This window comes from Epinephelus lanceolatus, chromosome 7 (genome assembly GCF_041903045.1).
Source record: "Epinephelus lanceolatus isolate andai-2023 chromosome 7, ASM4190304v1, whole genome shotgun sequence".
Classification (NCBI taxonomy): Eukaryota; Metazoa; Chordata; class Actinopteri; order Perciformes; family Serranidae; genus Epinephelus; species Epinephelus lanceolatus.
In genome coordinates this window covers 19,260,895-19,470,255 of record NC_135740.1, presented here as the reverse complement: position 1 = coordinate 19,470,255, position 209,361 = coordinate 19,260,895, and the positions used below count along the sequence as shown (strand labels likewise).

Sequence of the window (209,361 nt, the reverse complement as noted above, 5' to 3'; positions counted from 1 at the left end):
CATGTGAAGACAGCTTAAAGAGGAAGTGCGTCAGTTGCACTATGAGAAACAATGCTCATTTAGACTTTGTGCTGGAATTCGTTTTTGCGTGGGCTTTGACTCTGCTATAACTTATTACCACAAATCCGTGCTTTGAACTGAAGGAAGGAAATTGTCCTGCTTTGTTTGAGTCTCCTGTAAAAGAGCGTCTTAGCTGTTTCCTCACTGGGACTTTTCCAGCACGGCTGTGTTCATATTCTGCTGTCATTTCACTGTACTGAGTCTCATCCATTTACAGGTGTCTCTTCCCTGTTGTCAAAGCAACAGCGCTTAGAGAAGCAGACAAGGTCGAGGTGAATGTTGTGGTTGTAAGGCGTGATTTTTCATGTGTCTTGTGATTTTACATTGAGTGACATCAGCTGTATAATCCAGCTGAAGTATGCAAAATTATTTTTAGTCTGCTGAGTGGCTGCCAGATTTGAGGTGAGGAGTCGGCTGAATGAGGAACTACAACCAGCAGTCAGCAAACAAGAAGTATTTAGCTGCACGGCTTATTGTAATCACACATGAGACTCTGGTTTGAGGGTGATGAAAGCCAAGGAAAAGTTTTGCCCTCTCAGAAACAGAGATGTCATGGACCAGCAGTTTATTGAACTGTCATTGTTTTCTCCTTAAAAATCCCCAGGCAGCCGGTTGATACGGCCCGTCGTCTATGCCACCAGCCCTGGTGATGTATTATAGTTAGACTGCTTGGGTGGACCAGCTTTTTGACATCATGTCAGTGGCAGTGGCCGCAGGAAGGAAGGCTGGACATTTAAGATACTGTCCCTTGTCTGTTTATGTCTCATTAAGAGACACTTTGTTCAGAAAGTTCACAGCTCTGAACTCCAGCCAACTATTTAACCCTGCTGACTGGAACAAGGGTTGGCCCTGGTTTGGGGAGAGACGTATCGTAGAGAGAGCAAATGAGCCTAAGATTTGACATTACTGTAAAGCAAAGATAAATAATGGGAACAGAGAGGGACCGAAAGGGAAAATGAGATTGTTCAAACAATGGGGAAATACACAGGGGTGGTATAAAGTAACCTGCTCCTCCTGTGTTGTCTGTTCCACTTAGAGAAAGGCGAGGATGACTGATTGAGGCCACAGCTGTTCAGCACGGTAACAAACAAAGTTTGCTTTGACATGATGGAACTTCCCTCACAAACTAAGGGCACATCCTGTTTTCAGAGGCCGGGGGGCAAGTAACTGCAAGAATGCAGGAAAACGTGATGGTGTCGTACAGATGAAACTAAAAAGGCATTTGATTTGAATTCTCACTTTGTGTGTCCCACGGTGGTTTTGTAACAGCATGTCTCAGATCTGCAGCTCTGCATCTGGTCTGGTACTTGACATTGCTGGCACACTTACCTGCTCTAATCCACACTGTCATTTCATTGTACACGAAAAGTCGCCGGCAACTAATTATGTTGTATGATTTTCATTAGATTGCTTTTCAGTGTGATCTGATGTAATACCTCAGTTTGTCTTATGGGAACAACTCCCTATTGTTTAGCTAATTACTATGGGACCAGTATTTGATTGGCAGCGCACCAAAGTGAGAGGCCAATGTGTCAGCCAGTCGCCTTGTTTAGATAACAGAGTAAATGATGAATGAACTGAGTTCATTAGCCGATAAATTAAAATGAATTGATGCTATGATGAGACAGTGAATGGTCTTGAGAGATGAAGACATAATAAATATCATGTTGCGCCTCTTTTCGGCCCCTCACCTATAGACTCAGGCATCTTGGTAATAAATGTCACATAGACTTAAAATCTCTACACACAATGCTGATTTGTTTTAAGCTAGTTAGCAAGCTAATGAAGATGTAATTGAGTATAGCAGAAAGGAGACACTTGTTATTATCAGACAATGAGTAAATGAAGCAGAGATACGGCTTGTGCAGTGAAGCTATCATGGCCGAGATGAGTGCAGCATGCAGAGCACGCAGTCTTCTGTCATCTGCCTGATGAGAGACCGGAGCAACGCCTCTCCCCAGAGAGCTCCCCAAATGGTCCAGGCTAACAACGCTCTCCCAAGGAATTAGCTGGCTCAACCGCCCAACACACACACCCGACTAAACCTCCAACACACACACACACGCACACCGAATTGTCAGATTCTGACTGGGTCTTACGTAACTGAGGCCAGTCCCTGAGCCTGGATCAAGGACTCGGATCACTGCTTTGTTATTCTGCACAAACTCACAAAAGGCAAAACGGGGAGCTTGAACCATAAAAGGACTTGATGATGTGAAATAATATCTCTCATGTGACACCACTTCAAAGTCATGTGAGATATTCATGTAAGCCATGAATACAGTAAAACCACATTCAGTTATTTTTATATCATGACAGCAACAGGACTGTAACAGTCTATTGCTTATTTTTTAGCCAATCTAGCAGCATGTCTCTAGGATGCAAATGTCAGTCTGTTGGACGGTTGTTTAGTAGGTCGGTCCACTTCTTATGTTTGTTGCACTGAAATAACCTGAAACCATTTTACTTTCTTTACAACTATGAGATGGTTTGCCTGGAAATCCATGTACAGACATTCATAGTATCCTTGTGACTTTGGTGATCTCATGATATTTCCTCTAGCGCCACCATGAGGTTTACATTTTGTGGTTTTGAGTGAAATGTCTCAAGAACTGTTGAATGGATTGTCAAGAAATTTTCTACAGAAATTCATGTTCATAACATATGAATTGTAATGGCCTTAGATATGTCCAGAGCAAGCGACAACCTATGGGGCTGAAAAAAAAGCCAACATAAAGTGCCAGAAACTGCAGTTCCTCTAATGGCCACTTGAGGCCCACTCTAAGAGTGACTCAATCGCCACAGACCCTCACGTTTAAATTTACAGGAGAAGTAATGGGTGTATGGTAGCTAGATACTGGATCCTAAGATGGCACCTATTCAGTCCAGTGGAACTGCCCGTCTGCGTTTATGTCCAAAAAAATTTCTAGCTTCCAGGTTTACTTCTGTTGTATGTGGCCCACTGAATATGCATAGCAGTGCTTCCCTCGCTGTCCCTGCCTGTGAGTTCCCACTCATAGACTTTACATTATAATGAAGTCATGAGTTTTAAAAACACTTTTCTTGGCTCGAGGACAGTTTTACAAATAGGAAGCCTCCATTGGATCAAAAATTCATAATAAAAAGTCATAATTGACTTTATTTGCAATTCGAAGTGTCAGTGGTTGTGTCTTTTCTAGTGGTGGCCCTACAGGGAAAATGCTTTATGTACCACAATGGATTTTTTCGCAGCAATACCATGAGTGGCCATGGGGAAAAATTGGAAGCAAGGCTAAGCTGCTTTCCTGGGACCCTGATTTGTATATAGCTCACCTGCTTAAATGTTATTAAGGGCTCAAAGTTAAGCATAATTAAGGGCACGGCCGCTTTGAGTAACAGGTTGGGGCTGTCTATTGACTAGTTGCTACCATGACAAGAACATTGGTTAGGTAATGTAATCGCGCAACCCCAGATTTTTCCAGAGTAGGTGTAGCCGTTATTTCAGTGCATGAGTGTTAATTGTAACATTTTGATCACAATTTGGTCATACTAAAAGACCCTCTAAGGAGTCATATATTCTTTCTTTTGCAGTGAGTAGCAGGAATAGGCATGACATTTATTTTTCTGCTATATGAAATGGATAAAATCACATTTCACTGTAGGGCTGCGTGAGTGTATTGCTTTACTCAGTGTCTAGTTGCCCTGCTGTTGCGCTGGCTTTTTATCTTGAGCCTACTGCTCTGGGAGTGTCAGCTGACACACAGTGACACAGTTACTATTAGCAACACATGGCTAACATTTCCCACTGGTTATTACTGGGATAGAGTCAAGCTCTTTCAGTATCAGTGTGAGTTTGTAAGGGCCGTTAAACGACTCTGTGTCAGATGTTAGCTACTGCTGCGTTAGCTTGTGCTTACTGGGCTGACGTTGAACAGACTAGGAGGAAAGCAGCTCCGAGACAGTCCTTCAGAGCTGCGACTTGTGTAACGCTGGCAGCAACAGAAAATTTTCTAAATTTGTGATTTAATAGGCTAACTGAAGCCTGATTGTTAACTGAATCAATTTCATATTGCACTTGTTTTCCATTGTTGGCCAATTTACATCCTATTCTTAAGCATATTTTACTACTTTTTGTACTTGAACACTATAAAAATCTAATGCGAGTACTTGAATATGGAAATTACTTAAAATGCCCATCCCTAAGTAAATACATTTTGTTTTAATGGTTAAACCTGTGTCTTGCTAGTGAAAATTAGCATTGCCATTAGCATTATCACAGTTAACCATTGCTGTAAATGCAATGTGCTAGCTAAGTTAGCAGCGAGGGTTAAGGTTATCTCCACCATCTTGTCCAAATATGGTCACTTCTGGCAACAAAAACCATTGGGTGACGTCACCATGGTTACATCCATTGTTTCATAAAGTCTATGCCCATGACAGTACCATCCTCAGGTCAAAATTTCAGTTTGCCCAATAACATTACTTCCCTTTTGACTCATAAGTAATGACATTATTTCCCATCAGCCTTAGCTTTACTTTTTCTGTAGTGCTAATTAGCATACGTTAGCAAGCTTATGTGCACAATTAAGATGTAATCATGGTAAAAATTATAGGCCTAACTGCTAATATTTTCATTGTGAGTGTATTAACATGTTCAAGTTAGCATTTAGCTCAAAGATTCACTGTAACTAAGTACAGCCTCACAGAGCTGCTATAGCATGGCAGAAGACATAGCACTTTTGGACATGCTAAATTTTTGTAATATTTGTATACTAATTGAAGCATTTATTTTAATGATGCAAGATTAGCATTGTGTGTGCTTTTTAATTTATCATACTTAGCACATTGGCCTGTTTTTCTGCTGTGTTAACAACAATTACTGATGTAAACAAACCTTTCACAGCATCAGAAAACATGAATACCTTCACGTCTTCTGTGGATCTTAAAGTGAAATAGACTGACTATGCAATACTCGAGTCATTCAGGAGAAAAAAATCACTACTCCCTCTTTTTACAGTCGTCAGTGCCATGGAAACATTGTCTTATTTGGAATTTGTGGTTGCTGCCACATAAATATAAGTCTCTACCTATACCCCATGTCATTTCCTGTTTTGGTCTCTGACTCTCCAGACTTCATTGTATGGACAGGATACCGGTATAATTACTTTCAGAGGAATTCACTTCCAAAGAATGTGACTCATCCCGCCTTCCCTGGACTTCAAATGAGCTATTACATCACTGCTGACTGGGAATTTCTTGACGCCACTTCACCCTTCCTCTTTCAACTCAGACAGGCAATTTACTTGAAATCATTACTGAAACCCAAGCAAACAACCTACAGTGAATCAAAGAGCTCAAATATAGTCATGACTTCGCTCCTGGATTATGGAGAGCCTCTGTATTTTAAATAATGTCCAATTTAAGTGCTAGTTATATATTGAACACTGGTGAGAATAGGGAGCAAAAACAAGCTGCGAGAGGATGCGGATGTGTGAATGGAAGTGACAGTGAACATAGTTTTAGCAAATGCCATGGGGTACCTAGTGGGCAGGAAAACTATTCTTTATTGTAATGTACCAAGCTGGTAAGCTGTCAGTCACACAAGGAGATCTCAGTGCATCTTTACAGCTGTGAAAATGTTTCCAGTGTGTTAGGAGTTTCAGGAGAGCGAACAGAAACAAACATGTACAATTTTTAAGATCCAAGAGTTGACTTGAGAGTTGCCTGTGGTACCCAGACTGCCTTGCTGCTGAATTTTCGATGTTCTTCAGTGGTGTGAAACATTCTTTTGTGGCTGAGATGATACTTCTTTCTAATCGATTAGCTGACATCTTTCTGCCACAACTAGTAATAACACAACAAGAATTTTAAATCTCTTTTAAAGCAGGACGTGTGACAATGCATTTCTTTCCAGTTTGTATTATGTGTGTGAGCACTGAATGCCAATGGACCTGCATTTTGAGATACGGTGGGATTTAAGTTAGATACCCATCAGCCAAACTATTGCATCTTTAAAAAGAAATTTGTTAAAGTTTTATAAGGTCAGGCGTTTATTAAACTTTCTGATTAAGTATTAACAATATCTGGGTCTATTTGGGTTAAAAAAAAAACTACCATGCAAACATCTATTCAATTTGTCAGAGAAATTGGAGAATTCACTTCACAGGACTAACATTTAGGCATCACTGCCGAATGAATGTCTCTGCCTCTCGGGGCAAAAATAGGCTTAACTTCAAAGGATGTTTCCAGTAGTTTTCACAGAAAAAAAATGGTGCAGATTTTTTTAGGGAGTAAGCTCAGATATTGAAGTCAAACTCACTGTGTATTTGATCTGAGAGATCTGTGAAAAGCCTGGTAGCCTGGATTAGCACTTAAGATCAAATTGGTGCCACTGAAAGTCATTGTAATGTGATCTAAGTGATAAGATACTTTCGGGAAGTCATCTGGGACTCCTCTGTACTCTGTGCTGGAGCACACAGGCCAGTGAGTTCAGACACGTAAGGTCCACTGACGCAACCTTCCCCTGCCACCAGTAACCCACATCTAAGAAAGGCATTAGTGGACTGCCATCTGATGGTGAACTCCAGCTGATGCAACTGAGAGATAGCGGGGCCCGGGCCTGGCCTCAGCTGGCGAGGAACGACTTTGCAAAATAGCTCTGAATCTGCGAGATAATGCTGTGAATAATGAGGGCAGTTAGGAAAGGAATGAAACATCCTAGAAGTTGTGAATCATGCCATGAAACTTCTTCTCCGATCCCACCATCAGAGCTGGACCAACAGGAGTGGAAAAAATTAGCCGTCAAGGAGCATCTCGTGGTAACAGGGTTTTCTGGACAGGAAACTAGAATAGATACCGTGCAGAGGCTTAAAATGTGCTTGTTGCCTGCTGTTGTTACTTCCCTCACACACACTGGGAGGGTGCAGGCTTTACTCCCAGCAGCCTCAGTGGTATCTCTAGGCCATCCATCTTACAGAGGGCAGATCATTATGTAGTCGACAGGCAGCTTTAGGCCGGGGGCAGGTGGGACTGCTTGTACTAGATGAACTATAGGCTGCTACTGTTCTTCACTGGACCTCCATAAAAACCAACCCAGCCCCTTTTGCTATTGAATAGTACATTACACTTGAGCTTGTTCTTTTCTTGTGATGTGGCAATAGTTTGTTGCACCCAAAGCTACATTTAAAGGCTCCTGTTGGTGTTACATCATCTTTTTTTATTTTAACAACAAATCCCATTAAAAAAAGACAGAAAAACCGCAATGAATTTATCCTGCTAACAAGTGCTGTCTGTGCAGCCACAGCTCGTAGCTTATGCCTCTGTGCCGCAGAACTCCATCGCCATCCAAGAACCATTAAAAACACATAAAACAGCCACACCGTAGGGCGATACTCTAGTTTGTTTTGACACGAATCTGCAGCAGCATTTTCTCTGGACAGTAGCTCCATGTTGGGCAGGCGTCACAGAGCATGCTGGGGCCGTGCTGTGGCTCCTTGCTTTGCTGGTTTGACGAGCCGTGAGGAAAGCGCTACTGTCTGTGCTCGTTGTAATTAAAGAATATGTCACCCAGTGCACCAGTCTGGCTCTTGTTTTGCTCTTTTCTCTGTCTTTTTTAATAGTTTTTGGACAGCAATGAGTTCAATGGCGCAGAGGCATACGCTACATCTGGCTGTGAAGTCAGTAGTTGTTAGCAGGATAAATTCATTGTTGGTTTAGGCCTGTTGGTGGGATTTGTTGATAATACAATAAAAGATTAAATATGCCGGCCTTATCCTTTAATGCAAAAACTGTGTGATGCTTTTTTTTTTTTTTGGGAGGAACAGAGCACTCAAATACAGCATTTACAGAGATGCTCTCTTGGATTGTGGTGCTCTCTCATTAATCATTTTGTGGAATGAAAAATATACAAAACACTACTATCAGCACCAAGTCCCTGGTCTCACGCCCACTGAAAATGAATGTTATGTTCTATATTCATGAGAACCACAATAAGATACAGAAAGAATAGATATTTTATTTTTGATTACTCCAGTTTGCGAGATTATAAATACATTCTATGGACATAAACATAGAAGTAACAGGGCATCTTTAGTAATCTGTACAATGACACTGAGATAACAGAGATTTTTCATGATGTATTTGGGCTCAAACACCGTTGGTTTTTGTTGATTTCAGTCCTAGTTTCTAGTGAAAAATGTGTTACAATATCTGGGTTGGATGCCACCCCAAAAAAAAAAGAAAAAACTCCAGTGCATGGTGGTCCTTGTTGGGGAAAACCTGAAAATATGCCAGTGATTTCTCTATGCTCTGTGGGTACAAAAGAAAATTGTCAAGAGTGTGTTTTTCACATGGAAATAATAGATTATTGATGTTTTGACAGAATGCAGAATGATTTCCCCTTGGAGAAAAACAGGCCATTTCAATTTAAGCTACAAGAGTTTTGGTTCAGTGACTGGTTTCTACTCTGCTTCCCAATAAGTAATGTCAATTAGCGTCTTAGTCAGCAGAGAAACATAGTAACTCAAGAAAATTACAGCTTAAATGATGGGAAATGAAGAGAGAGAAAATGGGCAAGTCGTGTCCGTGTGAGACAGAGGTAGAGCCGCTCAGATTGCATTTTGTGTGAGGCAGCATGAAAAAAAAAAAGCCCTGCATGAAAGAGGAAGGAGAGAGCAAAGACGAATGAGACACAGGAAGAGAGAGATGAGGGTGAGGGAGAGGGTGAGAGGAAATATAGGTAACAACACGTTCACTGCGGTAGAAATAAAATCCTCAATTTCTGCACACACACACACACACACACACACACACACACTCACACCTGCAGCTCTCTCCCAGCGGGTGGCACTGTGTAATTTGGCACATCCATTTCCTAGGCTGGGTTTGTCTTCTGTGCTGTCGAGGCAGTCACAAACCCCATCGGGGTATTCCAGCCAATCCTTGAATGATGTCACTTTGGAAACACACTCGCTGAACTGCAAACAAATCTCGACTGTGGAAAAGTGTCTCGCTCGTAACTGTCCCATTTCTCTACCGGTGGTGATTCTCGTCATAGGAAGTTTGGACTAATTTTCATCCAGCCTTCAGGTGTCTCATTGCTGAAGGAGTCTGACCCCGTTTTCTCTCACTGCACCACACCACCGCACTTTCCATGGTCTTCCCCTTTGGTCCGCCACTTAATTATGTGGCTCTTCACAGGGCCATGTATCCCAAACCATGTCCCCAAGGCTGCCAGGTCTACCCCTGCCAATACTCAGTGACATCTGCTCTGCTTTAACAGCATATGGGAAAATTACATGGCAAAAAACAAGTTGCCCTCCCATGACATTTCTTCCCTTTGATACTTCACTCAGCTCCTCCACTCAATTTTAGCCCTGTGCCACTGCGTGTGTGTGTGTGTTGGAGCCAATGGAAACTGACCTCCCAACACTGCAGACAGATCAGACCAGGGGACTACTTTCATTTGATTCATATCCTCTCTTAAAGGTACGTGTCACCCAAATAGCAAAAGACAAAAAAACACAATAAATAAAAGGCAAAACATATTATGAAGAAAAAAAAAAAAAGCAGCTGCAGCTGAAGGCCTTGCTTCTACTAAATAATGAATAGATAATAAATGGAATGATGCATGAGATATTTGTGGTGCTAACAGCATTAAAAATACATTTAAACCTGACTGATTTTGGCCACACAACACTGACATCAACTTAACTTGATAAGGTGAACTTGTTGGTGAACAGTTGCTTATTTACACCCCCACAAGCACCTTTCATTTACAGTCGTGTTTCTGGCCACCTGATGAATATAAGTCCAATTTTCCCTCTCATTTTAGCTTTACTTTGCTCTGCCCTAACTCCTGAGGGAAATATCTGTCTCTTAGCTGCTAAATGCTGCACTATGCTCACCAGCTGCTTGCTAATTCTATCTGTCTGCTGTTTGCTGTTGGACAGGTAGCGCATAGTGAATTGGTGGCGTTTTTTTTGCTTAAACCAACTGTCTGCTGCATCTCAAAATGACACTGAGAGCAGTGAAAGGAACCAAAAAGGTTGAAGTTGGAGGCCGTACACCAAAACAAAGAGCTAAAAGATGCTAAAATGCTCTTTAGAACTGAGAGGGATTGCAGAATTGGAGGTGGGTTTGCCCCTATGACACACATGATGAGTCATTTCAACCATTGTTAGTATACTTATATTACTTAATAACAGCTTTAAAGGTATGCTATGCAGAATTGTTGGTTACTGTGTGAAAACAGTGAAAGTAAGAGTCTCAGATTCACTTTTATTTAGCGTATCGCCTTGCTATATTTGCATTTTTCCAGCGCTGTGTCCCTAAGATGCCTGCTGCTTACGGTACCTAGGTACCTTGACCTCACCTGAGCGCTGTGGGGGTACACGCCCACAAATGTCCCAAACACAGAAAACAACACAAGACGAAAATACAGGCAGATGGCAGACACTGCAGATAAATACAACACAAATAAAACACCAAACACTTCGGGTCATAAGTGATGATTGAGAGGCATTATTTCTGAGTCTATACATTGCTTTTAGAAAAATCCTGCATAGTGTATCTTTAAAGAATTCAACAACCTGTCTTTTCTGAATCTGTTCCTGTGACTCTGAATAATCCACAGACCTCGCTGTGAATAGTTTTTATCGAAACTTTCTACCAAAGAAAAAGTCCCTAAAACCAGTTGAACTTGCTCATAAAGGAATGTGTTTTAGAGAGGACCTTTTTTTTCCAGGAAATAGATGTAACATTTTTTTCTAAATGTCATATTTCAATGCTGTGAGCACCACAAATGAAACTCCATCTCCTTTCACTGTGTTGAGGTGGCTGCAGAAAGTGCCTAGTTTCTCAAAATCTTCCAAAATAAAAACCAAACCTTTCTGCATTGCTCGATTCCACATAAAAAAACATGTTTTAGAGTAATTTGGGTGACTCAAATCTTTAAGGACACACTCTAATAAGACAGGTTCGCATCCATTTCGCAGTCAGGAGCATTTTAAACATTTTCTGGCTCATCATAATGCCATAATGTTTGTTCATCTCATGCCAGACAACAAGCTGCCTCTGATATTATTGCTACTGAAACTGTTTGACTATTTGCATAGCCTGCTCCTTACATAAGCACAGAGACATTATTAAATGTTTCTGTATGTGTGAGACAGCTCCACATTTCTCTCTTAGTGGCAGCGGCTCGGATGAAGACGGTGGCTGATTAGGAGGTGAGCCCCATATAAGGCAGGATGAGCAAAAACAAGATGACTCATATAGATCAGACTCGGAGCAATTTCCCTCAAATAACCCCTTCTCTCTTTCTGCTACTGGCAGGATCGGTGATGAGCTGACCAGACTGTGCTTCTCGCTCTGCTGCGTCTCCAATCATTAAATACCAGGGGAAGTTGTAATGGAATACTTCATAAAAATATGTGCATGAACTATCTAAGAATTGCGACACTGATCCAGGATCACTGGTCAGGTCGCATCACGGCGCTTGGCTGTATAGTACAGGAGAAAATGTGTGCGACGCCAAGATACTTAATGAAAATTGTCAGTTTTACTCGCAGAATCAATAACTCCAGTTTTCTCCCCGAGAATAACATATAATAGGATGCAATGTGAGTACATCAAGGCAATCTTTTCACAATCTCCCATTGCTGCAGCACTACTTTGCATGAATTACAGTAAAATCTGGAGTTATGCACGCAGATAGGCCCCAAGCTGTTAGCCTGTTTTTCTCAAAGGTTTCAGCGAGAGAAAAGAGAGAGGGAGGAGGAGGAGGAGGAGGAGGAGAGAGGAAGAGGGAGGTAGAGAGGAAGTCCTGGGGGGGAGACTTGCACTTGCTGCAAGAATGTTTCTTTTTTAACTCATTCAAAATGGAAATAATAAAAAGTCATAAAAGGGAGGAAAAGAACTTTGATCAAGAGAGAAAAAAAGTTTTGTGAAACTTTATATTCTTCATTTTTTTACAGTTTTAATTTGGCACATGGCACAATCAGCATGTATGCATCTGGTATACATAAATAAATATTAAATATTTTATACATAAATATACATATAGAGCTCTTACAAAGACACCTAGAGAAATCTTGGCTTAGGATATTTCAAATGACAACAACAATACATGGAAATTATTCGTGTTGGTGCTTTTGCAGTCTGAACATTGTTTTAAATTGTTTTGTAAGTGGGAGCGATATCTCCATAGAAGCCCTATACATATATGTATGTATGCCCATATTTATATATATATTCAAAGAAATACAAGTGTGCACTGATGTAGGTTTATTCAGTGCAAACAGGCCACTGTCTGCTTTTGAAGAGGAACTCTTACAAAGTCAATGGAATCATGTCAGTTAGTTCAGTTGAATCTTTAGCTATTTTTTTTTCTCTTACACGTAAAATAATAGATTTATTTTGTAATCTTTAAGCAAAATTAGACATATATAACTTTGAAAATAACAAAAGTGCTATTTCGCAAAGACAGACACCCAGAGACGCAGCAGAAACACTACTGGTGGTGAACCAAAATCAACAACATGAGAAAATACTCAGCCCCCACCCCCCCCAAAAAAAAACACATTATACAACCTACAAACAAAAAAACAGGTGCACGGACACACACACACACACACACACACACACACACTTGCACACACACATCCTCTCACACACTCTCAATCACACATACAGACCCACTCGCTCGCCACTCTTGCTTTTGCAAGTTGCGACAATGTGTCTCTTCCTTTATCTCAGCCTCTTAACCACGCTTGCGCGCAGGGAACGAGAAATCGTTTTCACATGCACACAAACACACAGGTGCTCTAAGCAGCATGTGTACGTGCACACTTTGTGGAGATAATATCAGATAGCTTAACAGATAAATTGGCTGTAAAAGATGCACTTTTTTTCTTAACAAAACAATCACAGTAACATAGTATTTATCTCTGCCTTTCTTGTCTCCCGGCAAGAGCTGTCCCAGACAAATCATTTCTATATGATAAAAAAAATAATAATAATAATAAAAAAAAAAGATAACACCATTTGTGTGGCTGTTGTGTTGGGACGCAACAGAAAGAAAAAAAATGAGTTGCCCAAAATGGGTTTTTAAAAATCTCTACATCTGCATATCCTCTAGGTTCCCATCCTGGATTCAGTCTCTCATCTTTGAGTCTCATTGCCTTGTAACACACTCCACGTGGAATAGTCTCAGGGAATAAAAATAATGACAAAAAAAGAACAAGCTTTGTAAGGCATTGAAACGTAAAACAAAACAAAGAAGCAATTAAAAACATTTCGCGAATACTGACGTAGAGGCCATTGTTCGAGATGTGTCTCCCGCAGGAGGAAGGGATGGGAAATAAAAAGCACTTCTCTTTGTTTTTGTTATGAATTCAAGATAAGTGTTGATATCTCCTCAGTCTGCTTAAAAAGGCTTTTAAAATGATTATTTTAGAAAAAAACACTGCAGAAAGACCCCCTCCCCCAATCGGGAGAAGGGAAGCAGTTTGATTTTGGCAGCTCTGCACAACTTGACATCCACAGAGAGCTCTCAGCAACTCTCCTCGTAGTAAAAGTCTAGTTAAATCTCTTCACGTTTTAATCCGACTCATGCCCTTCCCCTCCCCTCCCCCTCACAGCCCTCCCCCTCCCTGTGATATTTATAAAACACAATCCTCTCCTCCGTTCGTTCATCCTCCTGCTCCTCCTCCACCAACGCCACCGCCGCCTCCTCCTCCCCCGCCTGCGCCGGCTGCCCCTGGCCTCCTTAAAGCTATACGCGGGTGGTTGAGTGGGAGTGCGGCAGGCCGGTGGAGTTGAAGCCAGTTGTGAAGGTGTTGTAGGGGTGCAGGTTGGGCATGCCCACCAGGGAATTGGGGATCATGGTGATGGTGTTGGGGGTCATGAGGGGAATGTCGTCTGGAGAGCGCCGCAGAGTGAGTGTGTAATCGGGCAACGAGGCCAAGCGTAGTGCCCCCTCGTTGCTGTTCCCCGCCTCGCACTCATGGTGCGTCTGGTTCATCTGCAGCGACATGATCTCCTCCTCGGGCGCATGGTGGCCAATGTCGTTGGAGGTGGTCTGGCGTTGCGGGCTGGGCTGCCCATGGCCAGAGTCCTGCCTCCGCTTGTCCTTGCGGTAGTAGAGGGCTGCAAAAGCTAGCACGTTGAGGAACAGCAGCGAGGCCCCCACAGCGATAGTGACACTGAGCTCTGTGGAGTAATCCCGCGGGTTCTCCACCACCAGCGGCCCCGGCTCCTCATCATCGCTCCAAGAGTCTTTGTCCTCGCTGTTGTACGCCGGGGACATGGGAGGCCGCTTGGTGTTGAACGGCCAGGAGGTCTTCCCGTTGGGCCTCTTGGTGGACAAGGTGTTCTGGGTGGTCTCCGGCGGGGGCACTTTGGTGGTGGTGGAGGTGTAGTGAAACATGTCGTGGAGGTTGTACAGGTGGGGCACTAGGTGTTTCCAGAAGGCCACTTTGGTGGCGCGGTAGTGGTCGCGCACTCGTGGCTTCAGGCCGATATGCAGGTACAGCTGGTCCTGGGGGTTGTACTTGGACCAGGCCACCTCTTCGAAGCGGTTGGCCTTGGTGTGGATGAACTTGGTGTCTTGGGGAACCGGTTTGTTGGGATCCCTGCGGAAAGAGAAGAGACAGACGTGACAGAGTGTTAAATGAGATTCTGACAGTGCATTTAATTATTCATGCACTCACATTCATGTGGGAATATGAAGCACATAAAAATACTAAAAAGAAAACACAACAGTCACAGCTTATATTTTGGTGTGAAAGGGGTTCAGCCACCACTGGAGAATTTATTGATCTTGCTTTGGTGAAACCCACAACAGCGAAAGCACAAACTAACAACAACGACTAACAGGCTGCAGTTAATAATTGATCAAGGTGTGTGTGGTGTGGTATGTATTACTCTTTTTGCAGCTGCATCAATTGACACTGCTATCTCCTTTTCAATTTATTTTCCCAGTCCACTCACACCTTTACTTGCACAAAAAGATCTACATGCAGCGCGGCTCTGTCCCTCTGTCCCTGTCCTCTTTCAGCCACCTCTCTGTGGGCATAATGTGTCTGTCCCCCCCCCTCCCCACCACCATCCTCTCACCCCAGATGTTGTTCTTAATTCAGTTCTGATGCAGCCCACCACACAAAAACCAGGGCAGAGGCTTTTAAAGTAAACACATATGAATAAGTCAGCAGGCTTTAGGGCTCGCGTCAGGAGGCATCTTGTTGTTGATAATCCAACGCTGGTGGAGCCCCTCCGCTAATTGCTCAGGGAAGGCAGCACAGTGTGCATTGGCATCCAGTGTACTGATGTAAAGTGGACCATATTAATCAAGACACTAAGAGGGAACTGCAGAGGCGCGTGTGTGCGCTTGGATATAAGGATGTTTGTGTGTGTGTGTGTGTGTGTGTGTATGTGTGTGTGTGAAACTGAAAGCGAGAGACAAAAAATATGTGAGAGAGTGTGTGAGACTGGGTGAGACAAAGACAGAGAGAAAGATATGGAGAGGGAGAGGGAGAAGGGGAGTGCAGTACCTCTGTCGATCTACAGAGTTCACTGTTCCACTTTTCAGGTTTTTGACACGTTCCCTCAACACCGGATGGCCAACCATTTCAATTACAGTGAAGCTATTGATTTATTGAATGAATTAACATATAGCAATCTCCCACAATCACACAACTCCATATTGCCTCGTTGCCACACAATGTCAGGAGTGGGAGTTCTGCAGCCCATTGCTATTGCTTTTGGTACTGATGAAATGACTTTCCGTGAAAGAACCTGAAGAATAGCACCATGGCCTTGTAAAAAAAACACACTGTAATTGATGTCGGAGCCGTGAAGTTAAAACTGTGTTGTTGTTGTGAGGAGGAAAGGATCTGCGCGACATTTCTCTAAATGTCATGAAATATCCCTTCGTGGTCCGCTCGCGATGTCAGTGGCAAGCAAAGTTCAAATTTAGTTCGGGATTTAGGGATATGGCGCCTACAGTGTTTTTCTGGCACGGGCTGAAAAACCTCCAAACACGGCCAAGAGAATTAAAAGCCATGCCAGAAGAATTCACCCTCCATCCTCTCTCCTGTTCGTTTCTCTGCTGTCAATTTTTCTTTTTCAGGTCAGTGCTTCTGGGAGAGGTGAGGGAGAGGGAGAGGGAGAGAGAGGTAAAGCAAATTGAGATGGCTGGAGCTGAATCCCTGGACCTGGGCCGGTGTCAGCAGAGCAGCCCGTAAATAACCTCTTTTATTAGGCCCGTAATGATCCCCAATGAATATTGACAGCCAGACTATGATGACTTTGTAGCTGAATATCAGTAATTAAGTTTCAAAGGAGTGGGTGGTGGAGGTAAGGTCATATTGATCTCCCTGTGTGCAACATGCCAGAGAACAGGACGTCAATGGAGCAGCCTGAGACGTGGTTGTCTGCAGCCTGCGTGCTTCATGAATTCTCACAGCGCTCTTGTGTATGCTGTCATACACACACACACACACACACACACACACACACACACACAATCGTGCAAGCAAATTTTCTCCCCCCATCTCTTTCTCACACACATATACAAGCACGCACATGACAACAATGATGGCGGTCAGAGCAATCTCCGTTAATGGGAATTCCGGGCATTTCCATAACACTGCAAATGCTCTCTTTTCAGGAGGGTCAATTTGCTGAATTGTTACGGCAAAAAAAAATATTGAAAAGGTACTTGCATAGATCTCACAAAGCAATCGGCGTGTGCAGGGAGCAAGGGAGCGGGTGGTGTGGAGGAGTTAGAAAAGCTCTTTGGTGGCTGGCTGGCTGGTTCAGTGCAAGTGAAGATGAATAATTTAGGGAACACAAAGAAATCAATGTGGCATCTTTAGTTAATTTGATTTGCTGCATTAGAGAACAACTGGCTGCCTTATCTAATTACACACACATATGCTTGGGTAATTGTTGCAAAGTCAATAGTAAACAGGCTACATTCCTTTGAACAATTTCTACCACTGCTGCTCAACTTTGGGCTGCATGCTGGCTTTGAAGTCTTGCCCTGAGCTGTGGAGTCGGAGGGAGTGATCTGAGCTTCGTTTCTGCTGCTCAATGTGGTGAGGGCTACAAGGTTACCCTGCTCTGTTTGTACTGAGGCTTACTGGGCACTGTGTGATGCAATGTAGTCAGATCCAGTTTATAACGTTTCCTGAGTGCTGTGCTGCTATGTTTTCAATCTGGAGTAGCGCTGTAATCATTACAGATGTTTTCTGTGGGTGGCAACCTGCCTGAATTCTGTTTGAAAATTGTAGGTGGTTCACCTATTAACACCTGTACAATACAATAGCTCTATAATGAATAGTGTTGTGCAAGACATGTAACTAAAATTTGTAATTAGATACGGTTACCAATTAGTTCTCCCAAAAGTAACTGAATTACTTTAACAATTACTGCATATTTAAAGTAATTAGTAGGTGCGGAAAGAAACTTCAGCATTACTTTTAAATATCTGCTTCAGTTCTCTTATTATGCACACATAGCTATTTTAGTGTTGCTGTGGCACAGCGTGAGGCAAGGCAACTGAATAAAAAGTAAGACGTGAAACAATGAAACACAATAGATATGTATTTTTATTTTCACTTTATTTCAGTCTCGACTTGTGACCGACCGACATGGGATCTTTGAAACTCACACTGATTTTAGAGGGGAAGATTCACAGATTAACGATACTGTTTAATGAATTTTTGAGCTGGAATGAAAATAGACCTTTTCTATGTGAATTGGGCACCAGTTTTGCACCAATATGTCCTTGCAAAGGTGCTCAGAAGGTTGCTCTCTTAAACAAATAACTTTATTGAAGAATATTAAAAATGATTATACACTGTCAACAAATTCTACAAATAAATAAATGACTGGATTTACTACAATTGGGGCTTATCTTTGCTTTGGAGAAGTAATCCCATACTGCCTGATCATATAGCTTTTCAGCCCTCTGTAGGTGACAGAGGAAAAAACATTTTATTTAAGCAGGGCATTTTTAAGATGTAGAGATATCTATTGATTTTAACTGAAAGTACACGTATCTTTTAATTGTACAACAGTATTTGAGTGAATGTATCTTCCTAAACCATTATGATGCTACAGCTCTGGTCCTAGTTTAAACATTTTTTTTCTTCAATGAACTGAACTCTAATCAGAAACATGTTTTATTCTTGCTTATCAATCAAGTCCTCTTCAGAATATTTCACTGTTTAAAGTAAAACATTAATGGCCACACACAGTAACTCGTGTTTTGCTGTTGCCCAGTCAGGAGTTGAACATGGTAGCAATGTTTTAATACAGTGACCATGTTCTGCTTTAAACATTCAGGGGCATCTTTCAGCAGTGAAAAGCAGACTTTAAATTTAAACTTTTGTAAATGCAACACCTGGGATTGTTTGTTTGTTCTGCGAGCCCTGTACAAAACAAAAGTGTTGTGTGAATACATGCTCACACATTAGCATCCACTCTGCTGACAAAGGAGCTACATGGCTAGCTAGTTAGCTTAAATAACAAACAAGTTATGTTATGCTAACCTTGATGTCACGTTGAGAAAAAGATGAGGAAGTTTATGTCCTTTCCAGTACTGCATCTCAACTTGATAACAACGCAGCATGAAGTCAACACTCAGCAGACTCAAACCACCACTCTGCACCACTCTGCATCAATCTGCTACAGGCTGTACAGCAAACTACAGCTGGCTAACATTAGCTACCTCGCTAACATATCATATGATAGCTGGTAAGTATGAGTGACATGGCGGTTGTCAGTGACAGAGTTAACGTTGTCTTAGTTATATTGAAAGGGGAAAATGATGGGGTCGTTCTGTCATGGGGAGACCGCTAGACTCAGCTGTGAGCGTGCTGCACTAAGGTTACATGAGCTGGCTGCACAGCTCTGAGTGTAAAGAATGGAGTCAGAGCGCACTCTGCTTGACAAACAACTTAATTACCCCATTATTAAATCACCCAAAGCTTAGTTTCCTAAGTATATGTTCTGTAAAAAATGCTCTCATATTGGCGCATACAGTACAGGCCAAAAGTTTGGACACACCTTCTCATTCAATGCGTTTTCTTTATTTTCATGACTATTTACATTGTAGATTCTCACTGAAGGCATCAAAACTATGAATGAACACATGTGGAGTTATGTACTTAACAAAAAAAGGTGAAATAACTGAAAACATGTTTTATATTCTAGTTTCTAGCCACCCTTTGCTCTGATTACTGCTTTGCACACTCTTGGCATTCTCTCGATGAGCTTCAAGAGGTAGTCACCTGAAATGGTTTTCCAACAGTCTTGAAGGAGTTCCCAGAGGTGTTTAGCACTTGTTGGCCCCTTTGCCTTCACTCTGCGGTCCAGCTCACCCCAAACCATCTGGATTGGGTTCAGGTCCGGTGACTGTGGAGGCCAGGTCATCTGCCGCAGCACTCCATCACTCTCCTTCTTGGTCAAATAGCCCTTACACAGCCTGGAGGTGTGTTTGGGGTCATTGTCCTGTTGAAAAATAAATGATCGTCCAACTAAACGCAAACCGGATGGGATGGCATGTCGCTGCAGGATGCTGTGGTAGCCATGCTGGTTCAGTGTGCCTTCAATTTTGAATAAATCCCCAACCTCCTCCTCCATGCTTCACAGTGGGAACCAGGCATGTGGAATCCATCCGTTCACCTTTTCTGCGTCTCACAAAGACACGGCGGTTGGAACCAAAGATCTCAAATTTGGACTCATCAGACCAAAGCACAGATTTCCACTGGTCTAATGTCCATTCCTTGTGTTTCTTGGCCCAAACAAATCTCTTCTGCTTGTTGCCTCTCCTTAGCAGTGGATTCCTAGCAGCTATTTGACCATGAAGGCCTGATTCGCGCAGTCTCCTCTTAACAGTTGTTCTAGAGATGGGTCTGCTGCTAGAACTCTGTGTGGCATTCATCTGGTCTCTGATCTGAGCTGCTGTTAACTTGCGATTTCTGAGGCTGGTGACTCGGATGAACTTATCCTCAGAAGCAGAGGTGACTCTTGGTCTTCCTTTCCTGGGTCGGTCCTCATGTGTGCCAGTTTCGTTGTAGCGCTTGATGGTTTTTGCGACTCCACTTGGGGACACATTTAAAGTTTTTGCAATTTTCCGGACTGACTGACCTTCATTTCTTAAAGTAATGATGGCCACTCGTTTTTCTTTAGTTAGCTGATTGGTTCTTGCCATAATATGAATTTTAACAGTTGTCCAATAGGGCTGTCGGCTGTGTATTAACCTGACTTCTGCACAACACAACTGATGGTCCCAACCCCATTGATAAAGCAAGAAATTCCTCTAATTAACCCTGATAAGGCACACCTGTGAAGTGGAAACCATTTCAGGTGACTACCTCTTGAAGCTCATGGAGAGAATGCCAAGAGTGTGCAAAGCAGTAATCAGAGCAAAGGGTGGCTATTTTGAAGAAACTAGAATATAAAACATGTTTTCAGTTATTTCACCTTTTTTTGTTAAGTACATAACTCCACATGTGTTCATTCATAGTTTTGATGCCTTCAGTGAGAATCTACAATGTAAATAGTCATGAAAATAAAGAAAACGCATTGAATGAGAAGGTGTGTCCAAACTTTTGGCCTGTACTGTACGTCATTCATTGTGCTGCAGTGAAGTCGACATTAGATCATAACCAAGACAAAATTTGGAGAAAGGCTATGTTTGTCTGCCATGTTCAAGATTAAAGCAAAGATTCCATTTAAATATCAGTAATAAGATTATTCAATTCAGAAAAGTTAGTTTCATTTTAGTTACTGCTAAAAGTAGTACAATTATAAAGTCATTACTTTTTAACGCGTTACTCCCAAAACTCACAATTAATAAAACCAGAAGCTATCGATATACATCTTTTTGTTGAAAATCTGACCACAGACAACTCTTTAACTCACTCCCTAGCTAGCTATTATTGTCGGCGCCTCTGTTGCAAAGACAGTCAGATTACTTTGCATTTTCCTCAGAGCCTAGCAACGGAGCTCTGTTTTTTTTTGTTCCTTGTTGTTCAGCTAGCTCCACTACTGGGAATAGTAACTGCAAAGATTGTACTACACTGATACTCTGTGGTAACTGGGGATAGTTATTGATAGCTACTGGGGAAAAATAGCGCTACCCTCTTCCTGTTTTGGTTGCACAATGTTTGGCGCTTCTTTTGTGCTGTAAATCAAACCGCTGTTGTCCTAGGGTATCGTACCTGGTGGCAGACAGAATTGCACAGTGAAAGTGAGGCTTGTAGGGAACCAATCTAAACATTGATGTTGTCATTATTCGATAGCCACTACATTGTGCAATCAACTTCATAATGATAAAGGGACGGTTCACCCAGAATCAAAAAGACATATTTTTCCTCTAACCTGTAATGCTATTTTTTTCTATTCTATTTTTTTTCTGTTGTGAGTTGCAGAGTGTTGGAGATATCGGCCATGGGGACATCTGCCTTCTCTAGATTATAATGGAACTAGATGGCACTCAGCTTGTGGTGCCCAAAGTGCCAAAAATAATTTTGAAAAACTCAACAGCAATGTCTCTTTCCAGAAATCATGACCTGGTTAATCAAGATAATTCACAGACCTTGTAGGAACTATTTTCTTTCTACTGAACTACACCCACCAACCGTATCACCGCACAAAAGGAAGTGTGCATCTACTGCTAGCTCACGTAGCACCACTGAACTAGCTAATGTTACAGCTCAGCTGAGGAGGACGCCATTATTGTTTACATCTTGTGCCATCATGAGCATGAGCACGGTGATACAGTTGGTGGGTGTAGTTTGGTAGAAAGAAAATAGTTCCTACATGCTCACATCAAGGTCTGTGGATTATCTTGAGTAACCAGGTCAAGATTTCTGGAAAGAGACATTGCTGTTGAGTTTTGCAAATGTGTTTTTGATGCTTTGAGCACACAAGTTGAATGCCATCTAGTTCCATTATATTGGAGAGAAGGCTGATATCTCCAACACTCTGCAACTCACACCAAAACAATCTCGATTGATAAACAGCACTACAGGTAAGAGGAAGAAACATGTGTTTTAGATTTTGGGGTAAGCTGTCCCTATAAAGCAAAAAACTTGTCTTTTCCACTTTAATATATAACTCTGCACAAACAACAGCAAAGCAAAGTCTTTATTTGCAGTCAAAATATGACACAAAAAAATAAAAGCTTCACAGGATATTACTGTGTTCACCCTTTGTAGATAATAAATAAATAAAGGCGGTTTGAAGTTCTACCTAAACCGAGCGGTGTCTTAATCTCCACAGTGAGCTCCATGAGTCTGTGAAAAGAGACATTTAGTTTGGACTCTGTGCTCTGATTACTTTAAAACAATGTAATGACTATGACGTCAATCAAGACTTGTCACAGCTGAATACTCAGAGATAGAGACAGAACAAAATAGAATTTAATAGCCCGGAAAGAGAAGCTTGACGATAACATATCAACAGTCTGCTGATCTTGATGGGCCGAAGACTTTTAGAAGTCACCGTGCTGTAAAGAATTTTCATTTGAGATAAAAAATGAAAACACTTATTGAACATTATCTTAAGCTGTCAAAAAACTTCTGGCAAGCTGAAATGAGGAGGTGAGTCGGGGGGGTACAAGTGGAAAAAAAAAAAAGAGGCTGTATGCCTTGCCTGTTCATTTGATGTGCCTGAATAGCCTCAAATTACAGCTGACACTCGAACCTCTTGGTCATCGTATAATTTCACATTCACATATTCTAACAGTCGGGTGATAAAACGCTGCGTCGTTGTCAAAACACTACCCGAGCTCGCTGCATGTGTTCAGCTCCGTAGCAAACGCCTCCGTGTGACTTGTATGAACAGTCCTGGCATGATGTGAGGTTTGTGGTCCTGTTGGGCTCTCAGAGCTCCCCTGCATTAGCTGATAGCCTGCCTCCTGTCAGACCTCCCACTTAATCCGGATGGTCATTGGAGCTGTGGCTGGACTCCCAGGCAGAGGAGAGGGATTATTACACCCATAAAAGCGGGCGTTTTAATGGCCTTTCAGATTTCCTGTGATGTGTTCATATGGCTGCGGTACTATAAACCATTGCCTTCATCTCCTCCTCAGCCCCCCCCCCCCCCATGATGACCTGCTGACCCCTGCTAACCTTGGCCTGCCATGCGTGTTTAAGTGCTCCCACGTGTTTGTATCTGTGATTGACTGGGAGTTTGTGTGTGTGTAAGCTTCATCTGCGCTCCGTCAGCTTGTGTACCTGCGTGTGTGTGTTTGTATTCGTGACACATCATGGTGAGACGACCTCTGGGGCCACACAAGCGTGGCACTAGAACACAAGACATGTCACATTTCACAAAGCAGTACATGTTGTGAAGTGATGATGAGGAGCCTCTCCAGACTGATATGAGAGAAAACATAAAGGCTTCTCTAAATGTTAAACTGCTCTTCTATAAGATGCTGCAGCACCTGGATGACAGACACGACTCCCAGCTCCACCTACACATGTGGCAGAACGGGGGCCTGAGCTCATTACCTATTCCAAGCCTGATCTGCACGCACTGATGTAAAAGGTAGATAAGGGGGAAGAATGAATATCATTTTCTTTCTTTTTTTCATTTCCCATGTACCTCCTTCCCCTTTTCATCCTGATGTAATTTGAAGCGCTTGAATGATCATAGACCTAGCCATCACCAAATCTGAAAAGACACGTTTAGGTGCCCTAAGGCAGAAGACAAGAATCTATTTTCACTACACTCAGGGTCTCTGGATCTGGAGCTGAGTATAGCTTCTCAATATAAAACAAGGAACACGCATTAATTCAGTGGCACTGATGCTCATTTTGCTAAGCTGCTAAAATATGCAAAGTTGAAGCCCCCCCCCCCCATCCTTTAGTTATTGTTACTGTTGTGTAACAAATTCATCCCCTGCAGTTGTTTATCTCCTTACCAGGTAACACAAAGTAAGCAGCTAATTGTAATTTTTGAACTCCAGCAGAAGGTTCCCAACACCTCTCGCCGCATTCTGTGTAAATTTTTAATAAATACGCTCAATCTAAGTCTCTTTGTAGACTTTGTCTCGGCTCGGCGTAGGGGGCAACTTCAGCACTGAGCGGGCAAATTATCAGGCTGTGCTCTTTTACCCTTCACGTGGTTGCACGCTGGGGCAGAGGGCTGAGTGATGCGTGGTTCATATTTAATGGCAGCCTCCGGTTCAGCAGGCTAAGTGATGCAGGGCGAGGCGCTGTGACTTTGGGGCGTGCAGAAGTGTTGGAGGACACAGCTCTCAGGCCACTCCTTATTATGGATGCTATTGATTTGTTTGATTAGATGAGTGGCAGCAAACAAAACACCTCCCCCAGCACCTTCCCTTCACTCTCTCTCCCTCTTTTAACCAATTAGCACCTTTCTACCTCTCTCTTCTAAAGTGCAATATATCTTAACACAATTTTAGTACGTCTTACCACTTAAATTTGACAACCACTTACATATGAATGTACACATGCAGATCTGCTTCCTTTTCTCCTCCTACCCCGCTGCTCTGCTCTCATTACATTCAGCACACAGCATGGACACCGATCAATGGCATCCAGGCTCCTTAACAAGCCACACCACTTCCTTACCTTCTCTAATGCAAATCAGGATATTGGCTACAAATCTCCTATCAAGTGAGTGCCTATTTAATGGAGTAGCTAGGTGGCTGTGCTGTTCCACAATGCCGAGCATTCACAGGCTCCTGGTACAGGTTGAGCTGGCCTTAACGAAGGAAGCTGAAGGGAACGGGGGGGGGATAATCCAGAGAAAGGACAAGGAAGGGGGATCAGGGATGAGTGATGTAACTACTAGACAGCTGGGGTAAAAAAAAATACAGAAGAGGCTGAAGGAGTGTGTGAATGAGGTCAGACAGGAGAAACAGTTCATGAATACATGTTGTTAACCCTACAGAGAAGGGTTGTTCGATTGACAAGCAGGAGGGAAACAAAAAAAATCAACCAGCAGGAATGTAAATCAAAGCGCTGGCTGTTTAACTGCACTACAGACACACTGTAGTTACTTCTATCTACATTTGTTTGGTCGGCAGCCGATGTCACTAAAGACAAAGCAATCAATACTGCATATTTTAGCTCCTGTTGTGAACGTAAAACACGAGTAGACTTTCTTTTTTTGTATAGATTAATGAGAGAGAGTGGGATGGAGGAGAATGAGGAAAGATATTCAACACATGACAGCGCTCTGCTCTTTAACTGCCTAGCAAGGCCCGGCGCAGCATGTGGCACAGCTCACACACAGAACAGGGGAAATGAGCACCAGCCAGCAGGAAAAAAACACAAGTGGTGGGAAGATGGACCAATGTATTTATAGCACTAATGATATGTAATGATTGATCTTTTCTCAGGCTTTTCATCATCCTGTCTTTTCTGAAGTGTTCCGCCAGTGTTTTTTTCGTGCATGGCCGCGTTGCTGTGCTTGCATTTGTGCTCAAGAAGGTGTGGATGTCGCAGTTTGTGGACTTGTTGCAAAAGTTTTGGGACAAACTGTTCAGACGGAGAAGTTTTTTCGTGGCAATAAAGCGCAGGCCATTTTTGCCTGTCAATAGTAAAACAAATGTTGCAGCCAGAAAAATAACTCTGAGCTGAGTAAATCCCTGGCTTCTGAAACGTCCCTAACTCTCAGGAAAGAACAGCCTCATAGTGTAAACACACACACTCTCACAATCGCACTCACACACATGCGCACAACCACACTAAGAAGATTTGACAGCGTGCACTCTCTGTATGCTTTTATGCTTCACTGACACTGATGGAGGGGAAAAAAAAAAAGCGCATGGGCAGGGATTTGCCCTGTAAAGATGACACATGAGAGCCAGGGACAGGAAGAGCTTTGGGGGGAATGCTGCTATGATACACACTGTTGACATGCAGCACAAGTGTCTCAACATCGTGTCACACATGTTTCTACAGCCGATTTAGAGAGAGGGCAGGAAGTGCAATCTGGGTCAGTTCATTAGGAACATCTGGAAGGGGAGCGGGAGCTGCTTTGCAGATATAGGGAAGATGGTTGTTGGACGAGCTGCGAAGGCAAAGGGAATTCAACTGTGTCTTAATTAAAAGGATGCCCTCTGGAGCCAGATTGAGTTGGGTGGTGTTGGAGGAGAGATCTATATCCCCTAGTGTGGTCTAAATGAGGAGGATGAACTTCAGAATCTATGAGAAATATCTCACATCCTCGACCCCCCCTCTGAGGTGTTGATGGTAGAGTCCTTCACTTGGGCTGGGGTAAAATTACCCTTTGGATCAGCATGCTGAGTTTTCTATTATCCTGGCATCTAATCCTAGGCTCTTTACCATCTGAGTGCCTAATTGTGGTCTGCATGTAATCCCCCAGTCTGGAGTTACGCCAAGGCGACACACTATACTACCCGTAACATGGCGAGCACGGATCCAGAACCAGTTTATCCTCCCACCGCTCTGCTCCTCAATCAATCAGTGGCACGGAAATCTACAAAACTGACATGGGGTCAGGAGTAAAAGTGCAATTTGTTTTTCGGCTTCTGCTGCTTGCCAGGGTGAAGGCCAGGTCAGGGTTAGGGCAGACTTCCTGCCCATGGCATTGTGTTGAATCTGAGTGGATGTGGGTAAGATGGGCATGCTGTCATCATCCATTACAATTAATTTCACTGACATCGCAGGATCCGGGCTCAGAGTGATTCAGTACATAAGCACCGTGCATTGTTACCTGGAGGCCTCAAACTTTTCTAATTAAAATTAAACACGCTCACTCTTCTTTTAACAGCAGATAATATTCTTGAAAGGACAAGTAAGTAAAATTCCATCTGTATCTACAAATTGCAGCCTTGTATGTGTTGACGCAAGATGGCTGCCAGGCAGGGAAGACAGCTGTTTAGTCCGAGCATCACTGATGGACCTCAGCGCTTTCCTTGAGGAGCTGACATCAGTCCATCTGCACTAGTCTGCCATTAGCAGCTCAAGGATCTAGCAGAGCCGGCGGCACGGGGCGCAGCCTATCAGCCAGATGACTGGATGTAAATGCCACCTGATTGGACAGCAGATGATATAGAGACAGATAAAAAACAGAACAAGATTTCAGACTGTGTCCCATTCAGGATGGGATCAATACCTCTCTGCTAGCAGGACTGTCAAATTAAATTTCAGTTGTTAGAAATGATTACTAGTAGTCATACAAAATGGCCAGGCTCTCTGATGGGCGGGGGTGAAATTGAGCATTGCGGGGAGCGGGACTCACCCGGGGCACGAGTGATCGACTGGGTCCACGCTGAGGGAATCGATACCACCGAGGGCAAGAGTTTGATATGTCTCCCTGATAAGTCTCTGTGTCTTTTGGGCCTCGGTGTAATAGAGCATAGATAGTATTTCCAGCCAAACACACACACAAGCACACAGAAAGTATACAGAAAGGCAGGCAGCCATGCACACACTCTCAACCCAAACAGGCAGCCAAGCACAAATAGCACAGCACACATTCTGGAGGAACATTTAATCTTCCTCAGATTCAATATGTCTCAGGTTTTCAGACTAGGACCCAAGAAGTCCGGGCAAAAAACACCTCGGAAAAAAATGTCTGTGTTGAAAAATGCCTTTTCTGTCCTATACTATCCATTGTCGAGCTTCCTTTTTCCCTGCAGCTTCTTTTCTGTAGCTCTGAAGTCCTTTTAATAGGGGCTGAGATAGAATTTCTTACTGTGACTTTCTATTTTTAACGAGTGTGTGATTGTGTGATCACTGGTTTTACTAATTTGCAAGTACTGTTGTTAAAACTCATTTAAAAGACAAACAAGTAATATGGGTGTTTTGTTGCTGTTATTTTTAGACTCACAATAAAAACCAAACAGCTGTGTAATCTAAACTGGGATAAGAGATGGATACTAGTTTAATTGGTACTGATGGGTTCCCGATTGGTCGGAATCATGATACTGAAACGATCCTGCAGAAGTCAGCACTCCTATTAACAGCTCAGTCATTCATTAATTTGTTCAACATTCAATATATTCAGATACTTGTTCCTGGCATGTCTGCTAATGATGAAGTGTTGTGCGTCTACATAGTAGTTGTGCTCACAGCCTGATGACTGTGAAACACACAGGTGAAAATGCTCAAACTGGGCATTTTAAGAGTAGGCTAACTGTAGCAAAGAGACAGAAAACACAGCTAACACCACCTGTATAACAGCTGTTGTGTAACAAGGTCAACATCGCTGACCCCATGGGATGAACGCCATATATTTACAGCGCAAGACCTTCTGACCAAAGCGCATGCTGCTCCGCCATCACTGCAGCCAGTTCACTCCTCCCGGCCTGAATTAGCAACCGGCTTCAATGCCCAGACAAACACAGCCAGTCAACCTCAGGTCAGGTGAAACAACTACACAATTATTAACTTTAGAAAGTGCTACTGCCAGTTTAAGGCGACAGTTGGTAACTTCTGTGAGAGTAACTTTTTGTCATAGTTGCTGAAACTGTCACTGCATCCACACAGTAGTACATGAGACAGATATTGTGTGTTCTCCTCCTTGTAGTGCCTCTAATGGCATTCGCTAAAATCAGTCGTGGCTGAAAGGAAACTACCAATCAGAGCTGTCAATTACGTAATGACAGCTCTTGAACTGCAGCCAGGCTGTCAAACAAGGCAGCGCTAATCAAATATGAATTCAGATTTTGTCCCTGCGTTGCTTATGTCTCGCCTCAAATATTTTCAGAAACATATTTTAGTGTGCCGTTTAGCTGTTAAATGAGAAAACTGTTCCGGCCAGGGGGCAATGCTGAGTTTTCAGCTCGACTGTATCCAACATGGCGGCTGGGTCACAAACATTCTCATTTTACAGCTAAACAGGACACTCAAATATGGTTCTGAGACATTTGAGGTGAGAAAAAAACAATGCATGTCACAGAATCTTGATTCATATTTGATCAGTATAACCTAGTTTGACAGTTTGTCCACAATTCACCAGCAGTGACTGAAAGCTGTGTTAGAGACTCCTCACTGACTGGACATCACTGATCTGATTGGTTGTTTTTTAACACGCGATGGATTCTTGGAAATGCCATAGAAGCACAACCAGGAGGAACATCATGTTTTTTTCATAGATTATCCATGTTATGTACTTAGTGACAGTTTCGGCAAATATGACAAAATTATAAAAGTTTCCAACTACAGCTTTAAACAGGTTTTCAACTCAATATCAGTACCAATAAAATCCAACAATACCCATTCCTGATCAAGAGAAGTGATGAAAAGTTGGATACAGTCATTCTACTCACCCAGTCTTGGCAAAGTTGGTCCAGTAGGTCATGACCACAGCGCTGAGCATGACATCGTTCTTTGAGAAGTTACAGGGGAAAAGGTCAGTGGGACCAATCATAGGAATTCCAAAAACATAGGGCACCTCGTCCCCGTGGGCGGCGTCTGACCAGGCTGGCTTCATCAGGCTCTGGCAGTGGTGGTAGAAGGCGTAGAAGTAGGTGGGTGAGCCGTAGCGAGCGTGGAGATCAGCCGTCACCACCGATGGTTCCACCCACTGGTGGTCTGTGAACAGAGCCACCAGTGTCTTGCGCCTGGTCTCTGGATTGTCCCTGTCTGCCCAGTCTGTGTACATGAACTTAATGGTCTCCCTCAACGTGTCCTTGCCCTCCGGGTACCCATACAGACTGTCCACAAAGTCTGACACAGAGAAGTCAAAGTCGTTTCCGGACACGCCGTCCTCCGAATCCACCACGTTCTCCACGAACCGCAGCCCCTCGCCCTGGTTGACCCCCAGCATGATGTCGTAGTTGAGAAACTCGCCCTGCTCCATGAGGATCTCGGGGTCATCGGGGATAACATCCCCATCGATTACAGGTCCAAAGGCCACGTGGTACCTCGCTGGTTGTATGTCCTGCTCCACCAGCTCCCTGGAGCTCTTCTTCCTCAGACAGTCCACCATGTCTAAAGTGTCCAGGACGTTACAGCCCACCTTCTCCGCCAGGAGACGTGTATACTTGACCGGCTGGTAGTTCACCGCCCAGCTGGAGAGAGCTGACCCGCTCTGAATGATGGCTCTGTGGAACAGACCTGGACAAGGACACAGGAAGAAGAGACAGGATGATGTTTAGCGGGTCACTGTTAGTGAGGATAACTCAGTTATGTGCCATACCACATGATAGTTGTTAATTTTGCTGCTGCCATGATCAAAAGGAGGCTGTCAGCTACACAGTTTTTAAGAATAACAAAGGCCAGACAGAACGAGTCCTTGTTGCCACACTGAACAATAATGGAATCATGGCTGTGATAATGAATGTGCAGATGGCCCGGTCTCAGACAGCTCGCAGACAGAGGAGGGAATCAGCCCTCTGTCTGTCATCCTTTCTTCCTCCATCCATCTCTATATGCTCTCGATAATAATCTCTGTACGTTGGTCAGGAGCAGATGCTGCCAATATGGCTCGATAGGTTTTGCTGCAAATAGAGAACTGACTATATCATAGTCATAAAATTAATTCCTTTACTTGTATGAAATGCAGTCAGATTTAAGTGTTCTTGAATATATGAACCGTGCACACACGCTATTCCCCCGTTAATGTACTTTTCAAGGTAGCTTGAATTGGATGAACCTCAAACACTGCAATTATAGACACTGATGCTCCTCTTTGCAGTCATTACACACACACAGTACCTCTGCATCAGTTATGCCTTGCGCAAGTTAAAAGTCATCTTTTTACCTGAAAGATCACTAAATTCTACAGTTTGTGGGCGGACTGCTATAAATAAAACCAGACTCCTACTCCCTACGTTTGCACAAGGAATGGAGCAGCACACATTCACCCGGCAATACAATGCAACACGGTGGCACACAATGAAAGAAGCTGAACAGAACACCGCGGTCTTCTGCCTCTAATGCACAGAAATAGACACATGTTGCACCAAGAGTCAACAGACCATCTATTATGTGAATCCACTTAGAAGTTTGGTGTCTGTGCGTGGGTGGGCTTTAAAGGGGGTGGAGGGGGTTCAGAGACGAAGGCGAATAAATCTACAGTCTCGTGGGGAGCTCTCACAAATTAAATTACATTTTAGTTGCAGTGTGGTATGAAAGAAAATCTACAATGACTTTTCACCACAAGGAACAGATCCCAAATAACAAACATCATTTCCTCGAGAATAATTGAATTGCGTCCCCTTTGAAAAAAGTCTCCTTACAGACAGGAGAGTGAAGGTGACATGACATCCTCTCTGTCTCGGGTAGGCCTCCCTCACATCGTCGCTGATACCTCGCAGGCTCCGTCTTGACAGCACCACTCATCTGTCCTCCTGATACGATTTTCGAAATCACTAGAGCTGTTTTACCAATCTCAGAGAAAATCAGAGACGTGGCTCCCACCACTTCACCACACTGCTTTATTGTCCATGGCAGTTTCACTGCCGGAGTCATGGAATACCGCTGAACTCATAATATTGAAAGCCACAGCGGATGAAACCCTCCAGAAATGGCACGCATAAAAAAAAGCCATTATATGATTCCACATTGAAGCCACAAAGACGAGTAGAGAGATATATACAGGCACGCAGACTCAGTTTCAGCGTCAGTGTGGGTGGCTGTGTTGAAGTCTTTGTGTTTATGAGGTAAACAGCAGACTTAAGTGCCAGATATATCACTTTGGTAGTCTTAATCAGAGGCGGCGGGGGGCTTATTTCTTCTTGGCGAAGATGAAGTGTTTATTTACAGAGCTATTTACATTTATTTGTTCGCAAGTAGTAAGTAGAATTAATGTGTCTGGGTGAGTGAACTGTGAAATGTTTCTGTGGTGAGTGTGTTTACTAGTATAAGCCACAATTTGTATATTTGAACAGTGATTTTGGGTCTGAATGTGGCTGCTGGCAGCAAAGATTTCACCACGTCTGAATATACGTTTTTTTGATTTAACCTCAGTGTTTGTTTCTCTGCTTCTGCTTCATTCTACGAGGATGAGTCTATCAGCTTTCTGCGGTCTCGCCAGGACGTTGCCCTTGGAGCTGTCCTGTGGTTGTGCATCTCTGCAGGACAGCGGCCCGCGCCGTGTCCCAGGGAGCGGAAGCAGATGTCGAGGGTTTCACCCACTTGAAAGCATTAAGAGGGGCAGCCGCAAGATGAAAGATGGCCGCTTGGAGGCAGAGAGGGGGGCTGGGGCTTAATCCTGCCATCCCTCCCCTCTCCTCCTCTCCTCCCCTCCCTTCCCCTCCCCTTGCTCTTTAGTGGTATTGCCTCTCTTCACATCTCAACTCAGATTGCGCTGTGCAAACAGAGCCAGTCATGGTGCAGGGAGTCTGTCCTGAATCCCAATGCCGACAGCCATGCCACAGCCACTTTCTGAACGTCTTTGATCAGAAAGTTGCTGTAGGAAAACGTTTGCCAGCAGAGCAGCTCCTGTGATTGCCAAGGCGATTTTGACAGACATACGTATATCAAATCCGTTTGCCGTAATTGAGGAGAGCGGCTTGAATGCAACGAGGTCCTGTGTGTGTCTGAAGCTACAGATGGCCAACCACTGAGGAGGCTGCAGCCAGGTTGACACTACTAGATTTATCTCCAGCTTTGGTTGATGAAAGGGAGGAAGAGTGACTGAGGCTTTACTATTGTTTGTCGAGAAACGTATAAATCCAGCGCACATGAGCTGTCACCGGACCGATAAATATGCATTAGAGCCGTGTGTGATGAGCCCCACTGTGGTAGGAAGCCCACATGGGGAAGGTCAGAGAGAGAGGAGAGAAGAGCACAGTCTCTATCACCCACTGAGGGAATCCACTAATTATCCACACTGGGAGGTGTACGTGTGTGCGTGCACGTGTATTTATGCTGACTTTGATTGATAAGACAGAGATGATGAATAGGCCGACAGACGACAGGCATCATCGTGACAGGGGTTAAGCATTTGTGACATTGTTTTGTCTCCAGTATCTACTTTGACATCTGCGCAGAAAACGACTCCTCACTCGACATCTCGAAAAATTAAGCGGGAAGCATGATGCAACACCATCAACATGGGTGTCACATTCATATCTTGCATGTTTTACTCTGTAAAAGCAACAGATAGCCCTATCATTATCTGCCTGTGTTTGACATGCGAGGACCCGACACCCAAACTGTGAGCAGATCCATCAAACCACAGTGTTGCTGGCAGATTGAGGTCACGCTGAATTATGACTGGAGCTCCGAGGTAATCACTCATTGGGTCCCTGCTAAAATGCTGTCGCGTCGCTCTGCAGCCGCCTCTGTGCTGCGGTTTGCCGACCTCGACCGCGCTGCCCCCTCGCTAGACACCCGTTAAATGGGCATGTGGTTCAGGCCCAGGATTGGCTGGGTTGCTTGTGGAGATAATTCACCGCTGATGGGGGGAAAAAAAAAAGCTTGACCTTGGGGGTGACGACCACTGCATAGGTTCAAGAGCCACAATCCACACAAACACACCCACGGGCTCAAACAAACACACACAAGTTTCAGGCCATGTTTTGACAACATCAATATGGATGGCATGCTCATATTAATGAGCCGATGCCACATCGCTGGAGAGAGGGAGAGTAACGTGACGTGGCTGTGCCTTGGATCACTGCTAATGTATTACGTGGCAGCTATGGGCATGTGTGAGTGTTCAGTCCGTGTTAATGGACAAGGATGTTCTGTTGGTGATGATGCCAGTAAGCGCCATAAATGACTGTACTTTGTAATCTGGAACAGCTGGCAAAAATCACTGGAGCATCAGCGGTGAGTTTTATCAATCTGGCCCTGAGATGAATGCGACTGTAAAATGCATTCTGCCAAACCACTACAACCTCAACGATGTCCTCCACATTTAAACAAACAAACAAAAAAAAACTTCACAAAGACGTCTATCAGATGACCTTGAAAGTTTGGATTGCCAAGTCTCATTTTATAGGTCAGTGATTCATTTTCTTAACAACATTCCTCATGACTTTAAGAGCTAATACGGGAGAAAATATGTAAAGCAGCAAAAATCTTATCAAAATTCTTCTCAGACACATAAAAGCCATCGCGAGAGAGGAATAACGTGGCCACAGGGATGTGTCTTTCTCTCACTCCGTTTTACCCTTCTCCCACAGCTCCTTCACTAGATCTTGCACATGCCTTTTCCTCGCCTTTCAATCTCTCCTCCGCTCTGTTTTTCCATCTCTCCCCATCTTCCTGTCTCTTTTTCTGAGGGACCATGCTGAGTCCCTCCCTGCTGATTATTAGACATAAGCCCGCGTTCAGCAGAGCCTGAATCCTCTGAGCCATCTTACCTCCACCATCACTTCACTGTAAGCAAATCTCCACAGACCCGTGGACTATGCAGAGCTCCCTCTGTTGCAAACAATTCTCTCCGTCTACAGTCAAACTAGGCTACCACTCAGTTGGACACACTCAATAAACGTTGCTCTGCCTCTGTTGCTGCATTTCTACTCGGGCTCTTCTTTTCTTTCTCTTTCTCCGTGCTGTATTTCCCCTCCTACCCTTTCTTAACTCCTTTCAGGAACTCACAGCATTATTGTTTTTTAAATTTATAAAGATATATGAAGCGCTTTAATCTCACCTGAAATATTTACAGCCAGCTGGGAGAGGACTACTTATAAAATTTGCCTAATTGTACATCCTTGGCCACTTGCAGTCTCATAACACAGGGTTAAAGCTGCTGTCTCCATGGCTACAGCCTACAGTACCACAGGCTGCATCCACTTAAACACAAGTGCCTCTGGTCTGATCATGCATTAGTCCATGGATAATTTCACATTGGTCTGGCAGCCTTGAAACAACACCTACATTGTTTTTCTGTTCCATTAAAATTTCCGCCCATCATCGGGAACTTGTCGCCTTCAAAACGAACAGCTGAGCTGATGGAATCAGGAAAAGGGCAACACGCTGCTTTCTGAGACAGTAGTGTCATTGAATAGACTTCCTGGATTCCCTCAGGCTACAAGGATATACTGTAAACTAAAGCACAGAAGCATCCAGGCAGTGTGTGTGTGTATGTGTGCGTGAGCGTTAATCCAAGCAAGCCTGCTATTTGCCGCACTTGTTTGCTTAAACATTAAAAATGAAACATGACACAAAACGGCCCAAATAGGACTTACTACTTATGAATCACTGCATGCGTGATTTATTTCCTTGCTCTTTTGTGGCTGCAACTATTCTTGTTACCTGGCTTCACATGTTTCCTCTAAACCAGATTATTCTGGACTGATTTCATAACAGATGATCCAGCAGGATAGCTGCCAAAGAAGACGCTTCCTCCTCCCAGAAAATGTTTTGTTTTGCACGGATCAGAACACAAAAGTGAACCGTTGCCGAATTCCTACAAAACTTAAGTCTGTCTAACATCCCGGGAGGTGTTGTAGCAACATTCAAGTGAAGAGCGTGGGGCTTTGAAACAGAAGGAGGACTGCCCTGCTTGTGTTTCATCATGTCCATATAGAGACAGTGTCTAAGGGGCCAGTGTTTTCATCCATCAGTGTGAGACATGCTTCATGCCAGCCCTATATAATGTTGTTTGAAGCTGTTGGTCTTCTGCTCCAGCCTCTGTAGAGACTGCCTGCTTGCCTGCAGGCTGTGGCTTAGGCCAGATAAAGAGTTTGATCCATGGGGGTGGATGGAGGGAGGAGGGTGGGAATGGGAAAGCAGAACAGAGGAGAGACAGAAGAGAGGGGAAACAAGACAAAAAAAGGATGGGATGTGAGAAGAGAGAAAAAGGAAAGGAGAGATGACAGTACGAGTGTAGGGGAGGAGAGGAAATAGCAGGAGGCAAAAACAGAGGAGAGGAGGATAAAAATGACCCCATTGACAGGCTGTACCCAGGTTCCAGGATCGATGTGCATCTGAGCCCGGCGAGTGTGATATCTCCTACTAATCACGACGTGACATCCACTGGTCAATACCACACACTCCAGGCCTCATCATCACGCGCACGCTGGCCTCCCTCCGTCTGCACGCACCAGCACAACAGGGCTACCGCTCCCCCTCCAACTCATCAATCTGGCTGCTAATCACAGGCACGCACAGCGCACCTGAGTCGAACAGTATCTGTCGACTAATTCTCAGAATTTAATTCAGCCTAGAAACTTGCGTGGGCGCGGGGGGTTTACCACGTCGGGACATTTCAGATTAGCGCATGTTGTCGTTGGCTGTAAAGCAGATTAAATTGAAATTTCAAATACTTCTCTGTGATTGTCTGAACTTTTTGGTGCCTCTGTGTTGTATTGTCCAAAAGTGCAAATTGGATCTGGCACTCTTAGTAAGATAATGCTGCTATTTATTTGAAAATCCTATGTGATCCAGTTACGGTGCCCACAGACAGAAGCAGAAGCATAAATAGGCATAAGCCCACTCACTTACTCCTGGCTAAAAAACCTGTTATGACACTTAATTGAACGTCAGGGCAGCTTTTAAGTACTTTGCTGTAGTTGCCGTTGAAATGAGTTTGATGGACAATCACAGGGCGCAAGTAGGCTCTCTTTTCTTTAGCTGACATCTAATGACTGACAAAGCCATACAGTATGTTCAGTTTATTACAAAAGACACACAATTCATGCAAAATCTGTGAAAAGAGACATTGTTATCAAGGAAAACTTGTCCAAGATAAGAAAGTTTATACAAAGGAAGGAGATCACTTAACAATAATCTGTCATTACTGATCATATAATGCGTTTAAACCACGGCAAGAAATGGCCTTTAACACATTTATTTTTCAGCTGTTTCCTGTATTTTTGGGGGATGTTATCTGTGCATTCTCATGACTAAACATGCATGCACGCATACACAATGAAATGATTTCTGTCCTCCTCTCGCAGCCTTCCTGCCAAAGCAAGAGACACAGAGAGCCTGCACGGTGAATTTCTCCATTTGCACTCATGCATGTGTCACCAATGCTGCAGCCTCTGAAAGGCAGAGAATGCTATCTCCGTGTCCTTCTACTGCTAGCTCTCTTTCTGCTGTGGCATTTGAAGCGGTATTCACCGAGCTCACTCCACACTGCTGCAGTGCCTAGATTGGCCTGATAGCTGTGTGCGCACAACAACAACACGCACCGTCAGCGAGCCTTGACTAGGCGTCGATGTGGAAATGGGAAGAATAATGAGTTATTACAGGGTTATCTGTGTGTATCTCCATGTCATGACTGTGTAAGCGGCTCTGCTAATCTCATTAGATGGGACAAGTTGTTAAAGATGTTTTCTGATTTCCTCTCTCTTCTCCTACTGCGTCCACAAATAGATTTCAGATCAGTGTGCTGAGAGGAAATGATAAGTGCCTTTAGCTCCCAGAGAAACTGGTTTTCATAGGAGAATTGTGCAAGTGGCTGCCGTGTAGTAACAGTGCAAACATCTGACTCCTGTTGTTTCTAAATATATGCACCATGTTTTACACCCCATCTGCATTGTATAGCAGCCCCAAAGCTTGGTTCATTTTTATATATGCAGCAAGCAGTGACAGCCAGAGACAAAGAGCGCGCTTGCTCCAAGGAAGCAAAGCTCCATAAGTACAAATCAGATGTAAAATATGTCTAGCATGGGAGGGTCAAAGTTATAAGTCATACACAAATATGACAATTCAACCATGAAATGTGGAAGGATGGGAAGCTTCTATTCTTGGCGACATCTTGCCTGTGACAGCCAGATGGGGATGGCTGAAACTCATTTTTGGGCCAAGCAAAGCCACGGAGAGGGCGCAGTTGCATTTGTGACAGACAAATTATCGCAAGGGGTGTACACCCCCCTGGGGGGAATCAGAGGGATTCAGAGCAAAGAAGGAAAGAAAGAGTGACAGAGGGAGAGGGAGAGAGAGAGAGCGAGAGAGAGAGAGAGAGACCTCGGTCTAAGTGCCTAAGTCTTGCAGAAACAAATTAGCTGCGAGCTGTAGGGGTACGGGAGGTGAAACTGAGATGGATACGCACATCCCGGCCAAAAGCAGGAGGTGGGTGGAAGCTTACTGCTTACTCTGGCCCTTTTCACAGTCTTCCAATACAGCAGATCACTAGCTTACAAGCCTTTGAGCGTGGTTCAGAAAAGGATATGTCCCTGATTACATCTGATTGTAGCTCACATACAAAGGCAAACAGTGTGCATGCTTTTCCTCCTCTAAATAAAATGTGCATCCTCTAAATATCAACTGTGTCTCCAGGGAAGTCCAATCCTTCTCCAGCTATGCAGAAAATACCTACAGGCAACATGTAGTATATGTATACCACCCACATTAATGCTGCCAATGTGTACACATGCACGCAGAAACACACCTGCACAAACACACATGCACACGCTTATATAATTCAGGAAGCTCATTAGGCGCCACACACAGAGCACCTAGTAGGCAGCAACCTTTTTTCTCTGACCAAGAACATCAGCAACTCTTTTAATCTAAACCCCCATTAATGAAGCAGAACCAGAGGAGACATTAGAAAAAAAATACTCCCCTGGATGCGCTGTAATTCCTGCGCCCTACTCCAAATTATAGTGCTCTTCCTATTAGAGAGAGTCCCCCTGTTACCGATGCCTTTTAGGGTCAGTGGTCACACCAGCAGCGGCGTCCGAGCTGATTAACTATTGTGCGAGGCATGAACGTGCCAAGGCTGGGCGCGGGCTCCAGCAGTGTAAACATATTCTTCTAGCTGTGCCTATGTCACTCTGTGTGTTCCTCTCTCACAGCATCTGACACCACTGTTCCCCGCTCTGCCCATTGTGCCAGTAGCCCTGCAGCCAGAAGCCACACAAGCTCGGTCTAATTCAAGGCGGCACACCATGCAAACAGCGGACAAAAATAGGATGGATATGCGTCGCCCTCGCCTCGCCCTCATTCTTGGTGCGCACATTAAAGATTGAGAGCGAAACCCTGGGCCCGGGCTGGGAACGCTCTGAATGTGATCCCAGCACCTGACTGTGGAATTACCTGCTCAGAGGAGGGCTGCTGTGTTTGTGCATTTATTGAGTGTGTATGTGTGTGTGTGTGCTTCTGCTTGTGTGTGTGGCCTGTATACTGTGTGCTGAGAGAAACGCAGTGGAGAGATAGCAGCACTGTCACAACAGCCCATCCCTGGAGAGCACTATGTCTGCCTTTCCTGCCTTATACTGTAAATTCCCATTGAGTCAATTACAGTGGCAGACTCTTTAGCCACCGTAGCCACTTACTGTAAGTGGACGGTGAGACAATTGGGTTATGACATGTCCTACTGTATGTCCATTGGCAGCAGCGGCTCCCTGAAAATCTCCCCCAACAAATCAAGTCAACTGGAAATCCCAACAATTAAGAGCTATTTGTGCAGCCTATCTGAACTCAGCATTTGGCCTCTGAGCATCGATCTGCCGTGAAACTAATCCAGATCAATCCATTCAAATGTTTTTATTTTGATTAGGAAATACACTGAGTTGCTGAGATGTTGACTTTAGTAATAGAGATTAAAAATGTGTTGACCGGAGTGTTCATCAGCTTTCGGATCTTTCATTTCTGCCTCCTCGGAACAAAAGCATGCTGACTACACATTTATCTGTGCTACAAACTAGAAAATACATCTTAGCAAGACAAACAGACAGACATATGGATGAACTAAGCTGTCGACATCTATTCTCATTGTGCCACAGACGGGGAGGGGAGGGAGGAAAAAAGGGGAGGTCATGGAAGGATAAGAGAGGAGGGGAAAGAAGAGGATGAAAAAAAGAAAAAAGCGAGAAGACTCTCAAAATTCCTCAGTGGGTGCTATTGTCCCTGGAGAGTATTCAAGGCAGGCAAAGGCTCTCTGCATAAGAAAATGGCACTCCGCATGCTAACTGTGACTTTGCATTTATTGTGAGGAAGACACAGGCATCTCAATGCATTGGGTGACTCATGCAACCATTTCATCTCCGATATACGCCGTTCTGCAGCTCAACACAAAGGCTCTGAAATGATTTCAGAGTGTGATTTGGTTGAATTAAATCTCTTAACACCACAATGCTTCTATATATGGCTCTGAAATATATACCACACATATATCACCGCGGTTGAAGACAACTATTTTCCTCCTGGAGTAGATTTGTCAGACCTATTCTACAACAACTTCATTTCTATTGGATCTAAGACAATGAGAGAATCTAAAATGTTATTCTATTTGTCAAAGGGCTTTTGGCAGTTTTATTCCTTATAACCGTTTAAGCCCATGCGGTGGAGAAACAGCTATTCTGAGCTGGTCCATTGCTAAGAAGCTCCGATAGCTTTCGGAACAGTTTGCTCAAAGCATTTTCATTTAAGTGTATTTTGAGCAGCTCTGCCGCCCCTCTATAGGGTCATATTGGCTTATGATGCTCTGCAACTGTGAGTAAATATAAGCCTGTGTATTAGATTTGGGGTCTGAGATGAAATCTAATTTCTGCGAGCTCAGTGAGAGAGATTGCTTGCTGATACACATCCACATATCCAAGGCCACATCTGGCAGGCCCTATCAAATATACATGGACCCCAGGAGCTCATGATATGGCGGCCTTCCCATTATTTCCACAAGTCCACAGCACATTCTTGTTTCCATGTAAGGCGTTTGATACCCACATTGACATTTACTTTGATATTTACCAACTATGTGCAGATAAACATGCCGTGACATCTATATTTTGCATTAACGTTTGGCACCGTCTTGGTTACTGCCCGATCTCATGAGGATACCATTTAAGAAATGAATATTGTAATGAAGGCAATAAAGCACGGTGATGACTTGGCTGATATTGAGAAGTGACAGTTAATTTCAGTCATTGGGGTAGCCAGCTGATAACAGATTGATAGTGTCACAAACCGTAATGGACAAGTAATTAATATCTATTGCACAGACTCCATTTGGGACCCTAATGCATCATATTGAATTTCAGATGAAACAAAAAAACGGAGTGACAGAAAACATCTCAATGTCTGGCGCCGTGTCAAGCTCATTTCGGCCCAGCCGGCCTAATAACAAGGACTATATACATTCCCCTTTCACAGCAGCACTCCAGCCGGTTTCAATTTTGGCAGGACAGAATGCAGTGTATTTTTACCTCCGGTCCTTTCTGTCAAGCTCTGAAAAGGCCAAATGGGTAGTGGTGGACAGTTTCTTCACCACCTCAATACCCAAAATTGTGTTGGGTGCTTATAGAGGAGTGCTGGTGCAGGGAGTAAAACGCAGAGTGACAGGACGAGGTCCCGGCACAAGGGCAGAGAGCTGAGCGTGGTGAGGAGCAGTGCGTCCCCGCCCCGGCAGCCTCATTCACTATTTATTTGTGTATCTGTATGTGAGCATACAGCCCATGCTAGCTAGCATCACTCCGTTTGCTTACGTTTTTGGTGTAGCGTTCACACACGCACACACATGTCCACATTCTGGTGAACTTTCCGTGCTGCGTGTGGAGCTGTGCGACTGCCTCACTGAGGTAAGAAAGGCATTCAATAGTTGCCTTTCTGCCTCAGCGGTCACACTTCAGATTATCAGTCTTTTACATTCAGACCAGGCTGTAGGCAGCAGAGGAGAGAAAAGAGAGAAGAAGAAGAAAAAAATATAACTGTAGTGTGAGAGAGTGCACAAGTTCCTTTCTCATGTTTTTGTCCTCTTTTCCATGGTAACATGCCTTTCACTGCAATCTGTCCGTTTCCATATCTCCCCCTATATTCTCTCCTCTCTGTTGTGTCTCTTGCTGCCAGTGCCAGTAGGCACACAGCTGTAGCCACATGAAATCCCCTGGAGTGGGAGAGTATGTGGACTTACATGTACACATGGACTCTGTGTGTCTGTGTGTGTGTATATGTTTGCCTGTGTGCGGTGCTGAGCCGAAGTGAGCAGAGCATGTGGGGGGAATATTTACACGGGCCAACCTTTAACGACAGTCAATCCCACGGGCCTGGACCTGCCATAGCCAGAGCCCTGTGTGTGTGTGTGTGTGTGAGTGTGTGTGTGTGTGTGTGTGTGTGTGTGTGTGTGTTCAGAGTGTGTGTAGCAGTGTTTGTGCAAGAACGTACATGTTTGTGCAGTATTGATATGTGAGGCTGTGGAGATGAGTTATGTGCACGTACAGGGGCGCGCGCGCGTGTGTGCGCGCTCGTCTATCAGTTAGGCTGCATGCTGGCACGCTCCACTTTCTCAATGTCAAGCTAACACATATTCAACAGCAACTAACGTCACAACCTTGACACATATCTCACCCACAGACATTCTTTTCCAGCACACATTCAGAGTGGCATCGGTAAGCCTATTGCCATTACTATAGAATGTGTCATTGTCAGCCTGCATCACCGCACCGAGAAATGACACATAGGTCTGGTCTGTAACACACAGATTAGCTCCTCAGTGTGTGGGAAATATGTATCTATACATCAAACAGCAGCAACTCACTTTAGGCGTTAAAGGTCAAACATTGCTTCTTTTTTTTTCTTTTCCTTTTTTTACATGAATTTTATTAATTTACATAACTTTTACATTTTCTACATCGTCTGATTGCTATGATTATATTCTTTCTTTTCAGTTATATGCAGCACATAGAACAGAAATAGTCTGTACTTGTTTTGACATTTTTTTGCAACAGGCTTTTTTTAATAGAGGAGACTCTGACATAAACAGGAGGAAAAACAAGTGTAAATACAAAAATAAATGGTGACTGAATTCCATTTAGCTGCTTCAGTTTCAGGGCCCTTGCATTGTGCATGTTGACTCGATGTCATGACTTAATGGGACTCTTAAATAGAACAGAGTCATCGTTAATGTTATTTAGCAACACCTGTGCTTTTGTTAGGATGACTGCTGTGGAAAAAAGCCTGTTGTGACTTGATAATTTTTCATATAACAAAGATCTGCGCACATTTTGTTCCAGCTTTAAATGTACAAGGCTGTTTAATGAGTGGCAAATCTTTGTTTTAAATCTATCCTAAATGAATTTTAAAAATGGATAAAAGCAAACTAAGTAATGTACAGTCAGCTGTGGTGGTATAATGTTGATTTGCTGGCCTTAATGTAAGACTCCCCCCGCCTCCCCCCTTCGATGTCTTTAAATCTCTCTGACTGTGCTACCTGCGTCTCTCTCACCCTCTTATTGGTGAACAGCAGGAGTCAGGGGGAAAAATATCTGAAATGTTAATGATGGTTAATACACAACTACGCTGGTTAATGCTGACTGGTGAATTTTAATTAAGGATATCATTTAATCTATAAGCATCAAAGTTCATTCTTGACTTCGGAAGAAGTAATCTGACAAAATAATCCCAACTCAAGAGGTCCGTTTCCACTGAAGAAGTTCCTTGTACTATTTGGGGAGCAGGAACTACTACAGGAATGTCCTCTCGCTCGGCCCTCTCAACCGCCGTGTCTCCACTGAGAGAGCGGAGTAGGAGGAAGGTTCCTGTAAAGTTACGGGCTCTAGATGTGACGTAATCGTTGCGCGACCATTTACCGGGGCAACGTAGGGACGCCGTTAGCTGATAGCCCTTAGCGGTGTCTGTAATAACTCACTAAATGGCCAGTGAAAAAAAAAAAAAAATTTCCAGCGGATGTCTTAGTTACAACATGATTGAGCTAACTGGAGTAGTTTCATGTCGTATCCGACAACGGGAGGCTTTTAACAGATGACGTCCTGATGTTAGCTTGCTGTTAGCTGTCCCTGTCAGCGGCAGCCACTGATGCTTTCTAGACATCGTGATTTGCCAAAACTGAATAAATACCACACATAGCAACACAAAACTGCTTTGCTAGCTCAATCATGTTGTAACTAAGATATCCGCTGGAAAAAACATTTTTTTCACGGGCCATTTAGTGAGTTTTTTTTACATGGCGGAGGAAGCTATATGAACGAGCCAACCCTCCTCTGCTGAGTTTTAAAAATGCCGGCTATTTTGTTGCTTTCTGTTGACGTCACATCCCTCCTTGAGTATATCCAATCAGCACCAAGTAATCCCCAAGCCCCAGCCAGGAGTCTTTCGGGGCCGTTCTGAGTACCTACCCCGAGGCAGGGACTTGTTTAGCCCCCGTAAAAGTTCCGGAACTCTGTCCTTCGGGGGTGGTTCCTGCGGTGGAGACACGCACCAACGGCCCCGGCCCCGTAAAATTACCCTGAAGTTCCTGCGGTGGAAACAGGCCTAAGGTTTGTTTACTACCTTTTTCAAGGCCTTTATTCAAATTATGGGGTCTAAGTCCAAGTCTTTAAAGTGCTAATATGTTCACAGCTACCAAACTTGCATGTCAACAGAGCCATCTCCATGAAAACTGAGCAAATTGATGTAAGGAGAAATCATACCTGTAGAGCTACTTATCAATCTGAAATGCTTTAGTGTGAGTTGCTGAGTGTTGGAGATATCGGCTGTGGAGACGTCTGCCTTTTCTCTAACATAATGGAACTAGATGGCACCCAACTACATCTACTCAAGGACGAGAGGCTCATGCTGACAGCACGGGATGTAAACATCAATGGCTTCCTCCTCGGCTCAGCTGTAACGTTAGCGAGCTCATTGGTGCTAGGTGAGCTAGCAGTAGATGCATGCTTCCCTCTGCGTGGTGCAGAAAGAAAATAGTTCTCCATGAAACTGCTCACAATAAGGTCTGTGGATTATCTTCAGTAACCAGGTCATGATTTCTGGAAAGAGACATTGCTGTTGAGTTTTTATAAATGCATACTGTGGTGCTTTGGGCACCACAAGCCGAGTGCCATCTAGTTCAATAACATTTGAGAGAAGACAGACATCTCCACCCTGATGTCTCCAATACTCGGCAACTCAGACCAAAAACAATCTAAATTGATAAATGGCACTACAGATAAGATGAGAAATATGTATTTTGGATTTTGGGCTGAACTGTCCCTTTAAATAACTTGATTTAAAAATGTAATCGCTCTATTTCAATGCATTTTTATTGATACGCTGGATTTTTTTATTCATGTGAAATCAGATTTGAGTGGCCAGCATGGATAAAATCCAGTATTAAGGCTTGATGTAATTATATACAGTCATATTGATATTCATTGTGATGTACTGCAGTGACAAAATCATTTAAGAAACTGTTAAGAAGCAAAATAGCTGGACAGGAATGTCTGTTTTTGGAAAAGGTAGCAGAATCATACCTGACAAGTTAAGGCATGTCATCACATTGATGCAAATAAGTTATATAAAAAATCCAGTTTGACAGAAGACATTCCTGCTTGCTGATTTTCAACACTGCCCACAATGGTTGAATAACTGTGTGGAATCTCATAAAGTTCCTCATTATGTTTCCTGACCTTTATTCACAAGATTTAATATTCTTATCTTAAAAAAAGTATTTATCAACACACAGCCAAAAGGGAGGATTGTTACATTATCAAGGTCTCTTATATTTGGCCAACAAGGCAGTATTATTATTCACCGGTGAGAGTATTACGTATTCTGTGTTCACTATTCCCCCGAGTACATTTCCACATGCCAGCAGAATCTACAGTTGCTGTCATTTACCCTAAATAGCTTGGAGCATATCAGTCCTACCACACATTGTCTCCCCCCATGTCGCCGTGCACCTCGCTTGCCTGCGTTTCTGCATGGGGAATGTCAGCGGCTGCCCTGTGTTAATTCGATGAAGTACTTCCATGGTAACATGTTTTCCTGTTTGAATTTTAATCAAACATGGGCCACCCTTTTTCAGCCAGGGATGTGTTTTGGCTGTGACAGGGGTTGCAGTGTTTTTGGCTCTGATCTGTAGCTGTTCCCATGAACACCATCAGATATTCACAGTGCCATCTCTGATGTCGCAGCTTTCCCTCCTTCTCGCCAGCTTCATCAGTTTTGACACAGAGAAATAGACTGGTGCTTTTGGGTTACTGACAAATTACGGCAGCACAATCTACAGTCTTTGAATAATTTAACACCGTGCCACTTGGGGGAAATTCGCAAAAAAAAAGAAAAAAAAAAAAAAACGAAAATCCACACTCCAAACTAACCCCTTCTCTCTTCAGGGGTTGAAGCAGAAGGTATCATCTGTCTGTCCTCTGGGACTTTGTAATCTTGTATCTTTCGGTATCTCTGCAAGTGAGGGGCATGTTTTGGTATCACAGAGACTGGTGGCTGTCTCATAGGAGAACTCAGGTACCCACACACCCCCTGTCTTTCCCAGGAGTTTAGGGTGAGAGGTCAAGGTAGGCTGGATACTTAAGGTAGTTGATCCACAGAGGGAAGGTTTTATCCCATACAGCGCTTTAATGGAGACCAGAGGGAGAGGAGGAGTAGTGGAAGCTGGTAGGGCTGTAGCACAGTGACGCTGTTTCCCATCGAGTCTGCCTCCCCTCTCCTAATGAGCATTCTATTAGCAGCTAGGGGACGGATTTAGGCAGTTAGGCATACGGAGAAGGCTGGCTAACAATGCAAGTGGTTAGCTAAACAGCTGTTCTCTCTCTGCTGCCACCTCCCATCCCCGGCTAATGAAGCCCTCACCGATGAGCAGAAGTCCCGGGACATGCCTGAGAACAGCCACAGACACCCAGACAGGGAATCTCAGTCACTCACAGGCCTCATAAAAAATAGTCTGTGCGGAGGAAAGCTTCACCGATAGGACAACCAAGACTCCAATTAGATAGTGGCTCTAAGGGGAACCCTAAGAATAGCACAATGGGCGAGCGCAGACATTTTTATGAGCACTCTGCGCTGCTCTGTGTTTGGAAAGTAAACACTCCTTTGCATTGTTTTTCCGAGAGGAAAGCGGCAGAAACCATGATGCCTTTCATAATGGATAATAAACAGATCACTGCGATGATTTTTGTGAAATGTTGCATTGCTACATTTCATTATCCTCCACGGTGTGAGTAGTGTTCGCAGTGGTGGGCATCGATCAAGATTAGTGGCATGCCATATGGGTATGTCAACATCTGAAATACTGCGGAGGATGTGCGCTCTCCAAACAGCCTTCACTTAAACAAGGAGAAATGTTTCAGGAGTGATGCCTATTTTTCATTTGATAGAAGAAAAAACTTGATACAGCATTAAGTTTGGCTAGCAAAAAGCAGCATTTGTTTTAGTTTAATGTCGAGTCTGTCAGAGGAGCGACTGTGTGACGGGGGCCCAGGTCACCTTCAAATGAGACATGCATTAACATTTACTTTGCAAGTATTCTCTTTGCCTTTGTTGAGCAGTCACTTTAGCTGTCGAAGCTGCTGCATGCTTTAAATGAAGGGCTGCTCTGAACGTGGGACTGCGTCAGAGCTTCCGATTCTGAAATCTACACTTACATTTTGCAGCAATTAGCCAGGTGCGCCTAGGTATGAAAATAGGCAGGAGTTTCGAGTACACTGCAATTTCTTCCTTTGTTAATTTTTTCACACAGCTACGTCTGCCACTGTGTTGAATACCAAACTGCTTATCACGGGCGGCTTTGAGGAAAAGCTTTCTTTTTAGTGTTTGCTTTAATCTGCATTTGTTAGCTCATGGATATCGCGGGAGTTGCACTGGGAGTTTTGTTTTACTCCTACATTCCTATTCTTACCTTTCATCTAACAGATAGGAGCCTCACTGGTTTCTGATCCACTTCATTGCTGCGCTTTGTCAGCAAATACTTCCTCAGCACTTCCTGCAGCTGCTTCACAATAAAAGCCTTCGGGCTGAATAATCAATTTTGTGGGCAACACTGTTTTTCTCGTTGCTTGAATGCTGTATACTTATGCCTACCATTATTCTGTCTCCACTGAAACCCTATGGGACCAAAGGATCTTGATGAAACCTGCCTGAAAGGTTTGAAACATTAAAACCTGTGGTGTAGATGTATTATGTGATTACAGCGTCTTAAAAATGTATTTTGATGGTATATGTTTTTGTTTGTTGACAAATGAGACAATTGTTGGCAGCCTGGTAACTCACCAGGGGCCAGATGCGTAAAACTTTGCGTAGATTCACAACTAAAACTGTTAAAAAAAAAATGCATACTCATTGTTTCAGTTAGATTAATAAGGCAGTGTGTATGATTATGTGTTATAAATCTCAAGGTGATTATTTAACAGTGCCAGCGCAGTGATCATTACACACAGCTGTGGCTTTTGTAGCGTCCGCACTAATGCATCGTGCTTCTGCAAATCATCATTGCAGTAAAATCTCAATTATCAACATTATTAGACGTCGCTAAATTAGTCATAGGGCGCTCGTGCTGAAACCGACTTCACAAAGTGCTTTACAACAATTAAATGAAACGATCACTAACAGGAATGTAAATATAAATGATGAAATTAATGACCCATAGATATTTAAAATTAATTTATAAATGCACCTCTAAATGACATAAATAGAGTGATGTGTAGCCTGCAAAAATAGTAACACAATAAGTGAAAATGGCAAACAACTTTAAAACATTGTCATCTGTCTATTAGCTTAGATTTAATCTCATCTTTATCATATCGTCCGCAGCTATCTCAGCTAAAACCGTGTGCACGCCTGGTGTCAAGTCTGCATGAGGTGCGCACATTCTTCTGTTCTTCTGTAAATACCAGTTTATGTACGGGGAAAGGCATATGTATGGATTTTGTGCGTAAACATTGTCGTGCATCTGACCCCTGGTAGAGCATGCATCCCATTTAAGCTACTCGGGTTTAAGTCCGACTTGCGCCTGCATTTCTCCTACCTCTCTAACCCCTCTTTCATGCTATCTGTCCTATAAAATAAAGGCCCACTCCCTGCCAACAATTGGGAATGAAAAATAAAATTGTTGCACGTTAATTATTAAAACAGAGAAGTTCTTTGGCATTACTTTGTAAATAAACAGTCTCTTAAAAACTCAGCTAACAAAACACACTAAAACTGCATTCTCTAACGTCCCTGTAATTAGTACCAAATTACTTTTCAGGAAACTTCCTAAGAGATGATGGACCCAAAAAATAAACCTGTTTTATCTCCCAACATGAAGATCTAAATGTCGTCTCAAAGCCCTCTCCTTGCTGCAAGAAATACAATTTTTGCTAGAGAGATTTTTTTTTTACTGTAGAAAGAACCCACATCAGATCATCAAAACACCAACATTCACAGGGAAAATACGAATACATGACCTCAGTGCTCTGAGTGGCTGCCGCGGCTTTCGTGTCTGCAGATCGGATTCTGCAGTCACCAACATCAGATATGTTCAAATCCTACACACGAGGGCTTTAAGGTGCCCTTGAAGGCTTTTTTTTCCTGTCAAGCAGTTGCACCAGGTCAGCCACTGAGGGCTAATATGGTTATTGCAGTAACAGCTGAGGGACATTTCTTTGTGCGCAGGAGATGGTGAGATTTCTATCTAACTAGGGAAAAACAGCACACAAATCTCCAGCAGTAACCCCAGAGCTGCATAGGTTCATTATTTTTCCTGTTTATAATGCAACGCCTCTCTGTGTCAGACAGCTTCTCCCCCCACCTTCGATTTAGCTACTTTGAAAAAGGTGTGAATGATTCGCTGTCACACGCCGTTGGATGATGTGTTGTGCAAGCTAGTTTGTTAAAAGCATGCAGAAACCCTTGCACCTGGGATAATACTTCATTTGTAACATGCAGATGCTATTTCCAAAGTGTCAAACTGCATTCATGTCCTCAGTCTGAACAGGTAGCCTCTCCGTCCAGGTATAAAGCAAATATCAACACTGTAAGCTGACACACAATTTCCAATCCAGAAGAAGGAAATTGTCTTCAAGTTGTGAAATAGCACATCTGCAATATTGTTCTCTGACAGCTGCATTCGATTTGGCAAGTCACTCTCTTTTACCACTGAAAAGGATCTATAGTGTATGTTACCTCTCTAAGCTAAAAATCTATTACAGCCTTGCGGGCCTGAGAGCTAAAGATTTAGTCTTTTTGTCAGGTTGCACAATGTTGGCCCTTTATAGTAGAGGTTTCTGCTCGTCAGCATGTTTGCCGAAGTTCCTCTCATTGGGGATTTCATTGTGCTCAGACTATGCAAATTTCACAGCTAAGGCTAATGCATTTGCACTGCCCAGAATTGAACGTCTTGGTAGGCAGGCTACAGCCTGTGACTGCACATGCACATGCTCCTACTCACACACACACAGTGGACAGCTAAAGTGTGCACTTAGAGCACATTAAGTCAGTGATAGGGATCCAGATGGCATACATGAAGACTGTTCTCTATATCACATTGTTATAGGCGAATCACACCAGCTTAGTCCAACAGCAAAGTAACTGGACTGATGTTTTTCCTATGCGACACTTCTTATCACACATTGAAAAAAACAATTTTCCTTCCAAATCACTCTGTCTGTAAGCACAGACTGTAGCAAGCAGGCTCTGTGTAAACAGAATGATATATTCCTGGATGCCTATAATCATGCAGTAAGTATTTTCCCTCTCTGTGCAGATGAAGCGGTTATACCAGAATTAAGTGAGCACAAAGTCATGCATTTCCTATTTCAAAATATAATTCACAAGTTTCAGAAAACATCACCGGAAACACCCGGTAATCTTCCCTTTCCCGCTGCAGAGAATGTATATAAATCACATGTTATGCAAACCTGTGGAACTGATGAAGAATGAGACGGTGCGGCTTGGCTTTATAGCAGCTCCACAGCATCAGTATGTTGCTCATGCAGAGGCATTGAGCGCTCTTCTCTCAGCAGGGATAAACAGATGTACGGAAACTGAACGACTGACCTAGCTGGCCGCAGAGGTGAGCTGTCAGCAACAACAAGCAAACACAGAGTGCTTGTGGTCATCACTAAAGGCTAAAGTTCAGCTAATTACACCATAGTTGTTCATCTGGCAGACAAACAGGGGAACAACAGTTTATTTAACAACTCATCTAGGCAGCTGTGTCGCCTATTGCCGAGCGCCTAATGAATAAACACTTATGGGTAAAAAAAGAAACAAATAACAATGTGCAGTGAAGAAGACAAAAAGAGAGAACTGACAGTGCAAAAGAAAAGATGGAGAGACATAATGAAATGTGAAAATAGCAAAAGGGAAACTAGTGAGCGGTGGCAGAAATTGGGCCAATATGTGTGGAACAACAGGGAATAAAGGGAGGGTGAGAGAGAAAGGGAGATGGAGAAGGTGTGAGAGGAGGAGGGAGGTCAGTAGAGATGTGGAGATGGGTGGAGGAGGAGGGGGAGAGATGAGCCCCCAGTGCTCAGCTGTCAGTGCTTCCTCTGCAGGTGGGGCAGGAGGAGTGCCAAGTCCCTCTCTCCCACTCACACAGACACCCATGCATCACTCTATAATGGATGCTTTACACTGGTGCCAGAGAGAGAAAGACTGAGGCAGAGAGAGGGAGACATGGTGAGAAGACGAAAGAGAGACACAGGGGAGGGTGGGTACTGGAAAAAAAGAAAGGAACTGCTATGAGGAACAGGCAAAAGGAGCTGAAGAAAATGCCTCAGAGATTAAGGCAGTGGAGTCGAGGTAGCAGGGAAATGGAAAGACAGACAGACAGAGAGACGGAAACCTCCATCAAGTCATTAGACCAATCAAGAGAGGAAACAGACGAGACAGTCTGGGAGCAATATGATGCGGCTATTGGTTTAATTGATCTAAAGCCTAACAGGATCAAAGAAGGCCGGGGCACAGCCCGGAGCTGCAGCCACCGTTCCCCCCCTCCAACATTGTGCTGTCACTGTCCATTAGGAGGTGTATGAATGCGCCCTTGACAATGATTTATCAAAAATGATTCATAGATGGCATCTACCTGAACTAATGACTCGCCAGCGTCTTCACTGGGGATTGCAGGTCATCAACAGATGACATATTCTGTAGTCACCTCGTTCATCAGCTGCGATTAGATTCCAAAAGCAATCTCGGCGATACATCACCAGATGGGTCTCGTTGTATTGTCTTGGAGAATATTGCTGAGACAGCCCATGTGTGCCACATGTCGCTCAAGCTGCCGCGGCCCATTTGTACGGCGGTGGATCTGCGGCTACAGGTATATGCAATGCTCTGAGCTATTACCGTGGTTGATGGAGGCATGGATTTACTGAAGTACTCAATTATCCCCTGCTTCTTTCTCTGACCTGCTGCTCGCCTCTTTAACACCTATAACTCCATGCTTTATAGGCTCAACTACTTGCTGCAAGCAGAGACAGACTGATGGCTGGACTACCTGAATGAACTGCCTTCACCGTTTTCGGGCCATTTGTCAATTCTCATTCCTCTGCTCTCGTCTGGCTGGGGATAGGTAAAGCTGCCTCACTCTGATGGACAGCCCAACTGGATATTATTTTCTAGTGTGTTACCTCACACTGGCCATCTGACCTCAGCGGAATCATCTTTACCCCGATAACACCCCTCCCACCTCACATTACTTCGAAGGGCTTCTGCTTTTTTTTGTTTTTTTTTTCTTCTACTCATCACAGCCTTGGCTTTATTCTCTCTTTACAACAGTGAGTAGTGAAGAGAAAAAACCTATTTGCTGCCTGAATTAGGCCGTTTCCAATTTCTCACGAGTCCAAAAGAGAGTAATACCTTTTAGTTGGTGAGTAATCCTCCATCTTTGTTTTGTAAAAAAAAAGCAATTTTTTTCCTCTGCCATGCAAAGTCAAAAACACTGTCGTTCACAGAGTGACTGAAAAATGCCACATAGGCCACTTGTTAAAAGCAGTTTGCTTTTTCCACACAATGACGGCCACACTATATGGCAGACAACAAAGCCGAGTAGTCAGCGTAAATAAATACAAGCATTCTTGCTCCGCAGAGATGGCATCCCCCTGGTTTAATTATCGCTCTTGTCAATCGAGGTGGAAGAATACGGCACCTGACAAGGCGCGTCCCCATTCTCTCATCTCGCATAGGCCTTTTTCACACCCTGAGATGCACAGACACTCCTCAGCAAACAGCCAAATCAAACCTCGAGATGGAGGCATTCTGTTGCCCCAAACACCCAGGTAACTTTACAGTGTCGAGTCGCTGAATGCCTTTGACATCTCAGAAATAGGGTCTATTCAACTTCGACAATTGTCCCTGGTTTTTCTCAAGCACGAGGCATTTGCACAACAATGGCGCTGAATCGTGTATGAATAACATCCCAGGGATGCAGTTACGCAGCTATCTCTCCCAGTGACTCCTATTCACATCCCGGCTCTTGCAGGGTGCTTTTATTTGATGCTTAAACTCCACAGGAGATGGATGGCTGCTACAGGATGCCTGAGCCCACAGAAATGAAGTCGACACCGATGGATCGCGCCTCCAGATGTGTACAGTGGGAGAGCGTAGCACTGGGGCATTATGGCGTGGGGGTGTGTAAGCCTTTCCACAAGAAGAACCTCCCACGGGTCTCGTTTCAGATAGGAAAACCACATTATTTCCAAAGGTCATAGCCAGATGTAACATTACAGTTAAAGCAGTGATGTAGTGTAACACACACACACTCTTCATCTATATGGGCTGCTGGCCTCATTCCCCACTCTGTAAGATGGGGTAATTTGGAGCAGCATTTAGCCTTAGATTACCTGTCGATATTTCAAGATACAGCTCTGAATGAGTACACAAGTTCTCAAAGCTCAACACATCCTCACGATTCCCAGCAGCCTCACTACAACAGTGTTTGTATTGTTCCCTCCGAGGACAACTACGAGCCGGCATGTACACGGTGAATGATTGTCAGAGCAGAGGTTAGGTGCTCATGGCAACGCAGGCTTTGAATCCCACAACGGTACCACTGTATCAGCAAGATTGACAGAGGCAGATTGATTCCAGGTTCAATAAACATTGTTGTCAGTCTTATTTCCTTCCTGTATAGGTCCACGAGGTAAATACATGCCAGAAACAGCAGTCATTTACACTGAGTTGTTCACTCTGTTCCCTAACCTTCGATGTGATAGGAGCAGTCACTCACTATGCCAATAAACCCCTAAATATTAAAAGAATACTTCACTCTGCAAAATGTGAATGTGTGTATCAATTACTAACTGCGCTGATTTTGTGGAGGAAACTTTGTATTTCCCCACACGTCTCTGGTGAACGGAGAATCCAAAGACGTCATTGGGGACCACATTTAACAACAGCAAAACTACATCAAAACTTCAGCTTACAAATTCTCACACAACTCCAGCAGCGTAATCCAAGTCTCATTTATCCAGTCATATGCTCAGTACTTTTCAAACACGTGCATTTTCACAACTCGGCCATGCGTGAGATTGTTTGTACCGATGTGTTTTTAATCAGAATGTTTTTGCAAAGACACATATGTTAGGGAAGTACTGAGCACACGATTGGACAAATGAGTCTTGGATTATACTGCATGAGTTGTGTGAGAGTTTGTAAATGGGTGTTTTGATATGGTTTTGCCGTTGTTAAATGTGGGCCCCATTTACTTTGACTCATGAAGAATGTTCGCCTTTCTCTATCCTCCATTTACCATGAAGGCATGCAAAAAAAAAAAAAGTCTTCTTCACAAATTCAAGGTAACACAATGAGTAATTGATATACTGATATACAAATGGTCATTTTGCAACTTAAGTATCTTATCTTACTATATAATGACAAAAACTCTGTCTGTCTGTCTGTCTGTGTCTCTGTTCCACGTTTTTCTCCTCATTGACTTGGTCAATCCATGTGAAATTTGGCACAGTGGTAGAGGGTCATGGGAGGGTACGAATGAAGCAATATTACATCAAATGGCCAAAGGGGGGCGCTATAGCAACTGATTGAATTTGCAAACTTTGAATGGGCAACTTTGCACAGAGATGTCTCTCCTCATGAGGAACAAATCTGCCCCAAGAACCCATAACTTCCGGTTTATAGATTTTCCGCCATTTTGAATTTGTTTGAAAAACACTTAAAATCGATCTCTTCCTAGGAAGTTTGACCGATCCGCATGAAACTCGGTGAACATAATCTAGGGACCAATATCTAAAGTTCCCTCTTGGCAAAAGTTGGAAAACTTACTAAAACTGAGCTTCTATAAGGCAATTACTTTAACTATCTGCCTTTCAACGTGCTACCTCAACTACTAATGTACAGTTTTAGCCCACTAACTATCCCACTATTGGCAATGGTACTACTGTACTTTCAATAAAGCAATCGTACCATCAAATTCACAAAAACTCTGTCTGAATACATTGCTCTTCTTAATGAGATCAGCTGACTATTAAATCTGCAATTTCCTATGACCTGTATCCCAAACACACACCATGTGAAACTGTACGTGGGCAACTGTGCACTCAATGGGTATGGACTAGTTAAATATAATGATCAAAATAGTGAAGAGTAATGCAGCAATCAATGTCAGATGTAGTGTATAATAACGTGTGGCACATATTTAGGGCTGCAACTGATTATTATTTTAATCATAGATTAATATGTCAATTATTTCCTTGGTTAATAAATAAATCATTTGATCCATCAAATAGCAGAAAATGAAACTTACTTAAAAAGACACCCGCACAGTTTCCCAAAGCCAAAGCACTGTCGCCTCACAGCAAGAGGGTTCCTGGTTCAATCCCAGAAGGGAGTCCTTCTGTGTGGAGTCTGCATGTTCTCCCCATGTCAGCATGGGTTTTCTCCGGCTTCCTCCCACAGTCCAAAGACATGCAGGTTAACTGGTGACTTTAAATTGGCCGTAGGTGTGAATGTGAAAGGTTGTCTGTCTCTATGTGTCAGCCCTGTGATAGTATGGTGACCTGTCCAGGGTGTACCTTGCCTCTCGCACAAAAATTGCTGGATGGATTTATTATCGCTGACAATCTTTAGTTTTTTATACTAATCAGGTCTGACTAATCTCAAACAGCTAGGAAAAATTGAAAATGCATACCAAACAAAGGTTCGGGTCTCAGGAGGGTAGGTGAGAATGTGAGTGTGAATGGTTGTCTGTCTCTATGTGTCAGCCCTGTGATAGTCTGGTGACCTCTCCAGGGTGTACCCCGCCTCTCGCCCAATGACAGCTGGGATAGGCTCCACCCCCCCCGCGACCCCCATCAGGATAAAGAATGAACGAAAGTAAAGGGGAGAGGACATAACTTAGTAAGGAGACTAAAGTTGTCACCTCCTGAATCAGCTCTATCTTGATACTGTTTATGTGGCATTTTTACACAGATGTGTAAAACAAGTCAATGTGATGATGAGGCATCTGTTGAATTAATGAAGCAATTGATATAATTAACAGGAGAAAAAGACTCTATTGAAAGCATGATTTAATTTGGGGTCCAGTCAATTTTTATGAAATATTCAGCCTAAATCCATTATTATTATATTTTTATTACTTCAATTTATTTGTTACCTCTGTATCAGTACCCTTTCTATATGAGGTATTTGTTTTGTTTGCACCACAGGGGAAGAAGTCTTGTTCCTCCACAGGGAGGATAGTGGTGGTAAAGAGAAAAAGGTGTGTTAAAAGAAATAACAAAACTGTGATGAGTGTTGCTTGGTGTTTGAAACACTGACCACTACAGATGTTTAAAAAAAAAAAGTTAGACCAGCACAAACTCGTGGTAAATAAATGTTGATGCATTTGTGATAAAACAAATCAAGCTAAATATTCAGTTTTTAATAAATTAAGTCTCTATCAATCTAAAATTAAGATTAAACCTACCGATCCTCTAAAAAGTGCAGCAGGAGTATTGATGGGTCATTTTTAGTTTCAGTTATTAAAGCTTTTCTCTGGCAGCCATTTTGCCTTCTGATGATTCACCGACTGCACGTACTTGACCACACTTGATCATGAAGGACACGGCAGTTTGTGCCTCACTGTAATCATAACATCACACTCAAGTCACTCTAACAGAAGCTCGAGTTTCTTGGCCAATCAGCTGAAGGAAATTGTGCAGTAATACATCAATTCCTACGACTTCCAAGTCACATCCTTTCCAAGACTGCATGAATCATAAATTTCAGTCCGAAAATCCACAGCAAGTAGTTCACTATGAAGAGCCGCCATTAATAAAGTTAATATTTCAGATTTGATTTGAGAGAAATGTCCTGCCACGCCATTTGATTTTTTTCAATCTCTCTGATCCGCGATTTCTACACATCCCACGACACATTCCTTCACTTAATCACCTTCTATGCTATACTTCACACTAAATGGATTCAAAAACTTGTTACCCTTAGCTGAAAACCGAGTACCTGTCACACTGCCCTCTTAATACTCATGGTTCAAGGGGTTTCAGTGTTTGCCAGGTGGTGTCTTGCATTAAAAAACCTTGGTACTCATTGCACTGCTGTAATAAAACCCAAGCATTTAACATGCACATTTATGGTCCTCAATAACCCAGAAGTCTTAATAAAAATGAAAGCTGACATTGGCATGAAGGATCCTCCACACTAGCTGTCTTTAATGTCCAAGACGTTCCATTAAAAGGGGAGCACTTCCTCAGAAGCAGAGCTTTTATCCTGATTGCTTACAGGAAGAGAAGGAAAAAAAAAAAAGAAACCAAACGACCTTCAGCGACTCTACGGCTAGCCCTTCCCTCATGTGTGCTCCGTGTAGAGACGCGCCCGCGTGCACATACGTGGACAGCTGGGACGCGCACACTGATGCAGACATATGTGCTTAGATGTACAGTATGTCTTCAGTAGGTTGTAGAGGAAGAAACGGAAACATCGACTGCACTAAGAGATATATGTACAGATACACATGTCTGAGTCATTGGCTACTTGGTATTCTGTTCATGTGCAGAGAAGCCATCTCGCTTTTTATATCGTAATGATTATTAGGAGATAGGGAAAAAGCCAAATCTGCATGTTCAATTAGTGCCTGTGCGATGCCAGATAGATAATACATGGGACTGGCTAATGTCCTTGCTTCTGAACTTCTTCAGCCGTTTTCTGTTTGAAGCTGGAGAAAAAGAAGATGGGGACAGAGATTTCCCTCTGTGGGAACACAACTGTTGAGCTACATTTAATAAGCTGGTCAAAAACACTCTCCTGCCGAGAGGGACTGCGCTTTTAATGACCATTCTGCTTCCAAAGTCTCAGATGTGCGGCTAGATTGCTTGCCACATAGCAGACAAGGCAGCCATCTTATTAATAGCAACACACCACACATGCTGCAGACTAGGGAGCAGAAACCCAGAGAGGGAGAAAGGGAGAGAGACACACGCTGGCACATAGAGAGAAAGCGTGTGTCCCCTTGCATGCTTTTACTGTCTGTGAAGGCAGGGAGACAGATGGGTGCAGTGAGGAGGAGATTACATGGAGGAGGCAGGGCAGGGACCGGGGTCTAAAAAATCCAGTCCTCACGAGAGGACGGCCGGGCCAGCCTCAACGCTGGCCAGAAGGGGGGAGGTGATGGATGTACCCTGTGACTAGAGCCCTCGGCACACCCACATGAAGACGCCACCAAGGCCAGGCCAGAGGAGCAGGCAATCAAAGAGAGAGGCCGGAGGGCTAGGATGATATAGGAGGATCCAGCTTATTAAATAGGCTTCAGGAGGAGCATGGAGCATCTGAAGTAAGTTGTCACTCTGCCACCAACAGGCATAAAAGGAGTCTCTGTTAGATGGAAAGTCTATGCACTGTAGGCAGTGATGACAGACTGTGTACAGTAAGAGCGGGAATACTGTCATTAAATACAGCGACACACCAGGGAGCTCCAGAACAGTGTGTCATCGCTGATTTACTTTTTCTTTTTGTACCTGGGCCTCGTTATCTTGCATCTGAGCAGCAGGTGAAGGAAAATGTTTGTGTGTGAGACACATGTGAATCCTATGCTATGTTATCGTATCCTGCTGTGTGCTCCTCCTAAATCCAAGCACGCCGCATTTAACGTGACGCCGCTGCCTTTATTTGGAGGCCGGAGAGTATGAATTTTTATTTGCAAATAAAAAGCCAAATCAGGAGATGAAGGTGGAAGCACATGCATTGTTTACAATCTTGTTTCCTGACTTAATTTCCTCTCAGAGTGCAAAGTAGGCGCTCGTCCTGGGTCTGCTAACATGGATAGGAAATGATTACACAAACCCATTACCAGAAGCCACCTGAAACCAGGTGTGCTCATGCCACAGTGTATAATTCATTTGATTATAGATTTTTACATCAATTTTTGCCGCCATGCAGATCCAGACACTTTTGATTCCTTTCTTGTTTACCGCGTTGTCTTGGCAACAAGAGCATCCTAGCATTTTTCACCACAACAGTTGAGACTATACGAGAGGAGGAGGAGGATGATGATGGGGAGGAGGGGTTGAGTACAGCGGAGGTAGTGAAAGCAGGTGCAAAAAGACATTTCTTCACTTGGATTTCCTGTCACATCCGGCAGCCCACTCCAGTCCTAAACTTTATATAATTACAACAATCTGTGCTCCGAGAGAGACTGTGTGAAATCTGATTGCCATTGGTAACATTCGCAGCAAGAGTCCTGGCGTGATAGAAGGCTTCCTGTTTCAATTTCCTAGGATCCCTCAAGTTTTACTGGCTCTTTTTTTTTCATCCCATCAGTGGGGCATACATTTCCATTCAGGGGAAAAAACAGACCCGGTAATATCCAATTTACTGGGAGGCAGAGGAGATGGTTTCACTGGCAGTATAATAACATGCTACATGGAGCGTAACATTATGGAGTATGAATAAAAAAAGGCATTTATGGTAAAAATTCAATCCAAAAGCAGTCATCATTCATCGGAGGAAATCAAGGCAATTAGTAACACTTTAATGCAAATTGGAGAATGCAAAACACATCACAAATCCCTGGCACTGTAATAGCGACCAAAGAAGAGCAGCACAAATGACCTCTTTCAAATGCACATCGGTCTACTAATCAAAAATCCAGGAACAGAGATTCTACTCTGCCTAGTGACAAGAAAAAGAAATGTGTGCGTGTGTGTGTGTGGTGGTTGGGCGTGTGGCACTTCATAGTTTCCTGACCACAATATTGCCTTAGAACAATCCTTTCTCTCATGCAAGAATGATTTCTTTAATGTAATTCACTTGGATGTAATGTACAGTAAAAAGCCCCATGTTGCATTTTCAACCACGCGTGTCCAAAGCAGCATGTTTGCAGCTTGTTAACATGTTCACAAGCAGGCTGCGTGAACGTGGCTGGTTTTAAAGATCTCTCATTTGGTGTATTAACACCACATAAACAATGCAAAAAACAACAACATAAACATTGCTACACCTCAATATCCTAATAGCCTGTCATGTACACAACACCGCCATCAATTAAATGCAAAAACAAACAGCCAGCTCTTTAAAACGCATGGACGAATACGTGACTGACTGTAATAACTCCAGGTTAAGGATGATACTGTGTCCTCTGCAGGGTGCATTTCATGGACAGAGCTCAAAGGATCAGTTCATTCACATGAGCCAAAGCACCTCCTGCAAGAACTTACCTATAAGCAGTAAGGCTCCATCTTAATTCAATGATGCATTAGAGGAGCATGAGTATGAGGGATGTTTATCGCGTGTCCAGGTTCAGCGCGCATGCTGCATTTAGTATTAAAGACATGGCCAGCACTGGTAGTAAATCATCGTGAGGTAGCATTAAGGTAGCCAGCAGATAAACAACATTGCTTACAAAGAGAACAGTGTGTGTGTGTGTGTGCGCGTGTGTGTCATTTAGCATGCTACTAAAAAGCTCTCCCTGGTACAACATGTCCCTTTTTATCTTGCTTACAAAGACACATTATACCGACATGTTTATTTCTGACACAGAGAGGGGTTCTAGCAGACCAGCAGAGGACATCACATGTGGCTCCAAATCCGCCGTAGAGTTGCAATTTCCGGATGCTAATGAACATCACAATCATTTAAATGCAAACACCTGCTTCTTAAAGCATTCGTTACGGCTGTGCAGTACAGTAGAAATGCATTAGTCAATAACTCTCTACTTGCATCGCCAGTTTCTAATATCAAGCAGCCTACACACCAGCAGGCATGAGCTCTACAGCTGTATCACCCATCCCCCTCGCCACCCCCCTCCTCTCTGCTGTACTGTACCTTCAGAGTGGTGGGAGAGGGTGAGCAGACTGACGCAGGAAGCTCCGATCCCAGAACCGAACACAGTGATGCGGTTTGAGTCCCCTCCGAAGAAGCCGATGTTCTCGCTGATCCACCGTAAAGCCTGGATCTGGTCCAGGAGCCCGTAGTTCCCTTTAGCAGCCTGGTCACCGGTACTGAGGAAGCCTGTAACACACACACATATTAAGAGATTAAGAAGTCACCCAGCGACAGCTAATCACATTTGCACTTGAACAAATTGAAAAAGCAGTTCCTTTGTAACTTGTACATGCAATATGCCGCAGATATTTATTTTCCGTGTGCACCTGCAGTGTAAAAGGTTACCCGCAGTGACTAACCCCACCCTGATTATGTCAGAGAAACCAGCACGCCGGGTGACAGCAGCGTTGAAATCATGACTTATTGGATGACACGGCTGTTGGTAAAATAGGAGTGCGTGTGACCACATGTCATCTGCACCTTATGGGAAATCAATGGCATGTCTCCCCGGGTGAGCACCTATCATCGGATATATTGAGCAGTCCTGACGAAATCCTTAGGAATCTACGAAAGCTCCACAGACGGAGAGAGAAAGACGTGATAACAAGATTTACAATCATTTTGATGCTGCAAAACCCTCCATATGGACTGCAACCTCATTATATATCCTATCAGAGTTACCACCTTCCTCTGACATATTTCGATTCTCTCTCTCTCTCTCACTCCCAAGTCCCACATACTTTCACTCTAAACACTCACAACAGGCACTATCCGTGCACATTTCCCTCCGTGTCTGTGTAATCTGCTATATGATGTCTTGAGTCGGACAGGGAGTCTCTCTTGGGTACATCAGAGCTTGTGTTAACACACCACCCTCTCCCAGCTGCTCTCCAGGGCCTAAGCCCTGCTGAATGATGGGTAATCGAGAGTCGTGGGAGAAGATCAAAGGCAAGCAATCCCTGAAGTCCCCACGGTGGACTCAGTGTCCATCAAACCCCTGAACATGCATGCGAGGTGACAGCTGGGAGACGTGCGTGGAAACCGAGACCCCCCCTCTCTTTAGTGGCAACACTTCACAAGCGATAAATGTGTTGGTGGTGCCTCCAGTGATGGTCCTTCAGCATCACAGCATTGTTTCTAACATCTATTTCATGGTCTATGCCTCCATATAATGATGAGCTCTGTGTTTAAGTCCTAAGGGGGAGGAAGGGAATAGTTTTGATATCAACAATTTGGAAAATAAATAAAAATATCTGTGTTTTTTTGACTCGGGTCAGCACAGCGAGGCCAACTTTAGATAAAGGCTGATTAGAAAGCAGCTGGTCCGGGTTCACGTATGTACAAAAAGCATGCATGTCCGCCAACCCCAATTTTCTCTCTTTGTGTGAAACAGAGACTACAGAGGGCACAGCCTCCTGCCCCACCCCCAACAGCACACACCCGCCTCGCCCCGAGTGCCTGTTGGCAGCAACAAAGAGGGTGGGCAGGGGAAAGGCCAGGCCTGATCATCGATAGGAGAGAGGCGGTGGCACAGGAAGCAAAGCAGGAGACAAATGGATCAACAGATGGTCTCCTTCAGACACATCCCTGAGGATGACAGAGCAGCAGGGCACATGCAGAGAGAGAGTGAAAGAGACAGGCAGAGGAACAGAGACGGACACAGACGACAGAGACACAGAGAGAGCGAGAGAGAGGAGAGGAGAAAGGAGGACTCCGGTTGAAGAGCTTTTCCTTTTCTTTTCCTCTTGCGGCTCCTCCTCTCGTTCCGTCATAACTAAAGGACAACAGCTTTTACAACCCTCTCCCGGGTGCCGTGGAGAGAAAAAGGAAACGTGAATCTCCCAGAATAACCCTCATTTGCGAAGTGGCTCACACTACACCAAAGTGTACGTCAGATGGGTTCAGAAATGTCAGGAGACTGGCATGTAAAAAAGGGACTCTGTGCAACTGCTCGTCTAATTGAAAAGATGTAGCAAACATTATCCATTTGGAATTGTAATATGAGGCATTACTAAATGACAAAATGCAAATCATTAGAGTTGTATCCCCAGCTGGCACAATAAAGCACCGCTCAGTCCTCTAGTCTTTTTAGTGATTTTTTTTTTTTTTGTTGTGTTTAGCCGTGTTGATTCTTCTGCATCTATAAATGAAGCTGGTCATTAAAATGTAGAGGTGGAATCCAATATCTTAGACAACAAGACATGCTGCAGGCACCATTTAAAAATACATCTAATATAGCTGCTGGTTATGTTTTAATTGGAAAGGTGACAAAAAGTATTTTCTTTGGAAAGCAATTAAGATAGCAAAGTAATTGTTTTTATGCATTGTTATTTCTATTTTTACATTTATAGCAGACCGTTGACTTTATGCTTGTGCTCTGGACGTGTTTAGTGTTCAGGCTTTTTCTTTACATCCATCATCCATACACGACCTCTGGACTTTCAGTCTGCTTTGCCAGAATGAGGTACGGGAACTGACTCTTTAAATAATGACACAAAGCACGTTCCCTTTGTTTCTCGTATGAGCGATCTAAATTTCCGAACCTCCGTACTCACAGGGGATTGGGTTATAGATTTCCAGATCTAGCAGATGATCCCCGTCTCATCAACATTGCGTGGGCTCTGGCTGCACATGAACCGTGATGTGCAGTGCACTATCTGTTCACAGCTCACTCCTACACAGGACCTTGGGATTCTGGGCTGCAGCTCAGTGCTTCTGAACTATTTGGTCAGGCTGGTTATGTGCTTGACTGCGCTACTCAACCTGACATTCAATTGAGATTTTTAACACACACTAGGTGCCGCTTTACAATAAGCATTTAATTATAAATAGTAATCACATCATATCCATCTTTGTTAGCTGCCTGAATTCAAATCGATATGCAAATTCTCTTTTAAATGATCTGACCAATTTGCTTGGGCACAAACAGTATACACAATTACAGTGTCCCCGTCAAGTTAATTCCACAAACATAAAATAATCATTAAATAGTAAGTAGTTCCAGTTGATCTGATACTTTGGAAGTAAAGTGCACACAAATCAATTTGTACTAATTTAATTTTCTCTGTGACATTATTAATCGTGCCTGTTGTGACTTCTGGAACAAACTGTAGATTAAAAGTGGGATTTTTTTTTTTTTTTTTTTTTTTCCCCCGACTCAGTTTCAATAACTGAGGTGAAGCCCAAGCCGTACACCTCCAGGCTGAACAAAATGTCGTGTATGGTTTGCTTTTTCCTCTTAAAAAACAAGACATTGTTTTGTATAAGCTCAAACATTTCCGTTTAGACAAAGGAAACAGGCACATCAAGAGAAGGAAAAATGCCCTGAAGTTGAACTACTCTGGAGGAAAAGAATTCATACAACTGATCTTTATTTAAGTCAACCCTTCTTGAATCATGCATGTCAAACACAAGATGAATTTCATAACGTCTGTTGAGAAACCTGGTTACATAAGTCACCAAAGGTCATGCCAACAAATAACACCTCTTATTGTCTCAGCGCTTGAAACAAAGACACTCAAAAATGGAATCCAACCTGTCAACACGTCAGCTGAAATAGACACGGAATTTGCATGAGACTTCCTTATTCACCACAAACAAACTGTATGAGTTAATAACAGTGATTCTGCGCGCTTTCTCTGCATGTTAGAACTGTAATTTGTCCTGACTGATTACATGATGTGTTTTTGTATCGTGTCTCAAAGCCGCTCTCCCTTGACAGTGATGTGGTGCACTTCTGCGGTATGAAGACCTGGTATTTTTCTCATTGTGGCAGCACAGAGTCAGAGATTCAGTCCTGATCTCAGCCGGAGTGGCAGCGGCGACCGCGGTCCGGCCCGTGGCCGGGTCAGGTCACACCTGTCACCTTGCATCGTCCATTCCGAACAAAACATTGTGTGTGTGTGTGTACCGTGGCTCTCCCTTACGAGGAGCTGAGCTGCTCCTTGTCACCTGAACATGGCCAGAGGGTCAGTTAATGTATACAGCATGACAGCGTCCCTCTCTGCAGTGTTTGAGCTTCAGCCAACGTGCCGGAAGCATTACCTGAGCAGCAGAGACCAGGAGATCACCGCTCAAATCCAACACCTTTTCAATTCCACACACTTTCGCACACCAGCCACAATCATTGCATCACCTGAATACCAATGACAGAGAGTTTATTTTTCCAAAAAAAAAAAAAAAGCGCCAGTGCCGAGCATGATGCCACATAATGCATTTTTCCAGCCTGATCGGATTTTATCAATAAGCGCGCGCCACTATCTCAGTCGACACTGAGCGTCTCCTTTTCCTTCTGAGCCGTGGCAGCGATTTCCTTTAGCCATGCCTCTCAGCATTGATATTACTCTATTGATTATGATTTAAATGTCTGTTTCCTATACGGTGGGCTATAACTCAGAGTGTAGCGGAAAGAGGTGATGATAATGATCGCTCCGACCCCAGACATCTCTCTTAGCCCGGTCTCCCAGATAATGGAATGTGTGTAAAGTAATGGCAGAGGGTGAGAAGGGGGCGAGGAAGGGTGAGGGGGAGGGCAAAAGCTTGTTATTGAGCTGAAGAGTGAGCTTACACGGGGACAGATGGAGGGAACGGATAGGGAGGAGTAGAGGGAAAGAGAGGAGGAGGATGGGAATAACAGCGGTGACGTAACTGAGGGAAAGTTTTTTGGCTTTCTGCTGAATTCATTCTCGCTTTTACTTCGCCTTCTCCCCTGTTTCTTTCTCCCTCTCATCCTCTCCCTCTTTGGGGTTGCCGGCTAACAAGGCCGTCTGTGTCCAAACTCTCCTTTGGTACTCACCCACCCTCCCACCCCCTCCTGTCTCCCTCTTGCCCTCTCCCTCTATCGTTTCTCCCCCCTTCTCTTCTCTGGGGAAATAAAGGCCCACACAGTCGCAGCCTTGACAGCCTCCCCTAAGAATCCCCCACTACAAAAGAGCTCCAACTTCCCCCCAGCCAGGCCCGGGCTGAATGGGAGCCTCTGGGGTGTGGATGAGAAGCAGAGGAGGGAAGGGGGCCACCCTCCACACAACCACATAAAGGGCCTGTGTGTCGAGCTCGCGATGAGCAAGGGGCATACCCAGTGGTCCATCCTCCACACAGGGAGTCATTCCCACAAGATTTTTCATCCTCTTTTTTTGGGGGGGGTGAAGATTTCAGCACGCCAACAAGACTCGGAAAAAAAAAAGGAGCAGGGTGAAGGGAAGGGGGCAGGAGGGGGGCGTGGGGCTGAATGAAGGTGATTGCCACTTGGATCAGTGTACAGCTCCTGTTTACAGCTCGCTGCCCAATAGCATGGCTGGAGCAAAGTCTGATCTGAGAGCAGGAGAGTGGGAGAGATAGAGAAACAGAGGGAGAGAAAGAGAGAGAAGGGCAGGCAAGCACAAGAAAGCCTCTTTATGGTAGCCTGAACACTGAAGGCCATTTACCCAACACCACATCCTTGTTTCCGGTGCAAAAGAAAATAAAGACTTGAGGGAAGAAAAAAAAAAGCATACTTTTTGATTGTCACCTCTACAAATTACTAGTTCCATATGAATGAATCCGGCATGATAGTGGAATGAAACGAGAAAATGGTGAAAAAGAATTTATGTATGAGCCCGTGATTCCTGCTGGCCTCATCACGAATCAATAATTAAAGAAAATATCAGACCGCCTTGAATGGCAACAAAGTCATCCAATGTTTCCAGGGCCTGCCCCTCGACACTTGGCGAGTTCAAACTGCATGGTAACGCGCTCGCTAAACTGCAGGTCTTTGCTGAAAATGCGAACAGACCGATGACTAACAGAGACCTAAATGGTTCAGCTTGAATATTCATCTCAGTTGCGCACAATGACACAGATAGATGCGGTGCGTGCAGCGTGAACCAACACTGCAACTGCTCCGCGCGCTGAAAAGGTGGTTGGATACTCTGATGCATGATGCTGAAGATACAGCATACTGTGCTGCTGTGTACAGACTGAGCCACTCAGATGGAAAATGTGGTTTGTGTGCAACAAAGCACTGGGAAAAAAAAAAAAAACAACGACAAAATGTCAAGAGGGAAAATCTGTGCCGCACAAACACCAAAGCTCATCTGACACATATCTGAGCCCCTAAAACCCAGATCTCTTACAGACAGACAAGGGCCTGTTACAGCAGACAGGGATGAAAAACAGATACAGTAAGTTAGCGCTGGTGCTGCACGTGGCAGCTGTTGGTCGTCCTGCATGTGACTTCGGGGCTGCTTAATCTGATTGTGTGATGTGTCCCGGTGGTCAGGCGACACTATTCAAGGGCTCTGGTGAACAGCAGCCCTGGCAGCAACTACAAATGAGCAGTTTGCATATGTATGACCCCTGGCACCTGAATGCCACTCAATCAATCACACATCGGCTATAGCGGGGTGTCGACTTTCAGGGTTTTTTTTTTAATTTTTTTTTTTATCCTCCCTCCCTCCCACCCTCCCCTCACCATCTCTTCCTTTGCTTGAGCTCCCTGTCATGTTCGCTGTCTTCCTCAGCTCTCAGTGTCTCTCTCTGTTCTCCGTCTCTGCCTCCATCTTTCCCCCCCCCCTGCTACTTATCACCTTCTCTCTTCTCCGTATCTCTCCACATCTTTCCTTTCAGTGAATAGCACAGACAGTGGATTCTCAAAGACAGTGAAATGCTTTTACATTAAGGGGAGCTTTGCATCTCACAGCTGGTGCGGAGGCGGGCCTGCATGCTCCCACAGAGGGAGAGGGAGAGGCTGGTGTTGGAGAGTCACAACTGTGAGGTTAAGCAGTGCTTTGGTTCCACTTGGAAGAACATGCATCGTGGGGAGATGTTTCATAAACAATAATTTGCTTTTACTTGGGTCTGCTACTTGAAAAAAAAAATACATTCTTACAGTATACGCGCCATCCTTTGTTCGAGCAAAACAACACCGTGTGCAAGGTGCTCTGTCTGACTTTTGGCCCGTGGCTGCACAAGTTCAAAGGCACGGTGTGTGAAACATGACAGCAAGCCTGGATGATGTAATTTGAGGGCGTGGTGAGAAAGTTTAGCACCACAAAACTCCAGGAGGACAGTTGTGCAGCGATGCGCTATGATACCACAGAGGAGATCACAGCCTGGCTTATCAAAGCACATCAGCGGAGCAGAGGAGGACAGAAAGGTCATCATTTAGAGGATCTTCAAAGCCCAACTCCTCAGGTTAGAGTAGCACTGATAGCTGGCCATAATGAGTTTAGTTTTGGTTGACCCTTCCTCACAGGAACGTGTGAAATAAGCCCAGGCAACTCATTCTACAGCTTTTATTCCTGATACTGTAAATCCTGTCTTCTTATATTTGTTCATTTGTAAAACCCTGCCAAGTTTAGTTGTAAATCAGCGACAGCAATTTAAATGAACATCTGTTTTCTTGAGGTTTAGCACTGTGGTGTGTACTGTGTGAGTGATGTTTTATTTGTCTTCGGAAGGGTATAATATTTTTGGCTACAAAAAGTGGTGCCGCTGCCAGTGGGGTTGTGTTCAGATTTAGAACTGGCTCCGATTTTACAAGAGGCAAGGATTTGTTAGGAAACAGGCTTTTTGATTCTGCTTATCACATACCGAAAGCAAAGTTTGGACCTGCTACGCTTTTAATCAGATCGTCGGTTACGCTCATGTCAATTATCGTGTGCAGGGTTTACAGTATGCCACAGCAACATGAGCGCTAAAAAAAACACCTGTAAAAGAAAGGTCTGATGATACTCTATATTCTTCTCATGTCAAGAGAGACTGAAACCAGCAAGAAATGATCAAACTGAAGTATAGGCTGTGCAGCTAAAGTCTAATATATCTTATTCCTCTGTGCCATAGAGCTCCACTGTCATCTAAAAAACTATTAAAAACACATAAATCAGCCACAATGTTGCACTGGATGATTCATTATGATGAAAACTGACACTGTCATTTATTTTGAGCCAATCTCACATAAACTGTCCTGCTGCCGTCAACAGCAGCACACCAAAAAGTCCCAAACATATACACTTTTTACCCCTGTGAAAGATTTACTAAAAGCTACAGTTCCCAGATGCCATGAGAAATGATTTGGCCTTTTAAAAATTCTGGGTGCATATTGTATTCATGACCTGTTTTAAAAGATTTACATCTTCATTAGTGACAAATGGGCTCGGTGTTCGTGCCACAGACAGTGAAGTCGGTATTCAGAGACACCACGAACACGTTGTTGGCTCTGGCCTTTTTGTGGGATTTGTTGACAGCCGCAAAAACATGGAATATTGTCCACTCGAGCCTTTAAACTTCTCAAAATAATGTTACAAAAGTATGTAATCGTTGCAGAGCAGAAACAATAAAACGATCAACAGAAAAACAACATGCAATAGGGGTTTAAATCACCAGTTCCATCATGATACGATGTTATATCGATTCTTTGGACAATAACACGATACAACATACTGATACTACAAAGTCTGCCACAATACAATTTCAATTTGATGCAGTTAAGAGGCCTGCGATCCATATGAGACAATATTATCTGCCAATTTAACACAATCACTTACAGAAGAAGCTGCCACCTTTCTTTTATACTTTTGGCCATGAAAGATAAAATTGAAAATTGCAACGGCTTAAGTGCAGTAAAGTTTACTTTAAACTGACTCCACCAACACATAAAACTGCCCATGGGATAAGTTAACCTTCAGGGCTTTTTGTCAGAGACCCTTTCCTTTTAACCCAAACCATGATCTTTTTCATAAAACTTCAGGAATATCTCGTTTAAAGCCCTGAAGGAAACAGCCATAAAATGGTAAATGGATGGACCTGCATTTGTATAGCGCCTTTCTAGTCATCCGACCACTCAAAGCGCTTTTTACACTACAAGTCACATTCACCCATTCATACATTGGTGGCCGAGGCTACCATACAAGGTGCCACCTGCTACTCGGTTTTAACACACTCACACACCGGTGGATCAGAACAGAACAGAAGCAATTCGGGGTTCAAGGGGTACTTTGACATGCAGACTGGAGGAAAATGGGGATCGAACCGCTGATCTGCATTTTTTTTTGACACTTTTCTGTTGTTTTTCAGTCTAAGGCCCAATCCCAATACCCCCCCCTTGCCCACTACCCCTTGGCCCTGAAAATGAAGCAACGAGGGGTAGGGGTAGAAATCTTTCCCTAGGAATTGGGACACCACTCACTACATCACCGCGTCGGTTACGTTCACGCATACGTAACTATTTTAAACAGGAAGCTGTGAGCCATCTACATTTACAACCGGCATCTACAATGGAGTCTCATTCATCCTACCGATCGTGTTTTGCATTCACGATGCTTCGTTTGATGAACGACAGACGACAGGGGACTTCTGCTCGCTAGCTAACCAGCTAACATTACGAGGCCGCATAGTTATACTAGCTGGCGTGGTATCGAAATTTGAAAAGTCCGACAATTTTGCAGAACAGGACAGATGACAGACGCCAGGTAGTGCGAGCGAGCTAGCTAGCTAGCTAACGAGCAACCTGACGACGGTAACGTTAGCTATGTATGAACTTTTTTCCCCGTCTCTTGATCGGTGGTAAAAAAAATGTTAGCTGCAGCTACAAATCACTGTATGAAAATTATATTAAATATTAAATATAACAGTAGTATTTCCTGCCACGTGATATAAAAACAGGGTGTTTTCATGCCCCCATCTAGGTCTGGGCGATATGGAGAAAATCAGATGTCAAAGGTATTTTTGGCCAGATACCTCAATATTGATGTTGCAACGATTTTGTGGGGTTGATGGTTGGTGCTTTTAGAAATATTCACACAATGAGATAGTTGAGAAATAATCATCGGTAATGTGGATATAAAGGCAAATAATACAACAGCCTCATTAATTAAAAAAAATACATCACTTTACTGTAATGCAGCCTTTAAAACCAGGAAAAAAACAATACTTACAATATTACTATATCCCAAATCTAAGATGATGTCTCATATCACAATGTCAATATAATATTGATATAATGCCCAGCCCTACCCACTAATGCCAGCAGCATGTTGCGATGCCCCTCCCATTGTCTTGGAGGATGACTTGGCTAACCTCATCGGGCGGTTGGCTGACGTGGGAGGGTCGTTTGCTTGACTGAGCTCATCTGAGCCTTCAGGCTTTGAAAGCTAACCCATGTGTTAAGTCATTTTCTTCCGTCCTACAGCAGACATCCACCCTGCATCATTGCCTTTTGGTTTTGCGCTCTCAGCACCTCCACAGCACCTGGCACAGCACCTGACACACATCCATACATGGCTTTTATTTCACTCCAGTTTTCATTTGAGTTAATATAAGTTTGATAAATGATTTTTGTTTCAAGTAAATCTTTCGTGAGGACTCTTGACACATTCATTGAGCCAGTTTGTGATAAAGTGCAAATCAGGTACGATATTAGCAATAGCCTAAAATGTACCTTTTTAAAAAATCCAAAAGTGCCTAATTAGGTATGACATGACCATTTATGGCAACATAAATATAAATAAACCGAAAAAAAATATATATATAAAGAATTTGAACCAGGATTCAATAAAAACTGGAAACAGAATCAATAAAATGTTTGTGCCACTAAAGAGCAAGGGCCGTTTGTGTTTGGAACAATTAGGAAGTTTATGTGTGAGACAGGTTGCGCCCTGGGCTCCAGCCATGTGTGTACGAGAGAGTAAATGGGAGTGTGGGTGTGTGGGTGAGTACCAGCCACAGTGTGCATAAGCGAAGAGGAGGGCTTCCAACAGAGTGTGTGTGAGTATTTGTTTGTTTGTGGGTGTGCATGTGTGGAGCAGTGGCAGTAGAGTGCGAGTGCTCGCAGGGGGGGAGTGTATGCAGCGCGGTGAGGGAGGTATGGATATTAATCACCAGGAGGAGCATGGTTCTGTGGCGCCGGGCGGAGATGGATGGGGTGTGAGTGCAGTGATGTCACCCTGACAAATGGACCGGCCATGTTGGCTGAGACTCGCACATCGCCTCTCATTTCAATTAGTTCCTCACACAGCAACCCACCTCACCTACAATCTGCAGGTTACACACGCACAAACACATACACTTTGGCCACAAACACACCCCCTCCAGTGCCCCAACCCATAGCACAGCCCTCTAACAAGATGCACTGATCTGTAAGAATACAGTGGAGCTCCTTTAATTAATCTAACTCAATTATGACAGCACTTTTGCTTTCAATCCCAGCAGCCAGTTACTCATTACCATTCATATTATCAGCCAAGCGCACTGACTAGGTCTACGGCCAGCACTAGCCAGTGGGAGCTGGCAGAGGGTCTGGGTGTGTTTACGAACTAAAGATTGGGCACTGCCCGTGTGTTTTCCCACAATATCAATTTGATGAAGTGCCGGAACGATGGCAATGCGAGCAGCCGCTTGGGCCAATGGTAATGGCGTGCATTTACTCTCTGATGCGGAAAGAGGTATAAGATCTGTACCAGCCATCACAGTGAGCAGCCGTGCTGACACACTGAGTTCAGGTATAAAAGATCTCACCTCTCACTAGCTGTTTATAGCCTCGTTCTTAAAAGCCTGACACCGCTAACGAATGAAGCCAGGGCTGATTTTGAAGTGTCTGTCACCCATACAAGATGTGCTAAGTCCTGTTTTCAAAGGTCTGACGCCACTAAGCAGAAGCCTCGTTTCAAACTCCTTTCTGTCTTGCGTGAACTTTGACATCGGAGGGCTTCACTATACTGTGGACTTTCCACTTCGCCCTCCACGTTAAACTACCTTTCAATCACCATCTTTCCTCTCCAGTACCGTCTCGCTTTCAACTTCCTCCCTCTCCCTTCTCCATCTGATCTCTGCTTCTCTTTGCTGCAACCCTCCTCTCCTTCACACCAGGAGGACGGCGCAAGAGGATCACTTTGGTGTAAGCTAGGGCAGACTGGGCCATGTGAGGCTGAACTGGGCTATGCAGTGCACAGTGGAGCGCTAAGTTGGGGATTTGATCAGAGCCTCTTGGGGCTCCAGCTTCATTTCCAGCTTAACATCAGTGGTGGGTATCTCTTCATCTGCCCGTGAAAGTGTCAGGAGGTTAATACCAACCCTATATAGAGGAGTAAGACGGGGGGAGGAACTTCATTGTGCCACAGATCTAATTAGACCCCTACACATCTGCATTCAGCACATTAAAGGTTCCTCCAAATCTGAAGCTGGAGGAAGACAACATAGCACCTTTAAGAGCTCCATAATTGCAGATCCGACAGCCGCGTATCAATGCAGCTGCCCTTCTGTGAACTCATGCAATCAAAAGAAGATATATAACCGGAGTGCCACCTACTAAGAAAAGCAATCAAAGCGAGTGACTCGGGAATATGAGTCTGTGGTTATGTGGTTTGTTAACAATGTTCAGAAAAACAGTGAACATATTTGATATGTCGATATTAGTGGTTGGATGACTTCCTGTCTCACAGAAACTGAAACCACCAGGTTTGTACATATGCAGAATTTATTACCTTCTACCTTGAGAGGGTGCTTGGCTTGCTTGGCTTCACGTATTCCTTTGTTGATGAAACATGCCTGTTCTCTCACCCCGAGAACAGTGGGAAATGAAAAATGGATGAAAAGCTTTTGAAATAGTGTGTATGATTACCATAACACTTCTACAATAGAGGGAGTGTGCCTGTCATGCATTGTTGCATATAACACAAGGGGCATGCACTATACAAAGACACTTGTACCCATGTCCTACAAAAGAGGACAATATTTGCCTTACGCTCTTCTCTTTCAGTTGATATTGAAGTCCTGTTTCAAGTTAGGGTCTCCACATTCGAACAGCTGAAGTTATTCCCTTTTTCATTTCACTCCACCGTTCTTCCTTTTAATCTAGCAGCACTAAAGAACTAGGTTCCAGCAACAACAAAAAGGTTAGATCTCGCTTGCTGTTTCATCTCGGCCTCCTGCGATCCCCAGGGACGTCTCTCTGTGTTCGTCTGCACTGCTTGGCGATGGGAGATTGTGCCAGGGCTCTGTTTGTTTGGCTTTCTTCCCCCCCTCCTCATCGTGCTGAAATCTGCCTGACAGTTCGGCAGCATGGTTCAGGCCCCACAGGAGCTACCGTCAGATAAAATGTCACTGTGGCTTTGTTCCACGCGCCCTATAGGCTGGCCAGATGCACTGTACACCTGAGAGCCTGAAGGCCAAAGCACAGAGCGAAAGTGTGGTGGAAGAGGAGACAGAACAGCACCCAGTCTTGTTCATTTTGCTGCATGTGCCATCATGGCCAGGTTTTATTAACTGCCTGCATTTAATCCTCACTGACATCAGGTTTGATGGACAACTACGCAGCATTCCGGACAACCTGGAACTCGAAAATGTCTGACCTCATACTAGAAAAATAGCTTCAATGGAGCACCACTCAAATTCGGAGGTTGTAGTTGTAAACTCAGGGCAAATCCATCCAACCTGGACTTCATGAAAAAGCAGTTGTCTGGTCTGACATCACACAACATCATCAGCACTCCTGTAAGCTCACAATGAAAATGGTAAACCATCAGTTAAAGGCCATGTAAAGTATATTTTACTGTATTTAGTTAAAATAATAAATAATGTTCTACACATATGCAAATGTTAATAGCTGGTGGATACGATTAAGTCAGTCAGCCATGTTTTTTTGCTTGTGTTTGGCATCGTACACCTGGAAAGCCTGAAGGTCCGAAGCTGGAAATTTCAACTGGAAAATTCTGAACTTGATTTTGACAGGAATGTGGCGTTATGGTGTGTTCACACCGACTGCAAAGCAAAGGTTTTGCGCTGCAAGATTACATACATTTTCAAAGCAAAGATGCAAATAGACACGCACGACTTCGCACAGGGCTACATGAATAACACAAACACAAAATTTGGGCTATTTGCGTACAGAAATTCGAGGACAAATTTTGTCGTTATCTGTGTGCACCCACATCTCAACCCTCAACGTCAGTGCTGATAACAAACAGAATGAAGGAGAGAGCTCGTAGATTAGTGAGCAGGGCCATAGGACTAATAGCCTGGTGAAACCATCCTAATCTCGCGAGCTCATATTCTATTTCACTCCACAGATCAGTCTGGCCATGCAATCATAAAGGCGCATTCTGGCATCAGTTAAAGCTTACCGGGCCAATCACAACGGTTTATTACTTTGGGGTGGGCAAGTCATCAGAATAGGAGGGACAAGGAGTAGAGTGAATGCATTTCGTAAACAACCAACAACCTGCTATAGTAAATGTGTTGAACGAACTGGAATGTACATTTTCTTTAAAAACAGAACAAACGGCTGCACTGAAAGCTTTTATTGAAAAAAATGATGTGTTTGCCGTCCTTCCTACGAGGTTTGGTAAAAGTTTAGTTTACCAACCGGCTCCATTGTTCGGGAAAAAGATGGGACTAAGTGAAAACCCAATGGCTATTGTTGTTTCTCCGTGAGTTGCTCTCATGGAGGAGCAGGTCAGGGAAGCGACCAAGTTGGGAATCACAGCCATGCAACTCAGAGTCCACAGCGAGGAGGAAATCCGCAAAGACGGCAACACTCTTTCCCAGACATCACCACAGCTCATCTCCGCTGCACACTGCTCTTGCTTGCTGGTCTGTTTACAGTGGCGTTACAGTGTGCTAGCCTACGTCGCACGTTTCATTTACTCTGATTGGTTTTCCGTCTTTTCAATTGCATGAAGGGGCACTTCGAGTGACAGCCGTTGATACCGGCCCTCGGGAATAGAGGAAATGTACACTCTGTGTCCAGACCCATTCGCGTTTTGCGAATTGGGTCTGGCAACGCCAGGCTATAGGACTAAGGGTAAGTTCTAAAAATATGAATTTGTGACTTGTGTAAGCTATTATGTTGCTTCTTAGCAAAATGCTTTGAGTAATTTAGGTTGGTCCATTATTGGGCAAAGTAAATAACAGAAGGAGTGAAGCGGTAATGCGCAGCTGTAATAATATGAAAAATTTAAAGTGTAATAACAATGTTGCCGTCTTGGTTCACACTAGTTCAGAGCACAGATTCTCCTTGTTTACCATGTTCACATCACTTGATTCAAGCTATCAGCTGTACTTTACTGCCAGCCACGTTAGCTGTTCGCTGCCTTCCCCACTTAGTCAGCACAACCTTTAGCACAGCTGTTAAGGGTGAATATTCACCAGTTGTGAAATACTCCAGAAAACACTACGGTGGGCAAGTAACACGAGGCGAAAATTAGCTTTGTATAAGGTGTGAACACAACACAAGGTTAGGGGTTTTAACCTTAGAGGAACATGATTAAACCACAGATAATCCATAAATGGTTCATTGACAGCACTAATGCAACTTTCCTCGTAGCAGGGAGATATGATTGGATAATAGCCCGCTATGCTCACTATCGCTTAACATAACAGCTCCCGAGACTCAAACCCTTGACATCTACAGTCAAACCTGATCCATTTCTCTCTGCATGGCGGCAGCACCAGACCCAGCTCCTGTCTCTGAGCCTCAAATGACTCTTCTCACTGTTTCCCTAACGAGGCTCGAGCGAAAAAGCCGACTGGTCCTCTCACTGCCGAGCACCAGGGCGGTTGCCACTGTCAGCTCCTGTTAACTCAGCCCTCTCTGGTTCATGTTTCAGAGAGCACAAACACACTCATCCCAAAGGAGCTCATCCGTTGCTCCTTCACCCACCCCGACTCCCCTCACCCCGCCTCAATAAATTAATAAAGGAAGGAGCAGCTCTCGCAGGTAATTTGATTAAATACGACATCCCTGCTTTAAAGAGCGTGCTGACGAAGCAAAAATAAGACGGGACATTGTCGGAAGAAATTGTCACTGTACTCGTACATGACCCCCGGCCCCGGCAGCTACGCTCACCTCCTTCTCTATCAGCTGAGCATCCCCACATACCCCACTCTCCAAGGACACCTCTCCAGTGCTATAGATGAAAAATGCTATGTGCTCCAGATTACCGGGCTTGTCAGTCACCTGATTTGATGCCACCCCCACCAGATCTCTTCCCTTAATTTAGTTGCTTATGCTTTATTTGATAGCAGACGTTTATGAGTTTGTGTGTTTGAACCGAAGCTGCATGCCGCATAAGCCTATGGGCTTATCTAGGGCACATGCTCAGACTTTTCAAAAGAGACGTGGTGTAAAAAAAACAACATGAGCTCAAACATTTGTTATACACCAAGGACGTAAATAAATGTAACCAATTTCTGCCAAATGTGCTGAGGGAATTGTATTAGCATTTTAGAAAAAAAAAAAAAAGAGAAAAAATCAAACGCTAAATTCTCATATTTTAGTTAACACGGTTACTCTGTAATTGCAATATTATTATCAAAGCACCTGAATCAATGTGATAATCTATTTTAAATGCAGTATATGTTCCATTTTCCCCCCTGGTGAACACTCCATCTCCTTCTGCGTTGATGTCATCCCCACTTTCTTCTCCTCTCCCCTCCGGCTTCAGAGGGCTGAGTCGAGCTGGGAAGGACGTATCGAGCCACGACGTATGAATGGAATGACAAGCCATCTCAGTCAGAGGGGAAACCGCTCATTATACAGATTGCTTTGTGGTGTTTCTGGGTAGTCAAGGCCAATGTCACCTCTCCTCAGTCTGGCCACGGCTTGAGCGAGCATTGCTGCCCGGATCGTGGGCCTCCAGCTCGCCATCTCCGAGCTGACACACTTTGCTGTTAACTCCACATCCTTTCGAGTCAGTTTGCCTAGAGGTTACGAGGGTGGATTACTGACCCAACAACAATGCCAATAATGGGAGGGAAACAGACATGTTCTAATGGAAGAAAGGACTGTGAATCTTATTAGTGGGACATCTTGTTTCAGTCAGTGCTCCAGCAGCCCCCTCTGGCTCTATGATAGCATCAGCAGCAAACAGCTAGCAGGTGCAGAGCAGAAATAAAGCCAATTGTCTTGATCGAATCATCCCCCGTTCTGCCACCCCACATCTATTCCTTCACTTGAGTGTCCACTGACTGGCTGTGCTATGGATAATGCTCTATAATGTCTATTAATGCTCTCTGTGGTGCTATCAAGGCATATGCTGATGACAATACTTCCCCCTTGTCTTTGATAGGTTAACTATGCTGCAATAGCTCCCATGTTGGGAGACAGGTGGTTAACTGCTCCTCCTGTCTGTGAGCTGTGGCTCACTGTCAGAAGCATCCCTACCTGTGGCTGAAAATCCTGCAGCCCTGCTACCTGTAGTCACAACGGAGGCAGGTTTGTTTCTTACCGAGCTATTGAGTGGAGCCTTATCTCCCCCAGCCCGAGAATCCACCTTTCTGTCCTCGGGATTGGCGTGGGGAACAGCCTTGAGTGGCAGGCTCCTGCTCTAATTAAACCAGCAGCAGCATTAGTCCCGCTTGTGAGCAGTGTGAGAGTTTTCATAATTACCCGTGCAATTCATTCATTATTTATCTTAACGAGGTGGCTCTGTGGCCAAACATACAGTGGATCGGAAGGCCTAATTTGGGAAATTGCCACAAAGATATTGAATACCTGAGATTTTTTGGCCCCAGCCACCTGTAAAGCTCCAGGATGATGAGGGATCAGGAATAATGACTGAATATTTGGTCTTATTAACTTTGAAAGTGTCTGCTGGTGGTGTAGGCAAACACACCACTCTTATTGCAATGTCTATTAAGTTCAAATGAAATGTAAGCATGACCTTTCTAAGCTCCTTAATTCAGCTAAATTGGCTCCAGAGGAGGCTAATTTAGCCCTTTGCAACATGGGGGGAAAATGGGCATTAGAGCAGTGGTGCCACCAGCAAATGGCACTGGACCCTGACTTGTTTGCACAGAAAAATGTGTTAGCTTTCTATCTAGAAAAAAAAAAAAGAAAAAAAAAAAGGCTGGGACTTTCCCTGTTCTTAAAAGCCTTACAGCCTTTTTCTCCTCTAAACTATTTATTCTCACCCAATTGCTGGTATTACCATTATAATTTTGACCACCGCGGTATTGTTAGTAAATGTAAATGGGGGTTTACATTAAAATGCAAATACAGCACGTACAAGCAGGCAGTCAGCATTTTATAATCCTGCATGAAAAATGCTACCTTAGGACGGGAATGCATTTAGATGCCACAACCAGGATACCAAATCATGCCGGGCTGTACTTAGAACCCAGCCCGCGCTAGCTGGGGAGATAATTGATACACAATTCATGTCTAAAATGATGGGGGCGGATGATCAAGTTAGACTGGTGTGATACAACCCTGCAAAATTATTGAGTCAGGAGATAATCTGTTTTGATGCAGCCCTTATACCACTTATGATAATTCATATCGTTCCATATATTCTTACTCATACATAACAGCTGGATCCACTGATCACAGGCACAGTGTGACTCATCCTGCCTATGCCCTTTCATATTTCACAAAGAAAAATATTAAGGTGATGCATTCTCCGTGTATCGTTGGTGTCGGGTGAAAACCTCGTAAATCCCGTTCTGGTGATCTCCACGTTTCAAGGAAGTCAAAGAATTTCCACGGCTCCTGCCTTGAATCAGGGGCAACAGTGACACCCAGTTTCAAAATATCTGAATTCAGCTTACATGGTCTGACACCTTAACAGTTCAACTAATATGATCTGTGTCATTGAGTTTCTGCCACTCAGGAATCCATATCCATTTTAATCCCTGTCAAGCATTGTTAACTTGTTTACTGCTATATTAAGCACCAGATATGCTGCCTCAGAGAGCGGTATATAGCCTGTGGCAATTTGCTTCCAATGAAAGCATTAGGCTCACAGCGGTGTTACAGCAACAATGAATTAAATTACACATGTGTTCTTGTGTAGTGTAGTATAGTGTAGACCCTGTATTTTTGATGTCATCAAATATTTATGGAATACACAGGTCTATTATTGCGGACGTATTACTCACACTGGTGCATGCTGCATGGTGCATATGTGAAATGATGGCCATGTTTAGGTTAGGCTTCACTTCCTTGTAGCTGGGCTACTGCTCGTGCATTTGTATTGTCAGGGCTGTGTTTGCAGCACAGATTTAAGGACTGCTGAGTTGGGGAGAGCAAGATTAGAATATACAGTATAAAGTAAAAGCCTGAAAATCTATGGCATTGTTGCGAGTGTAAACCAGTTCAAACAAAGCAGCATGCATGGTGTTTCCAGCATGGCGATATCACATCGCAAATCAGACAAAAGCCAGAGCAAAGCCACTTCCTCTGCCTCCACTGTTAGGAAATAGAATAGCATAACCAGACTTGTAACTGTGCTCCAGTGACCCAGAAACACATATTTCTAATTGTTCTAGCTGGCCTCTGGGGCTTCCTTCACAAAGCTATGACCTCTTTACAATCGGACCACAGCGCGCGGCCCACGAGGACCCAAAGGAGAGCCTGAGTGAGTACGATCCCCTCAGGCATTAGAGCTCTACCCTGAGCAGGCAGCTCCAAATGCCACCTCCATATCTGTCTGCAAGTCATGTTTTCTGTGGCTGCCCGCACACACACAAGTGCTTGTACACATCAAACGCACAAACACATTTGCACCCACATACACAGAAGTCAAACACCCTCAGACAGCTCTATTTGTTCTCACTATCCCCTTGAAAGTGCACCGAAGACCAGACGAAGGTGAGATGGACTGCGTATGCTTTTTCAACCTTTCTCCTTCCTGGACAATCTAATAACATCGGACCACGGTGATGCAGCAAGGTCGGCCCTGGTCCAAGGTCACTCTCGGCTGGGTCCACGGCTGAGGAGGTGCGCACCGAGGAGGGGAGGGGAGCGGGCAGGCACACGGCCAGTTAGATCTGATCTGATCCCAGATCCAAGAGCCCTTCTGATTACAGTATAATACATTTATAATTGAGAGCGATAAGGTCTGTGCCATTTGAAATGTTGCAAGTGTGCTGTTGATAATTAGTGACCCTGGAGAACAGCCTGTTTTTTCACAGTACAGCGAGAAGCGGTTGGTGCTTGTGATGAGATCCATGCTGATGCCGACAAAAATAAAAGCCACCTAAACAGCTGAGCGATGGAGAATGTACACTTATCAAGTACGATCTTATCAGCCGGCAAGTATGGTTTGAAAACAGAGACTCAACTTCTTTTCCGATGCTGTTTGGGGCTTTGAAACAATAATCTCTATACTTTGGAAAATATTATCCACCAGAGTCCTCTCTATCTGTTTTCTGGGGGACATGTCAGGGGCTAATTGTTAAGAATTGAGTTATTGAGCTGTATGCCCTTCTCCAGCCCCTGAAGGACTAACGCCAATACAAATAGCTTCCAAACACTATTGGAATTCCAGTGGAGTGCCCCTGACTTACCCCAGCCATAATATTGTTCTAATAATTGGAGCTCACAGGCCATCAAATATCATGCCGGTTTGTTCAATTGATTCAGACAGGGTAAAGGAAGGAAAAAAAAAAAACATGCATTTGCAATTTTTTCATTTGTAATCTGAATAGCATTCCTCCTCTCTGTTTTTGATGATGGGAAATTCTGCGAGGCAAAAGCATTTTGTAATTTGTCCTTTGGCTAACTTTTATGTAACATGGTATGCGGGGCTGTTAGGGCTTTGACAGGACTACAAACAAGTACACAATGCAAACAGTACGCACAACTAAGCTGTATCATTTGGCTCCAAGTACAAAGTTGATATTCCATCACCTCCCTAAAAACGAATGGAAATGCCTTGATGATAGCTGCACCACAGCACTGACTATGTTTACATGTGCACTGATATTCCACTATTATTCAGTTGTCAAAAAAACAGCATATTATATTTGGATATTCCAAATTAGGCTTTATGCTAATAAAGACATGAGAAAGATGCTGATATTATTCTGGTTTTAGGAGCATTCTTTGGACATGTATACAGCGCACCCAGAATATGCATCTCGGTCCCAGGACAGAGGGATGTTGTATGCTGTAAAGCCCTCTGAGGCAAATTGTGATTTGTGATATTGTGCTTTATAAATACAATTGGATTGAAACTGAGCTCTGTGCATTGTCATGGATGCGTAGTAGACAAACCAACAGTTTACAGTGCTGTGAGGTAGAGATGCAAGGCCAAAAGAAAAGCCTACATTTCTTGTCTGAAGGAGAAACACACCTACTTTTAAACTGTATGAAAGACTTGGATGTAAACAGGTTTTTGGATAAATGCACAAATATCACAACACAGACATTTTCAAGGAAATGGTCGAAGGGATGACAGAGGGAGGCTGTGTTTGCACAGCTGAACAAGACCACCACTGGTGAAAAACTGTGAAAGAAATCCTTTTTTGATTCAAAGAAGCAACATGGCAGAAGCGTTATTTTGACACAATAAACATCATGTTAGGACACAACAATCAGAAAATGCATGGCTGAATGTAGACAAGAATATAAGTGGGATATTCGCTTTCATTAGCAATGTAAACAGCTTAAGTAGAAATGCTGTCTTTTTTGGAATAAAGGCAAAAATGTAAACATAGTCACTACAATTGGATGTATAATATAATCAGGTAACATGTAAGGATCCACGCTGATACTGTTCTGTTCAAATTGAAGAGTTGACAAAGCAGAAGTGGGGTGTCAACTGCCTGTTTGCCACATTCTGCAGCCGTCGCCGCGGCGCTGAAACGATGAGAGCTATATCACAGCCCATCAGTAAAGGCAGTGGATTACTTTTTGTGGAAGACTGCTGACTTGGCACGCAGCAGAATGAGGTTGAGTGAAGGCAAGTGGCAGAGCCGGATGATAATGAAAATAGTTGTGATAAAGATGTAATGGATGTGGGATCCTGGGTACGAAAAAAAGAAGAAAAGAAGAAAAAAAAAACATTCATGAATAATATCATAGGGAAAGTGTGTGACGCGGATTGACTCGGTTTGCTAACACGCAGACAATCTGCGCTTTAAAATACGTCCCTGCCGACTCGTTTTTTTGCACACGCTGCTCTTATCACCTGCGAACAGGACGGAAGCAGCAATGTGTCCTATCAAACAGTTGTCGTTCAGAAGTGTTTGAACATGTTTTAAAGCATTTCAAGTGCAAACTGAGTTTAATTAGAATGGCTGCTGATTAACACCGCCGCGGATAAAGACAAGTGTCCAAAGAATATCAACAGTGCCTCAGCCACAGTGCGCGCGCCTCCCGTCTGGCTGGGCTTTAAAACATCAAAGTCAAAAAATGGAACAAATGCTGTTGTATGAAAGAAACTGTGACTGTAGTGAAGAGATGAGACTAATCAATAATATACAAAAAATGTGCAGTTGATGTTTCAGCTTGTTTGCATTTTTGTGTTCTTTGCAAAGCATGGTACAATATTGTGCTGGAGCCAATGCATGTGGGCGTGTTTAGTGGTAAAGAGGGATATGTGTGCCTGTAAGATAAAGTGAGAATGGTTTTTTTTTTCTGCTGGTTCACTGCTGCATGTACGAGAGGATGGTTATAACTGGGTAGAGAACACACCGCTTTTGTATATCGTGTTTATGTGTGCATCTTGGTTTCTCTCAGCAGCAGCTAAGTGCTATAATTGCTGAGTGTAAATGTGCTAACTAGCTCTGCAGCCCTCCTCTGCGCTCCCCGGTATACAATATACCCAAAGGGAAGCGTGAATAATAAAGACTTCAAATGACAAGCACGCAGCAGGGTTAATGATAAAGGTCAACTTGCCAGCGTGCAGCCAGTGAGTGTAAAGGACAAGTGGCATGGGGTCACAACTCACATGGGCTCCTGGCCAATATATGGGAGCAGGACCCACAATTCTCCAGAACCACAGGAAGGCTGCTACTCTGTGGCGACCGTTCCCTGAGCGGCTGCCATGTGCCGCACACTGATGCTTTTATTAGCCTGCTACGTCGTGTTAGCGATGACAGAAACTAATACAGTTTGATATGGGAGAACACAGCAAGGCTCATATCTGTGTAAACAAAACAGGAACAGATGAGACCTCAGAATATAACGGGAGGGGGGAAGGTGGGGGGGGGGGGGGGTCTTGGTACAATTTGCTAGAGAGTTTGTGGTTTTTCAGTATTGCACTCATATTGCTGAAGAGAGGCAGGATATTCAAGTGCGGCTATTGAAAAATATCAGGGAAAGAGACAGCGGCGGCGCTCCAGAGGCCCAGCGTCGGTTTGACAGGCAGCTCTACAGAGAGAATGTCAGCCAACACCTGAAGCCACGCAACTCCAACAAGACATTCAGGATTTATCAACACATTTCGCTGCTATTATTCATGAGAAAACTGGCATTCGGCAGCACCTGACGCTCACATCAGTCCTGCATGATATTTACAAGAATCCCTTGAACTTCTTTTGCCTGTGAGGAACAAAGCCTCCTCCTGTTCTATGGACTAATCTCAATTAAGCCCTGCTGTTGATTAGGTACCTTGTGCAGTTTTTTTAAAAAACAGTACAATGGACACTGTAAGAAAAAGAAAAAGCCAAATCCCACAACATTAGGTCTAACAAGTTTCTTTCTTTCTTTTTTAAAATTGAATTCTAAAATGGCTTTGTGCATTTTATCTTTATCTAAAATGGAATTACTTGTTTCATCGTTTACCATTTCATCGCCCGTCATCACACTCTTTTATTTTGATACTGTGATCTACACAACTACAAGCTGTATCTGTGATGAAGAGGCCTTTAAAGCTGGGGAAGGCAGAAATCATGGGGGCAAAACAAAAGAGACAGAATTTGATAAGACACCCTCTTGCAGCTCCACCTTCTCCCATTGCTGTCCTAGATCTAGACCTTCTGCCTCAGATGGACCAGATTATCATTTTTATCATCTTATATAGCTCTGCTCTTGTTTAGCTTGGCGTCCTCTTTTATCTGTTTTTAAAAGCACAAATAAAATGGCACCCATAAACTCAAATTTAATATATAATGACTACAAATTTGTCTCTTCTATTTCTATTCTAAGCCCCTCCAACCAGACTAGCACACATATGTGCATCATTTCATACAGTAACTCAGTGTTTCCCATACACACTGATTCATTTAATCCTATTTCATTGTACAGTTGCACACAGTGTATTTGTTCAGCCCCTTCTTGCCTCACTTTCTTTCTCTCTGGTTATCAGACCACAAATGAGACAAGCTAGCCACCCCCTGTCCCTCCACCTTGTTCCCCGCCACTGGGGACTGCTTTGCTGGGAAAAAATTTGCCACTAACTTTGGAGAAGGACCTTTGGTCAGTGTTTGTAACAGCTCAAATTCAGCCTGTGGAAACTTCCCAGTGTCGCAGCGCCAGGTTTAACCATGTAACAGCAGCCGCAGAAAGTTTGCTGATCTGGTAGGGAGGGGGGCTGTCAGGGCCCTTAGAGTTTTGGGGTTTGCGCTGACTGGATTTGTGTTGCTGCGGCCACTGACTCAGGGTTTGTCCGTCCCTGTGAGGTGGTCTGTTGGAGCTGTGGAGGACAAACTGTGATTTGAGGCTCTCACTACAGTTAAGCAGCATGGTTGTGCAGGGTTTAGCATAATCGCCTCACAGCAAGAGGGTTACTGGTTCAAACCCAGATGTGGGGGAGTTTGCATTCTCCCTGTGTCAGCGTGGATGTTCTCAGGGTACTCCGGCTTCCTCCCACAGTCCAAAGACATGCAGGTTAGTTAGTTTGGTGACTCGAAATTGTCCGTAGGTGTGAATGTGAGTGTGAATGGTTGTCTGTCTCTATGTGTCAGCCCTGTGATAGTCTGGTGACCTGTCCAGGGTGTACACCACCTTTCGCCCAATGTCAGCTGGGATAGGCTCCAACCCGCCCCGCGACCCCCAACAGTATAAGCGGCTACAGAAAATGAAATGAATGAACTAAAGTTAGCTACATAAATGTGAAGTTGGAGCTGGAGCTATGATCTTTTGGATCCTGTTGGGAGAAGGCTAAGCTATTAGCAACATTTTCTTTCCATCTCTGAAATGCTAAACTGATAGTGACACGTTTAACTCTTTTATTGTCAGACTCTCTTTCTCTTTGGGTTGCTTTGCAGTGTGAACAGTTGCTGCCAATTCAAGCAACTTTTTCTGCAGAATCTTCCACACTTAAATCAGACTCTTTCTGAAGGGATGTGCACGCACACTTGTATTTGTACAGCAGCCAGTGAAAGTCTCCCGTCACAGGATAGATTTTCTAAAGCCTGCAAACAGAGCCAAGAGGAGGTGAAGAAGTCTTGTTTTCTCTCAGTCCACTTGAATTACAATATGCTTAAAGTTTATACTGGGATTTTTGCCCAATGTAGCCCAAATTAAACTGCCTACCCCAGCTTTAAGCTCCTCTGCTGGAGAACCAAACCCTTGAAAAACATGTTTAATCCTCTGATAAACATAACAAACCAAATTAAGTGATAAAAGCTTAACAAGCTGTGTAACATGTGTGCAGTATCAATACTTAATGTTGGCAATAAAAGGGGAGAATTTCTATTTCATTAAAGAATCGACTTGCCCTGCATGCACTTGCACACACACATGCACACACTGAAACCATGTGCATACAGAAAGCTTCATTAGATGAACCTGATTTCTGTTGCATGTTTTGATGGCATCTTAATTTGTTTCTTTATTTTTTCCCAGGTTATCTACAGTCATGTCAGACTTACTCTGTAAATATGTAATTTTCAAATAAATTGTTAGATTGTCAACCATCTCCACTTCTTCCTTCCTCTGTAAGCTGCTTTTTCACGATGTAAGTTTATTTCCCCCTTCAGGCTGCTGTTTATACATAACTTTCTTTTGTTGTTGTTGTTGTTGTTGTTGTTTGCTTTTATTAGAATCAAAACAAATCAATCCTCAGCAATACGCTGATGAGACATTTTGAATTCTGGTCATGAAGCGCCACAGGCAGGTCACTCCGTTAGAATGAGATTTAGGTTCTCAGGAAATTCTACCTGTGCTGGAAAATGGACAGTGGTGCAATGTTTTTTACATAAATCTTTTTTTCAAATCCTTTGACATTAACTAAATTACAGTCTGGCTTTCATGTATGATTATTTCACATTTAAAACTGTATATTTCAAACACTGAAATACTTGAAGGACAGTCATGACCGCTGTCCAAGGTGCTGAATCTGAGGCTGACCTGAGTGTTGATCGACACTTGCTCTGATGGGCAGGGTACGCACTGGCTGAGACTGATGCATGATGGTTTGCTTTGACTGATCAGACTCATTATTTGCTTAACCTGCCAGGTCCATTATATTTACCTTGCTGTTTCAGATCCTAGTCGCTGAGTCTTGGAGACACCAACGCCAAGCTCTCTCCAGTCAGTAGGTAAGTTTTGCCTCATTAAGAGTGTTATTTTTTTTCAGTAATTTCACTGCCTTTTGTCTGTGGCCACTTCAGATAATTCAGCCTGCCCATTCTGGCAGCAGATTTTCTTGTTTTTGTTTTCTTGAACAAAGAAAGGAAACATAAAGTTTGTTTGAAGTCAGGAATTATGCATGTGGTGTGTTCTCTGCATTCAGGTCCAGCTGGGAAAGACTGCACTAAAAACATACAGTATGCTATTGTTAAACTGACATTATGTAAATGTATGACTTGCACAAACAAAATGAATCTGACATTTAAAACCTCACTGATGTGGCAGGAGCTTTATTTACATGGTTATTTTTAAAGTGGAAGAAAAAAGTAAGAAAAAAGGAAGAATAGTATGAAAACTTATTGTATTTTGGAGAATTTTTATGTGGTCATTCTGAAGATGTGTTGTGTCACTGTTCGTAATATGTTTGTTTTCTTTGGTCTTACTTTAAGGGCCCTGACACACCAAGAGGACAGTCAACTGTAGGTCAATGGTGGGCTGTCAGTGAGCATCTGTCGCCCTTGATTTTGTGGTGTGTCCTGCACAGGTGGCACTAGTTGGCCCTTGTCGCCTATTTTTTAGCAGATTCAGCGAGTTAAATTGGCATCGGAGATGGCAGAACCCAACTGTAAATGAAATCACACTGATTGTTCAGCTTAGTTCTCAAGAAGAGAAGAAAGTGAGGAACGTAAACAGTCAACTAAAGTTACGAGCGTTTGAGACTGACATATGATAGGAAAGATTATTCTTCCAGCCACTGAGCTCTTTAGCAGAAACAGTTTGGAATTGTTTGTGTTATAGCTCACTAGCACACTGTAAATATCCTTTGTTCTCTCAACATCATTTTGTGTTGTCAATGTGCTAACTGGCTATCTTGAATCCATCCTGACCGTCTTCTGGTTTCTCTTTTTGAATGATGAATGCAGACTACTGCTGCCTGCTGGTATGGAGTTATCTTCTCTCATACATGTGCAGAACATGTGCTAGTTGGTTGCTGGATATTGTCTTTGTGGTGTGTTTAAGTTAAAGATTTTGGCCAACACACAGGCGACGTGAGGCAATGCAACAGCTGGCCTTCTTCGCCACTTTACACATTAGCCCTTGACTGTAGGCTGATTTCTAATACAGCCAGTCCTAACCTTAAAAAAAGAAGAAGAAAAAAATCTAGTAATTCCTATCAAAATTTTCAAAATAACATGGTCTCTTTTAACCAAGTCTACTATCTTTCCTCAAAATTAACCAGTAGTTTAAGCTGCCCAAAGGTAACAATGCCTTGGCCATAACGTGTCAGCCATAACCACAATCTGGTAGTTTCCGCAAACGTTAGCTTAACAGTTTAGGGGGCTTTGTCCTGCCAATAGAGGACCCAGGGGTGTCATTTACAAAATAAGAAGTAGGATCCATACTATAAATGTCATGTGCGCCAAAAAATATTCTACAATTTCTACAGTCAGGCTTCCACCTCACCGTCTGCATCACAAATTTCCTGTCTCCTAAATGTTGGTAACCATGGGTCAAATTTTCTCCCATCAAGTCTGTTTTTATAGATCACAACTTTTGCGTGGGAACTGGTGTACGCCTCTTTCAGGCCTTGTTTTGTGCGTACACAATGTTGATAAATGAGACCCCTGGTCATTAAAATGCTTAGCCTGAGTGTCAGACTGAAGCTCCCAGAACCTTCAGTCTGACATTGCCTCCACTGAAGGCGATTTACAAGGGGGAGGGAATTTGATTTTTCCCTAACCAATCAGTAGAGATCAACGACTCACCCAGAATCTGACGTAGCATCGTTAATGTGGTCTGTAGGATCTGTAGCGGTCGCCATTGTTGCTATCCTCACCAGTTACCCACCGGTGTACAGCTTGACATCAGCGTGGCGCTGATTGGCTAATCGCTAGACCCCCAGCGTTCATTGGTCCGTCCATCGTTTGGATGAGATAAATCGCAAATTCATTGAAGTATGCCAGACCAGTAATGCAAGCCTACTCAGTTGAGTGGGCAGGGTCTATGATCTGGAACCAGGCTATACAATGCTCATATAGGAGCCAAATATGTTACTGGGAGGTTTGCTTCTAACTGTGTAATTCACTGTGTGGGCATTGGGGGCGCTGTCCTGTCACCTGGTGAGTTCAGGTATGTTAGGATGTGACCTCACTATGGTCATCAGGTGTTTGGCCCGGAAGGGCAAATGGTTTTTGACCTCAATGGCGCAGTTTTGCTTGTTTGTTTTGTACTGAGCGTCAAATGTGGATGTAACAGATGGACTTTGCCATGCACACGTGGAATAAATGTTACGGTGATGCAATGCAAGAAGCTTCATGGACTCTGATTCAACATTTGGATAATGAAGGTAGCGTAGCATGTCCAGCAACAGGTGCGTCAACCCTGGTCAAATACCTTAGTAGCTAGTAATAGACTTAGCTCCTTTAACAGCTCATATGGGTCATTTTTGTACTGACAAACTATCTGTTTTGTCATTCAGGTATGAGGATTTATCATGAAGCCAGACTCTGTTTCCATCTACATTTCCACAAAACAAAACAACTAATCAGGCTCATATAATGATGCCTACAGTCAGACACGCACAGAGTAAAGACGACCCCCCCCCCCTTACCTGAAATGACTGTGAAAGTTATATAAGCAGAAAGCAGTCAGGCAAAGGCAGTGCCCGCAAAATTCCTTGTACACTGGCTTACTACAACAAAGCCCTTCCAGTGTGTTCTAATTCTCTACATTTCCCTCCAGAGTATCTCCTCGCTGTTCGTGGGGTTGAAAAGAATGGACGGGCAAAGTAGATGGTGGAAAATCCCACTTGGATCAATTTTATACCAATCAAGGCTCCTAAATAGTGAGGGAGATGAAGTTGGACTAAGTTGGACTGCAGCCATGGCTCCGTTCTCTACAGAATGTAAGGATATATTGCACCTCTGTTTCACACTGCAGAGGAAACGATTGTATTTTCTTCACAGCATTTGAGCGGGAATGCCCTCCCACATGTTTGATGGACCTCCTTGGGGTTATGACACATTCAAGACATCATATAGCCCCATAAAATTAACTCTCTTAGGAGAAGGATGGTACTAGCCTGATGTGTAATATAACCTGCCGTGGATATATATTGCCACCTATTTGCTTACTATGGTCCTTCTGTGGGTACTTTGTTTTACGTCTAAGTACTACAGTGGATATCGCGCTCTGTATTCCGCTACATTAGCAGCCCCTTCATCATCTGGCATCTTTTACAAAGCTCCAAGCAGTCACGATTCTCCCTAAATGGGCATACTTCTCACCTCTGTCCTATTCTAATAATACCAAACTCCTACTCGAGAGGTGTGATTAAAAGCATTGTGATCAGACCTTGTTCACACGCTGTCCCTCCCGACCTTCCTCCTTCTGATTGGTGCAGTTCCACCCACTGTACAAGTGCACCACACGCTGTTATTTTTGCTCCCCCTCCCCAGCTGCGCTGCCCACTTTAATCCATTATCCCAAAATGTCCACCTACCTTTGCTTAGCAATCTCCTTCACTACCACCTCAAGTGGCACTCTTTACCAGCCACGCCCCCCGGGGTCGTCACTAATCCAACCTTGTTCTCGTCTCCAGTTCTTCCCCTCCTACTTTCACCTTGTCAATTCAACACCCTGCTCCTCACCCTCTTCAGACTCCTGCCTCCCGCCTCTGTTAGCCCCTCTGCAGCGGTGCTTTGTGGTGGCAGCTGTGGAGAGTGCCTCCCACACATGCGAGGACTGCTGACCTTGGCGGTTAGGCTTGGCCGCTGCTATGATTAATGCCTCTACAAGACAAGAAGCAAGTACCTCTACCTGCCTGGCCAATATATATCTTCTTACACACATCATTCCTGTCTCAGGACACACCTGATGATGGACAAATCTTAACCTCCGTCCTTCCTCTTGCTGTACCTGCTCTCTAATCCTCCCCCTTTCCTACCGCTCACAAAGCTGCTTCGAAGGAGTAAGAAACTGAAAAGGAGGGAGTTTTAGATTCACACACTTTTTTTTCTTCATCTCTGAATGATCAAACATGCCGCACTGGGCTCATCTGGAAGGTGTACATGCTGGCTTCCGTTCGATAAGGCTGTTACCTGTACGCATTTTGCCCTGAGGAAGAAGAAGCGCTTGTGTGTTTTTTTGGTTGTGAAGTTAAAAATCCCTCAAGGACAAATGCACTAAGAAGAAAAGCAGTGCTGCCATTAGGAGCCCCACACTCCCTCCTAGAGCAGAGTATAAAGCAAAACAAAGCATTCAAGCAATGAATCACCACAGATAGATCTTTCAGGCGCCATAAACAAGAAGCCCAATACGAGTTGGGAATAGACTAAAGTTATAAAAGTCTCAGAAATACAAATATTCACCTTCGGGTATACAATATATCTTGCTTGTGCCATCTTCTGACAGAGTGATATTTGCTCAAAGACTTCATACAATGATATGTACTGTTTTCATTTAATTGATTTTCAGTCCCGGAGTCAATATCTCAGTGAAGAAACAAAACAGTAATTTGCAGTTCCCATTACCCAGACTGCAGTGTTTTTTTTTTCTGTGGCATTTTGTGCCCCTTGATGTACTTCAGTTTGGTAATGCCAATGATTTTGCATTATTCAGTGCTGCAATCTGATACTGTTTTATTAAGAGTCCAGAACTTTTCAGACATGTTCAGTAATCTCAGCTCAGTATTTATGGAGTTAAGCATGACCCCGGGGAGCAGGATAATACATCAATTATTATAGCTTCACATTCCACAGTCGTGATGTTATATGGCTGATATGTTATGCGATGACACATTAAAGGTTGAGGGGACCTTCAATTTATATCCTTGAGAAACCAAGGTCATCCCGCAATCTCTGGGCAATAAAACAGTCCAAACACGACTAAGTATGGCAGGTCACACAAAAGCCCCTGTTGGTGTGAATATATTTTGGAATTTACTGGTGTGGCTATTAAAAGGGCATCTGGCTCTGAAAGCAAAGGCGAAGGCCAGCCAGGGATTCACACAAAACTCTGAAATGTCTATTTGTGAGAGCTAATAGCCTCTGCCACAAGAAACCAAAGGTGAAAGAATAGCTTAATCACTGCATTGGCAACACCTGCCACTGTGCATGCATCGCATTATGAATTGCCTGTTGGGTACTTTATTTGAGTCTCACACTCAAATACACTCAATTTAAGGACCACTTGAAAATATGAAAAAAGTTTTTGGCAGCGAGTGGCATACCTGGAAATTGCAGCTCAACCCCCGATTCAGTTCTAGGTCAGATTGTGCTGAGGTGGGAATGGAAATGCCATCTCTTGTTGCTCTACAATGCCATGTCAGTGCCAGCGAGATAGCAGCTCAGTAAATATTAGTCTTCTGTCTTTGAGGAGCCACTCAAATCTCCATCTGCAAAACCCTAATTTTTTTGCGTGCCACTAGACCGAGTAAGAATAATGTTTACTAATGATTAGGATGCAAATGAAAGCTTCACAAGAAGCACATCTTCCATCACTAACAGTAAAGGTCAAACATCCATCAATAAAGCATCTCAACCACAAACACTGACACAAGGTTGACATTTTCCTTCAGTGAACCGCAGCTCCATCTGTGCACTTCATTTTGCCATCTTTGGGTGAAGTGTTCCATTTTTACACGAGACGCTGCAGAGGACCCCTTGACCAGATGAAAGCAATTGTCGGGTTTGCTCTTTGATGTCTTTGTAATGCATATTTACTGTTTTGGTGGAAGTACTGCGATCATCTTAACGTGTTTTCATCTCAGGGCAGTGCTACAGCAAAGCTTGTTTTGCATAGTGAAAGTCACTACTGTACCGTAGAAATTGATTTCTTAATGTCACAGTTTTCTGAAATGTCATGCTTATGAAATATAATGAGCTTTGTTCCTGTTTCCATTTGTTGTAAGATGAAAAAGAAGGACAAATTCTCATTAAAAATACATCAGCAATCTGAGTTCGAGTCACAACAGCGAGGGGGGAATTTGTTGTTCATTCAGTGTAGAACATCTTTACACAATGCTGCGATGATGACTCCGAGCAGGTGGTTAGACTTAAAGAAACAGTGCCTCCAAACATCTTGAAGGTATTTCAGACACCAGCCGCTCAACATAGCATGACTGTGTACGCTTCATAGCAAGGGAAAACTGAAAGATAATTAAGCATTGTTGGTTGGGCCTTTCAAAGCTGGAATTGAGTCAGCATCCATAAAATCAGCCTGGAAACTTGTTTCTGAATGATCAAAGGTGAAAAAAAAATAAGTTAAGTAAAAGACTACTTTTATTCAGCTGCCTCATTGTGTCCATATTTCACTTTCTACTTTAGCAACTGTGATTTTTAAGCGGATGCAATGAGACTAAATGAAAAGAAATGAATTCTCCACAGCCGTGAGCTAAAATGATCAGGCGGTAATTGTTTTTGGGAAAACAAACGCACAATATCCTGATAGGCAGATCGTTGTGTTTTCTAACAATATCTTAAATCCTTATGAAAAATGCCAGAAATGACAGTGTCTTGTGTCACTTTTTTTTTTTTTTGCTGTCAGTGCTAACGTCAAAGATATTCCATTTCCTGTGTCTGCCTCACATACACGCCACTGCAGGTTTTTGCCAATTGGTTGCTTTTAATGTGAGCTTGTGGTTGGAGTAAATGCAGTAGTAAATGGTTTGCATTAGCAGTAACTTAAAACACCTCTGATCATAGATGTAGACTTTGGGGAGGGTGCAGGAGGCATACCCCCCTCAATATTTTAAACATGTGCATTTGTCCACCCCACTAAAAACATGTGAGTAACCAAGGCCTTTTATATGGAAGGGCCGCTGGGACACCACTCACAAATGCAACACTATGCCTCCAGTACAGAAGGTGCTGCTGCAGGACAAGTCCTAGGGAGGGACTGACAGCAGAAGACAGCCACAAATAAGTGAGAGAATAAGATCATAGAGTCATGTGCATGTTTTAGCATGTCCAAGCAGCCCATAGGCTACAATCGACTCCAGTTATTTGGACCTGTAAAAAGTCCGGACTGCAGTTTTGCTTCCTTTCTCTGACTGCTAGGTCTGTGTCCCCCAGGACCCGATGCTAGGTTACGTGTCTGTCTGACAGTGTTAATAATTTAATGCACAGCAGACTATTGGACAGATAGATTTTTTTTCTTGAAGTATTATGACTTTACTGACAACATCTCAGAGGACACACGTGGGATATGTTTTGAACGTGCAGAGTTGAGCAGAAGTCCTGCTGAAACCAGCTATTTAAGTCCAGAGGCCGGTTGCACAAAATATCTTGAGTTAAGATTTTCCTTAAGTGAAGGCTTCCTCTGAATAAATTCAGTTGCACAAAACACCCTTCAATTAATCTTTAAGGTTTCTTTAAAATGTCCACTTTAGTATTTATGGTTTTCTCCTTGTCTCGGTCTTAGACTTAAGGAATCCCTAGACTGTTGCACAAAAGACCTTAGCAACCAAAACAAGGCAAAAAAAGAAAGAAAAAAAATCCATAAAAATAAAAATAACACACCCCTAGAAGAGTGTTCTGCGTCTATGAGAGCCCTATGAATACGCTTTTGATTTTACACTATAGATTTGACTGAATAAATTTTCATTGCAATTTCCTCCTACAATCGTTTTCTGGTATTTGGGGATCAAATTTACTTTGTAGTATGTGCTTTCTATGATTGCATTCGTCCTGAAGTATTGTCTTTTTTTTCCTCCTCGGACCAGTATGCTTTTCTTGTCTTCTTTTCTTCTGCCATTTTTTTCACTATCTCACAATAAGCCAATTATGTGAGATGAAAAAAGGCATTACAAGCATGAGCCCGAGCAAACAAACAATCTCCGTGGACATTTTTACTGCTGTAAAATCTTTTTCAACGCAGTAAATGAGTTGTCGTTTTTCTTTAACTAAGAAAACCTATTAAGGGGATTCTGTGCAACTGTGTAAGTCCCTCAGCTAGGAGGAAATTAAGCCTTGAGTGTTACACTTCAGGAGAAAACTTAAGGTGTTTTGTGCAACCAGTCCTGGGGGTTTATAAAATTAATCAAAATAAATTAATTTATTATTTATGTGAATAAGTGCCAGTGTGCCACATGCAGATAAAAAAGAGGAGGGAAGAGTGGGGCCCAATCCCAAAATCCCCCCCCCCCCCCCCCCCCCTTGCCCACTACCCCTTGGCCCTCAAAATGAAGCAACGAGGGGTAGGGGTTGAAATCTTTGCCTAGGAATTGGGACACCACTCACTACTTCACCGCGTCGGTTACGTTCACGCATACGTAACTATTTTAAACAGGAAGCTGTGAGCCATCTACATTTACAACCGGCATCTACAATGGAGTCCCTTTCATCCTACCGATCGCGTTTGCTGCATTCATCATGCTTCCTTTGATGAACGACAGACGACAGGGGACTTCTTCTAGCTAGCTAGCTAACCAGCTAACATTACGAGGCAGCATCGTTATACTACCTGGCGTGGTATCGAAATTTGAAAAGTCCGACAATTTTGCAGAACAGGACAGATGACAGACGCCAGATAGTGCGAGCTAGCTAGCTAGCTAACAAGCAACCTGACGATGGTAACGTTAGCTATGTATGAACTTTTTCCCCGTCTCTAGCTCGGTGGTAGCCATGGCGACGTCTACCCCTTGCTGGCAAGTCAGCATCTGAAATCCCTCGCTCCGAAGGGCTAGTTTCATACCCACTACCCCTCGTTATGCTCCCTACCCCTACACGCAAAAAGGAACTGGGACACCCTTACCCCTCGCGGGAACGCACAAATCTAGGGGTAGGGCTAAGGGGGGGTATTGGGACAGGCCCTAAATCATGTCTACATTTGTGTTGACTCAACAGGGATAACATTAAATGAGAAAAGTTGTACAGAAGAACACATATTTGAAAGCCTTTCTGCATTATATTTCATTTTATTTTTATATTTTGTCACCTGCCGCCTGAATTTTGTGTATTTCTCTACATAAATTAGGATATTTCCTCAATAAATTGATACAGAAAAATTCATGAGAATGCAGGGAATTAAGTGTTTGATGCCCAAAATGTAATGCAGTGCAACCCCCAGACCCCATGCTTAATATGTGTCCCACCAATGATGAAATAAAAACCTATGCCCTTGCCTCTGATGCAAGAAAAGGATTACTTGCATGCATGCATCTTTTCCTATGAAACATGGATAGGTCATCTGAGTGGCGGACCCTGCCACTAACAATTAAAACCACAATATAGTGAGGTAATTATGGAATGTAAATACACTGAATGTCAATTGCTATAAAAACACCAGCCATAAGTAGTGTCAAAAACAGGGTTTGACTTACTGAAAATAGTAAGGATTAAAACTTTAACCATCTTACAGCCTGTTTAGATGAAAAGTGTCAGTCTATTTATATTGTTTCATGTCTGTGTGGGTTTACAAAGACTTGCATGAAGGCAACGCTGCGAGAAAACCCAGTTGGAGGTTCCAGATTTTGGACGTTCCCATCAGTGTGTGAAAACACAATTAGACTTGATTGGTTCCCCTCCCTCAACAACCGAGAAAATACTTTCAATCAAGGAGGTCTCCAGCATTTGAAACGACACACTCTCTGGATGTGGTGCAGATTGCGCTGTGAGCCAATCAAAGCACTGCAACTGAGAACTTACTTTATAGAGCATTTAATACAGGAATAATTATGATAAAGAGCTTTTTTCAGAAACAACATAATCAAAAACAATTTCATGACAAGTTAATAACACACAAGCTATAAATCTTTGAGCAGTGCCGTGTTTAACAATCATACATGAAGAAGATTCGAGGTCCTGCTGTGTAAGTGCTGTCTGACATTAACTGCTCCCTTATTTCTGGGGACCGAGTCCTCCTCAGCGTTGTTCCCCTTCAGTTTTAATCAATACTTTTCAAGAGTTTTAAGCAAGAGAGGAAGCATCTTCTTGGGGGACGCTGAAAAGCCAAGCACTGGGAAACAATAGGCCCCATCTCGGCTCTGTCTTGCAGAGCCAGACGTTTGTTGCAGTCTGTCTGGCAAGAGCAGCTTAAGAGTTAATTTCCTGGCAGTGATTTGTAGGAGAGCAGCATCAACAAGCTGCTGCAGACTGGAGCATGAAAACCATTACTTCAATCCCTCACTCCCTGACATTAATAGGATGAATAAATGTTTTTGTTCTCTGCTTAATTTGGATGAATTCATCCAAATGGCAATGAAAACAAGTAAATATCCATCTCAGCTCTCCTCCTGATAATAGAAGACAAAGAGAACTCACTCTGCCTTCGCTTTTTCTTCCACCTACTGTTTGAGAATTCCTCTGCTCGGCGCCAAGCTCATATATCAGATGATAACCGAAATGACTGAGACTGGGAACACTTACTGAGGGAAGGCTCTTTATTTTAAGTCGATTCACCCTCACCACACAGGAGGTTGTCATGCCGAATTTTATTCCCCAGTAACTCACAGAGCGATTTTTGTGATCCCAGACATCCGATGTGACAAATGAGACGCACCCAGACAGATTATATCCTGCATATGAACATGTAGTAAAACAAAAAAAAAAAAAAAGTAATTTCCATACCCATTTTATCAAAGCGGTGCAAGGATACAATAAAATCATGGAAGCAGGAGCAGAATATTTTGCATCAAAGAGGAATACATTTACGCTTGGACACCTCATGTTCTGGACTTAAAGGTTAGGTTTACATTACAAGCACAGGCATGTTGCTCTCATGTGACACAGTATTGATTTTTTCACAAAAGTGTGGACACAGAAATCTGAATTTTTCGCAATCAGATCTGGGCCGCTTTTATGTGTGGTCTTAAATCCAAAACATATGTGATCACTGGCCAAGCGGCCGCTGTGAAACAGATTTGAGTTCATATGTGTTTTTCCCATACATACATGTTTTTTTAATGTCATATTTCACTGCACAGATGCAAATCACTAACCACAGAGTGGTCCATTGAAACTACAGATGGCTGCCATTGCCGTACCATTGCTCCTCCTGCCAGACACTTAATGGCGGGGATAGCTTGCCTACATTTTGAGTCCTGCCTTTGACAGCCTTGTTGCAAGGTGCCGACAGAGATATCGGAAAAAAGGCCTGGGCATCCTAAAGTTTTGGTCCAACAGCTCATAATCCTGAAGTCTTACTAGTCCGGAAAATGTCCCATTGGACCGAAGCCCATTTTACCACATCCTATTATGTTACAGACAAACATTTCTCCGAATATAGCCACAGACTCTCCCAAACAGAAGCACATGGCTAATGATTATGCAGAATGACAAAGGTCTGATGATGTCATTCTGCATACTAATGAGCCATGTGGGAGAGAGCCATAAGAAATGGGGCAGTCCCCTCCAAAACATATGACAAACTGTCATCTGACCACCACAGCAAATCCTACTATGTCATGATTTTTTCCCCAAAACGCCTGTCTTGTAAATGTGATGCTATTTGTTGTTTCAAGGTGCATGTGTGTGACTTTATTGCACATGAGGCGTTTCAGGGCAGAGATTCACTCACACTGATGTCAGATACAGGTCACTTCAAACATGAATGTGAACAGTCAAGGCAGAAATATCGGATCTGGGGGAAAAAAAAAAATCAGAATTGAGCGATGAGCCCTGTAATCTGAACGTAGCTTAAGTGTAAAATCATCCAAGATGCAGTCGGGAGGGAACGGTCTGAGCTGCTAAAGTGCACCAATTATTCTTTATTTCTTACCAAACAGCTTCAGGTGCATTACCACCTCCTTCCGGAGTGAAGGAGAGCCAGCCCTGATTTGCCTTAAGCCCAGAAAAACCAAGGACTGCAGTCAGATTTGTGATCTTGCCAACCTAGATGCGTATACTGTATGTGGTTAAGTGTAAATGAAAGTGTATTAAAAGACATCTGGCCTTAATCTGGATATAAGACACTTGAAATGAGGTGTGTAAATGGAGCCAGTGGTTTTAAACCTCAGACCAAGAAACATCCAGATGACATCCTATAGTATGACTACTTCACCAGCATCCAGCAGACTACAGTGTCTGGGGTTAGGAGACCATAAGCACACTGTGGCTGCTCAACTCTCAGCGGAGCTCAGCAGCATCTTCAGAAACTGAAAAACAACCACGCAAACTTTTGCTCTGCAATATTGTTCGCGCACAGACACACATTTCCTCCGCTCCCCAAATCCCTGGCTGAATCACCAACAGTCACCATCTTTAGTTTGGGATGGGGACGTGAGAGAGAAAGGCAGAGTCACTTACCACACACAGAAAAACTCTGCCAATTGAACAAATCAATGCCACATCACCTGCGCTGCTGCTTCAGCACCGCTTTCACGTACGCTCATACAGTAGGCTGAGGTTATTTTGATTGGATCTAAAACCATTCTTTCAAAGGCCTGAATAACTTGGGTGGACTGAGGTGATGGTCCGTAGCTGTGACGGCCGCACCATAAAATGGCTGCGATCAGAGAGATATGGGAGATAGACATCAAAGGTCACAAATAAACCCTGTCGAAGGTGAAAACTCTCCACAAGTACAGACCGCACTTGACCATTCTCCTTTTTAGAGCCAGGAAGAGTCTCACCTTGAGTTTTGGCAAGAGAGGCAGCCTTTGTTAATTTTTAATGCATTTGGAAACTAGTAATTAAGTCCCCCCCCCCCAATGGACTGGGAAATTGACATGCTCTGGAGAGCCAGTGAGTAATTATATTTGTAAAGAGCAGTGATACAAGATACTCCCCTCTGACTGGGACTCATTACACATCATTAGAGAGGCGCGGCAACTAGGCACATGCACGCGTACCATGTGCACAGACCACACACACACAAACACACAAATGCATGTGGGCAGACAAGTCACACACTTTGAGACACACACACAATGTCTCTTTCTCTCACACTCACACTCACACACACACTCACACACAGATCAATGAGCAGAAATCCAAACACTGTTTCTCTTTGGTAAACAAACTCTTCAGGTCCCCCTGACCCGAGCAGAGTGTGACAAGTCCCCACAGGACGGTCCGGACAGACTAAAAAACTCTACATCTCCACATCTCATCTGGTGATAATCATACTGTGGTGGGTCAATAACTAATTAAAGATTAAAAAATGAATTCTCATTCATCTAAACACTGAAAGGTTCAGATATGAAAGTTTCCAAATGGGGCCTCAGGAGAATTGTGGTCCACCCTTTGAAGCAATAATTACCATTACAGCAGTGTAGGGCTAAGAGCTGCAGGCGGATGATAGAACGGCACTGGAAACTTAGTGGACTCCTCTTTAATTGGAACAGGAGTGGCAGCGACTCGACACATCACAGTCTCCGGATAGAATTTGTACATCTCTCCTCCACGTTACCTCTTCCTTCAGTATTTATCCTCTCTCTTTTCTCTCCTTTTTTTTTTTCTCTCTTTGAGTGTTTGTGTTTCACTGTGGAATCTGCAGCTGCCACACACACATTATAAAACCACACTGAAATATAGACTAAATCCACTGCGGCGGCCTGTCTTTTGGAAAACACCAAACAAATGCTGAATCTATATTTCATAACGCACCGAACTCCGTCTTTCAATAACTTTGCCCCATTTGAGTGAAACGTTGAGAAGCCCTGTAAGGCTGGAATTAGTGTTGCTACAAAAAAAAAAAAAATTTGCGGAACGAAACACTAAATTAATGCAAAACATAAGTAAAACATGCATCGCTGACATATACCAAGCTTTTGCTGCTGTCCAATTTGTTGAAATTTGCTGGGTGAAAATGTTTGTTTTCGCTCTTCACATTAAACATGCTTTCAGCACAGATCTGTTAGTGAGGGTTGTTGTTGCCTAATAGTTGGGGCCTATTGTTTCTGTGAAATGAGTTACTATTCAGATTGTTGTGTGTATTTCAAAGGTGTTTACTGCATTATTAATGCCATATTCAGATTGCCCAGGGACAGTGGGAGTGCTATATTAGTGTCAGAAAGCGTAGTTTGTTGCCTTGTCTGCTTTCACTTTAAACTCATTATCTTGTCTAATTCTCTCTGCCTCCATTATTCCCTCATCCCTTTAAGCAGCCTAATTAAAAGAGCTTTCATTTTTTCATTAATATTTATTTATTTATTCTGAATTTCTACATGAAACTGCGTCACCCAGCGTGGAATCTAAATTACTGATCTTTTTTTTTTCATTATTAAGGGAGTCCTGCTGCACAGTAGTTGAAGAAGCCAGAGAAGGAGTAAAAACTGGAGTATTTGCTCTCATCTGGCTGTCAGATGACCTGATGTTACACTGCAAGTGTAAAGCTTTCAGCTGTGTGTGCAGCAGCTCATGTACAGTGTCCAATACAAACAGCTAATCTACTCCACTTAATGCTGTCTAGACTAGATTAGCGCTGAAACGGTTAGCGACACCCATATTCAATAAAAAAAACAAACTGCAAACAAAAATAAAATGAAGACATGTAATTATGATTTCTCATGTTCTGAGTATCGCAATTCACACTTTATGACTGAAAATCTTCAGACAGCTTAGTGTTAATTGGCCCATCATGGTCTGATTTCTCTCTGGCCCTGGTTTTATTTGGTTTATGAGTGTGTCTGTAATAACAGTTTAAAGCCGTACCATGAGGAGATTATCAGACCATGCTACAGCGATGGACATTATCGCTCAACTACATGCATCACTTCTTCTCTGCTCATTTCTCAGAATGGCTGCTGGGGAGCTCACCAAGAGAGCTGCTTTGTGAACTGTACGTGTGTGTACGTCCGTGCATGTTTCCCGAGTGTGTGCGCAGAACTGCATCTGTATGTGTGTGAGCGGGGATTGTTTTTGCTTGTGTCTCACTGCGCGTTTGTTTGTGCGAATACAAGCATGTGCATGAGCACGCACGTGCTCTGATTTCTCGTATGTGGCGTTGGAGGGTGTGTGTGCATGCATGTAGAATGACATTTAGCGAAATGTGGCAGCGAGAGAAGAAACATCTGACTCATAATTGAAGTGCCATGAAAGAAATATGATCATGAATCTGTGTTAGGCTTACGTGCTCAGCTTTAAACCAGCAGCGGCGGCGGCACGAGGCAGCACGCTCAGCTCAGTACTCCGACTACCTTACCACCCTGAAGGCTGATTACAACGCTCAAAATGATACTCCACAAAAATGACAGAGGAAAACACAGTGCATTCAAGGCAAGCAATCCTGATGACAAAATCGATAGGCTGTAGCGCCCTATCTCCATCAAAAAGAGAGTCTCACGATGAATGTAGTTGTGCCTGTGTGAATCAACCACACCAGTCATCTCAATGTCCTGGAGGATAAAGCGGCACCCACTCCTCAGTCACCCTCCTGCTCTCGACACAGCTCTCTGAGCAGCAAGGTGAGGCCGACTGCTCCTTCCTTCCTGCTCATATTCCCTATTTATCTTGTTGTCAACACATGTCATGAAAAGACCAACATCAACAATGAGCTGATTACACTACCAAGCACGTTTCGCCATATGCCTGATTTAGCTCAGCGGCGGCGGTCATCAACGTTTTTGCCTTTTGACATATTAAAGGACCTGTACACAGCATTCAGAGCATTTCAGTGATTAAGAAACTGAGCTGGGTTTGTCTGCACATGGCTGTCAACATGAAGGTTGCAGAGCTGGCAGCTAGTAGCTAATGGGGCTAACAGCGTGAGGAGTGCTAACAACAAGTCCTATCAGCTCTAATGGTGTTAACCAGGGGGGCAGGGGACCAGTGGCTGAGTGCGACACTTCTGCAACTATGTGGTCCTGCCACCGTAGGTCAGGACAGTGTTATCAGGAGTAACTGCCACATAAGTGCACTGCATAATGGCAGAGATGAGCCAGTGGGGCACACACAGGGGCTAACATGCACACACAGCCGGACCGTTAACCACAACAAAGAACAGAGAAGCTCAGATTACAACACACAGAGGGAGTGTGACTTCATTCTCTGCTCAGAATGCCATTACTCCACTGTATCTTTACATAGCAAATAGTTGTTTGCTGCTATATTATTGCTCTGAACGTCACCTCCTTCAAAACAAAGCCATGTACACAGATTGTATATTTATTGCATTTTAGAGGCCTGAAAAGGCAAAACTATTCAATGTATGTCAAGCAAAAATAAAAGAGTGGAATAAACTGACCCAATTTCTCATGGAGCAAATATTTTCTCCTCTTCTTTCCTATCTTGTTAATCATCTTGTGATCAGGTCCCCGCCCCCCTGGTTTGAGGCCACCGATACAGCTTATTTGTGCATGCCAAAGACATTCAGTGTTTTTTACATTTTTTTAAAGATTAAAAACCCATCACTGTTGCACTGGATGACATTACAATGACATCACAATGATCATGGGAGGCAGGTCTCACTTTGAAGTCAAAATCCAGCGCTTGGGCAGTGACTTGCAGCATCAGAAACCAACGAAAAAGGCGTCCTTTAATGTTGGCATTATACGCAGTCGGTTGCCGTTATAGTTTAATGGTGTCTAGCGGCGTCAGGGGGAAACGTGGTGGGCCAAGGAGGAAAGTTAAGGCAACAAAAGCCTGACTAAGGTGGGCGTGAGGGGTGGCGGATGGGCCCACCCCATAAGATTCCCAAGCCAAACTGTGTTCTTTCTTCCTAAACCTAACCACATGCTTTTGGTGCCTAAACCCAACCATGTGTTGTTAAAGGTAAAAACATCAATTTGCGGTGTTGTACCAACAGCATGCAAATGTTAAATTTCCTGTGAAAACAGAAGTGTATCTTGAAAGAAGACAATGCATGTAACAGGCAGAACTTGACACAGTGTCCCAGAACGTCAACAGCCAACGCACCCAGGGTACTTTGCATGTTGTATGTAGACGTGGGAATTCCATGACCAAACGTCAATATGTGACGAGGTTGGAGTGAGAATGTGTTGACTATGGACACTGTAGTGTATCTGAATTAATGCTGCATTCACCATCCTGCTGCTGTAAACACTCACTAACACAGCAGGTGAGTGTATCTATGTTCCCTAGCTCAATATTTTGTTAACACACATTAACCCTCACATTGTGTTCGGGGCAAATTTACCTGTTTCAGGGTAAAATACTTTACAAATATTATCCAGTTAACCCTGACCTTTGGAGATGACAATAGTTGATTGTTGGAGCTCTTTGACTCACCCTGATCTTAACCTATGTGGAGAGGGAAGCAGTCTAAAATTTTTCAGAATGATCTTTCTCCTTTTTTTATCTTGTGTTTCTCTTTTTACTCTCTTTTAATTAGGTAATTAATTGGTTGACTCATTATTATTGTTTTAAATCTATGGCTGAAATGTGTTTGGGATTTTTCTCCATACAAAAAGAGTAACAATTATCTAGACTAAGACCTGTGCCTGGTGCGATCTCATGACTCTCAGAGTCATAATTATAGTCCCCTAACCTAACCCATGTCATATTAAGGGAATACAGAGCTGGTGAACATCTTTTTCAGGTTCCTATTATATGCTAAAAAGAGGTGGGGAACATGGGACCCTAGGAACCTATGAATGACCCCACAAAGCAGCAGTGAATACTAAAGTGATACCATGTAACTTTTGAAGACCGACAAAGAAATAGCACATTCATTCTCCTACATATGAAATATTTATAAGTAATAAAGCACACATTTTTTCAATTCACTCCACTCAAGGGTCTATTGTTAGCAAACTTAAGACAGATACTGCCATGTAGGAAGCACAGTCAGTTCACTGCTACTCCTCTCCTCTCTGCTGGGGTTACACCACATTTTGGCTTTTACTGCTGTTTAGCAAATATTCCATTTGATCTGCAGCTGAAAACTGTCCCCAACAAATGCAATATTTACCTGTCTTTGAGCAACATCTGCCAAATAGCGCCCATCTGTTTTAGGAAATTACTTGAACTCAGAGCTAAAAATGGAATTATGTATTTGCGACTTGTGAAGCTTTAATGATTTACATCCACAGGCTTGGTGAGGTGCAGACAGTAGAGAGAAGTCTGACAGTGCTGAGAGACAGATTTATGAATTATTGGTTTCGGTGTTTTCATGGGGTCTGCTGACCAAATGAGACATATAGAATAATGCTTTGCCGTATCCTTTATGTTAACAGCAGCCAACGATAGTCCAGAACTGGGGCAATATTCTCAACAAATGCAAACATCAGGGAAATTTTATTTTATATTCAAAGTGTTTGTAGTCAGTACACAACCACTCTAAATGTAAAAAAAATGTGAGAGGAGGGAAATCATCTGTGTCAGAGAGATGGATGGAAAAGGTACAAAGCATGGGTAGTGTGCTAACAAACTCCATTTTGTGTTGCTGCAGCTGTTTCCATGGAGCTCTCTCTCCCTCTCTTTCGCTCTCTCTCTCCTTCTCTGCCTCTCCACCCTCTCTCTCTCTCTTTTTCACACACACACACACACACACGCGCGCACACACACACAAGTGTCTGAAAGAGGATTCAGCTGTGTGAGTCAATCTGCAACCAACTGCAACTCGGAGAGAGAACCCCTCGCTCTCTGGAACAGACTCCTCTCCTCTCCTCTATCTCTCCAGCATCACGCCCATCTCATCATTTTTTTTCAACCTCATTACAATAATTTCTTAATTTATTCTAAACCCCAGTCACAACAACAAACCCACATTCAGCACACTCAATTACTGTGATTTTGATACACGAGCACCACATCAACAAGAAGCACAGGAACCAGTCCATGTATTTACACTGCTGTGTTTTTTTTTTCCCGCGGCCTTATTTGGAGTGTATGTGGCAATCAGCAGTGCTCATTACACCTAGCTGCCCTATTAAGATGGCCCAGAAAAATGTCCTTGAAGGAGGAGATGAAGTGAAGGAAAAAAAGAAAGGGAAAGATGCTTACCGAGGACTCCGACGCGGTAGTTGAGAGTGATAACGATGACATTTCCGTAGCTGGCCAGGACGCTCCCATCGATCATGTTGCCCGTCCCCTCCATGTAGGATCCTCCGTGGATGTAGACCATCACAGGCTTGGCCCCAGTATCTCGTATGTCTGCAAGAGCGGCCATCATTAACACATTCACAATGTCGTCCGCCCACTCCAATCAAGGGTCAGCTCAGATTCAGATACAGCAGATACAGCGCATGGTGGCCACAAACAGACAAGCTGACGGTCACCTCTCAGATACCAGCTGTAGGGATACAGTCTGCTGGCCTACTAATGGAAATGGAGGCAATATTCCTTCATATCTGCTCTATGAGAAACAAATTAATGTCCACTCATTACGTCTGAGTTCAACTCTATTATAGTAATTGGCCATCTCAGCTGAAAATATCACTCGTCATTTACCGTATAAAATATTGATCATATAAACCAAACTATTAGGGTTGTATTTGTGTTGCCTTCCAGGAGGCAGACCCACTCTCCAATATAGACACGCAGGAAGCCATTAGGGAGAATAAAGAGAGAGGTACTCTGACACATCTCCCAACCAGGGAGAAGGCTAATCTGGCTTGACAGTGATAGGGAAAACGCACCGGCTAATTACACAATGCTACCGTGCGCCTCCTTTTTACACAGGCCTATCTCTGTGCAACAATTTATTTGCACGGTCCTTGCTTGGCATTGCAGGCAGTTAAATTTGTGCTTCAGTTTTGGTAAAATGTTGTTTATTCTATTCCCGAACCAGGGCTTGATACCCAGCTGGAGCGACACTCCAGCCAGATAAAGCACATCCAGAGGTAGAGGGAAGAAAAAAGCCTCTGTTTGAGGAATAGACTGAATTACTGGCTGGCTAGCTAGAGCTGGGAGACAAGACAAGAAACTCTCTCTCATTTTCACTCCTGCTCCCCCCGCGTTCTGTGTAGCTTCTCGCCTTCCCCTCCCTCACTTTGTATCGCTTTCACTCACAGACTCTCCCCTGTCTCTCCCTGTTTCTCTCCCGCCTTCCCTCCATCTCTGTCCAACTCCCTGCCTCTCTTTTTTTTTTCCACCCCTAAGCCCTGAGAGTGGTGAGAATGAGAGCGGGTGGGAGGGCAAAGAGTAAGGAAGACAGAGAGGCAGAGAGAAAGAGAGAGACACAAAGACAGACCGGAAGGAAGGAAGATAGAGAGGAAGAAAAAGAAAAGGAGAGAAAGGAATAAAGATATAAATAAGAAAGAGAAAAATGGAAGAAAAAAAGAGAGAGCAATGGGCTCAGATTTAAAAGGGTGGTATTGTATTCTGGTTGCTATGGTGACTGAGAGCCAAAATTCAAAATCCTCAAGAACAGCTAATCGCAGACCACATCCTGCACAGACCAATCTGCATCCATCTGCAGGCACTGCTCGTTGTTATGCACCCCATCACATTAGCATGCCTAACACCGAGGACAACTACTTAAATGCATTTTGTAAAGACACGGTTTTTCTGTAACCCCTATAGCAGAGCTCAGCCTTGATTCTCAGGGCTTCTTTTTTTTCTTCTTCTCGGTATTCCCTTGGTTATTCATGGCCCCGTTACGTTTAAAAGCAAAGCAATAACTTGTATATGATGTGGCCTTATTTATGGCTTTCTTTATCTTGCTGGTATCTGAGAAGGCTTACACAGTGAAATGTGATTTATAGCTGACACTTCTCTATGCACACACTTATCTTAGACAAGAGGAGGAGGAGGGGATGCATGGGGTGAGGAAGCATGAAAGGTACAGTCAGAGAGAGGAAAGGGGGGAGGGAGGGGGGGAGAAAGGGAGGAAAAACAGCATATCCTACACAAGCTACTCAAACAAATGGGCCACAGATACAAGGAGAATGGTATAGAGGGAGACGGAACAGGGGGCAGAAATAAGAAAAAGAGATTAGTCATGTCAGTGTTATCAGTCACCTCTTTTGTTGATTCACATCGGGTCTCCATGACAACAGTTAAATCCCTTTGGGAAAGCGATACAAGACATTGAAGCTCCACTTGTTCTAATCTATTTATTGACTTGATCTGATGTGGGAGGCGTCACTGTGACATACAGTTCTCACTGACACAGATAATGTGTCAGAGGAAAATATACATGCAACAGATCCCAATTGGACTTAAAGTGAGAAATAATAATCCTTCTCTAGATACATCCACATGTGGGCTGCAGCACGGCATGACGTGGCGGTAATGAGGTGAGCAGCTCTTCTTAACCAATCAGATCAAAGCTCTATCGGTCGCTGCGGTCGGCCTAATTTGGTGTAACAGGTGACTAAGTGGCTACCTCGGAGAAGAAAAAAAAAAAAGCTGCCTCCTGATTCACTAACTTCTCAGAGGCAAAAAGAAAATTACATCAACACATATATTCACAGCATCAAAACGTAGCACAGAGCTCTGTGCTAGAAAAGAAACAGAGATAGGTTCATTAATGCAACAGACTGGTACATTTGCAATAACTTCACATGCACAACGAGTTGAACATAAAAAGAAAGACAAATAAACTCATGTTTTGGTGATGAACAAAGAAATCTGTGCGTGATGGAAATGTAGATGAAAGCTGATGTGCAATGAAGAGTGAGCTGAACAGAGAATAAATTATATCACACATCGTTTTCTCACACATTTCTTTCAATCAGATCATGCAGCAACTACTATGAAGTAACATACACTCCCAGCACATATACAAACAGCAGATAATTATATCACAGTAGAGGAAATAAATTAACAATCGCCAGTAAATAAAAAGTTTTCCGCTCACTGCAGCAGCTTCAACAGAAGGGCTGGCGACAGTCACACCTGCAAATACATCATAGTGCATGAATTTTAGAAGGACCTGAGGAGCATAACCTTTCATAGGTGCATCACAGTGGCTCAGGACTGATTGGAGTGTCAGTGGGAGGCATAACTCAGGCCTGAGCCGAGCCTCTAAGTGTTGCTGCTGCAAGTGAAACCCACCAGGAGGGCCGGGAGCACTCGTTCCTTCCTCCTCTATCTTATTTTCTTTCCCTCACCTTTTTGTCCTTTGCTTCTCACTCCATTGAAAACAGTCAGTCATATATCTGACGCTAAGCGCCCCCAGAACCGGCCTTGACATTCCAGAGTGGGACAGGACAAAGGCGAGTGGAGATAAGTGTCGGTGGCATTCACTGTGTCAACACTTGGTGAAACATGGTGGCTGTCAGCGGCTATCAGTGAGGTCTGAGGTGGTGGGGGGGGTACGGGTGACAATGTCCTGATGTGGCAGAACATGACATGCACCCTACTGTAGTGCTCTTGTCAGGCCAAGCTTCACGCTTCACTCATGACAAGTCCATTACTGGCCATGTTCACATTTAAGAAGTGCATTTAGTTTAACTGGGGAGCTCCTCGCAAAACAGGCAGTGTAATTACATCGAATTATACAGCAGCTTGTGCCGTTGTACAAGTCACTGACAGTATTCTGAATGTCACCGAATGTCTGCTTAATATTCCCTTTATACTGAATCAAATGAGCTCGCACTGTGTGTGACTAGGCCTCGGAGGGGGAAAAGAGGCTGAAGTGAAGGAATGCGCAGTAACAAATTTTCTATTTTGGAGTCACAGAAGACAGTGGAAGGAGACCACGATGAAAAAAAAAATCACTGTTGCATGGCTGTTGCTATTTTAAGCCAGTGGACTCTCAGACCCTGCACATCTTCACGAGTGACGGTATGGGCAAGAAAAGAGCACCTTATGGTTGGAGTATGTCAGACAGCGCTGCGTTCTCCACAACACTTGACATTTCTGAGAGCAACTGAAGTATAACTTATGTATATAAAGAAAATCTCCACATGGCACAGGGTATATGAAAGAGGCGATGTGTGTGAGCGCGCGTGCCTCTATGAATCTTGACATCACAACAGCAAAAGTAATGGGAGGAATGACCTTTGTGTGAAGGTGACTTCCTGCTCCCTCGCTGGCGTGTTTGTGTGTTAAATATGATGTTGGCAACAGAGCAGACAGAGAGCACTGTGTATGAGGACAGGGAGAAAAGAGAGGCGGGGAGAGACGCCGGCTGAGTAAAATAAAAGGGAAGACACGGTGAGAAGCCTACAAGGCTATTAGCCAAAGCCCCCTACAGCTGGCCTGGATCTAGATGAGAGGAGGAGGCCGTAGAGGTGCTGTCATCTGTAAGACTCACAGACAGCTGTTTACTCCTTGACTGAACGAAGGCTAACCCTTTAGTCTTTCAGGGAAACCTGCTGTCCTTGGTGCGAGCCACAAAAGCTGACATTATACTGTACAAACCCACTGAAGGGTTGCGGAGAGAACACCAATAAACACATTACAGAAGCGCACACAGCACAAACCCCCTCAGACGTGCTGTGGCACTGCATAAGGAAAGTGCCTCAGTGAAGTAATTCAAAGCCTTGCTGCACTCTTGTTCCATTCTCTATATTTTTCAAAAGCAATGTGTTTTTACATGTTTTTGCCTTGCCAATTATTTCGTGCCACTCAAGAGTAAAGGACAAGGAGAAAAAAAAAATAGATGACAGCAACTGTCTGGGTCTCCCATCCTTTGAAACGGCTTAAATGATGCCCTTGTGGATCAGCCATTAGCAGCAATGCTTATCTTGGAAAGGAGCTGAGCAGCAGCATTCCAAATATCTCTGCATAAATGGGCTTCAAGGGGCACGATTCTTCAGCCCTGCCACATCACAGAGAATAGGATAGTGGCAGAATGGGGAGAATGGTGTGTGAATCGTCCCCACTGTCGATTCACCAGTCTCCAGCCTGCCTGAGCTGAGCTGAGGGCTTTGCTGGATGGGGATCCAGTCAGGCCTGTGCAATGGAATTAATGGTAATACCCAGGCAGGTGGAGCTCAGCTCTGCTCCCTGGCACAGCAACGATGGAGAGCTTCTCTGGGGGTGGGGGTATGTGTGTGTGTATGTGAGTGTGTGTTGTCTATTCGGTGCTTGCTTCTCGAGGCTTGGAAGCAAGCATTGTTTACGTGTACAAGTGCGTGCGTGTGTGCATGCCTCACTGGTTTAATGGATGCGGGTGTACATGTCTGAGTGTGTGCACACTCACGCTGGGTGGAAGCATTCCTCCTGATTAGAGCTGGAGTCTCAAAGTGCCAAATGACAGGCAGACACACACACACATCTATTTTTCATCAGTGGGAGAGGGCCGAGGCAGCAGTGGCGCGAGACACTCTGGAGGTGGAGTAGGGACGGCTGCCTCTCTCTGCCTAACACTGGGCACGGTACCTCGGCAACGCTGCCATGTTCCACCTGGGAGATTTAGCTCCTACACAGCCTGACTTCCTCTATTTACATGCCCACCTTTATCTAACGACAGCAGGTAGGTGATTGAAAGCTTGCGCTCCTTTTTTTTTTACAGTGCAATAACAGCCTCTGTAAAATTGAGTCCTGATTGTGGGCCGATGTAAATCACAACTCGCAACTTGGCCCACACGCTCGTGGTGCTGGAGGGAGTGTTGCGTAGAATTTGAATGCACTTTGGGGGTGCCAGGGGGTTGACTGCTGCTCAGACAGACAGGCAGACACACAAAGGGACAGATAGAAAGACACAGGAAGAGACACACAGACAGAATGGCTAAGAGGGAGAGCCTCGGGGACAGCCAGCAGACAGAGAGTGACAGAAAGTTTAAAAAAGGTCATTATATTCCTCACTTCATATTTCATTTTGCTTATCTCCTCGTCTCAGCTGAATGTTTTTATTGGTCATTCCACTGCCTTTTTTACAATAAATTTATACATTACTATTCCATTACATATGTTACTTACATTTCCTTGGCAATGTGAGAAATCCTTTATTGTTCCAATAAAACTTATTTGAATTTAAGAGCGTGTCTGAAAGGTTATAACAGGCAGGAGGGCGGCTCAAATATGGTGAAGAGAGGGAGGGAATTAGCCCAGGATAGACAGACTGCCAACTGAGACAGCATGGTAATGTTGGGATGAACAGACTGAGAGATGGAGGGGGTTAGTCAGAGAAACCAGACAAGACAGCAGCTCTCTGGACTGAATGAGAATATGTGGATGAGAGGTGCATCAGCTAAAGAGCGAGAGAGTGGGAGTTCTACTTGTGCTCTTATTCTACTTGGCCTTTTAACTTGAATACAAATGTTTGATTTTCATTGGTAATGCTCGCAGTACATTTACTGTAGACAAGGAGATTGCTATTACCCGCAATAATAGCACAGCCACTCGTGAGAGCAGTAGTATGTAAGACAGCTTACAAGGACTTTGTAGTTTGTGCGGTGCAGTCGACCATCCTTCAGTGAGGAGTCAAGTTAAGTCCTATTCTCACAGAGGTAACAGTGCTCTTTTATGGGGGGAATTACTGAGCGGTGCCTCTGAACACTGGTTTCATGTGTCGGGCCATGACACTTCAAAACAGACACATTCACCAGAACAATGAAAATCTTCTGGATCATGTTGAGGGATTGATGGCCAACTCTGTCACACATGCATTAGTTACAGTGCTGTGGCAGAGATTCTGCTGGGACCGTATTGTGCTTCTTCGGTGATGCTCTGTAAATAGCATTAGTTGCGCTCAGTAAAGAATAGACTTGTCACATTTTCAGTGAGGCTAGTCTTGCACAACAGCTTGGAGACCAAGCCACTGTGCGCGCATGCAAAGACTTGCCAGACAAAGGGATCGGCACTTGTCAGCAATTTTGAACGGACTCAGGGCTACATATTCTGACGCATGTGGGCTTGCTTGAGGGAAAACAAACATACACAGGCGTGCACGCATACACACAGTCAAGCTGGAAACTGAGGGCAATTTGGCTTCACTTGCAACAGCTCGCCCTGGGCTTGAATGAAGAAACACCTGTGTGTCAAAGTGATGCCATGGCAACGCTTCCTGTTCTGTGATCAAGGCCAGCGTGAGGCTTCTTTCTGAAAGAAGAGCCCACTGGCAAAGAGGAAGGAGCCTCACTACAAACCCCTTAAACATCTGGAAAGAACCCTGGATAGCCGGCCTCCGATGGGTTTAAAACCCTAAGCAGGACCACCAGCAATGCCAGCATTCATTGTGCCAACATTTAAGACAAATAAGTGAAAGGATATGGCCACTTGGTGTGACATCTCCTGCCAGAGAGAAGGTCCATATGCCCTAAACATGTGCTGAGGTCCCAAACAGCTTCACTCCAGACACACAATCTCACTCGCCAAATATACACATAATGTGCAAGAATCCGGTCTGTCCATAACAAACAAGCAGAGAATAAATTAAGGTCTTAACCTTGATACCCTACATCATGCTTGCATCACCTGCCTTACTGTGGCAATGGAAGACAAGGGCGGGGTGATATCAAGGGTTTGATTTAGATTCAAAGACTTAAGCCGTTTCTGTTGCAGCACAAGAATCGTCTCTCATTCTAATCTCGGCAGAGATCCACCCTGAGCCAGGAATATCCCAAGATAAATATGGAAAGTGAACAATGCGATTGCTGAGCAGCAACTTCCCATTTTCTACACCTCTCGCCTCTAATCCTCTCCAGCAGCACTCCTGAACTGCCGCTCCTCATCTAAATCTGCTGGCAGACCTGGTGAACAGTCTGATATTACACTGCTGCTTCACTTTCCCTCTGCCATTATCGCCACAAATACAGCTGCTGGTCACACCTTAAGAGGGGGCTCTCACCACTGCCTCTGCCCTTGTAATAACAGTTGCTCCAGTCACTATGTGAGATATTAAAATGACTCAACCCGGGCTCGGTTATCTAGACAGCTACTAGATCCCATCTGACTCCAAAGCCAAACACTCGACTCATCGTCTGAATTTTGATGCTCAGGAACAAGAGACCTCACATTCACTACCACACACGCCAACACTTGATCAAAGACAACATTGTTCTACAGATTGTAATGTGACAGGGGTGCTCGATGAGTGCATTTGCAATTAGAAAACAAAAATAAATCAAACAAAAAAAAAGAAAACAAATGATCAGAAAACAGGGACATTTTAAGAAAAAAAAAAAGATCATGCACCATCTTTGTTCACCATGGAAAATACCTTCATCTTCATCACCGTCGTTATCCGATAAATCCTCGCCCTGTTTTTTTGCATGGGCCCCTGTTATTGAAGCAGGGAGAGACATAGAGAGGCACAGGGAAATTCAAAATAGCATGTTTGGCAATACACAGATGGGAAAAAAGGTAATTCAATAAAGGCAGAATTTGAGCACATGTTAATAATAACAATGTTAATTTAAATACACAATTCCCATTAAATATTTGTCAAGGGCATTTCTTCTTAATTGATACACAGTAAGAGAAAAAGAAACATTTTGTATAGTATACAAATTTAAAAAAGGCTAGACCGGATAAAAATAATAAAATGAAAACACAGCTTGCAGAAAGGAACCAAAATAAAACACAACAGTTATAGTGGAATATTTGGAGCAGAGTCATACACCACTGGCAGTTTCAGAAAAAATACTTTTTTAGATTTATCAGAAAAACCCTCTGAATCCAATCCTGTAAGGCTGGGTAACACCATTAGCTTAAAGGATTGTTGCCAAAATGAAAAGCTACAACATGTAATTCTGATTGGTCATAATTGCAACTTGGAAATGGCTTCTTGAGCAGGGCTTTGGTGTGTTTAAACAAGACTTTAGTGACTTTCTACTCTCTCTGTAATACAAACTTAACATCAGTTCTTAAGTTGAGCATCCAATTTAACAGACTATAAAAAGGCAAATTAATATTAACAGAAAATGTGGTTACTGGCAAGTTAAAGAATACAAAAAACGGGATGCGGAAAACTATTTAAAGAACAGCATTTAAACCACAAGCAAAAGCACATGCCGGAATACAACTTCCCTGGAGGTGGCTGAGATTTAAATAAATCACAAGATCATGTGTACTCGGTGATGTGTGCAGTTACTCCAGCTCGTCTCTTTGCCCTAAACAGTAGGTAATATGCTGTTGCCCTTGTGCTACATGTTAGTATGAAAATCCAGCCCCCTAGGGCGCCTCACATCATGTGCAAATATAGTGAGCAAGCCCTATCTTGACCTACAGCTTACACAGTGGTATTCTTAACTGGTTAGAGTTTGATATCCATGTATTATCATTTTTAATGCGGCCTAAGGATATCAATTCTGGTTATTCAGTTGGTCAGTTCCATCAGTACATCCGTTCAATAACCCTATCATCCTCTGACAGGAATTTTTGAAAAATGTAGTATTTTTGGAGAATTTTAAAATTTCGGCGACACCCTGACCTTTCGTCTAGCACCACTGTCAGTTCAGATTTTCCTCCTGAGCAATGCTTGACACAGTAAATCCTAATATTTTCATGACCTTGGACTTTTCCTCTGGTGCAATCACTAGGCCTCTATGAATACAAATTAATATCAAAATCTCATGGGCTGACTGTCATGGAATTTACTGAAGCATTCATGATTTCCAAAAGATGTCTAATTCTCTCCACAGTGTTGAAACAAAATCGTGCACTGTGTGGCTGTTGTTTAAGTCATCAACTAGCCTACTAACTACGCTGTTTACGAGACAAGAGCCGTCAGGATGTGGGTGCCTCCATGGCTAAACAACACCCTGGAGTAAACCCTGGTCTCAGTCCACTTAACTCATTACAAGATCTTTCCTCTCTTACCATCCTTAGACCAAATTATTAACCTTTTCTTCAAGAAAACTAATATCCTGCATATCTTTAGATCTGCTGTGGATATTCATGGTCCCTAGAGGATATCTAACAAATGGCTTTTCAGTGGAATAATTATGCTGTGGTGGACGAATTCAATTGCAAATCACACGATGCACTCAGGCCCATGGAGTACTTAATGATCGCAATGTCAACCACTTCATTTAAAGCTACAGTGCTACTCATAAATGTATGTCTATTACATTCTAGCTCTTGCAAACCAAGTTCACGCAGTGCTGATTAAGCCTATCACCGCCAAGTAAAGCTCCCTCTATTTCGCAGTATACCAGAGCTGTGGTGTCTGTGGTGACATTGCCGTGCTGGTGCACCTGAAGTGATGCTTTTACATCAACCAGCCAAATTTAAGGGGGCAAGAAGCACGGTAAGATCAAAGTGATGGAACAGCTAGAAGGAGTATGGTGGAAGCTTTGGCAGAAAATGCATCCAAGAAAGGTTTCTGGAGTGGATGCTCCAGAAAAAAACAACTCTGGCTCCAGAGGAGGGTTAAAAAAAAGACTTGAAGAGAGCACTCCTGGGGCAAGAAGGATACAGCAAGCTCACCTACAGGCTTAGAATTTCCTTAAAAGTTACTACGAGTCTTTAAAATATAATTTCTGTCATTCATGTGGGCATGCCAGTCAGGTGGAGTCAGAAGCAATATAAACCTCTTTGGCATAGACACACTAGTTAACAGCTTTTATTTGAATGAGTGCACCACCTTGTTTGAATACTTCATCCATTGTTAATTGATAGATGCAATATATTGCATAATGTAACAGGCTCGGTGTTATGACATTTACTGAGTAAGCTCCAGAATAGGAGAAGCCCTTTGAATTTGTTAATTCTACAGTCTGTGCAATGACCTTGTTCCATCTAATGAATAATGCACTCTGTATGGGCCGCTATATGAGGTTTAGGCAGACAAACATAATCATCTGACTTCAACAACTTCAAGCCTTTATACATAACTTTTGTATCACCCTGTTAGGTAGTATCAGGTTATGGTCTGATGCTTCTACGGGAAGTTGTGGAAGCTGTTATGGAAGGTTGTGGGAAAGTGGGCTTTTAAGTTATAATAGTCATTGGAAAGGGTAAGATGAATGGCTTGCCAGGTGTGGTAGGCCTCTTGTGAAATCATTTTCTAAAGTAATCGTATCAAAAATCAATGGTTAAATAAAAAAAATCTGTAAAAATCCATCATGAGGATAATTGTGGTCAAATTGCTTTGAGTTTTATAGCATGTCCACTTCTATCCAGCTTAATAAAACGCAAAAGTGCTGCACTGATTGCAGCATGTTGTTCAAGGTACTGCAGAGACCACCAATTACAATCCAAAAAGGCTGGTTTGAGTATTACAGTCATGAGTTTGAAGGGTTATCAGGCGCCGAAACACAGCAAAGCAGTTTATTATGTTGTACAACTGTTATTATGATGGTAATAATTTAATCCTTTGTTGCCCCAATCACCAAAGAAAATGCAGATATATTGCATTTTCATTACAAGGCAACGTATCCTCATGCAACGGTTCATAAGATATCTTCTGAAAAGATACATACACAGTTAGTATTACATCTTTCGAAATAGCAGCCCTGCCAGTTAGGTGAGGTTTAGGAAAATGAGCAAGGTTGTACGTAACGTGATAACGTCATGTTAGATACGTAAATAACTCAACAATGACTTTTGGTTTCACGCGAGACACAAAACCCAATCTCCTGAGTCAAAGTCCTGTGTTTGTTTGACCCGTCCACTACCCTGACAATCTCCCTCTGGGTACTTAGGGGGACTTTGTGCTCTTTATTAGGGTTCAGCCGAATACTTGAAAATAAGTACCCACTACAGATAATGTACTTGTTACCAGTACGAGTATCATACAGGTAAAATGTGTCATTATTTATATTCATGATAAAGGAAAATCCTCATTTGGGTAGCTTTGTTTAAAGGAGCTATATGTAAGAAATCTAAAGCAAATAGTCGTAAAATCCTCCTAATATGTCACAGAGACTAAGGAATAATGTTCATATAACATACTGATCTCACAGCCAGAATATTCGCATTTAAAAAAAAAAAAAATCCGCAAATCATGTTTATGTTTTGAATTTGTGTTTTGGCCTGTTGCGCCACCCACCGCCGTCTAACAGTCACACAGTCAGTAGAGTCTCAGCATCAGTTACAGTTACGACTGAGCTACAGCAGCACGGCAAACAGCATTAGCAGTGTCCCAGTACATAGCATTAGCAGCCGGCTCCTCCTCCGCTGTATCCCGGCAGCAGTGTTAGCAGCAGAGAAGCCGGACTTGCTCGAATGTTCCGCTGGAAAACCGAAGATCAAGGATGCGGCGACGCAGCCCTGCCACGGCAGCCGCCTGTGGGCAAACAAATCAGTCTCCAGCGTGCCGCTGTCCAGCAACCTCGAATCTGTAGGGGAGGGGGGGGGGGGGGGCGGACACGACTCGCGGCAGTATTTTGAATTTGAGTGCAGTAACCGTTTTGGCCACATTCTTACATACAGCGCCTTTAATCTATTGCGCTTGAGATAAAAAATGATCTGAAGCTCATTTCTGAGGCTGTTATGTAAATTGTTTTCTAATACGTAATAAATATCGCTCACATGATCCTGGCTCATGATAATGTGGGTCATATCTGAATTAAGGCTAGCACAATATCAAATTTTCACTAAACGATTACTGTGGCCAAAAGAGTTCACAATAACGATATGATCGTGTCTGTCATTTTTAAATATCACAGTTTTCATCAAAACTGGTGTATCGCAACACTCCTTATACAAATAGTGCCTTACTCTTCAGTGTACAAACAGTGAATGAAAACCACCTGTACTACGTTATCTAACTGATACATGCGCTTGCACGTATTAGATTGGCCAATGCACACCTAACTGCAAAATGCTGCAGCAAAAGGTTAGCCAGATTCAACTTTTTCAGACCCTGTATACTACTGAAGAGCTTCGTGTTCGCACCATGGCTATGCCAACATGATCTCACTGAAATGAAAAAGGGGTCTGCGTTGTCTCACAAAGTGTTAATGTCAGTCTAAAAATGGCCTTAGTCTCAGAGTTTGGCAGGTTTAGAACTTAAAAGCTCAACAAATTTCATAGCAGCACCAGGTCAGTCCCTTGTTTAGGAAGTGATCTCTATCAATCTATCAGATGTCACGTCGTTCTCATGTTGGCTTTAGAAGAAACAGAATAACAGCCAGCACCTAAACAAAGACACTTCACCTGCTAATACAGCCTTCGTTATGGCTTGTTCGCAATTACGCTTAATCTAGCGTTCCCTGTGCTGCTGACATGCTAAAACAGTGATGTTATTGAGTGATAGTGCTTCAGACAGGCGTAGATTGGATGGCAGGTGTCGACAGGGAAGCTCTGTCACTTTGAATCGTGTTGTCTCTGAGCCCGTGTGTGTCAAATGCTGAATCTATAATAGGAACTGCAAACTGTGGCATCTGCAGTGACTCAGCAAAGCAAGCCTATATTTGACCTTGAATCTTTTTCAAGTGATGCCGCGCTGAAAGAGTGTGGCATTAAAATATAACTTCAATGAACTGATGAGTTTCTTTGCATAGCCGGCCTCCAAGAGTCGACATTTGCATCTCTTCAAAACAGGCGGCATCTAGAATAACAGCTTTTATTCATGTTCCTTGACAAGCAAAATAGAAACCTGTTGCATTTATCAAATCAGGTTCAAAGGAACAGCGTTTGATGGGCTTACTTATTACATAAAGGCTATTGAAATTTAACATTTCAGCAGGATGGAAATGCAAACAAAAGACACTCTAGTAGTTGGCTGTAGAGTTCTACATGAATAAACCCAAGCATGCACACACACACAAACATACAAACAGATATAGAGTGCTCTCAGACTCTAGGGACTTCTTGACTGAATCCAAAATTCACTCAATACATCGTGGAAGGTCTGAATGTTAACTGCCTTTCCTTTGCTGGAAAAAGGTTCGCTGACAATAGATGGGCCTTAGAGTTAAATATCAGAAAGGTCAGAATGTGGAAAGGGACTTAGTGAAATGTGAAATGTTGCAGCCTTGACAATTTAGAGCAGTTATATTCAGTCCCTAATCCTCAGGTGGCCATTTTTCTCTTTCAGAGTGCCCGTATCCGTCTCCCCTCCTGTCTTTCTGCTCTCTGTGTCTTTCTCTCTCTCTCTCTCTCTCTCTCTGTCTCTCTCTCTCTCTCTCTGTCTCCATCTCTCTCAATCCTTCTCCCAGTGTAGAGGTTAAGGAACAGCTTGGGAGGGACACATAAGAGAGAATGATGGAGAATGCAGCTAAAAGGTTAAGGAGGCTGTAATCCTGCAGTAAAGGACAGCCAAAACTCACACTGCGCTTCAGCTGTTCCCAAAATAATAAAAAAACAAATAAAAGGCAGCCAAGTTGTCTTTCTGCCTGTCTACAGCTTGGTAATGAAAAGAGACATGTTTAACAGAGACCACAGGCTTCTGAGTGTGGTGGCAGCCTCACACACTGGGGTCTCTTACCTCTGTTCTAGATCCCTATAATGAACCATTTATTCCCCATATTAGCAGAAAAAAAGACTATGCTGCACAAAAATCTTACAAAACAATCAAGATGCACCCGCTTTAAGGCTTCTTAATCTTCTGAAAGACACAGCGGTTATTCCAGTAACTGCTGCGCCACAGTTGAATATGAGTCATTACTAATTTCAGATTGATTCAAAGCCTTTAACAGAACAATGCAGGTAAGTAGCCTTCAACACATTGCTGGCAGTAACTCACCAAGACATGCGGCAGAACACCACCAATGGCAGTGAAGAAAACTGTAAGCAAACATTGATGTATTGTGCTAGATTTAAAATGTGGGGAAAAAGCACATAAACGCATCAGGGATACAAGCGCTACGTTTTGGTGAAATATATTAATGCTGCATTCACATGCTCTACAGATGAGTTTCCCGAGTTGGGAAGTCATTCCGACTTTAATGTGTTCATGAGCTTGTGATGTGGTAACAACATGGGAGCTACAAAGGAGCATTAAAACAACACATTGATAACAGTTTGACGCATTATATTACAAAGTAAATTTGTCCCAGACATGCTGCTACACCAGCACATCCACTAAAACCACTAACATATTGCCTTACCTGGCTAATGCTAATAAATATATTTTCTAACTAATCTAGGTCATTGTGCGTGGACAGCTACTAACGGATACAGCCTAATACCAAAATACCCTTACCATCAACTACACATTTACTTTCGTCTACCACATTTCTGCATATATGGGGTTAATTGGCAATTAGTTAGCCAACATTTTTACCTACTTTCTGCGTTGTTTTTCCAACCTGAGGGGGCATTTTTGAGAATTTTCCCAGTCAGGAATTAATTTTTATGATTATTAAATGCAGGGTAAATGCATACATAACGTTTATTTGATTAAAGGGAAATGGTCCAGTCAGACCTTCTTGCAAACGAGGAAACATCATATTACTGCTATGAAAAAGGCAAATATGTGTGTCTCTGTATTTTTTTTATTATACAGCATATTATTGACACGTAACTTGTTTGTCAAATGGTTGAGACGGCCACATTGTGATGTCCAATTCATGACCAAAGACTACTATTAAACCACGTCCATTTTTGAAGTAGGAAAAACATGTAAAAGATGAGTAAATTAGATTTCTGCCTCACTGTTGTAAGCCTGTGGTGTTTGTAAGAGCTAAAAGTCGTTATCCAAGCTGTCTCTGATATCACATGAGGGTAGTAGCCTTCAGGGATTTGTGCCAGATGATGCAGTATAAAACCCACAAAAAAAAGTTGGCTGTGATGGATACATGGTTCAAGCACAGGACTTTTAGCCAGGAGACTGGGGTTTGCGTCACATGTGAGTCAACTTTAGCTTACTATTTGTTCCTGTTCATGTCACATTTCGATGTTGTAACACCCAGGTAACATCCCGGTCATTGTCGCAACTTTAAGTTTGGAGCTATTTTTTAACTGTAACTAGACATCATGATTGAACGTTCAAACTACGGTTATTTAAGGTCTCAGTGTTTGCTGGTTATCAGCCTGTATTGCAAGACAATGTGGTTAAAATGATGCATGTTGTCACAACCATAAAACACAAGTTTGACAGATGAAATCCACTTAAAGAGACATTTAAGAGGACACCAGGGCCCAAGAGTCTGGGTCTAAGCAAACAGAGATACCAGAAGCAACAAATAAATTGTGTTTTCCCCTTTAACAGAGCTTTAAGACTCCACAGGCTGTGTCCTCTATTCCGTTTTAGTTTGGGATAAACAAAGAACAGAACAGAGATATTGAGCCTTGGATTGACTGTGGAAGCTGGACAGCACAGCAGCAGGAGGCTTCTGAATAGGGACTTCCTGCTTAGGTCGCGTCTTGCATCTCAAGTCAGTGCGACTGGATGTGCGGCTGGCTGGCTACAGCCTTCACTCACCGAGGTCATAAACTGTCCCAGATAGATGATCACAGAAGATCATGGAAGTAATTTTCCGTCAAACAAAAGCGGACATCTGCTCTGTTTTCAAATCACACAAGCCAATATTTGTTCTTGTCTTCTTGGAAAGTTTTTGTGCTGTCTGCTTGGCGTACAGATTTCCTCGGCAGCACTCAGGGAGCAGCCCCTCCTTCCCCCAGGCAGGGTTGAGTCGGCCAACCAACGGGATTACCATGGTCTGTTACTGTCTGCCATGGCCCAGACGCAGTCTAACCAGGATTGGGGCTCTTTCACAGTTTTCACAGCTCTCTAGCATCTGGAGGTCATCTGGTAAGAGGAAAAAAATGTCCGGTGTTTCTGCTGGGGTAGTTAATCTACAGGTTTGGCAACTGACTGGCTGTTCAGTACTGGCACCGGGCTGCGTAACACATGGCAGCCTGCTGCCTGTGAGGGCTGCATAAGAATGATAGTTGAGTGGTCCAAATCAAGCCAAAACGTACAACAGATTTCGCTGCACTTATCTCACATAGACTCATGATGAGGGATGAATTTAGGAGTCAGGGAGGTTGATCTCAGAGTGTCTCTCAGAAGCTGCGTTATTCAGAAAGACCCGCGTGAAGGACATTTTTTACAAGCGGTGAAAAAGACATGCCGTAAAACCCCGTGGAAAATAACGTGCATATTGTATAAACAGGCAGCAGGCAGCACAGTGAGAGCGCCTTATCACCAGAAGTCTGCCTCAAAGAGGAGCTCATCAAAAGGGTGTGATTTTACAGATCTCTTTTAAAGTTTGTCAATCAATTTAACAATGTAAACCTCTTTTAAAGATAAAGATTGACCTCATCAGGGTTTCGTCCTCACAAAATTGACCCATCTCGAGCCAATCTAGCACTCGGAGGCTGAATAGTGCTTAGCTGTGTCCCCGCACATCATTACCCCTCTCTTCACTCCATTCACTCTGACTCAGAGAAGAGAAAATGACTGAGTGATATAACCATGGCTCCAATGTCTGCTGCTCTGTGCCCTGTGCGCACACACTATAAGGCCACTTCAGAGAGAGCAGTGGCCTACGGTGCTGATCTTGCACATTAGACTACCTGCTCGGACGTCTTGGCCATGCCGTGCTGCACCAGTCTTGCAAGAGCCATTCTCCAAATTGCATTTTAGTCAGTGTAAACATCAATTTGTTTCTGAGCAAAGGCCGATGCTCTGTTGGTTTTGCACATCTAAAATTAGCCACACAACAACCCCAGCTCTGAATACCAACCGACCATACTGAAAAAAGGAACATCTGCTATAATTTTGTCTTGAGCCTTCCATTATTTTTTTGAATGAGTCCGTCTTTGATCTTTTGTCAGGGCACTACTGTGCGGTTTAAGGGCTTTCCTCCAGTTTAATGGAAGAAAATGAACCACATCTTTGATATCAGCGTATTAAGTGGTTTCCCTGCACAATGCCCAGTAGGATGCTAATGGCACAGGATGTATAAGGCAGACTTGCTCAACAATTCTCAATCTCTTGTAAGATGAAAATCATTTCTTCAAAAACCAAATTCTACATATATATTCTCACCAGCACTCCTCTAACTCATACTGAGGACTGTGTGCAAGATTTACACGAGCTCTGCACACTGTACAAATCACCATGTACTGGCTTCTTGTCTCATAAAACAGAAAAATCTAACTAAGATCACATGCCATGCGTTTATCAGGGTTCGTGGGTGACGTATATTTCTCACTTGATGGGCATCACCATTGCAACAAAGGTGCTTCATGTTAGGTAAGAGGGCCATTTACTCTGCTCCTGTCACAACTGCATACTGTTGCTTGGCAACAATCACACAACCATTTCATCAAGAGTCAAACACCATACTTCTTTTTGAAAATTAATCACTCTTCCCTCCAGAGGAAGCACATTCATAGAGATACAGATTGTAAAATTGGTAGTGGAGGCGTTATTAGTACTGAATATGCACAGTGTGTATGACTCTGCTGTATTATACAGGTCTCTATTGAAAGCACTGCCAAAAAAAGAAAACATACAACCCTGTTTTTGTTAAAGATTTTATGAAACCGTTGAAATGACACTAATTAAAATATTTAATGAAGGAAGTGATGAACTGTTAAACTGTTTCCCAGTTCACTTTGAATTTGCCAAACAAGACTTTAACTTCTTTGTTGAAAACATTTAACCAAAACCAAAGTATGCTTCAGAGCTCGCTTTCTACATTTCCTAAGAAGGATAAATTATGCTTCATTTGCACTGCTAATTCAACATAAGCCAAGATTAGTAGAAGCAGTTTAAAAAAAAACGGTGCCATTGAAATAAAGACAGTTTCCAGCCAGACTGAAAATTACAACCTTTGTGTTATGTGTTTATAGCAATAGAGGAGCTATGCAACAATCATCTTTCTGCACAATAATGTGTCACAAAACCAACATACGAAACTTATGATAAACCATTTTCTCATTACCAAACACGGGGAAGATAATTGAAAAATTCCAAGTGGAAGGGGAATATTAAAGAGATATTTCTGTGTATATTCCACAACTGGGACTAATTCAGAAGCAGAAGTGCCTGGAGGGCCAGTCTGTCTCTAACAAAATTGGTTTACCAAAGCAGAATGTACGAGCCACGGAGTGAGGCCAAATAGCTGCCTCCTGCCTCCATGGAAATCAACAGCAGAGGTCTCGCTGCTGAAACTGAATCTTTACTGTGGAGCGAGATATGCACAGGATCACAGTCTTAGGGCTATTCGTAAGGTCCTCTAGTGCCTTCAGGCATGCTTGGAAAATTAGCCCTCTGTTGTTACCAACAGTGAGATTTTAGCTGTTGCTAATGAAATTGGACTGCGTTTCCCTGTGGCTGTGTGTTTTAGCATTTGCCACATGGATGGATGAAAGCTGTCATGCCAATAAAATCCCCCACCACCGCCTATTTGAACAATTGTGAATCATAAATTTAAGAGAGAGGTGGCCCTCCACTTTTTAGTGTAAATTTAATCAACGGCTGAGGCTCCGACGCTTTCAGGTGTCATGTTTGACAAATACTTCCAATAAGCTGGTGTCTTAAGTGCTGTCAGAGCCGTCTGAAACATGACTAAAGTTCTTTGCATACCAACTCAGATTTTATCTTCTTGCATTTCAAAGCAGCACTCGTGCCTCTGATTTAATCAACAGTTGAGTTTAAATTAAAGAGTATTACACTTTAAACATAAGCCATACAACCGTGTAAAACAAAAAAAGGAAATGAAATACATGTTATTCTTAGTCATCATGATGTAGTGCTTGACAAAGCGGCATTATTTATTTAGGGACCTGCATTTTCACTCCTTGACACACACTCCTAGTAAAACCACACTTCAGCATGCACAAACTCACACACACGCAACAACATAACACCACACAACCGCTCACTCATCTCTCGCACTCATGTCAAGGTTGATCTGAGTCACAAGTCCCACGTTCATCCCAATTAGCACTCTGATTTGGGAGTTGATAGGTGGTGATATTGGCGGCTTTGGAAGGATGCACCCATCACTCTCCTCCTCTCTCTTTCACTCTTTCAAATCCTCTCTTTCGTTCGGTGTTGGCTTTTTTTTTTTTTTTGGTTTTCTTTTTACATACCTCCTTTTCTACACATTTTCTTGTTGGGTTTCCTGGCACATTCCTTGGATATTCTTTTGACTGTAAAATGAATGGAAAAACTACAAAATAACAGAGAGCTCTGGAAAAAGATCGCATGTGACATGCAACAACTCAGACTGAGTCAGACCCCTCCCCTCTTCACCCTCTTTCCCTCCACCACCTCCTCCTCCTCCTCCTCCCACCACCCTCCCAGTCATCATGAACAACAAGAACAACAGAGGACCTGTTAAGAAAGTAACTGGGGTGTTGCTGCAGAAATATTCCAAAATGGTGGAATGAATTTGCTGCATCCTGGGACACAGGAAGCCCATATTCACATGCACTTCTATTTAAGACCCATTACAGCCACATAGCAGGCAGAGAGGCTGGACTTGCAACGTTTTGCAGTTCACATTGTAATCTGATAAGTGAGAGTGTTATTTGACATTGTCCATTTGATTCTCAGAGCACTTAACATTTTAAGCCCACTTTTTTTTTCCAGTGTGGGTCTCCTTCAAGTGGCGAAATAATGGGGGGCCATTAAAAAAGAGTCAACATCTACAAATCTGAAACTTTTAGTCACAGTGGAGCCCAATCTATGTTTGCCTTTTGCACAAAACCTGCTCTTGCTTTTTTGCTTTGTGCAAGGACAAACTGGATAAAGCAAGGAGAGTAAAGGGTCTTACATAGGTCAGGCTGATGCCACAGGCCTCTCGTGTACCAGACAGAATATTTCACCAACCCTACAGTATTAGATCATTCACTTATGAGGCAGGCTACTAATCACTAATGGCTAATATCCCCAGAACAGTCAAGACAGTGAGGGTAGGAAGGTGCGCCAAGTATTTCCAATCTGCTCCTTGTATGATTAGATTTTTTTTTCTTTTTTTTTATTCAGTCATATTAATAAGTCATTTAGTCATCAAAAGAGGAACCTCTAACAGTGGCATGGAAGGGGAGAGTTGATGAAAAGACTAAATGAAAGATCAAGTCAAGATGGAAGGTTGAGATGATGGGACACAGACACAGCATGCGCCAGACAACAGGTCATGCTCCGCGCAAAATACAGAGGTGACACAAAATTTAAGAGGAGAGACAGAGCGAGAAGGAGGCAGAGACAGAACAGTAGGAGGAGAGGTTTCATCCTGTTTACTCGACGCACTCACCATCCTCAGTTGGAACATAGATGTTTAGATAAAGACAATCCTCGTGTTGATCCTGTATGTATGTGGTAACTATATCCAGGTTGAAGGTGAACCATATAGGCATCATGATCTCTGGCACAGCATTGTGAATATTTTGGGGGCAGACGGGAGCAAAGTGAGTGGCGTTCTTGATCCCTGACCAGGAGGAAGGAGGCTCTGGGGGCATGAAGCGCTTTTCTCCCACTGGGGAGGCGGCGTACGGAACCCCCAGGTACTGGTCCACCGGCCCCAGAATCTCACTAGGCAGGGGCACCCGCACCCCCCGGAGTTTCCCGTACTGCGTGTTCACAGTGGGGTGGTAGTTCTGACCTCTCATGGCCGCAAAGCACCAACAAAAACTCAACACCCACAAGGGCACGCTGAAATTGGTGCAGCTGTGGGCACCGTGCCAGTTCTGCGTGGGGACACGACTTCTCCTTGGAGAAAACCACATGGTCCTTGTGAGCGAGTGCGACTGCAAGTGACCAACATACAAGCCGGGGCACCCCCCTCGGCAAACACACAGGCTTCCCACTCAGCCCTGCAATCCAGCCACCTGAGGGACAGTCATCAGCTGTGTTACTGGAGCCCGCCGGCGTACAGGCGAGGAGAAAACAGTCACAGTTACGCAGCTCCTCTCCGTAGCGCGGTCCTTATTCACTGTCCTCTCTCCGCTCGTCAGATCTTCTATCCCGTGCTGCAAGAGAAGAGGACAGGAAAATTAATGACATTTCCGTGACAGCCCACCAGTTTGCTCCCATTTTTAGTCAGTCATTTTTATTGACTTGTGGAGGCCTTTTCTGGTATGACATAAAACAGCTCACATAAACATGACAGAGCTCTCAGTGCTATCATCAATCCACATAATCAAGAACCTGCCTTTGAATTGGATACTGCAATTAAGTGCTGGGCAACTTGTCAAGATGTACCTAATAATGGTAATAGGACAAGTGAAACGTGAAAGGTATCAACTGTCAGCAGGTAATTATTTTCTACTGCAAAGGCCATGGTTTACATTAATAGTTAAACGGTAGGTTGACAACTCTGTCTTAAAACAAACCTCAGGGGTCCATATGAACATTAAAACAGCTTTTGCTGGCTGTAATAATTCCTTCTGCTCATACTGGCCATTAAAAGATCCCTTCCTTACATGCCTCCAATGTCAGCGACGGGGGACAAAATCTAGGTCTTTTTAAAATGTTTTTTTTTTTTTTAAAGTTTATCTGAGGCTAGTATGAGGCTTTTGAAGTCTGAATTAGACTGAAGAAGGTAGTGTTTAAAGACACTTTCTTTAACAGTGTTTCCTTGTTGAGTCACAGTGAAAAGATAGTAGGGCCGCATTTCAGCATCTACGTGATGTGCACTGGCACAATAGTCACATTGCAGGAAGTGTGATGTTGAACTTTATTGCTGCCTGGACCAAAAGCAAAACTCACACAGCTCCCATTCTCCATGACTAATGTTACTAGCCAAGCCTTCCCCTTTAACACAGGTAGCTTTGTGAGCAGGGCTTAAAACACCACAAGCATATGCACAGTAGTGTCCGTAGCTGGTGCACGTAACTTGGTACAGAACATACTGTATGTTATGCAGGCCTGCCAACTCTGACGCATCAACTGTAAAACTCAAGCAATTAACACTTTTCACATGCTGTCATGCCACACGTCCACGTTCTCACGCAATTAAAAACAAATTTATAACTGAAAAAAGGGACACTGAAGCTTGCGCTGACAGCACACAGACAGACGCCATTTGGATTTTGATGTGCATCCCATCATGCTAGTAGGGTACTGGTACTTGATGTGCCCAAAAAGGACAAAAAAAATTTGCATTACAGCAATACTTCATTAGACATTATATATTAATTAAGTCAAGCTGAATATGTGGCATCACCAAAGAAATCCTATTATAATTCTTATTTCCATAAGTTTTCATATTAGGTTTTTCTGAGAAGCTGCTCAAAATGCTCCTCTGACCAGAAGTGTCACTGAAGATTCCTGCACAGTGACAGTCAGCTCAAATGATAATGTGAAACACTGAAAATGTCCTCGCACCCAATGGTGAAGTAAAAAAAAAAAATGGCCCAGGTAAAAACAAATGTTGGTGCATGTAATTTTAAAAGCTACATGAACCAGTGCATATACACAGAAAAGTATTTCCAGCCCTGCCTTGTGGGTAATATTTGTATGTGAAGTAGTCTGGCAGGGTTCGTTACAGGAAGTGAGACTCTCTTGTGTGTGCATGCAGAAAAACCGGCAGGTGCCACAGACACATTGAAGTGTGTGCTTTTCCATATAGGTAGTGCTACATTGGTCAGCAGAAAGTGTCTAGATATGCTCAGATATGCATGTGCTAAACAGAAGAAATAAAGCACCTGTTTAATGCAACGTTGTCATGTCTCCTGACTATTTTGCACCGCAGAGTTGCCTGACTGTAAAGCTAGTAACCAGCTACGAGCCAGGCTAAAGCTAACTGAGTTAGCCTGAAGAAACCAGAAGTCTCCCAACTACAGTTAACAGCCGCAAAGCTGGAAGGGCAACACTAATCTACAAATAAGTCTGTCTGATATTACATAATTTACCACAAATTAAAGGAGCAGTGTGTGGGATTTAGTGACATCTACTGGTGAGGATTGTATATTGCAACCAGTTAAAACTTCTCTCAGTTAGAATTCCTTCAGTTTTCATTGTTGAGGAGGTTTTTATTGGGAGCTGAATTATCCACATAAGTCTCATCCTCTCAAGAACAAGTGGCCCGATGTAGAGCCAGTGTCTGGTTTGTCCCTTCTCTGCTACTGGCAGTGCAACATGGACTCCGCAGATGAGGACTTGTACCCTATGTAGATATAAACAGCTCATTCTAAGGTAAAGAAACCACAAAGATTCTTAATTTCAGGTTGTAATACACCAAAAAAAAAACAACAAAAAAAACCATATCTATTATATTATATTATATTATATTATATTCAATTTCTGCCAATATATCCTCCTACATGGTAAATGGACTGCACTTGTATAGCACTTTTCTAGTCTTCCGACCACTCAAAACGCTTTTACACAACATGTCACATTGACCCATTCACACACTGATGACCGGGGCTATCATACAAGGTGCCACCTGCTACTCAGTAACCAGTCACATGCACTCACACACCAGTGGAGCAGCCATCAGGAGCAATTTGGGGTACATAATCTTGCCCAAGGATATTTTGACATGTGGACTGGAGGAGCTGCAGATCAAACCACTGATCTTCCGGTAAGTGGACAACCCACTCTATCTCTGAGCCACAGCCTACACATTGGACCTTTAATGGCTCTTGGATACACAGAGTGTGTTGCTACTGGGTGACACACGGGCTCTGCATGCACAGCAAACCACCAATCACAAGACACGTTTGATCACAGACTTCACCCTGGAGTGATGGAAGAGCATTATATGAATACAATGGTGTCATGATGGGTCAACTAGTGAATTAAACTGCCCAATTTCCCCCTACAGAATCCCTTCAGAAGTGTGGTCACATCTGTTGTTGTGTTTGGTGCACTGAAACCAGATGTATAGCACTAAAGCTCAAGAAAGAATGGCAAACAGAAATTAAATCTTCAGAATCATGTTTTGGCTTTTTTGGATTTTTAATATTATTTTTATTTCCTATGCAGATGCACTTCCCTAAAAAAAATCCCCCCATTAATTCCAGAGTGGTTAATTATTTCCAAATAGAGCCGCTCAAGTCATCTGGGGAAAATTCCTGTATTTCTTTCATTTCGTAGAAAAATTGCAATGTCATTTTTTTCCCATATTGTGCAGCTCTAAAGTACATTAACAAAAAGGGGGGATTTTGAACAAAAACAACAGTGACTTTGGCAGAAACCAACATGACTCAACAAACCATGAAGCCTTATGATAACTTTAGATAACTGTAGATTTTGTCCTCTATCATTTCCACTGAAAACAAATATATTTATAAAAGGCCAGCATGAACAGGAGGACTGATGACAGCAACCAACATCTGTTTCAATGTATATATGGACATGGTACTGCCATTTAAAGACAAATTGTGACCCTATCCTTTAAGGAAAAGCCATCTACAGCAGCAGCACTGCTAAAACCCAACAGCAGGAGCCATACACAGGCACATAATAACATGATAAAAATTTCATGCCTTGCTTAATGTCATGCAGCATTTTCCCTCCATCTCCCTTTGGTACGGATACGAACAAGGCAGAATTGAAATTTCATCTCCCTTGTTTGCTCTTACAAGAGATCTCTTTTTGGGATGAGCAGGAGAAAGGCCAGAGGATGATGTAGCTACAGGCAGCAGAGGTACCTCCAGTGTGACAGTGCTGTAAATGCTAATCAACAATCCCACAGTGAACCAGTGGTGCCAGTGACAACACCTTCCCACACTGCCTGATCAATTTTCAATTTCTGTGGCTTAGGGTCCCCCTCAGCTGTGTGTGCCTACTGCAGCATTCGCTCTAATAACAATGGAGAAGAAAAGCCAGCATTTAGAGGAGGATATTGCATTCCAAAATGACTGTGTAAATGATTTATAATGTATCAGCAGCCGTTGGAGGGCCACTAACCACTGAGAGAAAGCAATCCTGACGTTCCTGGAGGTGCTGTTATCGCTAGGCAGCTTTCCCATTTGCTGCAGACGTGGATCAACGGAAAAGCCTGCCCGTGGAAGTTGTACATGGGAGCCCTCACATATACAGTGCATTTTGTAAATACTGCAGATGAGCCCACCTTCACTGATACTTGTGCAAATGAAATGTGTGTGGCGGACAATTCTGCTCAGCGAACCCGGCACACCGAGCACCTGCTAAGTGATAATACATGAAAAGCCATCCACATCCAATCTGGGGACTAAAAGGCATGCATTGCTGGGGGCCAAGGGCTGGCAAAGGCTTGGAAATGCAAAAAGTCACACTGACAAAGTCCCTTCCCTGCACACTAGGATCCCTGTAGCAGGAGCTGAAAATCTAGCAGACGTTACTGCCATATCCCCTCGTTCAGAGACTATATGAACCAGATTGTTAAAAGTATTTCATTCCTGTTTTTATACACGACAAGTATATGGCATCGACCAGTGGCACATAGCACAGCATTTATAGCCTCAGCTAAAGTGAAACACTTGAACCTTGATGGATCTTTTAAAGAATACACATCGCTCAACAAGAAAAACCCTACAAAACACAACCAGTAATATATAAACTATATGATACACTCAGTTGCCAGTTTATAAGCTACACCTAGCTCAAAGTAATTCTGGTTCAATATGACAGTATTGCAATAAATCCCTCCTACATGCTTATAATGTTCAGCTTTGGTTGAAACTCTTCTACAGAAGTGTTGATTAAACTTCACGGTCATTTTAGAGGCTGTGGTTTGTCATGCTGTTGAATTATATTGTGTCAAACTGAGAGAGGTTACTAATATTTTGTCAATCCCATTTATATCGACTCAATTTCTATCATTAGAAATACCTATTTCCAGTACATCAGCGACAAAATATTGGAGACACCTTTCAGTTTAATGCAATACAATTAAATATCATCACGCACCTCAGCCTTCAAAATGATCGTTAGGTTGAATAAACACCTCTAAAACAGTTAAAACAAACACTGAAAATTTTAATTTGCAAAGTGGGAGAAGCTATTTCAGGCACCCCTAGTTCCGGAAATTATAGTACCATTCATTTTTCCCATAGACATTGTTATGTAACTCACAGTTGGAGCTCTTCTATAACTTGGATCAGCATGGATTTAACTCTCCTTAAATCGTCAGTAGTAAAGATTGAAAACTCCCTCAGAAAATATCTGATTCTTTGAGGGCAAACACCCATGTGCATAAAAACTTCAAGGTAGACACTAATTATGACTCATCTCAGCAATAAACAGCCAATCGTTCAGCCTAAAATTTTGTTGTGTAAGCAGCTAACAGGAGGTGGAAGCTAAAGGTTATGGTGTTGGGAAAACTGACAACACAATCTGAGGCTTAAATTAATTCATCGCTTTTAACTTCTGGTTCAATTGTGCTTCCAAATGTAGGGCAAATTTTGATGAAATTTTCACAGAATCAGCAGGGGAAATTTGTATTAATGGCAATTTGGGAGTTTGTTCAGAGATGAGCAGTGGGTCAGGTGCAACTGCAGAAAAAGGTGCAATGAGATGACATAACTAAAACAGCACGAGTCACAACTCAAAACAAAAGAAAACAAAGGACGTATAACAACAGAGAACAAACTGAAAAGAAAAATAGAGAGCTTTGAACAACTAGTACAACAGCTCTGTGCTCTTGAAGGACTTCTGGTAACAGCCCTGTGTGCATAAACATGTTAAAAGCCACCCAGAGACGACGAAGAGAGCTCACAGTCACCTATGCAATGATGGTACGTCAAGGCTGTTCAATCACAAATTCAACTGGGCCAGATTTTAAAATCAGGAAATGTAGGTGGACCGGACATTTTCAGCAGCCTATTCAAAAACCTTTATTTTTAATGACAAACTTTAATGTAAAAAAAATTAAATGAATGAATAATGAAATGAGAAATGAATGTTGAAAAAAAGCACATCACAAAGCCGACCACATCACAAAGTGTAGAAACAGAATTTTAAAACAGCTATCAAAAGGCTATAAATTCTGCTGTACATGCACAGAACCATAACATATGGCAATAATAGTACCCAATAGTAGTATAGCACACACTATTTCTCTGTACCAGTACCCCCCTCTCTTCCTCTCCCCTCTCTTCCTCTCTCTCTCTCTCTCTCTCTCTCTCTCTCTCTCTCTCTCTCTCTCTCACACACACACACACACCTCAACTCAAGATGTTTTCCATCGAGGTCAAGGAAAAGTCTTTAGGGAAAGACATAGGAAAGTGTGGCTGGGAATCACCAGAGGATCCTTAAGTCACAATACAATATAACTGTGATTTTAAATACGTTGTGATGTGCTGAGCATTGCAGTTTATTACCTTATTACCTTTATTACCTTTTTTCAACAGTAAATTATGTTCCCAACGGAAAACTTTGTTTTAAGAAATGTTTTCAGTCTGGTCATCTCACTTCAGCCATTGTTTTGCAGCAGCAAAATGTATCTAGTGAACTGAAAAAGCAGTTAATTATTCTACTCTAGTTGGCTACCTTAAGTTTAATTTGTATTCATAATATTGATAATGTATCCAATAAAAAAAGATTGATACTGCCACACAAAAAAATCACGATACTATACAGTATCAATTTTCCCCCCAACCTCTAAAGGATAGGACATTATTTTATTGACTATTGGTTCGCAGTCCAGATGTTTTCAAAAGCTACAACTGCATCACATGAGAAAACATTTGCGCAAGATACAGTATGACTGGCTTCCAGACACCATGTGTAGTTTCCATATTTTGTTATACTGGTATAGATTTATGCATGATGGTCCACCCAGAGGTTGCGTCTGGGCCGTGGGCCGCCAACTGAATTGGCCCGTGGCATGTTGTGACTGTACGTCATCCTTTAGTTTAATATATTTATTTGTACATACATGTGTATAGATAAGACAGTAAGAATTTAAACAGTTTGAACACTGCACAGGAGAGATTAGAGCCCAAAAAATGGCTTATGAAGATACCGCCCCTATTAAATAGCAACAATGACACATAAAAAAGAGATAAAAACTTACACTGCATAATTGATCAAAGTTTCAAGATTAAGCAGTATTACAAATTTATAGAAATGTGCAAAATACAAAAAAATGTTTTTCTAACTAAAATTCACTACAAGTGAATCAATGAAGTGTTAAGAGTCTTTGCAAATTAGAGTTCTTTTCAGATGTTTTTTAAATAACGATAATGTGGATGTTGATTGTAGCGATGGAAGTAGATTGCTCCAAAAATATGGTCCTCTGTATTTCAATGAATGTTGAGCAAGGGAAGCCCGACAAAACGGAAGATAAAAGTCCTTGCAGTGTCTTGTGAAATATGAGTGAATGTCTGAGGAAGACTTATAAAAGATGTGGAAAACACTAGGCAAGTCGTGAGTTAGGGGTACATATTTATACATGAATACACAAGTCTGGTGTATGTTCACATTAAAAATTTATAGAAGCTGATATTTTCTAAAGAGGAGAGGAGCAGATGAGTAGTATCTTTTAGCAAAGCTAATAACTCAAAGATTTCTTCTGAATTAAGAAATCTTATTTAGATAAGTGGGACACGTGTTGGCCCAAGCAGTATTACAATACATGTGGATAAATTAAGCTATTATAAAAAGATAAAATACAGGAATGAAAAACCAATGGATGTACTCTATTGAAAATGCCAATTAGCTGCATAATCTTTCTGCAGACAAGTTCAATATGGTATTTCATGTTATTTTTTGCCTACTATGACTACTTCCTCTGGAATTTAATGTAAGGAACATGAATTATTTCAATTTTGCCTATGCATATTTAGGGTTTTTCTTTGAACGTTATTTACTTTTGAAGAAGAAAAAGAAGAAGAAGATATACTTTATTAATCCCTGAGGGGAAATTCAACTTTTTCAATCTCCTGTCATATACACACAGGTCTGAAATACACACACATGCACAAACAGGACCTATGCATTAAATGGATAGATGTCAGAGTAAGGGAGCAGTTGGGGGTTCAGTGCCTTGCTCAAGGGCACCTTTGCAGTCTCTATGGACTGAGCTACTGCCGCCCCCAAAACAAAATGTCACAAAATATCACAAAATCCAATTTTTTTTTAAAACTGAGATCGGCCATTCAAAAACAGATAATGGCTTTTCATTTGCTTCGTGAATCAGTGTACTAAAATGTTCATGTGAAACCAGATGTGCGTGATCAGCAAGTCCAAGGTTGGAGCCCTGAGATACTCCAGAAAGTAGCTTAGCTCTTAGTAGCTCTGTTCTCTGTCCGTTGAACAATCAAGCAGCCATTTTAAAGCAACAGCATGAAAGCCATATTTTTGTAATTTTGCCATGAGGATGTTGTGATCGACTGTCACAACACCTTTGACGAGTCTAAAAAATACGCGAAGAGAAATTTTCCTGTTGTCTAAGGCTGTAGATATTTTGTAAGCAAGCTGTAAAAGACAATTCTGTGGACATATTTTTTAATAATCAACAATTATTTATTCACAGAATCTGTATAGTCGCATTAACCTTTTATCGACACATCAACCTTTCCGTCTCCCTAACCGTAAACAGTTTTTTTTCTCCAGTGTTTTGAGATTTTCTCAAATTCTTGGCGTTTCCACTCAGTTTTTTTAATGTGCAAATTAAAAATGTACATAAAAGGTGGATGGAAAAGCACTTCATGGCATCGTGTCTTGCTCTCAACTGTAATGATGATGCATTTTGAATTTGCCACTGCTCTGATTTGTGCCTCAGACTGGCCTCTTCTCCATGACAATGGCAACCAAGGCTCTTGGGTATTGTAGTATTTAGATCTGTCTTCAAATGCCAAAATTCAGGACAAAACATGACTCAGGAACAAAGTTGAAATAAAAATGACCATGACATAAACCTTTGGGATCGTAACATCATCCTGTTTTGTATTTTCAGTAACACTGAGAATGTTGTTTAAGGAAAAAATTAAATGGGAACACAGAATAGATGGAAAACACATCTGGAACCAAGACGTGTTATAAAAACTATCAATAAAATAAACACCACTGAGGATCTATGACTACATGTCTGATCCCTCTTCAAAAACTGCTTGAACTTGAATTTAAATTGATCACATTTGTGGTCCTTTATGTGCTCTTTGGGTAAAGAGTTCCACATATTGATCCCCTGAACAAAGAAAGATGTCTGCCCAAAGGAAGTCTTCAAAAGGACACGTCATTATTCCCCATTGATACAAGATTTTCAATTTCAAGTTTAACCGAGGCCATTTGTGTTTAGATCTGCACACACAGCAGCAGAATAAGTGTGATAACACTAATTCTTGTCGAGATAAAATACATCAGGTCAAACTTTTTAATCAGGACATAGCAAGGACATAGGACAGTGTGATGGAGTGTGTGTGTTTAGAGGACACACAGCACAGAGGACTTCATCAGTCTCCCCTCCAACAGCATCTCAGAGGTCCTCTCTGCTTTGATCTCTCTACCTGCTGAAGCACTGCCAAGGGAGGAACAGAGAGAGAGGAAGAGATTGCATGAGTTCTCCCTCATCATCCCAGAAATATTGATCGTCTCATCACCGTGGCCTTGCAGCCCATAATAAATACAACTGGGGTGATGGAGGCGGGGGGAGGACAGGAGGAGTGGGGGATGCTGTGCTGAGTCTAAGGGAGGTTATTAGCCCTTAATGCAAGACAGCACTCCACCAAGTACAAGCCGTTAAACACCATCCTCCCCAATTCTCCGATCCCTGATTAATAGGACATGTTAAATTCTGCCAGTTCAATCCCTATTCATCAATATTCAAAAGCACCTCAACGGTACAACACATGAGTTGTCCCCATACAGATCCCATATTTAGAAGAAAATACATAGACTTTATTCCTCTTTATTTTGGTCTGAGCCCACAGCCGTGTACGCTCACTGTAGAAGACCCTTTGTTCTCCTACAGCGGAGAGATCTCTGCATCGCAATAAAAGTCTGAGCACAGAGCCAAATGTACTCCTACGCCCCGACATCCCTTAGAGAGAGGCTGAATGGACTCTGTTAAAAAAGGAACCAATAAGAGTTCTGAGTAGATGGAATTTCTGACTCTCCCTTCTCTGTTATTATAGTAGCTAGACTGCAACAAAGGCATTCACAAAGCTGCATTAGTCCTCTGGAACATCTAACTTCAAATGAAGTGAGCCGTCCTGACCTGAGAGAGTGTAATCACTGATTACAAATGCTTCTGGTGCTGTTACATTATAACAAAGGCTGAAAGTGCCATTATAGAAACGATAAGAGACAGGCAACAAGACAGGAAGCACAAGGCAGAAACCTGCATACCCTAGCGGTTACCTCAGCTGAACTCATTAAAATGTGAGAGGCAACGGGAAAAACTTAATTTAGTGTCCTCACCTTCTATTTGTGCTCCAGAAAGACACCAATCTACATCAGTGCGAAGGCTCCATTTTGAGGCAAGCTCAGCTTATGATAGGATTGCTCTCTGGCCTCTGCGTGTCAATAATGTAGAAAATATATCTGTAAATTGTCTGCTTACACGTGTTTACTTCAAATAGGCAAACATGGATTCCAACACAGCAAAATCAATAATGAATGTACACACATAGTGCACGTCTCCTCTCGCAGGCATGCTCTGTATATAAGCTCCTGGGCTTGACGAACAACAGCCCGCCATATTAAATCAAGGAGACTGGCATGTTTCAGAAACAACGTTCGCAAAATGTCAAAACCGAACTGCGGCTTCATAAGGCTCCTGCTGGGAACCGGTGCCACTATAACAGTGAGGGATGAGGGCCCACTCTTCCTTTGCTTTGCTTTTTTCGTCAGACACAGAGCCTGTGCAGTCATTATTACTTAGGAGATTTGGCATTAAATCAAGGACAAAGACGCAGCACATTCTGACTGCTAATCAGCACGGTGATGCTGACATATTTCTAAAGAAGCGGAAAGGGAGATGGTGAGGAATGACGGCGATGCTGCTGTGGCCGCCTGCTAAGCCGTGTGTCTCCACCCCTTCTCCTGGCTGCTGGATAAATGCTGCCGTGAGTATCATTACCAGCCAAACGGCCAAGGAAACATGGAGAGGTGAGCTTGGCAGGCCAAATAGAGACAGATTCCAGGTGAGTACATGTTGAGATGAATTCTGTGGCTGCACAGCAAATAAATAATGGCCATTCGGTTAACTGCTGACGGTGCTTGAAACAACTGTTTGCTCTTTGTGACTAAAATGATAGGGACAGATTTGATCTAGAAGTCCTGGGCCCACTCCTACATCTATCTTGCCTCTTTTTCTCTTGACTGGGTGTGTGAGCCTCTGAGTGTCAGATACACTTTAGGCAGTAATATGATATGTGAAACAATATGTGGGGGTATGGGGATATTAATCAAAGCAAACTGACTCAATTAGATGGGAAAGGACTGAGCTTACATTTAAAAAAAAAAACCATAAATAAAGAAATTTCCCCAACAGTTCATCATCCTAACTCCTATTGATCCACTGCAGAGTCCCACTAGACACTCCCACTGAAAAAAAACTCAAAGTAGCTAATCACTCAAGTAGCCCACAGGGATTCTTTGAGAAACCGCAGGGGCAAGTATTGGGTCCGTCTCTAATCTAGCCGTATGTAAACACATTAAGGCTTTACACATGGCATACTCATTGTCCACCCTCCCACAGATGTCGTTTGCAGGGTGGGATCTGTTCTCTTGACAAAGTGTTTTGTGTGCAGCTTCTATCACCCTGCCAACACAGCTCCAAAATGCTGCTAACGAAAGAGCACAAGATGAGGAGGGCCTCTGTCATGTTTTCAGAAATAACCAAATCATTGACAAGGAGAGTCTAATTAAAATAGCAATTTTGTTTATTCTGCACATCAGACATTATCCAGTACTGACTGTTTCCCATTAGATATCAGTGCTGTCGAATTATATGAGTTCTCAGTATTAGTATTACAAATACATATATAATGAATGTTGCAGATTCTTTTAGACACATTAGCAGTGCTCTAATGGTGGTTATATCAATCTGGCCCGTATATATACTAGTGAAATTTTGCTCAAGGGCTACAATGAAATTATTAGGGCTGAAAAGTCAGAGATTCGAATAATCAGTCAACTGAGACTGCAGTTTTTTGTTTTTTTGGGTGGGTAATCAGTGTCCTGTGCAGTGTACTTCTGAAGACGTTTTGGTCCCTAGATTTTGCTGCAGAGTGAGCGCTCTTCGCTTTCATGTTGCTATTTGGTACAGGCAGCTGCAGACACAATGCAGTGGCCTGAAGGAGGAGAGGCTTTGCACCGTAAGGCCCTGAGATAACATTCTTCTCCCACCTGCTTAGACGTGGTGAACTGACAGCTCACAGCAAGTTTATACGATATAGTCTCCTGCTTTTGTTTGATATCTTGTCTAAGCAAAAACTGTTGCACTGTGGTTCCAATCCATCGTGAGCGCAGTTAGCTTGTTTACTATATTACATAAATGTTGCTGTCACATGAACGTCCCACTGTCTTCCAAATATTCGTATTGAACAGCCAACTCTGATTCAACTGGCGTCATTCTGAGTCGGGTACAACCCTAGAAATTATATCCTCAGAGGATAAATACTAGTGACTTTGGTTATCTCTTGACTTCTCATGTAGCACCACCATGAGCTTTTTTGGTTCTCAGTGAAATATCTTAATTTGGTACAGATATTTATGTTCCCCACAGTATGAACTGTATTAACTTTGAAGATCACTGACTTTTTTCAAGCACCATCATCAGGTCAAAACTCTGATTTGTCCAATATTTAGTTTAGTTTAGTTTATTTGTTTCACACACATTAATACAAATTCCACCAGTCAATAAGTACATGTGAGGGTGTGGTAGAAACCTATGATTAGAGTTGTACCGATACCGATACCAGTATCGGAAATGCCTCCGATACTGCCTAAAATGCGGTATTGGCGAGTACAGCCTATGACCAATCCGATACCACGTAATGCCTCATGCCATTAAGCATACGCATGCTACAGGCAAACGAAATGGAAACGGAGTGGAGTTTAAAAAGCATTCTACTGTAGCCTTTAAAATGTCTTTTTTACCAAATTGTGTGGCTGCACTTTAACTTGTGTCTTGATCTGTGTCAACACTGGATAATAATAATAAAATAAAATAAAAACTTTTATGGCATTCATTCTACTATTATGTATTTATTTCTTAATATTTTACATAGAGTTTTAGGAGTTGAGACATACAACAATTCATATCCCATCCATTTTTATTTTACACGCTGGTATCGGATCGGTACTCGGTATCAGTAGATACCTAAGGTTCATGGATCGGAATCAGTATCGGGAAAGAAAAAGTGGTATCGGTACATCTCTACCTATAATGGCTTGAATGAAAACCAAACCCAAAGGATATACAAAAGGTAAAATACATGCATACATAAAAAATCACCAGTATATTGTAGGTTTCAAAAATTTCACAAAAAATAAAAGCAGATATGCAGTTAAAAAAATAAGAAAAAAACATCTTGGAACAGGAGTAATAGTCATTTTTACAGTATGAACAACAGTCTCTAAGCTTCTTCGAAGTGTTTCACAGGATGGCATTTCTAAGTTTTCTTCATAGATAATAACATTGAGGAATCCATTGGACCGTCCAAATGTGCATTTTCATTCCATAAAAAACTGACCATGTGATGTTTTATACAAAGGAAGATAAAGATTCTTAGGCTGTCTAGATGGGTAATTATGGAATTGTGACTCATTCAAAAAATGATATCCTAAATGATAAGGTAAAAAAGATTATTGCACTTGGTATAACAGCTTTGGAAATAGTTGCTTATCTTATGAATTATTTTAATCTAACCGGTGAGTCCTTGTGATTTATGTGGAAATTAGGGCTGGGCGGTATGACCTAAAATTCATATCACGGTATAAATCGAATCCCTTCACGGTAACGGTATATATCCCGGTATAAATTTAAGTGTAAAAGTTATAATAGAAGTGTTTCTGAATGGGTTTTGTAGTCCCTTAGCAAAGCTAAATTGATAAAAAAAAACAACAACAACAACAACAACAACAAAAGCAAAGATATAATGTATTTTTTAGAGCATTTATTGTGCAGAATGCAGATCTCAAAACTCAAAATTAAAACCCAGTACTCTATGGTGCGAAATGTCCCCTGAGATCTATATCAAAAGGTAATTTCCTTCTTTTAGCAAAATCCTAAATGACTGAGTTGTGTTTTTTCCACGTGGACCTTTATGCTCTGCCATTTCTCCTCTAATCATCACGCTGTAACCTGTGACAGGCTGCTATGATACCACAACTATCACACATTTACATATGGAGTTTTTTGTGGAGCCCCTAGCGTCACATAGGTTTACATTAGGCTCGTTCGAGATGAACTGCGCCTCGCCTGGAAAGTAGACAAGAGCAGGCGGCCGCAGCGGGGGGCGGTGACAAAAAGCCGCAGTGAAGTCGGACAGTTTCCCGACAGTTTCCAGCAGCCTTCAGTCCGTACAGGAAGTCACAGACATACTTACATCCTGTCTGGAATGATGTCAGTTCATTAAAAAAAGTGATCAGACCCATTTATCAGTTTGTTTTCACCATCAGTCACACAACATGTTTTCTGTTCACAGAATAAACCTTCAGGTCAGACAAATACAATCTTAAGCTCTAGAATTCAACAAAAATGAGTAGTTTATCTAAAACGTCATCTTGTTGAGTCGACATCTGAACCAATCAGCTGTTAGATCAGGTGAGAGCCAGGCGGTGCAGTTGGTGGAGAGCAACTGCACCGCCTGGCTCTACAAACTGCAGCCACCTCGCTCTCGCGGCTTTATCACCATCCACTTTTGTAATACGCCAGAGCAAGTCAGGATGAAGTCGGACACAAAACTAACCGGCATGCATTGTGCGCTGATCGCCGGTGATTGAATCTGCGCAGGACTGGCTCATCTCGAACGAACCTATTACCAAAGGTTTATGACAAACCCTCTGCCGAAAACCAACTCCCGTGTGCGCACGGTGAGAGAGGAGAGGGAGAGACACTGTGCTGCTGCCAGAGGAGACACTGAATGAGTTCCCTCTGAGCGGTAAGTCGCTAAAAGAGCCTGAGAAGTCCGGGGCTGTTCATAAGACATTAACTCACTCACTCACAAGTTCTCCAGCAACACATGTTGCACGTGCCACGCTAAATCACGGACGTGAACCAGCTCCTCTTGCTCCGCTGTCTCTGTGCTCGCAGCCATTTTCACACTGAGGCAGGTGCGATGACGTCATCGACGATAGGACGGTAGAGCGCAAATCTCTACCGTGGGCCAAATTTATATAATTTCTATCGTCTACCGCATATACCGTGCAGCCCTAGTGGAAATACCTGCAAAACTAATGAAAATCCTAAAAAACGGCAAACAGTTTACCATCTAAAAACTCAGTGTTACTGTTAGCTTCACATTTAGCTGCTGTGCCTCAGCACAGACTCACAGAGCTGCTATCACGGCTGCACACTCTTAGCTTTGTTTTGCTTTCTTGTCCCTTTCATCTTTGACATCACTTTTATAAAAATATTGCTCATAAGAAACTAGCGGGAAAACAGTTAAAGAGTAGAGGAGTAGTAAACCAGAATTTCTGTAGCTTCTTTGTGTTTAATACTGAGCATTATGACTGGGTAAATATCTAAACGAGCATTTTCATCAAGCATATTATCACACAAGTGTCAGTGATCAGCTGAATCAGATATTCAATGTATGTATTACTAATAGGGGTGTAACAATCAATTGATCTGGAGCAACTTCTCGATTCAATGATCAATCAATGATCCAATATTATGATGAAAAGTGAAAACATCACCATTTTTAAAGATATATACAGTATGCACGATTTTCCTAAAAAACAATGTACAGACTCATACAAAACTAATGCCTCTCAATCATTACTTACGATTGACTAGAAGTGTGTAGCGGTGTATGTCTCTGCAGTCACTCTGCCCTCTGCCTGGATTTTCTTCTTTTCTTCGTATTTTCTGTGTTTGGAATATCAATGGGCGTGTAGCACTGCAGGGCTCAGGTGAGGTTGGGACTTTATAAAAAGGTAACAACCAGGTGCCAGACCGTAAGCAGCAGGCATCCAAGAGACACAATGCCCAAAAAACACAAATATAACCAGGCGAAATACCAAACGAGAATAAATCTGGAGTTGGTTTCAACTCTGACTTTCGCTGGCGGGCATGTTTACAAACAGTAACTGACAATGCATAGTATATCTTAGTAAACCATGGATACGCCTTTAAATTGAAATTCCCATTGCGCGTCTGTGTCACCGTCAAACAGCGCCAGGCAGATAATGGCAAGCAGCCAAGAAAAAAGATGATGAGGATATTTACTCCCCTCTCAGGAATAAATCAGCAGTGTGGAAATATTTTGGATTTCGGAGAAAAGACAGGTCAACAGATAGAGCGTATGCTGTATGTAAACAATGCCATTATGAGATTAAACACTCAGGAAACAGGACAAGCCTGGCCGGGCGTCTCGCTATGAAAACTTGTTGCTCTCGCTACAGCAATATTAGCTGCTCTGTTTCAACAATGTTTGGCTGCAAAAATGTGCAGGCAGGCTGAAACTCAACCGAGCTGTCCTGTCAGGAGATGCAGAGACTTAAACCAACACTGAATAAGAAAAAGTATAAATAATACATGTATTTGGGGTCCATGTCATTGGTTCGACAGCCCATTGGTTCGACATCCCATTAGTCCGACCGTCCGCGGTGCTGAACGGCTCGCGGCGGGCGTATGGTGCGCCGCGACCGGCTTGAGGCGGAGCAGGCCCACGGCTTATGTGTTTTCACTTTCTTTTTCATTTTAACCCACACCATGATCTTTTCCTGACTCTAACCAAGTGGTTTTTGTGCCTAAACCTAACCAGACCTTAACCACAGGGCATCATGATGATTTCGGAACGGACTTCGGAACAATGAGTTTAATATGGTCGGAACAATGGGATGTCGGACCAATGGGCTGTCGAACCAATGCGCAGTTCCCTGTATTTGTTAAGCTATGAGTAGAGGAAAAGTCCACTAGCTGCTAGGCTAATTTAAGTACTGTAAAAGTGTTTCAGCTAATAATGGTGACTTGCCAAAAAGTCAGGTGTTATGTATGTTAAAGGAGTCAATTAAAATGAAACTTTTCTGTACTTAACCAGTTACATTTTTATTTTCAATTATTTATGTTCCTTTTTTTTCTTTCATGGCAAAAAGCAAAAACAAAAAGAAAGTAGTGGTAGCTTATTTTGTAACCAATTGTTCTAAATGAGCATATGATATCGTCTCATATCGATCGCAGGACCCTGAATTGAATCAAAATTGTATCATGGCAGACTTTGCAATATCAACAAATATCATATCATTGTCCAAGGAATCAATATAATACCGTACAGTGAGGAAACCAGTGATTTGCACTGCTAGTTACTTGCACAAATACCTCTCTGAGTGTTGTCTCCTAGTTGTTGGTCAAATCATCCCACATCTGCGAAGTGGCAACACGTTTGATTGGACTTGGTGAGCACATGTGAAACATGATTGAATTCCTAGAGAGGATACACTCGAGCATACCAAGGAGAATTCAGCAGATATTTCAAGCAGCTCCTCTCATCTCCTCCACTGTGAAGACAGCACGTATAACATGGCAGCACTAACATCAATTTCTGGCTTACAGTTGAAAGGAGGATGGATTTTTAGCCTTCTGGGATGCATCCCTAATAAAATTCAGGCAAGTGCAAGGAACCTGAACAGTGCTGGCATGGCACTACGTATATAAAGCAAATCAAAGTATATGACAATCACTTCAAATGTGAACTACTGTGTATTACTCCTGCTGTACTCGTTGGTCGAAATGCCGCTTGCCATAGAGCTCGCTGCTAGTTACCAAGAGTTACCGCCCGAGAAGAAAACTCACATAACATTTACATTGATTATGCTTTGCGATTAATGAGGCTATCATTTGGGATAAATGGCTTATTTCCCATTTAAACTCTGTATTGAATGCTTAAAGTGTGTCATTTTAATCTAACAATATGCGCCGCACTGAGCATTGATCCAAGTGGATCAGATGTACCAAAGAATAGACAGGGATGGTAGTGGAGGGAAACATTTCTCTTAAAGCAGCCATTAACACTTCACAAACATATAGAGTTGAACTAAAGGTTTGCTGTGAGTTAATTGAGGTCTGGATGGTAATTACAACAGGGAGTTGATCTCTCACAATCAGGGCTCCAAGTTCATTGGCACTGCATTACAAAATCTTAGATGGATCAGCTCCTATGGCTAGTATTGACCCTTCTGCTCTGGGTTAAAGAGACCATGCAGTTGTCCTTGGCCTGAATAATCATTTGCAGAGCTAGTATCAAATGCAGAAATGCAACTAAGAGTAACCCACATTAGAGAGCAATTATTTAAACAGAACAAAACAGTTCCTCCAGGTCAGAAGAATGGCTCTCATGATAACGTGATTTAGATTGTCTCTGCAGTGAGTAGCATAGAATATACATCTAAAACTGAGATTATGTGGGTGATTTATGATGCAGTAATGTCTATAATTTAGTGGACATTTCCTGGCAGGAACAGAGAAAATTCATTCTTGCGGTTGTAATGTCCCTGCCACCCCCACCCCACCATTACAGAAAGTAAAACACAAACACAGTATCCCCATAAACCACACAAAGCCAGGCCTTTGAAGAGCTGATCATCCTGAGGACAACACTTAGCTATGCACCATTTCAAAAAGCAGTGAAGCCCTGCACTGAGTGCATGTAATTCACCACTTTCATCCACTGCATTTTGAATTATGTTTTCTGCAGACAAAGATTAAAAATTCAGATCAACTTGTCCAGAAGAATGTGGAATTAATTTCATTTTTTACACTAAAATGAAAGCTGTTGGGCCTTCACTGTGAAATGTAATAGCCTTGTGCGTTTGTGTGTGCATGTGTGTGCGTGTGTGTACAATGTGTACTGTAAGTATGCTAAGAAAATGAATCTTTCCATGGCCTAATAAGCTAAATAACAGCTTTAATTTAAGGTAAGTAGGCTGCAGTTCTCTGGGAAAATTGAAAGATCAGCTTCATCATTCGACGTGAAAGGGCTCCCACAGTATAGTACATACATATACCAAGCAGAGACGTGACCCAGATGCCGCCTGTAAAATTAATGAGCTAATAATGCATTAGGTGCCTTAGCGTTTGCTACAGTTACAGTAATGTGCAAACACAGAGATATTCCACATTTAGGTAAAATATGGTGCTGGACTGCTAGACTTAATGTAGGAGAGGAATTAATTTATCTGATCTAAAAGTATCACAGTGTGTTGCATCATATGCAGCAGTTTCGCAGCTTCACCTTCTCCCTCGAGGCATGTGCTTTAAAATGTTGCATGTACTTTTAAAACTGTCCTGAGCCGTACGTCTAATGGTCCTTAATTGTGATTGATGAGCAAATGAGCCAAGATGATTTTTTTGAGAAAATAACGTGTTAATGAAAGCCACACATTATTCTGATGTTTCCTTTCAGAGTCCTCCGCTACCTGGCTTCCTTTCAGAGTACTCACAAATGCCAAAAGCACAGTGGTAGACTGATGCTATTGACATGCAAATGCCTGGTAGTTGCAGAGAAGTGAGAGGTGCCAAAGTGTATTGTTGTGTGACAAGCAGGATTTCTGAATACATAGCTGAAAGCCGAGATGTACACGAGTGCGTTTGACACAGCAAAACCCTCAGCGTCTATTTTCTTATATAAAAAGCCATAATGGATTCATGGGCATTATGGTGTGGGCCCTATTTACAGAGAGAACACAGGGTTACTGTAGCCTAATGACAACAGATTAAATGAGGTCTGTCCACTGCACATGATGCCTGGAGTTTTATGGGAGCATAATTAAGTTTCAAACCGACCCGACAGTGATGTGCTTTTAACTAAAGGTCAACAGTAAACAGCGATGTGAGCCACACTTGATTACTATGTATATCACAACATCAAAAAAGATGCTGCCGCACTAATGAGGGGGTGACCTTCATCTTCAGCGTAAACAAAGACCAAACAAACACATGCCGCGCCACATGGCCTCTATCAGCCATTAATAAGAGGTGTTTAAGAAATTAATAGCACTTTAATATCCAGAAGGACTACATGGCGTGCCATCTTTGACATTTCAGAGAAAGGTTTGCTGTGAAATGTATTCTGATCTTGAATGTGAGATGTATTGTACTGCATTCATAGTGTCAGGAATGCCTGAATACAGATCTATGAATTAAATAAAAAAAATGCAACAAAATATCATAAAAGTATAATCCGGACTGCTTTCGTTTAAATAATAAATACTCTACATGTAAAAAAAAAAAATAAAAAAATGTGACAATGGAAAATCTAAATGTGGCTTGAGTATTTACATCTTAATTCATCACATTACAGGCTCATTCAGAGCTACAGCCAGGTGGATTTAGAGAGATGTGGAGGGATTAGTGAGGTGATATCAATCACCACAGTTGAACCACCCCTTTATCCAGCAGCATCACAGCCCCTGGCTGTTTTCCCCATTGATCCCAGGCTCTATAGAGCTGGAGCTAAAGGCGAGGTTTTCCCTTCAGGGAATCCTAAAGCTTTGGAAAATAGCTAAATTCAGTTCAAAATTTGCGGATAGAGTCACACTCCTGCTTAAAGGGATACTGTGTCAATTTTCAACCAGCTCTGAAACACAACAATGTGGGTGGTGTCAGTAAATGAACTATGGTAAATTATGAGTGCCCAGATCTCCCTGCTCATCTCTGTTAGTTTCACAGCATCCAGTGGATTTTCGCTGGCTCTGGGGCGGTTGCTCGAACTGCAGATTGTGCTTCTGCATTTTTGTAGGCTCGCCATCATGGACCCAAAGAGTATAGAAGCGGATTGAGAGAGAGAGACCTGCCCCCTTCTCTCTCGCGACCTCAAACTAATCTTCAATCTAACTGTATAACTAGGCAGTGCTGATCAAATATAAACCAAGATTATGTTCCTGTGTTGCCTATTTCTTTTCTTAAGTGTCTTCAGAAACATATTTTAGTGTACTGTTTGGCTGTAATACGAGAATTTGTGAGTAGGAAGTGGGTGCCATACCGTTTCCTGTGCTTTAAAAACTGAGATCAAACAGCAAAACTAAGCAGTGCTGATCAAATATGAACCAAGACTATGTGACTGTGTTGCCTATTTCTTTACTTAAATGTCTTCAGAAACATATTTTAGTGTACTGTTTGGCTGTAATATGAGATCAGTACCAGCCTGCCGCTGTGTTGTTTGCTGTGTCAAAACACCCACCAGCAGGAGCATTTCGTCCATGCGGAGCAGTGCATTCTGGTAGCTGTAGGTTTTCTACCACTTGAGCAAATGCAAATGCCCCAACCCTTCTCCTCTGGTTTCTCTTGTCATGTAGCACCAAGTTCAAAAGTATTTGTGTCTTTCTACTGCATAGACAGCCTAGTTTATGAGAAGACAACCTATCCAGCTGTGAAATACTCCTTTAAATTTTGACTTTTTTGTGTCAGAGATTAGATAAACAGGCTGCATTGGTAAAAAACCCCACCAGAGCTATGTCCTAGGGGCAAAGAAAGCAGCTGTTTTTCCTCCAGTGACTCTCCCTGTCATCTGTTTGGAAAAGCAGCAGCCGCCTTACACTGCCCATTGCATGCTCACATTGATATTCTAGATATTATTAGTAAAACCGGAGACTCCAGATGATGATGAGCTCCGAGGGACATCTTAAATGACAGTGCCCTTTCTTGAGCGGGGAGAGTAAACAACAGAGGCGACCAACGCTGTCTTGTTACTAATACTCATCTGCATTCGTGTAACTGAGGGGCAAGACCAGGAAGACAGGATGTGACTTTTCAAATATAAAGAGGGGGGTGGGATTGGTTGTGAGACACATGCCTCAATATCACACATGGAGGAGGTAACGCTGTCCCCTGACAACAGTCCTTTCGGCTCGCCCTGGCAGATATGTTGACTCTCCATTCACTATTTCTAATCCTGTCTGAAAGCCTATCTTGAATGTCAGGCTTCTTCCTAAATTGGCTCGTGTTCTTAGTGATTGATTAAAGTACTGTAACCCAGCTTTATCAGACCGCCCTGAACTCTGTATTTCTGCCAAATCTATTAGGTAATGCATCTTTTGTTATTGCACTGGCTTCCCCTCCACCCCCCACCACCCCTTGTCTTTGGGAAACGCACAGATCCATTTGCTATGATACAGAATACTGAGAATACCTGGCTCTGCGATAGCACAGCTGCCTTCAGATCAAACAGGGGAGCAGCCTTAAGCTCACAACAGTTTGTGACAAATGTGGCATCCTAATTCAATACAGCATTATTCAGTGAAATTGGCTTAAATTTATCACCAAGAGTCAAAAAAAAACAGTGTGCACAGGGATATATTAAAGAACACATTTCATAATCCCCATTTCTCCTTTTCTAGCTCTTGACTGAAGCCATGGTGGTATCAAGGAACACGTCTCTGTCCCGTGACATTGAGCTAACAATATGGCTATAATTCATGAGTTCTAATGCTGTAATATCCCCCATGCCATTGCACACAGAGGAGAGAGGAGAGGAGAGGTTGCCCTGATATTACTGCTGACGCCTGAGTCCTAGACGTTGCACTTAGAGTGTCTCCTGCAGGACATTATTCAAACACACACAGGCACTACAAAATCCATGAGACAAGAGTAGGCCACTACGGTACCTAGCACACACATCCTCAGACACTGCGGCTTACTGAGGGTACTCAAGGTCATACAGCAAGGCGCCACACGTACAGGATGTCACCGCTTTCTGAAAAAACCCATGCTGTTTTACCCATACGTATGGCGAACTACAGCGCTGAATTTAGTGGGATGAAAAGACTCGGTGCAGACACTCTGCATAAGGAACTCTGGGTATGAATTAAAATCCCATTTGTGTACTTTAAACAGAGTAGAAAACCACATTAATGACTGCACGCTTAGAAGTAGGCCATGTCCAAACACTGCAGGCAAATTTGGCCTCGGGTTGTCTGCACTTCCTCAAAAACTGCACACAGCACGCACTGTGAGCTACTACTGTATCCCTCTTCCTATCCTGTACCTACTTTGCAGCAAAGGAGCCCAGAGCAATGACAACATATACTGTAGGTTGTGTGTATGCACCCCTCCCCGATCATGTAGCCCGACTTACACAACATTTCTGAAACAATTTTGCTCTAATGAAACAACTTCTCGCATCTGCTGCTTTCCAGCGTTCCTCCTAATGTTTTTGTTGGTGAAATGAGGATAAACATCCTCCCTGTTCCATGTTTCATTAGCAACCTGCGGGGGAAAAAAGGGTTTTCCTCTAACATCTGGATGTTAGATACCTTGAGTGAAAAGTCATATCAGATCAGATCCCGCTACATCAAATGCAACTTGAGGGCACATTATTTATTCATTTAGCTGCTGACATCCAAACCATGCCCTAAACGGTGACACTTTGAAAAACTATTCCTCTGTGTCTGAACTGTGCAGATACGAGCAGGGGCTCGCAGGGGGGAAGAGAGTTTTATGCTCCTTTTACCAGGCATGAAGGCAGATGAGACGGAACAACGAGGCCATTGTTGTTTTCTAGCTGAAGAGCCTTGGAGCTTCTGCGAGGAGCAAACACAACAATGAGAGTGCCTCCATGCCTGCTGTAAAATTTCATGTGACTACAAGGCCTTCTCGCAATTTTCATAACCACTAAAAGCAAAGCCTCTAAAGCCACAATGGCACGTCACCTGTTACCAATATTTACCCCTGTGGTGAGCAGAAAGCCTGGCTAGCATAAATACATGCATGTGTGGGTGTGTCCCAGTGTGCGGGGGTGATTTGTATTGTGCTTTTCATGCTTTATGAGTTGGCAGTGAAAAAACGGTGAGCTAAATCAGGAGGAAATTTTCACTCAGCAGGAGTAAAATCCGGCTTTTTATGCTTGTATTTATTTTTTCGCTGTGCATGTTTGACAGAAGCAAACAGCAACGCTTTAAGTTTTCAGGAACAAAAGCATTTGTTAATACGACAAATTCTCTTTCCTATCTCGGAGCTAGACTTCTAGCTTTCCTTGTCTTGTGAATAATTTGAAAAGCATCTGTATACACACCCTCAGGATAACCTAAAGAGGCGCATGATGACTAAGACTGCCCTGGAATTCCAGAGGTTAGCATTACCGACTTGGTATGCAGACATACTCGGCGAAGGCAATCCATATGCGATACAAAGACAAGGTTTTCAGTGGAAGAGGAGAGCCGCCTCTGTGCAGGATTAAGTGCTTTAGATCTAATGATGCGAGAGGGCCTGTTTTTATTTGTTTTTAAACAGGCATTTTGCTCTTGATGGAATGGCTGCTGGTTTCTGTCTCCGGAGGGTACAAATGCTCATCAAAGACCTGGCTTTGTCAAACAATCCATAAACTCTTAACGCCACATAGCACGAGATACTTAGACAAGTTCAGAAAAAGAGCAAAAAATCAATGAAAGACAATTTATCCCAATTTACAATGTGATTATAGTACATAATGGTTTATATCATACACTTTTGGCGTTTGACTCCGAAACCATTAAGGGACAGCTCATGTTTTGGGAAGTTAGCCCCTCCAGCTCCAGAATTCCTTGGTGGGATTCTCGCTCTTCCTATCAATATCTGCGGCGGTGGCTGCCAGAAGATTTGGTAGCTGTGGATGCTCGGGGCTGTAAATCTGGGCCAGGGGTTGTGTGGGATGCTCAGATAAATGGGTTGGGCTTTGTTTTATTGCAACACTGCTTGTCTTAACTTTCTGTGACTACCAGGGATTTAGAAAATTTGCTACTGTCCTTGGGCCTCTCTCTGCAACAGCGGCTCTGAGTCGGGTTTGAGTCAGCCCTGGTGCCCCAAGATTACATAAATATCCTCTATGAGCCATTCACCACTATATCCATGCTCTACTGTTTTGGTTACTTTTTATCTTTCGGAGCGTTTTTTTTGTTTTTTGTTGCGTGGGTATGGGGTGCAAGTCTCAGATTAAAAGGGAAACTGAGGATCTTCCTTTAACCCAATTTGACAAGTCCTTTCACACTGTGCTGAACAATTAAAACCCAAAGAGTAAACATTTCCTCAATGGAGGTTATTCCACTCTCAAGTCCTCTGCTCTGAACCTTTGCTAATGGATTTAACTAAAAAAGACCTTTACATGTGATGCAGCTGTTTGTCATTCATGTGCAGCAAAGCATCAATACGGAGGAAAAGTGGGCCACCGAGACACAAAGCACAATTATCCCCGAGGAAATGTGTCACATTTCCAACATCTTTTGTGATAAGGTTTCCTCATTCGTGCTTCCTAATGTCTCCTTTCAAAAAAGCACAGCGGGAAACAAAGGCAAAGATATGGCTTATTAGGTCAGTTCTGGATTCCTTTTTACACACTGATCATGGATCCGCTGCATAAATCACATGGGTATCATTAGAATCAACCCTGAGGAGTCTTCGGGTGCAGCGTGCAAGTGTGTGTGTACGCTGGATAATGACTTTCCTTTAGGTATTTTTTCAACAGCCAATCAAGGAAAACGATGTGTAGCAGTTTGGCAGCCTTGCTGAAACATACTTTACAGTTCTGACGCCGTTTGCGGCACTATAAAATACACAATACTTCTTCCTTTCAATAATTTATTTCAGATGTAGACTTGGGAGATATCTTGGTCACACAAACCAAGAAGAGGCTCAAAGAATGTAAATTCAATATCCTGTTTGGTGAATTGTTATTCTTCAGCGGCAATAGCAAATAACTCCATTCGACATCCCATTAGTTAACATCTTACTGGGTGCCAGGCGACCAAAAAAGCTTCAACAATAAATGCTTATTGTTGCTGTTTGCTTTGGAGCTGGGGCTTCTGTAGAATTTTAAATGCACGAAATGTGTGTGAAGCAGGTTCGGATTGAAAGAGGATGTGATTAAAGGGAATAAGAGATGAGGATGCCAGTAAATTCTGGGGTGTCAGAAAACCTTGAATCATTTAGTAATTTTCAACATGGCAGGGAAATCTGCCTCAATCAGAAATCTTCACATAAAAGAGGGAGCGCGGGATACAATTCGGTAGCATTTGTATTCTGCTTGTTGTTTGTGTATCGCTGTAAAAAATAGATGGTGAAGCCGTAGTTGTCCACAGCATGAATAAAACAAACTTGGCGGATTTTTGTTTGACTGGCTTTCTCCAGCCCAGAGCTCACTTGTCAAAAGGCTTATCCAGGCTTACCTTTCTCCAACCTAACCATTTTCCTCTTGTTTCCTTTCAATCTCGACTCTTCCTTCTGTCCTTGCTCTTATCCTCTCTGATCCCCGCTCCATTCCTGCTACTCTCAGAGTACCATTTCTATCTAACAGTATCATTTCACTCTTCAGCTTCAGGACTGCACTGCCCACCACTATTATGTCATTCAACACCTGTACTTAAACCCGGCTGAAATTCACAGTGGGCGCAAGCTGAAAGGACCTACGAGAGAAACTACAACTCTGGAGTCTCTTGTCCCAAATCTACCTTCCTGTTGTGGCGACTCGAGAGACAAAACACAGGTGTCACTTTCCAGGATTCCAAAACACACACAGCAAGTTGTATCTAGAAATGCACACAAGCACTTTTAGCCCATGGAAATACAGTATATTAATAATCACGGTTCAAATTGCATCCCACATAGTTACAGCATTCTACAAATAATATGCGATTATGGATTTTGCAGCGCATAACTTGGGCAGTTTTAGCAAAAACCCTCAAATCTGTGCTACTTAAAGGCTCAGAAAAGCGCCTAGAGGATCCCTCTAGTCTTATGTGTTCGCCCACATCACCAAACTCTTTAGAAACAAAACTTTTTTCTAGATTAAAAAACCAGCGAGAAACTCATCAAAAAATCTCCAGCTCCTGCCCTCAACCTCACTTTTTCCACTCAAACCATTGTCATAGTGACCTACAGCCACCAATTCATCAGTGCTGCCGTCTTGGGAGAGTAAGCCACAAGGCTATTTCTGTAATGACCCAGATTTTCAGGTGAATCTGGATCTGTATCAATGTAGTGAGCTGCAGCAAGTCAAAGAGAACATATTAGGTCAAATAAACTCTATTTAGCAAGGATTTTAAAGCTCGACACATATCTCGCACAATATTTCAAATAGTAAAATAGCTTAATGTGCTGTTATTTAAGCTCCCAGAGTCATGCAACGAGTGCATCTCACCTTAAAAACACAACTACTGCCAGAGAAAATTCCCCAGTCTAATTTCCTTTCTTGGTAATTTTGTCAGATTAATATCAAGTCAATTTCCTGGAGCCTGTTCTTACACAGAGTGATGGCATGATGATGGTATCATTGGAAGAACGCTATAATTGCGGAGGATGGCTCCTTTTGGGAGGAATATGGGCACAGATGGGCCCTGAGTTTGATGGAGGAATTTCTCTGTCCTCAAAGGCTATCAGGAAGCATTGCCAAGCTGGCAAGAGATATAAATAGACTACAGTCGGGAGCAGGTCTACATGTAAGCACCAAAATAAACCAATCCCAACGCAGGTACTATCCTTTTAGAGGCAGAGGGTTTACAATGTCATCAAGGCACATTTAAAAAGCTTCCACACTGTAATACACGGTACTATTAAGAGACTCTGATGAGATTTGGTTGCTTACTATTTACTGATCCATGTATTGTTTTACTCACGTAGCCCTTTTAAGGTTACTGGAGACTACAGCAGGACGCAGTGGACATCCATCAAAGGGCTCACACACAGACATCCACTCACACTCACATTAATACCTGCAGGCGATTCAGACTCTCCAGTCAGCCTGATTTGCATGTATGTGGAATGTGGGAGGAAATGTGAGCATCAGTAAAGACAGAGAGACGTAGTTGCTGCTGAAGACGCCAAGGACACGTCCTCACTAGTGTTTTGGGGAATTTGGGAGTTCATTAAAACCTTAGTTTGTATTCTATAGTTTTTAAGGCTGATTTTGGTATTTTTCTTACGAGTTTATGTTCTAAAAATGTCCTGTTTAGACGTATACTATGCAGGGTTGTCAGTTACTGTTTGTCAACACGCTCACCAGCGAAAGTCAAAGTAAAAGCCAACCCCAGATTCAGTCACGTTTGGCGTTTTGCCTCACTATATTTGCGTTTTTGTTTTTGGCCGTGTCTCTCGGATGCCTGCTGCTTATGGTCTGGTGCCTCGTTACTTCCTTTTTACAAAGCCCTGACCTCACATGAGCGCTGTGGGGGTACATAACCATAAACGTCCTGAACACAGAAAATTAGAGGAAAATACAAAAATGCAGGCAGAGGGCAGAGTCTCTGCAGATAAATACGCTGCCACACACTGAGAGCGGGTCATTAGTGATGACTGAGACTTCTGTATGGGTCCATACGCTGTTTGTCATGGAAATCCTAAGACCAAAAAATGAAAGGATTCTGTATTCCTCCATCAGAATTGTATCCAAGGCACTGGGGGAAGGTTTTAAAACATTTAAAGGAATAAAATCTATAAACACTCATGTGAATACACAAAGCAGAATCTAAGTCATTATTCGCTTTTTAAGGGGCTCGTCAAAACTTTCTAAAAGGATGGGGCTGCAGTGGGAAATTTTGTACTCATTACCTTAGTATTTCTAAAATTCCTTGCTCCAGTCCTGAGTAAAAAAAAACCCCAACATAGCCTGCACAGGGACAAAGCAAAGGTCCCCATCACAATCCTGCGCTTTACATTTATGATGTACATAATATTTTATTTGGTCTCCAGGTTCCTCAGTAGCCAAGATAGTGAAATGAAAAAATAAATAGCCTGGTGGAAGCGATACCTCAGTCAGCCAGAGCTTTGAGCAAGTCACATCTGTGCCTAATGCCTTCTCTGTGTACTGTCAGAAATACAGGTGAAAAGTGTGGTGGAGAGTCTGCCTGAAAACAGGTATAAACGAAGGATATAAAAAAACACTTCTACATTATTTACAGCTCGCCTTGAGAAAGGAAGGAAGATAAAGCAGCGTGACACTTACTCAGTGTCAGCACTGATTTGGCTAAATCGGAAATATAATCAAAACTCTTCCATAATGGCGTGAGTGTATGCGTGCGAGCAAAACAGGAAAGAAGAAGGTGATACAACAGAGTGTAAAGCAACTGCGTTTCAAGAGTCCAGTGGTGGTGCAGAGGTCTAGGGTTATACGATGGCCAACGAGTTTCAGAGGAGTGTGAGTGTGTATGCGTGTGTGTGTGTGGGTGAGTGAGGAAGGATCGCTATTAATCTCTTGCATTACTGCAGTCATTTCCACTCTCTTCATCACCAGCAGCATGTGCTCTGTGAGGTTTAAAATATTTAAATCTGTAATCTGTCAGCATTATGAGGTTAACACACACACCCGCAAGACTGGTGTCCTATCCGTCACCATGCTTTCCACTTCACGTGGCCCCCACATACATCACAAGGACCTGACACGGCCTTTTGTAGCTCTGGCTGGAAAAGACTTTGCGACCGGTGTCTGTAATTTCTCAACAGCGGTACAGACATGCTGCCGGACCCCAGAGAAAAATTAGGGGGAAATGTGCGCAGCTGAAAAAAAGTAAAAGAAAGGAGGGGGAAAAAAAAAAAAAAAAAAAAAACAAGCTGCGGAGCGAAGCGCGAGGAAGCCTCTAATTGTTTCCCCAGTGTATGTGACCCAGTGACTCTAGAGGAGTTCTGCCTTGTTCTTTTACTACGGGTAAACCAGCATTCATTATTGATTTGGTGGCACAGACTCTTACACAACACGGTCTTATGAGTGCGGCCTAAGTGTTTTGCCAGTTTGGTGCGCAGTTGCATTAGAGCCTCGCTAATACACCCTCTTTCACCTTTCTCACACATAGTGCCTTATTTTCCTAAAACTCTGAATTAATAACCAAGAATGAATAAATTGAATGGGATTAATGCTTGAACGACAGTGACCCATATATGAATATTAGGTTGATGGAAGACACTCCAACGTAGCCCATTTAGCCAGCTCCATGTCATGTCTTCATACGACAGGCTTTTACTAAGCTCCTTAAGAGCCTGCCCCAGGGGATCTGTGGTAGGCTGGAGGTACTGACTCAGGCCTTATCTTCACTAATTTACCCCATGAATTAGGCGGGCCCTTTGCTTCTGTGTCCTGCCAGACCCACACAATACTCACTCCATGTTAGGAAAATGAGGAGAGAAAGGGGCTTAGCGATTGCTTAGTTGGATAAGAAGCTGGGGAATTGACGGGGGAAAGGCACACTCTGCCACATCAACTTTACCTGAACAGTAACGTTCATCCCCGGGATTTAAAAGTGTTGATTCCCTGTCACTTGTCTGTCTATTCTCCGGGTGGATTAAGCGGAATAGAATGCAATTTGAATCATATGGATTAAGGTGAACTTTCCAGAAAACAAACAGGCAGGGCTTCACCCCTGTCAGCCACAAAGTAAGGACTTTGTTCGTTTCAGACTTACCTTAAATTCTTTTTGACAGACAATTTAAAATTCAAATGAGCTGGCACGCTGCGTGTGTGGACTTTTAGAGGACAGTAAGTGCAGGACCACAGAAATCTATACATAAATTTGAGGGTTAGTTGTTCGCCGAGTCATACTGCATGTGCAAGTCTATGCAAATCCTAGTCAAATAGTCTACAAATAAGTGTGACACTTCCGCAAAGTCAAATCAATGGAATGTAAACAAACTTGCATACGCTGCTCCAGTGGATTGATTCTCACATGCCAGAGTTAAAAAGGTCATTCATGTCGTTTGTGTGGTCCACATGAATGAAATGAGCTGAGCTTCATCCCCAAACTAAGCTTGTGTAAGTCTGAAGTGCAGCTTTGCTCTCCCTATCATGGCAGCCTCCCGCCCCCACCTCTCGCTGTCTCTCTCCATGTGATGCATTTTTAAAAAGTCTCCTTTAAAAAAGGAAAACAATTGAAAATAGCTCCTCACTGCTGCCGCATATGCAGTTACATCCCTGATTTTAAATCAGCAGGCTTCATCCTCTGCCTGTGTATTATTGAGTGTAAATTTTCTAATTAATAAATAAATAAATAATAGATAACTTCTGGCAGACAGTGAGCAGAGACATACTGTGTGACATCTGCTTTGTAGTTAGAATGGCGATGTCCAAAAGAATCTTGTTTACTAAGCAGACATTGGTCTTTGGCAGGGAAACCTGTTAGTCAGGGGAGATGTTTTTGGGCCATGAACAATGTAAAATCTCTGTTAAATATGTTATGTGCAGTAGACTTGAGGCCTATCTTTGTGCCTCAGGCCAAAACCATTTTGTTAGTCAAACAAAGACTCTTTCATCTTTTCACAGATTTAACAAATACGTCTTATTCATTATTAAAAATGAATGTGACACGAGTGTGTCTGGTGAATTGTCGCTCCTTTCGAGTGATATTTTAGAAAAACAATCAGGCTGTTTTTCGGCAATTCTGTCACAAAAGGTGTGATTTAATGATGATGAAAGCGCATCCTCCTGTGCAAACATGAAGAGACAAGTTTATCCTCCTTCATTAGTCACTGTACATCCATGTCTGAGGACAGCCAGATTATGAAAGAACTCAGCTGACACGTCATTTGACTCGGGTTAAAAACATAGCCCCGTCAGTTTGCAGAGCTCTCTACGCACTATTGTTAAGGCCGATTAAAAACCTGAAGGACTTTGAATCATTTACATTTTAAGTGATATTAAATAGAGACTGAATTCTTTCACTAATGTTTAGCACCAACATGAAGAGAGTTAGGCTGAAGGACACATATATATATAGGTCTGCTTTGTAAGACATTGCCGCACAGTGTGTCTTTAAGAGCATCAGTCATCAAGGCCGATGCAACCTTGTATCTTGTTTGCTTGGTAATATAGTAAAATATGATGTGCATTAAATCCAAATATTCCACAACTGCTTTTTTCTCTTTGTGTGTATGACATTGAGAGGAAGTGAAAACAATGTCAGGCGTTTCTTTAGACGTGGGATAGGCAGTGATAGGCATAGTTGGGCATCAAGAACCAGTTCCAAAATTTTAACAACTACACACCGGCGCTCTTTCTAGATTGGACGACCGAGTCAAAGCGATACATTTAGCTTTTGTTTTGTCTGGGGGTTATGGGAAGATCAATGAGAGCTGCGAGCACACGAGTATGGTTAAGGCCGTGCACCATTGACTGTAGGTTGTCTTCTCTGCTCCGATCGCCAACACCTGTTTTCTCTCAGCACAGCCACCTTCTCTCTCTCCATCTCACTCATCACACTATGGAGCTATTCCTTCAAGCAGCTATGCTATTCTTCTAACACCGGCCATGTTTTTCTCTAAGAAGCAGAGAATGTTATTTTGTGTTTCAACTTGTATGTTGTTTACATTGACGGACATTTAATCTATGATGCAAATTAGCCTGTTTGTGTCTGTCTTTGTGCACTGCGCTCTACTCATATTTCCGGGACTGAGCAGAGTAAGACACAGACAGAGTAAAGCAGACGTAGTAGAATCACTTGCGAAGCAATGTCTGGATAATGTTTGTTGGGATGCAACGATTGTGAAATTCTGGGCCGAGTCAGGTACAGATGAATATAAATGATATAAAAATCCTTGAACTGCTCTAAAGTCATTCAGCCCTTCATTACGCTACCTTTGGATGAGCACAAAATCCATCCCACACATTTATGACACAACCTGTAAAATAACCTTCCTTCACATCAAGAAACATTTTTTAAATACTTGCTTCAAAAGCCTTTTTACTATTTACTATATCATCATTCCACCTCTGATATCTCTGAAAACATTAACAAATTTGTCTTTTGAACAGCTGTGTCTATTCAAGTTTCTCGCCAAAAACTAAATGTTACAATATTACATTTGAGAGTTTTACCTTTGCTCAATACTCGTTTTTACCAGTGTGAGCTTGACACATCATCATGTAACTCAATGCAACCTCCGTCAGCTGTTAGTTCCGGCCAACAGCTGCTAACAGCTAACAGCTAACAGCTAACAGCTAACGCTAACGAGTTCTCTTGCTGATCTCTTGCTTGTCGATGCAGATTTATCTTTCACAGTTCAGCACTGTCAGTGGAAATAGTGACTTAAATAGTAAGTACTAGCCCAATCGGGCAACTTGCTGATTGTATTTCCTGGCCTGACATATGTTGGAGCCTGCATCACTTTGGCAGGTTTCAGTGTAGTTACAGAACAGTGACTTAAAAAACAGCAACCAAATTAAACTGTATGAAATAAATTTACAGGTTCCATAAACTGTATGAAGTGAACTGTGACACACATATGAATTGTATTAAAGTTTTTTTTAACAATGAAAGTTTCTTCTGTGACCTGTTTTGACCCCTTTGATCAAAAATTTTGAGTCAAGAATCACTATGGAGGTGGAACTGATAAGCAGAATCAGAATTAGAATCATTAAAACCCAAACGATACCCAGCCCCGGTGATAGGACATATTTTCAGAAGGTCAGAGGTATCCATTTGGGAAATTATTTCAGCTCCTGCTCCTGCTGCTCCAAGACAACACGTCAAACACAATGAAGAATATTAGAAAACACAAATAACCTTCCGCAGCCTTTCTCATATGTGCAACAACACACCCCTGCATATACACAGAGGAGCACAGGCGCTCGCACACCTCCGTCCACACGTCTGGATGTGAGAGCAATAACGAGAGCACGTGGAAAGAGAAACTGAAGGCTAAAGAACAAGAGGCCTCTCGGGCCAATGAGCGGCTCATCCATGTTAAGTCAGGCCAAGACGTACTCAGGTGTATTCACTTTAGGTCAGGACGAAGCCTCGCTGACCTTTGCAGCAGACAGGGAGTCTCATGGAGCTTTTCTTGAGCAGTCCTGAGACTCACAGGGTAAACAATGGACTCAGTGCTGCACTTTGAAACGCTGCGTGTTAGTGTGTGTGTGTCTGTCAGTGATCACATGTCGACCACTTCTCAGTGGCGCCAAGCTTTCAAGTCTAATATGTCCAGCTAATGAACACATTCAGCAAGCAGCGTTCTCTGTAATTATTCTCCAACAGCTGAAAAAAAAAAGCTACGGTTTTTAGCTGCCATGATTGTAACACAGCTCGAGCACAAGCCCGAAAATTTCAGGGAAAAAAAATGAAGAATGGATATTAAAACAGCAGGGAACTCGAAAAATAGCACTTTTGCTGGACTGGAATACAAACTCTGAAGGGCCAGAGAGAGAATCCACAAGCAGCAGCAGCAGCAGCAGCAGCAGCATGCATAATCCTTCACATGATATTGAAGACACACATACAATATAAATGAACGCAATTTGCCTGCAAATCAAAATCCAAAGAGTGCTAATCAAATTTCATAGGGTGGCTTTTAAATGCGTGCAACAAAAACTCGGAATTCTATGGCGTCTGCGTTATTATCACCCATTAAGGGCTTCTTTCATCAATAGTGTGGGTATGCATGCCAAATAAAAGGCTGGATCATTTCCTAAATGCTTAGGTTTCAGGGACACATCGTTTATTCAACCAATCACCATGACAACTCTTGCTTGACATTTTCACTCCCTCTTCCCTTTTTTTGGGGGGATTCAACTCTCGCAGTTAATTATTCTCCACAATGACTATTTATCTTAAAGCTTCTGCCATGTGTCCGGGAATGTAAAGATTGCAAGAAAGCAGACGCATGGGGGGCCTGCAGGCTCATCATAGTGCTTTGAATTTAAACCCTCCTCTTCCACCAGCAGTTTGTGCATGTGGTTTACACTTGTCACAAGAATTATAGAGATGGGAAAGTGAGGTCGTTTGCTACAGGGATTTAGCAGAGTCATGGAATAAGTCAAAAAGATCAATGCTGAAAAGAGGCTACTACGTCAGAGACTTTCGGTGATGAGTAGGCAAGAAAATAATATATATAAGCACCAAATTATACATAAAATACATTGATTTAGGTTTTTGTCACTCTAAATCAACCAGGAAAATTCCCATTGAACCTCACGCATAATAATTAAGCATCCAAATTGAGCTAGTCTTCCAGAAACCTCCAAGAGAATCAATCTGTGTGCAAAACTTTAAAAAGAATAAGAAAATGGGGATCCCCGTATGCTTGGGCACATCATTCTGGTCCTCACCACAACAGATGGAGGTAGCTTGCTGCAAACTGGTGCCAGATTCCACTTGCATTATATTTATAGATATATATTTATATAAAAAAATCTTAGATCTGATGTCATCCTGGGCGATTTGATTCAGTAATTCTTCTGTTTAATTTCCATTAAACTTCAGAGCATGCAATTTCATTTGCCTAAAGCAAGTCACCGGGCTATTTCATTTGCGTTAAAGGGGAGAGCGATGAAAGAGAGAGAGGGAAGAGAGGGAGCCTGCGCGTCACTGCTCCATCACGCACACAAGATGTCTTTATGGCCATGAAGTAACAAGTGCTCTCGACAATTACCACGTTATTTATGTCATGCATTATCAGTTGCGTTGCAGTGGTGCGTGTTGGAAATGTCAGGGTGGGTGAAAAGACACAGTTATCCAGCATCCAAATTCCTCCTCCAATGAGACCCGGGGTAGTCCGTTCAAGTCACACACACACACACACACACACACACACACACACACACACACACACACACAAATCCAAATGCGTTTTGGAAGTATACGTGCTTCGTGCCGGTGTACTGCGGTGCGTCGATGTAGCACCACCAAAATCTTTATCTTTAGAGAAAATACAAGTGGTATAATTTGAGTCCAAGTAGCCCGATGTCTCTCCTGCATTCCCCCCCCATAACTCACTCAGCACACACACAGCCTTGAGATGTTTCCCCCCACAGCTGCTCATCAAGTATCATGAAATGACTCACCTGCCTTGTCGAGATGTAAATCCCTCCATGCCTTGCTTTTCCGACAATAAAAAGCCGGGACAATGTTTCACTGTTTCGGGGTCTTCTCCACTTGCAGTCGGGTATACTCCAAATATCCGTATAGTCTGCGCACTGCTTATGTTTTTCGGGAATGACCTTCCTGTGAAGCGATGCCGTCTCTCATTATCCTCACTGCGCTCTCATTTTAATGCATGTCTTCCATGTTATTGTGGGGTTTTTTCCGGCCGGGGAAAAGCTCTCCTCCTAGTCCTGGTGCGTTTTGATGCTTTTGACTCTTCGGCTCAACACGAGCTTCGCGGGGGCGCGCGGCGCGATCCCGAGGCTGAATATTCGGGAGCGCCGATTGGAGATGGAGAGGAGAGTTACTAGGTAACCAAGGGCACACGCATCATACATGAAAAGGAGCAGAGGATTTATGCCGTCCAACTCTGCTCTGCCCTTCTGCTCTGCTGTCTCTGACAGGTCATCAAAAACAGCCTTTTTTTTCATGTTTCACTGAGGGGCCACATCTCACTGTCCCCCACAGACATCACCCTGTAACACGCATCATTCATCCTTCCTCAGGCTGTTTGTCCTATAGGAAAAAAATCTTTAATTGCGTTTTCTAGGAAATTCCCATTTAAACTCAAGATTAAATTCTACTATAGACAACCTATTTACAAAGACAAACAGTTAAGAGCAGGGAGGAGGACTTTTATAAGGCTGGGGAAAATTAATGAATGAAGAGGCGATGCAAAAGTTCCTTAAATGCTGAATAGGCTAGTTAGGAGCCTAATAAGCTACAGGATGCAGTTGATCCTGCATTTCTCACTCAGTAAATTACCTCTAGGCTATTAAAGCTACTTCACAAGCCTTTATTTGATTTCCACGGTGGTGATTGTGAGCCAATAAAGTAATAGGAAAAAGATGTAATGGAGATTCCTGGTGTGACGTGTCATTAACAATCAACTCTTCTTCTTTAAAAATGTCCAGACTTAATTTTACAAGTGAGAGAAAGTAGGACTCAAATTAATTGAAAAAAAAAAGAAAAAAAGAAGTTAACTTATATAAGGATCACCCCAATAAAAGTGATAATAATAATCATGGATTTTAAACATTTTATCAATTTCAGTTCAATTAAATTTTATATATAAAGCCCAATATCACAAATCACAATTTGCCTCAGAGGGCTTTAAAGCATACAACATCCCTCTGTCCTTAGACCCTCACAGCGGATGAGGAAAAACTCCCCAAAAACTCTTCAGGGCAAAAAATGGTAGAAACCTCAGGATATATAGATGCCATGTGAACAGAACAGATCAACATAACAAAGTCGCAAACAAAATTATTATATAAAAGGTGGCTTTCACTCAACAACACTTTAATATCACTTGTGTAATTAGATACCTGTGTGTATTCTGAGCGTCTAAAACAGGTGCCGAGCTTCATCCATCAGGCTATGCAACAGCTCAGCCACGCCTCCACCAATAAACTTTATTACATTACTCTGAGAAGTTCCTATAATCACAGCTGAATCTCCTTAATGAATTTGTCTCTATGCAAATGTCTCCTAAATGTTTGTGAATGTTGATTTACCGTGTGTTTACTGGAAAGGCTCTGGAGAGATAGCCATCTCTGTGATATGACCCACAGTCGCCGTATGATACCTCGGAACAGTTTATCCCTCCACATACGTCTGCTCCCTCTGCTGACATTTTTTAATCTTGGTTGAAAACCCATCTCTTCTCCTTGGCCTTTAAATCCAATTGAGATCAATACCGCATCATCAGTGCTTTGTCTTTCTGCGTCGTTCCTCTATTGTCCTTGTGTCTCTGCCGTTATGTTTATATTGTCCTTTATGTGTTTATCTGTTTTCCTGAAGTTGTGCAGCACTTTGGTCAGCACTATTTGTTTTGAAATGTCCTCTATAAATAAAGTTGACATTACTTTTGCTGCGAATTTGAGAAGCCGACTTTTAAGCTTCCCTTATCGTTATAAAGTGTTCTTTATCAAGATCAAGCTAAATAGCTCTTTTTGCATTAAAACAAAGTGAGTGCATTTTAGGACAGTCTAAATGTGAATAACAACATTGTTTTAAGGTTTAAACACACAACTCAACCACTTAAAGCTGGGGTAGGCAGTTTTCTGGAAAAGGAAAAAACATAGAATTGAAGAGACATCCTCCTATTGCAGCAGTCCCCTCTCTGCCCTAAGCCCCTCCCACCAGATGACTGTGGACATTTGCACGTGCTTCCTACAGTAACCCAGTGTCTCCCATATGCTGTTTTAATCTGCAATCCGATTTCATCGTAAAACTGCGCACAGTGCATTCGCTTGCTTTGCTCTCTCTGTGTTCTGTATCTGAATTAGCACAGCTCAGTGCCGGCCTGTGGCTACTATTATTATTATTATTATTACTACTGTTACTTAGAAATACTGAATAAGGCCACAACAACATGACTACATAGCAAAGCCTACTAAATAATAGACAGGCCTTTTTCTTCTGGGCGCCCCTCGCCAGCTTGTCACACTTTACCTGCTCTCTGGGGGAGATGGGCGAGTTATCCAACGTCATGTGAACCCCAAAACACGTTGTATCGTTATCATGTCAAAACGACAAAAGCTCTCTGGTGCCCACTTAACTACCACTACACTCCAGAAAATGAAAAACCAACAAATTGGCAGGAAGAGAGCTAGTTATCATTAACCTCTAAGCACCCGGTGGCCATAACGAACAGCTCACAGAGGTTGCAATGATTTACATTGTGAAGAATGCAAGTTCTATTCAGGGGACAGTTCCCCTAGGGCACCAAATGTGCTAGGACCAACACTGGCACAGCCCCTCCGCTTTGCTTGCTGCTGTCGTGGACTGCTTCTCCGGGAAGAGAGCATGCAGCAGCTCTGAAGACAGACCTTCAGTCAAATTGGCCCAGTGCAAACCCCCCAGAGCCAGGGGTCACAGTGGGCTGGTGGCCAGCAGCAGAGCTGGGTCTAACCTGTGTAACAGCAGCAACAGAAAGTTTGATGAGAATAGTCTGGGCTGTCCGGTCCCACAAAGCCTGGCTTTCTGCTGGCTGTTGCTGAGGTCGCTGACGGTGGGTCCACCTCCAGAGCTGCTGTCCACTCCCCTCCTGGTGAGGTGGTCTGTAGTGGTGGGGAGTGACTGACTCCAGTCAGACCAACACCATGATGCCCGACTCTAAATCATCCGAGACCTTTTTTAAACACTGACAAGCCAAAGCACGTTTATATGATTCATCATTAAAACATGGTTTAAATAAATAAACTCTGCAATAGTGTAATTATTTAAATAGTAGTAGCTAGACAATAAAATTTTTACAATTGCCCAGCTCAGACGCAGGTGATATATCGGTCTCCTACATCACCTGATATGCCCAAAATGGAAGCAGACCTGACACACGCAGCCACGTGCTCCTTGGTCTGGGTCAATTACAAGCTTGTATATTAACATTATAACAGTATCAGTATTATATCATATATAGGCTAATATTCTTAATATATGTAACCCTAGTGGGTTGGTACATATCAATTAAATATTGCAACCTCTAGTTCAGTTGTTTACTGCACCACTGTTGACTGTAGCAAGTGATTTCTTTCCATACTGTGTTTTTCCAACTTCCTCTGATGACACTTTTCAGGCTGCCAAATAGAGCCAGTTGGTTAAATTTGACCTGGGACGTCAGGGTTTCCATTTCTAGCTTAGAGAAATTCTCTCTTCTAAGCTGTATTACGCCTCTCCATGTCATTAACTCCAAGGGCTAGGCCTCTTAACAGAATATTTTGGAGCGGGACAGGGCTGGCCCTAGAATTTTGGGGACTCTGAGCAGATCTGGTTTGGGGGCCCTCCTCAGAGTAACATGTTGCCAGTTTACATGGCACAAAACCAACTTATGTGTATTGTAAATATTAGTTTCAGCACTCATGTATAAATAAAGACTAAAGTGCGACCTATCATTAAACAGCACGATCTTTAAACAGACTACAGTAAATAAGCTAATTGTCTATTACACTCTAACCCCATGAAAGCTCCTTCTTAGGCTAAGTTTGATGCATATTTTAGTGAAATGTTCCACTTGCAAAGGGCTGAATCTCACCTATGAAATGATTAAAAGGTATGATGGGCGTCATGGTGGCAGTGGTTAGCATTGTTGGTGCATGGTTCAAACCTGGGATGGCGGTGCCCTTCTGTGTGGACTTTGCATGTTTTTTCCCGCCTTCCTCCCACAGTCCAAAGACATGCAGGTTAATTGGTGACTCTAAATTGCCCGTAGGTGTGAATGTGAGTGTGAATGGTTGTCTGTCTCTATGTGTCAGCCCTGTGATAGTCTGGCGACCTGTCCAGGGTGTACCCAGCCTCTCGCCCAATGTCAGCTGGTATAGGCTCCACCCCCAACCCCTGTGACCCCCAACAGGATAAGCAGTTATGCAAAATGAAAGAATGAATTAAAAAAACTTACTAGTTCACTAGTAACAGATAAAACAGTAAACATTTTAATAGTGTGATTGTACTGGCTGATGATCCGGCACCTCCTCTACTGACAAAACTTAAGCATAGCACCTCTAAATTATAGATAATAATATTTCTCCCCCAGGTTTCCTCTAATACATTTACAAATATAAAACTATTTGTACTATTGCTTGGCTGAATACTTAATGGTATTATTAACAGCGAGATGTGTATCCATATTGCCCAGTATGCCCAGCTAATTAAAATTAATTAATTAAACTGAATATCTAATAAATAGTTAATGTCAGTCCATTGCTTTTCACCCTGCATAAGTCCAGAGTTGTAACTAAAGCTTAACTGAGAGACTTGATAATCACTGTCTTTTTTTCAAATTATAATAATAATATCTGCCTATGATTATGAACACGGTTGCCCGTTGGCATTTATAAACCGTAATAAACAGTAGTATTTCACTCTCGGTTCTGTCAGGCACAAAGTCACAGAGCGCAGCCTGGTGTGGAGTGGCTGGCAAACAAGCAAGCAAGATACAGACAAACCGAGAGATTCACTGTCCAGTTCGGTTAACAAGACTGACTGACGGGCTAGAGAGAGACACACTGCAAACTAACACATCAAGTTAACGTTACTGTATTTTGCTGACATCAAACTTGGAGAGAAGTGAACACAGTTTACCTGATTGCTGTTCCTGCAACTCACTCTCATGGTGTTTTATTTCTCTATTCGTGACATGAAGGATAGCTCTATTTCATGCTCTTATGGAACTTGTAAACACTGACACCTGCTTTGAGACATGGGGGAGGCGGGGCCTTGCGTAAATTATGGAGAATGCACAACTTGCGTAGTGAGCACAGGGACGCCCGGCTCTGTCTGTAGGACATTTCAAGTTCTCTTGGGTGCCCTGCGCCTAAGATGGGGCCCTGTGCAGCCACTTAGTTTGCTCACGCATTGGGCCAGCTCTGGGGTAGGATATGTTAATAACGATTGTTTTGAGCAGCCACATTTATCAATGCTTGATCATTCCCATGCAGGATAAGAGATAGGAACGTTGCATGAATCACACGTGAAGCCTATAATAAGATGACTTCTGCACACAGACGTGCACTGGTTTGTACGTTAGATTGATAAATGAGGGCCACTGTGATTTGAAGCTCTAGCTAGCTAATGTTATACAAGTGAACTTGAAGCCACATCCGTGAGCCTGTCGCTCTCGTTAGCAGAAGGCTAATACTGAGTGCGTTTACATGGACAGTTTAATTCCCTTTTCATTTGGAATGAAAGTTCATTCCTATTAAAAGTGATCTTGTAAACACCTAATTTGGAATGATAATGGCCAATGCGATTGAAAATTAAATCCGATGTAAGGGGCTGGAATATTCTGTTTCTAATTCTGAATGAAAGAATTTCTCGCACTTGTGTACACTCATTCCTCTTTAAATTTATTCCATTCTTTCTGTGCATGCTCGTTTCCTTGCCCTTCTGGCGCGATGACGTATATAGCGCGTATAGCATAGCAACGGGCTGAGATAGAGCAGTCAGACTCGTTGCACTAACCGGTTTCCATTCGCCACAGCATGGTCTTCTATCTCCCTTCTTCGACCTTCTACCTCCCTTCTCCTCCTCAACAGACAAAGTATTAGCAGAACAAGGTTGTTGTTGTGCTGCTGCAAAATATAAGCAAAATAAGCCCGAAAAAGGCGCTAAGAACGGCGTCGTCCATCATCTTGTTATCCAGAGCAGTGTTTTCTTCTGGTAAACGTAAACATGTAACATCTGCCCCGCCCCCTATCCAATCAGAAACCTTCCCTGCCCCAAACCTTGCGCAGACCCGAATAAAGGCGATTAAACTGATCTCCCATGTAAACCCTCATTAGGAATGAATATTTCCCATGTAAACTAACTGGAAAAACTTTAATTCCGAATGATTTCATTCAGATTTATTTCATTCTGAATGAGAAGCCATCATGTAACCTCACCCAGTGACACGTGTTTTATTTCATTTACTGTCAGACTCTCTTTTAGATTCCTTTTTGATTACTCCATCTTTTTTTGGCAGTGTGGGCAGTTGTTACCAATGCAGGAATAGCAACTTCTCTGCAGGACTCTGCCATTGAATCAGACTTGCACCATCTGAAGGAACATGCACACACATGTGCAAATAGGAAAGCCCTCTCTCTGAAATAATCTGTGATTTTCTAAAGCCTGAACACAGAGTCAAGAGGAGGTGTAGAAGTCAAGTGTTCTCTTGGACCACTTGAATTACAATATAATGAAAGGTTATTATGAGAATTTTGCCCAGTGACGCCAAAATAAACCTGCCTACGCTAGCTTTAATTGCATTTAAAAATACACAAAAGAAAAAAGAAAAAAAAAAGGTGACCAGTCCGGGTCTGAATAGAGGTTATTTATTGCAACTATTCTCTCTGTACTCACACCTCTTTTGAACTTGCTAATCAATTAAGTCAAATGTAGTGTTTGGAACGGAAACCAGCATATATACGACTGTTCATGGCCCACTAGAGACCACTTCATTATCCAAAGTAAAGTCTCCACTGTTAACAAGTGTCACAACTGAAGAGCAAAGGGTCGATGCTATGGAGCTGCCATTTTTTTTTTCCACTGACATCTAAGACTACAGCAGAAAATATGAGGAAGCAGAGACACTGATGCAAACCTGCAGAATACAATGCAGCTGAAACACACCTTGTGTTGTAACGAGGATCAATGAACCTGCGAGCTATATGTGTATGTATATGTTTTTTTTAATAAAGCAAACTTTGACTGAAAGCAGCAAGACAGTCAATAACATCACAAACAAACCAACAACAAAAACGAACATTGCACAAGCATCTAAAAGCGGTCTTACCCTTTAAAGCCTAAAGTTGCAGGGCACAAAAGCAACACATGAGGTGTGTTGCAGTTTTACAGGTGGGTACAGGCGAGTCATTCATACTCACAAGGACACTTTTTCTCTCAAGGAGAGTGTCAGCTCAGTCGCAAACAGATGAATGTTGTGCCTGAGGCGACTGGTGGATGGGTTAGTTCAAAAGCATGCCGGAGAATAATATTTATGCCTTAGGAGTGAGTGTGAGAATCACAATGTCAAAATGCAGTCTTAAAAACACTGAATGGTGTTGAAATTCAGTTTATTGCTGAAGTTTAAAACTGCTGTACTTGAAGCCCAAATTCACTTGCACGCATGGGGGAAATTAATTAGTAGGAAAATACTATAATTGACAACATTTATCAAGGAAGCAGTCACATGAGAGGATCAGAGAACTATTAAGTGTAAAGTGAGAACAGGGAAAAGAGGACAAAAAGCAGCCTGCCTGATAATGTTCAATCAATAAATATTACTGCACACAACACCTGTGAGGGTAGAACATTTAAAACAGGAGGAACTGACTACACAAAATACTTTTTAGGATGCAATAGTGAAGATATTTGAGAATGATTGAGTCTCTTGGTTGATTGATTTCAAACTGCACTTTACTTTGAAGTATTTTTATCCCACAAAATAAGGATAGGCTGACAGGAAAATCATTTTGTTTGCTACAGAAGAATTCAATACCTGGATGTGATTTATTAGAACTTCTTATCTTCTTAGTTACGGATAATGGCCATAAATGAACAATAAAAATGTAAATGAGCCGGAGTTACCTAAAGACCTAAATGGCAAATCTTTTCAGTTGTCGCCGGCCAGATGTTAAACAGTACATTAAAATGACGTGTGGTAAAAACGATAAAAACACTAGTCGTGAAACATAAAGGTACAAAGCGACACAGGCGACAGGATGCACGGAGGAGTAGAAAAGCAGAACACCAAGAAGACGGAAAGAAAAGCACATACAGTACCGTACGTGGACGACAAAGCTCAGATCTGTCAGATACTGTACAGTCAAGATTAAAGGGAAAATGTCAAGCAGGAGATGCGAGAAGGAAAAGATAAATAAACAGGACAGGCCGGCAGGAGAGTCAGCAGAACAGTGAAGAAGATAAACTGCCTGAGATTCTGATGACCATGACTGTATATCAATAAAGAATCATTTCAGCTGCACTGTAAAGCAATGGAGACTATTTAATAGAGTATTAAGACCTTGACAGTGTTTTCTAAACACTTTCCATTGTCCTCTGAAGAAAAACACTCAAAAAATACACATTTACCCGATGTGCAGCAGCTCTCCAATAACTCCCTACTTCTGCATCAGAGATGCTATTAATTTTAACTATTATTGTTGTTCTGTTTTAATGTGCTCATCTTGAATCATATTATTTCTCTAGCTGCTGAGACGACAATATTTTTCACGAGAGGATCAATAATTCAATCCGTTAATGCTGCATGTGATTGTTACCCTCCCCAGTCTTTTTCATGTAAATGGCCTCAGAGCTGTATCTGACAACACCAACAGAGCTGGCTGCTAGGATCATAATGTCGGGCTCAATGAAGCCAGATGATTGAAAAGTGAGTCTGGCAGCTCTGAAGTGGACACCTAGTGGGAAAAGCCAGGAATAACAACAACGAAAACAACAACAAAACCCTCTGTGATTTATTTAATCAACAAAAACATGTTACACTCTCTATTACTGCCCATCATTAGGGCATAGGGGGCATTAGCTGCCTCCGCAGTGGACCAATCACTGAAGAGAACACTATGAAAAACTCTCTAGACCCTCTAGACATGTTTTAATACGTTGCTTTGATTAATATTTTGTTTAACATTATTTTACAACATACGCTGTTTTTAAAAAAACTCTGAAAAGGGGCTGGAAGCAGATCAAGGCCCAGTCCCATTTCTACCCCTTAAATCTTCCTCTTGGTATTGAGTGCCCTCGTTTGTGAGATAACCCTTGATGAGGGAAGTGAGAAATATTAGGGCAGAGATCTTTCCCTAAGAAATGAGACATCACTTCAATGCAAGATACCAGTAGTCACTCAGGTTTGAAAATGCCGGCTCCAGCGCTTGTGTAGTGGTGTGTGCTATGCTTATTCTTCTCCGTCTGATGAATCAATGGAGAAGAAATGCTGAAAACAGGAGGCGCCTACGATTTCTTCTAGTTCTGATCCATTTTGTTCGGGGAAAGCCTAGTTCACATTACACGATTTTCACCCTGATTTTGCGTTGCAGCGACTATTGTTATCTTTTGAGTGTTTGTACCTGGTGACATATTTCTGTCAGCGGGAGTCTCACCAACTGCGTTACAACCTGTGTGTGCACACCACAAGATTTCTCCACCGAGCCCTCACCAACAGAGCCCCAGGTAATGCAGTGACGTCACCAAACTTGGAGACGACACATAGTAAAGGCATAGATATTCTTTATTATCCTGGGTCCAAACACAACGCGATCCCCGTGATCATATGGATGGTGCCATTGTTGTTGATGCTTGCCGGCTTGTCAGTGTTGCCAGATCTTGGGAGAGAAACAAGCAACCAGGGCTATGGAAACAAGCCCAAAAGAAGCGACTGCAGTCCGACATACTATCATGCGTTTAAATAACTTATTAGACGTGTATATATATATAGAGGAAGGTGACGTTTAAAAGCCAAAAGCTGCGGCTAATAAGCGGACCTGGCAAGTGGCAACCCTGCGGCTTGTCCGCCTCACATTTCTTCCGTCCTCCTGCTTGCTGACGTGGGATGTATCCCGCCTCTCATTGGCTGATGCTCTTAGTCAGTCGTGTCAGACTTCTCCAGTTTTCTAGCATGCCAGATATCCAGTCCCAGTCACAGAAGAGGGGGCGACTTGCGCGTAGGCTTGTTCACTCGAGGACTCGTCGTGGCAGACTACCTGCCGACTCACCTCCGACCCAAGGTGGCTCTCAAGATCTTTTACGACGTCAAAATCGCGGTGAAAATCATGTAATGTGAACTACGCTTAAGTCGATTTGTTTAAATATTTTGACGCTGTGTTCGACCGAGTTGCTGATGAGTTTACGCTAGTCCAACCATCTGTTGTTTATAGCCTACATTCCAATTGTATAATAACAAATTGTTTTCCAAAACTTTCCGAAGTTGCTGACTTCGCAAGGTGTTCTGGGAAATTTCATTGTCCACATCGTTGAAAGTGTGGGTCAGCCTTGGAATCTAGGGCGGGCTTTAAGTGTTGGAAACCACTTCCACTACCTCAGTTCTGTTTTGGGACACCACTAGCCTAAACGTGAATGCGCACAACCAAGTGCAAGTGGGTATTTCTACGGGAAGTGTGAGTATTGGGCCAGGCCCCAACTCTTCCTCCCTTGTTGAGAAATTCTGAATCTGCCCTTAAGCTCCGCCCACCATGCTAGGTATCACTTTCACTTCACGTTTTCTCCAGCACTGGCACAAATTTAAAACAAAGTGTGGAGACGGGTCTGGCTATGTGTGACTAGTGCAAGGTTGACCGATAAAAGAGCAGTGTGCTTCAAGATGGTTAGCATCAGGGGAAACATAGAGGAGATTCAGTCATACATGTTTGAACCTCAGTCAAACTCAGACTCAGATGAGGAGTTTGTTGTGCGCCAAAAATTAGCAGCTAGCCGGCGTATCAGAATAGGAGGTGTAGTTTTATGTGTTTATGTTGTTTGTTAGCTTGTTAGCTTGTAGGTTAATTGGCAGTGGCTGACACAAAGTTAGTGATTTTCAAATCTAAAATATAATCTGCTATACAATGAGGTTTTTGGTGGATAGTGGAGGGAAGCTCTATGGTCCATTTTCCAACAGTAAAACTGCACACTCTATCATATATGAAAACTTTCACTATGCTAACTCTGCTCTTTGTACTGACAAGTCCACTCTGCGCTGGAGGTTGTGTTTTTGCTGGTGTTATGTCAAAGTGTTTTCCCCCGGACATCGATTGGCTTCCATAATCTTGCTTGCCCATCTTATGTTTTAATCTCAGATTTTAGGGCAATGCACAGACATCGCCTCCTTCAGTAGAGGAATGTGCAAACTCATCTCTAGTGACAAACTGAGCAAACAGACACAAGTCCATTAAGACAAGGTGTGACATTCTAGGAGATAAAACACATTTTTAAGTGGAGGGGATCTTTAAGTACAGTCATCACAGGCTGTGGTCAAGTATCTGCTATTTGTTAGAAGCATGTTTTATAGTAAGAGTGGGCCTGTTCATCCGACATTTATTACATCCCTGATGAATTATCATGGAAAGTGTAGTGATTCCAATGCTGTATTTTACAATGCCCAGTGCTCCAGGCGTCTTGTCACTTTAATGTGAACGCAGTGAATTCATCTGTATAAGAGTCCTGGAGAAATTATGAAGATTTTCTGCAAAGCTGATTGGTTAAAAAGCAGGCCTTTCCTATATTTTGATCCCTGTTTTACCTCACCTGACCTGACTGGAAGCAGGTTAGCCAGGGAGCAGGTTACCATGGAGATCAACTACTTTTAAAAGTGAGCTTTCTTTTGTGAGACCGAAATAAAATTTGGCATTAAAGCCCCTGGAAATTTGGCTTGAAATTGTGAAGTTGAGCATCTCATTAAGCATCCACAAAAACTGGAGTAAAAATAAACATTCATAACTATTAAAAAATCTGGTTTGAATTGTTGTTTAAACCGTTTCTCAAGACGTGTGCAGGCTTGGCAGATCAAGTTTTGGTTGACACCTCCCTCATAAGTCAGTTTTAAAGGCTGTAGCTTAACTTTATCTGTGGTTAGTAACATTATCAATCTCCATGTGTGGGACATCAGGGACATGTGATCTCTGGAAAGGCAGAGGCTGAAATGGGGGAAGAGAGGTTTCCACTCCAGCTGTTTTGCAAAATTCACGGCTTTCTGGGAAAAAATACTGAACTGGTCTTGGGGGAAATCACCGCTACATATGCAGGAATTTCTGTGGATGATTTCACCAAGGCTAAGCAAAAAAAATAAATAAATAAAATGACACATTATCTTCATCCACTATCAGGAAATTTCACAAAACTTACTGTTATGAACAGAAGACCGCAATTTATAGTTAAAAGGCTATTGTGGATTTCGGTTTCCATTGGCTTTAACCCAAAATTAATTGGGCAAACTAATCACAACTTTTTAGAACACTGTTTCCTTGTTATCAGTGATTCTTTTCAGACTACTCACCTGCTTTGTTTATTTATCTGTTGTAGAATCACTGTCAGGGTTTTGACCACACTTGTAACTTGTTGCATTCAAAGGCCCACAGGGAGTTTATGCTGATTTTAATGTCGCCTGCTAATCTAGCAATAGAGTTTTTTTGTTTCAAGCTCTGCCTTGTGCCTCGGTCTTGTGACGCCTCTGGCTTTCAGTAAACCTTTAACTTTTAAACATCTATGGGCTTCTGTGTCTCTGTGCTGGTGTCCTCGCTCCACATTCATTTGAATTGTTAATAGAGCCACGTTGGCTTTGATAGAACTATAAAATGTGGCTTTTACAGTAACACTGTGAAAAATGATACATTAATAAATGGCAAAAAAAGGATGGTGGCCTCTAGTGTGTGTGTGTGTGTGTGTGTGTGTGTGGTTTCAATCCTACAAAACTCATTTTTCCCCAGGAGCTCACACTGTAATTTAGTTTGGCTTGTAATAAAATCATTAAAATCGATATCTTGTGAAACGATTAATATGTTTGGATAACTAGGTACATAATGAGCAGGATAATGCAGCTTCAAATTGCTTGTGATCACAGATAAAGCCCCTGGCTCATGCCGTTGTGTGGTCAGGTGCTCTCAAAGGACTTGGACAAACGGGTTTTAAAAAGTACACTAATATATTTGGATCCCTGAAGATGAAGGGAGGCTGTGTGTGTGGATGAAAGCGCTGAAGAGAGACAGGACTTTGGAATGTGACACGCTTACAGTTCATTTTCTCTTTAATGCTATAACGTGTGATCATGACCTGATCGTGGCCCTTCATTGCTGCATGTATTGTCCATTTGTTGTCACTTTTGTAGCTTGTAGTTTATGAGTAAAATGGATACTTCCTCAGCGGGGTGCAGTCACACCACCTGGTTTTATCCACACATGGATGGAAGCCAAATATGAACAGATAACAGACATAAGCCCTATTTGCATGGGACTAGTAACACCAGGGGACCTCACTGGATTTAGAAATTACACCCCCACGTCTGTGTTTCGTGTGGCCCATTTCCTAAACAACAAGAGCAATGGTTGCTTAGAAGTAAAAACAGACAGTGGACACGCTAAGAGATGCTAACTTTTATTGCTGTGTGGGGTTGGTCTCCATGCTGTGTAACGAGATGAGCCACTTGAATATTTACCTCCAGTGCTGTCAAAACTTTCATTTAACACAGCCTCTATAATTCTTGGGTAGGAAAGAGGCAGAATAGAGGCATGGAGAAAACAAACCAAAAACCAGAGGACTAATATTATCACGTGACGTCACATGTTCATAAAAAAAAAAAAGAATTAAAATAGGTAATTTGCAGTGTATTTTTCACTGGACATATTACGGACATGGCAGTAGTAACATCATAGACGACCACTGCAATTATTACAAATTACTAACGGTCCCCAGTCAGGGCTAAGCGATACAGAGAAAACCAAATATCACTACGGTATTTTTCATTCTTCTATTCTTTCATTTCAAATATATACACAATGAGATTTTTGATAAATAACTATCAGTAATGTGGATATAATGACTAAGTGGGAAAAGGCAAATAATAGAACAGCCACAACAGTCTGGTAAGTTTAGAAAATAATGCAGCCTTTCAAACCAGGAAAAGGCAACATTTATGGTACTCACAATCTAAGACAATATATAGTCTCATCTCACAAAACTGAAATAAAAGACCCTTTTAGGGCCGAGGTCACAATGGCGTCAGTTTGTTAGCTGGTAGCAAAACACGCCTCACCACCGCAGGGCTGTAGACTACACAGAAGTCTTAAAATGTGGTCTTGTTGTGTTTTTGGGAATCAGAATAGAAGGAGTCATGGGTCAAAACTTACATTTTATTGCATACCTGCCGCCACCGCCCGTCAACAAAAACAAAGACAAGTATTAGATAAAAGGACCAGATGGAGGCGATCACCAAAAATGCTCATGTGAGCAGTGCACAGGGAAAAAGTATTTACTGTTGTCGGGATGAGTAACGTTATGTGTATTAAGTGTTATCATGTCCACCTCATCAGAAATTGGGGAGGCATTAAGAGGAATATTGGATTTCTGTGTAATGCTAACTTCTAAGCGCTTAGGTGACGTTACAGTAGCTTCGATAGCAAAACAAGCCGGAGAAAACCATTCAAGTGTTGTCCTTCTTTGTGAGATTGGCTTAGTAATCAAGCACAAAGCCGGCCATCCTGTCAAATCATCCATCCACTGAGTGAGAGCATACAGGTCGGCCAGTCTGGTCTTGCTGGTGTTTACTTATTCAAGTAAAACTCAGGGTCCCAGAGAGGGAGTGACCTGATATGGTGCTCTCGTAAATTCAGTCTGATGCTCTACACTAAAATGAGAGCCCTGTTGGTTGAAGAAATGGAGTGTTATATTTCTATATGAATTAGCAAACAGTTAAGTTCATCGCACATTCACTCCGCTCGGCGCTCTGCTGCTCCGTCTCCTCAGACCTCTTGAGTGTCGAGAGGGCGCACTGCCACTCTGAGACAGTGTGGTGCTCTGGATAAGTGAATGGTACATTCTGACAGCACTCCAAATTTACGAACGGTCCGGGTTGTGCCAGAGTGCTCTCAGGCACTGGGAATGAGTATTTCTGAACGCACCACTCATGTCATCTTCATCCATTGTCTAAAACAAGCCAACTGAACTTTCTAGCTAGCGCTAGCTAATGTTTGTGGAGAATTGTATTTCCTCCAACAAAGCCCCACCCACCCAAAAACGTCAGACTGTTTGCTAACAGCAAAAGGGTCGATAGATATATCGCCCAACCCTTCGTGTTGGGTACCGAACTTGGTACTTTTAATGGTAATGACAAAATTATGTTGGTACTACGAAGTACCAAGTGACAATAAATTCACTGGTGCCAAATGTCAATACTAGAGAGGGCATCTGGGTGTGAACATGGGGTTTGGACAAGATATGAATGTGCCACGAAGCACCCCGAAACCCTCAAGCTAGCCAAGGAGCTCAAAGATCGGCAATGGAGCTCAGTGGAGCTGCTGGGTCCAACTTCAGACAGGGGGCAACTTGAATGGCAGCTCATCCATTGCCGACCACTTCATCAGTCTTACATAGAGCCAAAACTATCACTGCAGTGCTGATCTGCCGGCATGGTCTCAGCCTCTATTTTCTTTTCTATATATTTTTGTACTATTAGCCTTAGTAACACTAATGTGCAGACATACATACATATCAGCAGACAGAGAAACAGAAGAATACCTCCATGTGTGACTAGAAAAGAGCAAAGGAGCAGAGTTGCATTTTACTCTACTGCATCACCTCTGCAGCTTTTAAATGTTTAATTTCAAATTAAAGTTTTGTTTTTACAAATAAAGTTCCAAAAGTAATGCTGAAAAAGGGTACCAGTACAGTATTCCAGGTACCAGAACTGGTACAGGTATTAGTTCAACTGTGAACTAGGGATAGACTGATATGGATTTTTTTAGGACCGATGCCGATACCGATTTTTTTCCATCACCCTTAGCCGATGACCGATTATGAACTGCCAATTTTCTTGAGCCGATATTTGGGGCCGATACTGCTTTTGCTCCCTCTATTTACATCAAAAAAATGACACAATGATAACAAATATTACAGGTCTCAAGTTTAAAATAAGAAACATTTATTGAACAGTAAAAAATACTACAACAAGATGGAAAGTTGAGGTAGAACAGGTAGAATATTATTATTATTATTATAATACATTCAAATAAAAAAAAGAGTTCAGTGCTCTTAAATCTTCCAGTAATGTCTTTATAAAATAAACAAATATTTAAGCTGAAGCATAAATAAAACAACAACTACTGTACACAGTAGGATTCGCTGCATGTGCGCTGCAGGGTCTTCCGGCAACACAGAGCTGCCCGTGGATGCCTGTCTGTAAAACATGCCAGGGAAAAATAAATCCGCGAACCCACGCGTGTATCGGCCAATGCCGATACAAGTAAAAAACTCAAATATCGGCCCGATGTATCGGCCGGCCGATGTATCGGTCTATCCTTACTGTGAACAGTACCAGACCCTAGCAGCAGCCCTATCCCCATGTAATGTTAGTCCCATGCAAATAGAGTCAAAAACCAGACAAGACATTGTCAGTGCAGACAGACACAGTGTCAGAAACAGACATCTCCATCACTCTTTGTCCTTTTTTGGCTCTCCACTCTGTTTTCATGAACTCTCAGAATATACAGCAGCATTTTTGGGGTACTGGGCAAAGCTAACTTCTCTGCTCTGAAACAGATGCTGTTGGGTAAAATGAGTAGGGATTTCAAAAACATATCTATAGTGCACCACCCAATCCATAGATCTGGCTCGAATTAAAGTTTTAATCCACCCTCTGAAGTTTTCATATTTTATCATGTTTCAACATTGATAAAAAGGATTTAATGTGGAGTTGCTTGAAGCGTTTCTTTGTCATCATTGTGTAGGTTTTGCTGCAATACTGACTCACCACAAGTGGGATCTTTCAGATACACACAGGTGATCTACATTTACTTACAACTGTGTAATTATGTAACTTCTAAAACCCACTGACTGTGTTTGCAATGATTTAGGTGTGTCCTAGTATGCTTGTACAAACATCCATTTTATTTATTTATTTGTAACGAATTTGGATCCCTGATGTCTATCTCTCTGTATCTCTTTCACTTTGACTACTGGTACTTTGGTACTGTAAGGGTCTTTTTGATGCCACCTTAAATTTCCTTTAATTCAGTGTTGTAAAACAATAAAACATGAAGAGACTAAGCTGCTGTATGTATTAGAGGAGTAACGATCCATTGATCTGGAAAGATCCATCAATTCAATGAGCAACGATCCAATATCAGGAGAGTGCAAAGTGAAAACATTGATCCATATCATCATCTTTAGGTTACACCTTTATTTTGAAATTCTGTGTCACCGTCAAACAGTGGCAGGGAGATGGCAAGCAGCCGAGAGAAAGACGATGAGGACAAAGTCAGCCGTGTGGAAATATTCTTGATTATGGAGAAAAAATGGGTCAACAGACAGAACACATGCCGTATGTAAACAAAGCAGTTATGCGATAAAGCAGGACATAGCGTTACCTGCCTGGACGAGCATCTCACTCCACTAACTTCTTACTACAGCAACATTAGCTGCTCTGTTTTAACAATGTCTGGCTGAAAAACATGCATGCAGGCTGAAATTTAACCGAGCTGTTCTGTCTGGGGATGCAGTGACTTAAACCAGCGGTGAGTAAGAAAAATAATGACATAACATGTAATTTCTTAAAGCAACACTTACCTTTCTGGAAATTTTACACTTTTCTTTGTTTAGGTTAAAATGCTATTAATAAGCTGATGGCACTCTAAAATGTAAGTGAATTCCACAAGAAATAAAAACTCAAAATTGTACCATTCTCATATGGTTCTCCAGTCCTGTCTGTCTTCCCTACGTGGAGGCCTCCGACTGACATAACCGCCCGCTAACATCAGGGCTCTAGGCTTAGAGCTAACTCCATCAAAAAATCTGTTCCCAGCGTCCTTCTGGCGAACGTCCACTTGCTGGACACAAAAATGTTTAACATCTGACTTTGAAGATCCACTCACCGAGGAGTGAAGGACTGCTGCGTCCTTGTGTTCACTGAGACATGGATGAATGGTAACATATCAGACTCCGGTGTTGAGCTAACGGGGCTAACACTACACAGAGCAGACAGGGAGGCTGCATTATCTGGTAAGCTCCGTGGTGGCGGTCTGGCAATATACACAAACAATTCATGGTGCTGTGATGTGAAGAGGATCTCAAAGTTCTGCTCTCAGGATGTGGAGTTTTTGACTGTGAAATGTCGACCCTTTTCATCTTACTATTACACTATATGTTCTTTCTGATATGTTGCACAAATTGTCTTTAGATGTTCTGTTTCTTTTTGCTTGGGGTATGTGAAATGTCAGTTCGTTTTTGTGCATAAAAATGACAAATAAAGAAGTTCAGTTCAGTTCATAACGTTATATTTGACAACACAGCATCCAGTTGCTAATGGCTAACATTGGCCTACTGTAGCATAGCCTCTGAAACATTAACGTTATCTTCCTTGTGCGTTTCCACTTGCTAGTAATGTTAACACTACTATCAAACATCAGCACTGTAACCTTATTCTAAAACTCATCAGTCATCACTGACTCCGGTTGTAACATTACACTCGCTCTCCTCTTCCGTGTATCTAACGTTACCTTGCCAACGCCTACGTCTATCATAGACGTAATGAGGACGTAATGGAGGAGGGGGGAGTAGGCCTTTGGAGGGAGGTGGAGTTGCAGGAGGAGGGGGATGGGACTTTGGAGGGAGGTGGGAGATGTGGATGTTCAGATTTTTTCTAAGTGCTGTGTGAAATGCAAGAAAGGTAAGAGTTGCTTTAAGCTATGAGTAGGGGAAAAGTCCGCTAGCCGCTAGGCTAATTGATGCACTGTAAATATGCTTAAAAAAAAACAATTGTTTAGTCTATAATTCTCGACAGTTATTTTTGAGCTGAATGTGATACTTTTGTTAAATCATCTTGTTGTTAATCCATGTTTTATGGCTGCTGGGAGAAGTTTGCCTTCAGGGCTTTAAGCCAGATAGACCTTAAGTTTTAGGAAACAGATGATGCTTTGATACTCAAATGACACTGAAAACTTAACAGATTGAAAGAAGTACACAGTGTACAGTATGTGATTTTACAGGATTAAGCACTGCACAAAAATAAAAGAGCACAATTTGATTTTTGGGATACTTCAAAGCTGCCAGAATGTATTTTAGCTAAACCTGTTACAAATCAAGCAGGCTCTGATCTGCTCTGTTGATTGCTTCCGTCAGTTAACAGATGTCCAGCACAGAGCATCACACAGTCCTCACATGAGCACTATAAAATGCTTTCTGCTTTATTCTGAGTAATTTGCAGCATGTTTATTTCTCTTATTGTAGCATTACTCCAGAGATCACTGCTGTAATCTCTGTCAGAGCTTGACCAATTTACTCAGCACCCTTCAACCTTTGGTTTGCAGATCGAATATTAAAAATAGATGGTGAAGAGGGGGCAGATGTACCCGTGGGATGAATGTGAACACACACAACTCTGTTCATATTACTTTCTTATCTCGCTGTGAAATTATGCCAGACAACTATTAAAATAAGATTTCCACTTTAACCGGAAATCTTCTCATCCTCTTAGTAGGGCGGAAAATGTGATGGGATGATGACCTTGCAATTTATTACTTCCCCATAGTTTGTTGTTTATCCTGTTTATTTGCCTCAGTAGTTGCCAGACGGCTCAGAGTCCACAGACACAGAAACCCTGCACTTACTTTTCAAATATTAAGGATCTATTAGCTGTCCCCAGGTCAAGTGAATAATTCAAAATATGGTGGTGGTGCAGCAGCCGGTCACAAGGTGACAAAAACCCCAAATTATCTTAAGACAGCAAGGTTAAAGAAGGAAGAAACACTGACTAAATGGATACAATCTGCTGCAGAGATGTTTTTCCCTTTCCACACTGCATACAGAGTCTGCTCTGCAAGTTGGAAAATTCAGCTTTTCAGACTTTCAAGGAATCTTGATGGTGTTGTAATACTTTCATGGTTTTACTCACAGTTCATGGCCACAGTCAACTCACGTTAATCCCCCTGTATATTGTACATAGCCTTTCATCATTTCTCCTCGTAAACATCCATTTTCAGCTTGGTTGAACTGCTTTTTGTGCTTTCAGAACACATTTATGGTATTTTGAGACGGTCTCCTTCTCGCAGTGATTGGGTCTCAGGCAGAGGCTGATTACAGCATGCCACATCAGGCACTTTCCCAGGTAGCCACAAAAATCAGGAGATCTCCCCAGGACCCCGATAGTCGAGGAAACAAAGAGTTTTAATCAAGCTGCTGATGCATGATTTTAATGCTAATGTCTTCATCAGACACACTTTTCACTGGTTTAATGTTTACTACCACACTGTATTTATTAGGACACGCTCTTCTGTACAATAATCTTAACGCCATTATAGCGGAAAAGGGTTAGTCACAGCATGTGTCACTGCCCAGGGTGGGAGAGGGGATTTAGGGATATTTTTGTGCCAAGCGCCCAGGGCTTTGCTGGTCTTTCCCTTACACAAGTCTTTCAAAAAGGCTAAATCTAACATGCAAAATCTCCTGTGCACAGATGATTTCACTGTTTCCCTGTCCCCATTATTATATCTGCTATGTTTAATTACTGAGAAACTAAAAGTAACCAGGATTGTGCAAATTGGAAATGTTTAATTTTTATGTGTAAAATGTTCTCCTAGTGATCGTGTTGAAGTAAATAGTTGCCAGTTGAGAAAGCTCCAATCTTACTGTTTGCTATCAGTCTGTTTATGCTGAAGTGATACTTGACTAAACTGTGCAATAGGCAAAAAGCAGCTAGACAAGAGCTTGGCTCTCATGCTCAGATTTCCATATTTATTGCCTGAAATCCTGCAGGGAGTTCAACTGAATGCCAATCGTGGAGCTGACTCACTGAAACAAATATGCATCTGCAGCCTGCACATTACAACACAGACCCCGTGCTGTATGATGCCTGGTCGATTAAAATCTACCTTTTCAAGCTAAATGTTATAGTATAAGTAGCTCACTGTGTCAGCACTGACACGGATAAAACCCACCAGCTGCTGTTCTTCCTCCAACAGGACAGCAACAATAACCTCTATTGATGGAGTACTTTTCAAAACCAACGTTAAAGATGCTTCACACAAGGCGGCAAATTATAACTAACCAATTATTAGATCATTAGAAACAGGTCAAACAAATGTCAGTAGCTGAAGATAAAGTAAACACATAAGGATGTTTTAGGAAGAGATTTAAACATTCCTGTCTTATTTCATCAGTCAGACAGTTGGCATATTTCTTGTCAGGACATGTGTTAAAGAAAACAGTGTTTCCAAACCTAGAAGACACATCAGCGCAGAAAAATAACAAATTTATGCTACACAAAACTAATTTGGACTTCCCTCTTATCTTTGCTTTTGTCTTTTAGATTACCGAATAATTCTTCAGGACTCTAAAACTGGAATTATTGTCTCACAAATGTAAGTCTCTGTCAGCCAGTCCAGTTCCAGTTTACATCATGTCTGTCCAGACTAAAGCATGTGAAGTTAAGACATTTAGACAAGCACAAGACAGATTTGAACTCCTTGTGCAGTATGCGTTGACATGCTTGGCCAATAAAGCTGGTGCTGACAGAACACAGAGTTGTAGCCATGACAGTGGGCAATGCTTCAAATATGGATGTTGCTCTAAAGAAGCTACACACACTAAAACATGGATGCTTCACATCAAACTAAATGTTTAACCTGGGGTTGAACATTTGGGGGATGGGGGGCTGTTTTGGTAGTTTTTTTGGTAGTTTTTGCTCCAATAGCTTGTAAGCACCATACCAAAGGCCTTTCCTTTACACTGGTGACTCTCTTTACAGCCATCTGCAGTCTCTAACTGGAGTGATGCTGCATGCTGTCGAGCCACAGGTCACATTTTGTGAAACTAGCAAGGGACTGTTGTAGAATAACCTCAGAGCCTGTCGTGCTCATGTGCACATTAAATGTGCTGTTTTGATTAATTATTCTACAGTTCACACAGCTCCGTGAAAACTTTTTGAATCACTTAAAACTTCTTGTTCCATTTATAACTCCTCTGGGACCGTTTGTTCCTGCTAGTCTTTCACCTGGTGTCTCCATCCTAAACAACCAGGGTAACGGCTGAGCATGTCATCTTCTTTTAAACGCGGCTCGCCAAAATGTCGCCCGGAGCTCCGTATTTTTAATTATGATAGCCTACAGGTAGATGTGTGGCTGTGATGAGCAACATTATATGACAGAGGCTGCTCTCTCTGCCCCAAGACCCAGGCAACAATAAGTTTCTTCTCTGAGGAAAACTCTCTACAGGATTTCCGAACTGTCAGTGCGTCAGGACGGGGAGAGCTCTGTGATTAAAGGGGGTGAATGTGATAAGCCATGATTGTCACAGCCTCTTATGCACCCATCAATAATAATGCCATCTTTCTGATCCCACCCACTGCCCAAGTGTGCCACAGGTACGCCAAGGGAGTCTGGCCACAAAATTACCAAAAGTGTGTTTGGCACGCTCCCCACACACTTGGCAGGGCGCACCTGACTGCGATCTGCCTGTGTCGCTTGGTTCACGAAAATAGAGTTACCATACCACAAATAAGTGGGGGGACAAATGTCTTTTTGTCTTTACACAGATCTTCAACCTTACAGCACAGAAGAGCTTTAAAATAAAGTGGGAACTAACAATTATTTTCATTGTTGATTAATCTGTCTATTATTTTCTTTGGCAACTGATTAGTTTTTTTCTCTATAAAAACCCACTATATTGTTAAAAATTTCCATCAGTGTTTCTCAAAGCTTAATATGACACTCAGAAATGTCTTGTTTGGCCCACAACCCAAAGATATTCAGTTTAATATCATAAAGGACAAAAGAAAACTAAAAATATTCACATTTTAAGAAGCTGCAATCAGAGAGTTTTTCTTTATGAATTACTCAAACTGATTAATAAATTAGCAAACTAGTTGGTGATTAATTTAATGGTTGTGAACTCACTGATTAATCATTGCAGCTCTACTATACAATCTCCACAGTTTCAAGGTAGGCACCCAAGATTAGTGTCACCAATTCAGTATCCCCTCCCCTCCTGTCTCCCCTTCTGTTGCTGAGTTATGGCCAAAAAAGTGTTTTTGCAGAACATTATGAATTTCACAGTGAAGCTGACCTTTGACCTTTTGGATATAAAATGCCATACCTTTATTAATTTATCCTATTATTCATCCCAATATTTGAGCAATTATTATTGTGCAACATTTTGTTTTAATTAGCATAGGAATTCTTAATGCCCAAAAGTGCCACCGAATTCTAGACAGTTTATCCATGAGTCCAAGTGGACATTTGTGCCAGATGTAATGAAATTCCTTCCAGGTTTTCCTGAGATATCGTATCCAGGAGAATGGGCATGAGGACATGATAAGAATGATGGACATGACGTCACAGTGACCTTGACCTTCGACGACCAAATCTAATGAGTTTATCTTGGAGTCAAAGTGGACGTTTGTGCCAAATTCGAATTCCCTCAAAGTGGTCCTTAAGTATTGTGTTCACAAGAAATGGACATATGGACAGGAACCCAAAAAAAGAATGCCTCTGACCTCAGCTGTCGCCGGCGTGGTGGCATGTAAGGTCTTTGATTGAAGTGGTGAACATGTGATGACGAGGGAGTACAAGTAGTTTTATAGCATCACAAACCAAAAAGGCTGGAAACCACTGAAATGCAAGCCTGTCCAGAAGTGACTGTCCTACACTACATGTATAAATGGTCCTGCTTCTGTGTCAAGAATGTGTGTATGTTTATGGATGCTGTATGTGTTTTTTTTTTCCTGTGTTTGATTTCATTTAATACACTGAACTTCATCTCACAAGAAAGAAAAGAAAGGAGCAGAAAGAAAAGGAGGAAATAAAGAGCACGAGTGGTAAATCAAACAGTCGGGGGTCAAAGCAAACTAACAGACCTGAACAGAACCTTGTCAGAGTAAGCAGCAGAGTTAGTTCCTCCCTTAAAACTGCATCAAGTCTCTCTTTTGTCTCCATACCTGCAGAGACAGGCACATGTGGGCGCACTCTCAGGCACACCTTAGAGCATAGAAATGTCTAATTCTATCTGATGCAAATATATGCATTGCCATTGTGAACTACGAGTCAATTATAGCGCCATGATTATTCTGAGCGGGCTGAAGGTGGAGGCACCTCAAGACATTAGTATGCCAATGTGTTTAAAGGCCAATTTCACCCTGCATGCCTCTGGAACAAAACCCTCAAAGAATTTGCATTTCAACAGAATATCACTTTTCACTGCCTGTTTATGAATCTGCGTCCCGTTGGTGCTCCTATTTCACATTTCCTAGCCTGGATGCATAATCACTTTTGTGTCAAATTGTCTTCATTGAGTTGTAATAAGCAGAAAAAGATGCCAGTGGAAAACAGTTCTCTCTCTTTTTTTTGTGATTATACTTCCTAAAAATTTTGCTGAGAGTTAGCATTCTTGTTTCTTGCGGGGATTTCCTCGAGTGTACAATGCCGTGTTTTTTATTATGCATTATATTCCTCATTAAACACAAGATAGCAGGGATGAAAAGACATTATTCATCGCTCTCTGGACTTAAACGTAGGCCTCCTCGTGCTGTGCAAGGAATTATTGTAAAACTCAATCATATGTTTCACACCATTCAAAATGGATCCTCGACTCTCCTCATATAAAAGAACAAATTAGAGCATCGTATCCCCTGTGCGTCCTCCCCCCGCCTTTATCATTGGTAGTAATGACAGCTTTACAGAGGAAACTAATTAGCAGGTTTCCTCCTGTCAGTGCTGCCACCACATGAGCGCAAGCAAGGTCTCACAGGTGGAGAAGAACGCATTGGTCTCTCACACTTTTGCTTCTCTTAACTACGTTGGTTATTTAAACAGTTAGCTCTTTTAAAAGGTCTGTTCTGGAGAAAGAAATAAGGTGTTACTATCCTTTCAGCACTTAAATGCAATTAACAGCAAAATAAACATGCAAATATACTAATGCCTGTGTCTACAGTATGGATCCACAGTTTAACGCTGAATTACTCTGCAGTGAGATATTAATTGAATATTAGATTCTTCCCCAGACTTTAAAAGCTCAATGTGATTTTAAAATGAGAAAATCTAAACATTTCAAAGGCTGTTTTGAGTGTATGCAGTGTTTATGTCAAAGTGATTCTATTAAAAATACAACACTTGCCAGAGCAACCCAAAAAAAAAAAGCTTTCTGAAAGACAATTTCTCACTTTGAAATGTTTCTTGCCTGAAGCATGCAATAAATGAGGCTCCGGTGAGCAGGCAATAACTTTTGTCAACAATACACTAAATGTTATGAGCTGTAGATGTGCAGTATGTAGTTTAACAACATCCTACGAAACACATAAAACATAAAACGCCTTTGTACCGACAATAATGCAACGTACCAGGTACAAAGGGAAGTTAAGAGAAAGGCAGTTATCCGCCGTTGTTTTTGTAAATTAGCAATACTCGTGTCACGGCAGGCACACAATTCATGTTTACGAAAATAAAAAAGAATGATTGAACTGTATGTGGAATATTAAATTAAAGAGGCTGTCACCATGAAATCAGTGACTGTGCAGAGGTGCACTCTAAACTCAGCGGGAGCAGGAGCTCTATGAGTGCAGACTTTTACAAGGTTGGTGAAAAAAGCATTAAAGTACATATCAAAGGAGAAGAGCATGTCAATTATTTATCAAAGTGAGGAAAAACCACAAGGGCAGATGCGTAAACAAAGGTAAGGTTCTGCAGGATGGTGCTGGAGACAGAAAAAAGGCCGGGGCGAAAGGAGGCCAGCTCACAAGCAATGCCCGGCAATCACAACCACGCAAGAACTGTAAACATATATAGAATGTATTAGATATTCTGACACAGAATCAAACTTCAAGTGCAACCGAGTTCAAATTATTCCTCTTTCTTTTGTTTGTTTAACCACACACTCCCGCCAAAGGCATTAGCGTCTCTACGTGTGTATACAGATTTAAGTGTTCTTTGTGACCCATAAAAGCTGCAGGGTGTAGAGAGGCCTGCAGCATTGGTAGCATTGTTTATTTGTGGTAAAAGGTCAGCGTCTGTGCATTTACAACGTCTCTGGTATTTACCTCAATTTGCAAACATCTAAGCACATGTGCACGAGCAGTCAAACTTGATTGCATTTACTGTAATGCGTTATAAACATATACAGCCTTGTGTTTGCATACGTCACATGTTATTTATGCAAAAGTCGCACACTATGGAAGAACATACAGGCTCCATTTTGCTAAGTATCCCTATTAGAAATATTGTCTTCTCTGTTTTTAAAAGTGTACAAGAAGAGATGGGGTGGGGTGGGACTGGAGTGACCAAATCATTGAACCGTGAACTTGGTTAGTGTCACTTTTGCAGGTCCATTTATCACCCTCAATACTGTGATATTAGGAACCCTGGAGGGGCTGGATATAAGCAGCAGACATGCAGCTCCTCCTCTCCCTGCTTCTACTGAGAACAGAAGCCTGATTCTCCCACCTGCAAAGTCTCCATCTGCTCCCGCTGCACAACACAACAACAAAAAGTGCCACAACCCAATACACAGTCAAGCCAACCTTGACTGTAATACCCTATGACAGTTTGTATTTGACACAGGCATATCTGCTTGATGCTTCGCAGTTATTTTCAGCGGCTACTATTGTCTCTAGAATAAATGAATCCGATGGTGCTCTGAGATATTTTTTCTGTCTTTTCAAATTACATTCCGCTCGTGTTGTGTATTGTATCCCTACTCTTCAAGCTGGTGGTCTGCAGTGCATCACTGAGAGGTGGTGCAGCACATAGAGAGCTGGAGAGGAGAGAGGGTGAGTGTAGGTTTTGGTACGGTATTAGTTATTCATGTGTGTCTGCCCTAAAGACCAAAAAACCTTCCTCGCAATCCCACAATAAAGCAAAATGCGTAGTAAAAAGCAGCAACGCAGACCCCAACAACCTCTAGAGAGGAGATTTATGGGACCTCCATGAAGTGAATCTTCCAGAGGTGATGGAGGAATGAGGGCACTTTAAATCCCATTACTATGTGATCAAAAGTCGTTTCTCACTCTAGATTATCCAGCGGAGGCGCGGTGGGATCCTGTAAAGACGAACCTGAGAAATCCGGAGAGGTAAAGTATTGGCGGGTAACAATGGTGAGAGCGTGAGGGGCACATATTTCTCTTCATTAAGTGATAAATAATGCAGGGGGAATCATATGAATAATTTTCTCCCTAATGGATATTGCATGCTGAGAAAGGATTTCCAGTTCCAGTTTTTAAAAATTTAGCATGTGAAATGATGCGTCGCTATGTGACAAAGTGATTTTTCGGGGCAAGAAGAGAGTAGCGCAAATGCATCAGAAAGCTTTGGAGAGGAGGGGGAAAAAAGTGAGACTGAGAGAAGAGAGAGGCTGGGACTTTTCCTGTTGAGTTCGACAGCATCAAATTACTTAGCCTGTCATTTTGCCAGTAAACACCAATATATTTTATCTAATTGTTAAAATTCGGGGTGCTATAAATCATTTCTATACTGCTATACTTTTACTTGGCTTTACTCTGGGAAGGAAAGAGCTGTGCACCACTGAAACTCTAGGTCTCTGCACAAAAAGAGAAGTCCTTCATACTTCCATGTTGAGGGGAGGGACATACGTACATATTCTAAATACTGAGGAGAACATGACACCTGTCCTCCCCCACTCCTGAAATCTATGCCTGCCGATGCAATGTTGTATCAAGTTTTGCAATATTGCGCCAATAACCGTCTTGATACCATCATGGGACTGTGACAAAGTCTACCACAATATTACATGTTTATTTCATGAGCATGGCTGTCTCACGACCAAGCATCAAACAGCACTGATGAGAAATATCAGACATACTGGATACTATAGAAGTCAACTCTGGGGTCGACAATATTGTATATGACTTAACATCACTAACATTAAGTATCTCTGGAGCGCTGCATGTGAGAAATGTACTCTTTTGCCCAGAAGCTCCAGTCCCATCGTATCCCTTCCAGAAGCTTCATAATCAAGCCTTTGTAAAATAAATCCATACTGATAAATCAGACACTAAATGTCCTCTGTGATTATTCATCTATTTTTCTCATGGACTGTATAAAATAACGGACATAGCTACAATGTTGTCACCCATTAGTTTATGGATGGCTGTTTTGAAGCTGAGAGTTTGGCATTTCGGCCCTCACCATCTTGGTTTTTTGGAGTCAGAAGCAACCATATTTGAGAGGCCGGAGCTTTGGAGGAGCGAGGGGTGAATCTGACTGAGAAGCCAAGGACACTATCGGCAGACAGTCTGTCACTCTAAGCAGCCTTAGCTGTAATTATGAGTAAGTTTGAGCCTTAATAAAACTTAAATTGGTGAGTGTTAAAAAAACACCACTGTAAAGTTGTCATGAAGGGAGAAATTAGCTATAGAGACCAAAACTGTTTTTTGTACCAGGCTGTAAACATGTTTATTTCTGCTGAAAGCTGTGCATTTTAACATGGGGGTCTATAGGGATTATCGTGCTTCTGGAGCCAGCCTCAAGTGGCCGATCCAAGAACTGCAGTTTTCGGCACTTGCGCATTGGCTTCATTTTTCAGTCACAGAGGTTGCCCAATTTTTCTGTGTTACACACTGTGTTGTCAGCCATCGAGCTAAAATAATCGTCCAACTACCTAAAACAGGCAATAAATAGATATTTAAGTTAGAATCGCCCAGCTATGTAATTGTTACTTGTTAACTGTATGTCTTGTATGGTAATGGATTACAATAACTGTATTTTTCTTTTTTAAAAGCTTAATGTCAAGCCCCGATTGTACTTTTTTTTAGTTGAACAGCAGATGGCGCAATCATACTAATCCAGAAGAGACAGGCTCAGATCATTGGACGTATAAAATGAGTAAGTTTTTCTTAACATTGTAATGAATATCCTAGCTTGCACATTTTATCGTACCAAGATTTTTTTTTTTTTTTTTGGTATCGTTACATCCCTATCAAAAAGCTAAAGCTGGTGAGTTGCAGTGGGTGACAATGAATGAAATACTATCATGAATTCTTCTAGCTATCCTGGAAATGATCTGTGAGTAGCAACCAGCTCCAGAAAATTCCCGTTGAGTCTTTGATTTGAAATCAAAACAGAAAACGCTGCACATATGGTTGTCGAGTGTGGAAAATTGCATTTCCCATCTGTCTGAATATAGAATACCTCATACTTTATTCTCTTCATCAAAACTCTGAGATGGCACATCACAGATTGCATGTACATTGGAAATGCAGCCTGTCATCACCAGATAGGATGGGAAGCATGACAACCTATGTAAATTCAAATAGCATATCCAACGCACGCAGGCTCCTTTACAACGGTTGATCGGTTGGATGGATGAGTTTTAACGTCACAATAAAATGTATCTCCTTGCTGTCAAAGTGTGTCGTAACTTGCAGTGACACATCTGTAAAGATATGAAGGGAACAGCAGAGGAATGTGACAGTTTACAAAGCCCGGGTATAAAGGATGTGGACTTCTTTCAGACTTTTTTCCAGCCCCTGTGATGCTACCTGCATTCAGCAGCATGACATACAATATGCATATGTTATCAAAGTAAAAATCTGGCATGAAACTTTAATGAACAGTGGAATAGAGGGAGCAGTGCGAAAGAGAAGCTGATTCGCTGAAGGCAATGTGGAATTGTTTTAGCGAAGCGTAACGGACAAGGAGCAGGAAACCTGGGAGAAGAAGAACAATCGCTATAGGCATTTGCATTTCACATGTGGATGTAAGAGCCACCTCTGCAATTATACATACCACTGAGTAAGGACATGGCTGCAATCCACAAAGCAAATTTCCATGCTTTGAACAGAGCCACAGCCTGCCTGGGGACTTGGCAGCTCAGGTGGCAAGCATGGTTAATTTCACCATTTGGGAGAACTTGTAAGCTTTAGACTACATGGTCAGCAGCTAAACGTTATTTTCCCATCACTAGATACTATCTGATTTGTTGTCCTTGGACTACAGTCTCTTAATCTTATTTTAATTGCAGCACACTTCCCCCTAGTGAGCTACGTCCCCCCACCCCCCCCACCCCCATATGTTTTTTTTTTAGACAAACAGCACAACAAGAATCCAGCACCAATTGGGAAAACTGTCCTAGAGCATCTGTAAAGTTTGACCCCCGCCTACATGCAACCTATTTTGAAATCAGATTGCCCCCCGATTTACCTCCACACACCAGACAGCATTAGTCCGCACCAGGGCTGGAGTTGCTAGGCAACTGAAGACACATGCTGCAGACTGAAATGATTCTTTGATTCAAGGAAAGATCTTATATAATGCCTTACAGGGGAGAAATTTTATATAATTGCATAAAAATTGTCTTTGTAATTAGAACTAATGTAATGTTATGTAGTTAGTAGTTGGCACAACATACTGGATAACAGCAGGTGTCTTTACATGAAATGTGCTCCTCTTCAAATTGATTACTTTACATAAAGTACTTTTGCTGTTATGAATGGGAATTGGGATGAAAGTAGTAAACACACACTGTATGATGATAACTCACGGAATATTGTGAGAACTGTAAGAGTAATTAAAATATAACTTAATGCATGACAATGAGTTCATATATGTGTGGATGGCGCCTTTGTTTAAGGGTAGAGAAAGATCACATCATTGTGAGGTCGTGACACAAGTGTTGTTATTAAAAAATGCTCTTCTTATTATCCCCCAATACTTCTACACATTTCCATTTACATACTTTAAAAATGATCCGACTAACAAGCCGTCACTCTCTGTCATTTTAGTTTGCTTGTGTTAAAAGAATGCTGCAATGCTGCACTGCACCAGCCATCCAGCATGCAAAACATAAGACTATTTCAGTAATATGTTAATTGTGGTTCATCTAGTTAACATAATATGTGGGTAGTCTGAGACAATAGTAATTATCATTTTATATATGCTTCTCCGTGCTGCAGAGACCCCTGGGAAATTACCAGGGTTAAAGGTCGAGTGGTAGGAGCTCCATGCTGTGGGTGACCTAGAGAAGCTTCCTGGAAATGAAGGCAAAGCGGCTGCAGGGAAATACATAACTTGTATGTGCCTGGATTATCTAAATCATGGGTGAGGAAGCTCATAAATATGCATATTCATTATCCAATGCTGCATCCTTCTCACTGAATCTATCATGAAGATTAATGAATATTATTCAGTCATTCATGACTACTGTAAGCAGCCGTTTCATATGTGAGCAGACAGCATCACCTACTGACGGCAAGCGATACTCGACAGCAGAAGTGTGCCTGCTGGGTGGAGAATATCACATTTAACTAGCATAGTAGTTACTTTATGAATTGTTTAAAGCCACTTTTACCATTGATGTAACACTAATTTAAGCAGCCATTTCTTTAGTTAATCATTTTCATAGCCTCAAAGTAGTTAATTCTGATCACAGGTTGAAAGTGGTTTGATTCCTGTTAATGGTGCTGCAACTGCCATAGATTACCAGAAACACATGCAAAATTAATGTGAGTGAAAAAAAAGTTGAAAAGTGATTTTTCTGAATTATATAACCTTGTATTTATGATCAAACCCCCTCCAGTGCTGAAGTAAATGCAGTCTAGCTTATCACCACTAGATGTCACTGCATAACCACTGGTCAGACATAAGTACAGTTCCAGCTGTGTGACTGGAAACCTGATGGGTATAAATCATGAATAAATAATAGTGTTGTCCTGCTGCATATGAAACACTACAACTCAGACATATTGATCCCAGACACGTGGGCTGTAATGTTTGTTTCACTGAGACTTGAAAGGAGGAGAATTTAGAGTCTGACCTACATTGACACAGTAGGCACGCTTGAACACACACACACATGCATGCAGAGGCATAGAAGATGACACATAACAAAACCTTGTGTTTACTTGTTCTTTGGTGTTTATTTGCTGTTTTTTCTACTTCAACATATATCCACCTCAATGACACACTGGAAGGAAAGTTAATGGTGAACTATATTAAAGGAGAAGTCCATTATTTTGCACTTTGAGCCCCATTTCTGGGTTGTTTATGATGAAATAGAGTGGCTAAGACCAAAATTTTGACGATTGCTCCTTTTCTGAGAATTTGGTTTTCCCCTGCCTGGTTTAACAGTGCTGTCTATGGTCATGTGTGAACCTGTCCTAAAACCACCCTTAATGTTTGTTTTCAAAGCCATGAAACTCACCGAGTGGTCAGTGGTGTTCATTGATGTTCTGACATAAAAATCGTAGCAAACTGTGGTTTGATTTATTTGACATTTTGTGTAATCCATTGGTTTTCTATAGAAGCCTCATTGTCCGTTGGTAGTAATCCGCCACCGGAAACGTAAAGGGGGTTGTTTATGACAAGGTTGTAGTCATTGTAGTCTTTTAGCTCAGCGAATGGGCCGGCTCAACAGTGCTGTGTGCGCTCCTGGAGGAAGAACGAGAACGAACAAAAAAGTTTTGTAATAAGTTTAAACAACTGCACGATGGATTACTTGTTTGTAAACAACCTTTGCAGTACGATGCCTTTGAACACAACGCCAACCTTCTTCTTCTGCTTCTTTTATGTGTCCCATTACGTCGCAATGGTTTCCTGCCGGTTGGTGACACCCACGTAAAGGAGCGTTATCGCCATCAAGTGGGCTGGAGAGTGTAGCGCTTCAGGGTTAAATGAACGATCAAGCGGAAGTTTACACACGGGTGTGAGGCAGCTGAAAAAATAGTTCCACAATCGAGATGAATAGGGAGAACACAGATGGAAACCATAGTTTGCTACGGTTGTTATGTCAGAACATCAACGAACACCACTGACCACTTGGTGAGTTTCATGGCTTTGAAAACAAACGTTTAGGGTGGTTTTAGGACAGGTTCACACATGGCCATAGGCAGCAGTGTTAAGCCAGGCAGGGGAAAGAAAATGAGCATTCATCACTCTATTTCATCATAAACAACACAGAAATGGGGCTCAGTGTGCAAAATACCAGACTTCTTTTTTAAAAAAACAGTCCAAGCATCACAAACAGTCTGACATCATAAACTTATAAATCAGAATCTTATGAATTAGGGTTGAATCATGTCAGTTTCTCTCATGCTCAGGTTCTTCTGCTGCTCGTCCATCTTGCTGCTAGATTTCTTTTCCATATAGTGGTTGGTGGGGTTGCGCTGCAGCAGCAGCAGACACTGATTCCTCAGCTCCTTGTTCATACACAGCAGGATTATGGGGCTGGAGAGTAAAGGCAGGTCCAGCAGCAAATCTCTGACCATCTCATGACACACAGACAGGTGCTCCATCAGCACAAACACAGCACCTGTAGTAAACAAAGTATGGTACAAGAATGGTTAATAATTATTGCAGTAATTATTTAAAACCATTTTTTATCATTGAATGTATATTAATACACTGTAAAAGTCTGTATCACCTTTGCTAACAGATTAGAATTTAGAAAGACTCGTTATGATTAAAACAAAGCAAAACGTTTAAAAGTTAAGGCATGTGTTTTAGTTCAGTTTTTTCTCTCAGTCTGCAAAATGAGGCAGAAAATATGTATTTTTAAAACCACGAATATGTACTTTACTCATCCATTTTCATGTTCTGAAGGAGACATTCCTAAGTAATACAAACGTTTGTGTTATGAAAGAGTAAAATTGACCTTGGTAGTATCAATTTGTTCAAATGCCAAAGGCGGCTTTTTTTATTCATTGATTTATTTTGTATTCATTTTCATTTTAAAAAAATCTCCATTTCTAGAAGGAAAAACTGCAGTCTTGAGTCCGAGAAAATAGCCTTTCTATACTTTAAAAATGACATTCAATGTTCTGAATCTCATCACTAGACGCAGACAGAGTTCATTTTCTACAATATTGGTCAGTGCACCAAGTTTATTTAAAAAGCTGTATTTGTGAAACTGTATTGCTACAAAACAGATGCTGTATGTGTACAGTACGTGTTGAGTACATGCAAATGCATACTGCAAATGTTAAGTTTTAGTTAACATTGTCAATCAGCAGCTTCAGTACAAAAGAATCTGTATCAGACTTCTATCTTAAAACAATATGTGTGGAAACCTGTTGCTGAGGTGCTGACAAAACTTCTGACTGTAAATGGTTGTTGAGGCAAGGATGACGTAACCTGCTTCTTCAACAGCTTTTACTTTAGTGGAAAATTAGGAAAAAGTCACATGTAACGAAAGTGAGTAGTAGACTGACTGAATGTGGAAAAACTGAGACATACTGTTGAATTTGAACATAATTTTTCTTAGGACATTGCGGGCTGTTCATTTGTTTTGTGAATGGATTCAAGGTTTTCTTTCAGAATGTAATTGTAATTCCTTGCACTAAAAAAGGGAAAAAATGAAGGGGTTGATATTTATAGGTTATTATGCAGTGGTTTCACTGGTACAGCCCACTTGCGATCAAATTGGGCTGTATGTGGCCCATGAACTTGAACGAGTTTGACACCCCTGCTCAAATCTATACTCACATGGACATAATTTGTACATTGAAAGAGTTACTGGTTGCTGAAATCTTTCCACTTGTCCAGCTGGCTTCAAAGAGACTTCCCTCTTACAGTAAGTGATTTCAATGTGAGTAATGGGGGCCTCACTGATTTGCTCAATATACTGAAGCCAATATGAGATTCCAGCAGTCTGAGATAGTAAAAGTCACAATTCCTTCTTTATGCTTTCACAGACTCTGCATCTTCGCTGAGCTAGAGTGGTGGAATTGTGCAGATAATTTTGTAATAAAAAGGTCTGTAACTTTCGGTGATACCCTCAATCAAAACCGCAAGTACTGCCGCTGAAGCTAGGGCTGCGCGATATGAGAAAATTATGCAATGTGCGATAACGTTGTTGAATGATGAGAGAATGATAGTTACATTTCAAGGTGCAGTTTTCTACTCATGCTCTCTTTCATCTGAGTCAAAAAATCCCTGAGTGCAATATCGCTCAAGTTGACAATGCGTTTATCGCTCAAGTTGACAATGTAATGATGTGATGAAAAAATATATATATATATTGTGAAGCCCTAGTTATAGCTTAGTATTTACTAAGGGGAACACCACCTGAATTAAGAATTCCAATATGTTATTCCTATGCCCAAGAAAAGTCTAATCAAGATTTATGAATATGAGCAACTCTCTCTCAAAGCCAGAAACTAGAGAAATCTCAAACTTGTGATGTCATTAAGTACAAAATCTGGAGCTGCCCAACAGACGATTAATAAGAGCCTGATTTTGTGGACCTGCAAGACATTTGTTTTCTTTATTATATCAAAATGAGCTTCATTTTATCGTAGTGTTCTCAGATTTGAAGCAAAAAATGTGCCCATGTACTCAGAACGATTCCCTGGGTGCTCTCAGTGTCAGCTTTAACATCTTTCCCAATCCATTGTCTGTGGAGCAGCTCTAGACTTTCTATTCGATGACATCACAAACTTGAGTTTCAGCACTCTAGTTTTTTTTGATTAAGGAGAGAGTTGTCCATCTTAACTAATATTTTGGTCTGTTTTGGACCATAGGAACATCATGTATGAATTTGCCTATTGCTATGAAATGTAAATGTCCATTTTAGTTTAGAAAAAAAATTTCCTTGCAAAGAGCTAAAGAAACTAAACTAGTCAGTCAATTCATTCTCCAAAAATCTGCAAGTAGTATTTACCTACCAGGTACATGTGCTGTGAAGGTGATGAGAGATATGAGGCTGAACACTTTGGCCAGGTGCACATTGACTCTCTGACTCCTGTGCATCAGCTTAGCGCTCTGGACGATAGTGTGTAGAATGTGAGCGTAGAAATACAGGCTTAACGGAAAAAAAACGACAGTCTTCACCAGCAAAAGCACCCTCATGACTTCATCATTAATGAAGGAGAAGCAAGTGAGGTTGACGGGATCCAGGTGATCCACATGGCTGCCCAGGAACCAAAGGGTCAGCTCTGTCAACCCCACAGGAAGGAGAGGGAACACAAGCTGCAGGGCCAGGAAAAGCCTGCTGTTTACCAGGTGTCTGCAGCCACACACCACAGTCAGGTAAATAGAGAAGGTAATGAAGGAGACGTACTGGAAGGAAGCGGAGCTCGTCAGGTGTCTGGCGCTCACCATGACTTCACACAAGCGAGAGCCGAGCAGCCAGCGGCCATGCTGCTTCCAGTGGATGGTCATGGGCCACAAGCTCAGGTTGACGAGGTTGCAGCTGGTGCTCCCGAGGATGAACATCCCCACGTTGCTTCTTATCATGCTTCGCCGGCTGAGCAGACAGGATACCAGGGAGACCAGGATGAAGATGTTCAAGCCGAAGCCAGGGACCACGAGCAGGACTTTAAAGGAGGCGCAAAGGTTCAGGTAGACGGAGACAGCACACAGGGAGGAGGACGTCTCATTCATGGCAGACGGGCGATAAAGACAACGGTGTTAGTGAAGGTAGAGACGAGGACTGACTTTCCTCTGCGTTAAAAACCCTGAAAGATAAGCCTGTAATACTCCTGGGTAAAAAGGACAGAAATAGTTTGTGCAACATGTGCAATGCAGACTCATCCCTCCATCATGTAAACATGTTTTCTTCCCCCGTCTCACCTCTATGTCCAATCACCTTGACTTTTGCTTCTTGTGAAGTTTATTGTTTCTAAGACTTTTCCCCAGCGGACCCAATTACAAAGGATTCAGTTCATAATCCCCTTCCTCTAGTTATAAGCCTCTAATAAAACAGAAAATCTTTAGCTACTGTGCACCAACTTGACAAATGGATGGGACATGACCTTATATTCCTCTTCTTCTTTCCCAGAGATTTTACAGTGCATTCTTCTGCCTTAATCAGACGTCGATGACAACTGCTAAAAAACTTTTATTTCTTAGATTTCATATTTATGCTTTCTCCATCCTCAGAGGGCATTTATGTTTTTACTACTGACTATTCATCTATTATTCCCAGCCCTTATCACCATTCTTTCTGCTCATTCCTTAATACAAACAAGGTGCTTTTGCTCAAATACCCCAATGAGACTGGGAGACGCATTCACCCTTCAGTCATAATATTCTGTCCATGAAATATCGCGTTTTGTTAATTCTAGGTTGTGTCTAATTTATTACCTTGCGATCTACACGTCATTACCCAGCAGCTTCCTCCCGCTCTACCAGTGCGGAAATAGTCCTAATGAGAGTGGAAAACGTATTTGTTTACTTCTCTGGGGCTTTATTAATGTGACACAGAGTCTGGTTGATTAAGTAGCTAACTACTCTGACATTACCTAAAAGCAACATATAAAAATGGCCTTGAATATGTGAGCACAGTGATGTTTAAATGTGTGATCCAGTGTTGGATTTAATGCATTTACACTGCATGATGTTGCTGTCCTGTGTGAGCAGATATATATTTACTTATCACTATGCATGCTCTTGCAGACTCTCACACAGGTGGAGAGGGTAATCCATAAGACAAATTGCAAAAGTCTGTTCAAATTCTATTTCAAATCTGCATTTTCAACACTTTTCTAATCCGATATCTGGATGTTGGCTAAGGCTTTTTTAGTCATGTTTGCCTGTGGGTCAGCTGGTCCACCACTTTCGTTCAGGCTGAAATATCTCAACTCTTGGAGGGACGGTTATTTGTGAGGGTATTTGTGGTCACCACAGAATGAATCCTACTGACTCTGACAATCCCCACCTGCAGGTGAAACTGAATTTTATCCAATATTAATTTGGTTTAATACAAAAAAAACCTTTTTTCTCATCAGCCTCAAGTGCACTTAGTGTTTACAGCTAATTAGCAAATGTTAGCATGCTGAATTAAGAAGAGGGACATCACACATATTTTATTGTACCTCATAAACCTGAGCATGTTAGCACTGCCATGATAGTGTTAGAATTTAGCTCCAAGCACCACTGTGCCTAAGTGCAACACAGCGCCACTAGCATGGCTGTTGACTCTTACGGGAGAATTCACAACAAAGAAACAGTGATACCATGAGTCACATCACTTCAAACCACTAATCGCCTGGTCTCAAGGTTGTACTAACAAACAATATGGCACTAATGATATTACAGCGCAAAATCACCCATAAAGTTTTCACCTGAGTGCAATTTGCCCCTTTTTTTTTTGCATCTGATTGAACATCGTAATTATCCATGTATTCAGTAACTGCTTATCCTGTTGGGGGTCACTGGGGGGCTGGAGCCTATCCCAGCTGACATTGGGCAGGGGGCGGGGTACACCCTGGACAGGCTGTCAACTATCACAGGGCTGACACATAGAAACAGACAACCATTCACACTCACATTCACACCTATGGTCAATTTAGAGTCACCAATTAACCTGCATGTCTTTGAACTGTGGGAGGAAGCCGGAGTACCCAGAGAAAACCCACGCTGATAAGGGAAGAACATGCAAACTCTGGTTCAAGGGGTAGTGGGTAGGTCGAGGCTGAGGCCACTTCAGGAAAAGGTATCGATAATATATGAGACAGACAACCATTCTGGCTCACATTAACCCTTTGAAACCTGAGCAAATTGGCTTAAAAACATGGGAAGAAGGCAATTAGCAACGAGAGAAGAAATTACCCTCAAAATCAGGAAGAAATTAGTAAAAAGAGAAAATAAAAAAGAAGAAAATTAGTTTAAAAAAAAGACAAGAAAGAATGTTTAAAACAAACAAAAAAAGGAAATGACCTGAAAAGAGTGCTTGAAATTATCATAATTCTGTAACATAATTAACTTTTTTAATTAACTTTTTATATCTAGGTTTTTTTAAAATTTTATTTTATTATTTTTTGCAGTTTGTGGGACATTTCTCACCAAGTTGCTCGGTGCCTTTTTCCCCCATGTTTTTGAGAGAAATTATATCAATTTGCTCAGGGTTTAAAGGTTTTGAAAGGTGTCTGAAAGCAGCGCAAGAAAAGTGATGTTGCCCCACGTTTCAAAGGGTTAAAGGAGTCATCAATTAAAGCAACACTTACCTTTCTGGAAATTTTACACTTTTCTTTGTTTAGGTTAATATGCTATTAATAAGCTGATGGCACGCTAAAATATAAGTGAATTCCACCAGAGATAAAAACTCATAGTTGTAACATTCTCATATGGTTCTAAGAAAACTCCGATCAATCATTGCATTCGGACCGAAGAAAGAATATTGCAGAAAAAGCTTACAATAAGAGAGAACCCGATGCTGCAAGAGCCAAAACTTGGTCAACATCGGCTCTGCTTTCGAGCAATGGCGAAGACTGATGCAGCTTCATCCTGAGTTAAAAAGGGACAAGATGGTCTCAGAGTTTCTGCTGGACAGGTATTTTTAGTTTGCCTCTAATGTAACATTAGCTGTAACCTTATATATGACAACACAGCATCCAGTTGCTAAGGGTTAGCCTACTGTAGCGTAGCCTCTGAAACATTAACGTTATCTTCCTTGTGCGTTTCCACATACTAGTAACGTTACAGCTACTATCTAACGTTAGTACTGTAACCTTATTCTACAACTCATCAGTCATCACTGACTACGGTTGAGTTTTAAAACTCCCAGGTTGCATTTGACTGTCTCGGTTGTAACGTTACACTTGCTCTCCTCTTCCCTGTATCTAACGTTACCTTGCCAACGCCTACGTCTACCATAGACGTAATGAGGATGTAATGGAGTAGGGGGGAGTAGGCCTTTGGAGAGAGGTGGAGTTGCAGGAAGAGGGGGATGGGACTTTGGAGGGAGGCGGGAGATGTGGATGTTCAGATTTTTTCTAAGTGCTGTGTGAAATGCAAGAAAGGTAAGAGTAGCTTTAACCTTACCTGCATGTCTTTGGATTGTGGGAGGAAGACGGAGAACCCGGAGAAAACAAACACAGACACAGAAAGAACATGCAGGCTCCGCAAAGAGGGGCTCTCCCACCCTGGGGTTTGAACCCTCCATCCAAGGTTTGAACCAGGAACCCTCTTGCTGTGAGGCGACAATGCTAACCACTGCAACACCGTGCCACCTATTTGTATCCATGTATCAAGAGACATATGCTGAGAGATATGATGATGCCTTTACCTGGCTACCATTATGGCTTCCGTGATCCCAGGAAAATCTGGGTGTGATGCTCATTCTTAATGCACTTACTGGTTTCCAGTTACCACCAACTCTCTAAAGAAACTAATAATTTTACTATAACTGCGTGTGGCTATTAGCACTTATCTTTGTGAATTGAGCTGTTTCTGCAATTGGGCTTATTTGCATAGAAAGGGGCCAAATTGGATAGTCAGCATATCGCAGCACATTTAAAATCGCAATAATATCGTATCATGACCTAAGTATCATGATAATATTGTATCAGGGAGTCTCTGGCAATTCCCACCCTTATTACATGCAGGTGCTTTGAGAATTACAAGTATTCTTTTTGTCTTATTTGTGCAGGTATAGCGACCACAAAAGCGGCGCACTCGTTCTGTGAATTCGCCCCTTGGTCTTCTGATGAAAAGCGTTAAATTTTATTGTACTGTAAACAAAGGTTAACAACCATCCTTCAGCATAAGCATGACTGAATACACACATAGATAATTAAAGAGAACTCACTCTTTGTACACTAATCATTAATATGCATACAGTATGTGCAATCTATGAACCTGCTCATCACAAAGTGTTTTTTGTTTTAAATTCTCAATGTTTTTCAGGACTCATCAGGGTTTGTTTGTTTGCTTGTTTGGCATTGCTGCCTGAGTGATTCCAGCAGGCGATCTGGTATAATTGGTCAGCATGAGCAGGCCTGTCTCAGGCATCAAGGGCCACTGTGCTCTTCACATGGCATCTAATCAGGCTGCAGGAGAGATGTGATTACTGAGCGGACAGAGCTGGACACTGCTGCAACTTCATATCGCATGCAGTGATATGTGAATCCATGCTTGAAGACACACTGGAATGAATCCTCTAATAAAACGAACACTCTTGTATTACTTACTTTGCTTTTAGGTTGTTGTTGTTTTTTCAACCAAGTTGGATACACAGTACACTTAAAATAGGATTGAGGGGGAGGAGGGATGGCAGTGGTCCTGGAGTGTTATTTTTCAGACTTTTATGTAAATGGTGAATGCTATCAGTTTACGTCCCTGATGGATTCAGCTTCCACTCCCTCCAGCAGTGGGTGCTCCGAAGAAACTGACAGACAGGCAGACAACTGTGAGAGGTGCTGTTCCTGAAATTGATTGAAAATCAGAGATGCTTGCAGGAGCAGTTTGATCTAAACAGACTGCAGAGCAAGGGGTTGGAGTGATAGAAAAGGGAGATAGAGGAATAGAGACAAACACAGAGAGGAGGGGAAGACGGAGAGAGGGAGCGCTGTCAGTCAGTCGTGAGAACAGATCGGCCTCAAGGTGACAACTCCTTCCATGAGATGGTTTTCCACCGAGGGTAATGGTGCTTGGGTCTTGTCTCACAAAAAGCAATTTATAGCTAAGCCAACTGAGGTCTGAGAGAAACAGAGTCTCGCTCAGTGTCAAATATTTTCGGCAACAAATTGTGCTGTGTCAGACCTGTAGATTTCTACCTGAGGCCCATAACAGTCTCTGCTGAAAACATGCCACTTGCATAAGAAGTTCAGGCTGTTAGAAGCTCAAAAGCAGGCAAACAGTGGTAAACAAACGCTTGAAAACAAAGACATTCCTCTAACAGTCAATACACCCAGGAGCTCTAATAATCACTCTTCTCTAGGAAAATCATTTTAAATACCAAGAATTCACAAATCACAGGCGGAGGGGCGATTATCAGTCAGAATTGCTGCTGTGGTCTATAGCTGAAGAAAACTTAACATGAAAGTTAATATAAACAGAGAGCTGTTAAATATGAATATCTCATAAATTAATCCTCACCCTAAATCAGCCCAAAAGACTCAGACCCCATAAGGCAAAACAAGCTGTAGGAAAAAAAACACTATGCATTTCAAATGTAATAAACTAGCACTGTATGCATTTAGTGCCATCTGTGGTGGCTGGGACGACGAATCTAATTTTGATGAGGAGATTATCATCTTGCACCTTAAAACTGACTGGCGGCGAGCCAACAAATCCTGATGAGGGTTACAACTGGGCCCCCTCCAAATTCCTGTTTGGACGAAAATCCAAAAAATATGGCTGGCCTGGCTGAATAGGATTTAATGTTGCTTCCAGGGAAATGAAGAGACTTGTGTGGAAATCTCTCAAGCGTACACACCACTTTCCAAATCACAGACTTCATTCTTTGATCTCCTTGCCAATTTCCTAAGCTTTTGTTTTGCAAACACACAATGTCGTATGAAATCTCGCTCGAGCAGAAGATGGTAGTAAATTCTCAAGAAAGCTCTGATAAACAAGAAAGTTAACTGCAAACTGATGTCGTGAGTGGACCACATGATATGGTCCTCTCTAGTGAAGCCGAAGGGAAGACACAGATATCAAGTGGACTATCTGTGTGGCTCTCCTTGCAACTCCATGCCAATGGTTCAGATTTCCTCCCTCAAAGGTGAGCTATCAATTATGTTTTAGAAATTGCCTTTGTGTAATTTGTTTAATATGCAGGAGCAGGCTGTTCCATGAGGAGATCTCAGTATAAATCAATGAGCTTTTTGCTATTTCTCCTTTAAGACAAGGAACACTGCATGACATAATAACATAATGCTTGCTCTTGTGTTGCAATTATATTGGCTCCCAACCATTTCAATTTGATAATTCATATATTCTGATATCAAGTTTCAGCTGTTTAACTCAATCTTCAACAGGTAATAATTCAACTTGTTTCATTGTTACAGGTTCTATATGTAGGGCCTGATGATTTCTGGGATGTGGAAAAAATAGATGAAAGTGGCTTAATGGAAAGAGCAGGTATACCATATACAAAGGTGGTGTTCTTGCCACAGTGGCCGCGGGTTTGACCTCAACCTGAGGTCATGCCCCAACCACACCCAGACCATCTCATCCATTTAAGGCAAAAAAGCCAAGAAAAAAAAATCACATAATTTAACACAAAGTATCATGGGATTTGCTAAAGTACAGGCGCAATTTTGAGAAATATGGGTGTTCCCTACCATTATATGCACTCTTTGACAGCGTCTAAGCCGAATGAACAGAAAAAAACTTGGTGATCAGGCTTGTCTGCTCTGCTCTAAGACACTTTGCTCGGCTCTGCCTGTGTCTGTCTCTAACTTTAACGTCAGCTGCTATGACCACAGAGATGCGAATGACAGCTAACGCTGGCTTGACCGCAGTCTTTTTCTCGGTCAGCCAAGCTGGATCAAATCCTCCTGTGCTTCTCCGGTGGTCGAGAGGAAGCATGTTTCTGTATCAAGCTAGCCGTCTATCATATATCCATGGTCAAACCACCAATGCACTGAAAAATATAAATTAAGAAATCCCACTAAACTGTGACAGAAATAACTTTATTCTTTGATGCTGAGTTGGCAGTGAACGTCATTGCTGGACCCTGCAGTCATCCAAACATTGGAGGAATTTGACACCAACAGCTAAATTTAGAGCAGGGCAATATGAGGCTCAGATGTGAAGTTACAAAAGCTTGGAATTTTTTGTTTTATAACTGTACTGAAGCACTATCTTTGATATAAAAAAAAGTGCAATGTTGTGCAATGCATCATTTAAAACACAGAATTCTAACAGGAAACTTGAAATCTGGAAAATAATTAAAACAGTTCAAAGGGCCCCCGTATTTGTGTCCTGGGAGAAGCATTAAGATATCCATACCCATGATCTTAAATAGTTTTCCCCCATGCACTGGAGCCATATACTCTTTCCCCCCATGCCCCATCCCATGTCCCAATGGAAGAACTAATCATCAGACAGAAGAGCCATTGTCTGACAGCAATTACCAGACTCAGTAATGTGTATTGGTGCTGTTGCAAACTGTAGATTTCACTGTTAGTGAAAATGTTTGAAAGTATTCGGCAACTCTGCCCTTACAGCAGATTTGCTGCAGCACAGTTCTCATTCGACCTTCAGTCTCTTTTCCTCAGTGTCTCTATTGCTGCCTAAGCCTGGCATGTAAATTCTTACGGATTCAGGCTCTGGGGGGGTCTGCCTGTGTGGGCTGGTGTTAAACCTGTGAAAAAACTCAAGGACAAAGGCAGGTAGAAGAAACCAAGACCCTCTCGCACATTTTTATAATCATCTCTCAAGTGTGCCGAGTACGGAAAGAGAATTTGTGCGGTGTGACGATCAGGTCCAAGACAAACGGGGAGCAGCAGGCTAAACTCTGCTCTGATTAAACCATCATCTCTGATTTGAGATGGCCCCCAGCGATTGTTATGGTTACTGTATACTGTGAGAGCAGAAAGCTGTGTGGTTAATGGCACTTAATGCAGCCGTAATGGGAAAACTATCACACTGGGCTCGTCATGGTATTAAGCCTCCCTTCAAAGCAGGGGAGTAGATCAATGATCTGTCCAGCTTTGTTTGTCTTCTTTCATGATATAAGAGCTGCACAACTGGACAGTATATTCTGACTTTGAAAAGTCTTTTGATAATTGAAGTTTGTGTTTTAAATTTACCACCTCTTCAGCTCTAAATAACACAAGCAGATTGCCAGTGCCATCCATGACTTACAGAAGATCACTGTTTCATGACTCACTGAAAAGAGTTTTCTGATATGTCAACACTACAGTTCAGTTTAGACAACCAGACCTTTGTGGTAACGTTTAGGAAAATATCTTCATGGTTAAAAATATGCCTTGTTGAAGGTTCGTTGTTGGTAGGAAATGGGATGGAAAGCAGTGTCTAACCAAATTCACACGCAATGTTGACCAAACTATCATCCCTGGCCACCTTCCCAAGAGTGTTGTGGTGGTACACCGATGCCATGCCACTTCTGCCTTTGTTACAGAAAGTAAACACATGTCAGTGAACCGCAGTTGCTGGTTTTCTGGTCAGGACAGTTATTGTCGACTAAAGGTAACTTTCAAGAAAAATGCAAACATGCGGTTTAAAGCATTTGAATAACAGCTGACTCTCACTGGGAATCCACATCAAAATGAATCTGTCCATTCATTGCACACCAAGTCCAACCTCTGTCCTCGGAAAAAGCTTTCAGTTTGTCTGTCAGCAGTCCTGAAGGGTTGAGAGGTCACCACTATCACCATGTCAGCGAAAAGAACTAAAGCATCAATTCGGTCTGATTATCAGGCCAGTGAAAAAGAAAGCTGTGATATCTGAATGATGGAAATAACCCCCCCAAAAGTTGGTCACAATTACACAGAAAAAGAAAACAATCACCTTAATAGCAACACAATTTTAGGGATGCCATGGTGAGAAAATTTTCTCAGTGGTTAACAAACTGGTGTTCCTGATTACACTGGACTTTTCAGAAAATAAGATATTCATCGATGACGCTGAATATCCATGGAATGCTTGCTGTGATCTTTAACATTAGCTCTTTAGATCATCCCCTTACTTTGAACAAACGGAACAGTTGGTGTGGCTGCGGCAGCGCCTGCTTTTGTTTTTAACAAACTTGCTAAAGTTTTTCTTTCTTTTGGGCTGGGACTAAGGCTCAGTGGCAGCTCCCTCTTCTTTTTCGTGTCTCTCTTCTCTCACAGGGTGCGCGCTCACCCCGAGGCTGAGAGCTTCATCCTCTTGGTCTTCTCAACATTTGGGTCGTAGTCACCCCAGTAGCGAAGTTTGCTTCTGGCAGAGCTCTGCACTGCAACTCTGCTGCTGCTGCTGCTGCTGCCATACAGAGCAGACATTTTCAGTTTATAATTATAGCGCCCGTTGTCCAACTAAGTCTAGATACCCTTATTTTCCAAATCAGATTTTTTTGACTTGATGAACATTGCGTTGATGTGCAAAAGGAACTAAATGTATTTATTATGGTGAGGTGTGTGGG

The 209,361-nt window shown here is 42.5% G+C and overlaps 2 protein-coding genes across 3 annotated transcripts; both read right to left on the bottom strand.

The window, feature by feature from the left end:
- Nucleotides 1-11,979: 11,979 nt before the first annotated feature.
- nlgn3a (neuroligin 3a) lies at nucleotides 11,980-163,680 on the bottom strand. 2 transcript variants are annotated; one of them, XM_033633255.2, is made up of 8 exons: nucleotides 163,341-163,668; nucleotides 126,827-127,541; nucleotides 125,661-125,720; nucleotides 113,941-114,000; nucleotides 105,888-106,037; nucleotides 60,831-61,016; nucleotides 29,327-30,116; nucleotides 11,980-14,672 (listed from the first exon to the last, which is right to left on the bottom strand). In XM_033633255.2, the coding sequence occupies exons 2-8, from the start codon at nucleotides 127,296-127,298 to the stop codon at nucleotides 13,814-13,816; spliced, it is 2,577 nt and encodes an 858-aa protein (XP_033489146.1). In that variant the 5' UTR covers nucleotides 127,299-127,541; nucleotides 163,341-163,668; the 3' UTR covers nucleotides 11,980-13,813. The 2 variants fall into 2 exon arrangements, with proteins under 2 accessions (XP_033489146.1, XP_033489147.1); XM_033633256.2 differs by lacking the exons at nucleotides 113,941-114,000; nucleotides 125,661-125,720 and having other exon boundaries at nucleotides 163,341-163,680.
- Nucleotides 163,681-186,783: 23,103 nt separating this feature from the next.
- On the bottom strand, nucleotides 186,784-199,928 carry LOC144463850 (uncharacterized). Its single transcript, XM_078169615.1, has 3 exons — nucleotides 199,211-199,928; nucleotides 196,639-196,857; nucleotides 186,784-186,872 (listed from the first exon to the last, which is right to left on the bottom strand). Exons 1-3 carry the CDS (start codon nucleotides 199,926-199,928, stop codon nucleotides 186,784-186,786), a joined length of 1,026 nt encoding a protein of 341 aa, XP_078025741.1.
- Nucleotides 199,929-209,361: the final 9,433 nt, after the last annotated feature.

Excerpts from the sequence above, each read along its gene's own strand:
- LOC144463850 (XM_078169615.1), bottom strand. The coding sequence starts at position 199,928 with ATGAATGAGACGTCCTCCTCCCTGTGTGCTGTCTCCGTCTACCTGAAC. Across the intron at positions 196,858-199,210 it reads CTTCACAGCACATGTACCTG|GTGCTGTGTTTGTGCTGATG; the intron begins GTAGGTAAATAC and ends TGTTTACTACAG. Across the intron at positions 186,873-196,638 it reads GCAGCAGAAGAACCTGAGCA|CTGGAAGGAATTTCATTACA; the intron begins TGAGAGAAACTG and ends TCTCAGGAAAAC.
- nlgn3a (XM_033633255.2), bottom strand. The coding sequence starts at position 127,298 with ATGTGGTTTTCTCCAAGGAGAAGTCGTGTCCCCACGCAGAACTGGCAC. Across the intron at positions 114,001-125,660 it reads GAAAATGTGTAGAAAAGGAG|GGGCCCATGCAAAAAAACAG; the intron begins GTATGTAAAAAG and ends CTTCAATAACAG. Across the intron at positions 14,673-29,326 it reads ACCAACTTTGCCAAGACTGG|GGATCCCAACAAACCGGTTC; the intron begins GTGAGTAGAATG and ends CTCTTTCCGCAG.